The following is a 223,495-nucleotide window of genomic DNA, read 5'->3' as shown; positions in this document are numbered from 1 at the left end:
ATATATTCTTTGAGTGAGGAACTGGGACAGTGGCTGATGGTAGTTGGACGTGACCAAGTTTCTGGGTGCAGATAGGATTGCCCAACCTCCAGGATTGACCTGGAGCCTCCAGGAATTGATCAGTCTTTGGGTCACAGCTCCATGCAACCTTAGAGAAAAATCTTAGGAATATTAAACGGGATAGCGAGTTGAGGAACAGGGAGAGAGTGCAGTTAAACACATGGATGCAGGGATGGTGTAGGAGGGAGGGTTTCAGCTATGTGGATAATTGGAACACTTTCTGGGGAAGGTGGGACCTGTACCAACAGGACAGGGTGCACCTGAACCAGAAGGGCACCAATATCCTGGGAGGGAAATTTGCTACGGCTCTTCGGGGGGATTTAAACTAATTTGTCAGGGGGATGGGAAAAGGAGTTGTAGTCCGGAGGTCAGTGAGTGTAGTGAGGTACTGGGAAGGGTATCCTGGTCAAAGGTGGGTACCAGCAGACAAGAAGGTGGGTTGAAGTGTGTCTACTTCAATGCAAGGAGCATCCGAAATAAGGTAGGTGAACTTGGGGCGTGGATTGGCACTTGGGGCTATGATGTTGTGGCCATTACGGAGACATGGGTAGAACAGGGACAGGAATGGTTGTTGGAAGTTCCGGGGTATAGATGTTTCAGTAAGTGTAGGGTAGCTGGTAAAAGAGGTGGATGAGTGGGCACTGTTAATCAAGGAGGGTGTAACGGCTGCAGAAAGGCATTTCGAAGGGGATCTGCCTACAGAGGTAATATGGGCTGAGGTTAGGAATGGGAAAGGAGCGGTCACGTTGTTAGGAGTTTACTACAGGCCCCCAAATAGTAATAGAGACGTGGAGCAAGAAATTGCTAAGCAGATTATGGATAGGTGTGGAGGTCACAGGGTAGTTGTCATGGGGGACTTTAACCTTCCAAATATTGATTGGAACCTTTATAGGTCGAATAGTTTGGATGGGGCAGTTTTTGTGTAGGAGGGGTTCCTGACACAATATGTGGATAAGCCGACAAGAGGTGGGGCCACATTGGATTTGGTAATGGGAAATGAGCCGGGCCAAGTGTTGGATTTGGTTGTGGGAGAGCACTTTGGAGATAGTGACCACAATTCGGTGTCTTTTGTTATTGCAATGGAGAGGGCCATACGGCAGGGCATAGTTTACAATTGGGGGAGAGGTAATTATGATGCAATCAGGCGGGAATTAGGAAGCATAGGATGGGAACAAAAATTGTCAGGCAAAGGCACTAATGATAAGTGGAACTTTTTCAAGGAACAAATACTGCGTGTCCTTGATAGGTATGTCCCTGCCAGGCAGAGAGGAAATGGTCGAGTGAGGGAACCATGGTTCCCAAAAGAAGTGGAATGTCTTGTCAAGAGGAAGAAGGAAGCGTATGTTAGGTTGAGAAAACAAGGTGCAGTTGGCTCGATGGAGGGCTACAAGTTAGCAAGAAATGAGCTGAAAAAGGGGCTTAGGAGAGCTAGGAGGGGACATGAGAAGTCCTTGGCGGGTCGGATCAAGGAAAACCCCAAGGTTTTTTACTCTTATGTGAGGAATAAAAGAATGACCAGGGTGAGGCTGGGGCCGGTCAAGGACGGCAGTGAGAATTTGTGCATGGAGTCAGAAGAGATAGGAGAGGTGATGAATGAATACTTTTCTTCAGTGTTCACCAAGGAGAGGGGCCATGTTTTTGAGGAAGAGATGGTGTCACAGGCTGATAGGCTGGAGGAAGTAGATGTTCAGAGGGAAGATGTACTAGCAATTTTGAATAAACTGAAAGTTGATAAGTCCCCTGGGCCTGATGAAATATATCCTAGGATTCTTTGGGAGGCAAGGGTTGAGATAGCAGAGCCTTTGGTATTGATCTTTGCGTCCTCACTGTCCACGGGGGTGGTGCCAGAGGACTGGAGAGTGGTTCCTCTGTTTAAGAAAGGGAATAGAAATGACCCTGGTAATTATAGGCCGGTTAGTCTTTCTTCGGTGGTCGGTAAGTTGATGGAAAAGGTCCTTAGGGATAGGATTTACGACCATTTAGAAAGATGCAGCTTAATCCGGGATAGTCAACACGGATTTGTGAAGGGCAAGTCTTGCCTCACAAATTTGATAGAATTTTTTGAGGAGGTAACTAAGTGTGTAGATGAAGGTAGTGCAGTTGATGTCATATACATGGGTTTTAGTAAGGCGTTTGATAAAGTCCCCCACGGTCGGCTTATGAAGAAAGTAAGGATGAGTGGGATAGAGGGAAGTTTGGCCGATTGGATAGGTAACTGGCTATCTAACAGAAGACAGAGGGTGGTGGTGGATGGAAAATTTTCGGACTGGAAACCGGTTACCAGCAGAGTGCCACAGGGATCAGTGCTTGGTCCTCTGCTATTTGTAATTTTTATAAATGACTTGGAGGAGGGGGCTGAAGGGTGGATCAGTAAATTTGCTGATGACACCAAGATTGGTGGAGTCATGGAAGAGGTGGAGGGCTGTTGTAGGCTGCAAAAAGATATAGATAGGATGCAGAGCTGGGCTGAAAAATGGCAAATGGAGTTTAACCCTGACAAATGCGAGGTGACAAATTTAAATGTGGATTACAGGGTCGAAGGTAGGGTTCTGAAGAATGTGGAGGAACAGAGAGATCTTGGGGTTCATATCCATAGATCTCTGAAGGTTGCCACTCAAGTGGATAGAGCCGTGAAGAAGGCCTATAGTGTGTTGGCGTTTATTAACAGGGGGTTTGAGTTTAAGAGCCGTGGGGTTATGCTGCAACTGTACAGGACCTTGGTGAGACCACATTTGGAATATTGTGTGCAGTTCTGGTCACCTCACTACAAGAAGGATGTGGAGACACTGGAAAGAGTGCAAAGGAGATTTACCAGGATGCTGCCTGGTTTGGAGGGTAGGTCTTATGAGGAAAGGTTGAGGGAACTTGGGTTTTTCTCTTTGGAGCGGAGGAGGTTGAGAGGAGACTTGATAGAGGTTTATAAGATGATGAGGGGGATAGATAGAGTGAACGTTCAAAGTCTATTTCCTCGGGTGAATGGAGCGGTAACTAGGGGGCATAACTATAGGGTTCATGGTGGGAGATATAGGAAGGATGTCCGAGGTAGGTTTTTTACTCAGAGAGTGGTTGGGGTGTGGAATGGACTGCCTGCAGGGATAGTGGAGTCAGAAACTTTAGGAACATTTAAGAAGCTATTGGATAGGCACATGGAGTACTTCGGGATGATAGGGAGGAAATAGCTTGATCTGGGTTTCAGACAAAGCTCGGCACAACATCGTGGGCCGAAGGGCCTGTTCTGTGCTGTACTGTTCTATGTTCTAAACAAGATTTTTTTTGTCATTTTCTTTCCCCCTGGATTTAAAGCCATTGAACAAGGGCTGGGCTTTTGGGGGGGGGGGGGGGGGCAGTTGTTTAGCTGACAGTCAAGCATCATCCAATTGGCTAATGGATCTTGAGAATCCTGACTTGCCTTGTTGTCAGGCTGAGGTTGGGAACTTCACCTTGCAACCCGGGAGTTTCCTTGTGAGGATTGGGAGTGGGTGGTGCATGTGCGATCTGTTGGTTTGAGTTTTTCATGCCAAGGAAAATAGTGCAAAAACCTGGATTGCAGGGTGCCATAATGGAATCCCAGACAGGACAGGATTGGGAGAGGTTCCAAAACATGAGAAGAAGGGGACTAGCTTGAATATATAGAGCACCTTTAATGTAGAATGTTCCAAAATGCATTATCAAACAAAATTTGCCAGAGCAGCTTAAGGAGATATTAAGGCAAGTGTCCAAAATCTTAAAGAGAGAGGTTTTAAGGAACAGCCTGAGAAGTGGAAAGATTTGGGAAGGAAATTCCAAAACTTGAGGCTTTGGCAACTAAAGGCATAGCTGCTAATTGTGGAGTAATTAAATTGGGAATGCACAACAGGCCAGTATTGGATGAGCACAGATGTAAGAGTGGTGGGGCTAGAGAATATTAGAGGTCGAGAAGGGCGAGGCCATGGAATGATTTGAAATTAAGGATGAGAATTTGAAATTTGAGGTGTTGGGCCATGAGCCAATTTCAGACAGCAAGTATTGGAGTGATAGGTAAACTGTACTTGGCATGAGTAAAGCTTTGGGGAACAGAATTTTGGATGAGCTCAAGTTTTAAGTAGTGTGGAATATATAAGGCTGGTCAGGAAAGTCCAACATTAGTCAAGTTTACAAATAGCTAGGGCATGGATGAGGACTAAAGCAGGAGTGAAGTCCGGTGTTGTTTGGAGGTTAATTGATGGATAAGTGTTGGTCAGAAATGCTTCTCTCTTTCAAGTCGTGTTATGTTCACTTAAGAGGCAGATGGAACCATGACTCAAGATTTCATTTGAAAGATGGCACTCCTACAGTGCCCTTAGCTGGTGGGCCAACCTATTATGTACTCGGGTCACTAGAGTGAGCATAATCCTAAGACCATATGATTTGTGCTCGGTGCTACCACAGAAACAAGGCTGACATCATTCTAGGTTGCAAGAAGAGTACAATGGTTAAGTTGCTAATGGCTCTTTAAAAAAAATCGATTAGGGGTGAGGGAAAAGAAATAAAGGCTCATTGGGACATTCAAAGCAATGGATGATTTCCAGGGGAACACTCAGTCACCGATTTTATTAAATTTAATTTAACTTGTGAATTTTATAACTTTCATATTTCATAAATCTGGCTGTTGGCTAAAACAAATTTTGGGTTCTACAGTGACACTCAGCCAGAGCATGAAACTGCATACAGATATTTTTTATATTAATTCTATCTCATTGTTGCTGTTGTTTAGCAGACAATGTTTCGTAATATTGAATGATGAAAAATGATGCGACCACAGCACTGGTTACAGCAATAGGATAGTCTGTAACAAATATTTCAGTGCGGTTTTAAATGCAACATTGAGACACACTAATTGATTTTAGAGTCTTCAAATTTCTCCCTCTGCATCACCCGCCCAACCCCGGTGCTCAAAACGAAGAGGATAGCGGGAGAACCTAATTTCAGTTACTTTAAATGCTGCAAAAGTGTACTTGATGTTGTTCCACATATTTTCCTTTCCGTCCTGTATGAAAACCCTGGCATGTACTTTGACTGAGATTAAGAAGGTGGCAGAGGAGAGGCTTCAATCCACCAGTTTATGGTCCCCTGTATGTTTAACCTTTTGGAATTTTCCTCCACCAAGAATCATTCTTCTTGAGTGAATTTCATCAGCTGAGGGAGGCAGTCGGTTGTAACCAGGAAATTTTCTTGGCATGTTTGACCTGCTGACATGAGACTTCATGGGATCCAGAGTCAAATATCAAGGACTCCCAATGTCACTCCCCTGTCCTGCAACCAACTGTTTCCCATCTGCTGATCCTGCTGGTGGGACAGGATTTGTGTGGGGATGGTGATGGAGGAGTCTGGGACATTAGCTGTAAAGTATAATTCTGCAGATATGACTTTGCCTGGCTATTACTTGACTATGACACAGTTCCCCCAATTTTGGCACAAATCACTCGAAGTTAGTGAGGATGACTTTGTAGGGATTGATTGAGTTAGGTGTTTGTCCTGTTTGAAGTTGGCATCAAAATTAATGCCAAATGGGCCATCCAATCTTTAGTCTCATAAATAAGAATATACAATGTTGGAAATACTCAGCAGGTCTGGCAGCATCTGTGGAGAGAGAAGCAGTTAACATTTCAGATCTGTAAGCTTTCATTAGAACTTGTTAGAAATGTAATGGCATCACCATTCCCTTTGGCCTTGCACCAGGAAACCTTCTGACATTTAATCTCTCCTCCCCTTCAGTTTATCATGACATTCACTTTTTTTCTTGCCCCCGCCACTTGCTCAAACCATATTACATTTTAAATTTTTGGTTCTGATGAAAGGTTACAAGCCTGAAACTCTTTCTCTGTTGTTGCTGCCTGACTGAGTGCTTTCAGTATTTTCTGTTTTTAATTCCGATTACCACCATCTGCTGTTTGTTCTTTAATATTACTGTTAGATTGGTGATGGGTAGGAGTGTGGCGAGGCCATTGCCACTATTCTAACTCCTTGAATGTCCTGTATTTACTGGTAATGATGTAATTATAATCCCTTTCGTTTGGAGAGATTTGGCAACTCCAGTATAAGCTATCCAATGTGTTCCAATGATGTAATGAGAGACATTTAAGTTCGAGATATAGAGGAGACCATAATCAAAGCCCACAGTCACAAAAATCTTAATATCATTTTAAAATGTTTTTGATGTGATGTGACACATCGAGGGAAAATCTTTCAATGATCATTTATCTGCCCTAATATATTTTGGATCATTATTGTATAATTTTCCAGTGCCTTTCTACCAGGTATTTTGAAGGGGTTGCTTTGCCTTTTTTGAACAGTTCTCAATCATCTGGCTTGCCTATTGCCCTGACCTTTTTTAGCACAAAAGTCCTATTCTTTATTTGGTTTTCCACAGCAGGTAACAACTAGTCTAACATGACAACCTTGGTTTATCCTCAGTGATTTCCTTTCTAAAAAGGACCATATCTTGGGACCACTGTTTAGTCTGGGCTGGGGCCTTGTGTTTTCGAGTTGGATTCTTGCCCATTGTGTTTCTTGTTTACTTTGTTCAAGGTTGAAAAGAGCCAGGTCTTTGTAAGATGCTGCTGCCCAATGTATTTGAAATTAAGTTGCTAACTTGTACTGGTGGTTTTGATGGGAACCTGGCAAAAACTATACTAATCAATTGTCGTGTCACTCTTCTGTCATTCCTCTTTCACAGCTGACTTTTTAAATTTAGATTCCACTGCCCTCAGATTGCACTCGTTGCAAATTCCACTGCTTTTCGTTGAGTTGCTCAATCCAAGTAATTTATGTAAATTAGAAACAATCGTTTTGAGTATACAAATTAGGAGCAGGAGTAGGCCACTTGGCCCTTCGAGTCTGCTTCACCATTCAGTAAGATCATGGCTGATCTGATTGTAACATCCCACCCGCTTCCTTTCACCTCCATATTTATCAAGAATCTCTCTAGCTCTGCCTTGAAAACATTCAAATATTCTGCTTCCTTTTTAAGGAAGGGAGTTCCAAAGACACACTAGACTCTGTTAGAAAACAATTCTTCTCATCTGTGTTAAATGGGGCGACCCCTTATTTTTAAACAGTGAGCCCTCATTCTAGTTTCTCTCGAGGAAACATCGTCCTCATATCCACCCTGTCAAGATCGTTCTACAGCTTGTATCTCAGCATTGCCTCTTTCTTTTCTAAACTCCAGCAGTTACAAGATTAGACTGTCCAATATTTCTTCATAAGACAGCTCATTCATTCCAGGTATTAATCTAGTAAACATCTCTGAACTGCTTATAATACATTTACATCCCCCTTTAAATAAGGGGACCAATATTGTACACAGTACTCCAGATGTGGTCTCACTAATGTCCTGTACAACTGAAGCATAACCTCACTACTTTAATCAATTCTCTTCACAATAAATGATATTCTATTAACTTTCCTAATGACTTTCTGGAGCTCCATGCTGGCCTTTTGTGACTCGTACATTAGGACACCCAGATCTCTTTAAATCTCCTCATCCGAACTCTGATGTAACTTTACTATTGTTCCCTACTTTTAGCCAGCCTCATATTCATTCCCAGGATTGACCTGAATCTGTGCAATAACAAAAGCCTTTTGAAGTTAATATACATCATGTCAAAGAGCTTATTATGCAACAATGTCCCTTACTCAATGGAGTTGGTTTTCTGTTACTGTTTGAACGTGGGTATCAATGTTTTCTATTTACTGGCACCTCCCAGTGTGCAGGAAGTGTCTCGATGCTTGACAGCAACTCGCCTTCTATCCCTTGACTCTTTAAGAACTCTGGAATAAAACACATCTATCCCAATTGACCTGTTTAGGATTTCTACCTCATAAAGTAATTGATTTTATTTGGTAAATCATTTTGTGGGGAGGACATATAGCTCATGTGTTGTGAATAGTTGGAGGGAGTTGCCATTAAGAATATTTACTAGTTTGGGCTCGACTTCAGTTCAAGCCACTTGGGGCCTTTTGTATGTTTACAGCATCTCTGATTTTGCCTTCCCGTTAGCAAGTGTCATCTTTGGCTCATCTGATAGTACTCTTATCTGAGTCAGAAAATTGCGGTTCCCACCCCAGGACTTAACACTCCAGTGCGGTACTGAGGGAGTGCTGTGCTGTCTGTTATGTGAGATGTTGAATTGAGGTGCAGTGTGCCCTCACAGGTGGAAATAAAAGGAAGAAGAGGGCAGTTATCCTCCATGTCCTGGTTAATATTTATCCTTCCATCAAAATTTAAAAAAAAAATTCTGTTCAGTATCCTGTTACAATTTGTGGGAGCTTGCTGTGCACAAATTGGCTACTTTGTTTCCCCACTTTGCAACAGTAATAATTCATTGGCTGTAAAGTGCTTTGGGGTGTCAGGTGGCCATGCGGTATAAGTCGCTATATAAATTAAAATCTATCTTCCTGCTATTGCAGAATGGAACAGTTTTTCATTGTTATGCAGAGCCTTGTTGCCTTGTCTTTTGCCAGATCACCCTTTTAATGTATTTCTGCATTTTCCTTTATTCACCAAAATAAGGCCTTTATTTCTCCTCATGTGCACGCTTTATAGAGACTATTCTTTATCTCACTTATGGTTGTGTTTATTGCTTTGAGAATATCTTCATTCTGCATATTCATCATTATAACTTCAAATGTGTTCCATTTATCTCCTACTGAAATGTTGAATAATTTCCCTGGTTTACTTAGTTTCTTGCCTATTTCATCCGATTTATACCCATCTGTGGGTCTTGGGTACTTTCAAATATCAGATTATTTTAAGGTTTATTGTTTTGTGCTCGCCTTTCCCCAGCAGTGATACAGTTTGCATTTGTAGTACGTTTTCTAGCTCACTAATGAATGATATTTGAAGATGAGCATTACCTGAGTGAAGAAATGGTTATACATTGAATCCACCAATTCTGATCCTGAACCACTTGTGTATTCCCAGTTCATATGAACTTGAAGTCTCCTGTGAAAATAACTTGCTTGTTCTCACATATATGTAACATTTGTGCCACACAAGTGCCAGGTAATGACCATCTCCAAGAAAAGAAAACCTAACCATGACATTCAATGACATTGCTATCATTGAATTCCTGTCTATCAACATCCTCAGGATTACCTTTGACCAGAAACTTAACTAGCCAGCCATATAAATACTTGTGGCTACAAGAGCAGGTCAGAGACTGGGAATGCTGTGACAAGTAACTCAAATCCCGACTCCCCAAAGTCTGTCTGCCATTTACAATAAGAAGCCTCACAACACCAGGTTAAAATCCATCAGGTTTATATGGTAGCAAAAGCCGTAGTGGTTTTTGCTACCAAATAAACCTGTTGGACTTTAACCTGGTGTTGTGAGACTTACTGTGTTTACCACAGTCCAACACCGGCATCTCCACATCATGCCATTTACAAGGCAGAAGTCAGGATTGTGATGGAATATTTTCCACTTGCCTGGATGAGTGCAGATCCAGCAATACTCAAGAAGCTCAATACCATCCAGAACAAAGCATCCCACTTGATTGGGACCCCCATCAACCACCTTTTAATATTCACTCTTTCCACCACCCACACCTAGTAGCAATAATGTATACCATCTACTTGAAACACTGCAGAAACTCCTTGAACCTCCTTTGAGAGCATCTTCCAAACCCACTACTTCAACCATCTAGAGGGACAAGGGCACAGATGTGTGGGAGCATCACTTGCAATTTCCCCTCGAAGACGCACAGCATCCTGACTTGGAAAAATATTGCTGTTCCTTCACTTGTTGTTTGGTCAATATCTTGGAAATTCCTCCTTAACTGTGGTGTAGCTACACAACATGACTGCATTCAGGGACAATTAGGGATGGGCAACAAATGCTGGCCTAGCCAGTAACATGCACACACTGTGGAAGAATAAATTAAATAACAAATACTTCCCATTTTTCATAGGGTATGTTGAGTTGAAGCCAGAAGGAATTACATAGATGAGCAGGTAATGGTTGAGTTTTAAGTTTTTTTTTCCTGAAATAGGGCAGTAGTTTAAGCTGGTACTGGTCGACATGGATGTAGCATAAAATGTATTGTCAATTAGTTTAACAACTTGATATAAATACAGATAATTGAGTGAAATGTTAAAACATGATTAGTTGAATAAAACACAAAGATGACAGGGCAGGTCATGTACCATGTGGATCCACAGCAAACACATCTGCAGTTAAGTGTTTGCAACTGGAGGAACTTCAGATCACAGTTGTTGAGTTGGAATCCAAGCTTCAGCCAGTACAATGCATCAGGGATGGAGCCATTACTTGGATGCTTGACTCCAGGAGGCATCGCACCCTTTAGGCTAGGTTCTTCTGATTTGGTCTGTGGCCTGGGACAGGAAAGTGTGATTCCAAGTGAGGCAGGGTATGGTGACACAAGGTTTGGTTTATGTGAGAACAAGGACTGCAGGGAGGTAGATCAAACTGACCATGGCACTGTGCTACAAGGAGCCATTGACATGGGGTGAAACTGGAGAGTAAAAAGGAATGTAATTGGAATAAAAAACACTATAGTTAGGAGAAATATATTATGCAGTCAAGAGCATGAATCTCAAAGATTGTATTGCTTGCCTGGCGCCAAGATTAAAGTTATTTCTTTGGCTGGAGAGAAGTGGGAGAGGAAGGATCCAGTTGCCATTGTCCACATGGATAGCAACGCCATAGCTAGGACTAAGCATGAGGTGCTGCTGAGGGACTTTGAACAGCTAGGGGCTAAATTTTTTTTTAAACTCTGGATTAAAATCTGAGCCACAAACAAATTGGCTGAGGATAAATAGGATCAGAGTTGAATGTGTGGCAGAAATAGATTTAGATTTATGGGGCACTGCTATAAGTAATGGGAAAAGAGGGAGCTGTATCATCGGTTTAATCTTCATATGATCCCTGCTGTGATGCTGCCCTAGCAAATCTTATGACTAGGGCTTTAGAGAGGGCTTTAAATACGGGGTGGGGGGGAGAATAGTTCATATGAGGGGAGATGTGGAAATTTTAAAGAGAAAGGACAAGGCAATAGTGCAGAAAGGGACTGGTGTGTAAATATAACCCCAATCACTGGTCCCCACGAACATGTCTGGGCCAGCCTCGACCCCCGATGCATCTCGATCTCTGCCCAGCCCCGATCGCTGGCATCCCTCTGCTCGAGATCCCTATGCAGAGTGCCACCTCCTTGGTACTGCCTGATGCCTGGTGGGCAGTGCCAAGGTGCCCCCAGGCAGTGCTGGGGGGCCAGGCTGGCACTGCCAAGGAGGCAAAGCCCATGGGGCACCCCCTGACCCTCTGGGTGGGCCTTCTCTCTCTCCCCCTTCACTCCTGCAGAGTTGGGCCAGCCTCAGTGTGGAGCTACTGTAAACCCCACTGGAGCGAACCACTCCTGAGGGGGAGGGGGTGCGAAAGACGCCAGCGGTCCCAGAGAATTTGGTCCCGGGCCTGCTAATATTTAAAATAGATTGAAATGTGCATTTCCATAAATTATATGCAGCTCTGTGCCGATTTCTGGCATGAGGCTGACGCCATCGAAAATCCAGCTGCAGGAGACTTGCAGAGGCCGTGGCGCCCAGTGGGAAGCCCGTGAAACAGCCTCCACTCGAGTCTCCTCACCCACTGCACTACAAAAGCAGCACAATGGCTTGGGAGAATCACCCGCTTTGTGTCCTGAACTTCGGGTGATGTTAGACTCACTAGGCTGTAGGTTTGTTGGCCACAGACTGAGAGTAGTATCACCTTTTGTTTTTCTTCGGTAGTGATTTCATTAGCCATGAAGAAATAGTGCAATCTTTTGACATATTCTCCCCGCTCTCAACTCCTGGGCCAATCGGCTCTATCTTCCTGACTAAAGGCATCTTAAGCGCATCTGTATCTTTCTCTTCTTGGCTTCAATGATCACTTTCCTCCCCCTCTAACTGTGCACTGCGATCTCCCGATGACTGACGTAGTTTTTCTTCGTCGCCAGTGTAACAGATTGGAGGTCACTCTGTGGCTCTAACAACGAGAAAGGGTTATTAAACTATAATTATTTATAAACTAAGGGTCTGATAGAACATGTGCACAGGTCTATTGTCTTCAAATGGCTCCAAATGAAGTCCTCCCAGTCACCAAGATGGGTGCCCTCGCTTCCAATTGTCCCGGCTTCTTGTGCCTCCGCTCCAAAGGGTTCAGCCCGATCACATGGCCCGCATAAAATCACCCCTTCGAGACCACGTTACCTCGTTTTCCTTTCCTGCTCCCATTATTTTCCTTCACTGCTGAAACTTTGTGCTGCTTGGGAGGTTTTGGAGAATCAAGCTTTCCTAGTGGCAGAGTAATGCCTCATTACAATCTTCCTTTGTTACTTATGCAAAGGGGTTGTTATTTACGATGCCTTTTTATTGTGCAAGTGTTCAGCTTCTATCTGCTTTGATGTCAATGGATTCTGTTATATCCAAGAATTTACAGGAGCCTCCTGCAAGACAACCAGCTGATATATTATTCTATATTTAATTGGTCTTTTGGCTCAGACCAGCCTTTCGTCATATTGTTTATTTTTAACTTTATGTCCAATGGCCAAAGCTAAAGTGCAAATAAACACGATTAAAATGCTAGTGCTGTTATTCAAGGGCAATATAATATTCACAATTATATTTACCATATGCTCAACATTGCCATCTGGTGACCAGAGCATGCATTATCCATGAGCATTAACAGCAAAATTGAATGATAAATGTTGATTTAGCAATTTACAATAGTGAGTATTATAGAAAAATGCAACCAAAACTCATTATGATTGAAAACAATTTTTCCATTCAAGGAATATGGAAATTGCTGGCGAGGCTTACATTTATTGCCCTTGAGAAGGTGGTGGTGAACTTAGGTCATGTCAAAGGGTAAGTCAGAGTCAATCACATTGTTGTGTGTCCAGAGTCTCAAGTAGCCAGACCAGGAAAGGACAACAGATTTTCTTCCTTAAAGGACATTAGCGAGCAGATTTTTGTACAGCAATCCAATCATTTCAAGTCACCATTTATTGATACTAGCTTTTTATTTCAGATTTTTAAAATTTAATTGATATTAAATTCCCCAACTGCTATAGTAGGATTTGAATCATATCTCTACCTCTATACTATTAGTCCAGTTCTCTGGATTACTAGTCAAGTAGCATAGCCACGATGCATTAATAGCTGTTCATTTCACAGACACTAATTACTCTCAATTAAAGTTCATATCCAGAAAAATCACCTTTCTGGACCATTAGTTGAAATGTTTGCATTCGTTAAAGATCTCTGACTCAGGTCAGTGATCACGGGACTTATCTCCAGAGAAAATACTGTTGTTTTTCCTTCACAGACATTGATTCTCTTTGTGTCTTGGAAAGATGGGCTATTTGTTTAACTGGAATATGCATGAAATAAAATTGCATTCCTGTAATTCAAATGTTCTGTTTCAATAGTAATCAAGTTTAAATCATAAGGTTTCAGTGACAGAGGTAACTATCCACAACTACTTGGAAAACGGATGCTAATCAAAACAAAATGCTGAAATTGAATATGAACTTCATCAGAAGATATAAATACTAGACAGTTTCACATGGAATTGCACATGGGCAGTTAAGGCTATTTAAAGTTGAAGTTTATTTATTTGTCACCAGTAGGCTTACATTCATGCAATTAAGTTACTGTGAAGATCCCCTAGTCGCTACACTCCGCCTGTTCGGGTACACTGAGGAAGAATTTAGCATTGCCAATACACCTAACCAGCACATCTTTCAGACTGTGCCATTTGCACAGGGTGAAGTGTGATTGAGGGCAGGGGGATATAATTTAAAATCATATATTCTGTCCTGTTTATATAATACATAGATTTAGAGTTAGAATTAAATAGCAAAGCTTATGTTAATTCACGAAACATAGTTGGCTACATCAAAAAGATGCCTGTGCAGTTCAAGCTGAAGAGTTGGAAGATGCAAGACTAAAGCACTGGAACATCATGTGTAGGTTAAAGGAATATCAGGAAGGGATGTCAGCTGCACTTAGATTACAGTGAACAATGGAGGAGTCCGCCCACATTCAATTCAAGGTGATAATGCTGGTATGCCATCACACCAGGGTCGCCTTGGGAATCAACCAGGTGCTCTCGGGCACCCAAATGGAGGAGGATCAGCTGGTGCACACCCCAGGTCCACCTACCCATGTAACTCAAACAGTGTCAATCTGATCCCAATCCCCTCTGTCTGTGACCCCCATCAGCTCCAGCTCCATAGGCCAATGAAGGTGCATCAGCCCCACAGCAGGAGAGAGACCCAAAGCAGACCAGGGGTCATCAGCAATCAGCCCTCCAGAGGATGCCTGCCAAAGCCATCACAGACAACAGGGTGTATCAGTCAGCAGGCTGCCTCTGCCTCCACCTCCACTGTGGACAATGGGGAAGCACCAAGATGTAGCGGTAGGGCAGGGAAAACTAAGTAGTATTAAGAACATTACAGTGGCATAGGCATTAACACAGTAAGAGTTTTAACAACACCAGGTTAAAGTCCAACAGGTTTATTTGGTAGCAAATGCCATTAGCTTTCGGAGCGCTGCTCCTTCGTCAGATGGAGTGGATATCTGCTCGCAAACAGGGCACAGAGACACAAAATCAAGTTACAGAATACGGATTAGAATGCGAATCCTTACAACCAACCAAGTCTCAAAGATACAGACAATGTGAGTGGAGGGAGCATTAGGCACAGGTTAAAGAAATGTGTATTGTCTCCAGACAGGACAGCCAGTGAGATTCTGCAAGTCCAGGACGCAAGCTGTGGGGGTTTCTGATTAGTGTGACATAAACCCAAGATCCTGGTTGAGGTCATCCTCATGTGTGTGGAACTTGGCTATCAGTTTCTGCTCAGTGACTCTGCGCTGTCGTGTGTTGTGAAGGCCGCCTTGGAGAACGCTTACCCGAAGATCAGAGGCTGAATGCCCGTGACCGCTGAAGTGCTCCCCCACAGGAAGAGAACAGTCTTGCCTGGCGATTGTCGAGCGGTGTTCATTCATCCATTGTCGTAGCGTCTGAATGGTTTCCCCAATGTACCATGCCTTGGGACATCCTTTCCTGCAGCGTATCAGGTAGACAACGTTGGCCAAGTTGCAAGAGTAGGTACCGTGTACCTGGTAGATCCTGATTCTGTACCTGGTACAGAAACTCAACACACATGGAGCAGTTGAACCAGGAGCACTCCTCGTCACAATGGATGTCTCGGCACTCCCCCACAATGATGGCATTGCTGCAACGGCCTCAGTACTCAACGCCGACAACTGCCAGTTTCCAGATGCAATTTTACAACTCATCCGCTTCATCCTGGACCACAATGTCTTCACCTTCAACAACCAGTTCTTCATCCAGACACGGAACAGCCATGGGGACCAAATTCGCACCTCAATATGCCAACATCTTCATGCACAGGTTCGAACAAGACTTCTTCACACAGGACTTTCAACCGATGCTGTACACTAGATACATCGATGACATTTTCTTCCTTTGGACTCGTGGTGAACAATCACTGAAACAACTATATGATGACATCAAGTTCCATCCCACCATCAGACTCACCATGGACTACTCTCCAGAATCGGTTGCATTCTTGGACACACGCATCTCCATTAAGGGCGGTCACCTCAGCACCTCACTGTACCGCAAGCCCACGGATAACCTCACGATGCTCCACTTCTCCAGCTTCCACCCTAAGCACGTTAAAGAAGCCATCCCCTACAGACTAGCCCTCCGTACACACAGGATCTGCTTGGATGAGGAGGATCGCAACAGACACCAGACGCTGAAAGATGCCCTCATAAGAACAGGATATGGCGCTCAGCTCATCGATCGACAGTTCCGACTCGCCACAGCGAAAAACCGCACCGACCTCCTCAGAAGACAAACACGGGACATGGTGGACAGAGTACCTTCGTCGTCCAGAACTTCCCTGGAGTGGAGAAGCTATGGCATCTCCTCCGGAGCCTTCAACATGTCATTGATGAAGACGAACATCTCGCCAAGGCCATCCCCACACCCCCACTTCTTGCCTTCAAACAACCGCACAACCTCAAACAGACCATTGTCTGCAGCAAACTACCCAGCCTTCAGGAGAACAGCGACCACAACACCACACAACCCTGCCACAGCAACCTCTGCAAGACGTGCCGGATCATCGACACGGATGCCATCATCTCACGTGAGAACACCATCCACCAGGTACACGGTACATACTCTTGCAACTCGGCCAATGTCGTCTACCTGATGCGCTGCAGGAAAGGATGTCCCGAGGCATGGTACATTGGGGAAACCATGCAGACGCTACGACAATGGATGAATGAACACTGCTCAATAATCACCAGGCAAGACTGTTCTCTTCCTGTGGGGGAGCACTTCAGCGGTCATGGGCATTCAGCCTCTGATCTTCGGGTAAGCGTTCTCCAAGGCGGCCTTCACAACACACAGCGCAGAGTCGCTGAGCAGAAACTGATAGCCAAGTTCCGCACACATGAGGACGGCCTCAACCGGGATCTTAGGTTTATGTCACAGTTTCGGTAACCCCCACAACTTGCGTCCTGGACTTGCAGAATCTCACTGGCTGTCCTGTCTGGAGACAATACACATTTTTTTAACCTGTGCCTAATGCTCCCTCCACTCACATTGTCTGTATCTTTGAGACTTGGTTGGTTGTAAGGATTCGCATTCTAATCAGTATTCTGTAACTTGATTTTGTGTCTGTGTGTGCTTTGTTTGCGAACAGATATCCACTCCATCTGACGAAGGAGCAGTGCTCCGAAAGCTAATGGCATTTGCTACCAAATAAATCTGATGGACTTTAACCTGGTGTTGTTAAAACTCTTACTGTGTTTATCCCAGTCCAACGCTGGCATCTCCACATCATAGGCATTAACCACATGCTTACTATGTTCAGTGGAAATGCAATGGAACACATTTTACATCTATTTTTTGTCTGCCTCCTTTTATGATGATCTGTGCCACTGTCAAACAGGTATGTCATCATGGTCCTCTTTCCCCCCCCCCCCCCCACTTCTTGCAGATGTTGCTATCTGGCACCTCTCACCAAGGCACTCTGCTTCCATTACACAAAACTGTGTACCCATTCACGTATCACTCCTGACATTTGTGATACATGATCCTTCCTGTAAGGTTTCTCTGTGGGAGAAGCTGATTCACATGCATTGCAGGGTCATGAATTGCTCATTCTTGTCTGTTAAGATTGAGGTGTATTCCCAGCTTGTCTGCTTTCAGGGAAGCTCAAGATCTAGTGTAGCAGGTGAGATGTTGAAAAAGATTCAGAAGGGTCATATATAGTGGAAGTCCATGCACACTCTGCACTGCAGCAGGGGTTCTAAGTTATAAATCCCTCCTCAGAGCTCGTGTGCGCGCTTCCAAGTTTCCAAATGAACATGTAGCAGGCCTATCAATAATTGGGATGACCTTGTCACCTCAACATATCTAGGCTATGTCCTTCTCAGTCATCTTATGGTCATGCTGCTAATGTCTACATCTTTAAGAATTTATTACCTTTCAGTTGTCTGTCTGCGTATGCCCTTTATTATCAATTGAAGTAACCTTGAGGGCTTCATGATGTCTGAGCCTTCTGCATATCCTCGGACAGTCAAGATGGCAGACTGTGTTTGTTCAAGAGAAGGTATTGTAATATGCGGCAACAACATTTACAAACTCCTCAGGTGGTTCACACCCATCGGAAGGTGAGGATAAATGCAGGCCAGTATCCCTAACTGAGTGTCAGATGTCAATGTAACAAGGAGACATGGAGAACTCAAACATGTCTAAATGGTTCTCTGGAAAAGTGCATTCCATCTTTGGCACCATTGCCCCAAGTGGTGCCTCTCAGCAGAGTCCTCGATGTGACACCGGGTGCTGCACAGTTGTTGCTGTTGCATCTCGTGGAGGAGCTTGGTGACACTGGAGGCATGAAGTGGTGAGTCCAGAGAGGATGGTAGACCAGCTGTTGCCTCCTGTAGGCTGCCATAATGACTGAGATGCATGAGAGATGCAGGAAAAGGCAACACCTTTGGATGCCTGACTCCAGGACAACCTACTCCAGTTGGCATCCCATTTCAAGAAGGACATCTTCCGAGGTCTCACCATTCTTCACAGGATCTGGATAATGTGAACTTCAGGTGTAAGTGTACACAGTGAGATGAATAGTTGAAACATGAGGACAGCCATGCTGGTGTTCATGTGGACCCATGATGAAGGAAACTCGTCCAAAAGGATCATAGAATCCCGACAGTGCAGAAGGAGACCATTTGGCCCATCAAGTCTGCACCAACAACTACCCCACTAATCCTCCTAACCTACACATCTTGGGACACTGAGGGAGAATTTAGCATAGCCAACCCATCTAATCTGCACATCTTTGGACTGTGGGAGGAAACCGGAGTACCCAGAGGAAACACAGTCATGAGGGGAATGTACAAATTCCGAGGCTGGAATTGAACCTGGGTCCCTGGCGCTGTGAGGCAGCAATGCTAACCACTGTGCCATCGTGCCGCCCCTAATCAGTAATCGGTTCACCATCTTGTTACTGGAATCTGGTGGCTATGAGAACCTCACATGCACACCTGCCTCATCTAGCCCAGGTTATGGTCTATTCACTTGCAGTCTTGGCTTCCTTAGCCTCACCGCCCTCATCCCCTTCAATGTCCTCTTCATTAGGGGAGACTTGCAACCCTTTCATCTCGGCATCTGGCAGTACCTCTAGCCAACCCCGTCCTTTGCATCACCAAGTTGTGAATTGGGGACTGTACTGCAGAGGCATCAGAAATTCGTTTTTAACAAGCCTGTGGTTTATTTCACCAATATTCGGGTAGCAGCATGAACATCATTGTACCTTCTCTCCAATCCAGTTTGTGGCCACTGGATGAGTGTCATCAGCCACACCCTTTGCAAGTAACCCTTGTCCCTGAGGAGCCAACCCTGGATGTTGTATTATCTTTCAAAGATGTCTGGGATATGAGATCTGCTTAATATATAATAATAGAATAGAACATAGAAAAACTACAGCACAAAACAGGTCCTTCGGCCCCACAAGTTGTGCCGAACATATCCCTACCTTTTAGGCCTACCTATAACCCTCCATCCTATTAAGTCCCATGTACTCATCCAGAAGTCTCTTAAAAGTCCCTATTGAATTTGCTTCCACCACCACGGACGGCAGCCGATTCCACTCGCCCACCACCCTCTGTGTGAAAAACTTCCCCCTAACATTTCCCCTGTGCCTACCCCCCAGCACCTTAAATCTGTGTCCTCTCGTAGCAGCCATTTCCACCCTGGGAAAAAGCCTCAGAGTACACCCGATCTATGCCTCTCAACATCTTGTATACCTCTATTAGGTCTCCTCTCATCCTACGTCTCTCCAAGGAGAAAAGACCGAGCTCCCTCAGCCTATCCTCATAAGGCATGCCACTCAATCCAGGCAACATCCTTGTAAATCTCCTCTGCACCCTTTCAATCTTTTCCACATCCTTCCTGTAATGAGGCGACCAGAACTGAGCACAGTACTCCAAGTGGGGTCTGACGAGGGTCTTATATAGCTGCATCATTTTCCCCGGACTCCTAAACTCAATCCCTTTTTTGATAAAGGCCAGCACACCATACGCCGCTTTAACCACCTCCTCCACCTGCAGGGCCGATTTCAGAGTCCTATGGACCTGGACCCCAAGGTCCTTCTGATCCTCTACAGTACTAAGAGTCTTTCCCTTTATATTGTACTCCTTCATCCCATTTGACCTGCCAAAATGGACCAGTACGCATTTATCTAGGTTGATCTGCCATCTGCCACTTCTCTGCCCAGTCTTGCATCCTATCTATGTCCCTCTGTAACTTCTGACATCCCTCCAGACTATCCACAACCCCACCAACCTTTGTGTCGTCGGCAAACTTACCAACCCATCCCTCCACTTCCTCATCCAGGTCATTTATGAAAATGACAAACAGCAAGGGTCCCAGAACAGATCCCTGGGGCACATCACTGGTGACCGACCTCCATTTAGAAAAAGACCATCTATACACACTCTCTGCCTCCTTTGGGCAAGCCAGTTCTGGATCCACAGGGCAGCAGCAGCACCTTGGATCCCATGCCCCCTCACTTTTTCTAGAAGCCTTGCATGAGGGATCTTATTGAACGCCTTGCTAAAATCCATATAAACCACATCTACCGCTTTCCCTTCGTCAATGTGTTTAGTCACATTTTCGAAGAACTCCACCAGGCTCGTAAGGCACGATCTGCCTTTGACAAAGCCATGCTGAGTATTCTTGTGCTTACTAAACCTCTCTCAATGCTCATAAATCTTATCCCTCAGGATCTTCTCCATCAGCTTACCAACCACTGAGGTTAGACTCACCGGTCGGTAATTTCCTGGGCTATCCCTATTCCCCTTCTTGAAAATAGGAACCACATCCGCAATCCTCCGGCACCTCCCCCGTCTCCATCGACGACGCAAAGTTCATCGCCAGAGACTCTGCAATCTCTTCCCTCGCCTCCCACAGTAACCTGGGGTACATCCCATCTGGATCCGGCGACTTATCTATCTTGATGCCATTCAAAGATTCCAGTACAACCTCTTTGTTAAATTCCACATACTCAATCTTTTCAGTCCACCGCAAGCCCGCAGTACATCCACCCAGGTCCTTCTCTGTGAAAACCGAGGCAAAATACTCATTAAGCCACTCCACCCCCTCTCTTGCCTCCCTCCCTGTCCTTCTTGAAACATCTGAATCCCGGCACCTGGAGTATCCAGTCCTGTCCCTGAGACATCCACGTCTCCGTAATGGCCACCACATCACACTTCCAGGCATCGATCCACACTCTGAGCTCATGGACACTTTAGGAGAATCTCTCAGAAACCTGCAGGATTTGCTTGTTGTGGTTGCACATCAGCATATATATACCGCGTGGAAGCCCTTCCTATTGATATACTGGAGCACTCGTTGCCAGGGAGATCATAGAGCCACATGAATGCAGTCAATGGCATGCTGCACCTTTAGGAAGCCAGGAATAGCTGCAAAGCCGAGTGTCCCGGCGTGCTGACTTGCTTGATCTCTTGTGAGGTGCATTGTAATTGTGAGCTTTAGCAAAGAGAGTGTCTGTTACTTCCTGGATGCACTTATCAATGGCGGTCTGAGAGATTGTGTGTCAGGGAGGGAGCAGAGAGTGTGTGTGTCCCAGTTGAGGCATGGAAAGAGCCACTTATGTAGGAGTTTAGGACATGTGGCGGCATCAGCAACATTGTCTTTTGCCAATCTGCAGAAAGACAGGCATGTCCTGTAGATGCTATTCACAACATATATTAATGATTTGGATGAGGGAACAAAATGTAACATCTCAAAATTTGCAGATGATAGAGTTGGGTGGGAGGGTGAACTGTGACGAGGATGCAGAGATCCTTCAGAATGGTCTGGATAGGTTGGGTGAGTGGGCTAATCAATGGCAGATGCAGTATAATATGGATAAGTGTGAGGTTATTCACTTTGGAAGCAAAAACAAGAAGGTAGATTACCTCCTGAATGGTTGTAAGTTGGGAGAGTGAAGTGTGCAGCGGGACCTAGCTGTCCTTGTGCACCAGTCATTGATGGTAAGCATGCAGGTGCAGCAGGCGATAAAGAAGGCAAATAGCATGTTGGCCTTCATTGCGAGAGGTTTTGAGTACAGGAGCAGGGATGTGTTGTTGCAACTATACAAAGCTTTGGTGAGGCCACACCTGGAGAATTGTGTGCAGTTTTGGTCTCCTTTTCTGAGGAAGGATGTTCTTGCTCTCGGGAGTGCAGCGAAGGTTTACCAGGCTGATTCGGGGGATTGTGGGACTGATGCACGAGGAGAGATTGACTAGGTTCGGATTGTTTTTGCTGGAGTTCAGACAAATGAGGGGGGGGATCTCACGGAGACTTATAAAATTCTAACAGGTCTAGACAGGATAGATGCAGGGAGGATGTTCCCGATGGTGGGGGAGTCCAGAACCAGGGTAGACCATTTAAGACAGAGGTGAGGAGACATTTCACCCAAAGAGTGGTGAGCCTGTGGAATTCATTACCACAGGAAGTAGTTGATGCCAAAACATTGAATGCATTCAAGAGGCAGTTGGATATAGCACTTGGGGCAAATGGGATCAAAGGTTATTGGGGAAAAAGCAAGATAAGGCTATTGAGTTGGATGATCAGCCATGATCTTAATGAATGGCAGAGCATGCTCAAAGGGCCAAATGGCCTCTCCCTGCTCCTATCTTCTATGTTTCTATGCTGTACCTTGCAAGACACCTATGAACCACCTTTTGGGGAACCTCAACCTCAGCATATGGATCGGACCCTGCTGCCCCTTGCTCCTGAGGGTAAATATCCTGACTTTTGCACAGCTAGTACTGCTGTTGTCATCTTCTTCTCCTTGTCTTCTGACTGCATGCAATAACGGCAGTTACAATCAATGCAGCATCCATCTTCCTGATCTCTCTGCATCATATTCGAGATTACATAGTAAAGGCAGTGTCAGCAATCCTAGTACTAGACAGATTAGGAAAAAGCAGGGCAGAGAGCAAGGGAAGTCCAGATTAAACTGCATTTATTTCAATGCAAGAGCCCTGACGGGCAAGGCAGATGAACCTAGGGCATGGATGAGTACATGGGACTGGGATATTATAGCCATTACTGAAACATGGCTAAGGGAGGGACAGGACTGGCAGCTCAATGTTCCAAAGTACAGATGCTATAGGAAAGATAGAACAGGAGGTAAGAGAGGAGGGGAAGTTGCGTTTTTGATTCGGGAAAACATCACGGCAGTACTGAGAGGGGATATATCTGAGGCTTTCCCACTGAGTCTATATGGGTAGAACTGAGAAATAAGAAGGGGGAAATCACTTGCATGGGATTGTACTATAGGCCCCCAAATAGTGGGAAATTGAGGAGCAAATATGTAAGGAGATTTCAGATATCTCCAAGAAAAATAGGGTGGTAATAGTAGGGGATTTTAACTTTCCCAACATTGACTGGTATTAGCCATAGTATTAGAGGGTTGGATGGAGAGAAATTTGTTGAGTGTATTCAGGAGGAATTTCTCATTCAGTATGTGGATGGCCTGATGAGAGAGGGGGCAAAACTTGATCTCCTCTTGGGAAATAAGGAAGGGCAGGTGACAGAGGTGTTAGTGAGGGATCACTTTGGGACCAGTGATCATAATTCTATTAGTTTTAAGATAGCTATGGAAAACGACAGGTCTGGCCCAAAAGTTAAAATTCTAAATTGGGGCAAGGCCAATTTTGATGGTATTACAGTAACTTTCAAAAGTTGATAAGGTAGATGGTTGGCAGGCAAAAGGATGGCTGGTAATTGGGAGGCTTTGAAAACTGTGTTAACCAGTGTTCAGGGTAAGCATATTCCTTTTAGAGTGAAGGGCAAGGCTAGTAGAAGTAGAGAATCCTGGATGATTCAGGATATTGAGGCCCTGGTCAAGAAGGAGGTGGCACATGACATGCATAGGCAGCTGGGATCAAGTGGACCCCTTAAGAGTATCGGGGGTGTAAGAGTAGAGTTAAGATAAAAATCAGGAGGGCAAAAGAGATTGTTTTGGCAGATAAGGCAAATGGCAGCTTCTACAAATACATAAAAGGCAAAAGTAACTAGGGAGAGAGTAGGGCCTCTTAAGGATCAACAAGGTCATCTATGTATGGATCCACAAGAGATGGGTGAGATCCTAAATGAATATTTCTCATCCGTCTTTACTGTTGAGAAAGGCATGGATGTTAGGGAACTTGGGGAAATAAATAATGGTGATGTCTTGAGGAGTGTACATATTAGAGAAGGTGCTGCTGAAAGTCTTAAAGCGCATCAAGATAGATAAATCCCCGGGACCTGATGAAGTGTATCCCAGGACATTGTGGGAGGCTAGGGAGGAAATTGCAAAGATATTTGAATCATCGATAGCCACAGGTGAGGTTCCTGAAGATTGGAGGGTGACAAATGTTGTGCCTTTGTTTAAGAAGGGCTGCAGAGAAAAACCTGGGAACTACAGGCTGATGAGCCTAACATCTGTAGTGGGTAAGTTGTTCAAAGGTATTCTGAGAGACAGGATCTACAGGCATTTAGAGAGTCAAGGACTGATTAGGGACAGTCAGCATGGCTTTGTGAGTGGAAAATCATGTCTCTCAAATTTGAGTTTTTTTGAAGAGGTAACCAAGAAGGTAGATGAGGGCAGTGCGGTTGATGTTGTCTACATGGACTTTAGCAAGGCCTTTGACATGGTACTGCATGATAGGCTGTTGCATAAGGTTAATTCTCACAGGATCCAGGCTAAGGTAGCCAAATGGATACAAAATTGGCTTGATGACAGAAGCCAGAGGGTGGTTGTAGAGGGTTATTTTTCAAATTGGAGGCCTGTGACCAGCGTGTGCCTCAGGGATCAGTGCTGGTTCCACTGTTCTTTGTCATTTATATTAATGATTTGGATGAGAATTTAGGAGGCATGGTGAGTAAGTTTGCAGGTGACACCAAGATTGGTGGCATTGTGGACAGTGAAGAGTATTATCTCTGATTGCAACAGGATCTTGATCAATTGGGCCAGTGGGCTGATGAATGGCAGATGGAGTTTAATTTAGATAAATGCGAGGTGAAGCATTTTGGTAGATTGAGCCATGGCAGGACTTACTCGGGTAGGGTGTTGGGGAGAGCTATAGAACAAAGAGATCTTGGGGTACAGGTTCATGGCTCCTTGAAAGTGGAGTCAGACAGAGTGGTGAAGAAGGCATTTGGTATGCTTGGTTTTAATGGTCAGAGTGTTGAATACAGGAGTTGGGACGTCTTGAAGGCATTGGTAAGGCCACGCTTGGAAAACTGTGTACACTTCTGGTCACCCTATTATAGAAATGATATTATTAAATTAGAAAGAGTGCAGGAAAGATTTACTAGGATGCTACTGGGACTTGATGGTTTGAGTTATAAGGAGAGGCTGGATAGACTGGGACTTTTTTCTTTGGAGCGTAAAAGGCTGAAGGGTGATCTTAGAGGTCTATAAAATAATGAGGGGCATAGATCAGCTAGATAGTAAATATCTTTTCCCAAAGGTAGGGGAGTCTAAAACTAGAGGGCCTAGGTTTAAGGTAAGAGGGGAGAGATACAAAAGGGTCCAGATGGGCAATCTTTTTCTCACACAGGGTGGTAAGTGTCTGGAACAAGCTGCCAGAGATAGTAGTAGAGGTGGGTATAATTTGTCTTTTAAAAAGCATTTTAGACAGTTACTTTTAAATTGGTATAGAGGGATATAGGTCAAATGCGGGTAATTGGGACCAGCTTAGTGGCTTTAAAAAAAGGGGTGGCATGGACAAGCCTGTTTCTATGCTGAAAAAAAAAGTAATGAGTCAGCGTAAAGCCTCAAGTCTTTCTTCCCATGATGACAAACAAGTCACTGGTGGATAAAGGGTTTCGTAATAGTGTAGGCAAATAATCACCCCTGAAATCAGATCATGTGCAGGTTGCATTTCATCATTACCCTTCCTCAACCCTTTCGATGAGGACATTAGACTCTTTGACATTAGATGTTTTGTCAAGAAATGGGATTATTTGTGTGTGGGGGTGATGGGTGGGTTGTTTGGGAGTTTGTTGGAGGCAATGGCGGGCAGGATACTTCTCATAGGTGTACCTGCGAACAGAATGATTGCAATCAGCATGAGGCAGGTCAAATTGCCCAGTAGCTCCTGACTCCCTTCTTGGTGTGGGGAATTTTGAGGATGTGACCAAGGTGATCAATTAATGTCATTTATCGATATTAATCCCACAGGGGTGTCCATCATTGGTAACTTTTCTGCACTGTGAATAATGGGCTGATAACCCTGGATAACTGAGAACACTCAGTCTCCCAGTGCGATGCACCAATGATCCCAGAGGCCCTCCAAACTCACCACCTTAGTGCATCCTCATTTAACCTGTTTGCTGCCCAATCGATTCATATTGAAGATGGTGCTGAGACTTGCCTGGCCCCTCCCTGTGCGAGTGTGCAAATCCCTCCCAAAGTCCTGGTGGAGCAGGATGTTGAGTTTCCCTCAATCCATGACACCACAATCCTTACACTCAAAGTGCAACCCCATTGTCAGCACAAATGTGCCTGATATCCAGGTGGATCTTACCCCTCCCCTCTGTGAGGCCTCTGGCACTGTGTGATGTTGAAACCCTCCTCGTGTGCGAGGCCTCCTCATGTGTGAGGTTCCCCCTGCCCTTATCCTCCCCAGCCCAAGTCAGGACCTCACCCTGAGTCAAAGCCACCCCTGCCTTACTGCTGCTTCATTCCCATCCATCTAGGGAGCAAAGTGCTGTTAGCAGCTGAGCCTGAAGAAGAATTCTCGATCTCTTCCAACCCTTAAACAACAAAGACATTTTGTTAACTGGCTGGTCAGAGCACTGAAGCTTTGCAGATGTCGGATATGAATTGATCCGAGAGCTGGGCCAGCAGCGAGAGCCGAGGGAGAGAGTGTGTGTGTGACCTAGGGAGGGACTGACTGCTCAGCTCTGGCGCCTCCCATTTCTCTGTGAAAGAAATTTTAGTGAATGAACCTGCTGCCGCGGCACCGTGACGTGCAGGATATTGCGTGTTTTCTGGGGAAGAGAATGAAGTGTAAAGAGTGTGAAAATGAGAGCTTTGTGCCCAATCTCTGAGTGAGAGAGAGACGTGCAGCGGCGGGGAGGCTCCAGCCGCTCTGGAAGTGACTGGGATCTACAGGATACACCTTCTCTTCCGGATTTCCAGCAGTCGGGAAGGGGGGAGTTGGGTTGGATCGGGAAGGGGGGTGGGGGGGGGGAATCGAAGACGAGTGAGCAGGAGAGCTCTGCACAGGATTTGGGAAGCGGAAAGACAGGCTGCGAGTGGGCTTGGTGAAGGGGGCGAAGTCATTACCGAGGAGGGAGCGGGAGCAGCCCCGGCCCCAGTGAGGGTCCCCGGCCCCAGTGAGGGTCCCCGGCCCGGGAGCGGCTCTCCCGCTCCGAGTGTCAGGCAGACTGACAGCCGCTCCCGCTCCTCTCACATCTACACGTCAGGGTTAGAGAGAGAGAGAGAGGGAGGGAGGGAGTGAGGACAATTCCTCTTCCCTTCAGCGGAGGGAGCTGAAAATCTCCTCACAAAACTGCCTCTGCCGGGCTCGCACATCTCACCCAACCTGAGAAATATGTGTATTTAAAATCAGAAGAGCTGGGCGGAATTTACTGTGAGGTGGAATTAAAACTGAAAGAAAATTAATAAATCAGCAGCAGGACAAATTTTATGAGGAAAAAAAGAGTAAAAAAGGGGGAGAGGAATTGAAATCAGATTGCAGAGGATTCTGAGGGGGGGGAGTTTGAGGGAGGGGAGGTTTCTGAGGGGGGAGTTTGAGGGGGGGAAGTTTGAGGGGGGAGTTTGAGAGAGGTTTCTGAGGGAGGGAGGTTTCTGAGGGGGGGGAGTTTGAGAGAAGTTTCTGAGGGAGGGAGGTTTCTGAGGGAGGGGAGTTTGAGAGAGGTTTCTGAGGGGGGGTTTGAGGGGAGCAGGGGCTGTTCTCTCAGGATGCTGTGTTGCTGTGGGTTGTGAATACAGACTGTGGGACATTAGCTCTGGGCTGACACTTGCCTCTCCCGGGCAGCACCGAGATGTCCTACAGCAGCCGGGAGCTGGTTTGCCATTACCTGTACTACCGCCTCTCCCGCCACGGCTTCGTGTGGGAGGAGCCCCTGGAGCCGGCTGCCGGCTCCCCGACCCCCGACTCCGGCCGGCCCCGGGCTGCCCCCGCCTCCAGCGCCGCCGCCGAGAAGGCTCACCGCGTCCTGCGGGAGGTGGGCGACAGCTTCGAGCGCCAGTACCAGCAGGAGTTCGCCGACATCGCGCTGCAGATGCGCTTCGAGCCCGAGAGCGCCCGCGGCCGCTTCCAGGCGGTGGCCGAGGAGCTGTTCCGCGACGGAGTCAACTGGGGCCGGGTGGTGGCTTTCTTCGTGTTCGGGGGCACCCTGTGTGTGGAGAGCGCCAAGAGGAGGGACATGGCATCGCTGGTGGATCACATCGCCGCCTGGATGACCGCTTACCTGGACAGCAGCTTGACTGACTGGATCCGCGCCAATGGAGACTGGGTATGTCCGAGTGAGCAGGACCCCCTCACCCCGTTTCCTTGCCCCCTCACTCACCCCCGTACCCACTCTACCCCCGTACCCACTCTACCCCCCTTTACCCACTCTACCCCCCTTTACCCACTCTGCCCCCCTTTACCCACCCCCTTGCCCACTCTGCCCCCCTTTACTCGCTCAATCACCCCTCTCCCTCGCTCTTACCCCATCCCCCTTATGTTTGGGAGGATGTCAGTCTTGACTCTTGTCTGTCTGCCCACCTGTTACTACCCGTCTGCCAGCATTACCTGCACCACTCCCCCGCCCCCAATCTGTAAATCTGTAAATAAATGTATGTGGTGCTCAGTTTCCAGCCCACCTGCATCACCTACGTACCTACCTACACACTAAAATATTTGCCTCTCCATCACCTTTCCTGCCCACCTATCACCTATCCTGCCCACCTATCACCTACATATCTACCCACTGCATATGTGCGCAGCCTTTACTTTCACCTACGTATCATTTGTCTGGCCACTTTCTTGTCTTTGCTTTCACCTCACCACCCACTATAGTACTTGTGTGGGGGTTTGTAAATGTTTCACAAGCCATGTGTTTCTATTTATGTTTGTATGTCAGCGTAAATACCATTTCTTCTTCATGATATTGTTGTTTAGTCGTACTTGTTCTGAAACTAAATGTTTTCATCGAATCTTTAATCAATATTGTTTCTTCAGTTTGTATTGTAATCACATCCTTTCCCCAATTTTCTTTCATTCTTGTAAAAACATTGAAAAGTTCTCAAATCTATTCCTATTTGCCTAAACAAAACGATCCTCTACTATTTATGCTGATAGTTTTTTTAGGTTATACATTTATTTCTCAAAGTATAAATCATACTGTGTCACTCCAAACCAAGGTCATCAGATATTTCACGTGCAAAATATATTCTCACCCATGTGCTATGCAAAGCTTGTTAGTTGGAATGATGACCTCATTCATTATATGTACAAGTTTGGTCTGCTTGTTTGCATGTAGGCAGCATGATGTGATGTAACAAATACTGACCGAACAGTTTACATTCCAAGAATCTTTTTTGGGATTTTGGTTAGTGTCTGTGGGGTGGTTTGGATGAAAAGTTTTAAGTGATTACAGTAAGTCAGCAGTTTTATGTAATATAATTATCAACAATGGATTTTTTGTTCTCTCATATACATTCATAATTGAGTGTACTTCTGACAAAATATTGCTGGAAGAGCTGCCTAATGAGATAGGCTATCTTAATATTTTAGTCCTTCTCTATTGGAAATGCACTTTATAAAGTTTGCTTTTCAATTAAACATGATTAAGACTGTGAACAAAGCACCAGTGTTTAATATTGCTGTTGACTTCAATTTAATCACATGTACTTATTGTTAAGCCAGCATAATGTCTGGTTCTAGGTATTATTTTGCTCATCAGCATATGTTCTTTGGGGGATTATGAGTTTGTTCTCCATCACCCTCTGTTGTATAAAGCTTTGTGCTCTCTCCATCCTACATCTAGACATCTGTTCACAAAATATCTTATTATCAGAGCTAATGTATTGCCAAGGATGGATTCAAGTTAAAATCCTGATAAGTCATTTTTGTTGTTGTACTTGTGACACATTGGGTTACTGGACTTTTAGCATTTATGATGTCAATAATTAATCTTTCAAGTTAAATCTTCAAAACTAATTAGAGATTATATGTTTTAAAGTTATATTGTTAACAGGTGCAAATGAGATCGTTGTTAAATTTCACATTAATTTACACAGCGATGCTGCTATGAAATATCAAGTGTAAATATTTATGTAATAAGCACCTTATAATTTAAATACAATTAACCTCCAGATTGAGTGATTGGTAAAGGTACTCAACTGGTATGTTAGAAAAACAAGCATTTGTGTAGCATTATTTTTGTCTTCCGGATGTCCCAAAACACTTTACGTTCAATTACAACAATGACTGTTCAAAAGTGGTTAATGTAGGAAACATGTCTTTAACGTTTTCAGACCACAAGCTCCTAGTCCAGGCTATGGATTACACTGATGCTCCCTTGTTATGTTTTGCAAGGGAAAAGAATTGCCAGCCATTGTTTTGCCTTGCAGTTTCTCTTTATTCCTGACTTGAATGGTTTGTCTCCAGAAAGAACTACTATATAAGCATTCAAGGTAATGGTGCACAGATCCCATGTGAACAAAACAGCTTTTTGATCTTTTTCTCAGTCAGTCAGTGTTCTTACTTTCAGTGGTTTTACGTGGTTTGTGAAGTGACTTTTATTTGAAAGAGAAGTAAAACGATATTATTAAACAAGATCTATGAAGTAATGTGTGAGTGTGTATGCATTTGTTTATTTATTTTAATTAATGCTTTACAACAGAAGCCCAAACAATATGCACTGATTCCATAGTTTCCAGAGTGGAATGGTATGGAAACAGAATGGGATTGAGGCTTTGCGACTTCTTGAACCTATGGTTTTGTGCACTGCATGGGATAGAGTGTCTTCTATTGACATCCTGCACCACTCAACACCAGTCAACATATTATCGGTTCACAATTCCCATGGCAGGCAGGTGACTTTTACCCATTTGCACTTAAGCTAGTTGCTAATTGTGTGGCAGTTGTCTGCAGCATTCATCTGTTTTTCTCTATAAACATCCATCTGCTTTCTAGTCTCTGCTGTCTGCATCTCCTTTGATGGTGCTAAATGTTGGGACTGTTCTCTTTGGAACAGAAAATATTCACAGTTTTAACAGAAGCGATAGAGAAAAACTAGTCCTAGTGAGTGGCCCAATAATCACAGTTCATAGGTGGTCAAAGGTGGCAGAAGTTGATTTCATTAGTAATTTTCAAAGAGTCTTGGATAGGGAGTTGAGGGTGAGGAACTTAGAGGGTTACAGACAATAAGTGGGGAGTGTGCCATTAAGCATGACAGCTTTTTTAAAGATCCAGCATAGACTTGACAGGCCAAATGGCCTCCTCCTGTGCTTTAAGTTGCTGTAAGTTTCTATGATTCTAACAATGACAGTGGATTCATGATCCATGCAATTATGCAATTCCAGGATGCAACGTTAATCTACCAACTTTCTGTACCACACAGTGATGATGATACTTCAAAGTTTAGAAAGCAATTATGTTGCTCCAGGTGAAGTTTTTTAAGCAATTAAATGTTTTACTCAGATCTTATTATAAAATGACTGAACATACGAATTAAAGCAGAGAAGGTCACTGACCCTTTGAGTCTCCTTCACCATTCAATAAGATGATGGCTGACCTGATTGTAACCTCAGCTCCACATTCTTGCCTACCCCTGAAAGCCTTTCACCCATTTGCTTCTCAAGAATCTATCCACCTCTGCCTTAAAAATGTGAAAAGTCTGCTTCCACGGCCTTTTCAGGAAGAGAGTTCCAAAGACACTCACCCCTTGGAGAGAAAACATTTCTCCTCAACTTTGTCCTAAATGGATGACCGCTTATTTTTAAACAGTGGCTTCGAGCTCTAGGTTCTCCCACAAGAGAAAATGTCCTCTTCACATTGGCCCTGTCAAAACCCGTCAGGTTTTTCTATGTTTCAATCAAGAAGTTGCCTCTTACTCTTCCAGTCTAGCCTGTCTAACTTTTCCTCATTAAGATAATCCTCCCTTTCCAGATTTTGGTTTAATAAACCTTCACTGAACTGCTTCCAATGCACTTGCATCTTTCCTTAAATAAGGTGACAAACACTGTGCACAGTACTCCAGATCTCACTAGTGCTTTGTACAACTGAAGCATAACCTCCCTACTTTTATATTCAATTCCCCTCACAAATGATAACATTCTATGAGCTTTCCTAATTTACATACTGTACCTGCACACTAGCCTTTTGTGATTCATGCATTAAGACCCCTAGATCCCTCTGCATCTCAGAGCTCTGCAACCTCTCACCATTTAGATCATCTTTTTTTATTTTTCTTGCTAAAATGGACAATTTCCCATTTTTCCCACATTATCTTCAATTTGCCAGGTCTTTGCCCACTCACTTAAGGGGGTTACATAGGGCTATAGATAGATTGTGTCCTTTTCACATCTTACTATCCTACCTATCTTTGTGTCATCAGCAAATTTAGTAACCATATCTTTGGTCCCTTCATCCATTTCATTTCTATAAATTGTAAAAGGTTAAGGCCCCAGCACTGATCCCTGTGGCACACCATTGGTTGCTTCTTTCCAACCAGAAAAAGATCCATTTATGCTTATCCTCTATTTTCTGTTTGCTATCCAATCTTCTATTCATACCAGTATGTTACCTCTTACACCATGAGTGTTTATTTTTCACAATGATCTTTGATGTGACACCTTATTAAATGCATTCTGGAAATCTAAGTACAGTACATTCACCAGTTCCACTTTCTCTACATGCTATGTTACTACTTTAAAGAACTCCAATAAATTGGTCAAACATGATTTTCCTTTTAAAAAACCATGCTGACTTTGGCTAATTACCCTGAATTTTTCCAAGTGCCCTGCTCTAACATCTTCAATAATAGCTTATAAGCTTCTAACATTTTTCCTATGACAAATGTTAGCAAACTGACAAGTAGTTTCCTGCTTTCTGTCTCCCTGCTTTTTTGAATAAAGGAGTTTTTATTTTTCAATCTGTTAAGACCTTCCCTAAATTTTGAAAAATTAAAACTAACCATCTCTCTAGCCACTTCTTTTAGGACCATAGGATGAAGTCTCATCAGGACCCAGGATTTTGCCAGCCTGCAGCTCCTGCAACATTTTTTTCAGTGAAATTTCTTTGGTGATTGTAATTTGCCAGAGTTCCTCCCTTTCGTTTCCTGATTTATAGCTGCTTTTGGGCTATTACTTGTATCCTCTATAGTGAAAAATACCAATTCAATTCACCTCATTTTTCGTTATTAATTCTTCAGATTCACTTTCTATAGGATCAACGCTCACTTTGTTAGCTCTTTTTTAAATGTATGTCGAAAGTCTTACTATCTGTCCTTAATTTCTGGCTAGCTTTTTTTTGTACTCAAATTTTTCGCTCCTTATTCATCTTTCAGTCATTCTTTGCTGTTTTTATATTCTGTCCAATCATCTGACCTGAGACACACATTTGCACAATTATATGCTTTATCTTTAAGTCTGATATTTGCTTCTTGTATTCTAAAATATGCCCTTAAATGTCTGCCACTATATCTCTATTGATTTATCCCTTAACCTAATTTGCAAGTTCACTTTAACCAGTTGTACTTTCATGCCCCCATAATCCCCCTTATCTAAGTTTAAAATACTAGTCTTGGACCCACTCTTCTCTCCCTCAAACTGAATGTAAAATTCAATCATATTATGGCTGCTGCTATGAATTAATTAATTGTAATTAATTAATCCTATCTCATTACACAATACCAGGTCTGGTATAGCCAGTTTTCCTCATTGGTTCCAGAACATGCTGTTCAAAGAAACTAGCCTGAAACCATTCTATAAATTCCTCACCTAGGCTACCTTTTCACTTTTGATTTTCCTAGTATACATAATGGATTAACATCCCCCATCTGCTGTAACTTTCAGACAAGCTCCTATTATTTCTTCCTGTATACCCTGTCCTACCTATGGTTCGTTACTCTTATGAAGCCTGTCCACCACCCCACAATGACTTTTTCCCTAAAGTGACAGCCTCTTTTTGCACTGTAGGGATTCTATGATTATTATTTGGGAACAAGTAAGATGATCCACAAGATCAAAATAATGTTTTTTATTATTTGTATATCTCTTATGTTAGCCCTTTTCTGCGTTTTTAGTTGAAATATTGAAAATGTCTTAACTATGTGAACATTCAATTAGTGGACCCAACTAAAGTGATTTAACAGCTTTTGCAGCAAGATCTTGGTGTGTTTGACAATTTAACAGTTGCAGCACAGTGATTTAAACTTGTACTGTATTTTTATTGCAAACTGTCACCAATCCAAAATTGCATTTGAACTCCCAATTATTTTGGCTTGGGTTATGCTATTTATTTCATAAAGAACATCTAATAACCCATAAATGGCACAGTTACAGATAAACAACTATATGTTCTACACTCTGCATTCTGTTTTATCTTCTGCAAATATGTAGATTACCAAATTCAAACTGTTGTGAAAAGAAAAATATATTATAAAGAACCTTTATGCCCTAATGTAGTGCTAGTTTTTGCATGTGATCATGTGAAGAGGCAGTTTTATACAGCTGGAATGTTGCTGCTTAAGCAGTCTGCTATATTATAATTGGAACATGTCGGATTTCTTTTCCCCTTAAATCCCTCCATTCAAAATGTCCTAAATCGTTAAAAAAGAAAAAAGGACAGTTTTCTACAACATAGTTAACTGTCTACTGATTGTAAAGTAAAAAGTTAAAGTAAAGTTTATTTATTAGTCACAAGTAAGGCTTCCATTTACACTGCAATGAAGTTACTGTGAAATTCTGTGAAATATTGTATCCTGCTGTTTTGATTTAATTAGTGGACACTTGAGTATATTGCAGAAACTCCCTATCTTCTGCTGTATTTAATTATTTGGAATTATAGAATAATACAACACAGAAGAAGGCTATTCTGCCCATTGTCTTAGCTGGTTGTCTTGAGAAAACTACCAATTTGTTGCTATCCCTTGCTTTTTTTTCCTGCAGCTTTTGCCTTTTCAAGTATGTAAGTACAAGTTGCCCACTGTTCTCAGAGGGAGAAGACCAAAACAAATCCAATTTTATCCATGTTTTTTAAACTGAATTTGGGTTTGAAAAACCTTGGAAGCTTAAGTAAAAGCAAACCACTGAGTGGTTCTCTGGCATTCTTTGCTATTGGAAAGAAAAACTAAAAGCAGTAATATAGATTTAATAAAATGTTTCGGGGACATTTTTATTCCAAATATAATATTGCAAATTGTTGTGCTTTCTTAGCTTTCTGTTTTGAATATAATAGATTTTAATGTAATACGTTCCATAGAATTGTGGTGTAGACAAACACAGGATTGCCTGGGTAGCATATACCTCTGTAAAATTTGCATTGGTGTGGAGCAGGATGTTTTAACCTGGGGATTTACAATTGAATAATTTGCATTTTATGTTTTGACTTTTTGTTCTCTGTTGCAAAATCAATCAGAGGAGGCAATTAAGGGAAACTTGCCAATGCAGTGCAGAAAGGACAGTGCTTTTAATCCTCTTTTATCTGTAAGGAAGCTCTGACTAAGTGACTCTCCAGTTGTAAAGCTGCCTTCTGAGTGAAGAAATTTTCCTAGCAACTGGCTGTAATGCACTTTGTTGATGCTTCTAGTGTTTAAAACCTACAAAATAGTTGTACATTGTTGAATTAGTGGTGGCTTGTGTTTTTAATGGAGAGGTGCACATTAAGTGTGAAGAAGTATAGATGTTCTTAATTTGGCAATAAATATTGAAGATGATTCTTGAGGAAAATCTCCAGGCTGAAGAGGGCATTGAATCGATTGAAAATCTGAGTGAATCATTCCTATCTCTTTATGTTCTTAGAGTTTGTCTTTCTACTCATGGTGTGTAGCCTGCAGGATTTGTACTCCTCCACTAAAACAGCAGCTGCAGAGTTGGCCATGCAATAGCTTTTTCCTTGGTGCTACTGAGATTAGAATTGTGGACAGAACTTAGTGTCCAACTTCAATGTTGGAATAAAGTAAGGTTTGCTGTAGTTGTTTACATTTTAGAGCAGTCAGCTGAGTGTGCATGAGTGAGAATGTGTGACTAAGACAGCATGCTAATTAGATCATAGAATCCCTACAGTACAGAAGGAGGCCATTTGGCCCTTCGAGCCTACACTGACAACAATCCAACCCTATCCCCGTAACCCCATATTTACCCTGCCAATCCCCCCAAAGCTGGGGCTAATTTTAGCATGGCCAATCAACCTAACCCAGACATCTTTGGACTGTGGGAGGAAACCGGAGCACCCGGAGGAAACCCAAGCAGACACAGGGAGAATGTGCAAACTCCACACAGACAGTGACCCAAGCTGGGAATCGAACCCGGGTCCCTGGTGCTGTGAGGCAGCAGCGCTAACCACTGTGCCACCGTGTATAGTTAGTTGGATGACCATTTAAAAAGTGAACAAACACAATTAAATTGATGTTTGTACAATCAGGACATTCAATAACATTTAGGTGCCTCTTCTTGTTACTGTGATCTTCGGAAACCACTTGAAGGATTTTTGTTGTATAAGGGAGTAATTTTTGTTCATTGAAGTATTTAGTAGATGAAGACCTGTTGGGAGTTTCAGTAAAATTGCAGAAGGAAAATGGAGTCTGTAAAGTAATTTATCTTTATTTTCTTGGGGTGTTACTTTATATTTATCAATTCCTTGTAGGAAAGTTTAAAAAAATGGACAGAGCACATGATCATTTGTAATGTGTGGAAGGCAAACTTCTATGATACAGATACAACTTGAGCTGTCTTTATTTGTGTGCATAGCAAGAGACAGACCTTTGTCTTGCAAATCTGAAGCATTTGGGTGCCTTCAATGGGAGTGGTGTGCCACAGGAGTAACAACACCTTTTTTACTGAAGTGTTGCATGGGTTCATCACCATGCTCCTACCTTTACTGTTCGGGCCAACACCAATGGTCACATTTACACCACTCCAAAGCAAAGGGAAGATAAGTTAAAATACAAGATTTGAGTTGAATGGAACTTGAAATGGTTAAAACAACAGCATTCAAGATCTTTTTATGTCCTTTTATGAATCTTTTGAATGAAAGTTTGAAGAATGTGATATACCTCTGACTTGTGCAGTTCCAATCCAACATGCAGTGTAGCACCTAAAGGTTGAAACAAGGAAGTTGGGGATTAGGGGAAGCTAAATTCTTTACACATACCTTTGCCACCTGGATTAAAGCAGTACTTTCCCCAGGCAGGAAATTTATTATTGATTTCCTCCTTTTTTTGTGTTGTAAAGTATGAATTGTAATTAATCTCAACGGGTTTTACATTTACTTTTAACGCTTAACTCAGATAGCTGGTTCTGGAGGACAACTAAACAAACTTTCTGCATTTGTAGGATTTGCATGATTTCAACATTTCAAAGCCTGGAGTGAAATCCTGATGCATTTAATGTACATTTTTTTTGAAATTATTTACAGTGACACCAAAGAAATATACATATTTCTAGACTATATTTGTTTATTACTTCAATTTGCTCCCAACACATGAATTATTTTCAAACAGAAAGTGAGGTTTAATTTTTAGTTCACTTCCTATTTAGATTGATAATATTTTGGCTCATCTAAGAATATATTCAACAGAAAAGATTTGTATAGTCAGTTGGGATGGTGTGTTTCCAGACTCCTGCCTCATTTTGATGTCAACCCACCAATTAAAATCTAGCAATATAGTCAGCTCTGCTGACCAGGGGTAGGTCAATAACAAAAAAGGCACAAGTCAAAAAATATTACTTTAGGAAATCCCCAGGTTTTTTGATGCAACTTGTGTCTTATAGCTTCTAATCTCTATTTGCAGCCAGGAGGCTTGAAATAGAGTTACAGATGTGAAAGACTTGCAGCTGTGTTTATAGATGCTTCAATTTCTTTTAGATGTAGACTTGAGATGCCTGGGGTTCCCTAGACATAGGAACAGCGCATATGAATTGCAACTGATTCGACATTCAGGGAAGAAAATGTAACCTGTAGTGATTTTTATGGTTCGAACAATCTGTAGAAGCTCGACCGAGCTCTGTTTCCAATACACCCATTCAATTTGATAGCTGGTGTTCTGTATCGAGTGTGGACCATCACACAATATCCACTGAATTGATCTCTGCGTTGGAAAAGTTTTGATGATTATCTTTGGGAAATGCTTAAGTAAATGCTCGCATTTCATCACGTTGTTCGCAATCAAAGAAACTCAAAATGCAATACCTACTAGTAGCTGGCATTGTTAGTATGGAATATTTTGTACTGAGACTTATGAATGTTCATTTTATGTTTGAAAATAAACTTCCTAGAGTGCACTTGTAATGTAATGCTGAGCATGAGCTTCAATGCGATGAGACAATTTCATCGTCTTTCCCACAAGTATCAAATTTTCTGTCCCAGTCTAGTCACACTGACTGACAAGTACCATAAACAGTCTTGCATTTACTCGAACAAATAACTTCTTTATTAGGTGAAAACAAGTTGTGTTAAAGATTTTCTTTAGAAAAATCAGCAGTGGTTTTGTGGAAAGGGGGAGTGGGTGTGGAGGTTGACACACACTGAGCTGGTTGGAGGATGCACACAAGTGTGTGTGTGTGTGTGTGAGATAGGGGGCGGGGGTTGGAGGTGGTGCATGTGCGCATGAAGGAGAAGCAAGAAAAAATGTGCAGGTGTTAAGAAATGCAATTATTGGGACTTGTAAAAAAACCACTGATAAAATAACTGGAAAAGAAAGTGTGGGTTGTTGCTGCAGACCTCCTACTCAACAACCCACAAACACCTACATCTGATATTTGATTTTTGTTTTCTTACTCTGAGATCATGCTTTTGGATGTGGTGCAGGGCACAGTGCCACGTGAAAAAATGACTAAACTGTTTTTGTTTACTTTCTATTACTGAATGCCACTTTGTCTAAGGTATTCAATCAAAATTATTTGTATACGAATAATTTAATTGAGGAAATGCCACCATCTTCATGTATGTTTGACCTGGAAAAGCAAAATAAAAACATTTGTTTAAAGGAAGCACTCAGAAAAATTCTGGAAGAAATCTAGAAAAGTTCAGAACTACAGAATTAGCATTAAATGTTTTGAATGTGGTTTTTTGGATGGAAATTTCCTAGATAATTTTTCACCATTGTTACAGAGCTCTGACACCTTTTGGTTTGACTTGACCTACCAGATATGCAGAGAAAAAAGTATTTTTCCCCTTTTGGACTATTCTGGAGTGTCTTTCGGTAACCTCAATTACAGGCCAGAGTGAAGAGTCACACGCTTCACAGTCTCACGTAGTCCAGTCCCTAGAGAATCATTCTGTGTCTCATGCTAAAGTTATCTGTATTTAATGCCGTCTATTTTCAATCCCCACCCATGTTGAGTTGTGTTTGTAGGTCTCATTTACAAATATTTTGGAAGATTTGGTTATCTGTAACAATTCTTTTCTGATGATCAGATAAGCTCTCCGAATAGAAAAAATGTAAACAAGACATAGTTATTGCTTTCATATGCTGTAATGACCTGCACCACATCCAGAAACAAAATAGCCCTGACGAATAACAAAACATATTTATTAAGTTTAATTATAAAATGTATCAACTGACCTCCTGTGCTATTGCTGACTGCTTTGGTGTGGACCAATTGCAAGCTGGAAGTTAGAGGACAATGCCTGGTGGGCTGTGGGTGAAGTGGGACATAGTAACGGGTGGATGGGGTAGCCAGTGTAGCAAAAGTGCAGGTTGAAGCAGCGTACAGAATTGTAAAATTGATGACCATTGGAGCTCGAGGAAAGCAGCTGATGTGGTGAACTTTGGTGGCAATACTTGGAAAACTCTTTCCTCCCCCTCTGCATTTCCAATCCGAAGACTATATTTAAAGAAAAAGCAAAACTTTTCTCCTTATCAAAAGATTGAGATGGATATTTATGCGGCAAACACTTTTTGACAGTAAGGCTGTCACTTTTTTACAGATTCCAGCATTTGCAGTGTTTTGTCACACTTTCCTTTGTCCTTTGTCACGCTTTCCTTTTCTGATCAGTAGTTTATTAACATGGATATGGCTGCCTCAGAATTGTCAAATCTATGAGCATCCCAGAGGTTTTGAGTTCAGGTTGTAATAGCTTGTGAAATTTAATTTAATACCATGATTTGTGTCCCAGAAAAATAACCGTGCTAGCTGCCAGATTGCCAGAATACAAATAGTTCACAAATGTCCTTCAGAGAAGGATGCTTGCCAGCCTTATTGGTTCAAAATAAAGTGTAACTCAAATATGTGGTTGACTCTTAATGCTTTCTCAAGTGGCCTAAGTGTTCTAAATAAGCAGATTGCTATAAAGTGCAATAACTAGAGATTGGCATCTTATCAGTCTTATGATTGGGAAGGTGGTGGCAATTAGGGTTGGGCATTAAATGTTGGCCTAGCCAGTGATGCCCACACCATGAAAGAACTAAAGAAAGAGAATCTTCACAGTGAAAGACAGGCATGAGAGGAAGATGTTTATATTTTCAGGCAATTATTGTTTCATAGCTAGATCAGGATGCATCTGTCATATGGGAAATTTGGATATCTGTTTCCTCCTGTGTGTATTTACACTATAACCGTAGTACTAGCTTGGTCTGCATCAACTACAGTTATAGTTGAAATGTAAACCTGATTGGAATTGGAGCTGTGCAGTGCGAAGAGGTTCTTAATGCCTAATTTGCATTACACAAGTTGGTTCAAAGCCAAAATCACTTGAGACCTCAAATCCGCCTCTGCACAACTTCATACTTGTAGAAGTAATCTCCACAGTTAACTTCTTGCAGTGCTTTCCTCTGTCTTTGGATGCTTCTGGTTCCAAAGAAGAAATCAATCAGCTACTCTATTTGTTAGGAACTTAATTCATTGTTAGGCTTCTGACATAACCAGCACAAGTTTGTAGATTTGGGACAAAAAAAATCTAATCAAGCATTGCAGAATTTTCCAGTAGATTTTGTCATTTTTTAATCTGGATTTTCCCCATGTGATGCTCCATAATAATAGCAATTGAGTTGGGAAATAATGTAATGAGTTGGTGTTAATGTAAGTTAATTAGTAAGACTAATCACAGAGCAGGTCTAGAGTTTATAAATTAAAATTAAAAGGGTAATAAGTAAATTGTTAAATAAGGAATACATCCTAAATGGACACTTGAGACCTGCTGATTGCAATTCCTGTGCCACGTGGGAACTTCAGGACACTGTGACTCTTGAGGACCATGTGTTGAGGAAGTAAACCCAGTTGCTTCAGTTCAAGCTCGGGATTTCCAAGCTTGAGGGGCAGTGGAGTCACTGGAGTATCAGGGAGGATGAGATTGTCCTGGATGGTATGTTCTGGGAGGTGGTCACTCCACAGCAACCTGTATCCCTCTGCCCAGCACGTGGCCCCTCATATCCTCCATCCTAACCTATGCCCCTTCACCCACCCCTGTAGTCCTTTATAGCTCCTATGCTAACTGAGTGCCAGCATATGTTCTTACACCCTCTATGCCAACTCACCCAGTATCCATTATGGATAGTCCTCAAGATCCAAACTGATAGGAAATCAAATAAAGTTTTTAGTGTCTATTGATGGATTCACTATTTAAAAAGGCCTCATTGGTCAGACCCTATTCACTACAATTAAATTCCTTTAATTACTTAATTCCCTCTAGCAACAAACATTTATATTCATAGTCTCACTTCACAAACTTTAAGCACTCAAAGCTGTCAATCAAACTGTGAACTGACAGGCACCCCACTATGATAATTAGAGGTTGTGAAATCAGTCATTCAGCACTAATCCTACAATGATAAACCTCAGGCTTACATCAATAGACAGTGAAATTACAAACACTGATTTTTAAAAATGCTGCAGACAGTTTTTTTCAAATATTTAAAGGGAAGGAAATTTAAATGATTTGGCAGTTTCAATGAGTTTATCCATATTAAAAATATGAGATATGCTTGGAGGCACAGGGCAAGGCTACAATACTTAGTACTTTGTATCTGCATTGACTAAAGTGGAAGAATCTGACAAAATATCGGTAGAATTAGAGTAGAATTGGAAGCAATGGATAGGGTGAAAAGAGTGGATTAGTCTCCTGGTTTGAATGGCTTTCATCCCAGGTTTCTCAAGGAAGTGGCGTTGAAGATTGAGGAAGAGCTTGCCATAATCTTCCATCTCCCCTGGATACAGGAGAGGTGACAGAGGATTAGAGAGTGGCAATTTTGACATGTTTATCCAAGAAAAGGTGGCATAGTGGCATAATGGTTAGCACCGCTGCCTCACAGCACCAAGGACCCGGGTTCTATTCCGGCTTTGGGTGACTGTGTGAAGTTTGTACGAAGTTTGAACGTTCTCCTCGTGTTTGCATGGGTTTCCTCCCACAGTCCAAAGATGTGCAGGTTAGGTGGATTGGCCATGCTAACTTGCCCATTAGTATCCATAAGACATAGGAGCAGAATTAGGCCACTTGGCCCATCGAGTCTGCTCCGCCATTCAATCATGGCTGATTTTTTTTCTCATCCCCATTCTCCTGTCTTTTCCTCATAACCCCTGATCCCCTTATTAATCAAGAACCTATCTATCTCTGTCTTAAAGACACTCAATGACCTGGCCTCCACAGCCTTCTGCGGCAGAGTTCCACAGATTCACCACTCTCTGGCTGAAGAAATTCCTCCGCAGCTCTGTTTTAAAGGATTATCCCTTTAGCCTGAGGTTGTGCCCTCTGCTTCTAGTTTTTCCTACTAGTGGAAACATCCTCTCCACGTCCACTCTATCTAGGCTTCGCAGTATCCTGTAAGTTTCAATAAGATCCCCCCTCATCCTTCTGAACTCTAATGAGAACAGACCCAGAGTCCTCAACCATATCTTATATGACAAGCTCTTCATTCCAGAGATCATTCTTGTGAACCTCCTGGACCCTTTCCAAGGCCAGCACACCCTTCCTTAGATATGGGGCCCGAAACAGCTCACAGCACTCCAAATGGGGTCTGACCAGAGCCTTATACAGCCTCAGAAGTACATGCCTGCTCTTGTATTCTAGCCCTCTCAACATGAATGCTAACATTGCATTTGCCTGCCTAACTGCTGACTGAACCTGCACGTTAACCTTAAGAGAATCTTGAACAATGACTCCCAAGTCCCTTTGTGTTTCTGATTTCCTAAGCATTTTCCCATTTAGAAAGTAGTCTATGCCTCCATTCCGCCTTCCAAAGTGCATAACCTCACACTTTTCCACATTGTATTCCATCTGCCACTACTTTGCCCACTCTCCTAACCTGTCCAAGTCCTTCTGCAGCCCCCTGCTTCCTCAATACTACCTGTCCCTCTACATATCTTTGTATCATCTGCAAACTTAGCAATAGTGCCTTCAGTTCCTTCCTCCAAATCGTTAATATATATTATGAAAAGTTGTGATCCTAGCACTGACCCCTGAGGCACACCACTAGTCACCGGCTGCCATCCTAAGAAAGACCCCTTTATTCCCACTCTCTGCCCTCCGCCAGTCAACCAATCCTCTATCCATGCCAGGATCTTACCCTTAACACCATGGGCACTTAACTTATTTAACAGTCTCCTATGCGGCACCTTGTCAAAGGCCTTCTGGAAATCTAAATAAATCACGTCCACTTGCTCTCCTTTATCTAACTTCCTTGTTACTTCCTCAAAGAACTCGAATAGGTTTGTCACACATGACCTCCCCTTGGCAAAGCCGTGCTGACTCAGTCCTACTTTATCATACACTTCCAAGTACTCCACGATCTCATCTTTAATAATGGATTCTAAAATCTTGCCAATGACCGAAGTCAGGCTAACCGGCCTATAATTTCCCGTCTGCTGCCTCCCTCCCTTCTTAAACAGCAATGTTACATTCGCTACTTTTCAGTCCTCTGGTACCCTCCCTGCCTCCAGTGATTCCTGAAAGATCACCACCAATGCTTCCACATTTTCCTCAGCTATCTCTTTTAGAACCCTGGGGTGTAGTCCATCCGGTCCAGGTGATTTATCTATCTTCAGACCTTTCAGTTTCCCCAGAACCATCTGCTTAGTGGTGGCCACTACACTCAACTGTGCCCCCTGACTCTCCTGGAACTCTGGCATCCCACTGGTGTCTTCCACTGTGAAGACTGATGCAAAGTAACTATTCAGTTCCTCTGCCATTGCTTTGTTTCCTATTATTACTTCTCCAGCCTCATTTTCCGGTGGTCCAATGGCGATTTTTGCCTCTCTTACCTTTTTATATATTGAAAAAAATTCTTCCTATCTTCTTTTATATTACTAGATAGCTTACACTCGTATTTCATCTTCTCCCCCATTATTGCTTTTTTAGTTGTCTTCTGTTCGCTTTTAAAGGTTTCCCAATCCTCTGGCTTCCCATTTATCCTTGCCACTTTGTATGCTTTTTCTTTTGCTTTTATGCTGTCCTTGACTTCCCTTGTCAGCCATGGATGCCTCGTCCTCCCCTTAGCATGTTTCCTGCTCCTTGGGATGAATTTCTGTTGTGCCTCCCGAATAACTCTCAAAAACTCCTGCCATTGCTGTTCCACTGTCTTCCCTGCTAGGCTCCCTTTCCAATCAACTCTGGCCAGATCATAGAAACCCTACAGTACAGAAAGAGGCTATTCGGCCCATCGAGTCTGCACCGACCACAATCCCACCCAGGCCCTACTCTCATAATCCCTACGTATTTTACCCACTAATCCCTCTAACCTACGCATCTCAGGACACTAAGGGCAATTTTTAGCATGGCCAATCAACCTAACCCACACATCTTTGGACTGTGGGAGAAAACCAGAGCACCCGGAGGAAACCCATGCAGACACGAGGAGAATGTGCAAACTCCACACAGACAAGCCGGGAATCGAACCCAGGTCCCTGGAGCTGTGAAGCAGCAGTGCTAACCACTGTGCTACCGTGCCGCCCCATGAGCTCCTCCCTCATGTCTTTGTAGTTACCTTTATTTAATTGCAATGCCATCTGACTCCAGCTTCTCCCTCTCAAACGGCAGGGTATATTCTATCATATTGTGGTCACTGCTCCCTAAGAGTTCCTTCACCTTAAGTTCCCTAATCAAGTCTGCCTCATTATACATCACCAAATCCAGAATTGCCTGTTCCCTAGTAGACTCTGTCACAAGCTGTTCCAAAAAACTCCATCTCTTAGACATTCCACAAATTCCTTTTCTTGGGATCCACTACCTACCTGATTTTCCGAGTCCATATTCCGAGCACATTGAAGTCCCCCATGATTATTGTAATATTGCCTTTTTTTATATCCTTTTCTTTCTCCTGATTTATTTTCTGCCCCACATCCTGACTACTGCTAGGGGGCCTGTACATAATTCCTATCAGGGTCTTTTTACCTTTGCGATTCCTCAACTCTACCCACAGAGATTCTGTGCCTTCTGATCCTATATCACTTGCTATCAATTTAACTTAATTCCTTACTAACAATGCAACCCACCCCCTTTGCCCATCTGCCTGTCCTTCTGATAGGACACATATCCTTGGATATTTAGATCCCAGCCATGATCCCCTTGCAGCCACGTCTCTGTGATGCCCACAACATCATACCAGCCAATTTCAATGTGCGCAACAAGCTCATTTACTTTGTTCCGTATACTGCACGCATTTAGGTACAACACACTCAGTCCTGCATTGACCTCCTCCCTTATCAGACTTGTCACCTTTTTTGCTCTGCCTGAGGTTAGATTCCTGCCATCTTCTATACTCTCTGTTCTATTACATGGTCTGGAAACTTTACTAACCTCTCCTGAGCCCTCAGCTCCATTAAACTGCACTTCTACCCTGTCCTTTAACTTTGATTTTCTAATTCTCCATACAATTGAACACTCGCCCCACACACACACACTATTTAGTTTAAAGCCCTATCTACAGCCCTAGTTATACGATTCGCTAGGACTCTGGTCCCAGCACGATTTAGATGAAGACTGTCCCATCGGAACAGGTCCCCTCTTCCCCAATACTGGTGCCAATGTCCCATGAATTCAAACCCATTCCTCCCACACCAATCTTTGAGCCACGCATTTACCTCCTTAATCTTATTGACCCTGTGCCAATTAGCTCGTGGATCAGGTAATAATCCAGAGATTATTACCTTTTTGGTTCTGCTTTTTAGTTTAGCTCCTGGCTGTCCATACTCCATTAGCAGAACCTTTGTTCCTTTCTACCTATGTCAAGCATGGGTAAATTAGGTGGATTAGCCATGGTAAATGCATGTGGTTACGGGGATAGGGCAGAGGGGAGGGCCTGGGTGGGATGTTCTTTTGGAGAGTCAGCGCAGACTTGATGGGCTAAATGACCTTTTTCTGAACTGTAGGGATTCTGTGACTCTAAAGACATTAGAGTTCCAACTATAGGCTAGCTAGTTTAACATCACTAGTGAGTAAGGTGTGAGCAGCAATAGTTGGTGATAAAATCAACAGGTTCATTGAGAGGTTTGAGTTCATTAAGGAAGGCCAGGCAATTTTGTTAGAAAAAGTATGGATTTTAAGGAAGTATTTGACAAGGTTCCACATCAATAGCTGGTTAACAGAATTGAGGCACATGGACTAGGAGAGTTGGTGTCCAATTGGATAAGAAATTGGCTCAATGACAGAAAACAGCAAGTCGTGGTAAATGGCTATTTTTCAGACTGGAGGATGGTAGACAGTGGTATTCCCTGAAGTTCAGAGCTTGGAGCACTACTTTTTTGTAATATATAAATGACTTGGATCTTAGAATATGGAGTAAAATTTCAAAATTTGCAGATGTTACCAAATGTAAGAGTGGTAAACAGTGGGGATGATACAAATGACCTGCAACATGACATAGGTTAGCTGAATGGGCAGGCAAGTGGGAGGTGGAATTTACTAGAGAGGAGTGTGAGATGATGCATTTTATCAGAAGGGATAAGGAGAGGCAACATAACGGCATAGTTGTAAAGAGTGTGCAGGAACAAAAGAACCTGGAGTTTAATGTGCAACTTTGAAGGTGGTAGAACATGTTGAGAGAGTTGTTAGCTAAGCATATGGAATCTTGGGCTTCATAAATAGAGGCAACGAGTACAAAAGTAGGGAAGTCATGCTGAACTGGTTAAAGCACTGATGAGGCTTCAGCTGGAATATTGCCTCCCATTCTGATCATAATGCTTTAGGAAGAATATTCCATGAGAGGGTGCAGAAGAGATTTACCAGAATAGTTCCAGGGATGAAGGATTTTATTTACAAGATTAGATTGGAAAAGCTGGGCTGTTCTCCTTGGAGCAAGGTGATGGGAGATTTGTTAGAAGAATATAAGATTATGACAGGTTTTGAGAAGGTAGACAAGGAAAAGCTGATAGTACAATGACAAAGTGACATAGATTTAAGGTTTTGGGCAAGCTATGCAAGGGCAAAGTGAGGAAGAACTTTCTTACATAGCAAGTGATAATGACCTGGAAGTATGAGGGTGGTGGAAGTGGAAACAATGACTTTCAAAGGAAGTTGAATAGGCACTTGGAAGGTAATCAACCTAGGGGGATATGGGATTGAGCACAGAAGTGGGGCTGCCTAGTTTGCTCAGAGAGCATGGGCTAAATGTCCTTCTTCTCTGCTATACATCTTCTGTGTATCAGAGTACATCTTCTGACTCTATGACTCTGTATTAAAACCTAGTGTATTCCTGTAAGTCTATATAAATGAAGAACTTGCATTGATAGCAGACTTGAAAAATTGCAGGTGATTGCTTGTCTTCACAATTATTAAACATGTTATGTCCAGTGTGTTAGGAAGTTTTTGATTGGTCGCTGAAGTTAAAGCAGCTGAAAGGCTGCTACATTTGCAACAGCCCCTGCATTTGCCCCCTTAAGCTTTTGGCAAAAAATCTTCCTACCGATCTTGAATTGTAAATAGTAAGCTTATGGTACTTTTGTTAAAATGAAGCTTTAGAGTATATGCAAGATTCCATGACTCCTCAACACCACTCGCAGGATTCCTTATTTTTGGCCAGTGCTGTTGAATCTCTTGATAGATCAGGTCTCTTGAGTTAATACCAATATTAAGTTGCCTTCAATAGATGCTTTGCACCACTAAATATAAACTACTGAGCTGAGTTGAATCTGGATCTTTTGACTTGTGTTGGTCATTACCATTCCTTATGTAAGAAGGTTCTTCCTCACATTGTCCCTGCATCTGTTTCCAAAAGCCTAAATCTTTGTTCCCTAGTTATTGTATTATTAGCTAATGGAAAGTTTTTCCTTGTCTCCCTTACCCAAACCTGTTACAAACTTGCTTGCTGAAGCGGATTGTTGCAATTAGCTCGGTAGAATGACCAAATCTTGCCAGTATTCTGAGGCATCGTTCTCAATATCCAAACCCGATATAAATGCAAGCTGTACATTTTGCTCTTGCATGTTCTCAATGAAAGCCTACTTGGATTCAGGCCTAGTTGTTTTCTGATGTAAGCAAATAGTGTTTTGTTGACTTCATTTGGGTGACTGGGGAACATAATGTAAGATCTAAGTAATCACTTCAAATCAGCTGGATGAGGCCATTCCACTGTTGAAGTAGACCATAGTGCAGACATGTTGATATAAAACTTGCAGAGTCTATTGATCAGGACAACAACTGTATATAGTCATTAATCAGAGCAATAGCTTGCTTGCCTGGTAATAAGTATCAGATATTTGTTGTTATGCCTATAATGTTCTGTTTGTTAGTCATTGCCAGAAAATCACATTGTTTATGAACCTTGAGACAGTTTTAATTGAAAGAGAAATATGAATAAAATTGTTGCTCATTAGTGGGCCCATTTTCTTTTATATGCACAAATGATCCAGTCATAACCTTTCACATCACATTTCTGAATGTAATTCACTGTGTTCCTTTACCTGGACATTATTAAACAAGATTCATGTTGGCATTTTAAAAGAAAATATTTGTTCTTTAAAGTATTTTCTTCATTTATGTGGTTCAGGAGGTAGACAGGGAATTAATTCCCTGGCCTTTGCCATTGCCTCTGTCATATCAACCACTAGGCGGTGTGTGCTTTTGACTATAGTGTCTGTTAGTTCAACTCCTTGAGATATATGGAAGCTGCATAATGATCATGCTGATGGGTGTCCAGTGTGATGCTGAAGTTCAAAGTGTTGACAGCATTTATCATGCAGTTTTATTATCAGTGTGCGAGAGCTTTCCTTTTTTTTTATAAACCAATTCAGTGCGAGGTGCAGCAACACTGATTCTTTGTTTTGGTTTGGTTCAGTTTAAAAAAATCTTCAGGCTGTCTTACTTTAATAGATGGTCATTTATTTTGGCAGTACCAATGAGAAGAATTCCTTTTTGTTAGCAGTATTAGATATTTTTTAGGCTGCTGTTTATCTCTTTCTCACAGCTTCACTTAAAATGTTGCACTGGAAAATAAATTGTTTAGTCGAATAGATTAACTGCTGAAATTTTCAGGATGGGTAGTAGGCAAACCTAAGTGTATGTAAAATGCCTCTAAAAATAATCTTCTCTTCAAAGCCTCCTCTGGCTGTACTCCTACATATTATCATCATGAGCCAGCTGCAGTCCACTTTACTGTTTGTTTTTAGCCTTGGGGGTGCTCCCAGATCATGAACATTTCTAGGAAAAGGAGTTGGAAGCAAATCGGTTACTTGGAGTAGAAAGCTATGGCTGAAGTTAAATTGACTTTTTTTTTTGTCAGGTTAGATGCCAAATAGTATTTCAGAGTAGAAAGTGCTAATGTGAATTTGTGAAAGTGGTCACATATATTTACTGGCACAATAGTTTAAGGCACAGCTGTTATGGATCATTTTATTAAACATTCTAACAGGTTTAGGAGATATTCCAGTAATTCCAGAAATTCCTTTATTGGTCAAGTAAACCTGTTGAAGGAATAAGTATCAGTAACTGAAAACTTCTATTTTAGTTTTTAAAACATAATTTAATAGCATTTTTCTGATGCAAGAATTGAATTTTGAAAACCTTGGATGGGTGAATAAAGGATCTTTTGGAGATCTTCATCAATTCATAACACATTAAGTTGAGAATTGACCTTTGGCGGGATTTTCCGTGCCCACATGGCAAGTTTCGTGGTGGCAAAGGTGACCCACCATTGGCTGGTGACAGGATCTTCTGGTCCCACCATTGTCAACTGGATTTCCCATTTATTTGGATCCCCTGCTGCTGGGAAACCCGCAATGGGTGTTCACTGTTGGCAGGACTGGAAGATCACATCAGCAGGAGCGGCTGGGAAATTCCAGCCCTGGTTTATACCACAGCAGTGCTTCGGACTGTTATCCTAATTAGTACATGGAGTTCTTTAGCCTTCTGCTGGGATGCTAATTGGCTACTATCTGAATATTTCTATTTTTAAATGAAAACTTGGCAAGTTTGAATGACAATCCCTGTAATGGCAAATAAAAAGCTATCTTTATAAAAAACCTTGAACTATTGTTTAAGGCAACCTTCTAACACCTTATCAAACTCATGAGGGCCATGAAACTGCACAATGGTATATTTTTAGAAGTGAAGTTCTTTTTATATTAATGATGTGTGAATCTTTTATAGTTTTGAAGTTTGGCAGAGCTGAATAAGAACTTATTTGGTGAAATATTTCAAACATTTATAATTCTTGATTCAAAATGTTCATTTTAAAATAAACAATGTAAGATTCAGTTATAATATTTGGCTTTGTTGCATCGAAGTATCTTTTTAAAAGTTTACCAAAATAAAAGTTACGCTTTTCTCTTTGCACTTAATACTTTATTGCAATTTGCTAATTACCCCAAACAACACAGGTGAAACTCCACTGTGACATTTCATAATATGTGAAGAAAAACATGCAAAGATATAAACTATTTTTCAAGTCAATAACTTGATTAACAAAATATTTGTACGTTAGTAAATTCGAGTCATAATATTATGATATAAAGCACCTCTGAAAAACATAGAAGCTTAAAAAGAGGGTAAGTGATCTGTATTGGATATTTACTCAAATAGATCAAATCCAACTGTTTACCAGCTCCTTTGTCTTTTATTTTCCCTCATTTTAACTATTTATTTAATTGTAGCTCCTGTGACCTTTGACCTGGAAGCAGTGCAGTAAGGAAATTTTGTAATTTTAAAATGTCTGTGAAATTTATAATTGGTTTTAAATGTTTAAAAATGACTTTTAAGAGTTTGTACCAATTATAAATGGATCAATTCATAATTTTCTTGAATAAAAAGAAACGCTGATCCATGTGACAAAGCAACCCTTGAACTCGAAGCAGCATTAACAGGAAGGAGATTAAGACATAGATGTCATGTGGCCAGAGACAATGAAGCTGCAGCAAGGAAGATCCGAGAAAGCACATCTACAAGTATCTATGTGTGTAATACAGTTAAAGGGGATAGAGATCTGAAGACAGGGTTAGGATATGGACTGTGAATTGGACAATTCCACAGCTATGCTTCAATTCTGCCAGAGCCAACCAGACTGTTTAATGAGGTTTATTAAAGAAGTCAACTAGAGGAGTTTCTGGGGAATCTTTGTCATAAAGATAGCCACCATCCTAGCTAAGAAAGTTCTCCAGGCATGTGCCATTTGATGACAATTCTCTCTGGAAAACTTGGGAAGGACTGGAACTACTGTTGCAGGTGACTCAAGAACTAAATTCATTGAATGAGAGAAGTGAAAGATTTAATGTACTGAATCAGAAAGACTGATTACATATGGTGTCGTGTTTGTGCAGGGAGTGGTGTAAATGCATGTAACCTCATATAGTCTTTGCTGTATATGTAATTCCATGTGTAATTTATAGATTGCATTGACTATCAGTTAATACATGTTTAATTTACATTGATTCCTCTTATTTTTATTGTAAAAGTTATAACAATTGACATCATGCTAGAAATTCATTTGGGGATCATAATGCTCTGAAAATGCAGACAGAATAGATTTTTCATGCAGTATTCGTTGACTCACAACATCTGGGTCCCCTCTGCATATCCTTGCCTCTCCAACAATCCATTAAAACCCAAACATAAACTGCAACAGCAAGAGTCTCAGGAACAAGATTGGCTTTGGTCCTCTTGAGCCAGTGTCATTATTTGTGACATCATTACAGCACCCAGAGAGATCATTCGGCCCATTAAGTCCATACTGGCTCTTTGTTGAGCAATCCAATCAGTCTCATTCTCCCATTCTAATCTCCGTGGTCCTGTAAGTTTATTTCTGTAAGTGCCTATTTGTTTTCTTTTGGAAATCATTCACTGCTTTCCTCATTGGCAGTGAGTTTCTGATCAATACTACTCACTGCGTAAAAGGTTTTTCCTCAAGTCCCCTGCATCTCTTGCCGTACCATCGGCTAATGGAAATGGTTTCTCTTTCTCTACCTTTTTTATACCTGTCAGAATCTTGTCCACCTTTCTCCAATATTCCCGCAATCTCCTTTGCTCCAAGAAGAACAAACCCAGTTCTCCAACCTAACCTTGTGAATAAAATCCCTCACTCTGATAAATCTCCTCTACACCCGCTCAACAACCCTCATGTTCTTACTCAAATATGATGACCAGAACTGGATGCACTGTTCTAAATGTTATCTAACTTGAGCTCCCTCCAAGTTCAGCATAATTTCCCTACTTCTGTACCTCTCTGTGAAGCTCAAGGTCCCATCTGCTTTGCTAGCTCTCAATATGTTTTGCCATTTTCAAAAGTTTATGCACATGAATTCTCAGGTCTGTCCCTGTCCACTTTTTAGAACTGTGTCATTAAGTGTATACTGCCTCTGACCACCTCATAATTCTAAATAGTTGACCAGTTTGACTTCTCCTTCAAACAGTATATTAAGTGATAGAATGTACTGTTCCCACAGTTTTATGGAGTTTATTTTTCCCCTGGTAATTCCCCAGGAACTCCATACTTGCATGGGGACCCAGGTGGAAATCCGATATTTGATAGAAACCCGTACAGTAATTCAGCCCCGAGCAATGTTACCTTCTCAAACATTCCATGCTTTCACCAGTCACTGCAAAATGTTTCTTAACCTCTCTCCTCTGTCTCTCATTGCAATGTCATGGAAACTTACAGCACCCACAGGAGAGGATTTGACCTATTGCACTTTGACTAGTTTTTTGAAAAAACTGTCCAATTTAGTCTCTCACTCCAGCATTTTCCAATTGCCCTGCACATTAGTCTCCTTTAAATACATGTCTAATTGCCTTTTCATAATTCCTATAGCATCTGATTCCGCTGTCCTTTAAGTGATGTACTCTGGGTCATCAAGATTCTGTTGGATGTAAATAGCCTGCAGTGTATTTAGCAGTTGACCTCATGTTGTCCCGTTTAAAAAAAACTGTTAGCCAAATAGTCCAGTAAAATCTGGAAGCACTGGTTGAAGAATTGATGGTGAAGCTGTGATTCAGAATCAGTCAAAGACAATGAGGCACTCCTCCCTAAGTTTGTAGCTTTTTGCCAAAACTTTACCACAAGACAACCATCAAACTTTGATTACCTTCATCTGTCCTTTCAGTTGAAAGCGCACTCATTTTGAAAAATCTTGTGGTTTCTGTTTGAGGGCAGGATGTTTGGTCTCCAAATGGCATTTTAGTTTGTTTGGTTTCATGTTATCCTGAGCAAGAGATTCAGCGCAAACCACGCATTGTTGTTCGTAACCAGTAACCATCCCAAGTCCAAGTAGGAAGGAATGTGCTTCCTATTTTTCTTTTGCTCAATTCTTTTCCTTCCATGTGTTCCATCTTGGCTTCTCAAATATTGACTCCCTTATGCTTCCATTTTAATAGACTGGTGACAGTGGTGTGGGGGATAGTGGGTGGTAAGGCACAGGGTTAGGCTGTGTAGTGCACAATTTATTATTCTACTAAGGTAGAAGTATGCCCCTTTGAAGACTGTAATATTGCACCTAATTATTAGGTGATTTGTGCCTTAATAATGGTTTTCAATTTTCAATGATTTTTATTTTCCTTTTTATTTTTTATAAAAAAGATGGTTTCTGTAGCTGTGATGTCTGGATGCAATACTTTGCTTAATAGGTAGGTATATGGATTATAGATGTAAAAATAATTTAGCATGAATTTCTATCAAACTAGATTTTTAAAAAAGCAGACATTTACTTTGGCAGTGTATATATTTTGAAATTACAAAAGACAGACTTGATTTTGGAATTCATTCATAAGCTTATCAAAAGCTGTAAAGTTACACAGATTTCTCTCTTTAAGTAATGAAACAATATTATGATCAGTGTGCCGTATTATACATTTTAGAGAAATAGCAAAGTTAATAAAAGATGTAAGTCAACCATCTTGGTTATGAATGAAGTGCGAATTTGTGGCTTGGATTAGGGGTGAAGACTAAATAGAGTCAAATCGTACAATAGTACAGTACAGAAAGAGACCATTCCCCCCATTGCATCTATGTTGGCTCTTTCCAAGAACAATCCAGTTATTCCCACTACCCAGCCTCTTTCCCTCTATCTCTTCAGTAGTTTATTTTTCAAGTATTTATACAATTTCCTGATTGACTCATCTGACCACCTGTCCATCAAAGCCTTTGGCTGCATTTCAGACTGTAGAATTAATTAAATGTGAATGTTGCATTGCAGTTCCACACGATGGGCTTCATCTCATGATGTATTAGCTGTCTATCATGTGGCTAACTTCTGTTTTCATATTTTCCAATTTCTTCTTCTTTATTCTCACGTATGAGTAACAAAAATCTGTTGATGTATCATGTATCACATTGCTTCTATTTACCTGAACTTTTAAATTCACATGACAATTAAAATATCTATTTTCAAAAAAACACTCAAATTAGACATTTAATCATGTGTTTGGGTTAGGCGTGCTCATGTCCCAGTGTAAATATGAGCAAAGCTTATCGTTTAAATGGTGGATCCTCTAATTGACAAGTATCTTGAGAATTTGAGAACTCCTTGTATATCGAGTATAAACTAAATGCTGCTTTCTTGTACCACACCTTTTTCATTTGAGTGGGCTGATAGGCAAATTGTTCTCATGTTTTTTCCAATAACTGCTCTAGATTTGGCTGCTAGTAATTGTGTAAGATCATTGCTATTTTCCATGTATTTTTAAACTACAGATGTATTCCACTTGTTTTGCAGAATTGCTTTCCATGTAAAATGTGTCTTTATGTGGATAAACTATATGGGCAATGAGAGTACTTTCTTTTCGCCTTGAATGGAGAAAATCCTGGCTGTTTCTGAGCTAACCACCTTGATGGCCTCAGCAGCAAACAGATTTGTTGGTAGGATTGTCAGCAGAGAAACATATCTGTCATTTCATTGGATAGCATGGTCAGGACAATTGTGCTACTTAACATTTCCTAATATGATTTACCAGGAGGTTTACCGTTGACTAAACATTGTCATGTCATAGAATGTAAGTTTAACTGCCGTTACAGAGAAGAAGAAGAAGACTTGAACAGCATCAAATAATGCCAATGCTGACCTTGGATCATCATGGCAACAGGTCAGACAGTGTCACTATGGTGTTGCTGTATCTTATTGATGACATTTGGGAGTGATTTTGTGTGTGCATTGCAAACTAATGCATGTGGATATGCACTTTGCCTGAGTTAGCGGAAAGCTGCTTCTAAGGCAGTAAGTGGGTGTAATTGAAACCAGGGAATTTTTAACTCGTTGGTTCTTGCAAACTAGATCAAGAATGGGAAAGCACACGAAAGGCATCCGAGCTACAAATCACCAGAGTAGGCACTTTCAGAGCTGACCTTTGTTATGAACATCCACACCCTGCGGAGTAATTATTGGTATATCTTACATTTTAATTCTTTGATAACACACAAAGATGTGTAATCCTCCCACTATGGTGAAAACCAGATCGATTTTGAAAAGGTCACGGGTGTAACTCTGAACACCAGCCTCTAGTAGGGACTATTTCTTTTGGGTGGCCTTATTGCTAACTTTATTTGCAAGATAGCAAATTTTAGTTGCTTGTTTAAGTATCATTTTATATCATTACAGGATTATTGTGAACACAATAGGTGTTACACTTAAAATGTAAAAAATTGAACTAAATGTTTTAGCATGAACAGGGTTTTATATTTTTGTAACCTAGAGTATAATGTAGAAAGCAGAATGGTATTGTAGAAGGTCACTGTGAGAAATCTTATTCCAATTGCTGTCACTTCCATGTATTTATTTTTCATTCATTCTTGGGATATGGGTGCCATTGTTCGGCCATTTGAGTTGATAGTTAAGAAACAACTATATTGCTGTTGAATCCAAGTCACATAGGCCAGACTGAGTAAGGACATCAGATTTCCTTCCCTAAAGAGCATTCATGAACCAATAGGATTGTTACAACATTCCTGTAGCTTCATGGTCACATTAGCTGATACCATATTTTGAAAATTGAATTCAAAGTTTCAGCTGCTTTTCATAGAATCATAGAAACCCTACAGTGCAGAAGGAGGCCATTCAGCCCATCGAGTCTGCACCGACCACAATCCCACCCAGGCCCTACCCCCACATATTTACCCGCTAATCCCTCTAACCTACGCATCTCAGGGGCAATTTTAATCTGGCCAATCAACCTAACCCGCACATCTTTGGACTGGGATTTGAACTCATGTTCTCTGGATTATTAGTTCAGTTGTCTTCAAATTTTAGTTTTTCTTCTTTCGACCAAGAGAGTCTTCCTTTCTGGTGAACCTTCCCTAGCTAAGGAAATGTAATTGGAATAATAGCACAAAAACTTTGAAACGCATGAACTTCTGGTTGGAAGCTGCAATACTCTTGAGGATAAATGCAGCTTAAAAAGCGGGAATATGTGATTTGTAAGGTGTGCATTGTATTTAACAGTATATATGTGATAGGTCATTAAAAATGATATCTCTTGAAGATATAAACAATTCAAATCCACCATGCCAGAGCCTATAGAGTGCACTAGCAGTATTAGCAAATTATTTTAAAACGTGCACAGAATTTCTGAAAAGCTTTGTTGACCTAGCATAATATTAATTGGCTGCATGTAGCATATCAAAATGGATAGATATGCAAAGTACAATTTTACTCTATTATTTTTTATGTTTGATTTCAGTTTCTCATTACTGGATAAGCATTGGAGTGAACATGTAATCATTGGCGTTTAAGGAGATATCTATGCATGTCCTTTTGATGTCTTCTCAGATTTTAATTATTATCCGTTGAAGATATTTTCTTATCCAGCAATTCCAAAAACTTCTGTTCTAGGGGCGGCACGGTAGCACAGTGGTTAGCACTGCTGCTTCACAGCTCCAGGGACCTTGGTTCGATTCCCGGCTTGGGTCACTGTCTGTGTGGAGTTTGCACATTCTCCTCGTGTCTGCGTGGGTTTCCTCCGGGTGCTCCGGTTTCCTCCCACAGTCCAAAGATGTGTGGGTTAGGTTGATTGGCCATGCTAAAAAAAAAATTGCCCTTAGTGTCCTGAGATGTGTAGGTTTGAGAGATTAGTGGATAAATATGTAGGGATATGGGGGTAGGGTCTGGGTGGGATTGTGGTCGGTGCAGACTCGATGGGCTGAATGGCCTCTTTCTGTACTGTAGGGTTTCTATGATTTCTATGATTTCTAGTGCTGTATGCATTAACAAGTCTACATGTAGGGAGATTTGTTCACATCAGGTGGGTGGGCTAATTTCATAAATTGTAAGTATTGTTTTGGTAGGCACGTAATAGTGGTAAAACCAAGCGTTTTCCTCTAAACTACGCAGTTATCAGCCCATTCACAAGCTGCCCCCTTTTTGACACCATGCATGCACAGCAGTTCAAAAAATTTTAAAGATAAAATCAATTAAATGAATTGGTTTGCACTACAAAGAAATAGGAACTTTGGTAAAGGTAGCTTTTTGTTCATATCAGAAACGAGATAGGAAGTTTGCATAGAATCAAGGAAGCTTACACATAACAGGGGGAGGCCATTCAGCCCATTGTCCTGTGCTGATTCTTTGAAAGAGCAGCCTTGCTGAATTCTTTATCCTTGCTTTTTGTCTGTAACCCTATTAAGTTCCTCATGTAACTTTCCAACTTGCTTCCAAAGTTATTTATGGAATTGGCTTCTGCCGCCTTTTCAGGTAAAACATTTCAGATCTCCTCATCTCTCCTCCAGCATATTTATGGTTCATGTGTCTGCTGTAATTGATCAGGATCTGTTCATTCAGTGAACACAAAGTCAGAAAGTAGGTTCCCTAGATTGGGAATTGAACTAGATGGTTCAGAAGATCAGGCCACAACGTATCCAGGGTTATCGTATAAAATTCTGAGAATGTGATAGGAATGTGCTTTGAAATATAGTTTTATCTTTTTTTACAGCTGTGTTTAAAGGCCAACAAATATTGTCTTGGACAAATTTGGCAAATTCTTTCCAAATGCTTAGTTGGCCTGTTAACACCCATGGAACTGGGTGTGTGATTTATGTGAAAATTGTTCTATCAGACAATGAATTTGGAGTGGAACAATGACCCATAAAAATACTGTTTAAAATTGCTAGGGGCCAAATATTAAACTTTGAACTAAATTGTAACACATAGCCAAGAATTCAAGGACATTCTTAACTGATTAATGTCAAGTAACCTGTTTTTAAAAATCTCAATTTTTTTTGTTACAGATGGGATGGGGCTAATTGCAACTGAACCAATTCCCACCCCCCTTCGCCAGCTGTTCATAACAGAAAGGCGTTTCCATTTGTTTCCCTCTTTATAAGCAGTGGCGTTTTAACAACCACTTGTTTTTGGTACAGTCTGATTTTCTATTAATAACCCCACAGCAAATTTGCGATTGGGTGAAGTTAGAGGTAGTTTATTTGCATACACTCAACGCGAAAGAGGGTTTGTAATGTTCCCTGCCCCTTTGTATCAAGATTGTAAAGAGAGGGATGGAGATTTACTGGAGAGACCATAGAGAAAAGAAATATCGTTTCACCTGTGTTACAGAATCAAAGTCCAATGGGGTATTCCTTCATGGCCGATGGGTTGAAAGCAAATGCTGGATAATTCACTTTACTCCTGACGATGACTTCACATGATGAAATGGTTATGCAGAGATGAAAATCCTGTAGGTGAAAGTACAGACTTCCAGTAGAAGCAGAGTAGATGGGACATGTCTATAAAAACAAATTACTTTTTTCAAAAGAGAGTGGTGAGGGAGAAAATGGCTGAATGAATTTGACATTTAATTCAATTAGATTATAATGTATACATATGTACAATTTTAAATTTAATGATGTTTCTTCCAACTTGAACACAGGTACCTAAATTATGTTGTAGCAGAAGTGAATGTGAAAGGGACAATGTTCACCATGGGCTGAACCATTCCATTCATGTCAATTGTTACATTTCAAGGATGCTCCGAAATCTATCCATCTGCTTGTCAGAAGAGCAAGTCAGAGGCTAGGAATTCTGAAGCGAGTAACTTACCTCCTGACTTCCCAAAGCCTGTTCACCATCTACAAGGTATAGATCAGAAATGTGATGGAATACACTTCACTTGCCTGATTCAGTGCAGTCATTCAAGAAGCTCAGCAACATTCAGGATAAAGCAACCCGCTTGCTTAGCACCCCGTACACCAGCTTGAATGTTCACCCCCTCCACCACTGGTACAAAGTGACAACAGTGTGTACCATGTAGAAGATGCACTGCATCAGCTTGCTAACCTTGCTATGCTTGCTATGGTGGCACAGTGGTTAGCGCTGCTGCTTCACAGTGCCAGGGACCTGGGTTAGATTCCCAGCTTGGGTCACTGTCCGTGCGGAGTCAGCACGTTCTCCCCGTGTCTGCGTGGTTTCCTCCAGGTGCTCCGGTTTCTTCCCACAGTCCGATTACTGGTTAGGTGCATTGGCCATGCTAAATTCTCCCTCAATGTACCCGAAGAGGTGCCGGAGTGTGGCGACTAAAGAATTTTCACAGTAACTTCATTGCAGTAAGCTTACTTGTGACTAATGAATAAACTTTAAAACTTTAATTCTCCCTTGGCGGCATCTTTCAAACCAGTGACCTCTGTTAGCTAGAAGGGCAAAATCAATGGGCACGTGGAAACATCATCCCTTGCAAGTTCCATTCCTAGTCAGATACTATCCAGGTTTGGAAATAAATCACTGTTCCTTTACTGTCGCTGGGTCAAAAATATGTAGCTCTCTCTCTAACAGCACTGTGGGTGTACCTACACTAGGTGGACTGCAGTGGTTCAAGAAAGCAGCTCCCCAGCACCTTCTGAAGGGATTTGGGGATGGGCACCAAATGCTGATCATTGCCCCAACACTTAGAGCCCATGAAAACAAAATGTAAAACTTTCTTCGTTAAGGACAGTGTCTGATAATTTAGCATTCATGATTTCGCAATAAACTGTGTTGAGATGTCTTGTACTCATTAGGTCTCTCCACCAGAAGATTACTGTTGGGGAATACTTTTCTTTTGTGGATTTATTGTCTCTATTTTCAGTTGCACTGAGAAGGGAGGGGTGAGGGGACAATCTTCTTGACTGCTGCAGCCCTGATCATAATGGTGCTTGATTTCCTGCAGCAATTAAAAAAACAAATGTATTCAAACATTAATAATTCTCTCAACTTGGAACACACATCAAAACAATGTTTCCACTTGACCCAGCTTATTGTGTTGCCTGGTGAAGTGGAGTTCAGTAAAGAACCTAGGCACAGTGCAACAATTGAATATGCCTTCATTGCTTTTTTTAAAGTCCAAAGTAGAACAAAGAGTTCCAAATGGAATCTTTCACAATAGACGTAGGCTTGGCTGCTAAGCTATCAGTTGAAGTTGGGTTCAAAGATACAAACACTGTTATGATCGTGTTGTTGATACCAATAGAACTGCATACGGTAGGTGCCCTCCCCCAGCTCCAATCTTTCACCTCCAACCTGCCATTATATCATCTTCTCTCATGGGTTGGGCAGCAGCATCCGAGTTGCCAGTGATCTGTGATGTATTTTTAATCGCATCTCACCAGGGCATCATATTGGTACATTTGACAAGATGTATTGGGCAGTTTTCCTAATACTTAGCAGCAGACAACTGAGCAAAACTCTCCCAGCATCCACTGTTAAAGTCGTTATGATCCAGCAATCAATGACAAGAACTCAAAGATTGACAAAAACGTAGGCCTCTTGTATGATGTATGATAAACAAATCTGTCGCACAGGTCTCAAGAGACTTTGCAGAGATTGATTTTTTAAAAAACTATTTGCAGTAACTTTAAAACTGTTTAAAAGCTGAAAGTCCTTTGTAGATATCTGCCCAGTTTTTCTAGTCAGGATGCGGCACCGTTGTGAGTATGCCTAACTTGATTGTAAGGTTTGCTGCTTCAAAATTTTCCATTGTAGTTACATGTTTTGTAAAAATATTTATTCTTCTTCATTCCTATTATTTAGCTCTCTGATCGATTGACTTAGAAAATGTGAATCACAAGATGAGTTCAGATAAAAAAGCTAATTCCGATATTAAGCCTGTTTCCAAATATCAACTCCATCATCTTAAGGAAAACCTATCTGACTTTACACTCACTCAGTGCAGTTTGTGTATTTTGGTTTGTCTCTCTCTCTTCATTTCAGGCAAGGATAGATACATTTTTGAACAGTAAAGGAATTGAGGGTTATGGTGAGCGGACGGGTAAGTGAAGCTGAATCCACAAAAAGATCAGCCATGATCTTATTGAATGGCGGAGCAGGCTCAAGGGGCCAGATGGCCTACTCCTGCTCCTAGTTCTTATGTTCATATTTGGGTTTCCTTTGGTTGACCATTTAGTAATGAGTTAAATAGCTGAAGTGAGTGAACCTGTTCTTCTTTAAGCTGTTCCATATTGGTTAATTTTTGGGTGGCTTCTATTCAACACCTCAATCATCTGGATGATTTCTGGCAGGAACCCACATTATCTAGTCCAAATTATGGAAGTGATAACATTACAGCACTACTTCCAATGGAAGTGACACCTTGTTCCCAGTGAAAGTGCATTGTTAACTTAAGTAACCTGAATGCTCAGCTGCCTGCTAGTGAGGCCCACATTAGTAGATATAATCAATGTGCTATTGATGGCCACTGTTTACAATTTTTGGAGGCAGTAATTCACTGACACCTTTGTTTGCTTTGTAGCATTATCTCCAACAGTGTTGTTGATTCAAAGATAACTATAAAGTAAATGGCGTATTGAGGGTGTTTTCTCGTGTGTGACCAATTTAATGACTGATATCTCCTGGTGCACCACCTTAAACATTCACTTTCTCTGCCACCAATGCACAGTGGCAGCAATGTGTACCAGATGCACTGCAGCACCTCATCAAGCCTCCTTCAACAGTGCATTTCAAACCCGTGACCTCTACCGCCTAGAAGAACAAGGGCAGCAGATGCATGGGAACACCACAATCTGCAAATTTCCCTCCAAGCCACTCACTATTCTGACTTGGAAATATATTATTGTTCTTTTACTGTAAATGGGGTAAAATCATGGAACTCCCTTCCTAACAGCACTTTGGGTGTACTTAAGCCATATGGACTGCAGCAGTCCAAGACGTTGGCAAACTACCACCTTTTGAAGGGCAATTAGGGATTGACAAATGTTGGCCGAGCCAGCGATGCCACATCCATGTAAGAATTAAGAAAGTAATAAACATTACCTACAATCCTTGTGTAAGAAGGCTGAGAAATTAAAATCAGCCAAGGTTCCTGCTTCAGATCATTTACCTTGGTAGAAGATGTGCATGTGCAGACATATTCAGTGAGATCAATTTTGAGTTTTCGAGAAAACCTTAATGCGTAGCACTTTTACATCAGGTATGTAAAAAATAATGTACTTTTGAAGTATGGTTACTGTTGCAATGCAGGCAACATGTTGGCCAGTTTTATACACAGCAAGATTCCACAAACAGCAATGAAATAAATAATTAGAAAATCTGATGTTAGACAACAGATAGATATTGGCCTGTAAACTAAGAAAAACACCCCTGCTATGATCTTTGGATCTGAGATTAACAATGAAAGCTGGCCTGGTCTGCCCCTCATTCCTTACTTTTCCCAGTTCAGCTTGTCCAATTTGGTGGAGAAATTAGTCCCCCCCCCCTCCAAAAATCCAGAATTATGAGTTTTCTGTATACAGGATCCAGTAGCTCTACTGGGTAAAGGGGCATGGAAGTGCTATGAGTTGGCAAGGAAGATATGAGGGGCCATTGGGTGTGGAGGTAACATTAATTGGCATGGGGTGCGTGGGTTAGACTTTTTTAAGTCATCTCTCAAAAGGCTATTTTGTTCACTTCTCAGGGGTCATGAACCAGAATTCCTTTAAAAGCTGGCCTGATTGCGCAAAACTTGAGGGGCTAGGAAATGTCTATCCACGCAATAGAGCTAGCTGAGTCAAAAGTGCAGGGTGAGGGCTCACTGCCTGTACCCTTATCCCACACCAGCAAAAGCTGGGGAGTGAGAATTCTGGAATGGGGCCCTGTCTGGCATTTTCAAAGGTCTGTAGAGTCTTCCCAACGGCACAAAAACCAGCCTGACATGCCTCTTGTTGAGCTAAATTTCACAATAATGCCAGCATAGGCCAAGAAGGAAGGTACAGCAAGACACAGGAAAAGTGGAAAAGAATTATGAAGGGAAGAGGGAACTCCCATCTCAAGTGCATGAAAGTATAATGCTCAGATTCACAGATCTAGTGACATCTGCTAGCATTTTTCCACTATTCATCACAGTTATGTTGTTCAGTAACGTGCAGAGAATTTTCAGGTTTGATGGTAAGCAGACATAACCAGAGCAAGATCATTTCTTTGTTTCTCTAAGGTTTTAGCAGACTCTGAATCGCAAAGGGTAGTAATAGCATCATAAGCCTAAATATAGTTGAAAAGCAATTCAATGCAATGAATTTTGTCATAAGGGAATCAAAAGGAGGCATTATAATAAGAGAACATTGTATAAATATAAACTGGTTAAAGAATTACAGGACACAAGCCCACATCCTACCATTCCATTGTAGATGTTATTCAGCGTCTAGTAAGTTCTGTCACCTTGCCATGAACACTATTTTTAATGGTACACTCCATACATTGCTCCTAACAGCAGCAACTTTCAACGTGATTAGTTCTTTGGACATGGAGATCTCCAATTCTTCCAGTAATTGTTTTGTATTTTTACATATGGGTATTATGTGCAAATGTTGGAAGAGTACATTCTGTGCTCTTGTCAGCCTCTGTGCTTCCTCCATCTGTGTTCAGGAGGAGTACTGATTCATCAGATGAAAGGGGACAGTAGGGGATAACCAGCAGGAAGTTTCTTTGCTGGTATTTCATCTAAAGCCATGAGATTTCAAGGAGCCCAGAGTCGATGGCGAACACTCCTAGCACAACTAGGGTAGATGGTGGCGTAGTTGTATTGACAATGGACTAGTAATCCAGAGCCCCAGGATAGCACTTTGGGGACCCAGGTTCAAATCTCACCATAGCAGATGGTGAGATTTGAATTGAATAAAACAAATCTGGGCTTAAAAGTCTATTGATGACCATGAAACCATTGTCGATTTTGTAATGCCCTTTAGGCAAGGAAATCTGCTGACCTTACCTGGTCTGGCCTATATAAACTCCAGATCCACAGCAATGTGGTTGATTCTTAAATATCCCCTCAAGGGGAATTAGGGATGGGCAATAAATGCTGGCTCAGCCAGCGATGCCCACATCCCATGCAAGAATAAACAAAAACTCCCTCCTGGCCATATACCATTGTACTGCCACCTCTGATGGATGTGACCTTTCAGTAAAACAGGACATGCCCAGGAATGTGGTTGGTGGTGACTTGGACATTGACTGCAAGGTATGATTCTGTGAATATGACTATGTCAGGCTGTAGTTAACTAGTGGGACAACTCTTCCAATTTTGGCACAAAATTATATCATGATTGGAAGTTTGTTTGGTTGAAAGAACTTCACTGCAATACAGTAAAATATCAAAAAGACACCATGTTTTTTAAAATAATGCATAATACAATAACGTGTGTGCAAAATTGCCTTGATTTTTTAATTAATTGACTTCATTTATTTCTGTCCTTTTTAAATGCTTATTTTGTGCTCGTACTTCACCAATCTCACTGGAATTATACTTATGACATCTACCTCTGTTTTTCTGCGAGTGCATGAAACTGAAAATGCCACCAGTTTCTGTTTGATGAAACATTTTCCAAGGTTGTGATATTTTGCTACAAGTGAGTAATTAAAAGGAAAAGTCCCCTTTTCTGTGCCTTAATCTATAGTACAACGGTTTTACTCATCATCACCAGATACTCAATTCAGAGCTTATTTTAAAAGGGGACCAACATCAAGATGGGAATTACCAGAACAACAGCACCAAGGTCAGGGAGCAAATAGCATCTGTGTAGAAATTTTTATAACATAATTTTTAAGTCAGTTGCTTGCTTAAGGAGCCCAAAATATGCATAGTTACTGTAGTTTTGAGGGTTCACCATTTCACCACATCACTAAACTGATATTTGTTGAGGAAGGGAAGGGGAAGAAAACTATTTCTATATTTATTTTCTCATCACTGCATTGGCGAATTGCTTAGATAAACACAAAATACTGCGGATGCTGGAATCTGATGTCGGATCATCCAGACTCAAAATGTTAGTTATAGAGTCACAGAGGTTTACAGCATGGAAACAGGCCCTTTGGCCCAACTTGTCCATGCCGTCCTTTTTTTTTAAAACCCCTAAGCTAATCCCAGTTGCCTGCATTTGGCCCATATCCCTCTATACCCATCGTACCCATGTAACTATCTAAATGCTTTTTAAAAGACAAAATTGTACCCGCCTCTACTACTACCTCTGGCAGCTTTTTCCAGACACTCACCACCCTCTGTGTGAAAAAATTGCCCCTCTGGACACTTTTGTATCTCTCACCTTAAACCTATGCCCTCTAGTTTTAGACTCCCCTACCTTTGGGAAAAGATATTGACTATCTAGCTGATCTATGCCCCTCATTATTTTATAGACCTCTATAAGATCACCCCTCAGCCTCCTACACTGCAGAGAAAAAAGACCCAGTCTATCCAGCCTCTCCTTATAACTCAATCCATCAAGTCCCGGTAGAATCCTAGTAAATCTTTTCTACACACTTTCTCGTTTAATAATATCCTTTCTATAATAGGGTGACCAGAATTGCACACAGTATTCCAAGTGTGGCCTTACCAATGTCCTGTGCAACTTCAACAAGACATTCCAACTCCTGTATTTAATGTTCTGACCGATGAAACCAAGCATGCCGTTCTACTCTCTCTCTCCACAGATCCTATCAAACCTGCTGAGATTTTCCAGCATTTTTCTGTTTTTGTTGGCGAATTGCTTCTCAGTTTAAAGATGCTGTTTGTCTATCAATTGACCATCCAGACTTCTATTCTACACATAAAGTAATCAGAAGTAAGCAAGACCACAAAGAGGTGCAACGGACTACAACATGGGAATGGAAACAGCTTGGTATTGGGGAGGCAGCTTAAGGAACAGGGATATGAGCTGAGCCAGGGAGCGATGCAAAGAGCAGTAATTGGACAGAATCGGTATATAGAGCGGGGCAACACAAGCTTCCTAACTTATTGAAATGTGGGGCTAAGAGGAGAACAGCAAGACCAGTTTCAATGTTCTTTGTAAGTTTGTCTTCTGTTATGTTTGAAGATATAGGATCCAATTTGTTAGTTAACTGTACTGGAACAGCTAGAGGCACAGTTACTTTATGAGCACAAGTCTTTAGTTGCTCCAGCTGGCATGACATTGTGACACACAGTCTTCGCTGTATTCAATGCACTCAGCTACTTGGTATCATGTGGAACAAATCAAATTGGCTGAAGGCTAACTTGTGGAGACCACAGGAGGAGGCTGACTTGGATTATCCACTCAGGACTTCATGCTGAGGAGGAATGCAAATGCTTTCAGCATTGACATACTAAACTGTACTATCACTGAGGGAGGATATATTCGGAAGGCCCCCTCATCTGGTTAATTGTACCATTGGCACCATTCATTTTGATATGATCCCTTGTTGTAGGATTGCTTAGCTCTGCCTAGAACGTACTGTATCTGTTGTTTCAGATGCCATGTAGTCCTGTGTTGTAGCTTCACTAGGTTGGAACCTGATTTTTTTATTTATGCCTGGTGTTACTCCCCACATGCACTCCTCATTGAATCAGAATTGGTCTCTCAGCAACAGACGAGCAAGGGATATGCCAGACCACAAGGTTACCGATTATGATGAAATACAATTTTATTTCTGCTGATGGCCCACAGTGCCTCATAAATGCCTAGTTTTAAGCTGCTGGATCTGTTTGAATGTATCCCATTTAGCATGGTGGGTAATTCAACTGAACATGATGGCACGTGTCTGCAGAATGAAGGCAGGACTTTGTCTCCACGAAGACTGTTCACTAACTGTACCGGTGACCGGTAGATTGGTGAGGATGAATGAGGTCAAACAAGTTTTTCCTTCATGTTGGTTATCTGGTACCTGCAGCAGGGCTAATATGGCAGCTAGGTTCCTCAGAACTGTTGCCAGCTCTGTCAGTAGTGGTGCTACCAAGCCATCCTCGTTGATTGAAATCCCCCACCCAGAGTGCATTCTGTGCTCTTGTCATCCTCAGTGCCTCTTCCAAGTAGTGTTCAATGTGGTGGAGTACTGATTCATTAGCTGTCTGAGGGTGGTAGAATGTTTCCTTGCCATACTTGCATTGATGTGATGAGATTTCATGAAATCTTGATTCAATGTTGAGAACTCTCCGACCGCTTCCTCCTAACTGGATCTCTCAGTCCCTCTAGGTCTGCTTTGCCAGTGGGACAGGACATAAACAAGGATGATGAGAGAGGAGCTTGGGATGTTGGCTGAAAAATTAGAAAATTATTCTGTGACTGACTATTCCAGGCTTAACTAGTCTGAGACAGCTCTCCCAATTTTGACACAAGTGCTGAAATGTTAGTAGGGGGACTTCGCAGTGCTGATTGTTTGAGTGTGCCGTTGTCCTGTCTGATGCCTATGTCACTATGGGTGGTCTGATCAGTTCTGTTATTCTTGTTTCCTGATAGATATAGGTGTTCAACTGAGCTATTTCTGAGTTAACAGTCAACCACATTGCTGTAGGTCTAGAGTCAATTACAGACCAGACTGGGCATGAATGGCAGATTTCTATTCTTATAGAAGCGTAGAAGATTGTAACAGATACATTAGGCCCTCATATCTGTCGATCCGCAAGAGAAACTCAGCTAGCCCCACTCATCACATATATAAAAAGGATTAAGTACATAAGATACAGGGCACAGCAATGGGTGATTTGGTGAAAACATTCTGTAATATATTCATGCTTCACTTGAGCTGCCTCCCATCTTTCCTCATCTCAATCTGCCACTGCAGCTCTCTTTTTCCTTCTCCCTCCTATGCTTGTCCAGCTTCCCCCGAAGTGTATTTGTTGTTTGGTTCAACATGTAGTGAGTTGCACATGCTAATTTTTGGATAAAGAAATTCTGAATTTCCTATTGGATTTCATGGTGACTGTCTTATCTTGATGGCCTCTAGTTATGCTCTTCCCTACAAGAGGAAACATTCTCTCTATCCACTCTATTAAAACCTTTCACAGTTTTAAAGACCTCCATTAGCTTACTCCTCAACTCTTTTTTAAGAGAAGAGAGAGCCAGCCTTCTCACTCTTTATATATCCACACATTTCTGCCATCATCCAGAAGTCAATTCCCTGTCCTGAAAATATTTTCTCTTCAGATAATCAATTCCCTGTTGAAAGCTGTGATTGATTCACCTCTACCACATTCTCAAACAATGCTTTCCTGGTCCGAACACACAGTGTGAAACCACCACCTCTTTCATTATGGCTTTGACAGCATCTTCCTTAGTCAAAAGAGATGCAAAATACTAAATTTCTGAAAGAACCGATGAACCAGATTTCTTTTGCAACAGTGCAGTTTTTTCAAAGTCACATTTACTGATACCAATTTTTATTCCAGATATTATTTAATTAACTGAATTTAAATTCCCTAGCCCTTATGATGGGATTTGACCTCGTGTTTCGGGAACTACTCCAGTACATAACCACTGGTTTGCATTAAGAATAATGGATAGGCTATTACCACTTTTGATGTCCATACCTACAGTGGGAACCAGAAAGTTTCACTACACTGGTATCTTGTGTGGATGCCTGGCATTAAAAACATGAAGGGCATAAAGGTGCATTGCTTGCCCACGAAATGTGCACGAAAAAGATAGGTATTTTCCATTCAAGTGTAATTAAAAATTTTAATGGTGTGATAAATCTTGATTACTGCCAAACAACTTCTCTGGCACTGAAACAACTCGAATAAACGTGAAGCCTCATTCCTTCAGATTTTATTGTTGCTGGGAAGTTTTGCATAAATAATTAAAATCTACTTTTGCTTTTTTCTGTTTCTCCTATTTCGCTCTCCTCATCCCATCTTAAACTTTTTTTTCTTTCTGCACATGAATTTACAATGAATTGGGTCTTGCAACTTGGACTTCCTGGATTAGACTGTGTGCCTCAGTAAGGATTCTTAAATATGATTGGTTGAAGAGACATATCGTTGCATGCGCTGTTCACACAGGTTCCAGCTTCCCTGCAGAGGGTGCTGCACTGTTTTGGACATCTGGTAATAATAAGTTGCCACAAGTCTTCAGGCAATTGCACGTCTTGCGGACACAAGTATCATTAATTGGTGCTAATCACAATAATCCAGGACTGTATGCCGCTTTGTGCATATGACACTATTGGGTGTAAATTTTGTGATGTGCTTGTGTGGTGATCCAACAGTGCAAAGTTGTGTTTTTTAAACTTCACCTTTGCTGCAGAGGATACCTGTGCTTCATTGTTATATTATAATGTGTTCAAACCACCCCCATCCCCCACAGTTTGAAATATTACAAATTTATTCTGTACATTCTACCCATATCAACTTAATCTGACAATAAGGTTGTGGGAGGTACATATCGAGAAACTTAATTTGTTCTACAATCTAAAAAGGAAGTTCTGTGATGCTAGGATAAGGACAAACTGCGACAGGAGTACAGGTTGTTTTTCATCCTTCTATTTGTGAAACGTGTAGCATCCTTTCTAAGATGTTGACTAATTGCTGTGCTGAATTATTTAACAGATGATGATATGATGTTCGCTTAGCTTTCCAGGATAAATTTAAATTCCAGTGTTTGGCTTTGGTGATTGATTATTTTGCTTTGAACTGTAGCATTGACTGACTGAGATGCAAACTCATTTAGCATGTGTCTGTGGAAGTTGTAATTTGTCAGCACACCTTATGATATGGTGATAAGTGTTTGGATGAGAAAACCCAAGAATCTTTTTAGATGTCTGCTGCCTTGACCCAAACTTGCATGATGCTATTACTGGAGATTTCAGTCTTTTTAAGTCTTGTGTGTGTTTTTATTTGGAACAATGCTTGTGTAGGTGTAACAGAGGTGTGTCCACCTTGCTTTGAGACTGAAAACTGAGTGGCACCTTGCTGCTCTGCAGAGGAAAGACAAAGGCATTCAGTCTACAAAGTATTTTATTTTGCCTGCGGAAAATATTTGGCCAGCAATACAAAGGTAAATGATCCCTCTCAGATTAACTGCCATTGTTTCTTGTCATTTTGGGGGTTTCGGTATGGCCCTCAGCAAGTGTGGAAACCATAGGGTCTACCTAGTAAACTGAGTGGAATTCCAGAGGAGTCAGTGAACATCCTAAAACATCATCTGAACTACTGTCAAGATGTAGGTAGAGTGGGCAGTCCTGCTCACAGGGGTGACATTTTCATGTTGATGTAATTGGGTAGAAACCCAATATAGCTGCATTCATCCAAATTGTATCACTTTCCTGTTACAATTATCCATGGAATGTCGTTGTGCATCACAGAGTGCCCTAGCATGATTCCCTAGATCACTGGCCAGCCCCCCAACCCCACATCTCTGGCCTTCTGATCCCCCGCCACCACTGATCGCTGACCTCCCAGACCTCCCCTGACCAGCCCCTATATCCCCCCAACCTCCCCACCCCATCACCTGGATGGCCAACCCCAAATGCCCACACTCCCTCCCTCCTCCTTTTGCAGAGTGGCAGTGGGTTCCCCCTCCCCATCGATTGCACCAACCCCTTGGCAGTGCCTATTCCCCCCCACTGGGGCAGTGCCAGTGCCAGAGTGCCAACTTGGCACTGCCAGGCTGTCATTGCCCAAGGGGCACCTCCCCTTCACCCCAACTTCCCGGGGGCCTCAATGGCCTCTGTTCCCTCCAGCGGGGTCGGATGCTGTTTGCTGTTAGTGGGGAGCAGTCAGAAACGCCGCTAGAGGGAACCACCCCTGGTGGGGGAAACACTAGTGGGCCCGCTAATCATATGGAAATGTCAATTTGAACAACATTTCCATAGATAATCAGCAGCGCGCTGATTTCCGGTGTGGAGCTGATGATACTAAAATGCCTACCTTTGGAGATGTGCGGAGGATGTGAAGCCCAACGGGAACCCCACGAAAGGGCCGCTGTTAATGTCTGCCGACCCGCTACGCGAGCAGTGCAGTGAGCTCGGAGAATCGTCCCTATGATCTGCTTTGGAGTGGAGACTTGCAGTCATGAGGCATCCGCTCTTTTGTGGTGCCCTCAACAAAATATCTGGTGTCGGTGTACAGGGCAAGAAACAGAGAATCTCTTCAGCCACTCACATTGGTGAATCCTCACTGAATATGCAAAATTCAAACTTGGAAATATGAAGCCAATGTGGCCTGAATGTGAGTCCAGACCTGAATCAATGTGGTTGTTTTTAACTACCATCTGAAATGTTGAATGAGCTATGTGTAGAGCATCTGTTATGTTGCAAACAGAACAACAGATTTGTTCTCGAGGTCCCAAAGCAAAAATGAGATTGAATGACACGTTAGTTTAAGTTTTGTGGGAAAAATAGAGCGAAAACACTGGAAATGCTCAGTAGGCCAAACAGAAGCTATGAAGAGAACAGGTAAGTTCATGTGTGGAGTTTGATCTCGGTCAAACTTGGAGTTGGTTGAGGGCGTAATGTATGTCGCAATACTAAAACTCTCCATTCTTTGAACAGTGCTATCGAATCTTTTATGGTGGCCTAAACATGCCAATGGTTGAACATGTTTTATGAATGACAGTATAGCCTAGACTACAAGAATGAGTTGTAACTTTTTGAGTTGGATGAGCATGCTACCACGTGAGCCAAATACAGTAAGTCCTCACTTAAAGTTGTGGTTACATTCCTGAAAATCATGACTTTAAGCGAAACAATGGAAGCAACGTTAAAACTGCAGTTAGGTTCTATAGGAGCTTATCAGAAAAAAAAACAAATATTAAAACATTTTAACCTCTTGAGTTGCAATATCTTGCATTGCTTATACACCTACATTAGTAAATAAAGTAACTTTTATTTTTAAAAAGAAATGTCAAAGCCAGTGCTCCCATGTTGGGACGTGCGAATCTCGGTGGTGCAGAAGTGCGGAGCTGGGCTGCTGCAATCATTACTTTTTTTTTTAAGTGCTCCCGCTTGCTGCTTCCTTCTCCTGAACCCTTGTTGAGAGTGAGAGTTTGTGTGAGGAGCAGTTTAGACAGCCAAACATGGATATAGCAACCCCAGCTTGGTACTTCCACAAAATCGTGCCTCTGGTTTCGGATTGGATCTCGATCTTAAATGGGTGCACAAGTCCAAGAGAGGGAGGCAGCGAGTGTGTAGGTCAGGGAGGCCACAATGCAGAGGTCAGGGAGCAGGTAAATGCCACAATTCAGTGTTCGGGCAGTGCTCATTCCAAAATGGCACCATTCAGGTCACGCGGGGGGAAACAATGTTAAAATAAATCTCGTCATGCTCAAAGTGATTATAGGCCCCATTAATTTACCAATGTTAAAACAAAACAACATTAATAAGGGCCTACTGTAACTGCTGCATGTTTAGGATTTTTGCCTGATGCATCTTGTCAAATATGACAGTGGATTATATTTAACTCTAGCAAGCAATCTGAACATCTTGCATTCAGGGTGAGCTTGTACTGCCCAAGTCTAACTGTGCGATTAACCAGGGTATAATATAAGTATCCCTTTATGCTCTGAACTGTATCCTTGTGCCTTTTATCCATTTGCTGCATAATTTTTTAAAAACGGACATAGAAGCAACCTGGCAAGGCAAAGCCAGGTACAAACTGTTGGTTGTTTTACTTGAGTTGGATGTTCAATGTCATGTGTTTATTAAAATAAAATAATTCCTGATTCATTTCTGTTGTATGAAATTGTTCCTTAACTTGTCTCAGCAATTGATAATCATTTAGTCTTCTCCAAACCAGGATTAAAGCTTATCTGCTGAGCATTTTAATTGCCTTCCACTCCAGTGCCTTAACTTTCAAAATTAAAGTTAGTTCTGCATCATGGCAATGTTGGGGTAGACTTTCACCGTTGCTAGCTGGGTAGAGTTGATTAAAATCAGTGGAATGAAATTAAGTAAAGGGTAATTAGGTGATTGTCACCCAGGGCAGTAAAGACCCATGTTCTGATTTTAAAGTTCTGTGTTGTACACAAAGTATATTTTGGAAAATTTCAGAAAAGAGCAAATATTGTGTATTTGGGCCCATAGGTTTGTTTTCATTTTATTTCTCCACTTTTTAACTGAACCTCTTAACAATGCTCTGGCTTGAACGACAAACATCTTACACACTTCACTGAATTCCTGGAATGTTTCACAAGCTTCAGCAGCTCTGTGGGAATAACTATTGTGGTGAGAATGATTGATTGTCACAGTAACTCCATTGCAGTGTTAATGTAAACCTACTTTGACTAAGAAATTAACTTAAAAACTCTTTCTAAGCTGTTTAGCAGAAGGGATATTAATTTAAAATTTCAATTTCAAGAAAGCCACAGGTATGACTTTTGCTACTTGAAGCAAAATCTTTTTGTCTATTTTCACATTGTGTTGGTAATGTTATTATAAGAATGATGCTACTTTCTTTGTACTCCACAGAATTTTAAGCTTATTTGGTTAAAAATGATTGTAGTTCAAATCCATTGATTTCAGTATTTCAAGCTGCTTTGATAATTCAGTTTTTCTGATTTATAATTTCTGCATAATCATGGAATATTTCCAAACAAACAGGCTCTTTGGCCCAGCAATCTGCACTGGTGTTTGTCTCGATCAGCTGCTGAGTTTCTCTGCTGCTCCTTGCATATCCTTCAACATTACTCTTCCCATGAAATTGTAATTACCTTTTAAAATAATTTAAAGATTTTATTCAACAATAGTTTGTAAAATAAAATTCCACATTCCAACCAGTTTTTAAGTCTACCCTTCATTTTGTGATTATCATAACCTGACTTCATTATGCCATTCAGCTGACCAATAGAAACCACTTGTCTCTATCTAATCCTAACTTCTTAATCTTATTAGCTCACCTCTTAAACTTTAGCGATAAAAGTCCTAGCTTCTCAGGTCTTTCTTGAAAACTCATTGCAAGGAACATTCTACCATATCTATGCTATTCACTAATTGCTTTTGTATCCTTTGTATAACTGTGTGTCCAAAGCTGCACAAAGTAATCCAACTGCAGCTGTGAACCAAATGACATGTCTCTAAATATAATTTGGCCTGTTAAATATAATCAAGCTTGTTTAATCTGACTACAGGTAATATTTGCATTTAAAAATCAATTTAATATTTGTAACAGACTTCAAAACTACCAGAGAAAAGCAACAAGACTACACAATAAGAGGACACCAGACTGCATTCTTGTTATGGGACAGTTTACTAACAGCAAAGATACAATGATTATCAGTACCCTGGGATCTATGAAGGAATCATTGTAACTCCCTATCTTGTTGAAGATCCTCTCCGTTTATACCTTTTCTTGTCATTGATATGTGATATCTTTGTTGTGACTCTCCCTTAAATTTCACATGAATTTTATTACACTTGCCTGAGCAGTTGACACCCCTACTGCTGACCTTGTGCTCTTGTGTATTTGCAGTCAGTACTGCTAAACAATAATTACCTTTACCCAACATTTTCTCTCCTTTTCTGATTGCCATTCAATTTTGGGAGTTGTGAACTTACAGACTCTTTTCATACATCCAGCAGGCAATTTTTCAGGAGACAATTTGCTCAAGGGATCCTGACATTGATTAGTTATTTCAAAATATTATAGTTTTAAAATAACACAAACTGCATTATATTTCTTAAAATGAAAGTTTTAACAGTTATACAGTTACAATTTTAATATGTATATAAATAAATAAAACAGGGGTGGTATGGTGGCACGCCTTGCTGCCTCAGAGTACCAGTTCGATTCCAGCCTTGGGTCACTGCCGGTGCGGAATCTGCACGTTCTCCTGTTTCTGCGTGGGTTTCCTCCAGGTGCTCCGGTTTCCTCCCACAGTCCAAAGATGCACAGGTTTTGGTGGATTAACAGGGTAAATATGTGGGGTTACGGAGATAGGACCTGGATAATATGCTCTTTTGGAAAGTCAGTGGGCTGAATGGCCTCCTTCTGCACTGTGGAGATTCTATGGAAACATATCATTGGCAGTATTATATTAGTAAATTTCATCATTCAGCTGTCACCTGATTGTAAAAAGCCAGAATAGATTGGGTTGATGATTCAAAGTTATCCTTAGGGCTCGATTTCACCATCAAGTTGCGCAGAGGCGCGGAAACATGGTAAAGTCAGGTGTGAGGTGAGTAGCGCGATCCACGCCTGCCTCGGTGCCGGTTCCCCCTTTATCAAGGCCCGAAAATGGCCACGATCGGAAGCGCGCCCAAAACGGGAGCGACGGCCATTTAAATGCATTTAAATTGACTTAACGGGCTGCACGTCCAACCTTATCAACCCTTCCCCCTTTACCACCATGTTCGCCCTCCAGAATTGGCACGAAACAGACATGCTCCACAGAAGTCCAATTCGAGCGTTCCAGTTAGTGAGGGGGTAAGTGCCGAGCGCCCGACGGCTCTCTGTTTGAGATCGGTGGGGGTGGGGGTCTGTGCTACTCTGCCTGAGATCAGTGAGGGGGAAGGGGGGGGTCCACTGCCACTCTGCCTGAGATCGGTGGGGGGGAGAATGGGGGAGGGATCCACGATCGGTCTGGGTGGCGGACGTTGTGGAGGGATAAGGGGGTCAGTAGTGTAGTGGGGGTGGGGCAATGTCTGTGGGGGCCAGGGGGAGGCATTATCCGGCCTGGGAGGAATGTGGGAGGGGAGCTGCATTCTATCATTTTTTTTTCTGCGTATGCGCAGTTGGAGGCGCCGATCGGAGCTGCAGGATTTTGAGTGCATTAAGCCCCATCCACAGGCTTCTGCAGCGCGATTCAGAACTGCTGACATTTTTTTCAGGCAGTTTGTGTCCGGGGGCGCCTGAGAACGGGTCTAAAAGTCGGACCTGAAACGCTCCCAATTTTAAGTCCACCCAGCACTTAGAATCAAAATGGTAAAATAGGGCCCATGGAGTCCAGTTAAGGTTTTGTACAAATGTAATTGTTCCTTTTTGCTTTTGTATCCTGTGCTTCACAACCCAAAACTAAAGATTCAATTTGCCCTTTTCGTAGCCTCATCTACTTGTTGTGCGCCACCTTTCAATTAACTTTGTATCCTCACATCAAATCTTTCTGCTGTTTTGCCCATTTGAAGTCTCATCTGTCAGAGGATAAAATCATGTGATTTTCCTGCCCTGGTTTTGGGAATGTCAAGGGACAGTGCACTAGGGTGCCTGATATAAATGGTCTCTATCCCTTTTCCATATAGAATTTGGTGGGATGGATTGATAGTCAGTGATTTATACTATAAATCTCTATCTGATTACTCGAAGGAAATACAACCATAACAATATGAAATGTATGATATAGGTTTCAGTTGGGGTTTCCTAGACCATAGGTTTCATGAAGGGATCCCCAAAGTTGTCAGATCTGTGCAATGTTAATTAAATTTCTTTATAGTTGAATATTGATTATTTCATTCTCTAATAAATAAACATATTCTGCTATTCTGGATGTTATCATTTGGAAATGAGAACAGGGACCCAGTATTAGCAGGGAGTCCTGCACATAGATATGTTTGAAAATCAGTTAGGTATCGTTAGGGACAAGAAAAGAGTCAGATCATTTGAGACTGAAAGACCCCCAGTGAAATTGGCCCAAAAAAACTTTTTGTGTAATTGAGTGCTGTTATTTTGAAATACAGAAAATCACAAGTTGTAACAGAAATATATATTTTAAGCAGTAAAGTCGCATGACCTTGCAATTTTTAAAAAACTAAAAAAAAATTAAGAATGTTCCAAAATAACCATCTGTCACCCGTTTTATTTTGCATTATTGTGCTATAATAATGTAATTTTTTGTTTGTTTACTTTTAAAAATTGTGAAGCATACTAGCGACAACATCCTGTAATCATCTTAGTCAGGCCCATGTGGCCTTTAAAAGGTTACTTTGGGGAAGTAGTAGTAATACACTTCCCCCACAGTTTTCTTTATCTTGTAGCTTCTATTTATATTCTCAAATATCTTGTTTTGATCTGTAGCTTGGTATGCGCACAACTTAAGAGTTAATTATAAATAAAATAAGTTATGAGTTAATTGCAATACTTGTGCTAAAAACCAACCTTTAAATTATTCGACTCTTGATAGTAAAACACTTTTTCAAATAAATATCTACAATTTCCCAGACATGACAGGATCTTTCAGTGGTTAAATTTAATGAAAATTTTGGAATTCAAACTAAGCTGATGTTTTCTAAATTATAAATGTTTTGGGTTAATTTTAATGTTTGTCCATGGTGTAACACTGGCAATATCGGTTCATAGAAGGTTCATAGAAACCCTGCAGTGCAGAAAGAGGCCATTTGGCCCATCGAGTCTGCATCGACCACAATCCCACCCAAGCCCTATCCCCACATATTTACCCGCTAATCCCTCTAACCTACGCATCCCGGGACACTAAGGGGCAATTTAGCATGGCCAATTAACCTAACCCGCACATCTTTGGACTGTGGGAGGAAACCGGAACACCCGGAGGAAACCCACGCAGACACAGGAAGAATGTGCAAACTCCACACAGACAGTGACCCAAGCTGGGAATCGAACCCAGGTCCCTGGAGCTGTGAAGCAGCAGTGCTAACCACTGTGCCGTCCCAGTTTCAGTTACCTTTTATACACTCTCCCAACTTCCTTTTCCACTGGCTTCATTTGAAACATAACTTGCATAGGCAGTGCTTGTTTTACACCACTGCCAAGAGTTGAAATGACCCGTGTTATCAGTATTCATGATTTGACGATATTGATCTTGCTGGTTCTGAAGCATGCTCCGCTGCATATTCATGTTCCTGGGAATGTGAAAATGGGATATTGTGGAGGGGCCATGATGGTTTCATGCATTGGATGATGGTTCCTTGCAGATTCAGTGACTAAGAAGCAGCGTTGTATATCTTTGGCCCAGACAGAAACGAGGAATATTCTTGCAGTGAAGATCAAATCAGAGGGCTGTATGGCCCTCCTACAAGTTTGATTCTGCAACTTGGGCACTTCCTCTTGTGGAGGTAAATTGTCATTCCCCAGCTCATACGCAGCTAGCAACTGGTATCAGGTTGGAATTGAAGGAGGCATGCAAGGATGGCATCTAACATTTGCATGTTCTTACATGATGGTGCATGATGTCGTAAAAAGGGGGGGAAGAAGTGGAACCAAAATGTCTTCAATAGAAGTCTTCTACTTTCCCTCCCTTCCCTTGCTAAAATAATAAATTAGTTTTTTACCAGTTTAGTCTTGTGATGGTTCCTCGTGTTTGCTGATGCATAAGACATGTGAACAATAACTTAGTTGCTGCCAACAGTCATTCTTAGTGGTGGGTCTAATATTCGTAGATGCAATCATTTCACTTCAAAACAGAGCATTCAGATTGCATGTGATAACAGAAGTGAAAGCCATAATATTAATGGTTATGCTGCCTAAACAACTGGTTCATGTTGCTGAAATCATGATCACGCGCAGTCATAATGATTTTCAGTACTGCACTTACAATAGTAATAATGTACACATTGAAGCAAGTTGTCACTGCCTACCAAAGGCTTTGGAAAGATTTCAACTTGGTGTTAACTATTGAGCTGCTATCATGTTTTACTGTAATTGAGGTGAGATAGTCATATGCAAAATTTAGAAAAAAAAAGTGGTTTTTAATTTTTAAAAGATGTAGGCCAAGTTATGTGGTATGTTATGTCTCTTTAAATATGTGTATGTATGTTGGGTGCACTGGTGGCTTGTGGTTTTTATATGTCATTGGCTTTATCAGGAATTTGCTGAGAAGCGTGCGTTTTTTTTCTAAGAATACACATTTCCTAGTATTTAAAGCTTAGTGGCTATGTCGCTATCGGTTCATCAAGTTGCTAATTCAATCTGTCGGGTTTAACCAAATTGTTTCTTCGCAAAGTTTTAGCCCAGTTCAGCAGTTGAGAAATAACCCATGAGAAAGTGATTCACATTAAGGTATAACTGTCAAACACAGACCAATGAAGATAAGGCAGTGTAAGATAATAAAATTTATGCCTCATTGGCATTTTACAAAGAAACCATGAGAGGTGAGGCATAATTCCTATTCTAACTGACTATTAGTAACTGAAAAATTGCTGTTATCATCTACATAAAACAATGTAATTCTTCCTTATTGGTTCAGCTTCCAATTGGAAATGAATTAGCCTGCACAAAGGGAAAATCTCATCAGTTACCTGGAGACTTGACATCCTTGCAGTACAGTAAGTAGTCTCACAACACCAGGTTAAAGTCCAACAGGTTTATTTGGTAGCATGAGCTTTTGGAGCGCTGCCCCTTCATCACTCACCTGATGAAGGGGCAGCGCTCTGAAAGCTCGTGCTACCAAGTAAACCTGTTGGACTTTAACCTGGTGTTGTGAGACTACTTACTGTGCCTACCCTAGTCCAATGCCGGCAACTCCACATCATCCTTGCAGTAGTCATGCCAAGTCCTGGGATTGGTGTTTACCTCAATGGATTGGACCTTGTGCCAATTGAATTTGTACTTTTCTTATTTGTGCTTAGGATGGGAGTGGCATTGGCAAGGCCAGCATTTGTTGCCAATCCTTACTTGCCCGTGAGAAGGTGGTGATGAGCTGCCTTCTTGGATGGCTGCAGCACATGTGATGTAGATATACTCAAAGTGCTCTTAGGGGAGGATGTTTTCCTGTCCCTCGGTCAATGCCAGGTGGTCCATCCGGTTTTATTCTTATTCAACTTTGCTGTAATGGTTTGATACAACTGAGTGGCTTGTTAAACCATTTCAGAGGGCAGTTGACAGTCAACCACAATGATGCGAGTCCAGAGTTAAACAGGCCAACCTGGGTAAGGATTGCAGATTTTTTTTCTGCTGAAGGGAGTGAACTAGATGTGTTTTTAATGATGATCTGGTAATTTCATGACCATTATTAATGAGACTAGCATTTTATCACTTCCCGAACAAATCAAATTCCACCCCCTGCCTCCCAGCTGCAATGGTGGGACTTGGGCAATGGTTCAGATTACTAGCCCAGTAACATTACCACTATATTACTATCGCCATTAATTGTAATTAGTTGAACTGTTGTGCCACACCAATTAATTTCCTCATGATTCAAGCTTTGCAGGAGTTGTTTTCTTTGCTTTGACAATGAAGCTGTAACCCTGCAATTTATGCTGTTTGGGCACAAATTGGTATTCGAACTGAATTCTTTTGAAGATTTGTGTAAGTTTTTAACTGTTAAATTTTCCTATGATGCTTAGTTATGAAAAATAATAAAGCTACAACTTGCTAACTTTGTAAATCATAGGGCTTATGCCTCTAACTATGCCTTTCAAAGTTATATAGGCTGAGAATTTATTTTTTATTGCTGCAGTTATGAACAACTTGCTCCATACATCCTGAGAGTATGAAAACCTGCTCCATTTGAATATAGACAATTAATCCCTGAGAATAGTTACCTCTGTAGTGTATGAAGATAAAGGGATTTTTTCTTATTCATGACCTTATCGATAGTGATCATTCCGGCTAACTGATTTCCTGTTTCAAAACTACAGTAATTTGAATAACTAGCTCTGCTATTACTGACATGTAAATGATAGGATGCACAATTCTCTCTGTCACTCCAAACCACCTTGTAAAGAAACCTTCAATCTCGAATTAATTCCTTGCACATTGATCTGAGTAGCAAAGAGATATTTGTTTAAAACAATGTATGGCACCACTAGTTCTGGCCATAATAGAGATGATTGGCCCTCAATCATGCAAGGACATCTCGCATAGTGCTGTGTTATATTTTGACGCTGGGCTTCCTGCACCCCAGTGTAAGTGTCCGGGTCCGTCACTGAATGCCACCTCCTTGGCCTACCTGTAACATGAGCAGTGTCCACTACCTCTGCTGGCACCGCCAGTGTGTAAGGCCTCCAATTAGCCAGCCTTCTGGAGAGGGCTGGAGGCTCTGTTTCATACTACTTAAAGGTCTGGCATCCAAAAAAAGTAGGGTGAGCCTGCTTTGGGCGGCACAGTGGTTCGCACTGCTGTCTCTCAGCGCCAGGGACCCGGGTTCAATTACCAGCTTGGGTCGCTGTCTGTGTGTAGTTTGCACATTCTCTCCGTGTCTGCGTGGGTTTCCACCGGGAGCTCCGGTTTCCTCCCACAGTCCAAAGATGTGCAGGTTAGATGCATTGGCCATGCTAAATTCTCTCTGTGTACCTGAACAAGTGCCGGAGTGTGGCGTCTCGGGCATTTTCACAGTTACTTCATTGCAATGTGAATGTAAGCCTACTTGTGACCAATAAATAGCTTTAAACTTTTTAAACTTTAAACTAAGTGTAGGTGCCTCCCCCCAACCCCACTGATATTTAAACTGGAGGGGCAGGGAGCGAATATAATCAAGCCTCATGTAATTCTGTGAATGCTGATTGTTTATTTGGTTTGAGTCGATATAGGTTTGAAAAATGTTGGTTCAAATTTGACTTGTAACTATCCTGAAAGGAAACCTTAAGCCACAAGGTCTTATTTATCTAAAACCGTGTTCAATTGAGCAGAAATTAATTGCTAAATTGAGAGTTTAGGGCAAGATCCGACCTGGCTTTCTCTTTAATTTGCACGTCTGAACTTGGGAACAGTGTCAAACTATCCTTTTATTGTGAGTTAATGCTGAAGTATTTTTATAAATCATTAGCAACAGACTCTTTGAATCCTGCACTGGGAGGAGCGTACAGCAGATCGGAAATACTGAAGTGAGGATAGTTAATTGGCTGGTGAGTATTGTAGCTTTGTTTCCCTTTCTTCAAAGTTGGGAGTCAGTCGAAGGAGCTGAGAAATTAAAAAGTTTCAAAAATATTTTGATAGTAAGGGTTAAGTAAAGCATTTCAATTAACCTCCCTATATTTAAGTGACAGTAGAAGAAGGGAAGTGCATGGCTGGTGAGTCTTTTTATTAAGTAGCAAGTTTTATTATCTAATAGAGGAATGGCAGGGCAGCTCTGACCCCTCAAACACACATTCAGTTCCAACCCCTCAAACGCACATTCAGTTCCATGTGGGAACACCAGGAAGTCTCCTGTATCCTATATAACCATATGTGCACTTGGGTGGCATGGTGGCACAGTGGTCAACACTGCTGTCTCACAGAGCTAGGGACGCGGGTTCAATTCCGGCCTCAGGTGACTGTGTGGAGTTTGCACATTCTCCCTGTGTCTGCCTGGGTTTCCTCCTGGTGCTCCGGTTTCCTCCCACACTCCAAAGCTGTGCAGGTAAGGTTGATTGGCCATGCTAAATTGCCCCTTAGTGTCAGGGGGATTTGTAGAGTAGATAAGTAGGGTAACGGGGATAGGGCCTGGGTGGGATTGTGGTCGGTGCAGACTCAATGGACCGAATGACTTCCTTCTACACTGTAGGATTCTATGTGTGCCGTAAGTATCTTGATTTGGAACTTGAACAGCAGCTGTCATTACTGTGGCACATCCACAAGGTTTGTGGATAGCATGTTTATTGATATGGTTATCTCTGCAGCTTATGTGTATTGCAGGTAGAAGGGTATTGGATGACCACCAGGCAGTCAAGATGAAATAATCCAGGAGTCCCCTGAGTGAACCTCACTCTCCAATTAGTGTTCAGTTCTGAATACTGATGAAAGTGATACTTCATCTGAGGAGTGCAGCCCCAGCCAAGTCCATGTCACCACAGATGGCTCAGTTGAACAGAGGGGCACAAAAAAGACTAGACGAGTGATAATGATTGGAGATTCAATATTTGGGGAACAGATGGGTATTTCTGCAGCTATAGATGTCCATCACCTTTTAGGGTATGTCACCCTGAGGGCCATTTGCTAGCCCTTATCAGACTTGTATAGATAAAAGAGTACAAAAGGCACCATCCTATCGACTTAGGAATGTCAACACGGAAACCTAAATCAGGAGGCCTTGCTATTTCTAGGGATTGTTTGTGTTTTTCCACAGTGCAAAAGAACACAGTTTCTCTGCCAAGGTGACTTTAAACTATGCCTAACAATTCCATAAAAATTCTATACTGACCCTGAAAAGTTGGATTTTTATTTTACAGACCTGTACAGGCCGGATAGATTGCACCTAAACAGAACCGGTACTAATTTTCATAGTAGTGCCATTGAGGAGGGTTTAAACTAACTTGGTAAGGGCGTGGGAACCAGGAAGTCATGCTAGAGAGGTCAGCCAAGGTGAAAAGAATACTGGGAGAGACAGATAGTACTAGAGTAGGAAATAAGATATTCGGTGGATTCAATCAGAAGGATAGCAATAAAGTCTAAATTTGGGTTGCAGAGCATGTATGTGGATGTATGGTATGCAGTAAAAAGGAGTGGTGAGCTGCAGACACAGATAGCCATGTAGAAATATGATATGCCGATATCAGAGACTTGGCTAAAGAAGGGCAGGACAGGACTTGGCTGGAGGAGGGCAGGACAGTGTGTCAAATGTTTCATGGTGCAAGGTGCAAGAAAGGTAGGAGGAGTTGCAGTATTTATTGAGGTGAAAATACGATATAGAGGAATAAATTTGCAAGGAAATTACAGAGAAGTTGCAGGAATTTTAAGGCAGAATTGTGCAATACCCCACTGCAGGCATGGGGACACCCAATCTCTCTTCCAATCCATATACTCCTCACCTCATCTCTCCTCCCCAAAATGGGGACCCTCACACTTAACTGGTCCAGGAATTGAAAATGGAAAGAGAGTATGAGAAGAGACTGGCAGCTAACATCAAAAGGAATACAAAAGTCATCTTTAGGCATCAAAATAATGAGGAATGGGACTGATCAGAATGAAAAAGGAGATTTACACCTTGTGGAAAAGGGCATGGTTGAGCTATTAAATGAATAGTTTGCATCTGTCCAGGCCATGGAGAAAGAGGAGGCAGTACAGACACGTGAAAGTTTAAATTTGATGAGGAGGATGTATTGGATAGGTTGTCTGTACTTAAGAGTTGACAAGGCACCAGAGCCAGATGATATGCATCCAAGAATATTGAAAGAAGTGAGAGTGGAAGTTAAAGAGCTTGGCTATAATTTTAAAATTTTCCTTAGACTCTAGGGTGGCGCTAGAGGACTAAGGCATTGCAGCTGTTACATCCTAGCTCAAAAAAAGGTGTAAAGATAAGCCCAGAAACTTTGGTGGTGGAAAACTTTTAGAAATTATAATTTGAGAGAAAAGTATTAGCCATTGGGGCAAATGTAGGTTAATTAAGGAAAGCCAGCATGGATTTGTTCAGGGAAAATTATTTTTAACGAACTTGCTTGAGTTTTTTTTTAAATAACAGAGAAGGTGATGAGGGTAAAGCACTTGATATGGTGTACATGGGCTTCCAAAAGGCATTTGGTAAAGTTCCACACAGCAGATCTGTGGACAAAGTTCATGGAATCAAAGGTTTGTAGCAACAGCGATTTAAAATTGTCTCAGTGACAGGAAACTAATAGTGGGGAATGGTTGTTTTCTAGACTGGCAGCACAAGGTTTACAGTGGTGTTCCCCAGGGGTTGGTGTTCAGATCGTCACTGTTCCAGTTCTGTAATAATGACTTGGGGCACAGGACACAATTTAAAGATTTGCTGATAAATTTGGGAGTATTTTGAACTTTGAGAAGGGTAGTGTGAAACTTCAAAAGGCATAGTCAGGTTTGTGGAATGGGCAGAGAAGTGGCAGATAAAATTTAATGTAGAGCAGTGTGTAGTGATTCATATTGGCAGAAAGAATGCAGACAGCATAAAATAAAGGGTACAATTCTACAACAGGTGCAGGATTAGATAGCCTGGATGTAAGTGTGCATGAATCATTAATGGTGGCAGGACAGCTTGAGGGAACTTAATAAAGCATATGACATCTAGTGCTTTATCAATAGAGTATGAAAGCAAGGAGGTTATGATAATCCTGTAAGAAAAAGCACTGGTTTGGCCTCATTTGGAGTATTGTGTCCTGTTCTGAGCACCACTCTTTGGGAAGGATGTGAAGGCATGAGAGAGGGTGCAGAAAAGCTTCACAAGAATGATTCCAGGAATGAGGAACTCCAATTATTTAAACAAAATTGAAAACTTTAGGACTTTTCCTTATGGGGAATTTTGAGAGGAGATTTGATGGAGGTATTAAAAATCATGAAAGGGTCTAGATGGGGAGAAACTGTTCCCATTGGTGAAAAGATTGAGAGTGGAGGGCATAGATTTAAGGTAATGTGCAAAAGAAGCAGTGGTGACCAGAGGAAAAACATTTTCGCTCAGCGAGTGGTTAGAATCTGGAATGCATTGTCCGAGAGTGTGGTGGAGGCAGGGTCAACTGAGGCTTTCAAAAGGGAATTGGATCATTTTTATCTAAAAAAGAAAAATTTGCAGGGGGAAAGGAACAGATGGGTTGTGGACTAAATGTCATCCTCCTGTGCTGTTAGAGTTCTTTGAATTCATGGGGATGCTCCCTGAGGTAATTGCTGGATAGGTTCCACGTGCATTCCAAATGACTACTTTTTTATTTCTTAAAAAATATCGTTGGATCATACAGCGTTTCCCCCAGTTTGCTACAAGAAATTTGCCTGTAATTTAAATGTGACACAGGAAGTGTTACATGAGAGGAAATACATGCAAATTTATTGTTTTTATTATGAGTAGCTGACCTACAATTGGTGTTGCTTACGGTAAGTCAAATGATGAGCTGTTTTATATGTGTAGGCGTTTTATATCGTGTAATTCACTGAAAAGTTTCCTGATCACACAACAGTTACATTATGAGTGGCCTGAACTTGGCTTTACTTAACCATTAGCCTTCACCTTAAAATCATCACTTGGGCAGAATAATTATACAAGCTGTAAGCTTATCAGAAGAGTTTACCCCCTGCTAAACAGCTACATTAAAAAAAAATCTTTTGTTTTGCACTTGTAACAACGTATGCCTTCTGTTCATGCTGGACATCCAGTATTCATTTGGATTAATGAAGTATAGGGAGGGCATTGCTCGTGTTAAGATACAGAAGTCAATGTGTATCCAAATGCAAGCTCTTCCTCTCTTAACACTTCAGATGTTACATACTGTCTAAAAGCAAGTTTCTAGATCAATCTTGGAGCAAAGGAATGCTGTAAAGAAACAAAAATAACTAATTTGCAAACTTGCAAGCAGAAGAACATACTGTAAGTAAATGCCAGTGAATTGAACCATAGGTGGTTACGGCACAGGAGGCAGTTCATCCTAAACTGTACCAGTTTTTTGATGAAGAGAGTCAAAACTTCTCCCATTATACTACTTTCTCACTAAAGGCTTGTTTCAAATATTTATTCATTTGCAGTTGTCCCACTTACAGTTAACCACCCATCTGAGGCCTCCACTGACCCAGAATCTTTATCCTGCCTGGATTGGTTTAATTATCATCCTTGTTGTGTCTATCACAGCTCTCAGTCTTTCCAATTCTTTCAGAGTCCCTGAAACTGCTTCCTTATTCTCTTTCCTTTCCAACTATCCCTTTTCCATTACCCTCGCAGTCATTCTACTCCTGTTTCCCTGCCTCTGGCTGTCACTAAATATCAGTTCTGTGAATCTCACTACCTGCTTAGTTAACTTGCCCAGCTCCTAGCCTCCCCTCCTCACACTATTTTATCACATGTACCACCAACCCATCCCTGTCGCTCAAACTCAGACCCTACCTTGTTCAGAAAACCTACTCTGAACTCTCCATCTTCCTCATCTATCACACCACTTCCAAACTTCCTTTTCTTTCTAACGTTTTGGAATAAATCATTGCTTCCATTTCATACCACCCTCTCATTATCCACCAGTCAAATCTTTGCCCTGAACACAGAAATGAACTAATCTGCTTAAGGTCACCAGTGACATCTTGTGGAGTGTGATTATTGCTCAATTTTCCACTTTATCCTCCTTGACCTTTTGTAGACCTCAAATACTTAAACAATGTTTATTCTAATGTATTTGCACAATTTCCCATATCCCTTTGTCTTCTGTTGCTGGCCTACTTTTCATTCTCCTTCAGACACCTTACTCCCACCTACTGAAACTCTCTCTTTCCACATAAACAATCTATATTTATGTAACTCGTTTAATGCTTTAATACTTTTGAGTGCCAAGACACTTAAGAGACACAAGCAAACAGACTGACTTGTCACTTACCCCACTGCCAAGAAATGCCTTCCTTAGATCATCATTTTTGTCGAGTCCTTCTGATCAGTATGAGCTCGCTACCCATCTTCCTGTAAAGCCTTTTAAAGATTTGTTTCTGTACAATGAGTATGGATGTAAATGCCAACCATTGCTGATCAAGTTGTCTGCGTACAATAATTATTCAACGATGCCATAACAATTACACCCCCCTCCCATCCTTCATAGCTATTATGTCAGCTGAAGGAAATGTATAGCTACAGAATTTGCAGTATATGGTTTCCCAGTATTTCCCAGTGAGTGCAAGGGGAGACTTATTCATGCAGTTAAGACACTTGAGTTTTAATTTTGCCAGCTGATTTGAAAATGATCTGTTGAGTCATCAGGGTTTTTTGGGAGCTTTTTTATTCATTTATGGGATGCAGACGCCATTGATTTGGCCAGTATTTATTGTCCATCCCTAATTGCCCTTGAGAATGTTATGGTGAGCTGCCTTCTTGAACCCCTGCAGTCCATTTTGTTAGAGGTTTATCACCCCTATTGTCACTTAATCTCCTTCCACCCCATGACAGACTTTGCCTTTTTTCTACCCTCCCTTCTCTCTTCCCTTTACCTCTGTGCTCCCACTGTGCTGCTAGAAAGGGAGTTCCAGTCCTTGACCTAACAACAGTGAAGGAGCAGCAATATAGTTCTAAGTCAGGATAATGTGTGACTAGGAGGGTAACTTTCAGGTGGGGGAATTCCCATGGGTCTCTTGCCTTTGTCCTCCCAGGAGGTAAAGATCATGGGTTTGGAAGGTGCTGTTCAAAGAACTTTGGCAAGTTGCTGCAGTGTGTTTTGTAGATGGCACACACTGGTGGCAGGATTGTATGTTCAAGCGGGTGGATGGGATGCCAGTCAAGCTGCTTTGTCTTTGATGGTATCGAGCTTCTTGAGTGTTGTTGGAGCTGTAATCATCCAGGCAAATGGAGAGCATTTTATCACACTCCTGACTTGTGCCTTGTCAGTGGTGGGCAGGTCTCGGGGAGTCAGGAGATGAGTTACTTATCCCAGAATTCTCAGCCTCTGATCTGCTCATGAAGTCACAGCATTTATTTGGCTGGTTCAGTTCATTTTCTGGTCTGTGGTAACTTCCAGGTTATTGCTCGTGGGGTATTCAGCCATGGTAATGCTGTTGAATGAGGGGAGGGTGGGAAGATTCTTTCTTTTCAGGGATGGTTATTGCCTGATATCAATGTGGCTGAATGTTACTTGTCACTTATCAACCTAAGCCTGCATGTGGTCTAGGTTTTGCTGCATTTGGACACAGGCTGTTTCAGTATCTGAGGAGTCATGACCATTGTGAAATTATCAGCGAACTTCCCCACTTCTGATCTAATGATGGAGGGAAAGTCATTGATGAAGATGGTTGGGCCAAGATCCTGCCCTGTAGATCTCCTCGGACTGAGACGATTGACCTTCAACAATTACCATCATCCTCCTTTGTGCTTGGTATGACCCCAACCAATGGAGAGTTTTTTTTCCCCCTGAATCCCATTGACTTCAATTTTGCTAGGGTTTCTCGATAGCACACTCCAGTCAAATCTGTTGTGTTACCAAGTGCTATTCCTCTCCCCTCACCTGTGAAATTCTGTTTCTTTGTCCATGTTTAGACCAAGGTTATAATGAAGTTTACAGCTGATTGGTCCTGAGTGGAACAAGTCAAAATGAGCATCCATTGCTCAATAAGTGTCCTTTGAAAGCACCTTCCATCACTTTGCTGATGATGAGAATAGACTGATAATTGCCAGATTCACATACTTGGGCAATTTTCCTCTTGTTTGGGTACATGCCCGTGTTATAACTGTACTGGAGTAGCTTGGCTAATGGCTCAGCTAGTTCTGGAACACAAATTTTCAGTACAAGAAATCATAGAAAGAAACCCTACAGTGCAGAAGGAGGCCATTCGGCCCATCGAGTCTGCACCGACCACAATCCCACCCAGGCCCTACCCCCACATATTTTACCCACTAATCCCTCTAACCTACGCATCCCAGGACTCTAAGGGGCAATTTTTTTAACCTGGCCAATCAACCTAACCCGCACATCTTTGGACTGTGGGAGGAAACCGGAGTACAACAGCCAGCATGTTGTCAGGGTCCATAGCCTTTGCAGTGTCCAGTGTCTTCTGCCATTTTTTGTATCACATGGACGGAACTTAATTGTCTGAAGACTAGCATCTGCAATAATGGAGGAGGCCAACTGAGGTGATCACCCACTAGGCACTTCTCGATGAAGTGTCTGTGGTCCTATGTTGTAGCTTCACCAGATTGGTACCTTGCTTCTAGGTATGCTGGTGCTCCTCCAGGTGAGCTCTCCTAAACTCCTCATTGAACCAGGGTTAGTCCCCTGGCCTGATAGTAATGGTAGACTGAGGGATGTATCAGGCTATGAGGTTACAGATTGTGGTTGCAACAGTTCTGTTGCTGATGGCTCATAGCACTTGTTGCATGCTCAGTTTTGAGCAGTTGGCTCTGTTCTGAATCTAACCCATTGAGCACAGTGGTGGTGCCACGACGTGAGGGAGGATATCCTGAGTGTCAAGATGGACTTAATCTTCACAAGAATTTGTATACCGTGATGGATTGTATACCTTCTGTGACAGGTAAATTGATAAATTTGTGTCCTCTGATTCTTGTCTGTTTTGCCAGTTTCTTTCTGTCTATTTTGTCTGTACTCCTCATGATTTTGAACACCGTTTCAAATCTCTTCGTAACCTCGCTGCTCTAAGGAGGATAGCCCCACCTTCCCCAGTCTGTTCCTCTAACTGAAATCCCTCATTCCCGGAACCATTCTTGTCAACCTTTTTTGCATCTTCTTTAAAGCCTTCATATCCTTCTTAAAGTCAGGTGCTCAGAACTGAATGGTTGTGGCTAAACCAGTGCTTTATAAAAGTTCAACATAACTTCCTCGGTTTTGTACTCAGTGCCTCTGTTTATAATACCTATAATCCCGTTTATCTTTGAACTACTTTCTGAATCTGCCCTGCTAGCTTCAGCAATTTGTGCACATATGTCCTCTGGTCTCTCTGTTGTTGTACCCCTTTAGGTTGTATTGCCTTGTCTCAAGTTTCCGACTAAAATGTAACACATCCTCCAACCATCCGGAGTGAATTCTTTGCATGAATTACACATGCTAGGGTAGTTGTTAATTTTAATCCAGTTGATTAGCTGAAATATAATTCAGCATTACATCAATCACAGCATGATTTCTTTCACTTGAGTGCATTGCTGAAAGGACTTTCAACTGTGATACTCATGACCATGAAGTTCATGTTTTTATCTGTCTTTGAATTCGTCAAATCTGTCAAAATTGACAAATTCTCATCCATCTTTGCTGGTGCCCCAGTCCTGTCCCTATCCATTCCTCTATGATTTTACCAACTATAACACTTTGTCCTTGCTATGTATTATTGTGGAAAGACAAATTCTGAATGTAAAATGTAGGATAAGAAATATTTCTCTCTGTCTCATACTTTTAGATCCGTGGAAACTATTTCATAGAAACCTAGAAAAACTACAGCACAAACAGGCCCTTTGGCCCACAAGTTGTGCCGAACACATCCCTACCTTCTAGACCTACCTATAACCCTCCATCCTATTAAGCTCCATGTACTCATCCAGGAGTCTCTTAAAAGACCCTATTGAGTTTGCCTCCACCACCACTGACGGCAGCCGATTCCACTCGCCCACCACCCTCTGTGTGAAAAACTTACCCCTAACATCTCCCCTGTACCTACCCCCCAGCACCTTAAACCTGTGTCCTCTCGTAGCAGACATTTCCACCCTGGGAAAAAGCCTCTGAGAGTCCACCCGATCTATGCCTCTCAACATCTTATACACCTCTATTAGGTTTCCTCTCATCCTTCATCAATTTCATCAAAGTCATGAATATTTCCAATAGGATGTGTCCTTCAATACTTTTTTACGGATTTCACACTTTCATACTTAGGATATATATCACCAACATGGGCTACTTAGCCCGATCAGTCCATTCCATGTTTGTGCTCCACTCAAACCTATTCCCATTTTTTTATCCTCTAAATCTACTATCGCAACCATCTATTTCCTTCTCCAAAATCTTTTCTTGTTAGCTTTGTGTACTTTTTATTGACTATATCTACATTTTTTAGTTGGATTTTTAATCTTTGACATGTAGGGTGAGCAAATTTTTAATGTAACTTTAAAGATCTTTTTTTTCCTTCTGACTCTTATCACCAGATACCATTAATACTTTGTCCAACACTCTGATTTTGAAGTAGTCCAGATACTGGATATAGACATCAATACAACAGAAGGATTGAGGACAGGCAGAAAGAAATGAAAGCACCTTTGGCACATCTGGCTATTGCTCCTAAAGCCAAATTTGGAACAACGGTAACAGGCGAATGACTCTGAGAATTGCAATTGAAGAGTTAATAATTGCTTTGGGTATGGCTTAAAGTAGCATTCTGGTGGTGAATTTCCCAAAGCAAAGAGGCAGTGTCCTTGAAATGACACAATACTGTATTGACGCCTGCATTTAGTATCTGGATTACTTCAAAATCTGTCAGTCATTGAATCTTCTATTCATTGTGTCATGGTGAAATGTCTCATTTTTTTCTATGAAGAAAGTGACCGTTTCCCCAGAAATTATTTTAAGGCTGCCCACATCTGATCCAATAGATTCTCCTCAAATTTTGTTATGTTGCAAACTTTATTTTGAATGCTCTAGCCAGCAACGTGAGGGAATTAAATATGTTGGAAAAAATCATTTTCAATGCCTTGCCTTTCCGAGAAACAAATAGCAGTTGAATTCGGTTGCCTGTTCATTTATGACGCTTTAGTAGAATCCAGTCATTTAAATACCAGTACCGACCCAGGGATCCCCAGTTTGAATTTAATCCATCTTTCACACAATTTGTTCAAGTCTATGATCTTAAATGTTCATTCCATAGAATATCAAATCCTGACCACTCCCCACAGGCATTTTTCTTGTACAGATCATCTTTCTTGTAGATTTGATTGAAGAACTCTAATTGAAGCTTCAAACATTCATTACTGTCCTACTGATGAGCACTCAACTCAGATCCTGGAGAGCATCAGAGCATTGTTGTCACCAACAATTTGCACTTACTTTCTGCAACTTTTCACAATGGCCACTAGAATTTTAATTTTTCTGTCTGAAAATTGTTTTTCTCAGTTTCCAACCTACATCTTTAGTTCACCATTATCTACTACCATGTTACGCTTCAGAAAGTATGGTGGCAAAGGATAAAACTGGGGCCTATCCTTACATATCTTACGGCATTTATTCACATTGATATACGTTAACAAACGTGCACCTTGTAAACTCAAATCCCAACTCGAGTCTATTCCTATTTAAAGGAACCCAAGTTAATTCCTAGTTAATGCCTACTGCCTGTATTAAATTAAACACCATTAATGTACATCTAATACCAGTTTGAGACCTATTCCTTGCTGCGTTGCTTTATTAAAGGTAAGATATAAAATCAAGTAGCTATGTGAACAGATATATGATCATGTTTATTGATACATGTTATGGAAAAATGTGTTGCAAAATCTGATCTTGAAAACAGAGGTAGAAGTCGCAGCATACTATGTAATAATGCAGTTTCACTTATTTAGTCATTATACGGCCAACTCACTATGAACAAAGCCATGAATAATCCATCAGTAATGTATTAAAAGTGCTGCATCTAGTCCATCAAACACATGTGACAAGATCTAGCATATTGTATTCTGCTGTTGTCGCTTATCTCCATTAGGCATAATTTTGAGTTGTAGCAAATTGACTCTTTTCTACTACTTTAATTCAGATTTCTTCCCCGTACTTAGCCACATGCAAATTCATTAAAATGGTTTTTTTCCAACATATTTAATTCCTGAGCTTGCTGACCAGAGAGTTCAATATAAGGTTGGTGCATGATTGCATTACATATTACCCAATAATGTGACTGATCTTACCTAAAAACCTGCCCAGGATTTTCTGCTGATAAAGATTCAATAGCCCAGCAAATAGTCCATTGATATTCAGCGGCACCGGATAATCCTGGCAGGGTTCAGGGCTGAAAAACCCACCCCTTGGGTGGAGTTTTCCCAGTCTCACCTTTGAGACCAAGTGCCATGGCGAGGGCAGGAATGTGGAGAATTTTCCACTTTGGAGGCTAACGAGAAAACATGTCAAATCCTAAGCACCCGGGTGTTTTACGCCATACTCAGCGGCAGGCAGGCTTGAATGGCATGTGGTCCGCCGTGGTGTCTGGGTGTCATATTGAAAAGGTGACCAACATCACTAACCCACAAATGAAGAAAGAAGGTGGATTTCTAAAAATGAAAATACATCTCCGGAACCACTCTTGACACCAGAAGATAGACCTCCCTAGAACATCCTGAGGTCGGAAGATACTCCAGGACACCGAAAGTCCACCTACAGATGCAACCCTAACCTCCAGGGTTGAAGGACTGCCTCCATCCTGAACTCTGGAGACAGCCCAAGGCATTGTTCGGCTGAGTCCCGATACCTGCACATCACTCTGTTACAATCGTGTTTCATGCCAGTGCAATTTCCTGCTGGCATCCTGGAGTATCTGCCGTGGGGTGGTTGGACCTTCATCTGCATCTCATTAACGGGATGCAAATGTGTTTCATGCTAGGCTCTGGCGGGGTTTTCCAGCCTGCCATGATGGGCACTAGTGGAAGATCCCATTGCAAGTTCTCACTGGTGCTAAACCAATTTCTAGGCCAGCCACCCTATTCTTCCCCCTCACCTGCCATCAAACCTGTCAGTGGGTACTTGGGAGAATTCCACCTCCTGTCTCTTATATCAGAGTTCACTGATGCCCTATTCAGGCAAGTACAAAAATTTGTACTTGAGAGTATGATTCTCTGACAGCAAAAGGCAGGATGTGTGTCCTTGCTACGTTTCTGAATGCCATTGTTTTTCCAAATAGGTTTACAGTATGATGTGGAGTTAGTTATAGTTTTTGAAGTAAAGTTTCACTTTTAAACTACCATAATTATTTAGCATTCTCAATGAAGGGAAGTTGGATGACCACTTCTTAGTCAAGGAAGCAGGAGGTGGTTTCACAGACAAGAAAAACTCAGAGAGCATGCGGGAAGGTAAAAGAGAAATTAGAGAAAGATGTTAATTCAGGGCTAGGGCAGTGGGGAGTTGTAGAGAAAGTTTGGCCAATGGGGAGGGAGGCGAGTGGTAGAAGCATGTAATCAGAGAGCCTAGATCTTCATGGTTATCTTTCTTAGGAGGCCAGCAGCTGTTGCTGTGACTTTCAGAGAAACATGGAAAGTAGGAGCAGGAGGAGGCCATTTGGCTCTTCAAGCCTGCTCCACCATTCATTATGATCATGGCTGATCATCCAACTCAGTAATCTGTTCCCGCTTTCCCCATATCCTTTGATCTCTTTATCCGCAAGAGCTATATTCAACACCTTCGTGAAAACATACAATGTTTTGGCCTCAACTGGTCTCTGTGGCAGAGAACAGCTCACCACTTACTGGGTGAAGAAATTTCTCTTCATCTCAGTCCGAAGTGGTTTACCTTGTATCCTTAGACTGTGACCAGATCCCTGGTTCTGGACTCCCCTGCCATCGGGAATACCCTTCCTGCATCTCTCATGTCCAGCCCTGTTAGAAATTTATAAGTTTCTATGAGAACACCCCCCCCCCCCCCTCATTCTTCTAAATTCCAGTGAATATAATCCCTCCTCATACGTTAGTCGTGCCATCCCAGGAATCAGTCTGTAAACCTTCGCTGCACTCCCTCCATAGCAAGAACATCCTTCGTCAGGAAAGGAGCTCAAAACTGCACACAATATTCCAGGTATGGTTTCACCAAGGCCTATATAAACGCAGTGAAACATCCCTGTTCCTTTATTTGAATCCTCTTGCTATAGAGGACAACAAATTTGCCTTCCTCACCACCTGCTACATCTGCATGCTTACTTTCAGTGACTGGTGTGCAAGGACACGCAGGTTTCGTTGCACTTTCTCCTCTTCTATCTATATCCATTCAGATAATAATCTGCCTTCCTGTTTTGGCTCCCAAGGTGGATAACTTCACATTTATCCACATTATACTGAATCTGCCATGCATTTGTCCACTTACTCAACTTGTCCAAATTGCTCTGAAGCATGTCTGCATTCTGCATTCTCCTCATAGCTCATTTCCTCCCCCCCCCCCCCCTGTAATCCTGCAAATATGGCGATATTACATTTAGTTCTCTCATCTAAATCGTTACTATACATCGTGAATAGCTGTGGTCCTAGCGTTGAACCTTATAGTACCCCACTAGTCACTGCCTGCCACTTGGAAAAAGACCCATTTTTCCCTACTCTTTGTTTCCTGTCTGTCAACTAGTTTTCTATCCATCTAAATATACCACCCCAATCTCATGGATTTTTATTTTGCACGCTAATCTCTTGTGTGAAACCTTCTTGAAAGCCTCCTGAGTGTCCAAATAAACCACATCCACTGGGTCCCCTTCATCAATTGAACTAGTTACATAGTAACTAAGAATTCCAGTAGATTTGTCGAGCATGATTTCCCTTTCGTAAATCCATGCTATATCTCTGTCCGATCCTGCCACTGTTGTCAAAGTGCTCTGCTATTAAAATCTTTTATAATGAATTCTAGCATTTTCCCCACTACTGACATCAGGCTGACTGGTCTATAATTCCCTGTTTTCTCGCTACCTCTTTTTAAATAGTGGAGTTACATTAGCTACCCTCCAAACCGTAGGAACAGTTTCAGAGTCTATAGAATCTTGGAAGATGACCACTGATGCATCCACTATTTCCAGGGCCACTTCCTTAAATACTCTGTGATGTAGATTATCAGGCCCTGGGGGTTTTAACACCGGTCCCAGAGATGAAAAGCCTTTGTGTTATCCAGTTTGCAACTTAGTTCAGTCATGGCCAACAAATCATAGGTAAGGCCATAGACTGGTTCCTATGATGAGTTGTCGGAAGAAGTGAGATTGAGTAACCTAGGCCTGTATACCTTGGAGTTTAGAAGAATGAGAGGTGACCTAATTGAAACAGATAAAATTCTTAAAAGGCTTGAGAGGACAGATGCTGAGATCATGAGGTTTGGAATCTAGAACACTTGGTCACAGTCTCAGAATGAAGAATCAACCATTTAGGATGGAGATAAGAGGAAATGTCTTCACTCGAGCGGATTATGAATCTTGTGAGTCCTCTACCCCAGAGAGCTGAGGATGCTCAGCAATGGAGTATATTCAAGACCGAGGTCAATAGATTTTTGGATACTGAGGAGCATGAGTAGACGATGCAGTCACTTACAATTGTGGCACCATTCATTGCACCTCCATTCAATGTGACCATGGCTGTTCTTCTGCCTGAACGCCATTTTCCTACCCATTCCTCATATCCCTAGATACCCTGAGAGACATCCATCTCAACCCTTATATATACTCAATGATGAAGCATCCACTTCCCCCTTGGATTAATTGATGAACTTGAGGGCAGTGGCTCAGAAATATTGGCTGGAGTGAAAGAGGACGACATTAGTTTTCCCAACATTGAACTGGAGGAAATTCAGCTTCTTACAAATCACAACTTGCGTCTGACAATTTGAGAGTATGGTAGCAATATAGCCTTTGGTCATTGGAGGAGGCTTTGAGGACACATTTGAGTGTGGACGCAATATGTGAATGCTGACTATGTAATGTTGCTAAGGAGTAGCGTAAACATAATGAAGAGGAGGGGAAAGAAGCTGCATTCCAAGAGTCACTATATGAGTCGAGATGGAGAAGCCATCAGCAGAAACACAACATTTCATTAAATCAGATAAAAGCCACGGAGGTTGACTGTAGACCCAAGAGAATAAAGTGGTTGACTTTACCAAAGGTGAAAGCGAGGTTGAGAAGAGATGGCACTCACAGCCCCACTAGCCCCACTGGTGAACAGAATGTTGTTGCTGACCCAACCAATGTGGTCATTTGGGAAGGATAAAAGTTGATTTGAATATGCGGGTGTCTGTTTCAAGACAATAAGTTGGTCTTCGACTTTGGAGATGAAGGCAAGGATCAAGGTAGGGTGCTAATTGACAAGAATTGAGCGAGTGTATTGAGAAAAGAAGTGGTTGTGTTGGTGTTTAAAGAGGTTGGCAGATGAGACAGGTATTCAAGATAGAATGAAATCAAGGGAGCAGGTAGTTAGTTTCATGGATGATTTAGGTGAGCTGGAAGAGAAACTGCAAAGATTCTGGGTGAAGACATTGCTGGAAGGAAAACAGATGGAAGACGTGATATGGAGTTTAGCTCAGTCAAAATTGTCAGTGACATAATGCAGAGGACCACTGAGGCTTATGGTGTCCTCCTTGGTTGCTCCATATATCTGCATGGAAATAAGCTGACCATGCATGAGAATACAAGGTCGATACTCTTAAATAATATATTGGCATTCCTTTGTGACATACTGAGAATGCCTTGAAATGAGATGTGGATATTGGGATCTAGCAACTGTAAAGGGCTACTGGCTGGCTGGCAGATGAGACGATTTATTTTTCTCTTGCAGGCATTGACCTAGCTTGTGCCATTGAAAGCCAATTGAAAACAAGTGATTTAATAATTGATAGTGCCGCTTTTTTATGGAAAGCGTCATTTAGCCAGCAATACATCAGTCATCCCTAACCTCCCTGAAATGTATGTTCTGAATCTGGACTAAATGTGAAGTGTCGGTCACGTGCTGCAGTCTCATTAAGGGGGAATCCTAATCTGACAATTTTGCGGAGTCCCACAGAGGCAGACATGCCAACCTTGGCAATTTTATAAAATCAATCTTTGGGCCTCCTGAGGGAGCTTTTGTGGAGGTTGACTTGACAGATTATAAAGTAGTAATATTGGTGCCTTTATTACATATACTGATTGGGACAATGTTAGAAAAGGAAGGGGAGGAATTTTTGAAATATGTTCAAGTGACTTTCCTTGACCAGCATCTTATCAGTCCAATTAGGAATGTGGCATTTCTGAATCTGGGGTACTGGGGAATGGGATAGGCCAATTGGACCAACTGTCTGTAGGAGACCAATTGGATAACAGTGATCATCGTGTTATAAAGTTTAGATTAGAAATGGGGAAGAGCAAGGAGCAATCTAAAGTAGAACTCCTAAATTGGAAGAGGCCTAACTTCAATGGGATATGATTTAGCCAGGGTAAAACGGAACCAAAAACTGACAGGAAAATCTGTAATCTATTTAAGGAGAAGATGTCTCAGGTACTGGGTAGACATATTTCAACCAGTGTGAAAGGTACGGAAACAAACACCCAGCGCTCCTTAAATGATGAGGGCGATGGAAAATACAAAAAAAGAGAGTATATGATGCATATTAAATGAGTTCTTTAAGCGAGAATCAGTCCAAATGCAAAGGTTGAGAAGGGAAGCGAAGAGGAAAATAAGACTGCCAAAAAGAGAATATGAAAACAGGATAGCAGTTAACACAAAAGGGAACCCCAAAATCATCATCTGGCATGTAACTGAGAAAACAGTGACTTCAAGTAATGTTTAAACCCTCAATGATCCATTCATTTCTACTTTGTTGCTGGTTTGTCCATAGGGTACAAATCGTGTTAGTCTATTCCTGCTTTTACAACCTTTAATCTTTAGAAATACACAGATGCTTGCTTCTGCACTTGTGAAAGCGAAAAGATTAATATTTTGAAGCTGAAGATGTCACAACACTATTGAAAAGGAATTGAAAATGCTGATGGTGATATTCCTCAAAGGAACTAAATAAGTAGTTTTTTGTTTTTGTTCTGCTGCCTTCGTGTCCCTGTTCAGGATCTCTACTGCAGCATGAAGAATTTTTAGTAATTGTCAATCATGGGGGTTTTCAACGCATTGACCACAGTAGAAGCTAAAGTCTTTCAATAGGTACAATAGAAACACAACTGATGGCAATATGTTTATGAGGTTGTATATTGAGATATCATTGTACAAAAAAATCACCCAAATTAGCAGTGGATTGTGCAGCAAATCTAAAGACACTTTCATGGACATATTTGCTTCCTGTTAGTATCTCAGAGAGAATTAAATCCATTTAACTTCAGCTCCAAGGGAGCATGGGTCAAAAGGGTAAGGGACTGTTTTGCCACTGCAGCAGTGCTCTTATTTGTCTAGAACATGAAGAGTGGCCTGAGAATGATCCTTAAGATTAAGAAAGGGTTTTATAAGATCAGTACAGGGAAAATAATTTCCACTTGTTGGGTTGCCCAAAACTAGGGACCATAATAAAAAGACGATCACCAATAAATCTAACAAGAAATCAGGAGAAACATTTTTACCCTGAGAGTGATAGAAAAGTAGAACACGGTGCCACCAAGCATAGTTGAAATGAATGGCAAAGATATATGTAAGGGGAAGGTAGGTAAACATGAGAAAGAAATAGAAGGATTTGTTGGTGGTGTTAGCTGAACTAGTGTCGAAGGAGATTGTGTGGAGCATAAAAGCCAGCGTAGACTTGTGTTGATTGGCCAGTTTATGTATTGTAAATTTTATATAACTCCTATTTGCAAAGATTTCTCATCCTTTACAGTTGTCTACACTTGTGCTGGTACATTGCACACATGCAGGAGCAGCAAGTAACAATCTTACAAGTCTTGGCTTCTTTTTGGACACACGCACTTGGGATTAAGTGCCTTAAATAACCCTAAAGCATGTTGCGTGATTGTGACATTAGTGAGTAATATTTTAAGTATAAAGTTGAGGCTGAGTGTTTATTTTGTAGGCTAGTTATACTGGGCTGTTTGTATTGAAGTAATTTAGGAATACATTGCAAGTTAGTTACTGAGTAGTTGCCCCATTGCTTTGTATTTGTAGTGGCTGTACTATCAAGTTTTAGAAAATTCATTGGTATCCCACCAAAGGACCATTCATAAACTTTAGTTTTGAATCTTTTTTATTGTTTCCTGAGTCAGTAGAAAAATCTTCTTTCCATTACCTCAAAAATTAACTTGCATTCAGATGCTGGTAACTATTGCATTCCTTGGCAGGGAGGTGAGATGCTGCTGGCAGTGTAACTGATCTGCTGGGCCCCAGACTTGCATGAACAGGTAGGCTTTTCATCTGTTATTAATCCTGAGTTGGCTGTTGTCCTGCCTTCGAACAGGTAGTTACAAAGTGGTATTATTTGAGATAGCCTTGTTAAACAGTTCCTGGAGAATACAATTTAAAGGTGTATTCGCGAAAAGGAAATTGTGGCCAAACCCGGCTGTGAACAAAAATTGCATTTGTATAGCATCTTTAGCATAGTGAACTCTTCAAAGATGTGCCACAGGAACATCGTACAATGAAAGTTTGACACCGAGCCATATAAGGAGGTATTAGGTTAGATGATCAAAAGCCTAGTCAAAGATCAAGGTTTTAAGGAGTGTTTAAAGGAGGAAGATGAGGTAAAGAGGTCGTGAGACATAGGGAGGGTTTTCCAGAAATTGAGGCATAGGCATCTGATGGCACAGAAACCAATGGTGAAGCAATTAAAATTGGGAACACAAAAGAGCCCTGATTGAGACCAAAACAGATATCTCAGTGAGCTGTGGAGCTAGAGCAAATTATAAAGATAGGTGGGTGAGTAGGATGAGAAAGTGTATGTCCGTAAGTACAGGGTCGATAAAGGAACAGAACTTGCTACCAGTTAAGACATGGGCAGCAGAGTTTTGGATGACCAAAAGCTTACAGAGGATAGAATGTGGAAGGCCAGCCAGGAATGCATTGGAATGTCCCAGTCTATAGGTAATGGAGGCAGGAATGAGGGTTCAGCAGCTGATGAGCTGAGCTAGGTGTAAAGTTGGGCGATGTTACAGAGCTAGGCAATCTTAATGATGGCATGGATATGAGGTTAAAAGCTGAACAAGATTGTGAACAGACCTGCTTAATCTCAGACTGCTGCCAAGGAGAGGGATGGAGTTGGTAGCTAGGAAATGGAGTTTGGAGCAGGGACTGAAAATAGTGGTTTCAATCTTCCCAATATTTAATTGGATGTTAGATAGGTGGTCTGATACTATAGCAATGGTGATGGAGTTGAGAGAGGTAGAGATGGGTTTTGTCAGTGTACAGTGTCAGTGTACATGTGAAACCTAATGTTGTGCCTTCAGATGATATTGTCGAGGGGCAGCATAAAGATGAGAAATAGGAGAGAGACACCAGAAGTAATGTTTTGGGAGCAGGAAAAGAAGCCATTGCAAATAATTCTCTGGCTACAATTAGATGGATAGGAATGGAACTGGATAACAGTAGAAAGGGGTTGGAGGAGGGTAGTGTGGGCAATCATGTCAAAGGCTGCAGACAGGATGAGGATGAAGAATCACATAAGATGTCATTTGTGACTTTGATAAGAATTGTTTCAGTTCCGTGCCGGGGGAATTCAAATATGGAGTTCGGGAAAGATGGGATTGGATTTTGGAGGCGACAACATGTTCAAAGGCTTTGGAGATGGAATGGTAGTTTGGAAAGATGGTGAGGTCAAGGGTTGTTTTCTATTGAGGGGTGTTGATGATGGGTTTAAAAGAGAGGGACATATCGACTAACGTTGGGACCAAGTTGGGAGTAAGCAGGTTAGTGGGAATAGGGTTGAAGGAGCAGGAGGTGGACCTTGTGGACAAGACAAGCTCAGAGAGGGCATGAGGGGAAATAGGAGAGAAACTATAGAAAGATGCAAACTCAGGGTTATAGCAGGTGGGAGCATTAAAAGAAGCGTGGTGATGTTAGTTAATGGAAGGGCATGGTGTGGCAGAGCCAGCTGATTGGAAGTCTTGCTCTTAGTGATAAAAACTCCATGAACTCATTGCACTTGCTGGAGGTGAGCATGGAGAGGCCAGGGGAGAGGGTTTAAGAAAATGGTTTGCAGTAGAGAAAAGTAGCCATGGGTTATTTTTGCATTCAGTTGATCCTGAATTAATGAGTATAATAAATAGATGAGAGCATAGTGATTTATGTGGTCTAGCCAGATGCGATGATGGATGGTAAAAGGAGTTGCCCACCATATCCGTGCAAACTTGTGTTCCTTGGATTAAAGGAGTGTTGATGAGAGCCAAACTGGGGGAAATGAGAAAGAGAGTCATTGTTATTGGGGACTGGGTCATCAACACTGGAGGCGAGCGTGTGGTTGAATCCAATGGTAGCTGCAGAAGTTTTGTGGGAAACTGAAGGTCAAAGTTGGGATTTTGAAAGTACAAATTAAGGAAAAATATGTAATTCAAGCAAGTTTGAAAATATTTGTATGTAGAATTTGCATTTTTAAAATTTGCATTTTTAAATTTGCTGTGATACATTGTTTATACATCTGTGTTTTAAACTTTTACACAGCCCTAGAGATTTTTTTAAATTGTGATCCTAATTATAGATTACTTTGCTACAAATATATTTGTTTTTGACAGCCTATCTTTTGAGTAAGCTTGGCCAAAAGTCAAACTGAAACAGTAGCTAGGTTAGGAAGAATTATTTTTAGAGGACAGGGACTTTTTACTCATGCTGATTTTAAAACTCTTCTGATTGGCTACCTTGTACTATTGCAGTCTTAGTTTGGGGGAGTGGGGAGAACCCTTTTTTGTTATGACTGAGATTTTGTTTCATGTTGCAAAACCCTGCACTCTACCAGGTCCATTATTGCGCCATTGGTCCAGAATATGCAAATAATTAAGGACCAGGTGAGCATGAACCATGAGCTTTCATTGATTATAATTAGTTGAAGTGTTAGGTTGCATTACTTGAACTCTAAGAACACCGGTAGTGGTAACTATCTTCGTTCTAAGAAATTGAGTGGTTTTGATGCAATACAATCATTTGTCATTTCTTGGAGCTTCCTGTAGAGCTCATATAAAACTGTTGCACAGAAAAATAGTGACTGCACCCAGTTTGAACACAACACTGTTTTGGAGATGCTTGTAAGCAAGTATAACTGCTGAGTGAATAAATTGTGATAGAAGTCTAGTTTCCTGTTTAACAAGCTCCTGTAGACTTTAACTACTCGTTGACTAAAACCCATAAATATTTAAAATAATGCAGGGATGAGTGACTAATAATGAGATGTGGTTGTTGATGCCTACGATTGTATTGACCGAATAGAAGTTGCAATGGAAAATCAGCACTCCAAGTAAGGATCACACTCCTTCTGCTACATCTACTTGGAAGGTTACTTTTTTTATATAAGTGCTTCATTTTTTGGCCAAGTCTTCACTTGCTCATTAGTTTGAAGTAATTTCTAAATAATATTTTGCTCGAGAGTGCATGATCTTTCTAATTTTTGTCTGTATTTGGTAAACTGCAGCTTGCTTGTACAGCAATAGGTTACCATTTATCACCTGAACTCGTGCAATCATCACATTGCATGGTTTGAATTTCAACGCAGACTCGTGTTCATTAATAAGAGCTGCAGTAATCAACAGAAATGATTTAAACTACATTCTAATGTGTGAGGGTCGGGAAAATGGAACAAAACTCATGCGTGAGTTTTTTTATTCTGATGGGATAACATGGGACTGAAATGGATCCTCGAAAGCTTAGGTGAGCCTATAGGCAGTGTGATTGCTGTGTTTCCTCATGGACCTTCTTGTTGATAGCCCAGTGAATCCATTCTTCACCAGAATTCAGACTCTGAAACATCAGTAAGGAGAGAAAAGAGCTGAAGTTTCGAATCCAGATGACCCTTTGTCAATGCAGTTTTGACAAAGGGCCATCTGGACTCGAAACGTCAGCTCTTTTCTCTCCTTACAGATGCTGCCAGACCTGCTGAGATTTTCCAGCATTTTCTCTTTTGGTTTCAGATTCCAGCATCCGCAGTAATTTGCTTTTATCGGAAACATCAGTGTTCCTCCTGAAACTAAAGGGAAATCGTGCTTGACAAATCGTCTGAACTTTTTTGAGGATGTGACCAGTAGCGTGGACGAGGGTGAACCAGTGGATGTTGTGTATCTGGACTTCCAAAGGGCTTAAGACAAGGTCTCACACGAGATTAGTGAGCAAAATTAGAGCTCACAGTATTGGGGGTAATGTATTGATGTGGATAGCGAACTCGTTGGCAGACAGGAAGCACAGTGTGGGAATAAATAGGTCTTTTTCAGACTGGCAGGCAGTGACTAGTAGAGTACCAAAGCAATCAGTGCTGTGACCCCAGCTGTTCACAATATACATTAATGATTTGCAATATCTCCAAATTTGCAGACGACACTAAGCTGGGTGGCAGTGTGTGCTGTGAGGAGAATGCTAAGAGGCTGCAGGGGACTGCAGGCTGACTAAGTAGGCAAATACTTGGCAAATGCAACATAATGTGGATAAATATGAGGTTATCCACTTTGGTGGCAAAAACAAAAGAAGATTATTATCTGAATGGTGGCAGTTTAGGAAAAGGGGAAGTGCAACGAGACCTGGGTGTCATGGTGGAACAGTCGCTGAAGGTTGGCATGCAGGTGCAGCAGATAATGAGGAAAGCTAATGGCACGCTGGCCTTCATAGCAAGGGTTTTTGAGTACAGGAGTAAAGATGTCTTGCTGCAGTTATACAGGGCCTTGGTGAGGCCACACCTTGAATATTGTGTGCAGTTTTGGTCTCCTATTCTGAGGAAATTCTTACTATTGAGGGAGTCCAGCGAAGGTTCACCAGACTGATTCCTGGAATGGCAGGACTGACATATGAAGAAAGACTGGATCAACTGGACTTGTACTCACTGGAATTTAGAAGAGTGAGAGGGGATCTCACAGAAACCTATCAAATCCTGATGGGACTGGACAGGCTAGATGTGGGAAGAATGTTCCCGATGTTGGAGAAGTCCAGAACTAGGAGTCACAGTCTAAGAATAAGGGGTAAGCCATTCAGGACTGAGATGAGGAGGAACTTCTTCGCTTAGACTTGTGAACCTGTGAAATTCTCTACCACAGAAAACTGGTGGGGCCAGTTCATTAGCTAAGATCAAGAGGGAGCTGGATGTGGCCCTTGTGACTAAAGGGATCAAGGGGTATGGAGAGAAAGCAGCAGTGGAAAACTTAAAGTGCATGATCAGCCATGATCATATTAAATGGCGGTGCAGGTTTGAATGGCCTACTCCTGTATCTATTTTCTATGTTTCTGTTAAATGATCTTTTTAGGCACTGGAAGGCTCACTGTTGAAAACTCCCAGCTTTGAATGTCAGGCCTTTTGCTATATTTTCAATGTATTTTGTTCTTGTAGTAAAATGTAGTGGAATGAAAAGTTTTGAACATTAACTGGTCTATGAGGAACATATTGCATTAATATAGTGAGCACATGTTTTAACTTTTCCAGTGTCCAAGCTACCTTTGTCTATCCAGTTTAGGAATAAGAGGGCGGTACAGTGGTTAGCACTGATACTTCACAGCGCCAGGGATATGGGAGCAGTTCTGGCCTTGAGTGTCTACGTGGAGTTTACATGTTCTCCCTGTGTGGGTTTCCTCTGGGTACTCCGGTTTCCTCCCATAGCCCAAAAACGTGCAGGTTAGGTGGATTGGCCATGCTAAATTGCCCCTCCGTGTCAGGGGGATTAGCAGAGTAAATACATGGGGTTATGGAGAGAGGGCCTGGGTGGGATTGTTGTCTGTGCAATGGGCTGAATGGCCTCCTCCTGCTTTGCAGGGATTCTATGATTCTGAGATGAATATTATGGGGTTGAGGGAAGAAGAGAATAATAACTCCTCCCCACTGAAGATAAATATGAATCAATGTGTTCAAGTATGCCATCTGCCACAGAGTATTTTAAGATGGGGCCACACCCTGATATTTTTCAGTTACGCAAGTTGAATAGTCTTTGGCTAATTACTCGGTGAGGTGGAAATTGGCAGCATTCGGAGATCACAATGGTTGGCTGTGTTTGTTTATTTTGTTTGCCCATCTTGTGCAGTGGTTGATTTGCCTTACCACACTGCGTTTCTTCTGATGTAGTGTAGGTTGTGGAAATGACTAAAGCTATTTATACAAGGTTCAGTATGCTACAGGGACTTCAAAGTAACCTGTGGGCGATCTGAAATAATGCTATTATTACATACCAAAGAGTAGAGAAAGATTGGGCAAGCTGGCTGTGGAGGAATGCCAGACTCGGGCAGCTCACCCCTATTATTTTGCAAAATAGAAAATGGTGGAAATGCTCAGCAGGTCAGATAGCATCTGTGGAGAATGAAACAATTATATTCTGTTTCTCTTTCACATTTTCAACATATACTGTATTTTGCTTTTATTTTCCATGAAACTGGACCCCTTGCCAATTATCTGCACCAAGTGTCAATATTGCACTAGACATAACCCAGCTGTGTTCAAATGTAAAATAGAACTTGGTGTTAAACCCCAGCATTAATTCTAATCTTGGAGAGCATCATCTACTGCAGTGATATTTTCATTGAGGCTGGGTAGGAAATGGCCCTTGCTTAGCCATTAATTGGCCACTTAAGGGCCTCAACTAGGACAAGGGCAGGCTTCCATCTGAGTTCTTGTCACCCCAGTGTAAAATTGCTGTGTGGCTGGAATGGGTGGGTGAGTACACCGGGAATCCCGTCCCTTCAATTCCACCCTCCTCCTGCCACCACCTAAAAAACCCACTGTAAAATTCTGCTCATGGGTTCATGGTTTCTCAGATGAGTCATAAACCATGAAGGAACCCAAACCTGGAGTCAGGAACACAAAAAAACAATCTAGCATTTAACATTCTCAATCAAACGCTACACATGAAAGTCTGTTGGAGAAACTTTTAATCTGCACCAAATAAACATATATGCATTGAAAAATTACTTCAAAGAAAGATCGAATTAGAAGATCATGAAACTGTTGATCAGACAAGGCTAGCGGTCCCCTTTTGCATCTATCAACAGCTGCCCCCTTAGACCACCCTGTCCTGCTGCAACAGTGTTGAATTCATTACTTTTACTTGAGAGCTTATTAAGAGACTATCTGACAAAACAGATGTCTGGCCATCTGTTCATCCTACTTACATAATGATGGCCTCATAATTCAATGGGACTTTCGCTGATTGTGCTTGTTAGAGTTTTTAAAAGAAGGCACGAGGAGGAACATTTTCCAAAGGGAATATTGAACGTCTGATTGAACTGTCCATGAAATTAAATGGAAGACTTGGCAATGACTCATGAGATCTATAACCAGTGAATGCTTGGTGAATGGAGATGGAGGGGGCATATGAGATGTGAAGGGCATGGAGGGGGCAAGGGGTTGGGTGAGGGCTAGTGGACCTAACAATCATGAATGAGTACAACTTGACCGATACCCCAGTAAATGGAGGTGGACCTTGTAGTCTGCTGGCTTCACCATGCCTCGGACCTGTCTCTTGCCCACACCTGCCTTTCTCATGACACAAAAAAAGGGGTGGGTGAGCTCCGCCATGTTGGAGGGGGATCACAGATTCAGAAAACTTCCCGGTATCCACTTCTCATCTTCTTGATTAAAATCCAGCCCAATGTCACCTGCTTTCGCTCCTCCAAAGTTGAAAATTTCTGTCTTTATTTCTTCAAGATAAGCACATTGATTCCAGAACTGAAGGATCACAGCTATCAGGAAAGACTGAATTGGCTGAAGCTCTTTGAGAAAGGGAAAGTTGAAGAGTGACCTGATGGCACTCCTTCAGATTTTGAAAGGGTTTGATAGGGTAGGAGTGGAAATAATATTTCCACTTGTGTGGCAGTCAAACCAGAACCAGAAATATTAGATGTTCACAAACAAATCCCATAGGAAATCCAGAGGGAACATCTTTACCCAGAGGGAATTTGGAGCACAGGGTGATGTATGAATGGAAATTAAAATATGGGGAACAATTTTGGATGAACTCAACTTTATGGAAGGTGGAGGCTATTCAGAAGTGCTTTGGAACAGTCAACTCTAGAGAGAACAAAGGCTGGGATGAGGGTTTCAGGAACAAATGAGCTGAGGCAGGATCACATAGCTGATGTAATAAAGATGGAAGTAGGCAGTCTTGTTGATGGAGCAGGTATATATGTTCAGAACTCATCTCTGGGTAAAAATAGGATATTAATGTTATGAACAATCTGATAGAGCCTTGGATAGTTGGTGGGGGCGGGAGGGGGGGGGAACACGGGGGCGATGGCTTCAATGGCTTTACAGCTAGTGGGAACTCTCTTAATCAAACTCTCTGTGGCCCATGGAATGCCCTGCCATTCCCTGGCAGCAGTGGCTGCCCCCATGGAGGTGGGTGCCTGCCCATTAAAGGGATGTGAGCCCTGACAACTAATTAGTTGCTGGATGGCCATAAAATAGTCAGGGTTCACAGAAAAGTCTGAGGGGAGGTTTCCCCAAGCTTAAGGGGCCTGTCGTCACAGCCACCACCACCACAACACAACTCTGACCAATGTATAAGTGATAACTTTCTTTTGATCAAAAATGTTAGAACAGTTAGAGGAGGTTTACCAGAATGTTGCCAAGGATGAGGGACTGCAGTGTGTGGAGAGGTTGGAAAAGTTAGAACTGTTTTCCTCGGACAGCTAGAGAAGGTTAAAAGGTGAACTTTTGGAGGTTTTCAAGATGATGAAAGATTTGATAGAATAAATAGAGAAAAAGTACTCCCTCTGTGTGGGTCTATAACTAGAAATCATGGATCTAAAATCATTGGGAAAAATCTAGTGGGGATGTGAGGAGAACATTTGTCAGAGTTGTCAGGAACTGGGATACTTCACCTCATGTTAGGCTATAAGTTTTTATGATTCTATATTTTGTTCTTTCAAGTCACTGCTGTTAAAGTCAATGTGTAGTCACTCAATACTTTTGAAGATAAGAGTCTTAGTGAATTGTTGACCATTTGAGTTCTTTATATCTTCTCCCCCTCCCCCAGTACTTATGTTGTCCCTCCCCAATGTATTTTCCTCCATGAGCAGGGTCAACAGCTGTCAATGTTACTCGATGATCGGTTTGATTTCTGTCAGCTGTGACTGATTCTCTAAATCTTTCCAGCTTATTTCTTCCCTCCTCCCCTCACCCACCTGTTTGAGAAGGAATACTGTGTTTTTGTACTGCTGCATGTAGAGATTGGGTGATGATCCAGCAATCTGATCATTCAAAAGAAATTTAAAGTTGGTTTATGTGAGAGACCGATGGCATTTTATGACTATATATTTCTCTCTTCCTCCTTTATTATTAATAATATATAGTAATTTAACCTGTTCATATTATACCGTTACTATGACTGTAGCAATTCTTTAAGGGATAAGATTTTGACTTGCCAATGAGTATTGATTTCTTTTTGATTTTAAGTGAAGGCGAGAGGGGCCTAGAGCTTAGCAAGAGTGAGAAAGTGTATTTCACAAAAAACACCATATTTGTGGGAAAATTGTCTCTTAAGAAACCAATATGATATCACTCAATGATAGAATTCCTCCACATGTTGTCCACATGCAGTGTAATTGAATACTTGCAGCTGGCTGCCCAGAAACTACTGAATGCCTGTATTATGGGTTGTGCATTCTATGGCTCAAGAACTGTAGAAGTTTCCTGTTGTGCCTAAAACTGGAGAATTTTCTAGAGTGTGGTTTGCAGTGTGGTTATCTCACAAGCTAGTGGCTAAATACGATTATTGCTCAGTATGGGTTAAAAGGCATTATGTCATTTTAATAAGACCTCCCTTTGAGAGACTATTCCCTCATGTTTTTTGGCTATGTTCAGCATTCCATAAATTTTGCTCAGATGCCTGTGAACCCACTACACAATTTACATAAAATATGCGCTGCCTTTCTATGGCACTTGTTAAAGTATAGCTAGACACTATTTATAAATACAAAGAGCAAAAATGTTTCCGAGCTGGAAATAATGGATTATGAATGTTATGGTACTTATTTTTAATAACTAATGCGATAAACCAAAATTATAGCAGATTTATGAATCCTAAACACAGGTACCACAGGCCGACTGAAATGTTACATTTGGACTGCAGCTCCCCACTCACTGCGGTGCCAGCACACAACACTTGTCTGGAGGGAGCCTCACAATGGTAGACCTAAGGGCCAGCACTGCAGGATGACTCTGACACTTCATGATGCCATAATACAAAGCTTCACACACCCATAGGACAAAGATGAGTGTCTCAAATAAGCATTCACCTGCTTTGTTAATCAGATATTTGATAACTTAATATCCCAATTGACTGCACATAAATGAATTGAATTCCATTTGGTGCAGTTGGCAAGTAAGCAGTAGAAAACTGATCAGTTAAAATAATTAATGTCAATTGGTCCTCCTACAAAGCCCAAAATGATAAATCAAATTGTTTAAGTGAATTGAGCCACCTTCTTGAGCCACTTTGACTCTACCTGATCACATTATGATTTTGTAATCATCCTGCTATAGCCTCTTCAATAATTTTTTCTAGCAATCTCCCTATGACAGATGCTATAGGCTAACTGGCCTATAGTTTCTTGCTTTCTGTCTCCCTTTTTTTGAATAAAAGTGTTTCATTTGCTATGTTCCAATACGCTAAGATGCTTCCAGGATGGAAAGAATTTTAGAAAATTGTAACCAGTGCCTCTTAACATTGCAGCCATTTAAGCCCTGAAAATACAGTCCATCTAGCCTAGGGGGGTTGTCACCCTTTAGTCTAATAGTTTTCCCAGCACCTTTCCCTGGTAATGATGATTGTTTTAAGTTCCTCACCCACTTTCATCCTTGATTTTCAACTACCTTTGAGAGGTTTTCAAAGTCTTCTTCACTGAAGGCAGAAATCAAATACATATTCAGTGATTCTGTCATTTCCTTGTTTTCCATTACTAATTCCCCAGGCTCACTTTTGTTACTCTTTTTCATTATTAGTGACCAAAATTCAGTTTTGTTACTTCTTTCCTATTTAAATATGTGTAGGAACTCTTACTTTCGGTTTTTATATCTCGAGCTAGCTTTCTCTCGTACTCTAATTTCTCCATTTTTATTATCTTTTAGTTATTCTTTGTACAGATTTTTAAGAATCAGCAATCTCTGACGTACCAGTAAATCTTTGTAGATTTGGACATTTTCTTTCAATTTGTTACTATCCTTAACTTCATTATCTAGCCACGGATGTTGCATCCTTTTCCAAGAATCTTTCCTTTTCACTGGGATAAATCTTTGCTGAAAGTTATTAAATATTTCCTTAAAAGTCTTCAGCTGGATCTCTACTGTCTTATCTTTCCTAGTTTCCTAGTTCATTTCAGCCAGCTTTGCCTTTATACACTTATAACTTTATTTAGGTTTAAAACACTCACCTTAGACCCACACCTTCACCTTTAAGCTGAATGAGAAGTTCTACTATGCTATGATTGCCATTGCATAGCAGCTTATTGATTCACCTTGTTTCATTGCACAGTACCAGGTCTAGAGTATCTTGCTCCCTTGTTAGCACTAGAGGGTACTGCTCTCAGGTTGTGCTATGAACATGTTCTAAAATTATTTTCTAGACTATCTTTGCCAATCTGATTTGCTCAATCTGCACGTAAATTGAAGCCACCCATGATTATTGCGGTACCCTGCTTACAAGCCATATTTATTTCTTCGTGTATGCTCTGCCCTTCTATGATATGCAAATGACAAAATTATGCATGATTTAAAAAAAAAGAAAATCCCAATGTTTGTATAAGAGCAAAAGCGCAGTTTTGCTTTTAGAAACCTAACAGATGATGTGTGATCTGAGTTAGTCTATTCTTGATCATCAGTAAAGTAATGGAAGGTGTCATTAACAGTGCGATCAAGTGGCACTTGCATAGGAATAACCTGATCACTGTCGCTCATTCTGGGTTCTTTCTGCCTGGGCCACTCAACTCCTGACCTCATTACAGCCTTGGTCTACATATGGACAAAAGAGCTGAACTCGAGGTGAGGGGAGAAATACTGCCCTTGGACATCAAGGTAGCATTTGACCAAGTGCGGCATCTCGGAGTCCCAGCAAAATTCAAGTCAGTGGGAATTAAAGGAAAACTCACTACTAGTTTGAGTCATACTCAGCACACAGGAAAACAGTGGTTCTTGTTGTTGGAGGCCAATCATCTTCATCCCAGGATGTCTGCAGGGGTTCCTCTGCGTAGTGACCTACCCAACTATCTTCAGCTGTTCACCAATGGCAGATATTTGTTGATGACTGCACAATGTTCAGTATCATTCACATCTCCCCAGATACTGAAGCAATCCATGTGCACATGTAGCAAGATCTGGACAACATTCAGGTTTGGACTGATGTGTGGTGTGAATGTAACTTGCCACTTAAGCCAGGCAATAGCCATCTTCAACCCAAGAGAATCTAACCAATTCCCACGGCATTACAATTGCTGAATCTCTCTATCAACATCCAGGAGGTTACCATTGACTGGAAACTGAAGTGAAATAGTCATATGAATGTAGTGGCTACAGGGACAGGTCAGAGGATTGGAAGTTTGCAGCAAGTACTTCACCTCCTGACTCCCCAAAGCCTGTCCAGCGTAAGCTTGGACAACTATTTGCTCAGCAGACTCCAATTAGTTCCCCACTGTTGTTGATTTCTGGAGCTGTATTTTGTTTGTAGGTTCCCAATCTGCCACTAGGAGAAAATGCAGGTGGGAAACCCACACATGTCAGTGCTGGCACCCAGAGGACAATTTTCGAGGAGGAGGCCAATTAAATTGCTGCTTTTGGGTGCCCCATCAAATTAAAAGGGCCAATAGGAGGCCCTCCAGCCCTGACATGGTGTCAATCTCAGCTGCAAATGGAAGTAGGTGAGAGGGTGCTCCAAACTGGAGATGCCCCTTAAAGACGTTTTCTTAGATTTTAAAATCAAAGAAGTCAGTGCTGCCAGTCCATCATCAAAGTGGGGCAACCCTTCATTGGATGAGCAGTGGCTGCAATTGTGGCCCTCTGACTATGGCAGATAAAAAAGGCTGAGTAGAAGATGCCAATCGGCAGGAGCATCTCCCCACCGCCACACACCAAGGTGCTGCTTCCAGGATATTTGCTTGCATATGCGACCATGGTGGGAGACCATTAACTGCAAATTATGGGCCCGATCTCCCTTCCTGCCTCTGGAATCAAATGAAAACCCAGAAATGTTAGTAGGGAATAAGAATCATGGACTTCTTTGTGTTATTTATTAGAGTTCAGAAAGTTGGAACTGCCATGATGTGGTCTGGAAGTTGAAAGAGATGTTTTTCAAAGTATAATACTTTACTAATGTCCTTTCAAGACTTTGCGATGATGATGATTTCAATAAATACAACCTGCATTTATGTAGTAACTTTAACGTAGTAAAAAATCTCAAGGTTCTTCACGAGAACTTTATCAGGTATAATTTGGCAGCAAGCCGAAGAAAGAAACATTAAGGCAGGTGGTCACGGGATTGGTTTTATAGAGCAACCTAAAGGTGATGGAGTAAGCAAGTTTTAAGATCTTAAGCCAGAGCAATTTGTTTATTGCTTCAAAGTTTGTATTATCTCTTCCCTATAAAATAAGGATGCTGTGTTTGGGTATCTTAAGGCCAATGGGAATTAGCTTGTTCATCCCCAGTTGGAGAAATTGATTTCAAATCTAAATCTTTGAGCTTGACCTGCGGGCCTTATCGGTTAGAAAGGATTTTAGCAAAAGACAAAATTACATTTGGATTCTAGGGCTTTTGAAAGGGGTCCCAAATTTTTAGAACATGAGCTAGTCCAGAATTATTTTTAAAAACTGTCCATGTAATTAATTTTCCAGATTGCTGAATTTGATGGAATAAACTTGCTGAACTCAACTTGTGTAAAAGTGCCCCAAAATGTGAGAGATTTTAACTCGTGTGGCTTGGGGGGTGGGGGGTAGGGGGGAGTCAGGAACGGAGATGGGAAAGCAGTGTTTCTCTGGGACTTTGACCCTGTTATTTTAGTTAGACTCTCTTGCCCTCACCCATCACCCTCCCTCACCACCCACTCTTCCTTCCAGCTCCTCAAATGCTCCTTGCCATCCCCAGAGCCAATCAATTAATATCCTCTATGGGTAGACTGCAGGAACAATGTGGAGATGAAAATAATCTTCAACAATCTAGTACAGCTCTAACTCCTGCACATTCAGTAGTGAAAAATAATCCTATTCACAAAATCCATTTAAAGCTTTTAAATCTCTTGTATAAAAAAGAAGTTTCTATTCAGACCCCACATCAAAGACAATTAATAATTTAATAGCATATTTAAGCTGTTGATCAAGTTGAACTCAGAACCCCGCTGAGATAATTGTAGTATTTGAAACTCAGCCAAGCATTCATAATGGCATAACAATAGCCCTTGGGGAAATGTAAACAAAGAGCTCTATTGAAACTAGATACTATTATTTCTAACCTATACTTGTCAGTGAAAACAGTAAGACAGAGTTTTTTTTAACTCACTCTGACAACTGCTGCCTTTTTCTATATAGTCTAAAGAGCGGGATATTTTTTTTAAAGATCCCAGTTCATGACAGTGTAAATAGACCTCATCCACCCTCCAAGAATGTTTACATTTATTCCATTAATTAGTGACCCCCCCACACAATGGGTTAAGGCCATTGGATCAGCCAAAATGTGGTCTGTTTGAGTTCAGTGCTGAGTTCAAATGGCTCTGCAGGGTTCAGTTTTCCCTCCCATGTGTACTTTGCCATCTTTTCCCTCCTGACAAATGTTGTATCTGCCTACATCTGGATCCCGCCTTCCCGGCGACCAGTTTTAAAGCTCTGTGGAGTTTTACAGACTCCATGAAAATTGCAGCAAGAAATTAATTTTACAGCTTTGAAGTAAAGCACTGCTGCACATAGTTAAGGTCAACTGAAATTCTGCTACTTTTGCCATAACTTACACCAATTCCTGTTACTTATCCTGAACTCACTGACCTATATTGGCTCCCAGTTAAACAACACTGTGATTTTAAGATTTTCATGCGAGTTTTCAAATCTCTCCATGGCCCTGGCCCTTCTTATCTTTAAACTCCTCCAGCCCTCCAACTCTCGAAGATACCTGTGTTCTTCCAGTTCTGGCCTTTTCAGTATCCTCACACTTAATCACTCCTCCATTGGTGGCTATGCTTTCAGAGGACAAGGTTGTAAGCTCTGGAATTCCCTCCCTAAACCTTACTGCCTCTATTTCCAGTCTATGGTATGGAAAAGCTCAAAGGTTGAAAGGGAAAAGAATGAATTGAAGACCACATCTCGTGTGTGAGAAAAGGAAAGGCTATTGCTAGTTACACGTCCTTTCCTTGCTGTTTATCTCAGAGAAAACTGGCTGATCTGGTCAAATATTCAAATTTTAAATAACTGGTAAGACTACTGATTGGAGAAATGTATTCTAAGTTTATTATGAACTCATAAATGTATCAACTTTGTTACGAATAGCTAACAAACAAAATCATCTCCCTCACCCAAAGAGTTTGTGCGCATCTATTTTATTTACGATTTCTGTGCATATTTTTTGCTTTCATTGGTTATTTTGAATTAGAAATTTAAAAAGGGATTTTCCTTCTTTTCCACATAGGCAGGGTAAATCACAGTATTTACACAAAAAAGTAACAAGTCAAATTGTTAAAATTTGGTAACCCAAGCTGGCTCCATTTGTGCTATCCAGTCCCGAAATAAAATACCACTTGTATCCTGCCACCTAGTACTTGAACAACACTCTGTTGACTCAGTGGTGACTCTATTTGTTTCATCCACACTGATTCAAAGCTGTATTGTCCATTGAACCACCGAAAGCCGCAGCTGAATAATGTTTTGTTCTTATACAGCTCAATTGGGCTGGAATGGTGCATCCTAATTTTGCTTATTTCCATATTCTTAATATTATTTTGGTAGTACTCAAACTGTTAACAAATTGGCTCTGCCACTACCAGGAAGGAGGAAATGGGGAGAGATGGGGTTGGTTTGGTCTTGCTGTTTACTCTGTAAAGGTGTGCTCTGACATTCCTCTTTTCCTACGCTCCCTATCTTCCCTACCTCTATCATTATTCTTGGTTTCATCTTTGTCTGTTACCCCTCATCAATGGACTGAGGGTCCCCCAATTTCTTTTTACCATGGCTTTGTTAATTCTGTTCATAAACCATGGTTATAAGTAGCAGAAGAGAAGGCTAATTTTCCTTCTTTGTCCCATTCAGCCCTCCACGTCAGATTATACAACAGAGAATTGGAAGTCTTGAGTCATTAGGCCAGCGGAAGAAATGGGGACTCATTAGCCTTGAAAGAAGGCTAACTGGGAAGATGTTCTAGAAATAAGAAGTAAACTGGAGTGAGAGTGCATGGTATGCTCTGACAGGAAGACAAGAGGATGTTATTTAAATTTGCTGAAGCGCAACTTTATTATTGATGCCAGAAAGAATTTCTTCAGGAAAATAATCAACAAAAGGAAAATAGAGGTACTACAATCCAGCCACTTGATGGCTGGATTGGGCACTGCAAGTTAATTGTGCATTTGTCAGTGTTCCAAACCACCAAGGGTAGTACCTGGGTCTGTGTGCAGTCAATTAGAGAGCATGGTGACTGAGGTGTCCATTCTCATTTGACTTTAAAATTAAAGTTGCATATGAAGATTTAAAAGTTTCCAGGAGCTCCAATAGACTACTATCCAATTTTTAAAAATGGCTTTTCCTGCACTGGAGTTGCACGTGAGATGTTTTACTGTTTGGTTTTAGTTTGGTTGCAAATCAGATCAACATCTCATTAATTCTGAAATGATTTTGTGTTGGTGTATAACTGTGACCTTAAAAACTATTCTGCTTTGCATGTGAAGTAGAATTAAGCACTGCCAAAATATCATATCTTCCCCACGTTATTTAGCTGTTGTCCTGTTTTGTTTTATATAGAGAATCAAATCAGTACGAAGCATCTCATGCCATGGAATTCCCTTCATTTGCACAATGAGTTGAATTCCATTGAACCTCTTTCATTTCTGGCTGCTTGATTATTTCCAGTGGTTGGGTAACATCTTTAAATCCTGGTGATGGGAGTTCAGATCATTAGCCTTTGCAGAGTAAGTGCAAGTAAGTGCTTGAGCAATCTGACCTGAGAATAAAATGGTGACACCAGCACTGTTGGAGACAAATGTTTATCTTGTCAATGATTTCACTGCCTCCAGAGGTGTTGGACGGAACAACCTGCACACGGCACATCTTTATGCCAAGGAGTGGAGTAATGTCATTAAAAAAGGAAGTAGACAAAAGGTGGGTAACTATAGGCCGGTTAGCTTAACGTCTGTAGTTGGGAAAATGCTGGAATCCATCATTAAAGAAGAAATAGCAGGCCATCTGGATAAGAATGGTTCGATCAAGCAGACACAGCATGTATTCATGAGAGGAAAGTCGTGTTTGACAAACTTACTGGATTTTTATGAAGATGTGACTAGTGCGGTTGACGGAGGGGAACCGGTGGATGCGGTGTTTTTGGATTTCCAAAAGGCTTTCGATAAGGTGCCTCACAAAAGGTTGCTGCAGAAGATTGGGGCACACAGAGTTGGGGGTAGGGTGTTAGCGTGGATTGGGGATTGGCTATCCAACAGGAAGCAGAGAGTTGGAATAAATGGGTGCTTTTCTGGTTGGCAGATGGTGACTAGTGGCGTGCCGCAGGGATTGGTGCTGGGGCCTCAACTGTTTACTATTTACATAGTTGATCTGGAGGATGGGACTGAGTGTAGGGTAACAAAGTTTGCTGACGACACGAAGATAAGTGGGAAAGTGAATTGTGTGGAGGAAGCGGAAGGTCTGCAGAGAGATTTGAATAGGCTGAGTGAGTGGGCGAGGATCTGGCAGATGGAGTATAACATTGGCAAATGCGAAGTTATTCACTTTGGAAGAAATAATAGCAAGTTGGATTATTATTTAAATGGAAAAAAATTACAACATGCTACTGTGCAAAGAGACCTGGGGGTCCTTGTGCATGAGTCGCAAAAACTCAGTCTGCAAGTACAACAGGTGATCAAGAAGGCAAATGGGATGTTGGCATTTATCGCGAAGGGGATAGAATATAAAAGCAGAGAAGTCTTGCTGCATCTGTACAAGGCATTGGTGAAGCCGCAGCTGGAATACTGTGTGCAGTTTTGGTCCCCTTACTTGCAAAAGGATATATTGGCCTTGGAGGGAGTGCAGAGAAGGTTCACCAGGTTGATACTGGAGATGAGGGGTGTAGTTTATGAGGAGAGATTGAGCAGATTAGGTTTGTACCCGTTGGAGTTTAGAAGGCTGAGGGGTGATCTTATAGAGGCATATAAGATAATGAAGGGGCTGGATAGGGTAGAAGTGGAGAGATTCTTTCCACTTAAAAAGGAAACCAGAACTAGAGGGCACAGCCTCAAACTAAAGGACAGAGTTGAGGAGGAACAACTTCTCTCAGAGGGTGGTGAATGTCTGGAATTCTCTGCCCACTGAAGTGGAGGAGGCTACCTCGTTGAATATGTTTAAGTCACGGATAGATGGATTTCTGATCGGTAGGGGAATTAAGGGTTATGGGGAGCAGGTGGGTAAGTGGAACTGATTCACTTCAGATCAGCCATGATCTTATTGAATGGCGGGGCAGGCTCAAGGGGCTAGATGGCCTACTCCTGCTCCTATTTCTTATGTTCTTATGTCATTGATTTTGGGGCATCCATTGTTGCTACTATTCTGAGGAATGTCAGTGTATCGATACAAAATAGTTGGAAACTATTCTGGAGGAGAGTTGCTGATGAAGCATGCTAATTTTCTTTCAATCAAGCTTTTCTTAGAATTTAACATAAGTATTAAATTTTCAACTCGGCTGATCTGCTTAGTTGCATATTTTATAACATCAGAGGCTAAAAAGCAGAATAGTCCGGTTAAGTAACTAGTCAGCGTGCCAATGAAGGCTGAAACCAAATCCCAATTTGGAAGGGAAAATGGTTGTTTGTTTTTAAAGGACACAAGATTGTATTCAACAGATCGAACCCTAGAAATAACAAAGCTAGTTTCCGGCATTTCTAAATATAATACTAAATACCAATTTCTTTTTTTAAGTGAAATGAATTAGTCCACCAGTAATTTAGTAATACAGGAACAGATACAATCTTCACCCATAATTCTCACGCTTGAATTTATTTAAGAAAATCACAAAAGCGTCTAAATTTAGACCAGCATTGTCGCCATGGGAGCCCAAGGTGGTGCACTCGTTGCTAATTCTAGCTCAGTGCAGGGATTTCACCGAATGCAAATGCAAGTGAATAATGTATGACTCATAGTATCCACCGTGTGCTTTCAATTTGAGTCTGCTTGTTGACCTTCACAAATCGCCGAAATATTTTTACTGCATTGTGGGTTTTTTTTAAAAACAAAGTTGCTCTTTCGGAAAATGACGCTTTTAATCTGTTTTTAAAAAGAATATAACCAATTTGAAGTATAATGGAGCAGTGCTATGATATAACCCTCAGAAATCAGATCCTGACAGACACACAGATCACAGAAGAAAGGTTTTGACATACTAAAACTCTTTACAATTTGTTTTTACTAAATTGCTATTGAAGTGAAATTTGTGGCAATTGTATTTATTTATATGGGCACAGTGAGAGGAATAGATTTATTTATTTGAATAAAGTTAACGAGTCCCATGGATACAGGATTTTTTCAAATCATCAGTGTGCTGGGATCAACAGATAGTGAATCAAATTCACAGTAAGAGCTGATTTTTTCCAAAGAAATTCATCAGTGGAATGGCCCTCGATTGATTGAATGAGTTGGTAGGAAAGTCAAAGAGTCATAAATTCTGAAAAGATCTGTAAGTCTACATTTTGAGAATGGATTTGTTTCCTTGCAAGTAAAAGTAAGGATATTTAAAATAAGCATAATTAGAGGTGTTATATAGCTTTAATTTAAACATCTTCCAAGCATTCCAGTTTAATGAGACAAACAAGGACAGTAATTCAATTATTTGTTTATTTAACACTTCTAGTACCAACTCAAACATAAACAGTTGCAAGGCACTAACTCTTTACTGAACTTTAACTGAACATCAACTTCCAACTGAACTTTAACTCTTAAAGTGCACATCAACTTTAACTAAACATCAGCTTTAACTATTTAATTGAAAATAGATACTACCAAGTTTAGGAAAATCTTGGCCAAGAAATATCCTCGATGTAGAATCTATCTTATCCTTCACTGAAGCATCCTTCAGGGCACAAGTCTTGTAATGGTTGGTCTCTTCGAGTTATCGCTGCCAAACAAAGGCTCACATGTCTTTTTATCCACAATTCTCCACTCGCTTACGGAAAATTCTCTGTCATCCAGCCAATGAATTGATCAGAACCCCAGTAGCATCGTTAGATTAGGCCAATCAAATGCAGCCAGAATACTGTCATTGGTCACTCCAGAACTCGGCTCTAGGCCATTTATTTGATTTGATTTATTATTGTCACATGTATTAACATACAGTGAAAAGGACACCTATATCAGACTCCTATTTATTGACTACAGTTCAGCCTTCAACATCATTATTCCCACGAAACTCATCTCCAAACTCCATGGCCTGGGCCTTGGCACCTCCCTCTGCGACTGGATCCTGAACTTCCTAACTCACAGACCACAATCAGTAAGGATAGACAGCAACATCTCCTCCACGATCATCCTCAACACCAGTGCCCCACAAGGCTGTGTTCTCAGCCCCCTACTATTCTCCTTATACAACTATGACTGTGTAGCCAAATTCCCCTCCAATTCGATTTTCAAGTTTGCTGACAACACCACCGTAGTGGGTTGGATCTCAAACAGTGACGAGACAGAGTACAGGAATGAGATAGAGAATCTGGTGAACTGGTGCAGCAACAATAATCTCTCCCTCAATGTCAACAAAACGAAGGAGATTGTCGTCGACTTCAGGAAGCGTAAAGGAGAACATACCCCTGTCTACATAGAAATCATAGAAACCCTACAGTGCAGAAGGAGGCCATTCAGCCCATCGAGTCCGCACCAACCACAATCCCACCCAGGACCCACCCCCACACATTTACCTGCTAATCCCTCTAACCCATGCATTTTAGGATTCTAAGGGGCAATTTTTTACCTGGCCAATCAACCTAACCCACACATCTTTGGACTGTGGGAGGAAACCGGAGCACCCGGAGGAAACCCACGCAGACACGAGGAGAATGTGCAAACTCCACACAGACAGTGACCCGAGCCGGGAATCGAACCCGGGACCCTGGAGCTGTGAAGCAGCAGTGCTAACCACTGTGCTACCGTGCCGCCCCGTGCCACATCAATGAGGACGAAGTAGAAAGGATCGAGAGCTTCAAGTTTTTAGGTGTCCAGATCACCAACAACCTGTCTTGGTCCCCCCATGCCGACACTATAGTTAAGAAAGCCCAACAATGCCTCTACTTTCTCAGAAGACTAAGGAAATTCGGCATGTCAGCTACGACTCTCACCAACTTTTACAGATGCACCATAGAAAGCACTCTTTCTGGTTGTATCACAGCGTGGTATGGCTCCTGCTCTGCCCACAACCGCAAGGAACTGCAAAAGGTCATGAATGTAGCCCAATCCATCACGCAAACCAGCGTCCCATCCATTGAATCTGTCTACACTTCCCGCTGCCTCGGCAAAGCAGCCAGCATAATTAAGAACCCTGCGCACCCCGGGCATTCCCTCTTCCACCTTCTTCCTTCAGGAAAAAGATACAAAAGTCTATACCAACTGACTCAAGAACAGTTTCTTCTTTGCTGCTGTCAGACTTTTGAATGGACTTACATTGCATTAAGTTGATCTTTCTCTACGCCCTAGCTATGACTGAAACACTACATTCTGCACTCTCTCGTTTCTTTCTCTATGAGTGGTATGCTTTGTCTGTATAGCACATTGTTAATACATGTGACAAATCAAATCAAAGTATTGTTTCTTGCGTGCTATGCAGACAAAACAGACTGTTCATAGAGAAGGAAACGAGAGAGTGCAGAATGTAGTGTTACAGTCATAGCTAGGGTGTAGAGAAAAATTTACGTGCATATTGTTTACATTCCAATGCCCAGATAAGGAACACTGACTCCAAGAGTCTTTATATATCTCTTCCCTGCCAAGGACAAGCTGTTGCATCTGACACCTTCTGCCCTTTGACAAATTACAGGCCACTGGTCACAAGAAATCACAGCACAGTGAAAAAGCAACTTTAACCAAAAAAAATCAGGTTTGCTTGACTGAAGACCTTTCAGTATATTAAAAATTAAAACTCTATTCAGCTACAGAAGGGTACTTTAAATTGAATGGAATTTACATAACATACCAAATATTTGAGACGACGTTTTGTTTTAATGCATTCCTCTGTTCCGTCTCTTTAGTCTGTGTACTGAGTTGGACCACTAGATGGCATTTCCTGAGATTGTTTGCTTACTGTCATTTAAGGGTAGTTACTACTTGATAATTGTGCATTGGCATTGATACTAAATATCAAGAAAGCTGCAGGACTGGTGTTTGCTTCCTATTCTCCTGGAAACTATGGGCTAGGAGTTGACTGTGTTCCCAATTATGAATAAAGTAGTTGCATTAATCATAGAAATCATAGAAACCCTACAGTGCAGAAAGAGGCCATTTGGCCCATCGAGTCTGCACCGACCACAATCCCACCCAGGCCCTACCCCCATATCCCTACATATTTTACCTGCTGATCCCTCTAATCTATGCATCCCAGGACACTAAGGGACAATTTTAGCATGGCCAATCAACCTAACCCGCACATCTTTGGACTGTGGGAGGAAACCGGAGCACCCGGAGGAAACCCACGCAGACACGAGGAGAATGTGCAAACTCCACACAGACAGTGACCCAAGCCGGGAATCGAACCCAGGTCCCTGGAGCTGTGAAGCAGCAGTGCTAACCACTGTGCTACCGTAATCTTGTATCAGTGTTGAGTGCAGCCTGGTTTATGTTATATAACGGAAAATCCTCTGCGGTGTAATAAATTTCCAACTTGATATTACAAACACGTTGTTTATACGATTATTTCTACTCCAATTCTATGCTGTCAGATGGTTTGTCAACATCCAGTCTGGAACGAGCAGTAATTTCCTTCCACCATACATTTTGATGATTCCACTACAATGGAATCCTTCCAATGATTACAATGATTCCTTGCAATGACTCGTTCCATCCCAATCTATTGTTGTTGGCTGAACTGCAACTTTGCAAGTTTGCAACATTTTTATGTTCCTTCATGGGACATGGATGCCTCTGTTAATGTCCATCCCATGATTGTCCTTAAAAGGATAATGGCCGGGTCCTTTCTAGAACGGCTGCAGTCTGTGTAATGAAGGGATCCCCCACAGTGCTCTTGGTGGGTTCCAAGATTTTGACCCAATGATAGTGAAGTAATGATAACATGTCTCCAAGTCAGGATGGTCCATGCCTTGGAAGGGAAATTGGAAGTGATGGTGTTCCCATGTGATTGCTACCTCTGTCCTTCTGAGCGACAGAGATAGTGGTTTTTGGTGCTGCTGTTGTAAAGAGTTGGAGAGTTAGTGTGGTGCATCATGTGGTTGGTACACACTGCAGGCACAGTACAATGATGCTAGACCGAGTGAGTGTTTTAAGGTGGTGGATGGGTGCCAGTCAACAGGCTGCTTCTTCTTGAATGTTATGAAGTATTTCAAGTGCTGTGGAGCTGCACTCTTCCTGGCAAGTGGAGTGTATTCCATCACACTTTTGGCTTGTACTCAGTAGGCTATTTGCCACAGAATATACAGCTTCGAACCTACTCTTATAGCCACGTATTTATGTAGCTAGACCAGCAGCGTTATCTCCCAGAAAGTTGTTTGTGGGGGAATCTCATGATGGTAATGCCATTGAATGTTGGGAGATGTCTTAGACTCTCTCTTGTTGGAGAGGGTTATTGCTTAGTGCTGTGTGGAATGAATGTTTCTTCTCACTTACAAGCCCAAGTATGAATGTTGTCCAGGTCTTTCTGTATGTGGGCACAGGCTGTTTCAGTATCTGAGGGATTGCATATGGAACTGAACACTGTGCATCTTTACTTCTGATCTTATGATGAGGAAAGGTCATGGATAACGCAGCTGAAGATGGTTAGGTCTAGGACACTGCCCTGAGGAACTCCTGAAGTAATGTCCTTGGGCTGAAATGATTGACCTCTAACAACTGCATGTATCTTCCATTGTACTTGGTATAATTCCAATAAGTGGATAATTTTCCTTTTGATTCCCATTGACTTCAATTTTGTGATGCCAAGGTTGGTGAAAGGCTGCTTTCATGTCAATGCCAGTCGCAGTTACTTCACCACTTGAATTAAGCTCTTTCTTTTGTTCATGGTTAGGACCAACAATATAATGAGGTCTGGAGCTGAATGCTCCTGACCGAACATGAACTGAGCAACGGTGATCCAGGTGTTAGTGAGTAAGTGGCGCTTGATAGCAGCATCACCGACAACCTCCATTACTTTACTGATGAGAGTAGATGAAGGGGGTTGTAACTTACTGGATTGGATTTGTCCTATATTTGATTTGGACAGGAGATACTTGGACAACTTTCCATTTTGTCAGGTATTTGGCAGTTTTGTAACTGTTGTTATGACCAGGTCAGCAGGGGTAAACTGACTCATTTCTTTGTCCTGTTCCTGAGTTGTTGCAACAGTTTGAATTTAAAAGTGAGGTGATATTGCCAATTCAATATGAATATTTAAATGCATACACCTCAGTACAATAAATAAGCCAGCCATATTCACTAAATTAACATGTAAAGAGTTTAGTTTTACTTCTAAAATTCACTCGGGTTTAACTAATTATTGTAAAAGAAAGTTTAGAATGTACAAATATGTCCAAGTATCCACGAATGCAACCCCCCCAACCCCCGCGGAGTATCAGATGTTAAAGAAGTTTCTCAACCATGTGTGGCAAAACTTTGTAGAGCTCTGAAGAAGCCATACAGACATTAAACATTACCTCTGTTTCTCTTTGGACAGATGCTGCCAGATCTGCTGAATTTTTCCAGCATTTTCTTTCTTCATTTGTAGAGCTTTGATTTGATCCATTGGTTGTGAAATTGGTGAGCTCTGTGACATGCTCTTTCCACCATTTAGTATGAACATGGTTCCATGCTGTAACTTCACCACGTTGATGCCTCATTTTTAGGTTAGCCTGGTGCAGCACCTAAGAGGCTCCTCTTCACTCCTTATTGAACCAGGGTTGGACCCCTGGCTTGAAGATAAGGCTGACTTCATTGAAACTTGCTGAATTCTTACAGGGCGTGACACGGTGGATGTAGATAAGATATTTCCCTTGGCTGGTGAGTCTAAAGCCAGGGGCCATAATCTCAGGATAAGGGATAGACCATTTAAGACTGAGATGAGGAGCAATTTCTTCGCCCAAAGGGTGGTGAATCTTTGGAATTCTCTACCCCAGAGGATTATGGAAGTTCAATCATTGAGCATGTTCAAGACAGAAATTGATCGATTTCTGCAAACTAGTGACATCAAGATATATAGCACAGGAAAGTGACATTGAGGTAGATGATCAGCCATGATCTATTGAATGGCAGAACAGGCTTGATGGGCTGAATGGCCTGCTCCTGTATAAAGTGAGAACTATGCCAAATCATGAAGTTAAAGATTGTGCTGTGGTCCACAGGGCCTCACGGATGTCCAGTTTTGACCTGCTGGATTTGTTATGAATGTATTCCAGTTAGCTCAGTGGTATGTCATATAACATGGTACAGGTTGTCCTTGGTGTGAAGATTGGAGTGTCCAGTGCTACTGCTATCAATTCTGTCCAGGGCACATGCATCTGTGGCCAGAAGATCGGTGGGGATGAGATCAAACACATTTCTTCCTTATGTTGGCTCTGCCTCCTTGTGCCACAAACTCAGTCTTGTGCCTTCAGGGTTTGGTCAGTAGTAGTGCAATCAAACCACTCTTGATGAAGAGCATTCAAATCTTGTACCCAGTTTACAGTCTGTGCCCTTTCTATCCTTAGTGCTTGTTCCAAGTGGTGTTCAGCATGGAGGGGTACATATTCATTTGCTTAAAGAGGACTGTACATGGCAATAGGCAAGAGGTTTCCTTATCAGATGCCATGATACTTCATAGTGTTTCCAGTCAATACTAAGGGCTTACAAGGCCACACCATCTCGATCGTAAACCACCAATGCTGTAACCGCTGGTAGGTTTGTTCTGCTGGGACAGGACATGATGTGGAGATGCGGACTGGGGTAAACACAGTAAGAAGTTTAACAATACCAGGTTAAAGTCCAACAGGTTTATTTGGTAGCAAAAGCCACACTTGCTACCAAATAAACCTGTTGGACTTTAACCTGGTGTTGTTAAACTTCTTACTGGGACAGGACATACCAGAGATGGAGAAGGCTGAGCCATTGGATGAAAAGTATAACTCTGTGAACATGAGAGCTTTGCTCTCCCAATTTTGGCGTAAGTACCCAAATTTCAGTGAAGAGAACACTACAGAATTGACTGGGCTGGGTTTTCAATACCTAATCAGTGTTGGGAGATCCATCCAGTGTTATTCTTACTATAATTTGTTGTAGTGCTTTTGATCCAGTTAAGTATCTTGTTGGACTATTTCACTGGCTCTGGATATCGGCCAGAACCGTATAGATGTCTGAACCAGGCTTCCAACTCCAGATCCTCTTCTCCACGAAGATTGCTTACATTTATCTCTGTAATATTGCCTACGTTCATTCCTATCTCAGCTTGCATTACCATAAGACTGATCTGTACCTTTTGAGACTCAACTATTCTGTTGCTCATCTGTCAGTCCCACATCCTTTGTGAACTTGAGCTCATCCAGAACACTGCTGCCAATATTCCACTTTATGGCAAGTTCTTCTCCCCCATCATGTCCTCACTAGCCTTCATTTGCCAAATATTCATGTGCTTAAATCCCTTCAGGACCTTCCTACCTCCTTCATTTTACAGCTTGCTACAAACTCCATTCACCTTGTGCATCAAAGACAGAAAATGCTGGGGAAACTCAGCAGGTCACCTTGCACGTCCTCTCTTTGCCATAGCATGGTTTGCTGTATCTTTCGAATTCCTTCCAGAATTCCTTTCTTTCAGAATTCCTTCCCCGAATCATTCCCAACTCATCTTAAGATCTCCCTTAAAACACATCTCTAAAACAAAGAGATTTTTGAACATCCCTCCTAATATCTCCTCCTTTTCTGACTGTTCCTCTGTGAAGCACCTTGGCATATTTTTTGAAATTAGAACCATTTTGTAAATGAGTTATTGATGGGGTAAATTTTGACTGTAAATTGATTAGTGGCAGAACATACTAGTATATGGTATGTGTAGTGTCCAGGACTGGCACTTCCCATTCTGAACTTCAAACTAATTTTTAGATATTTAACAGAAATAGAATAAAAGCAAAATACTGCGGATACTAGAAATCAGAACAGAAAATTCTGAAGTAGAAAGAAAAGGAATTAATGTTTTGAGTCCAGACTCCTCTTCCGAGCAATACCTTGTAGGCAGGCGATCCTAACAAAGAGAAGGACTCCACCGACTTGTTCTAACTTCAAGTTCACCTGCGAACCAACCTCCTGAAAATTTGCCAACAGGAAATCTGCTGAGAATTTGTTGTTTTACAAGACCCCTTGCTTCAACTTTAAAGCATTGAAACAATCCAAGAAACTACAAGCCAGTCAGGTGGGAGACAGAGATTGTAAACCAGAGACCGATAATTGCAAACATTGTTTTCACTTGCATCTAATCTTTGTGTGTCTGCAAGTGTGTCAAACATCTCGGCGTTTAATTTGGGTCAAGTGTGTGAGAATAAAAAGCCGCCTTTATTTTAAAATTCAAAAGTTGCTGGAATTATTTAACTGGGATACATGTTCTCAGGGTAAGAAATCATACACCTCTTCCGTTGCAAGAAAATTACTGATTACAGGCAGTAAAGGGACAAACAACATTCTGACTGTGATGTATATTTTTTATTCTTTGCTTGATTGTTCCATTAATGGGACACTTTCAAGAATGTGGATATGACATTTTGTAAGCCTAATGTCATGGATGTACCCTCCTCATGCATACACCGTAAGTACATACAAGTCCAGACTAGCTTCTTGAACTAATGAAAAAAAACTTTACTGGAAATTCCCTACATCGAGTGTACATTTTTAGTTGTTGACTGTGCCGCATCATTTCAAAGTGTTGTGTTTCACTTTTCGTTGTCACCACAGTGTCTGTCATTTTGTACTTTGAAGGGACTGTTTTCTTTTACCAGTTTTTATAAAATTGATTCAGAAAATTTCCCTAGTCTGATTTAGTTATGATGGGGTATGTGGTTTAACATGGCAGTCATAACTGTACATGTGGGCGGCTGGTATTCAGATTAAAGCTTTTCGTTGCTGTTAAATTGTAGCCCTCACTTTCATGCTTTGTCTTCCATGTCCTCCCTCTTCTTTCTCTTTCCTGAAAGCTGCAAAAAAAGTTGAATATTAAAAGTAATTGTACACTTTTTATTATTTTTGCCCCTTTTCCCTTTCCTGGTGTTGTATGTTGTCCTCACGGCCAGGCGAGCAGGCATCCAAGCAAGTGTTACAAACCACTACAAATGTTGCTGTTCAATTTGTCATTGTGAAGCAGACAGGTCTGTGACTTAAACACCTTTAAATTTATTTCCCTTGTTTCCAACTGGGAAGCATCTGGCTTTGGTCCAAATTCTGACAGCACAACTGAGATTGGGAAATCTTGGATGCAAGGACTTTGGTCAACTGTATCACAATGCTACAGTTCTGGGATAATTTCAGTGAGCTATATATAACATTGTAATGTGTGTGGGACTCTTGTTTGTTATTGTTGAATTTAAATAGCACAATTTACTATTTCTCTTAAAAATGGACCAAATACCCTTTGGGGTCAAATTGGCTCAGGCTTTATGGTATTTTGCTTGCTGTTTGCAAAGTCCACATTCAGTTTCAACTCCTGATTAAGAATGTGGCAAAGTTATTTGCTACCAATCTGGGACTGGCAGCAGACAAGAATGGCCAACTAAAGCAACAAGGTCTCATTAATGTTCTGCTCGCTGGTTATACCGACCAAAATAATTGGGATGTCAAAAGAAATGGTCGTCCACTTGACTGTTAGAAGTGTGCAGTGGGAAGCGCCTGCCAGGAATCCAGTCTCCAGCAAAGGTATGTGACCTGGGAGGGAACTGTGGACTTGGGCGGGGGGGAGGAAATATGGGACTGAGGAGTACTCTTGACCCATAAGGCAACTAAAAATAAAATGGGAAAAAATACTTTCCTGGGCTTCTGGCCCTGGCTGCTGTTTGCAGCAGGTTTAACCTGATGGAGAAGCCACCACTTTTCCCCTGATTAATAACCTCTTTGAACGATCCCTTAGCAGCACAGTAATGTATATATTCAAAAATCCAATGGCAGGAAAAAGAGAAATATTTTGTGATAATTATGTCTCTTTAAACTCCTGAGCACTTGTTTTAATTCCTAGTTTGAAAGGCCTGGATTTTCGCAATGATGAGGAGCCTCTCTGTCATTGCAAAAGTTGCCAATAGCAGCGTAGCTGAAGGGGACCATCACCAAGTGGGTCCTTTGCAAAATCAGTTCACATAAGATCCTCTGATCTCACGCTTGCCCTAGTGAGTCCCTAGTGAACAGCTTCCAAGTAAAGAATCTTTTACATGAATGTCACAATTACTCGGGAGTGCTCTTCCCCCCCACAGGGGAGTGAATCAATAATAATGGAGTCAAACTCCATTACATTAAAATGGTTGCAACACTCACCATCAAAATCATGGATCTCAACATACTACAAGAGGTCCCTCACAACCCAGACCTCTAACATGAAATGCCAGTGGCCATAATTGAGGCGCCAAAGATGCTGTCCATAATCAAACCATGCCTGCAATGCTGAGTGTGACATTATGACTTGAGACTTGATATCCTCTGCATGCTAAGTGGTTGCATGTGCCAATAAACATGTAGATATGGCATATTGTGCAGCATGAGTCCACAACTGTGCAACAACACTTTAAAAGAGCTTGCATTCCATCCATTCCAAATGGTTGCCATATGCAATATTCCAGACCTCGATTTTGCTTCCTTCCCAAAGTACATCTGTCATGTGGAATGCAAATACTGCTGAGTAGTGGGGAACAGATGAGCAAAATTCCTTGTACTGGCGTGTTGGAACTGCAGTGCTTATCCCTATGTCCATTGTGTGACATTGCCATGCAGATGAGTGCCTTGCATGCTTGAGATGCACCTGGTACTCAGCATCTGTTAGTGGAGTCTGCTCTTTGAATCTCCCTTAAAGTCAAACTTGGATAGACAATGAAAGATGCAATGAGCATCTCAGTACTTGAGCCTTTGAGCTCTAGAATCTGATGGGATACTGCAGAGAAGGCAGAAGCCCTTCTAACCCTCAAATATCAGGCAACAACTTTGCACCTGATGACTTCACCTTGAGATAAGCTTTGGCATGTCACTTTGTATATAATGTTACCATGAGTCCATTATAAAGGATGTAATGGTAGAGCATTTAGAAATACACTATATAATCAAGCAGAGTCAGAAAGGCTTCATGAAGGGGAAATCATGCCTGACAAATTTATTAGAGTTCTTTAAAGTGGTAATGAGCAGGATAGATAAAGTGGAACCAGTAAATGTGATATACTTGGATTTCTAAAAAGCATTTGATAAGGTCTACACAAAAGGCTACTTAATAAGATGATGTTGGGATAGCATATTAAAATGGATAAAGGAACGGCTAACTGATAGAAGACAAAATTTGGGATAAGAGGGGTGTTTTCAGGATGTCAACCTGTAACTAATGGAGTGTCACGGATCAATGCTGGGGCCACAATTATTTACGTTATATATAAATGACTTGGACGAGGGAAGTGAATGTATTATTGCCAAGTTTGCAGATGACACAAAAATAGGTGGAAAGGCAAATGGTGCGGATGACACAGTGTCCACAGAGGGATATGGACAGGTTAAGTGAGTAGGCAAAAACTTGGAAGATGGAATATAATATAGGAAAATGTGAAGTTATGCACTTGGGTAGGAAGAATAAAGGAGCTGAATGTTATTTAAATGGAGAAAGACTGAAGAAATCTGCAGCTCAGAAGGATTTGGGGGTCCTTGTGCATAAATCACAAAAAGGTAGCATACAAGTTCAGCAGGTAATAAGGAAAGCAAATGGAATGTTGGCCTTTATTTCAAAGGGAATGGAGTATTAAATTAGGGAAGTCTTGCTAAGATTATACAAGGCACTAGTTAGACCATACCCAGAATACTGTGAACAGTTTGGTTCCCTTATCCAAGAAAAGATATACTGGCATTGGAGGTTGTTCAGAGAAGGTTCATTAGATTGATCCCAGTTTTGGTGGGAATTTCTTATGTGGAGAGGTCAAGTAGACTCAGCCTGTGCTCACTGGAGTTTAGACGAATGAGAGGTGATCTTATTGAGACATATAGGATTCTCAGGGGGCTTGATAGGGTAGACGGTGAAAGGCTGTTTCCCCTTGTGAGAGAGACCAAAGGGCATAGACTCAGAGTAAGGGGTCGCCCATTTAAGACAGAGATGAGGAAAAAATTTCTTCTCTGAGGATAGTGAATCTGTGGAAGTCTTTACCACAGAGGGATATAGAGGCTGGGTTGTTAACGATGTTCAAGGCAGAAATAGACATTTTTAATCAATAAGGGATTCAAGGGTTATGGTGGTAAGATGGGAAAGTGGAGTTGAGAATCATCATATCAGGTCAGTCATGATCTCATTGAATGGCAGAGCAGACTTGATGGGCTGGATGGCTTACTTCTAGCTCCTACGTCTTATGATCTTAATCTTTTGGAGTTCTGTACTGTATTAACACACACCGAGTCATCTATGAGTATATGTAAACATATTCAAAAAGTGCTCAAATGTGATATAAAGCAATGTGAAATGTGTAACCGTGATGAACCCATTAGTGCTGTACATGAGACAATATCCTCTGCTTGCACACACTCCTCTGAAGTGCCCTCCGTGTTGCCTTGGAAGAGGTGGAGGCAGGCTGCTCATTTTTCAGTCTATTATGACAATGAGGAACATGATGACCAGCCTTATTGCACAGGTATTCATTAGAGATTTGCTTCAGACTGCAGCCGCTGCATTTCTACATGGGCAGTGGTGATCACTGGCACCTGTGGAGTGAACGAGGGCTCAGGCACCAGGTGCTAGGGATATGGAAGAAGATGAGGGTCTTGAGAAGCTCTCAGTACCTTCACCCTCCCCAATGATGTGCATTGTCATGGGTTGGCCTTCAGGTGGGGTTGATAAAGTCAGCTGCTAGTGTGCATCAGTCATCCATTTCAGCAACTATTCTGCCAATAGTGTGATTGTCCTGTTAAGGGTGTGCAGCTCCTCATGTATTTCATAGATTTCAGCGCTTATACTCTGAGTGAACTGGCACAGGCATAGTTCCACAAGGGCGCACTGCAGACTGATTCATGATACTGAGGGAGGCTTGCACCCTTTCCTGGCTGAAACGTTGCTCTTGCATCCACTCAGAGTGCTGCTGTAAGTGTCTCTCTGTCAGATTGGCCAATATCTCATGGTCAGAGCTCATGCAGTTGAGCCCCTGGGACAATGTGGAACTCATAATGATGATGGACTCCTCCGTTCACAGTCCTAGAGCTCTCTCTGCCTCTGGGAACTCTCTGTCCACACATCTAAATACTGTGCCCCAAAAATGATTCCTGAGGCTTCATATTCCTGCCTACTGGAGCATCATTGTGACTATCCTCCCTCCTCCAAGGGGGACTGTGCACAGATGTCTCTGATTCTGTCACCACCTCCTGCACTCTGGTACAGCCACCTACATCCCTCCAATGTGCAGGTATTGAAGTTGGTGGAATGTTGTCAAGTCAGGTGTGACACTTCCTCCTCGGACATCTCTTTCTCCTCTTGATGCCCGAGGATGATCTGGCCTGGGGGGAGAGCGGGGTTGGGGTGAGTGGGCAGAGCTGGGACCTGTGTGAAACAGTAAAGGAGTTATTGTGATCACTTGTTCTGATGCACGCCATTGTCTTAACCATGCTGGTGCTCGCTGTATGACACAACTTCTTCCTTGCACTCCTTCTCATGCTAAAGTTCCAATGTGGTCAGCAAAGTGACAGCATCACCTCCAGCACCACCATCATCGTGACCTCAATGGTCATTGCTGCCTCACAGTGCCAAGGACCCTGGTTTGATTCTGGTCTTGGGTGACCGTGTGGAATTTGCACTCTGTCCCGTCTTTTTGTAGGTTTCCTCCAGGTGATCTGGTTTCCTCCCACAGTCCAAAGATGTGTAAGTTAGGTGGTTTAGCCATGCCAAATGTGCAAGGTTATGGGGCTACGGCAGGGGGATCGCCATCTGGGCTATCGCCATGGCGTTCTTCACCCTTTTTGACTGTAGCAATAACATGAGTTTACATCAGCCTGATATATAATGCACGGAGGGATATTGCTCTTCACTGTGTCTCTGTGTATTACAGTGCTCATTCACATGTGCTCTGTGCTCACCTACATGATGTGGAGATGCCGGCATTGGACTGGGGTAAACACAGTAAGAAGTCTCACAACACCAGGTTAAAGTCCAACAGGTTTATTTGTAGCAAAGTTAGAACTAGTTCCGAAAGCTAGTGGCGCTTGCTACAAATAAACCTGTTGGACTTTAATCTGGTGTTGTGAGACTTCTTACTGTGCTCACCTACATGAGCAGCTTACACATACAAACCTCACTGTTGAAGCAGAGCTGTGTTCCAGGCTGGATACCTTTGCAGCATGCAGAGCTCTGTGTGGCTGAGCCAAGCTACTCACCTTGCTAGAACGCAACAGGTCATTGAACCATTTTTGGCACTGAATTCATAAGTGCTGATTATCCCTCGCTTCACTCATCGCAGCTGATACCTGAGTCCAGACCTTCTTGGTTGCTGCAAGGGCATCACGGCGGCCAGCAGGCTATAGGATTAGAGAACCATTCTCCTCTTCTGGACATTTTCCATCAAAACCTGTAGGTCCTGATAAGAGAAGCTTGGGACAGCTGGACCCAACCCTTCTTCCACATCTCCTCTGTATGAATTCTATCAATAAAAATGTAGGGTCATGAGCTATTCAGATTACAGTGCTCTCATTCACATTTGGGTGCTTACATACACTGACCATTTTCACTGTATCATCAATGATTATTGGTATGGTGTGGTGAAGAAAATGGCTTGGTGCAAATACTTATTATAATTTAAAATTAAAGTTCATTTTTGCTTCTCAACATTTCTGATGGCTTGATTGGCACTTTGAACTGATCTGCTTCTCCCAGGAGTGTTCCACATTGGTTCCTGCTCCTGGTTTCACTGAGTCATCTGATTTTAATCAAGGTGGGAATGCTAAAAGACCTCGATGCCTTTGTTTTCGGGAGGTGAAAAGTAAGTCGTCTGTTGTCCAGTGACCTGCGCTACAAAGTGATTTTATTTGAATTTGGGTGAAGACATGATGTGCCTAATGGGGTTTGAGGAAATTATTCACACTGGAAGAACAAACAAGCATTGGATCAAACACAAGATCGGGTGCAATGCCTTACCTTGTCAGCTTGGATCCTGTTTGTCTCTCTTGTGGGGACCATGAATTGGGTTCAGTTTGAATTTGGTTTTTGGAGTAAGCAAGGGGATGGATTCAGGTCTGCCCAGTCCACTCTGAGCACTGGCATTGTAACTTGAAGAATGGAGTAAATAAATTAAAAAAACAGATACTTGGGTGAGGTACCAGAATGTAATCAGTGTCTGTGGGATGTAGGCCACTTTACTTTTAATATTAACTCCTTTAATCCAACTTGACATTCGCTTAGACTTTGTGCTTTGGGTTAAAATTTTGCATTTTAAACTCTTTCACAGAACATATCTAACTAAGGTTAGATTCTCTAGAATGTAGCCAGGCACAAGCCCCATTTGTGAACGGTGCCGGCAAGCTCCCGCCACCCTCTTACATATGTTCTGAGCTTGCCCATCACTGTATAACTATTGGACATCGATATTTGAGGCGATTGTGGCAACGCTAGATCAGGACATGAGTGCATCCCCCCCAGGCTGCCCTGTTTTGGGGCCGTGCCTTTAAATCCGCCTCTGCCGAAATTCCAAGCGGATTTTGTGGCTTTCACTACACTCCTGGCAAGACGACTAATCCTGTTTAGGTGGAAATCAGGTGCACCCCCTGACACACACACATAGTGGGTGAAGGAGGTGGTAGATACCATTAAACTGGAGAAGATGAAGTGCACACTACATGGGTCCACTGCTAGGTTCTATAAGACCTGGCAACCATTTATAGCGCATGTTGGGACGCTGCAGTTGGAGCCGGGTGAGTAGATACCCGATGGCCCCAGGACCCCGGGTGCTCCCACAGAAACCACCCCCTCCCCCGATTGGTGGACACGCCCTGGCCCTTTATCCGAGTACCTCCGCCCACTCTGCCGAGGTATGGGGATCAACACGTGAACTTTTCTCTTTTCTCTCTCACTCTCTTTCTTCTCTCTCCTTCGCTGTCTCTCTTTTCTCTGCTTCCTAGTTTATAGCCTGGGCTGTATGGGCGCTCAGTTGGTTCTCCAGCGGCGTTCCTCTGCCTTTTTGTTATTTTATTACCGTCATTACTGGTGCAATTAGACAGGACTTGGGCAGGGTGGGTGCTGGGGGTACCAGGGGCTTGTCCCCTGGCCACAGGGAGCCCTGAGCCCAGTCGCATTGGAATGTACACGCGAGCACTGTGTGGATCTGTATCTGTGTTTGTTTGCTATGTAAAATATAAGAAAATTTTCAATAAACATATCAAAAAAAATTATGCATTTTGTGAAATTTTGCAGTTCAAAATGGATGCTGCAGCTTCACCAGTATAAAGCACAAATATTTTATATTTTCCAAGTGAATCTTTAGCACCCCTTTTAAATTTGCAGTGAAAACCGCTTTGATTTTCTGCTGACAGTGCTTTTTCTACTGAACTGCTTGTATAATTTTTGTACTGATCAAATGGGAAAGGTGGCATTATTCCATTCGGCTCATGCAATGATAATCTACTAGTTTTTGCTAATTCCTCCGCTTTTATTCTCTCATCACATTAAAGTGGCTTATAGCAAAATAAGGATTGTAAACATCAGTCTAAGTAGATGAATTGGTGCAGTGTACAAACTTGAGCTCACTGCATCATCCTTGTCAAAGAACGACATTCATTATCCTTCACCCCCCTCCAGTTCTATAACCTTTTTAAAAAACCTTTCTCCTGGCTACATTGCATGGCTGTTTACAGATTTCTACGGCTGTTTGTTTATATAACAAACTGTCGGTCTGCTTATTTATTGGTAATCCAAATTTAAACCTGTGAGCCTTTCAAAGTGAATTTGATGAGTATCAGTTTGTTATGTAATTATACCATGAATGTACAGTGCATTTCCTTGTTTGGACATCTTGCTTTGGAATGCTACTTTGTCATTTTGCCATATTCTCTTTGATAACTCTCCCGTTGTTGGTTACAACATTCCTTTCTGCCCTTGCAATGTTGATAGTTCCTCAAAATTATGGATACTATGTGGATGACAGGGCATTCATTATTAAAGGGAAACAATCAAGATATTGGTGAAGGAAAGTATAGAAGTGCCTTGTAATATTTTTTCAGTTTAAGTTTTTCAATAGATAAATGTTATATTGGAATATATTTCGATATGTTCATGTCAAAAACACTTTTTCCATATTTCTTTTCAAGGGTAGCAGTTTTCACGAGTGGGAACAGGTTTTCCTTAGCTACTCTTTCTAGACCCTTCACAATTTTAAATACATCTACCAAATCTCCTCTTGGTCTCCTTTCCTCCAAGGAAAACATTCACAATGTCTCCAGTCTATCTTTGTAACTAAAGTTCCTCATCCTTGTAACCATTTTCGTAAACCTTTTCTGCACTTTCCAATGCCTTCACATCTTTTGTTAGGGTATGGTACCCAGACAGTGCACAATACACCAGTTGAGCTCAAGCCAGTATCTTCCCAAGTTCAACATGACCTCCTTGTTTTTGTACACTATGCCCCTATTAACAAAGACTAGGATATTATGTGCTTTATTAACTGCTCTCTCAACATGTCCTGCCACCTTGTAGATTTGTGCATATATGCACCAAGGTCCCTTTGTACCCTTTGTTTTATACTGTCTCTGTGTCCTTACTAAAATGAATCACTTCACATTTCTCGATAATGAACCTCATCTGCTACTTATCCGCTCATTTCACCAACCAGTCTGTGTCCTTTTGAATTTCGGCACTACCATCCTCAAAGTTCACAATGCTCCCAAGTTTTGTATCATCCGCCAGTTTTGAAATTGTGCACTGTACATCAAAGTCTAGGTCATTAATATAGATCCAGAAGAGGAAGAACTCTAACACTGACCCCTGGGGACTTCCATTACAAACCTTCCTCCAGCCTGAGAAGCATCACTAACCACTGATCTCTGTTTCCTATCACTCAGCCCATTTCGTATCCATGTTGCTACCAGCCCATGTAGTGGCTCAGCTAACATTGATAGTTCTGTGGTCTCAGGAATTATAACCTGGGGGATTGTGACTCAATTATGCCTTTTTTGGAAATGAAAAATCACCAAGGAATTATGTTACTTTTTTCTGTTATTTCCAAGCAACGACTTTTTAATACATCAACATAAATAAACATTCTGGAAGAGTGCAATTCCAGAAGTCTGTGCCACTACTATTGAACTTCAGCAAAACCTTGCATTGAATTATGAAAATATGTCCTAAAGAACTCCAGGGGGTTGCCCAGGCATTGCAATAATTAAACGGTGCAAGCAAGAGTGTGTGTGGTCAAAGAGGTGGACTTTGAGGAGAGTATTTAAGTTAGATAGGCAGAGGGGATTAGATGGGATTCCAAAACTTGGACCCTGGGCAACTAAAGGCACAGCTATCAATGGTGACTTCAACTAGTGAGTTTTTGACCTCCTTACCCATGGAAGGTTATGCTTGCTTTAGAGGAAGTGCAGAAAAGGTTTGTTCGACTGGATTTTGGGCTGAGGGGCCTGTCCTGAGAGAGATTGAGTAGAATGTGCCTATATTCTTTGGAGTTTAGAAGAATGAGAAATGATCTCATTGAGACATATCACTTGGAGACCTTGACGGGTTCGATGCTGAGGGGCTGTTTCCCTGGCTGGAGAAAGTGGAACTAGAAGCCACAGCTTTAGGGTATGTGGTTGACCATTTGGGACTGAGATAAGGAGAAATATTTTCACTCAGTATCTGAATCTTTGGAATTCTTGAAATATATAGGTTTTTGGACACTAATGGAATCAAATGATATTGGAACAGGACAAAAAAGTGAAGTTAACTTGATGCAGAAGTTTGGCTGTGGTGGCAGAGCAGGCTCATGAAGCCGTTTGGTCTCGTCTTGTTTCTATTCCTCACACTCTGTTCTTCTAAAGGAAGGCGTGGATACACAGAAGGGCAGTATTGGATGAGTAGATAGTATATGCTAGTAGGGCTGGAGAAGGCTTGGGAAATAGATAGGGACATTACTATGAAGGGATTTAAGGAGGGTGTAAGATTTTTGAATTGGGGGACCAGGAACCAAATTAGTAGGTTAGCAACGATAATGTGGGAGGCAAGTGGATTGGAATACAGAAATAGAGTTTTGGTGAGCTGAATTGTTTAGAGGTTGAAGGAATTATTGGAGCAGTTGAGTCTGCAAAAGACAAAGGCATGAATGAGAGTTCAGCAGAAGGTGAGGCAGGAATGTAGATGTGCAATTTTATGGAGGTGGAAAGAGATGTTCTTTGCAGTGGAGAGGACAATATGGTTGGAAATTTGGCTTGGGATAGAATAGGATGTTGAGGTTACAAACAGGCTGTGGCTTGGCAGGGAAACTGAATCAGTGGCAAGAGTGTGAAATTTTTGGCCGCAGCCAAAGACAATGACTTTGGTCTTGGGTTTATCTGGAGGAAATTGCAATTTATCCAAGACTGGATGTTATGGATTTAGGAGGAAACAGCAATTTCAGTTACTTCCCAAAGGAAAGAGAGGTTAGTGACGAATTAATAGATTGCAAGGAGAAAGGGGTTTGAGGAAGATTTAATGAGGAAGAGTTGATATCGGTAACTTTGGAACGAAGAGGATCACTTAGCATGGGGACCAGGGGGGGAATTTAGGTAGTCAGCAGTTTGGGATCCTGGGAATAGGAATTAGCTCGTACTTCATCTCAGGGTTTGAGACTCTAGGTTGGCACTCCACTAGCTTGTGAGGTGTTTTTGTGATGTGAGAAAGTGGGCTTGAATTCCTAAACACTCTAACTTGACATGTTTTTCCAAAAATATTTACTCTTTAAATGTGCACGTTGTTGGCAGGGCCCAGATATCCTGAATAGGTAGTGATGAACTATCATCTTGAATAGTTACAGCCTCTGGGTGAAAATGCTCCACAATGCCATTGGATAAGCAGCTCCAGGGTTCTGACCTGCGACAATGAAGGAATGGTGGTGTGTGGAGTTGATGCTGTTCCCAAGTACCTAATATCTTTGTTTTTCCAAGTGGTAGTGGTTATATGTTTTTGACGGGTACTTAGTATTATCCCTCTTATCTATGTGAGCTGCATCGGTGTATTTTTGGGATGAGATAGATGTCAAAGTGACTCAATATAATAACTTGTTTTCTCCCTTCCTTCACCTCTCAGTTGTTTAATTGTCCGCCACCTTTCATAACTGAATGTAGCAGGATTGCAGAGTTTAGATTTGATCTATTGGTTGTGGAATTGCTTGGCTTGCATGCTGCTTTCTCTGTTTGGAAGGCAAGTAGTCCTGTGTTGTAGCTTCACCAGGTTGACACTTACTTACTTTTGGGATGCTTGGTGCTGCTTCTGGCATACTGACCTGCAGTCATCATTGAATCAGGGTTGATATCTAGCTTGATTGCCATGGTAGAGTGAGGGATATGGAGTCACAGATTGTGGTCGAGTACAATTCTGCTGCTGCTGATGGCCCCTGGTGCCTCGTGGATTTCCAGTTTTAAGTCACTAGATCTATTTGAAATCTATCCCATTTAGTACAGTGGTAGTGCCACTCAATGGACTGGGGGGCTATCCTCAATGTGAAGATGGGACTTCACCTCCATAAGATCTCTATAGTGGTCACTCCTAACGGAACTATCACGGGCAGATGTGCCCATGATAGATTCGCATGGACATTGTCAAGTAGTTTTTCGCCCTTGTTGGTTCCCTCACCACCTGCTGCAGGTCCAGTCCAGTAATAAGATCCTACAAGACTCAGTCTGCTCAAGTCATTGGTGGTACTACTCCCCCTCACTGCCTCTTTCAGTGATGTTCACCATGGAGGAGTACTGATTCATTAGCGGAGGGGAGAGGAGAGGAAGGTAGGTGGTAATCAGCAGGCAGTCCATGTTTGACCTGATAGTGAGATAGGACATACTCAGGGATGGTGGCAATGGAATCTCAGACAATGTCTGTAAAGTATGCTTAAGTGAGTATGTCAATGTAAGGCTATTGCTTGAATAGTCTGCAGGACAGCTCTTCCAGTTTTGGCATAAACCTGCATATGTTTGTAAGGAGGACATTATGGGGTTGACAGGACTGGATGTGTCTTTTCCAGTGCCTATGTTGATGTTTGTCCAGTTTCATTCATTTTTGACTTTTCTGTGGCAGTTTGGTACAACCAAGTGGCTTGCTAGATCATTCAGAGGCATTTAAGAGTCAATCACATTGCTGCGGATTAGCAGTCACATCTGGGCCAGGCCAGGTAAGGACAGCAGCCTTCCTTCCTTAAAGGACTTTTGTGAGTTTTTAACAAGAATTGACGATAGTTACAGGGTCACCACGACTGGGACCAGCTTTTCAATTCCAGATTTGTTCATTGAATTTAGATTCTACCAGCTGCTGTCAGGTGTTGCTGGGATATAGACTCCATGTCCCCAGAACATCAGCCTGGGCCGCTGGATTCCTAGTCCAGAGACGACATCACAATGCCACCACCTCCTCTTAAATTTCCTATAATCACCTTGAGATTACAAACTTCTGTTAGAATTTCTTTGTAAAACTTGTGTCTCAGGACTTCACTGCTAAAGTTTGCCATTAAATAAATGACTGTTGCCTTGTTAGGAAAATCCTTGGCAAAATTGCATGTGATCTGCTTCGTTTCAAACTCAAATTCGGCCATTAATTGTTACAAGGTTACCTTTCATCTTGGAAGTAAACTGCACCTGAATATTTGCTTTGTTTTGTTTGCATAATTGAAACTGTTTGTTCTTAAACAATAGTATAACAGTAACAATGATGGCTCCATTGTAGTGGTATTTATGATTTCTTTGTACAAATCAGAGACCCCGGTATAAAGGGCATGTGGGAAGAAATATGTTCCTATTCGTTTTTTAGTTAAATGTGCTATTAACACACAAAGTACAAAATAATTGTATGCAAGCCATTAGTACCTGTTAAAGCACTGCATGGACTTATCCCTCTCTATTCCAGTAACCTGCTCCAAGCCTCAAATATAGCTGTGTTCCTCCAAGTCTATCCCCTTGAATGTGTCTGATTTGCGTCACCCTGCCTTTAGCTGCCAAGACTTCACGCTGTAGTTGCAATGTAAGTAAAATTAGTTGTGTTATTCTGAAGTCTGATTTCTTGAGATCTGTTTTATCTTTATCAGAACAAAATTCAACTACATGACCCCAGTACCATGCCTACCCTTGAATGGTTCTCATTTTTGAGAACATGTTTGTCTCAAGTTACAAAATACAATAAAAGTTACAGTGCGATGAATGCATGTTGGGAGAGCCGACAAGAACATTTTTCAAACTGTAAAGGAACATGAGAACACAAGTTCAGAAGAGGAAGGAACAATATTATAAAATAGGAAGAGTAAAAATTATGACCAGGTTGAGCATGGAGGGGCTGGAAACAAGGGAGAAATTTCCTATAAAATGACAAGCTCACCATGTATCCTGTACTCTGCCCAGGATCGCAAGCGAACTATTAGAACATCCACCCACCCTGCAATACCACTGCTACCCCCCGCCACTACCACCACCAGCCATCAGCCTCCCAACCACATGGTAACCAATTGTTCACTTACTAAATGATGCCTGTAATTCAAAAATAATTTAACATGAAACTACAAATACATCTGTTTGTTTCCACTCACCCAAAGACAATATTATTGTAGTAATAATACACATTGGCCCTGAAATTTCATGGGGGTCATCTCTGTATCCTGTATCTGTGAAAGACACGTGAAGAAATCTCTGTGTAAGCTCCAGGACCTTGTTTTGTGGCTTTGTAAGTTCAATTTCCATAGCCTTTCTTTGCACTCTTCTGGATCACTCATAGTAGCCTGCTTTGATCGTGCCTCTGTAACTAAGACATTGAGGCTGCTTTATCTGCACTTTGGAAGATTTCCCTGAGCAAGCTTTCTTATGGTTTCTAAGGATTGTATATAGTACGAGTTACACAGCACACTACGTGAAAAGTAAGGGCAACTTTAATACTTTTAGGTGGACTTCCTTGTATTTACCTAAACAAAAGAAGTTTGTGGATACATTTTGTGCTGATTAGAAAGGTCACTCCATGAATCAGCTGAGGATGCATGACTTGAAATGCATGGCTCTCAACTGATACAATGTAAGCCTGAACTAGTTGCATTGTATTTATCTCAAGGATTTCACTCATTTTAGTTTTGCATTCAACTTTAACCATTCGTTTCAATAGGATGGGGCAGAGTATTACTTCTGAAGTTGCATTAAAAATCTTTCCTGATTTTTGATCCCTGAAGGACAAACATGTGAACTAAGTTAACAATTAGCTTTTATTTGTATCATGAACTACTTTGTTTGATTGAGAACTTTGAGTGTTAGCCAGATGGTGGTCTGAATTACTCCCCATTTTCTGGAAAGGAGACATATATGTAATTGCATGATGGTTTTAGCAGTTTTGACTGTCGCCTCTTTTTCTTTCCCCACCCTCCTCCTCAAGTTCCTTATACTTGAAAATGTGTTATCTCCGATGTCCTGGCCAATATTCATCCCTCAAACAATGTCATGAAAGCAGTAGATATTTGGTAATTTTCACATTGCTGTTTGTGGAAGCTTGCTGTGCACAAATTTAGCTGTCCGGTTTCCTCCATTACAACAGCGGTCACATGTTTTAAAGCAAAGTACTTCATTGAGTACTTTTGAGACATCTGTATTTGTGAAAAGCACCAGTTAGATCCAAGTCTATGTTTCTTCCATAATCCAGAGGCCTACATTGATGGTCTGGAGATTACTAATTGAATCTCACATGGCAGTTTGAGAATTTGAATATACCTTAAAAATTCTAGAAATAAAAGAAACACTGACACAAATTTGTCTGATTACAGTTCGTAACCCAGTTGGGCCTTGGGAGGGGGAAAAACCTGCTTCCCATTCTGACATATATGTGGCCCCAGTTCACCCCCAACCCATACCCCCCACACTGTTATTGACTCAGAGCTCACCCAGTAAGTCATACAATTGTGTCATTCTGTTTGTTACAATTCAGGAATATGGTCAACCTGAGCAATTAATGATGGGCAATAAATGTTGTCCTTTCTCACAGCCAAAGAATGAATTTAAAAAGAAATAAATAGTCACTTTGGTACTGCACATAACATCATCTGCTCCACCTTCTTCTCACTCCAGAACAATCCCTTAACAGTTAATCTATTTCCCCCTTAGAACTCCTTTTACTTTTAAGTTCCCAACAGTTTAAGATCATGTAGCAGCCTGCCGTGCATACATTTGTTAAGATTGTCTGGATATCTAGTTACACATTATTTATTTATAAAGTTTTTTTCTACAAATAAGAGGTTAAATTGGCTGACAAGTTTAGTTAGACAATTAATTCATATTTTCAAACAGCCACTGGGTGATCATTCATCTCAAGGTGATTTGCACATTTTGCAAAGAAGAAAGAAGATTTGTTTCAGTCTTGGTGGTTTATTTGAAACAGAACTTTTGAAACATATTGAGCCAGGAACTAAATAGAGTAAAAAACATCTTGAAATGACAAGACATACTGTTAAGTTAAGCTGGGACCCTGACCACCCCCTTGGTTCAGTATAAAAGATCCTGTGGCATTATTTGAAAGAGGAGGGAAGTTCTCCACAGTGCTCCAACATCGGTAAAATAGGTTATCCAATTGTTATCTCCAATTGTTGTGTGTGCACAAATTTGCTGCTGTATCTACAATGACTACACTTCCTCAGAATTATTCGATTGGCTGTAAAAACTTTGGGGTGTTCTAAGGTTGGAAAACGTTCAGTATACATCCAATTTCTCAATCTTTGTTTTGTGTTTTCTTTCTTGTTCTCTCTCCTGCATTTATCTTCTTTGTCACACTCACACACGCATATACATGGACACACACACTCGCATATGCACACACACACATTATTGAACAGTATTCTGCACTGGTCGGCACGGTAGCACAGTGGTTAGCACTGCTGCTTCACAGCTCCAGGGTCCCGGGTTCGATTCCCGGCTCGGGTCACTGTCTGTGTGGAGTTTGCACATTCTCCTCGTGTCTGCGTGGGTTTCCTCCGGGTGCTCCGGTTTCCTCCCACAGTCCAAAGATGTGCGGGTTAGGTTGATTGGCCAGGTTACAAAAATTGCCCCTTAGAGTCCTGGGATGTGTAGGTTAGAGGGATTAGCAGGTAAAATATGTGGGGGTAGGGCCTGGGTGGGATTGTGGTCGGTGCAGACTCGATGGGCCGAATGGCCTCCTTCTGCACTGTAGGGTTTCTATGATTCTATGATGGTCAACTAGGATCACCTTGCTCATTGGTTTTAAGAGTTATCAGGTTATATGAGTTGAGGATAAAATCCCAATCCCAATAACAGGATTTGCAACTCTACGTTCTATTAAATGTGGTATGGTAAACAGTGCAGTTAATAATAAAATGGGAGCACGTTGTTTCTGCCTCCTAGCTATAACAGACATGAACTATGGTTTATTGGAACATGCAAAGATCAGCATTAAAAATAAATAAATTACCTTCTGCTGACATTTACCTTCAAGGCAGGAACTTATGCATCTTGTAAACTCTAGATGTAAGGACACTTTCTTGTTGCTTTTGTTGTTGAGTCAATGATGGCTTCATTTTACTCCAGCCTAATAACATGAACCAGTTACAATTCCCAGATTTATTTGCCCTCCACACTTTATGACATTTACATATGTCTTGAGACAAAATCTAAAACCTTATTTCCTTTCCTCTTTGCTTTTCATGTTTGTTCAAGTTTTAACAAATTTAGTTTCTCCAAAGTTCTGGAGTCAGTGTTTGGTATCAGAAGCATGTGGTACACGTCTAACAGATGCAGGTTGTATATATATTTTTAACAAGCAAACAATAGGGCATTCCCTTTCATTAAATGGAAACCTCGCTCTGCTTCATTCAGCACAATACAGCAAGGATATCCTGTTGAACCAATAGAGATAACCATGGAAATAAAGTCACTTCCTGCCCAGCTGTTCAACGCTTAATTCATCAGGAAGTTCTCACTTCCTTTTTGCTTCATTTTACCCGCCTACCTTGCTAATGGTGAGCTAATAATACAACAGGATATTCTGTTACTGAATGAAATCTCCTGAAACATGTAAATCATTAACGAGTTACACTGTTTACTTTGATTGCAACCATTATAGCGAGGCCGGTTCTCATATCTTCCCATGCCTGCCTTCCACTCTCTGTAAATCTGAGCTCATCCAGAACTTTGCTGCTGCTATACGAGCTCACAACAAGGCCTGTCCACCCATCACTCTTGTGCTTGCCAACCTACACTGGTCCCACATCCAACAAATTTAAAATTGGGATCCTTGTTTTCAAATTTTTTCATGGCCTCTCCCCTGCCTGTTTCTGTATTGTCCTCTAATCATAAAAACTCTGGGTTCCACCAATTCAGGCCTCTTGTACATCACTGTTGCTTCATCCAAACATTGGTGACCATTCCTTTTACCTTCTAAAGCTTAAGCGTTGAAATGACCTAATAGGACCCCTCCACTTCACTTAACCTCCTCCTATTAGACACTCCTTAAACCTACCTGTTTGACCAAGCTTTTGGTCACTGCGTGCTAATACCCCCTTATGTGGCTCAATGTTAAATTTTGCCTGATATTGCCCTTGCCAAGTCTCTTGGAATACTGAATATGGGCCTGGGTAAGATGCTCTGTTGGAGAGTCAGTGCAGACTTGATAGGCTGAATGGCCTCCTTCTGCACTAGGGATTCTTTGGTTCTATGGAATAAAACATGGGCTATTTCAATTTATACACAGAAACAACACAACTTATTGCATTATTTACTGAGAGAAAATCAAGTCAATATGAAATAGCTGTTGGTCACAGTATGTCAGCACTGTGATAAATGTTTCCAGACTACTTATTGATTGAAATGGTCAGGGCAGCATATCTGTCTTTATTGGACTTTTAGAAATGAAAAGTGAATCAAAGAAGTTTTCTTCAGTGTGGAAATCCATGATTTCACAGTAGGCTGACCTCAAATTGAGGTTTGATAATCTAAAAAGATCTAAATTTCTTCAGTCACGTTGGACTTGGCTATAAAGGGCAAATCAAAGTTTGGTGGTGATACAAAACACACAAAAATAAAATGAGGGGGTGGTAAGAGTCTTCAGGAGGAAATGGACTGGTAAAATGGAGAGAAACATGCGAGATACAATTTAACTGAGAAGTGTGAGGTATATTTCTGTAAGATGAATGAGGAAAGACATAGAAACTAGAATCAAGATAGGCAATTCAACCCTTCGAGCCTGCTCCACCATTCAATTTGATCTTGGCTGATCCACAAATTCAATATCCTGATTCCTCTCCCCACCCATGTCCCTAGATCCCTTTAGCCCCAAGAACTATATCTAATTTCTTCTTGAAATTAGACAACATTTTGGCTTCAACTACTTTCTATGGTAGTGAATTTCACACATTCGCTATCCTCTGGGTGAAGAAATTTCTCCTCACCTCAGTTCTGAAAGGTTTACCCCTTATTCTCAAACTATGACCTCTAGTTCTGGACTCGCCCATCATCGGGAACATTCTTTCTAAATCTACCCTGTCTAAAGAATTTTATAAGTTTCTATGAGATCCCCTCTCATTTTTCTAAACTCCAGTGAATATAATTCTAACCGACTTGATCTCTCCTCGTATGACAGACCTGCGATCCCAGGAATCAGTCTGGTAAATCTTTGCTGTATTCCCTCTATAGCAAGGACATCCTTCCTCAGAAAAGGATACCAAAACTGCACACAATACTCCAGGTGTGGCCTTGCCAACACCCTATACAATTGCAGCAAAGCATCCCTATCCCTATACTCAAATCTTCTCACTATGAAGGCCAACTTGCCATTTGCCTTCTTTAATGCCTGTTGTACCTATGCACTTACTTTCAACGACTGATGCAAGAGGACACCAAGGTCTCGCTGAGTATCCACCTCTCTCAATTTACACCCATTCAAGTTCTGTCTTCCTATTATTGCTACCAAAGTGGATAGCCTCACATTCATTCACATTATACTGCATCTGCCATGCAGGTGCCCACACATTCAGCCTGTCCAAATCACACTGAAGCATCTCCACATCCTCCTCACAGCTCACCCTCCTACCCAACTTTGTATCATCTGCAAATTTGGAGATAACACATTTACTTCCCTCATCCAAATCATTAATATATAATGTGAACAGTTGGGGTCCTAGCACAGATCCATGCAGAACCCCACTAGTCACTGACTTCCAATCAGAAAAAGACCCATTTATGCCAACTCTTTGCTTCCTATCTGCTAACCAGCTTTCTATCCATCCCAAGACATTACCTGCAATCCTATGTGCTTTAACTTCACGCAGTAGTCTGTTATGTGAGACCTTGTCGAAAGCCTTATGAAAGTCTAAATAAACCACATACACTTTATTAATTAAAGACTATATTAAAGTGTACAATGTTAAAGAAGTGAAGGAACAGAAGGATCTGTGGGTGTAACTACAAAAAATCTTTGAAAATGCCAGGACAAGTTGAAAAGATTGTTCAAAAAAGCATATTGGATGTTTGGCTTTATCAATAAAGGAATAGAGTACTAAAGCAAGGTTGTTATGCTAAACCTTCTATAAAACACCAGTTAGGCCTCAGTCCCCCCACCCCATGAACCATTGAAATTCGATCCGGCTGGCATGAAGTCTGGAAAATTTTGGCCGTGTTGTTCAATTCTGGGCACTTGAGATTCTTAAGAACGGCGTTAAAACCTTGGAGTGTTCAGACAAAAATTGCCAGAATGGTACCAGAATTACAGTTTTGTAGAAAGACTAGAGGTGATGAGATTGTTCTCCCTAGAGCAGCAAAGCTTAAGAGGATATTTGATTGAGATCAAAAATCATGAATGGTTTTGATAGAGTAAATAAAGAGAAACAGTTTCTAGCAGCAGTAAGGCCAATAACCAGATCTTCAGGTGAGTTAAGGTGGCTGGCAAAACAACCAGAGGTGACATGAGGAAACATTTTTGTGATCTGAAATGCATTGCCTGAAAGAGTGCTGGTAGCAGCTTCAAAGGTAACATTCAAAAGAGAATTGGAGAAATACTGAGGGATGAAGACTGATCAGTGAGGACAGAACATGGGAGGGTGGGGGGGGGGGGGGGGGGGGGGCAATTGGATAGCTCTACCAAAGAGCTGGCCTAGCCAATCCATTCTATAATTGTAAATCAGAGACTAGGTGTGTGAGGGAAGGATTGATGGGATGGGAGATGGAAGCGTGTTTTCGCAAAGAATTTGGAAAGAAAACTTTGAGAAAAGCTGGTGGGAGAATTACTCTGACAGGCAAGTTTCTTGGAAACAAGGTTGGGACATGTTTCAAAACTACCTTCACCTCTGCTGGCATTAAAAAAAGAAAAAGAAGATTTATATTTACAATGCCTTTCTTGAACTCAGGATGTTTCAAAGCGCGATAAAACCAACAAAGTGCTTTTGAATTGTAGTTGCTGTAAGGTAAGAAATAGTTACCATGATGGAAGTAGGGCAGAAACTCCATGTACATTCACCTTTGACAGGTTAAAGCTAACATAGCAGGAGCAGCTCCAAGGAATTTGCTGGTCCAAGTGTTTTCCTACACATTGCAGGTAGAGAGGGAACTGAAATTTTCTATCACAGTACATAAATCAGTGCATATGCTTCTATAAAATATAGGCCATAGCATGGTTCAAGACTTTGCAGCTACAGAATTATTTTGCCAAGTCATGCAGGCAATGGAAAAGGAGTGAATATGTTCAGACTGTCTGTGCCCCATCCCTGTTTCTTGTGTTAATCTTGCAAAAATATAGGAGTTACATCTGAAGTATTTGAATTCATTGGACAGAATTCTTCCAAGCTCCTGCCAGCGGGTTAGATGGTGGGCATGAACCGAGAGTCTGGCAGGAGACCCAGAAATCTGTTTCACACTGGTGTGAATTTACAGTGGTGCCCACCATGGCAGGTCAGAAACCCCGCCATTAATTTGCACCCATTTGGAACAGTGGAGTGGGCAGACGTCAGGAGTCATCTGATCAATGTCTGGGGCATCCGGAGTTTGGGATGGAGGCAGTCTTCAACTCTGGATCACCAGAGCAATGCGTTGGGGGAGCATCTGCAGGTGGACCTTTCAGATTTGGTGCCCTGGAGGGGGTCCATCTCCCAGTCTTATAATGCTGCTGGAGATCCATCCTCGTTTTCAGGAGATCCATCTTAATTTTCAGGCAGTCCTATTCTTCAGTAGTGGGCCAGTAATGCTGGGCGCCTTTTCAGTATGACACCTGGACATAACAGCAGACTAGGTTCCATCCAGGCCTGCACTGCCACTGAATATGGCATAAATGGTCACGGGTAGAAGAATTGGTGTATTTTCCTGCCTCCACAATGGAAACTCTCCATGTTCCCACCATCACCGTGGGATATTCGCCAGAATTTTACCATCATCCCACCCGGAAATCCGAACAGGCGAGGGCGGACCATGGAAAGGTCTGTTAACCTCGGGTGGGATTTTACGGTTTCGGGGTAAGCAAGGCTGTAAAATCCTGTCCACTGTCTCAAAAGGGGGGAAATTCACTCATTGTTTTAGGCAGTTACTGGCGCTCTGCTGCTTTTCTTATTACAAATTCTTAAAATTAGTCAAATGTTGGTTGGAATTTCACAATTTGTTAATTTCCTTTCAGAATGCATGATGCATTAAGGCTATTTTTGTAGGCAATTTGCATGCTCAGGATTGCATTAAATGCATTTTGAGCTGGGGTCAGATGTTCTGTTCAAATAGGCTTGAGGCATTAGATAGTCAAGAGCTGCTAAGAGGATATTGGCTCTAATTTTGCAGTTCTATTAATTAACTAAACTGTCAACGATTGCCATCAATATAACTGGGAAATTGAGGGCAGCTTCTGGCACCCGAACATGTGCAGTTAAACCCAGAAATCTAGAAGTAGCTGTCATTGATTCCCTGCTCTTTCACAGGGCGCTCTGTTGAAGTCCCCACAGATGGCAATCTTTAGAAATCACTGAACTGGCAAGAACTTCCCTTTTTACGTTGTCATATTGCTATTAAAAACATCTGAAAAAGTTATGCCTTTGTGAATGAACTGTAACTGGATTTTTAATGGTTTACTAAGTCATAACTACTGCTGAAACACCTCTTGGGTCCTGGAAAATTAATTTTATATTTGTATAATATCAACTTTTTCCATTTCATTCCATCATTTTGAAATGTTTAAGTTAATGATATTTCAGCTTCTGAAGTGTAAGTTCCCATCTTCATTTCATTCTTTGTAAAATCTATGAAAATCAGAGCTTTTTACTTCCTGTTTTGTTCTCTGTGAGAATACTTCAACATGATTGGCTTACCCCACTTGATGACATCACTGTTGCGAGACACCAGGAAATCCCTTGACTTGGTGCCAGTTTCAAATTAATGTTGGGAAACATGAAATCCATGCCACAGAGATTTTTGATCTTGGTGACAAGCTTCCTCTGAAGTCAACAGCAAGTGCCTTTGCTTCACCAACAACTACATATACCAGACCAAATGTAAGAATAGATAGGGCTGGGCTGGATTCTTGGGGATGAGGCAAAAGTTGTTGGGAGTGTGTAGCAGACAAGCTATTGGACTTTAAAATAAAGAGAAGTGTGGGCAGCAGGTTACACACAAGCTATGTAGTAGATTAGAGCAATGGGAGGCAGTGAGCTGGAGAGAGCATAGTGGCTACAGTTGATATAAGAGGGTGGGAAGAATGGCATTATCAGCATATGCATAATTTTAGAATATTTTGTAGGGAGAGGTGGGCTATGTCCAGCAGGTAATAATGTGTGCAGCATGCTTCTATCTGTTAGGGGAATACCTGCTGGCAGGAAAGATGTCAATGTCAAAATGACTGCACAGTTGGAAGGAAACGTGAGAGTTTATGCTTTCCTTTTTTTTCAATTATTGAATTGATTATGTGCTATGTTAAGGCTATACAATGGGTAGTTGAGGAGCTGTAATAATGTATGTGCAACAAAATTATTTTGTAGAATGTAGTGATCAATCAGAAATGAGATTCTGAATTCTAATTGATTCAAATTCAGAGATTTAATTGGTTGAAAGAACAAACTTGGATTTGTATAGTCCCTTCACTTTTTCAGAACATCCAAATAACATTTAATCAGTTCACCCTTATTGTTAAACAGGCAAACGTGACCAATTTCTGTAGAGCATGGTTGATGAAATATTTCACCACTTGGTTGGTTGGGAAATAAATGTTGACCAGGAGAACCAAAGAGCAATTCTCCCGCTCTTCAAAGACTCTCAGTTATGTTTGCTTAATCGAGTGAATATACCATTGAGTGAATGCACCACTCCCTCTGTACTGCACTGAAATATCAGCCTAGATTTTCTGTGGAATTTTCTGTTTTTTCAACTAAGTGTCATTTTGGGCAGAAAAGGCGGTGACTAGCCTGCTGGCTCCACTGACGGCTTTTCCCACCATATTTCTTGAAACTTATTGAAAAATAATGCAGGAGGCAGGGCCCACACCGTCACGCTGGCGGGGCAGGCTCTTTCAGCGCAACCTTGACCTTCAAAATCGGGATAGGACGCCTTGATCTAACAGATTGAAATAAAAACAAGGATTCCCCACAGGCACTGGGAACACCAGTTCCCCTCCCCCACACATACATGGTGAACATTTCTCTCCCCCTCCCTGCTCCCGAATGCACATGGAACATTTCCCCCCTCCCACAAACATGGGAAACACCCTCCAGCAGACATGGGGAAGCTCCCCAGCACTGCCCTCCTAGTGCCAGGGGACAGTGGCCTGGGCATGACCCCCTCTTCCTCCAGGGGGCTGCACTTACCTGTGCACCTCCAGCCAAATTCCCATTTTACAAAAGCTGTTGTAAACAATTGGTGGGGTTGGGGGGAGGGGGGGGGTGTTGTTGAGGGGATAATAAAATGGGGAAGTCCACAATTGATATTAAAATGTATTTAAATTGGGTTCCAATCATTAGTTGGCAGGAACCCTGTTACGGCATTGGCAGGGAGCAGGGACAATCCAGCAAGGAAATGCTGCCGGCGTAAAAGCTGTTTTGAGACTCCCGCTGGATTTTCTGCCCCCGCCCACCGAATATGGGGGTGGAAAATTACAGCCTGTGTTCAAAGCTTTGGAATGGATCTTAAACCTGAACCTTCAGACAGTTGTTAAAAAATCCTACCATTAAGTTCAGGCCGAAAGGTTGCTCTCTCTGACTGGGTGATCGCATTGGTTGAAAGGATACTGATGTACATCGTGACATTACAACTGACAGTTATTTTTAAGCATAGTACAGAGATATAAATTATGGAAAGCAGCTCTTTTCTAAATTACTATTATTAGCCTGTTCAAAATTCAGGCACCATTGCACAGCCAATTATTGTCTGAAATCTGGGGAATATTTTTTATATTGGGGAATGATCAGCTTTTAAGAAAAAGGCTTCAAAATTGCTCTGAGGAATATCTTTTTTTTTCTACTTGTGTCTATAAATTTTTCTTCCCTTTTTCTGTCAATCTATCTCTCTATCTCTCATCTTCCATATTTTATCATTGCGGTTATAAGTCATCTTTTGAACTCAACTTTCCCTTTTCCTTTTAAGATGCAATACATGAAAGATGAAAATGCATGAAGGGGAAAATCCAGTCCCCAGTGTCTACATGCGGTACTCCCAAGTCAAGTGCAACCGGTTACATGTAAAGTTTATTTTATGCTGCTTCAACAATGTGCCTCTGTTCCAACTTCGGAAGAGGCAACTCTCTACTGCAACAAGTGGCATTTACCCATTTCTTTGTACCAATCAAATTGGGCTTGGCATGGTCAATTAGTTCTAAATGGGGACGCAGTGGTATTTTCACTGGATTAGTAATCCAGAGTCTTGGGTTAATGGCCTGGAAATCCCCGTTCGAATCCCACCATACCAGATGGGGAAATTTGAATTCAATGAAAATCTGGAATTGAAAGTCTAATGCTGACCATTAAATATTGTTGTTTGTCATAAAAACTGATCTGGTTCATTCATTTCCTTCAGCGAGGGTAATCTGCCACTCTTACCTGTCTGGCCTACATGTGACTCCAGAAATGCTCTGTGAAATGGCCTAGCAAGCCACTCAATTCAAGGGCAATCAGGGTTGAGCAATAAATGCCTGTAAATGCTAAGAACTGATTGAGAATCAGTGAATTAATTTCAGGCACGGTTCTTACAGCCAACAAACAGGTGACATATTTATTGGGATTATCTGATTATGTTTAATTATTGTTAGGACCTTTAGCTTTTCAACTGAATAAGTCAAAAATATTTTAACCACGTGGGATTAATGGATCTGCTAAGATTTTCACTGATGATCTGTGGATGGTATGCTGTGAATCTACCCATTTTATCTGGTAAATTGCAAGTCAGTGACCTTTCTCATGACATATTCTCCTCCATTAATGATTTTTTCCAAAGGCCTTGGAACTGTGGTGCTCCCTACCTGCCTTAATCTTTTCATCCTCTTCAAACAATGAGTAGCATCACCGACTTGGTGCTCCCTGCTTTACCTCTTTATTCTTTTCATGTTTGGTGTCATCCTCCACTGTCGTGGCCTTTCACCTTTCCACTATATTGCTATCTGTCTGCTTTTCTGTATACATGAATGAAGCTGCTTATTTTAAAGATTTTACTGGTTTCTGTTCTAGGTTCATGCACCTCAAATATTGAGAACTGGAGAAACAAAAACTTGTTGCAAGTCTTTGGCTATAAATCATAGAATACACGTAATAGAATTAGTCAAAAGTTGAAAGTTAACCTGAGCAACACATATTATCATGAATCCCCTATGCCCTCTACTGGCTGAAAGATTTTCTTCACGTGATTTCTCTCAAAATATATTCATGGTCTTCATAGTTTTTTTATTTTTATTAGTGGCACAAGTAAGCTTACATTAACACTGCAATGAAGTTACTGTGAAAATCCTCTAGTTGCCACACTCGGGTGCTGTTTGTGTACACTGAGGGAGAATTTAGCCTGGCCAATGCACATCTTTCGAACGATGGGAGGAAACCCATTCAGACACGGAGAGAATGTGCAGATTCTGCACAGACAGTGACTCAAGCCGGGAATTGAACCCAGGTCTCTGGCGGTCTGAGGCAGTAGTGCCACCCACTGTGCCACCGTGCAGTTTAATTCATTTGCAAAGATTGATTTGTCAAACTTGTGTGGACACATTAATGCAAGGCCCCATGTCTTGTTCCTTTTTACTGGAATAGATGGATACAATCGAGCTTCTGTGTGCATGAAATATGTTAAGAGTATTCATCCATTTAAAAACTGTCTCCATGGGTGGAATTCTACACCCCTTCCCACTGGCATGATCTTGCAATCCCACCAAAGTCGGAGGACTTTTGAATGGCTCACTGCAGTTTGTGACACTGCCCCTGCTGCCACAATGGGGCTGAGTGTTAAATATGAAGTTGCTGTAATGTACTGTTTCAAAAAGATTCTGCAGATATCTGTGACACTGGTGATACTGCATTTACTGCTTATTCCGAGTTGGTCTGAGATATTGGTTGCTTTGTGAAATTTGTAACTAGGCCACTTCAAAGAACATGAAGGATTAGGTGTTTTGTCAGCTCAGGTAGGACAACTTTCATCATCAACAAGTTATCACGTTTATTGAATTTGGTTTCATAATTTACTGAAGTGAGATTTGAACTCTCAGCTTGTGGGTTGATAGTCTGCTCCAAATTCTTTGTTCTGTCTGACTTGATCACGGAGGTATTTATTGAATATGTCACTGAGCAGCAAGCAGGCATTGCAGAACTCCTTGTTATATAGAGTAGAAATCTAATATTCAGCTTATATTTGGAGCTGCTTGTAACTAGAAGAGTGTTGAACAATTTAGGAAGATAATTAAAACTGGAAGAAGACTGCAACAAAAATAGCTTTTATCAGTTTTGAAAATACACACCAGCACTAAAGAGAGTAAAAAAGCACAAAAATGATGCTTGGATAACTTGCTAATGATGTCAAAGGTTGCTACGGTAAAATTTTGTTTTTGAAAATAAGCTTAGAATTGTTCTCCTGTATCTGGTTTAATGTGGAGCTTATATTTAATAAGCTTCCAGCTTTCAGCACAAACTTCTTTATTCTGCTACTTTAACCAGTTGGTACTGTACCCTATATCATTTTGCCTCTATTCTATCAGGCGAGGTTCTGTATCCAAAGTCATGTAATGAGTTCATTTAGAGTGACCTCTAGTTGTTTAAATTCTACCTATTGTGCAAGAAGCTGTATTGACATTCTATGGGACACACTAATTTCTTCACACTAATTTAGAAAGGAATAAACTCATTAACGATAGTCAGCACGGTTTTGTGAGAGGGAGGTCATGCCTCACTAACCTGGTGGAGTTTTTTGAAGAAGTGACTAGAATGGTTGACGAGGGAAGGGCCGTGGATGTCGTCTATATGGACTTTAGTAAAGCGTTTGATAAAGTCCCTCATGGTAGGTTGGTGCAAAAGGTTGGATCTCATGGGATAAAGGGGGAGGTGGCTAGATGGGTGGAGAACTGGCTTGGTCACAGAAGACAGAGGGTAGTAGTGGAAGGGTCTTTTTCCGGCTGGATGCCTGTGACTCGTGGTGTTCAGCAGGGCTCTGTATTGGGACCTCTGCTGTTTGTGATTTATATAAACGATCTGGAAGAAGGTGCAACTGGGGTGATCAGTAAGTTTGCGGACGACACGAAAATGGCTGACTTGCAGATAGTGAGGAACATTGTCAGAGGCTACAGAAGGATATAGATAGGCTGCAAATTTGGGCAAAGCAATGGCAGATGGAGTTCAATCCAGATAAATGCGAAGTGATGCGTTTTGGTAGAACTAACGTAGGGGGGAGCTATACGATAAATGGCAGAACCATAAAGGGTGTAGATACGCAGAGGGAACTGGGTGTGCAAGTCCACAGATCCTTGAAGGTGACGTCACAGGTGGAGAAGGTAGTGAATAAGGCATATGGCATGCTTGCCTTTATAGGACGGGACATAGAGTATAAAAGTTGGGGTCTGATGTTGCAGTTGTATAGAACGTTGGTTCGGCCACATTTGGAATACTGCGTCCAGTTCTGGTCGCCACACTACCAGAAGGACATGGAGGCTTTAGAGAGAGTGCAGAGGAGGTTTACCAGGATGTTGCCTGGTATGGAGGGGCTTAGTTATGAGGAGAGATTGGGTAAACTGGGGTTGTTCTCACTGGAAAGACGGAGGATGAGGGGTGACCTAATAGAGGTGTATAAAATTATGAAAGGCATAGATAAGGTGAACGGTGGGAAGCTTTTTCCCAGGTCGGTGGTTACGTTCACGAGGGGTCATAGGTTCAAGGTGAGGGGGGGAGGTTTAACACGGATATCAGAAGGATGTATTTTACACGGAGGATGGTGGGGGCCTGGAATGCGCTGCCGCGCAAGGTGATGGAGGCGGACACACTGGGAACGTTTAAGACTTATCCAGATAGCCACATGAACGGAGTGGGAATGGAGGGATACAAAAGAATGGTCTAGTTTGGACCAGGGAGCGGCACGGGCTTGGAGGGCCGAAGGGCCTGTTCTTGTGCTGTATTGTTCTTTGTTCTTATTGAGTCTGGAAAGATTTCATCACTAATTTTCCTTTATTTCCTTTCTTTATAGGATGCCTTTGTGGACCTATACGGGAACAATGTGGAACCTCTTTTCGATATCCCATGGCCTTCTCTTCGGACTGTCTTGGGTTTTGCTGCTGTGGGGGCTTGTATAACTTTTGCTTATCTAGCCCACCAGTATTAGCCATGATTATACAAGAGTTTTCTTTTAACCAGAACTGCTTGCAAAAATTTCTTAGGCTGCTTTCAGGTTACTGACGAGTTGTTTTATCTAATGGGATCAGATTATCGGCCTTCTTGACACCTTAGAAATATTCTTATATTTATAATCATTGAAACTTTTCAGGTATGTTTATATTTCTTTAGCGTCTGCGATGAGTTTATTCATATAAATGTGAAGCAAACTCAAAGTACATTTCACTGTGGGTTGGACTTCTTAAGCTGACTGGATTCTACATTTCATAATATATTGGAAGGATTGTGTTACAAGATGGTGATGTGAGTGGGTAGAATTTTACCTGCATCAATGTATGAGGCAGGAGCCCTGAATTTGGTCTTGCTTAGTAATGCACTGGTGATAACATAGTGCTTGACAATTGAGCACAATGTGAATCAAGGTGAGTGCATTATTGGCTTTTTAACAAAAAAATCCACTTTGAAATTAATCATGACCTCAAGACTTAACATTGTACAGAACTTCATGGAACGGCTGAAGAGGAATTTTTTGTGCTGATTTGAACATGTGGAAACTTATTGATCATGTTGTTGGACAGCAAGCGGGTATTACATGATTTCTTGTTGTATAGAGTATAAACCAGACACTTAGCTTATATTTAGTTCTGCTTGCCACTGGAATGGCATCTGATATCTATACTGAAGAATTCAGGAAGAAAATTAAAACCGGAGGGGGACTGAAAAATAGCTACTATCAGTTTTGCAAATATACACCAGCACTTAATGGGAAAAAACACAAAAATGATGCTTGAGTAACTTGCTGAAGGTTGTCACGGTAAAATTTAGTTTTTGAAAGTAAACAGTAAAGCTTGTAATTGTTCTCCAGTGTCTGAATGAAATATGCAATTTTTGCAGAGTATTTTCTGGTTTAATGTGAAGAATATGTTTAATAAGCATCTAGATTTCAGCACAATGATTTTTTTAAATGTTTAACAATGGTTCCTGTCGTAGGTGTGAACTTTTTTAAAAAAAGAAATGTACTCTCTAAGTTCATTCCATTTCCTTTCAAAATTTAGCTTAAACTTTTTCTTTTAATTTAAAGTTTACAATTCTTACTAATCAGAAAGGCTGCTATTAGGTAAGTGCTGTAGAATAACCAAGCGGCTCTAAATAGAGTAAATACCAAAGGGCGATTCCTAAATCATTGTGCTGTGTGAAATTTAGAAGATACTGCTTGCTTTGTATAATGCATCTAGCTTTGAACTTTCTGACTGTGCTGATGAAATGCATGCGTTTCCCCCAAACTGAAGTTACTTCCAACCAGTGTATCCGGCTGTATGACATGATTTTACAAAACTCTGCTCACCAACGAAGTCCAGAATATTCGCATTCTTCAAAGACATGAGAATGGAATGCTGTGCCTTTGTCCTGTAGAAGATACCACACCGGCAAACTACAAAAGACAGTACTTGCTTTTGTCAAACCTTGATGGAGACTGACTTCAGCGACCTTGGGGAAGTTCACCATTCTGCCAGTGTGATTAAACTTCTTTGAGTGACTTCTGTTTCTAAAATGTCAAGACTTACCTTATGCTTTCCAACTCAAGTACTTTCTCCTAATGCATCCACCAAAAATTCTGAAGTACAAACAAATTGTAGTTATAATGATCACCAGATGCTAAAGAAAAAGCAAATTGTATTTGCAGTAGTGCTCCATCTACTGATGACAACCAACTTCAACCTACTAACACCGCATAAGACAAAGTGAATGTACCATGAAGGAATGCGTATAACTGAAATCATCAGTAAGTTAACAGTATTGTAATTTCATACGGAGTGATATAAGGCTATCAAGAAAATTAAGCACATTTTAGTAAAAAAAAATATTTTTTTAAGCATTTTATGAGGTTGTAAAAAAAGTCATTTCTATTTGAAGAAATAACTTGTGTGTTTGTACATCTTCAGTGCACTCTAGTATGTTATTTCTATTGCAGGAAGGAAGCTGTCTTGTCATTTTAGAAGCTGTGCTTTTGTGTCTTGGGTGTAATATTTTCTAAATGTTGACTTGATGTATTTTTTTAATATATTGTGTTAGTTATTGTACTCATTGCTATGTGATGTTTGTCACTATGATGATCTCTAATTATTTGATAAAATGACAAATCTGCACAATAGCTTGTGGGAAATGATCAGAAGAAAGCTCAGTTGAGAAACTAGGTATATAAGATGTTGGTTTGCTTTTTTAAAAATTTAAATCCAGCCCAGCCCAAAGTATGCAAATGCTTTTATTTGGGCAATGAAGGTTACATTTATTAAAATGTTCCTAATCTTCACAGTCCAAACTAGATGCCCAGCAGCAACAATGGCAAATTAGCTCCTTAACCTTAATATAAAATGGTCAGGCTGCTCAGGTATGAACTTTTCATTGCCATATTGAGTCTTTGTTACAAAATATACAGCACCAATTAAGCAGCCTACCCTATACCATTTGTACTGCTCAAATTCCAGTCAATTACATGGGTACAATTATCCCATAAAATGCGCCACAAAGCAACATCATGAAACAACTGAGGAACATGAAAATAAATTGTACTATTTGATTTTGAAAGAAGTGTCTCCCAGCATCTTTTCTGGAAGATTTAGTGCTTTTTTGCCAATGGCTAGCCTGTATGCAGTAATTCTAAACACAGAGTTCATAATGACTAACTTATACAATATCATTTTTTAGAAAGTATTTTTTATTTAACTGGAAATAAATTATCTTCATTTGACACCAATATTTTTTATTGAACAGAACTCAACAGTGACCGCATTCAACTGACATTTTTGCTGGTTCACCATTTTGGATAGAACAGAGAAATCCTTTGCAATTAGTCAATTTGTTGCTTACTTGGAAGTATTTTTTTCTCCCTCCTGAGATTCCTCTGATCTAGTCCACTCCATCCAATACATTTTTTGTTAGGTGTGTGAATAGCATCTGGAAAATTATTGATGGATTTTTTAAAGCCAAGGATTCTCAATCAAATGTACTTCCAACAGTTATTATACGGGGACTTTTACCTCATTAAATGTACCCTTAATTTTTTTTAAATTCCCCATATTAGTCCATCAACACTGATTATTGTGACACAGTGTTACTGATGGTAATTGGATCAAATATTTTAAAATGTTATTTTTCTTAGAGAATCCATTGATGTGCACATTTTATATAATGAATAGTTTTTTTCTGGGGAAGTTTTGTGGTGCAGTGGTAGCGTCCCTACCTCTGGGCCAGAGGCTCCAGGTTCAGGTTCCACTTCAGGATTTGATGGCCAACCATATTCCAGTTGGCAACAGCAACTGCAGTACTTTGCCACACATAATCATGGACCAATCTAATGCACATCCATGTCACCAATGCCCTCCTGAGGCATGGTATCCAGAGGCGAAGGAATCTTTTTCTGATAGAATGAGCTTTGATAGGTTAAGGTTCAAAAAGTGTCCGCGCCTGGCTTGTTCAAAAAAAAATCAAGGGTTATATGTTTTTGTTTTAAATCTCTCATTAGGTATGTGCCTGTTTTCTTGGAGAATTTGGAATTAGACACCCAAACAAAACTCAAGTTAGATGGGTTACCTTGAGATGGCTACTTTTTTTTTGCTAATCCTGCTTTAGTAAGCTGATTCAAGCATTGTTATGCTTGTTTGTCTCCAGGTAGTATTGTGTTGGAAGTGGATACAAGGTGAAGAATGTTTATTTTTTTAAACGTGTAAGTTTTTCTAACTGAATCCATCCTTTAATGTACTAGATTGAACATTAAGGATGCTACATGTGAGTTGCGATTGGGTGTGTTGCCCATGAGGTCATTGAAGGAGTGTGATTATACAATATGCAACTTCAATTACAAAGCTTCTGAAATATGTCTATATGCACACTGGTAATTGGAATGTAGCCACGTTGATAGCCGATAGGTGTAATGGTGAATGGGAGAATCTATTGTTTGTACATGGAATATAGGTAGCTATAGAATTGATCTTTCATGATTCCAGGTACGAAGAACCAAAATCTGATCGATGCCGAGTTTTATTGTACTTTTAAATATTTTATGTAGTTGATTGTATCTTCTTTTCACTCACAACTATTGTTTGTAATGAAGACACATCACCCATGTAAGGTGGGAGTTGCGGAGGATTTAAATGTTTTTGTATAGCTAACTAGGAATCCTTGAGTGCTCGTTAAGGATTTCCCTTGGTGGCTATTGATATATTGAAAATGTTGTTCATTTATCCATGCTCCTGATAGACAAGAATGACCTTTTTGGTACTTTACAAGTCACTTTGGATGTAAATGGTTTGTATATAAATTGTATGTTAATTCAACTAATGGTTTTTTAAATTTGTTTTAGCCACAGATAATTCATGTCAGTAGTCATTAGACTTTTCAGCGGGTGGAGTATTTAACAGGTAGTGTAGAAAGGTTACTTTTATGTTAGATGGACCTTTAATTTTTGTGAAGTTACTCAAAGGTTGAGTGAGCCATTGCTTTGTGCCGGGTGTAGTCTTTTCTTGAATTATTGGCCTGAATTTTCCTGGAGGTTGTGGCTCTGCCCCTTGGCTCAAATGTCAGGAGCGAGCTCACTTTTACAGGGCAAGGAAGCTATGATTTGATTTTACAGCCACCAGGTCATTAAGTAGCTCAGGTGACAGCTTCGGTGCCCACCTTGGAGGACGTCATAGAATCCCTGTAGTACAGAAGGAGGTCATTCAGCCCATCAAGTCTGTACCGACCACAATCCCACCCAGGGCCTATTCCTGTAACCCCAGACATTTACCCTGCTAATCCCCCTGACACTACGGTCAATTTAGCATGGCCAATCCACCTAACCCGCACATCTTTGGATGGCATTTAGGAGGCACATCCTGCCTCTTAGAGATGCCAACCAGTCAGATGGCCGGGAACATTTTGAATAACAGACTGGAAAATGGACTGCAGGGTAAATGGGCAAGTTTCAGGCAGGCCCCAGGAAAGGGGATGGTGGACCATGATTGGCAGACCAATGAGGAAATGGCAGGGTCAGGAGGTACCTACAGGCATGTGGTAATTACCACTTGGTGAGTCTCTGGTGGGCAATGACTGCCAGAACGAAAGTTGCTCCCCCGAACCATGTACACCACATGGCATTGGCAGCCCACTGGCATTGGTAAAATACCGCAGTAGCGGCAGGCGGCCCTTTGGAGGCCATTAATTGGCCATTCATGAGCCTCAGTTGCCCAAGGACAGGCTGGTTGCTGGATACCTACCCTGCCTGTTCATAGAATTGCAATGGAGATGGATAGGTGACGGGCATGCACCCCTGCCCACATCTGATTTTATGCCCCGCCTGCTCCTGGAGGTGGCATAAAATTCAGCCTTTGTTTGCAACGTATTTAAGAATCATTGCCACTTCCAAAGAAGCTTGAACACGGCAGAAAACTAAAAGTGGAGTGACCTCAGCCCCCAGATTAGATTAGCATTTCCAACTAAATTATTGAAAAGCGAGCTATTCAAAATATTGACGTGATTTGTTGAAGTTCACAATCATGTGTGTCTGCTTTATACTTGCAAAACTGATTATAGCACATTGATGTGACATTGCCAGAGTTGCAGCCTGACCTTTCCTGTGGCAAACTGTATTCTCTCCTGCATTTAAAAAAACAAACTACCCTTCCTATATAAACCCCTGTTCACGTGATTGAAAATGTACCAAAACATTTACAATCAGAATTAAAATTGTATTCATGATACAAAGTATGAAATATTAAGATAAAATGTTTTATGTATATAAAAAAAAGGTTCTCTCTGGCACTCGTCGTGGCTACAGTTCAGGATGCCGAGGAAGGATAATCCTAACATAGATATTCTCATCGTTTTAGTGCCCATTTTCAAACAGCTATGTAAAATCCTATATTATATTAGATAGATATGCTACTTCCTTTCTACTATCCAATTAACTTTGAAAATCTTCATAGATTTTGGAATGCTAAATTCCAGGACAAAGTTTGGGATAAAGTAAATGGCTGCTCATTGTAAATGGCCTTCATTTTATGTTAACTTACAGAAAAGAAGAACTATAAGGACACCTGGCTGTCTATAGTCTAGACTTCCTATATAAGCTACATATGACTTATATAAGTTTCTTTAAAATGTAGTATGAAAAGTGTCAACGATCCTATATAAGCTACATATGACCTATATAAGTTTCTTTAAAATGTAGTATGAAAAGTGTCAACGATCCCATAATTCTGTTGAACCATTTGAAATGTGTGATTTTGTTGTAGTAAATGCATATAAAGACTGTTTGTAAACAAAAATACTTATAAAGTTTTTTTAATATACTCTTGTGATTATTTTATAATAGCCATCACAAATATGCTACTGCAGACTCCATTCACTTTGTTAGTGTAGCAATGTTGCACAGAATAAAATCAAACTTTTTATGTTGCTTTTTAACTTTATAATGAAGCAAATCTTCATTCTGTTGCATTCTTAGAGCACATATAGTCATCCACTCGGGTGGTGGGAGTGGGTGCAAGGCTTCAAGCCCTGATGGAGATTAAAATAAATGTGAAGTTTAGCGGGAGGGCGGAAGGGAAGATAGCAATACCTGTTTGCTATCTCTCTAAGCCAGGTGGTGAGGAATGATTACTCTGATATTTGTTGCGCTGGGTATTTCTGGGCACTGATTTTAAAAAGAAAATGTAAGTTTGAGAATGGAAAGCTGATCCTTCCCAAAGTTTTTGTCGTGCATCATTCATTGTTTCATGTATTACAGTAGATGCAGATGAGAATGCTATTTGGCCATTCTTGGGAGAAAGAAATGCAGGGCTATAAGGAAAGAACAAGAAAATGGTCTGTTGCAGGCTGAATGGCCTCCTTCTGTGCTGTATCATTCTATGATGATTATTCCAAAAACCAGAAAGGTTTTCTAATTCCCTGCTCCCACCATCGCACATTCAACTATTAAATTATTCCAAGACCCCACCTAAAATCTCTCAACATTGGGTTTAAATTTGTTGTTTAGTAATGTGAATCTGACCACATCGTATTTTCATGATTTACTTTGAATTCTCTAGATTAATATTTGCTGCATTATTTGCTATCTAAAACATCTCTGCAAGGTCACTTCCTTTCACGATGTAAAGCCCATGTTTCTCCCATCTTTTATAAACATAGAAGAAACATAGAAAAACTACAGCACAAAACAGGCCCTTCAGCCCCACAAGTTGTGCCTAACATATCCCTACCTTTTAGGCCTACCTATAATCCTCCATACTATTAAGTCCCATGTACTCATCCAGGAGTCTCTTAAAAGACCCTATTGAGTTTGCCTCCACCACCACTGACGGCAGCCGATTCCACTCGCCCACCACCCTCTGTGTGAAAAACTTCCCCCTAACATTTCCCCTGTACCTACCTAGTTTACTCATAACTAAGTCCTTAGTACTATTTCTGAGCATAAATAGTAGCTCAGAATTGGAAGCTGAGACAGAGCATGATGCAAAGCTTTCCACAATTTACTTAGAATATCTCACCCTGGGATAAAAAAGAATGAATTGGGATTTCTGAAGTCTGCTTCATATTTGCTGCTGTTTACAGGGTAGGCAATGTTGAAGTTTGCTCCTGATCCAAAGATATGTGGGTTATGTGGATTTGCCATGCTAAATTGCCCTGTAGTGTCAGTGGGATTGGTAGGGTAAATGCATGGGGGTTACAGGAATAGGACTTGGGTGGGATTGTTGTTGGTGCAGGCTCAATAGGTCAAATGGCCTCCTTCTGCACTGTAGGGATTCTATGATCAACTCCATTAACTTTAATGGGAAAATAATTTGTCTGTACTTTAGTCACCCTTTTAGAAACTGACCTGATTTCCAGATTCTAGTACATCTTTTATTTCAATTCACTTGAAATCATTTTTATAATTTAAGTGCCTTAAAAGCGTAGGTGAGTGGCCTGTAGCTATATAAAATGAAAGGCTGACATCAAATAAAATGTACCTGAAGCCAAAGTTGCAAAGTGGATAATACCACTCGGCCTTCCCCCAAGTTATACCTTATCATAGACGCCAGTATCCAGCAAATTGAAATTAAAATTTCTAATAAACTCTCAGAATATCAATTTCCACAATGCATTTATTGAATGTGCAGCTAGGTTTGTTGCAAGTTTTAGCTTGAATGATCCGTATGAATTTAAATTGGTTTCAATGCATAATTTTTGAAACAAGCCAGTTGATAGCAATCATCTGCAATCAAATGATAATATGCAGCAAAGAAAAACAATAGTTAATAATGTGAAGCAAAAACAGAAAATGCTGGAAAATGTCAGCAGTTCTGACAGCGTCTGTGGAGAGAGAATAAAGCCAACATTTTGAGTCTGGATGACCCTTTTCAGAATGTGAATCTGTGTAGTTAATGTCAGGCTGCCCCACTGACAGCTCAAATCTGATTTTATAAAGCAAGCTTATTTATTAGTTACGAGTAGGCTTACATTAACACTGCAATGAAGTTACTGTGGAAATCCCCTAGTTGCCACACTCCGGCACCTGTTCGGGTACACTGAGGGAGAATTTAGCATGGCCAATGCATCTTCCAGCATATCTTTCAGACTGTGGGAGGAAGCTGGCGCACTTGGATGAAATGCACGCAGACACGGGGAGAACGTGCAGACTCCACACAGTTGACCCAAGCCAGGAATCAAACCCAGGTCCCTGGCGCTGTGAGGCAGCAGTGCTAACCACTGTGCCACCATGCTGCCCATATGTTGGTCTTGCATGGAAGGTTGCACAAATATGTTTTCCTAATTCCACCGTATGTTCAGGTCAAGAAAGTCTCTAATTTAATGGTGTTTTCTAGAAAAACTCGACTATATTCCTAAAGGAAAATATGGTAGCCTGTTGCAGCAGAGGTGAGTATGGTGGAGAAGGTGCTAGGGAAGCTGAAAAAATTGCCTAGACCGGATGGACTACACCCCAGGAGATAGCTGAACAGATAGTGGAGGCATTAGTGGTGATCTCCAGAATCACTGGAATCAGGGAGGGTCCCAGAGGACTGGAAAATCGCTAATGTAACATCCCTTTTTAAGAAGAGAGAGAGGCAAAAAACAAGAAATTAGAGGCTGGCTAGCCTGACCTCGGTCATTGGTGAGATTTTAGAGTCCATTATTAAGGATGAGATTTCGGAATACTTGGATTTAGCATGGCCAATGCACCTAACCAGCATGTCTTTCAGACTATGGGAGGAAACCGGTGCACTGGATGAAATGCTCACCGACAGGCAGCAGGAAAACTGGACGTCGGGAAGTCCCATATCCTGCTCCGTGTCAAATATTTTAAAGATTAAACAGCTATAAAACATGCATCGTTAAAATAGGGTGAAGTCAGCATGGTTCATCAAGGGGAGGTCATGCCTGACAAATCTGTCAGAATTCTTTTAGGAGGTAATGAGCAGGTTAGACAAAGGAGAGACAGTGGATGTTATCTACTTGGATTTCCAGAAGGCTTTTGGCAAGATGCCACAAGGAGGCTGTTGAGTAAGATAAGAGCCCATGGTGTTAGAGGCAAGGTATTAGCATGGATAGAAGATTGGCTGAGAGTGGAGTTAAAGGGGTCCTTTTCAGGATGGCAGCCGGTAATTAGTGGAATTCCGCAGGGGTCCATATTAGGACCACAACTTTTCACTCTACACATAAATGATCTAGATGAAGGAACTGCGGGCATTGTGGCTAATTTTGCAGATGGTACAAAGATAGGTGGAGTGATGGGTAGTATTGAAGAAGCAGGGAGGCTGCAGAAGGACTTGGACAGGTTAGGAGAGTGGGGAAAGAAATGGCAAATCGAATACAACGTGGGAAAGTGTGAGGTTATGCACTTTGGTAGGAAGAATAAAGATGTAGACTTTTCTAAATGGGGAGACAATTCAGAAATCAGAAGCACAAAGGGACTTGGGAGTCCTGGTTCAGGATTCTCTTAAGGTTATCTTGTTGGTTGACTTGGTAGTTAGGAAAGCAAATGTAATGTTATCATTCATTTCGAGATGACTGGAATACAAAGGCGGAGATGTACTGCTGAGGCTTTATAAGGCTCTGGTGAGACCACATTTAGAATGTGAGCAATTTTGGCCCCTTTTTCTAAGGAAGGATCTGCTGGCCCTGGAGTGGGTCCAGAGGAGGTTCACGAGAATTATCCTGGGAATGAAAAGCTTAATGTATGGGGAGCATCTGAAGACTCTGGATCTGTACTCGAGGGAGTATAGAAGGATGAGGGGGGGAATCTCATTGACACTTACAGAATAATGAAAGGCCTGAATGGAGTGGACGTGGGGAAGATGTTTCCATTAGTAGGAGAGACAAGGATCCAAGGGCACGGGCTCAGGGTAAATGGATGACCCTTTAGAACTGAGATCAGGAGGAATTTCTTCAGCCAGAGGGTGGTGAATCTATGGAATTAATTGCCACAGAAGGCTGTGGAGGCCAGGTCATTGAGTGCATTTAAGACAGAGATAGGTCCTTAATTGGTAAAGGGAGCAAGGGTCACAGGGAAAAAGCAGGAGAATGGGATTGAGAAACTTAGTTTGGTTGAATGGCAGAGCAGACTCAAAGGGCTGAATGGCCTAATTCTGCTCCAATATCTAATGGCCTTATAGGAAATACAGCAATCCTTTTCCTGCTGACTACGCCACCCACACTCCAAAGATGTGTAGGTTAAGCGGATTGGCCATGATAAATTCTTCCTCAGTGTACCCTTCCACAGTAACTTCATTACATTGTTAATGTAAGCCTGTTTGGGACACTAATTACTAAATAAATAAAGAAATAATCAAAGAAATCATTCCAAACCCATAAACCATCCGGATAAACGATACACCCCTTCACTCTGCCAACTAGTGCCCCTTCACCAATCTAATCCATACTACCCGAATCTACACCACACCATCCTGACCACCACAACATAAAATACCCAAGTAATAAATCACCCCATCCCACCAGCTCCAGGAGCCCTATCCTAACAGAGACACACGGGCAGCAAAAGTGCCTAGAGATGGGAAGACAACAAACTACCCTTCGAAACACAACCAACCCACCAACATCCCTGTCAGGACGCGCCCAGGACCCCCCCCCCCCTCCCCCTCCCACCTGACCTCCCCCCAGTAAACCCCCCCGCCCCGCAAGAAAACCGGAGTCTGACTCGGCAACAGAACAAACCTCCCCAGCCAGGAAACCCCCCAAAAACTCTTCGACACACACTATCTTGACATCCACCATTACCCCCAGAAACACACAAACCCCAACCTAACAGTCCCCTCCTCATAACACATACCACGTAAACAACCACTCTCCACCCCCCCCCCCCGTCAAACCACCTAGAATATGGCAGAACCAGACCATCATCCTGTTTTTCTCTCCCCGCCAGCCCCCCACAACCCCATCTCCTATCTCCCCCCCAAAACCACCTAGAATATGGCAGAACCAGACCATCATCTTGTTTCTTTCCCCCCCCCCCCCCCCCCCCCCTCCCCCACACAAGAAAAAACTAACAGGAGTAATGATATATTAAAATGGGGAAAAGGCACAGGAGACAAGAAGACGACAAGCCAAAATAAAAGGGCAAGGCGTCACAGGGGCCAACAAAGGTTGGACACAGGCCAATAGAAAAGTGGCAGAGCGTGAAGAAAAAGGGAATGTCCTCTCTCTCTCTGACCCCAAAAACCTAACTATATATGTGACATGCCCAATCCACCCCCAATGATGCAAAGTCAACAAAAAGAATGGAAAAAGGCCTAGAAACCAAGAACATGGAAGAAGGATTGCAATGAAAGACTAATGCACGCGTCGCACTCCCTGATCAAACTTGCCCGACTCAATATCCCGGTGTGCCCCCTGCGCACAAGACCGCCCCCTAATTTAGCGACTGCCAGACCACAACCCCTGTCCTTCCTCCACCGCCTCCCCCACCACCCCCCCCCCCCCCCAGCTGCTCACACATAACCTGACACTGAACACAAAGATAATATTCACCACTCATCCCCAGCAAGAACCCACAAAAAGGAAACAAATGGAAAGAAATGAGGCCAAGAAGGGAATACGACAGTCACTACACTGAAGGCAAGGCACCATAATGGAGAAAGCGGAATTGGCGAAGAACCAAAAGGAAAACGGGGGGCAAGGAGAATATGAGATGCACATTCCCCCCCACCCCCATTTAACCCCAGCTCGGGGACACATCCAATCCACTCTCGGTGACCCAAAAGCAAATAAAAAGACAAGAATGCCGACCTTTTTGAAAAAGGGAAAGGAAAGAACCCAAAATAAAATAAAGAAAATATTCCACCACTTAAGAAGCAAACAGTCTCGTAGACCGAGGCGAACCTCTCCCCAACCCCTACAAACAAAAAGACTCATTACATCCCCCAGAACCTACCATAACCAACCCAGATGGTACAGGCACCCTGCCGTCCTCTTGACGGGCCTCCCATAACACTACACATACCCAAACCTACCAAAAAGACCCCCTGCCCCAGAAATAAAACCCTCTCCCCTAGCTAGACCAACATCATTACCAAAGGTCCCTCCACCAGCCCCCTGCCCGACCCAACCTCGACCCTCCCACTGGCCCGATAATCAATAAGAAAAACCAGGATGCCGCTTCTCTACCTTACCCTCCATGCCCCTCTCCAAAACATACACAAGAGCATAAGGCACCCAGACCTGGAGACTTATCTACCATCAACACCCCTCGAAAGAGACCAAGAGCCCACCACTGGCACAAAATGTCACAAGGGTAAAAAGAAGTATCTCCCCCCACCCCCCCCAAAAAAAACCAAGATGCAACGCGAGGAACTGACCTAGGGATTAGAGGACTAAACGGTATTCCCACACAGGGAATAAAGGGATGCAACAGGGATTCAAAAGCAAAACCAAAAACCCCCACCCAAGCTGAAGAAACCCCCACTCTGCCCACCAACCCCCAGAACCATAGATGGAGGGAACACAAAGCTGAGAACACACTGTCTCCCTGTTTCTCAGGGATGGGAAGTGGGCGAATCCCAAACCCACAGAGAGCTAATGAGCTGCAACAGCTTTCTGTCACTTGAGGACAGGAAGGGATGGAATTTAAGCCCACATACAGGACAGGTACAGAGAGGAAACTTCCTTGACCCACAGAGGTAGCAAGGAGCAGGAGTCGAACACAGAACACTCACTCACCCCAAAACTGCTGGAGAAAACAGGATTCGAAAAGGGACATAAAGAGGACACAAAGCACAGGACAGTGAGATCAACTCTCCCTTCCCTTGATAAAGCGCGAGGAAGCAGCAAAACCAGTCAGGATGCAAGCTAAATAAGCAATATTAAACCCCAGGTGGGAATCTACTGGAGAGGAATGGCAAGAACAGTTAGACACCATTCACAGCCAGCCCCGAACGTGGGATGAATGGGAGCTAAATGAACCTGAGCCGGACCTGGTCCCGACCTTCAGCAACCCTGCAGTGAGTGAATGTCCTACATGCACACAAAAATAAAGACTCTCGGATGGTGTCCTAGACACGGTCCACGGATCGATATAGGTTCACCGTAATCAGTGGGGGTAATCCGAAACAGACGGGGACCTAATAGAACGGTTGAAATAATCCATCCGGAGAAGAGTAAACCCCTAAAACAAAAATATAAATCTGTAACTTTTCAAGCAAGATATAAAATGGTGAGCACACTGGCCACATGGCGACTCTGTACAATCCACAGGCAGCTCCAGGGAAAATACAAATCTTTTAAGTTTTTGATCACCAGAAACAATAGGAGAAACCTGGACACAGGACAGGTCGCCACAACTAACAAAAGGACTCGCTCTTAAAAATGCAAATCTTGATACTCCCTGAATCACCTTGAGCAATGGAAAGAACCCTGGACACAGGGTAACTTATCATCACTGACAAAAGAAACCCTCCTAAGAAGGGCAATAACTAACCCCCTGGATCACTTTAAAATAGTATAATATATGTGAAATCATTAATTAATGGGCCGGCATGGTGGCACAGTGGTTAGCACTGCTGCTTCACAGTGCCAGGGACCCGGGCTGGATTCCCAACTTGGACCACTAACTGTGCGGAGTCTGCATGTTCTCCCTGTGTCTGCGTGATAAAGCTCCAGGTGCTCCGGTTTCCTCCCACACTCCAAAGATGTGTAGGTTAGGTGGATTGGCCATGATAAATTCTTCCTCAGTCTACCCTTTCACAGTAACTTCATTACATTGTTAATGTAAGAATACTTGGGACACTAATTAATAAATAAAGAAATAAATAAATGGTTAAAGAAGTCATCTTTGTACTGCCAACAAAATTTCTTGCCTCATAACCAAACCATAAACCATCTGGATAAACACCCGCTCGCTCCACACCAATTCGATAATACTACCCAAATCCACACCACACCACCCTGCCCACCACAACATAAAACACCCACAAATAAAAAGTCACCCCATCCCACCAGCTGCAGGAGCCCCCATCCCGCCCACCCTAACAGACACACACAGGGGGCAAAAGTGCCGACATATGGGAAGAGAACAAAGCACCCTTCGACCCACAACCTATCTGATGCGCGACAATAAGCACATGGAACCAAGGCTTCGGTATTGAAGGCTTTAATAGAGTAACAATGGAACTACTAACACGAATACACCAGTTCAGACTGAAGGGGTCCTGCCGGAGCAGGGGGTCTTATACCTCGCCACCGGAGGCGGGACCCCACTGGAATGTGCCATGATAACTCTTATAACAGGTAAACACCCTAACCCAACAACATTGTACAACCCCCACAGTAACAACACCCTAGCCCAACAGTAACATAGTAACAACCCCCAGTGGTGAACCAACGATGGTTCACCACATTCACCCCTCCTTTAAGAACAAAAGGTGGCGGGGTGCACGAAAAACAGGTCATGTAAACAGACAAATCACAGGATTCACAAGTCCAGACGGTCTGGAGGACCGCACCGACGCTGCGATCTCCTCAACACCGGTTGCGAAACCGGAGCAGGTGCTTGTGGTGGCGCTCTTTCCAAAGCAATGTCTGGCTGTCCCCTCAAGGACTCCCGGGCCGGCCGGCCCTGGTGAGGCGATGGTGCAGGGGATCCTGGAACGTTTGGTGGTAGTGGTGGTGGTGATGATGGTGGCGCCGATCTCCGAGTCTCAGGCAAGCTGTACATGGGAGTAAAAGTGTTATGCACTGGTCCCGGTGCTGACCGCGCCACGTCTGGGGAAGTAATGAGGAGTAGTGGATTCGTGACTGGGGGAATAGGAGCGACAGGAGTTGCTACGTCCCCTGCGGGCGCCAGGTCTCTAATGGAGACAGTGTCCTCTCGCCCGTCAGGATATGCCACATAGGCATACTGAGGGTTGGCGTGGAGGAGTTGGACCGGTTCGACCAAGGGGTCGGACTTGCGAGCCCTCACATGTCGCCGCAGAAGGACGGGTCCTGGGTACGTCAACCAGGCTGGCAATGAGGTTCCCGAGGACGACTTCCGAGGGAATGAGAACATCCTCTCGTGGGGAGTAGCATTGGTTGCCGTACACAGGAGGGAGCGGATAGAATGGAGCGCATTTGGAAGGACCTCCTGCCAACGGGAGACTGGAAGGCCCCTGGATTTCAGTGCCAGTAGGACAGCCTTCCAGACTGTAGCATTCTCCCTTTCCACCTGTCCGTTACCCCTAGGGTTGTAGCTCGTGGTTCTACTAGAGGCAATCCCGAATGAGAGCAGGAATTGCCTCAAGTCGTTGCTCATGAACGACGAGCCCCTGTCGCTATGAATGTAGCAGGGGTACCCGAACAGGGTAAAAAGTTCACTGAAAACCTTGATGACGGTGGCAGTCGACGTGTCCGCACAGGGGACAACAAACGGAAACCGGGAATACTCGTCTATTATGTTGAGGAAATAGACATTCCGGTCCGTTGAGGGAAGGGGGCCCTTAAAATCCACACTCAGCCTCTCAAAAGGGCGAGTGGCCTTGACCAATTGTGCCCGGTCTGGTCGATAAAAGTGTGGTTTGCATTCTGCGCAAATCCGACAGCTTCTAGTCACTGACCTGACATCCTCCACCGAGTAAGGCAGGTTGCGGGCTTTGACGAAGTGGTAGAGTCTGGTGACTCCAGGATGACACAGATCATTGTGGAGAGCCTTCAAGCGGTCCTCCTGCATGATGGCGCATGTTCCGCGCGAGAGGGCATCCGAGGGCTCATTGAGCTTCCCTGGACGATACATAATATCGTAATTATAGGTGGAGAGCTCAATTCTCCACCGCAAGATCTTATCGTTCTTGATCTTGCCCCTCTGCGTGTTACTGAACATAAACGCCACGGATCGTTGATCCGTGATCAGGGTGAACCGCTTCCCTGCCAGGTAATGGCGCCAGTGTCTGACTGCCTCCACAATGGCCTGAGCCTCCTTCTCCACTGCTGAGTGCCGAATTTCTGGGCCTTGAAGGGTGCGGGAAAAGAATGCGACGGGCCTGCCTGCCTGGTTTAGTGTGGCGGCTAGGGCGAAGTCAGATGCATCACTCTCCACCTGGAAAGGAATGGATTCATCCACCGCGTGCATCGTGGCTTTCGAGATGTCGCTCTTCAAAACCTTGAAGGCCAATTGGGCCTCCGGCGTAAGTGGGAAGGTCGTGGACTTAATGAGCGGACGAGCTTTGTCCGCGTAGTTGGGGACCCACTGTGCATAATACGAAAAGAACCCGAGGCATCTCCTCAGTGCTTTCGTGCTAGCGGGCAAGGGAAGTTCAGTGAGTGGGCGCATACGGTCTGGATCAGGGCCAATGACCCCGTTTTCCACCACGTATCCGAGGATGGCTAACCTACGCGTACGGAATACGCACTTCTCCCTGTTATAGGTCAGATTCAGGCGAGATGCAGTGCGCAGAAAGTGTTGGAGATTCGTGTCATGGTCCTGCTGGTCATGGCCGCAGATGGTGACGTTATCCAGGTACGGGAAGGTAGCCCGCAACCCGTTCTGGTCCACCATTCGGTCCATAGCACGCTGGAAGACCGAGACCCCATTGGTGACACCAAATGGAACCCTGAGGAATTGGTATAGACGACCATCCGCCTCAAAAGCCGTATATTGTCGGTCCTCTGGGCGGATGGGGAGTTGATGGTAGGCGGACTTAAGGTCTATGGTAGAAAACACTCGGTACTGCGCAATCTGATTGACCATATCAGAAATGCGCGGGAGAGGATACGCATCCAGCTGCGTATAACGATTAATGGTCTGACTATAGTCGATGACCATCCGAGGTTTGTTCCCGCTTTTGACTACCATGACCTGCGCTCTCCACGGACTAGCACTGGCCTGTATGATCCCTTCCTTGAGGAGCCGCTGAACCTCAGATCTAATAAAGATCCGGTCCTCAGCGCTGTAACGCCTACTTTTAGTAGCGATGGGCTTGCAGCCAGGTACCAGATTTTTAAAAAGGGATGGTGTAGTGATTTTCAGGGTGGATAGATTGCATGCGGGGCGCTTTGGGCAATTTGGAGGCTGCGGCTGATTCCCTACTGCCAGTGAAGGGAGTGGCCCACCGTACTGTAGGATCACACTCTTCATGTGGACCATAAAGTTTAGTCCGAGGAGAATTGGCGCGCAAAGGTGAGGTAACACAAGGAGCCTGTATTGCTCGTAAATTGTGCCCTGTACCTCAAGAGTTACCATACATCGTCCTTGGATCGGTACAGACCGGGACCGTGATGCCATGGAAATTGTCTGTTTGGCAGGGAGAACCCGGAGTCCACACCTTTTAGCAGTTTCAGGGTGTATGAAACTTTCGGTGCTTCCACTGTCAAACAGACAATTCACAGTTCTACCACTAACCTTTATATCCATCATAGAATGTTCCAGTCTGTAGTGCCTGGTCTGATCCAGGGAGATCGACGCCACCGTTGGCCCCTGGGCGTCACTGCATGCTGCCGATGTGGATGCTGAGGACCCCTGCTGGTCGCTCCTAGTCGTCGTGGACCATGATGGCCGCCCCCATAAATCGCACGTGGGCGAGGGCGCCAAGCGCAGCGACTCCTGGTGGTCTTCCTCCTCCTCTGTCAGCCACGATGGCGCCGTCCTGGGATCGCACGTGGTTGGACCTCGTGGGTACTGCGACGCCGAAGGAGATTGTCTCCGTTCTGGAGGGTTACAAGCTGCACTGCCGTTTTTAGGTTTGGACCTGCAGACTTTGCCGTAGTGGCCTTTTTTACCGCACTGGCTGCAGATTGCCGTTCTTGCCGGACACTGTTGCCGTGGATGCTTGGCCCCACCACAAAAATAGCATCGCTGGCCACCTGGAGCTGCCGTCGTCGTCGAATCGATCAGGGAGCGCGGGTTAGCGGGGCGAGGAGGGAGCAGAGCTTGCTCCAACCACGTTGACTGCACGTGGTCCTCGGGGTACAGCGCCAAGCTCTTCGACGCCGCCTCCAACCTCACGGCCATCTCCATTGCTTGGGTCAAGTTGAGTTTCCCCTTTTCCAGCAATTTAAGCCTGATGTACGAGGACCCTACCCCTGCTACGAACGCGTCTCGGGCGAGGTCGTACATATACTGTTCGGCTGATACGTCCTTACAATCGCAACCCCTGGCAAGCTGCAGGAGCTCATTGGCATAGTCCTCCATGGTTTCGCCCGACTGCCGACGTCGTGTAGCGAGGAGGTAACGAGCATGTATCTCGTTGGGTGGCATAGTGTATCTTTTTTTTAGGAGCTCGACGGCACCCAGGTAAGTGGGAGCTGCACGAATGGCGAGATAAATCGTGTCGCTTACCCTTGCGTGGAGGACCTGGAGTTTATCACTGTCTGTAGTGATAGCTACCGAGGCTGCCAGGTAGTCCTCAAAGCACTTCCACCAATGGTCGAATGTGTTAGCTGCACCGACCGCACGTGGGTCCAGTGTCAGACGATCCGGTTTTAGAATCTGTTCCATACTCTCTGTTTTTTTTTCTCCTTGTTGTACAGCTGTGAGTTTTCTGTTTACTCTATTAAATTGATGCGCGACAATAAGCACATGGAACCAAGGCTTCGGTATTGAAGGCTTTAATAGAGTAACAATGGAACTACTAACACGAATACACCAGTTCAGACTGAAGGGGTCCTGCCGGAGCAGGGGGTCTTATACCTCGCCACCGGAGGCGGGACCCCACTGGAATGTGCCATGATAACTCTTATAACCGGTAAACACCCTAACCCAACAACATTGTACAACCCCCACAGTAACAACACCCTAGCCCAACAGTAACATAGTAACAACCCCCAGTGGTGAACCAACGATGGTTCACCACACTATCCACCAACAGGAAACCCCCAGGGCGTTTCCCCCCACCGCCTGATCTCCCCCCAGTAGCCCACCTGCTACGCCAGCCCCCCCCCCCCACCCCAGAAAAACAGGAGTCTGACTCAGCAACAGACACAAAATCTCCCCAGCCAGGAAACCCCAAAAAAACTCTCCAACACACTACCTTGACATCCACCCCAACCCCCAGAAACACATAAAATACCAACCTAACAGCCCCTCCCTGTAACACACACCACCTAAAATACGGCAGAACCAGACCATCACCCTGTTTTCCTCTTCCCCCCCCCCCGCCCCCACAACCCCCCTTTTTCTCCACACGAGAGTGACCCCCATTCACCACCCCACATGAAAAAAAACTAACAGGATTAATAATATATAAGAAAAGGGAAATGCCCAGGAGACAAGAAAACAACAAGCCAAAATATAAGGGCAAAGCATCAGAGGGGGCAACAAGGATTGGACGTAGGCCAAAAGAAACGTGGCAGAGCATGAAGAAAAGGGGACATGTCCTCTCTCTGTCCGACCCCAAAAAACAAACAGATGGGAGAGAGTTGGCATTAAATATCCAGATCAAGGAACTGGATCCCATTCCCAGCACTGTAAATAAAGAAAAATACACATCGGGCTATCAATGTGGTTCCTGTAATAGCAGGTGGGGCCTGAATGAATGTTCATAAGTCACACTGCAATGGCAGAATCGACGTTACAAGTGAAGCTGAACTGCACACAGGGAAGCTCATGTCTGACAGCAGATCTGAATCAAGAAGTGTCTGTCTGCACAAGGTCTACTCCTGTGGCAGTCCCTTGTGGGTCAGGAGAAGAAAGATATCTTCAATCTCCCACATTGCAGTTCAGAATGTAAATCAGTCAGCTTCCTCCTGTCTGTCCTCTTGGAGACTGCCTTGATCATGGCCCCGAGCTTCTTCCTCACGACTGACTGCCTGGAACCACCCCCAGCCTCTACAGTCTGCTGCAGCTTATTGCTCCCACCCACATACTTGGCAGTCAGTCTGACCTGCTGCATATGCGAGTCAGGCCAAAATTATTCTGATGAGGCCCTTCCATTAAGATTGGCAGCCCTTCTACATTCCCAGCTCTAATGAGTTCTTTGCTAGCTTTTCTCCCTGCACCAATATCAGAGCCATGGTGTCTGACAAAGTGAGTGCTCAATTACTCAGTATTCTTTCCCTCACCTCCATGAACAAAAAGCACACTATCAAAATCCAACCAGGCAGATATATAGCACTGTACTTAGACCCACTTTATGCTCACAGGCCAAACTAGAATCTTTAGCTGTTTCCAATAATCCTGCCCCCACTGACACAGAATCCTCATTAGCACAGAATAAGCAGTCATGCATCTAAAAACTGAATTAAGCCGAGAGTACCATTGCATAAGTTTTAATAGGTGACTCCTTAAGTTTTGATGTACCAAATGTTCCTGGTTATCTTTCTCCAAGAAACAGATCACTTAACCTGGAAAACTCCTTATCAAAGGCGAGATATGAGAGTGCCAGGTACCCAGGTTCGGTTCTGGCCTTGGATGACTGTGTAGATTGCACGTTCTCCTTGTGACTGCGTGGGTTTCCTCCGAATGCTCTGGTTTCCTCCCACAGTCCAAAGCAGTGTAAGTTAGGTGGATTGGCCATGCTAAATTGCCCCTTAGTGTCCAAAGATTTGCAGGTTGGGTGGATTGGCCATGGTGAATGCATGGAGTTGCAGGGATGGGGTACAGTAGTGGGATTGGGTGGGCTGCTTTTTCAGAGAGTTGGTGCAGACTTGATGTGCTGAATGGTGTCCTTTTGCATTGTAGGGACTCTGTGATTCTATGAAACATTTGTTATGGAGGGAACTGAATTGCATTCACACAACCATCGGGAAACTGGAGAAGAAGTATTCATGGTCACGGAGGAAAATAACATGTTGTCCATTGATCTCTTGCCACATTATCCATAGACAAGCCTAAATGAACCAAGATGATGACTGCTGTGCAAATTGGCTTGTTTATTCTGGCTGTGGGCACAAAGGAAAGAGAAGATGGCGGCACGGTAGCACAGTGGTTAGCACTGCTGCTTCACAGCTCCAGGGTCCCGGGTTCGATTCCCGGCTCGGGTCACTGTCTGTGTGGAGTTTGCACATTCTCCTCGTGTCTGCGTGGGTTTCCTCCGGGTGCTCCGGTTTCCTCCCACAGTCCAAAGATGTGCAGGTTAGGTTGATTGGCCATGCTAAAATTGCCCCTTAGTGTCCTGGAATTAGTGGGTAAATATGTGGGGGTAGGGCCTGGGTGGGATTGTGGTCGGTGCAGACTCGATGGGCCGAATGGCCTCCTTCTGCACTGTAGGGTTTCTATGTTTCTATGTTTCTTAAGATCAGAGAAACAACATGCCCAGAAATTCTTGAATAGTTTGTTGGAGACTCATTTCAGTAAGGTTGAGGGTTAGTGGTCCCACTGCAGCCTAATGGTGCATGCACCCTGTACATTGGTTTAGTGAATGTGAAAATGTAGCCCAAATCAGTTTCGTTGAGACTGCAGCTGAATCGCTATGTGGCATGTGTTTGGTTCAAGTAAATGAAATCATCAATTCCCCAGTTGCCATGGCAAGAATGGAATGCATGATCGAGATCTGGAAATTAATGTCCAGCCATTGTGGGTCGTCGTGATCTTTTGGCTGAAGTAAAATAAATGAAAACACACAAGAGAATAGTTTTGCTGTAGAACACAATGTTCTAGCTGGGAATGTGTTGTGCACATGGTTCACCTGTGTAAAATGAGTGATCAAGGTGAGAGATTTTTTGAAATGAAGTAAAGTTGAGGTTTAAAAGGGTTCCCCGCTTTAATTCAATTTGAAGTATATTTGAAATTGGACTTTTAACTCTGGGCCCGTAATAATTTTTGTTTTGGCTATTTAAGTTTCGAGATTCTTATCCCAGTTTGTTGGCAACAAGACTTTTCATTAAAAAGCAAATTTGGATCTTCCTCTCACTTTTGTTATAGGGCAGAGAGGACTGAAAATAGGTTGCTTTCACCAGACCAGACTGCACATGTTTACCCTAGTTCGGGCAGTTCTGTCTTCCAATGAGAATTTAACAACACTCAATCTGTAGTGCATACAATACACACGCTCCCAAATCCACTGTTTTTCACCTTGGAAATCCAGCAGCAGAGTAAGGCCATTGAATTTATACATGCATGGTTTTTGAAAATCCACAAATTTATGGCCAGCCGCATGCAAACAATCTTCTAGAAATTGTGAACTGTAAGTTGTTGTACGCCATACATTTTTAGATGATGAATCCTACCATCTATCACCTAATCTAGTAATAGCAGAAAAAGTGCTGGAAAAGCTCAAGATGTTTAGCAGCATCTGTGGAGAGAGAAACAGAGTTAACATTTCAAGTCCAAAATGACTCCTCTTTGGAACCTAATCTGTGTTCCAATTTGGTTGCTAATACATGCCAAGGTTTTCTTCCTTCACAGAATTGTTCCATGTTTGTGCACTCATTCATTATGTCTTCTCTAACTATTAATATGCTCTCCACCTCTTGAAGGAGATGCAGTCCATATTCACCAGAATTAAAGCATTATAAATGAATGGGATAGTGTAGACTCAGAGAAGCTATGTCCACCAGTCTAGAAATTGAATTTTTAAAAAAGTTAATGCTAGGTCCTTTAGGAATAAAATCAGGAGAACAAACTTCCAGAAAGGATAGTCAGAAGATTGTTGATGTTGGATTATGTATAGATTATGGCATCAAGGACTGTGGGGGGAAAGAAACATTTAGTGGAGTTGAGGTACAGATCAGCCATGACTACATCCAGTGAAACAACAGACTTCAGGGTGTGAATGGTTGACTGTTGTGCTTTTCTGCAGCTACTTTGCCATTCTATTTCATTTTGTTACTTTACATGCCAGAGTACCCAGAAATCACTTGTAGCAAGGCAGACTCACATCTTTAACAAGTTCATATTATACAATCCAACAGGGGTACTCCGTTAATTAATTTCTACACAATTCCAATGTGAATATATAATTCATTATTCAACTCACAGCTTACTGTAAGAACTTGGATACATCACACTCCACAATGCAATGTAACTACAACATGCAGTGGTTAACTCAAAACTTGTACCAATTCTACTTTTGATCTCCCTGTCTCAGCAAAGTACTACTGGATCACAATACAGAAAAGGCACCCAATATCATGCTGAAATAGCAATACGGAACCAAGAACATGCACCTAGCCCAACTGAATATTTCCTAGTCATATAGTTACCATGGTAACATGGTCCACATAAGCTCTTCGTATCACTTTGCTTATATAAACAACATGACCAGACCAATCATTCTTGGACCATGAATTAATGATCTTTGGACATTCCAACAATTTCCATATTCTTGCCTTCGGCTTGATTCACAAAGCATTCTTGTTCAACTAAAATGTGTACTGATGCCAGAAACAATCCAAGACATAGAATGGAATTTTCCGCTTTTGCGGTGGCAGATGGAAAAGTCTGCGTGGCTCTCACTGGCCGGCAGGGTGTGTTACTGTGCCAGATCATCAGATTATCAGCTCATTATAGAACAGCATCATAGAATTCCTACAGTCCTGACATATGCATAAATAAGCAGCTCATAACTCATGGTGGAGTGGGTTGCAATTCGTCTGCCTTGATGTTACCTCATTGGGTCGAAGTTCCCGGCACCATACTTAAACAGCAGCTGCACACACACACTCACTCTTTGCAGCCCAGGACCTGTTGTGGCAAGTGAAAGCCCCGAAAAGAAACAAGCGTTGTGCTACAAAGTTCAGTGGCAAGTTCCTAGAGAGACTCCTTCAGGCAGTCATGGACTGGTGGGAGTTTCTCTACCCCCTGTGATGGGAGCTGGAGGTCCACCAACCTCTGATGCAGAAAGAGACTGAATGGTCTCATCCACTTTGCCATGGTAAATCGGCCTTCTCTCACTTTCATCTCACAGTCACATAGGGCCACCAGATATTTGCAGCATTACTCCGGGATCTCTCATCATCATTAAATCTCTCACACACACTTTAACATCGTCATCTCTTGTCACATCCTCCCTGTGGGTGCCTGAGGGCTCCTTGCTGAGGAAAGGGCGCTCAACTTTGGCAGATAGACGAAGACTACTGAATGGAGCTTGTAGCGGGATCTTTCTTTTTACTCCACTTACAGGCCGGTATTTGGGGGTCTGCCGATAGCTGTGAGTGTCTCTCTCTTATAGGCTTTGAAATTTCAAAGGCCGGGGAATGCTGCACTGGGGCAACTCCGCAGGAGAGAGCGCTGAACCAGGCTCACCGTTTATACCTGACCGGTAACCTGATACTTATATCACACAGCCACCAAGGCCTGAGTGGTTCTCTCCCTTGTCGGTGGGACAACGGCCACCCTGCACCCACTCCACTCGAGTAGGTCTCCAAGAGAGAGAACAGAGAGACTCTGTCCTTTTTATCTCCTGACCAGCAGTCTCCCTTGAGTGAGCGGGTTCGAATCGCTCAGATCACCCTCGGTTCTAGACTCCGGATTTATGGGAAGAGATATTGAAACTGTGACCTCGCCAGAGGGCGCTGATGAGAGAACAAGAGGCAAGACGAACTCCAAACGAGTTTCAAACTTACAGTGATTTATTTAACAATAAAATCAACCTCTCCAATAGCCCACCACACATGAATAAAACTTATATTTTATACTATCACTATGGGAGAAATGCTAACGGTTACAACGTATTACTGAACTTTAAAATTACAATACACCACCCCTCCCCTTGCCTCAACCTCTATCCTATCCTCGGGAGCTTCGCAAGGTTGGCTGGGATACTCACAATTCTAAAAGGGGTTCCTTTGTGGTCGGCTCGAATGTCTTAGTGCAGGATCGAAACTGGAGAGAGCTCGGTCCTGCTTGTCTGCTTCTCAGCTTGCGATTCTGGAAGAGAGCTTGGACCTGCTTGTTTGCTTCTCTCAGCTCAATTTAACAAAACCTTCCCTGCCCCCGTAGGTGATTTTCAAGGACAAAGGGGCTTTCGATCACCGGCAGTTTCAGTTTAATTTAGTCAAATCCACACACAAAAGGCTGGAACTGCCTTGACCCCCCCGTGGGTCGTTATTTCAATGTCTTCTGTGGATGGGCCGATTTCTGTGGCCATTGACTCCCTGCTGGTCTGTTTACTGTCCTTTGTCCTTCTGATGATTAGATCACTGGTGTGTCTGCCTTTTTGGCCACTTGCATATTCAGTGGACTCACACCTTTTTCTTAGCACAGTCCACAGACAGGTTATGTTTGCCCTGCCGAGCCTTCTGGGAGGTTTTTATCAGCCAGCAGCCAGAGTTGGCCACTTTTAAACTGTCTATGGTAGTCATGATGTGGAGATGCCGGCGTTGGACTGGGGTAAACACAGTAAGAAGTTTAACAACACCAGGTTAAAGTCCATATAAAGTCCATATAAAGTCCAGGACTTTAACCTGGTGTTGTTAAACTTCTTACCCCACTTTTAAACTGTCAGGTTTCTCCTGAGTCCTTTTAAAATATGGAGGATTGCCCTGAAACCTACAGATGTCCCGACGATACATCCGGACTCGCTCGGACTGTATCGATTTAAAACAGTTGATGGGCAACTCCTCCAGCCTCCAGGACTGTGAGCACCCCTTTGCCAACCTGCGAAGTTATGGACCCCGAAGTCCCCTTAATCACTAAACTAAACCCTCAAAGCACATCGATTACAGACAAAAACAGTATACAGACAAGAACAAAAAAATCACGCATTGATACATCACAACAGTTCCTTAAAACGTAGGGAACATAACTTGTAGACAAAAGATCATGGGATACGGCTGTGTCACAATAACGGGACTTCGTTCTGGCTGCGTCTGGCCGCTCGATTCATCAGTTGTTGCAGCTTGGCCGTCCTTCTCCGTCTTCTAAATTTACAATTTGTGAACAACAGGTACACGACAATTATCATCTGGCAGACAATGAGTAAAAGGGAAATGATGCGGACCCAGGCTGGAACTATAATCCAGGATTCCAGGTCCCACCAATTTGGAGATTTAATGTTCTCAATTTCCCTGGCGATATCCAGCGTCTTTTGCTCCAGGGAGAAGAAGTGTTTCTGTGACAGCTCCCCTGCTGCCAGCAACTTCTTTCATTTCTCTTTGACTGGGGGAATATCAGACCCAAAATGGGCCACATATTGATGTAAATTTGTTACGTTTTCACGTACCGAGAGGCGAACCGAGGAAGGTTCCGGGATGGGCAATATTCGCTGTTGTGCCACATGGACTACTGCAGAAGCTGCTGTGCAGTACCGGGCACCACTGCCGTGGTCCGTGCTGATACCGCTGGGCACTGGTGGTGACACAGTACGTCCCACTTCCTGTATATGCCACCTGTGGAGGGACGTGGCCTGCGGCCATCGCCTCCATGGTGCAATTTATAGGCTCTGCCCCAACAGTCCTGAACCCACACTGAGGCCTAGCCTCGGCGTCCATGTGCTGGGGACACCGGATTACTTGTGTTCCCTGGCTCCGGCAACCCAAAAGATCAATGCCTGTCACAGTCTGATCCCGCACTATGCCATAGGGTGGGACCTTCCCATAGCGAACATGTACCCTCCCACCACGAATGACTCCCACATTCTCCACTCGGGACAGTGGGGCTGGTCGTGCCGAGGTTCCCATGACTGGGATTCTCACGACCACCCCCATAATCGTATGGTTCGAATTCCCACAATTCACCGGAACTGGGTAGGCTTCTTTACCTGAACCAGCAGTTCGGTAGCTTTCACTGTCATCCCCATCCTGGGAGTCACACACGCTTGCCCCCCGTGGTCCCAATTCATCCCGCTTCCGGAGTCCTGCCACCACCTCACGAAGGTGGTCGATGCCCCTACTGGACATACCTTGGCAGACCCCCATAGGCACAAATACAGTCTCTGGTCGTAAGCCCACCACTTCTCCCAACATACAGTGATCCCTCCTGGTGACCCCGTGACGGTCCGGTAGGTGTCATTGTCCAGTCTTTCCCAGTCCGAGGATCGATTCCTCATGTTCGGACTCAGTTTCCTGAGCCACCACCATCTCCCCAAAGGAACATTCCCCTCACAGGCCAAGCCCACCCGCCTGCCCTCAGTCACCCTAACCCGGTCGGTTGCCACCTGTATCTCTGCACAGGGTACGGATGCTTCCCCGTAATTGAAGCTCCTGTGGCTGGAGAACCTGATCGAGTTTGACCCCAGCCATCCAGGCCATCTCCCCTTATGGGAGTATCCGGCCTGGCTATCCGCTACTGGGTTCCCTTGCCCGGTCGTTACGAGGGGTGCCCTGCCCCCAGAGCACCCGTACACCATGGATTCCTTCGTGTCCCCACGACGCGCCATGCACATCCTGAGGCCCATCATCGCCATCACCCGTACAGCCTGGGCGACCCATCTGCAAGACAAAACAGAAACACCTCCTCGCCTTCACCTCGCTATCCACCCTTCCTGCAATCCATCAAAAAAATGGAAAGGAGCCATTCGGCCGATGGTAGCGGCGACCGCTTTGAAATTGCCGGCTGTGATCCTGTTTTTCGCAGCCCGACTCCTCAGGGTCCTAGTGCCCGGTGTCCATTTGAGACTGCCGAGGCTACCGTATTATACACTCCTGTGATCCCATACACTTAAAGAATCTACACACTACCAAACACTAATTAAACTCAAACAGAACACAATGCTATATACAACTCCACCCGTCTCCGGGTGGCCAATTCAAAACTGGTCCCCGCTATGCTGGGGCCGTTCATCTGTTTGGCCCAACGGCCCGGGCCAGACTTCCTCCTGTCGACGGGCCTGACTGCCCCTTGTCTCCCCTTCTGCTAAGGGGTTCTGGGATCCTTCTACTCTCCCTGCGGGGACTGGGTTCCCTCCAGCAGTACTCTGCAGTGCCCTGTTCCCACCACTCTCTTCCCTGGCCCTTCTACTTCGGGCCCGGGTCCTGGTTGTTAGGTACGACAGGGACCACCTTACCAGGGCTTGGAGACCCTACCGCTCCTATGTCTCCCCGGCGGTTCCCATGCTAATGGTGATACCTCGGTTTCTATGACCTCTGCCTCTCTGAGACAGTTCGCCCGACCTGTGAGCGGGTGCTCGGAATTTCCCTTACTGCACAGGCTGGGTGCCTGTATCACCGTTGGCCTCATGGTGGACACTACCTCTTGTACTGTTGGGCAGGGACAGCATGTTACAACAGGCTGACTAATGTGGGGGTCGGGCATCTCCCCTACCGTCTCTACATCCACTGGGGCCTGTTCACCCGTCAACTCCCTAGCTCTCGGCCCCCTCTTGCTCTTGCCTGCCCTAGTGGGGTCGAACAGTTTGCACTGGTTCATATGGAACCACTTGACTCTGCGGGGGAGCTGGACAGCGTATACCATGGGGCTGGCTTTATCTATAATACTATATGGGCCAGCGTACAAGGGTTCAAATGTCCCTACCCTTGCAAAATTGCAGACCATCACCTGGTCCCCTATGGCCCACTCGTGATTCGTGCAGGGCTCCAGCAGCAGTCTGTTCCTGCGGTGCTGGGCCCCCATGTTACTGGCTGCCTGCCAGTGCACCTGCTTAAGCTGCTCGAACAGCTTTTTGGCAAACTTGTCCCTATTTACCTCCCTGAGCTGTCCCTCTGTCAGGGCAGGCACCATGACATGTATCGGCGTCCTCATGACCCGACCGGTCATGAGTTCATGTGGAGAGTACCCCGTGCTCCTAGACTGGCTAGCTCAGATCCCCATGAGTACCAAGGGCAGAACTTCCACCCACCGGTTGGGAGGGTCGCCGATCTCTTTCCGTAACCTCTCCTTGATGGTCCAGTTTAGTCTTTCTACGGGGCCCGAGGATTGGGGGTTATAGACCACATGCCACTTGGCCTTGATGCCCAGGACCTTAAGGGTCGCCTGCATCACTTGCCCCGTGAAGTGACTCCCTTGGTCGGACTCCACGAACTGTGGGAGTCCCCATCTAGAAAATACCTCCCGAACTAGGATTTTGGCCGTGCCTACAGCGGTGGCTGTCCGACACGGGAAAGCTTCCACCCACTTGGAGAACACGTCTCCCAGTACCAGACAGTACTTGTATCCCCCTGAGGCGGAGGGAAGGGGTCCGATGTAGTCGATTTGTACCGACTGCCATGGCCCTTCCACCCTTCGGGTGTGTTTCAGTGAAACCTTCCTCTTCTGGGGATTGGGGCTGTTGGTTGCACAAACCAAACAGTTCGCGCAGAAGTCGCGAACGTCCTCCCGGAGACCAGGCCACCATCCTACTCTCTCTACTTGCTGCCAGGTGGTCTCTGGTCCGGGGTGTCCCGCTCCGGGACTCTCATGGGCTACTTCCATAAATTCCCTCCTGTGCTGGGAAGGCACTACCCATCGGTCTCCCTTAAAGAGCATGCCTTCTTTTACTGACATGTCTTTATCCCCATATGGTCCCTCTACTCTCTCCTGTCTGCAAATGGCTGCTGAGGCAGCCTTGAGAATGAAGAACAAAGAACAAAGAACAGTACAGCACAGGAAACAGGCCCTTCGGCCCTCCAAGCCTGTGCCGCTCATTGGTCCAACTAGACCAATGGGGTCCTGTACCTGGACCGTGGCCAGGTCTGGGGCCAAAGCCACCCCTGTACTCCCTCTTTGAGGCTGCCCTCTGGCTCCTGCAACCTGTCCTTCCCCATAGGGGTCCCACGTTACCCCATTCCTGGCTCCCTCTTTCGCCAGGAGATCTGCCTTTCAGTTCCCCTCACACCGTGGCTCCATTTTGGAGTGGGCTTTTACCTTGTGGATATACCTATCCCCGCACTTCCCTACGGCAGCCACAATCCTCTCGAGCAGAGGTCTTGTGGTAAGGGGCTTCCCGTCTGAAGACGTGTACCCTCGGCGTGACCAGATGGCCAGATATTCTGTACACGAGTTGCAGGTAAACATGCTGTCCGAACATATGGTGTATGGAGTGGGGAAACGTTCGGGGTGGGTGACCACATACATCACTGCGGCCAGCTCTGCTTGCTGAGCACTTAGAGTATGTGGGAGTTTAAGGGCTATCTCTGCCTCCGGGTCCCAGATCCCACAACCCGTGAGCCTGGTGCCCTCAGATATGGTACTGGATCCGTCCACATATATCTCCCTACCCGTGGGGTGCAGCCCTGCCTGAAAGCCAAACTCTACCTCCCATACCCCCTCTACTGAACAATGGTGCGGTTCCCCGGGGTACACCAAGTTGGCTGCGAGCTGCGGCTCGCTTAGCCCCTTCACCCGTAAAGCCATTTGGGAAAGGAGAAGGGTCCATCGGGTGATCCTAGCGCTGCTCACCGTGCCGTCCTTAATCCGGCCGTCCAACAGCATTTGGGTCGGGGTATGGTGGGTCAGGAGAGTGATGGGGGACATCCTAATAAAAACTTGCACCTTCTTCACTGCCCAGTATGTGGCTAGCAGGTGCCACTCACAGTTAGAGTTCGACCTTTCTACTTCCGTGAGGACCCGGGAGGAATAAACTACCGCCCTCAGCTTGCCGTGCCGTTCCTGGAGGAGCACCACGCTCAGGCCATCACTGCCTGCGGCCACCTCCAGGAAAAACTCCCCGCTGGGGTCAATGGCTCCCACAGCTGGGGCCTTCTGCAAGTCCTGTTTAAGTCGGACGAATGCAGACTCTCATTTCTCATCCCATTCCCACTCTACCCCCTTCTGTAGCAGCCTGAGCAAAGGTGCTGCGGTTGTGGCATAGTCCTCAATGAAATCACGGCAGCAGCCTGTGATTCCCAAAAAGGACCTAACCCCTTTGACGTCCACTGGGACTGGGAGTTCCTGTACTGTTTGCCTTCTGGCCACATCTACCCCCCTTTCCCCGGCCCTAAGGGTCAATCCCAGGAACTTGACCTCCGGCAACCCGATCTGTGCTTTCTTTGGGTTGACTTTCAACCCGCTCCGACAGAGCAACTCCAACAGCTCGTCGACCAGGGGGCCATGTTCCTCACGACTGTCCGTAAACAGAAAAATGTCATCCACATACTGGATGAGTCTGTGGGGCTCACTAAATCCTTTCAGACATTCCGCCATGCATTGGTGGAAAATGCTGGGGCTGTTGTGGAACCCTTGTGGGAGGCAGCTCCACGTATACTGCTGCCCCTTAAATGTAAACGCAAACTTATATTGGTCCTCCTGCCTGACTGGGATGGATCGGAAGCCGTTAGAAATGTCCAGCACTGTAAATGCAGATGCTGACGCTGGGATCTCTCCTAACAGGTCTGCTACGGCTGCCACCGTTGGGGCACAAGCCGGAATGTTTGTATTGAGGACCCTATAATCCACAGTCGCACTCCATGAATTATCCCGCTTCCTTACTGGTCAGAGTGGCGAGTTCACGTGGATGGCGATTGGCCTCAAAATGTCTTGCCTGGCCAGCGAACTTAGGGCAATTTCTAAATCAGCCTCCACTTCCCGGGGGAAGTTTTTGGGGTCGGGACATGGGATCCCTGTCTGTCCTTACCTCTGTCCCGGTGACCCTCCCACAATCATGCTTATGGGTCGCGAAGGCGGCTGGATTTCCCTTTACATACCCTTGATATTCCTCCAGGGTATTTCTTACTCGGGCCTCTAAATCATACCCCTCCTTGGGCTTTACCACACACAGGGCCCCCTTCTTGTGTGCTTCCTCTACCACCATGACCTCCTTCCCAGCCCCCTCCCCTGTTATGCCCACAGACAGTGGTTTCTCAGATCCACCAGGACCTCGTGTGCCACTATAAAATCGGCGCCTAAAATCCCTTTACCCTCTTGTTCCCAGCTCATCAGGACGCATTTCCACCACGCCTGGAGTGTCCCTAACCTGATGGACAAAGGAATCGAGAAAAAACCAGCCTTCTCGTTCCCCGTAAAGCCGACAAGACTGTAGGGATAGGGGGGATGTTCGGGGGTTGTCCGTGTGGACAATAGTACTGGAAGCACCTGTGTCCAGCTGGAACTCCCTACTACATCCTGGACCCTCATCCTGACCCAGGGTCTCCCGCATGGGCCATACTCTAGTGGGCATAAAAAGGTGGGCTGCTTCGTTGGTAGTCATAGGGGTGCTTGGGGTACGGACACGGGTGCTCTCTGGCCGGTTGCCATGGCCACCTGTCCGGGTTCTGCTGCTTTGGATTTTAAATATGCCAGCAGACCTTTAATATCTATAGTCCCCTGCCCAGGTACACCTACCACCGGGGCTGGGTTGGCTGCGACCGGGGCCCTTTCCTCCACTGACCTATTCGGGTTTCTACACTCCCTCCTGTAGTGCCCGGGCTTCCCACACCCGTAGCTCACCGGTCTCTTGTCTGAAATCCGACTGCCTTCCTGCTTCCACTCCCTCCTCTGGAGGGGTGCCGGTGCAATTTCGTGCACCTTGCCCTGAGAGGGCTTCTCCTCACCCTTCTCCCCGTTGCGGGTATGCAAGGGTGAGTTTTCTAATTACCTCCGCCTCGTTAAGGTTCGGGTCCATTGGGTCGAACCAATGCTCGGCCTTTGCCCTAACTCGCGGGAGATAGTTTGCTCCCAGTGTTTTCAGCCAGTGGGCCGTTCTCTCATCCAAATTCTGCCTGTCTAAAGGAGTTCCACACGCTCCCTCATACACCGTCCACAGCCTGTCTGCGAACATGTCTGGGGACTCTGCGACTTGCTGCTTTGTCTCCCACACCCTCGTGAAGGGACTACCCTGGTTTAACCCCATGGCCTCCAGAACCGCTGTCTGTGCCGCTACCCATGTTGTAGGTCTTCCCCCTTCCCTGGAGGTCACTGCCTTACATAGATATGAGTCTAGGGTCAATAGTAATAGTTTTACCCTTTCCAACTCATCACAGTCGTTTATGTCGGCTGCCTGCTGCACCTCCATAAAATGTAATGACGGGTCTCCCGCCCTGGTCAACCTTGGAATGTGGGTCACCATCCCCCTGAGCGTGTGTGCCCCATGGGGAATTATTATATCGCTCTCTATCGGTCCCCTATCTGCCTGTCCCACTGGTGTCCCACTGGTGAGACTGCCTGTCTCACAAGTGAAAGCCCCGAAAAGAGACAAGCATTGTGCTACAAAGTTCAGTGGCAAGGTCCTAGAGAGACTCCTTCAGGCAGTCATGGACTGGCGGGAGTTTCTCTACCCCCTGTGATGGGAGCCGGAGGTCCACCAACCTCTGATGCAGAAAGAGAATGAATGGTCTCATCCACTTTGCCATGGTAAATCGGCCTTCTCTCACTTTCATCTCACACTCTCATAGGGCCACCAGATATTCGCAGCATTACTGTCCTCCGGGATCTCTCATCATCATTAAATCTCTCACACACACTTTAACATCGTCAGCTCTTGTCACATCCTCCCTGTGGGTGCCTGAGGGCTCCTTGCTGAGGAAAGGGCGCTCAGTTTTGGCAGATAGATGAAGACTACTGAATGGAGCTTCACTGGATAGCTTTGCCATCTGCAAGGGTGGAGAGAGACCCGAGATCTGGGATCGAGTCCTGATGTTGTGGGTGATCTGATTCTGTGTAAATACAGATGGACAGACTGTGAGCAGGTTGGATGCAATGACAGAGGATAAGTATGCTGCTGTGTGCGCGTTGAGTGGACCAATGTAAGGGCTGACGACGCAACTTGTACATCCACGGTATTTACACAGAATCAGATCACCCATGTCTCTGTTTTAAATCTGCTACCCCTTATCCTAAAACTATGACCTCTTGTTCTAGATTGCCCCACAAGGGGAAACATCCTCTCTCTCCATGTCTACCCTGAGAATCCCATTTAGCATCTTATATACCTCAATTAGATCTCCCCTCATTCTTCTAAACTCTAGAAAGTATCGGCCTAAACTTAAACTATTTGTATCTTTTTAAGTCTCCTTATGTCCTTTTCACAACTTACTTTCCTATCTATCTTTGTGTCATCGGTAAATTTGGCAATCATTCCACCCATCCCTTCACCCAAGTCATTTATATAAATTGTAAAATAGTTGAGATCCTAGCACTGATCTCTGTGATGCACCATTCTCTACATCTTGCCAACTTGAAAAAGACTCATATGCCCTACTCTCTGCTTCATATTAGCCATTTTTCTATCCACACCAGTTTATTGCCGCCTATACCATGGATTTTATTTTCTACAATAACCTTTGATGTGGCACTTTGTCAAATGCCCTCTGGAAATCTAAGTACAATACATTCACTAGTTGTCTTTTATCCACAGCTCATCTAACTTCCTCAAAGAACTACAATAAGTTGGTTAAACATGATTTCCCTTTCAAAAAATCAGATTGACTTTGCCTGATTACCCTGAGATTATCCAAATGACCTGTTTCCCTATGAAAGATGTTTAGCGAACTGGCATGTAGTTTCCTGCTTTTTGTCTCCCTCCTTTTTGAATAATGGAGTTACATTTTCTAACTTCCGATCTAATGGCAACTTCCCCGAATCTAGGGAGTTTTAGAAAATTAAAACCAAAGCATCAACGATTTCACGAGCCACTGCTTTTAAGACCCTAGGATGAAGTCCATCAGAACCCAGGCAATTGTTAGCCTGCAGCCTCCAAAAGTTTATTCAGCAGTACTATCACTAGTGATTGCAATTTTCCAGAGTTCTCCTTCCCTTCCATTTCTTGGTTCCATTTCCTGGTATATACCTACTTCTGGAATGTACCCTCTATTGTGAAGATGATGCAAAGTATCTGTTCAATTCACCTGCCATTTCTTTGTTTTCCGTTATCAATTCTCCAGACTCACTCACTTTGTTAACTCACGTCATTTAAAAATATTTATAGAAATTCTTACTATCGGTTTTTATATTTTTGCCATCTTTCTCTCATACTCTAATTTTTCCTTCCTTATTAATATTTTATTCATCCTCTGCTGTTCCTTATATTCTGTCCAATCTTCTGACCTTCCGCCTATTGTTGCAGAATTAAATGCAGAAGAGGTTTACAAGAATGGTTCCAGGAATGAGAAACTTCAGTTATGAGGATAAATTGGAGAGTTTGGGGCTATTCTCCTTGGAGAGAAGAAGGCTAAAAGGGAATTTGATAGAGGCATTCAAGGCCATGAGGGACCTGGACGAGTCAATAGGGAGAATTTTTTACCTGCAAGAACAAGAGGGCACAGATTTAAAGTGATTTGCAAAAAGAAGCAAATGTGATGTGAGAAAAAACTTTTCCACACATCAAGTAGTTCGGGTCTGGAATACACTACCTGTAAGTGTGGTGGAGGCAATTTCAGTCAAGGCTTTCAAGAAGGCATTAGATGATTATTTGAATAGAAACAATGTGAAATGTCCTTCAAATGAGCTTTCCTATGGCTCCCCAACTTAGTGCTAACTTGTACCACTATCCTGTTCTTTTTTAACTTTTAAAGAAAAGGCTGGCCATTCAAATAGCTTAACAGCTTGACACTTCTACACAACTTATCCGCCCTTCAAGATATTAAGAATATAGAGCAAAAGCACGAGGTTAGGTGACCAATCAGGCATGATCACATTGAATGTTGGAACAGGCTCAAGCGACTAAATAGCCTCCTCATGTTCCTATTGCACACAGTTTGCTTATTCCTGTACTTCTCCCTCATGCTTCTCCTCCTACTCGCAAGGATGCTCTTGATTGTAGTGTGGCTCTCATTACAGACAAGCTGACCTCAGGTATTCAAATGGTGGAGGGGGATCATGAGCCAGGAGTACAGTGGGTATCCCTTGTCACTCAGCAGCCAGCATCTGATTCTTCATGGTGGCATCCAGATAACAGGTACAGCTGACTGCCATAGAATATAGGCATGCTGACTGCTGGGAGGATTATGAGTACTCACTGAGAGGATACTTTGGATGTACGTAGAGTGGTTGTGGAACATCTCCCTGTTAAAAAGAGAAGATTGTCAAGCCACGTGCACGCACTCAGTTGCACTCTGAAAATCCACTTAGTCTCTCCTCCAACTTATCTCTGGTTAGCAGATGACAGAGTCTGCTCTGCTTGTGTACATGGACTCTGTGATCACCCTGATGCAGCAATCTGAAGTGAACCGTGCTGATGTCGCCTACTTCCACCTGACTGCTGTTGACATTTAGGGTGACAGAGAATTCGAGGGCCTCTGGCTATGTTGTCCTCACCCAGCCATGAGGCTGCAGGTCAGATTGTAAGAGATGGTACAATTCAGTGACCCTTGCCTAGCTGAATGTGAAGGTAGAAAAAGTATTCCCTAAAGATTCTCACTGTCTCCTGCATATAACTATTTAGTCTGCTGTTTGTGCTCTTTCCAGAACATGTTGAAGTTTAAGGGGAAGTGCAGTGAGGGCTCCCATTATTGAATCAGATCTTTGAGCAACTCCTCTGTCCTCCTTGTCAGGATCCAATACCGCTCCCTTGAAAATCCAGAAGGTCAGCAGAATCTCTCTAATAACACTGCAGTTTACTTCCAATAGATTTGCAGCTACCAGAGTAAGTTAAAATCACCTCAGCTGGAAGATGGATGGTTAGGCCTTTAGAAAATCTGGTGAGGGCAGAACATGCAGCTGGACACATGTCTATCCGGGGGTGATTATGAGGGGGCAATAATTGGGCCTGCATGGTCCAAAAAGGCAACTTCTGCGCTAAATCAGCATTAGAGGGTGGTTGACATCACAATTTGCTCATTTTGCATTCTTCTGGCACACTTATGCACTGGCACCATGGCAGCTAGGAGACACTGTATGGGCTACACCAGAAGTGGCCAGGTGTCCCAGCTCAGCCTTTCCTATTTGAGGCCTCTGCAGACCTGGGACCAGTGACTCTATGGAGCCCAATTCCTGGGTTTGAGATTTGTTTTGTGGGGATTAAATTTCAGAGCTCTTCTGTTTTTTGAACTATGGAGTGGTTGGCTTTTGTGGCACAGTGGTTAACACTGCTGCCTCACAGAGCCAGGGACCCAAGTTTGAATCCCGGCTTGTATCACTGTCTGTGCAGAGTCTGCACGTTCTCCCCGTGTCTGCGTGGGTGCCGTAGTGTGGCGACTAGGGGATTTTCATAGTAACATCATTACAGTGTTAATGTAAGCCTTCTTGTGACACTAATGTATAAACTTAAACTTTTGATTTGGCTTTGAGGAAAACGATGATACAAACACTGGTTGTAAAGACATGGCATCTAAGTCATGTGTGATCTTTATTTTCTCCCTCTCCTCTCTGGATTGATTCTGTAAAGTAGCAGGCTGTTGGAGCTCCTGAAACTGTTACTTTGTAGTCCTAAATAAAACACTGACGCTCTTTGTAACAAATCAAGACCATAAGGGTATGGGTTAGGGTCTGGGGAGATTGGACACCTGACCTTCTGGAACTCCGCCACTAAGAGGTGAATCCTAGCCTGCGTCTCTCCCTCTATTATTTTCTGATGTGGGTAAGTCCTGGAACTGCCCTGATGTTCACCTTAACTCTTCACTGTAACCTGTTTAATTTCCCTGTTTTCGTCATGGTTCTCCTTTTTGCGTTCTTATTTCCATTTGCATGTTGGTTCCTGTTTTAAAATTTGAATATTAAAAGACATGTTTGAACCCACTCATTGGGAGGGGTTTTCTGGTCCTACCCAAGGGGAACGGACATTTTCCTTATCCATTAAACCCGTGGATCCCTGTGGTGAGTGGGACTGGAAGATTTTGGCCGGCATTTTCAGGTATTTATTTTTATGAATGTGAAATACATTACGACTGAGTGAGTGCTGGCGTGAGGACTTGGCTGTTCTTTCCCACTTCTCGATTGCTCGTAACAGGTTTGTTTGTAATTTAGAAGGATAGAGGTGGTAATTCAGTGTCTGTACTTAACCATTTATGTACCGATTGCAAATAATTCAGTCTGACCGGCTTTCTTCAGTTTAAACACAAAAGGGGTTCATTTTTATTGTCCTGAAAAAAACAGGTGTAAAAATGCTTAAAAGGGCAAAGGCATTTTCATACCTTCACAATACATACAAACTCTCACAGGCATGCAAAATTGCAAATTATAGCACAGGAGGTTAACTTTGATCAAATTAAGATTCAATGGTAAAAGATAAAAAAAAATAGAGAGTTCACTGTTGATGAGTCCTTTGCTGTTGTTTGTGATTAAGGCAGAATTCGTTTCATGGTGGTCTTGAAATTCCAGTGAGGTGGAGGCTGATTGTCTTCACCTCAGGACCTATAGTAACAGTCCATGTAGAGCAATAGGTTTAAGAATCCCCGCTGACCACTTCCCATTGGGGGAGGCTCTGCTTGCTTAATAAGACAACCTGTACTCCACAAAGTCTCCAGAAAGAATTCTTGACGATCCTTCGTGGCCGTCATAACATCCCTTCCCCCTAAGTGCCGCGTCTCTTCCAGCATCCCCCGTGCGAGGAAGTCCTTTCCTTCGCTTGGCGTTTGGTCGGAAATCCCCCAAAGGCAGGGCTGGGTCAGATGGCATAAACCATTCTAGGGACCTTTTTTTCCAAAGGGGACATTGCAGGTTTGTGGTAAACCACTGTTATCTGTTATCTGTTGTGGTTAACCACTGTTAGTTAGCATTTATTATTACCTGTATATGTGGCACATCCCTGTCGGTTCCGCCCAAGACTCCTCCCCCGGTCCGGGTATAAAGGCGGTGGCTCCTCTCCCTAGCCTTCAGTACAGACCAGATCTCCGACAGGGATGGCTCCAAGTTCTTGCTAATAAAAGCCTATTTGTCTTGCTCACAACTAGTCTTGACTTGATTGATGGTGCATCAATTTTATTAGCAAGATTTTTAAAAAATGGAGCAGTTGCTAAAACCCGACAGACTGAATCTGGATCCTCAAACTGCTGGAGCGTCAAACACGTTTGATCACTGGCTGAAATGCTTCAAAGACTACATCGACGCCTCCACTGCTGTCCGTATGGATGCCGACAAACTATGGGTGCTCCCCAGCGGGTAAGCGACGTAGTATATTCTACGATTCTGGACGTGGAAAGTTACACGGCTGCTATCGAACTTTTAAAGGGCCAGTATAACAAACCACCTAATGAAATCTACACGAGACATCTCCTAGCTATGCGCAGACGGCAGTCGGGAGAATCAGTCGACCAGTTCCTGCGCGTGTTGCGACTGCTTGGCCAGAACTGCAACTGCAAGACTGTGACTGCCATCCAATACACAGAGGACTTAATCAGGGATGCCTTTGCCATGGGCTTCGGAACGACCTATATCCGACAACGGCTACTACAGGGTGTGCTGGACTTAAAGAAAATGGTGCAACTGGCCAAATCCTTAGAGGTGACCTCCCAATACCTCGAAGCCTACTCACCTGACCACGTGGGCGCATCATGGACACCGCAGCCGTCGCTACCGGGAGGACCACAGACCTACCCTGCACCACGCCTCACCGGTGACCTGACCACTGCAGCAGCCTCTGGAGGCCCAAAATGCTACTTCTGCGGCCTGGGTAAGCACCCCCGACAATGCTGCCCAGCGAGGGAGTCGTTCTGCTCCGCGTGTGGGAAGAAGGGGCACTATGCTAAAGTCTGCCGTAAGTCTACCTCCAAATCCACGAGCGCCGCGTGTGACCCGCGGGGGCCGTCATCTTGGACGACCCTGGCCGCGTGCGACCCACGGGGGCCGCCATCTTGGATGACTCCGGCTGCGTGCGACCCGCGGGGGCCACCATTTTGGACGACTCCGGCCGCGTGCGACTCGCGGGGGCCGCCATCTTGGATGACGTCATCGGCCTCCGCTGACCCATGGGGGCCGCCATCTTGGACGACTTCAGCCGCGAGTGACCAGCAAGGGCCGCCATCTCCTACCTCATCAGCCCCCTATGGCTATCTGCAGGATTCAACGGTGGCATCGGTTACCCTGGACCAGTCCAAGCCTTATCGACTCGCCAAGTCCATGATGGACATCGAGGTAAATGGGCACAAGGAGCATTGTTTATTTGACAGCGGGAGTACGGAGAGCTTCATTCACCCTGATACGGTGCGCCGATACGCCTTTTCCGTGCGGCCCGTCAAGCAAACGATCTCCATGGCATCGCAGTCCCGCTCTGTAAATGTCCTCGGCTGCTGCGTGGTGACCCTGAAGGTGCGGGGCACAGTATACGATAACTTCAGGCTCCTCGTGCTGCCACATCTCTGCGCTTCTGTACTCCTGGGGCTAGATTTCCTGACCCATCTGAAGAATGTCACTATACAGTATAATGGGCCTTTACCCCGCTCTCCGTCTGCAATCAGCGGCGTCTGAATTGCCCACCGCGCACCACCTGCAGTCTCTCGAACCCTAAAATCGCCCCTCCCTCCTTGTTTGCGAATCTCATTCCTGCAAGCCCATCGCCACCAAGAGCAGGCGGTATAGTACTGGAGACAGGGCCTTTATCAGGTCCGAAGTCCAGCGGCTCCTCAGGGAAGGGATCATCGAAGCCAGTACCAGCCCCTGGCGAGCACAAGTGGTAGTCGTTAAGACTGGGGAGAAACACAGGATGGTCATTGACTACAGTCAGACCATTAATCGATACACGCAGCTGGACGCGTACCACCCTTCCCCACATATCTGATATGGTCAATCAGATTGCACAATATCGGGTGTTCTCCACCATTGACTTGAGGTCAGCATACCACCAGCTCCCTATCCGCCCGGAGGACCGCCAATATACGGCGTTCGAGGCGGATGGTCGCCTTTACCACTTCCTTAGGGTCCCTTTTGGCGCCACCGACGGGGTCTCGGTCTTCCAGCGTGAAATGGACCGAATGGTAGACCAGAACGGGCTGCGGGCCACCTTCCCATACCTGGATAACGTCACCATCTGCGGCCATGACCAGCAGGACCACGATTCCAACCTCCACAGATTCCTGCACACGGCTAGTCTCCTTAACCTGACCTACAATAAGGAGAAGTGCGTATTCCGTACACACCGCCTCGCCATCCTTGGGTACGTAGTGGAGAATGGGGTCATCGGCCCCAATCCCGACTGTATGCGTCCCCTCCTGGAACTCCCCCTCCCCACCAGCCTCAAAGCACTGAGAAGATGCCTGGGCTTATTCTCGTACTATGCACAGTGGGTCCCCAACTATGCGGATAAAACCCGTCCGCTTATAAAATCCACCCTTTTTCCCCTCACGGCAGAGGCCCGTCTGGCCTTCGACCGCATCAAAGCTGACATCGTGAAGGCCACGATGCACGCTATAGACAAATCCATCCCATTCCAGGTGGAGAGCGATGCGTCTGACTTTGCCCTAGCCGCCACCCTTAACCAGGCGGGCAGACCCGTGGCCTTCTTTTCACGAATCCTCCAAGGCCCCGAAACTCGACACTCCTCTGTCGAAAAGGAGGCCCAAGCCATTGTGGAAGCTGTACGGCACTGGCGCCACTATTTGGCTGGTAAACGGTTCACCCTACTCACGGACCAACGATCCGTTGCCTTCATGTTCAGCAATACGCAGCGGGGCAAGATCAAGAATGACAAGATATTACGGTGGAGGATCGAACTCTCCACCTACAATTACGATATCTTGTATCGGCCCAGGAAGCTCAATGAGCCACCTGACGCCCTGTCCCGTGGAACATGTGCCAGTGCGCAGGTGGACCGGTTACAGGCTCTCCACAACGACCTCTGCCACCTGGGCGTCACCAGGTTTTTTCACTTCATTGGAGCCCGTAACCTGCCCTACTCCATTGAGGATGTCAGGTCTATAACTCAGAATTGCCGGGTCTGCGCGGAATGCAAGCTGCACTACTACCGACCAGAGAGGGCACACCTCATAAAAGCCACCCGCCCCTTTGAACGCCTAAGCATCGACTTCAAAGCCCCCCTCCCCTCATCTGATCGCAACATATATTTCCTCAATGTCATTGAAGAGTGCTCCTGTTTCCCCTTTGCGATTCCCTGCCCAGATATGTCCTCAGCCACAGTCATCAGGGCCCTGCGCAGCCTCTTCACTCTGTTTGGTTTCCCCAGCTATATCCATAGTGACCGGGGATCCTCCTTCATGGGTGATGAACTGCGACGGTACCTGCTCTCCAAAGGCATAGCCTCGAGTAGGACTACTAGCTACAACCCCCGGGGTAACGGACAGGTGGAGAGAGAGAACGCCACAGCCTGGAAGACCGTTTTACTAGCACTACCGTCTAAAGGCCTTCCAGTCACCCGCTGGCAAGAGGTCCTACCAGACGCACTACACTCCATTAGGTCCCTCCTGTGCACGGCAACCAATGTCACCCCCCACGAACGGATGTTTGTGTTCCCCATGAAGTCTTCCTCAGGGACTTCACTACCGTCGTGGCTGGCATACCCGGGCCCTGTCCTGCTTCGGAAGCATGCCAGGACCCGTAAATCTGACCCCCTGGTCGAAAGGGTTCAACTCCCCCACGCCAACCCCCAGTACGCCTATGTGCTGTACTCCGATGGGTGGGAGGACACGGTATCTATCCGTGACCCAGCGCCCGCAGGTGACTCAGGGACCACTATGGCCCCCAACCCCTCACCCCCAATCCCCAACTTTGTCCCTACCACATCAGAACCACTATTCACTTCTCTCACCCCCGTATACAGCTCGCCTGACCCCCAGGAGTCGTCACCACGCACTCGACGAGCGGACGAGACTACGGATGACAACAACGTCCTGGCGCTTGAAACGACACCGCGACCTGAAACCACACCGGAACCGGCACTACAGCGATCGCAGCGGCAGAGCAAGCCTCCGGATAGACTGAACCTGTAAATATTGTAAATATTGTTCACTCTGCCTCACCCCCGATGGACTCTTTTTTTAAACAGGGGGTGAATGTGGTAAACCACTGTTATCTGTTGTGGTTAACCACTGTTAGTTAGTATTTATTATTACCTGTATATGTGGCACATCCCTGTCGGTTCCGCCCAAGACTCCTCCCCCGGTCCGGGTATAAAGGCGGTGGCTCCTCCCCTTAGCCTTTAGTACAGACCAGATCTCCGACAGGGATGGCTCCAAGTTCTTGCTAACCTGTCTCCAAGTTCTTGCTAATAAAAGCCTATTTGTCTTGCTCACAACTAGTCTTGACTTGATTGATAGTGCATCAAGGTTACCAATGGTTCTCCTCCTCAGGTTCCAGTTCATCCCAGAGGCCGACATCTTCAGCATCCATCTCTGAGTCCGTACCCTCACTATCCAGAGGGGCTAATACAGAGTCAGCTTTGAGCTGAGGTCTGCCATTGGCAGTGACTATCTCTATGGCTGGTGGTGGGGCCTGCTCAGACAGGGACTCCCTGGTTCTGAGATGGTTTCTTTAGGGTTTTACTCTAAACTTTGACCTTGTAAGATACTGGTCCCATTTTCTCCATAATGATCCCAGAGACCCAACTGGGACCATCCCTGAAATTCCTCACACGAACCTGATTACCTGCTGTGAAGTGGGGAATTCTGTACTCAGTGGCCGGAATTTTTTTTTAGAAAATATTTAAAAGTATTCTGTTTAACATCTTTTTATAAAGGTAAATGAAACTCAGATTTAAAGCGTAATAAATTAATTTTCCAAAACTAGTTTTGTTAAAAAACATATGAACAGTACAAAGAACAAAGACATACATTAGACAGATACAATACTTCAGCTGAAGGGGGATCTGGCGATGCAATAGCACCTTGAGGTTCTTCCACAGATCTCCAACTTTCATGCCAAAATCTTAAATAATTATACAATATGGTTATCTTAGTGACAGCCCAACAATTAACTTAACATGATTTCATTTAATAGTTAACTTGTCAATCTATTCATGATGTATTCTCAGATCGAATTATAATCTGACACTTTAAATAACGGTTTGTTATTGTCTGTTTTACTATTGGAAGTATACCCTAGATCAATATGGCTCTCTTGTTGCTTGGCAATACATAATCATTCATTTGACTTATTCAGCATTTTGTAAAGAGGTTAGAACCAGTTCTATTGGACGCAAGCCCATACATTTGGCAGAAGTCTCAGACTAAACTCCGTGTTTTGTATAAAAATGTATATAATTTGCCTTTTCGAACAAAGGATAATTTCATAATGTACCATGTCTGAGTTACATTGTAATTAAGTTTTTCATGCATTTCAGTCCATTCTCTGATACAGGAAAACCTTGGGCTAACAATCAGTTACTGGCAGGTTTAACAAATAACTTCAAATGATTTTTAATGCCCTCATTAGTTTTATTTTAAAGTTCATTTAAAATTAAAATGTTAGCTGTTAATTCCCGATGTTGTGATCAGGATGATTAAATTCCCTTCATCAAATCCCTCCTTTTGGCAAGTTGATTGATGACAATTCTAGGCCACACACTAATATATCTAACTATTGTTCCCAACTATTGCTCCTTTCTACTTCAAAGTTCTCTATCCTATTATTATGATGTTACTGTTTCTATATTGGTTTAGTGTTGTTTGCATCTCTTTTAATCAGTCCACAAGTTTTTCATTCTTAATCGGTTTTTTTAAAAGGTAGCTTTCGTGTATTCATTTTCATAAGTTGGAGCACTTGGAGAGATGGTTGTCATAGCCATTCCATTTTTCTCTTCTTCAATTGCTGATTTATTTGCCATCTCTTTTGTAATCTTTGAACAACAACATTTGAATAGCATTATAGTCCCAACAATATCCCGAGAACATAAACAAGAAAATACGTGACTCCTTGTAGTATGTTTATTCCCATCGATCCAATCCAACCACTTGTCCATCTTCTCAGGGAAAATGGCTCTGGTTGTTCTAATTTCTTCACTTCCTTTCGAATGTGTACAACCAAATTTTGGCAAGGTGTAAAAGTAACAGGGTTGTTGTGGTGGGAGATTTTAATTTCCCCTATATTGACTGGGACTCACTTAGTGCTAGGGGCGTGGATGGGGCAGAGTTTGTAAGGAGCATCCAGGAGGGCTTCCTGAAACAGTATGCAGATAGTCCAACTAGGGAAGGGGCCATACTGGACCTGGTACTGGGGAATGAGCCCGGCCAGGTGGTCGATGTTTCAGTAAGGGAGCAGTTCGGGAACAGTGATCACAGTTCAGTAAGCTTTAAGGTACTGATGGATAAAGATAAGTGTAGTCCTCAAGTTAAGGTGCTAAACTGGGGGAAGGCTAATTACAACAATATTAGGCAGGAACTGAAGAATGTAGATTGGGGGCAGATGTTTGAGGGCAAATCAACATCTGGCATGTGGGAGGCTTTCAAGTGTAAGTTGGTAGGGATTCAGGACCGGCACATTCCTGTAAGGATGAAGGATAAGTATGGCAAGTTTTGGGAACCTTGGATAACGAAAGATATTGTGAGCCTAGTCAAAGAAAAAAGGAAGCATTTGTCAAAGCTTGGAGGCTGGGAACACACGAAGCAAGTGTGGAATACAAGGAAAGGAGAAAGAAACTTAAGCAACGAGTAAGAAGAGCTAAAAGGGATCATGAAAAAGCATTGGCCAGTAGGATTAAGAAAAATCCCAAGGCTTTTTATACATATATAAAGAGCAAGAGGGTAGCCAGGGAGAGGGTTGACCCACTCAAGGACAAGGGAGGGAATCTATGTGTGGAGCCAGAGGAAATGGGCGAGGTATTAAATGACAGTATTCACCAAAGAGAAGGACTTGGTGGATGGTGGACTTGGGAAAGGATGTGTAGATAGTTTGAGTCATGTTGAGATCAAAAAGGAGGAGGTATTGGGGTTCTTGAGAAACATTAAGGCAGACAAGTCCCCAGGGCCTGATGGGATATACCCCAGAATACTGAGAGAGGCAAGGGAGGAAATTGCTGGGGCCTTGAGAGAAATCTTTGTATCCTCACTGGCTACAGGGGAGGTCATGATGTGGAGATGCTGGCGTTGGACTGGGGTAAACACAGTAAGAAGTCTCACAACACCAGGTTAAAGTCCAACAGGTTTATTTGGTAGCAAAAGCCACTATCCTTTGAAGCGCTGCTTCTTCATCAGGTGAGTAGGATTTCAGTTCACAAACAGGGCATATAAAGACACAAACTCAATTTACAAAATAATGGTTGGAATGCGAGTCTTTACAGGTAATCAAGTCTTAAAGGTACAGACAATGTGAGTGGAGAGAGGGTTAAGAGAAGGTTGTAACCCTCTCTCCACTCACAGTCTCCGCCTTGATCTGGGGCCTCCGCACAAGCGTCATCAGCCATGACCTTAGAGGGTAACCCTGGTCACCCAGTAGCCATCCTGGGAGCCTGGGCTGCTCTTCAAAGAGCCCAGGGATGTCCAACTGCTGGAGCACAAAGCTGTCATAGACAATCCCTGGGAGGTGTGCATCGACCTGCACGATCTTCAGCTGATGGTTGCAGACAATTTGAACGTTTAGGGAATGGAACACCTTCCGGTTCACAAATCACTGCGGCCCAGCATGGGGGGCCCACAAGGCGATGTGTGTCCCATCCACTGCACCCTGCACATTCGGAATCCCAGTAATGGATGCAAAGCCGAGAGCCCGGCCTCCTGCTGTGCACGGCCCACATCGAAATTAATGAACTGCCCTGCCCGGGCATACAGGGCAACAGTGACCTGCTGCACACATCTGTGCACGGAGGCCTGGGAGATCCCAACTAGGTCACCACTGGGAGCCTGGAATGATCCGGAGGGGCATAGAAATTGAGGGCAGCCGTCACATTCACGTCCACAGGGAGCGGGTGGCCGCCCCTCCCCTGAGGTGCCAAGTGTGAGAGCACTTCACAAATGTGTCACACCGTGGTCTTGGACAGGCGCAGCCGGCGACGGCACATCTCCTCCTCGAATGAATTGTGGGCCCTGTATCTCCTTGGCCTTGACACCCTTAGCCTTCTTGGGACCCTCTTGGGGGCCTGCTCACCCACCTCCTGGCCCTCAGTGGCAGCCCCCTGCCCTCCTTCCTGAGGGTCTGGTAGTGGCTGCTCCTGCGGTGGTCTCTCCATGCCCTCCACCTCCTGAGCCGCCGCCTCCTCCTCCTCCACCCCTGCTGCCACCAACACGGCCAGTTCCAGATCGAGCAAACCGAGATCCATCTGCACAATGGGGTTTGGAAAGAGCATAGAATGGTGGATTATTCTCATTGGCTGCATAAACCCAGCACCACTCCAATCCCTCACTTGGGCCAGCATCCCCACTTGTGGGAGCTGGCAACCCCACACAATCCAAGGTGCCATGGACCATGATCCGATTAGGGTTGTGTGAGATTCCCATCATGACAAATGCTGGCACGGATTATGCAGGTCGGTGTGCAGCCATGGGCAATGCGCACCCTTGAGCCATTGCTGTGTGTGTGACTGCAGCATCTGTTACAGGCATGTGTTGCTGGTCCGTGTCACATGGCCAGGGACAGATTGCAAATCAGCACCAGATGTGTGCCCAGTGACAGCAGATTCCATGCAGTCCATGTCTGAACCTCTGCACCCCGGGGCCTGGAGCAGCAGCTGCTTCATCTGATTAGGCCTCAGTCAGCACATGGTACACTCCTCCCCCACCCCGGAACACCAGCACTTAGTAAAGCCCCTGACAACACCCCACGGCAAGACAATGCCACTGCAAAGTGCTGTGGAGGGGGAGGGTGAGCGGGAACCCTCGAGGCTGCTTCCCCCAGTGCGCTACAGCGCTGCCTGGGCGGGAGAGGAGGAGGGAGCGTGAGTACTCGACGCTGCCTCTCACAGTGCGCTTCAGCACTGCTTGGAGAGGGTGTGGGGGGGAATGGGAGCACTCGACGCTGCCTCTCACAGTACACTTCAGCGCTGCTTGGAGGTGGGGGGTGGGTTTGCGGGACTCCCTGATGGAACGTCACCCAGAGGAAATAGAAGACCCCCTGACCCCCCCCCTCCCCCACCCCGCCACCCCCCTATCCCAGATATCACTGGTCCATGGGCCAACACCTGAAGGCAGCGAGAGGAAAGCCACCAGGCATCTCCAGGACCTGCCTGCAACGTCCCCCGCACTCTGCGAGCAGCACTTACCTCCTCACGCCTGTTCAAGGCTGCCACGCCAGGTTGCAACTTTTAATTACCTATTCTGATTCGTGCCAAAATTACATCATGCCAAAGATGTGGGAGACTCCGACATCGGCGGAAGTTGCTGTGTGGATTTGGATAATGGCATGTAAAGGTATGTAAACTCATTCTAAACAGCGGCCCGCTGATTTTCAGCAGGTTCCCGGCGGCATCATTTTTCTCCAGCTGGGAGCTGCACGCTGTCGGGGAACCTGCGAAATGGCCGACACGCGCATCTCTCCGCCCAACCCGCCAGAAAAGTTGCAGGGCGCAATGGGAGAATCGTGGCCAATATTCCAGGTGTGGCCTCACCTCTATACCTCTATACAATTGCAGCAAAACATCCCTATCCCTATACTCAAACCTTCTCACTATGAAGGCCAACATACAATTTGCTTTCTTTACTCCCTGCTGTACCTACACGCTTACTTTCAGTGACTGATACCAAGGTCTCGCTGAGTATCCACCTCTTTCAATTTGCACCCATTCAAGTAATAATCTGTCTTCATATTATTGCTACCAAAGTGGATAACCTCACATTTATCCACATTATGCCCACACACTCAGTCTGTCCAAATCATGCTGAAGCATCTCAGCATCCTCCTCACAGCTCACCCTCACACTGAACTGGGAAGGCCTTTGCTAGCATTATTCTTTAAAAATTCCATCTATTTTACAGACCAAGTATATCCAGAAACACAGTGTGGTTTCTGTACTGGCAGATCTACAGCGGATGCGATCTTTTCCAAATGCCAGCTACAAGAGAAGTATAGGGAACAGGATATATCTCTTTACTTTACTTTCAGAGATCTCGCTGAAGCATTGGATATCATCAGCAGGATAGGACTGTACAAAACCTTGGGGGAAAATTGGTGTCCATGAAAGCTCCTCAGCCTCATCACTCTTTTGACAACATTGACTGTACCATGCAATTTGACCACGTCTGACAGTTTCTGATAGACTGAAAAAAAAGTCTGGATCCTTGCCTTCACTTCATGGATCTCCTTCACAATGCTATTCATTGCTTTCACACCTGGAGACATTAGCTGACAATAAAGGGAAACGGCATCATCATGAGCAGGATGATGATTGGTGGCTAAAGCAGCTTAGTAACATTGAAATTAACAACCCACAGCAACACCTAATAACCACATTATATGTGGCACTTGTGGCAGAAGCTGCCACTCAGCAATTGGCATCTTGAATCTTTGGCAAAAGTACGCCATATGAAAGCTACCCCATCCCCAATGGATTTGATCTGCTGCATATCTATCATCTACTTATATAGATGAATAGATGCCGCATCCAATGATTATAACAGTAACTTCAGAAATAATCCATGTGACATGCTTTAGGATAACTTGAGGGCAAGAAAGGTGATATGTAAATACAAGTTTGTTCTTTCTTTCTATCTAGAATGGTTTTACGCATTGCTGCAGATGATTCTATGTCTCTTTGGCCACTGAGCGAAAAGTTTGGAGCTCCTGTACATGAATGCAAAAGCTTGATGGAAAATGCAAAGGCTTTGACTGTGGACATTATTGGAGTCAGGTAGGAAACTAATTGCTGAACACTTGACCTGCCAGATTGTCTATACCTATATGCCATTCTGTTCTAATTGACAAAGATTAAATTTCAAGCTTATGGAATCAAAGGCAAATTATTCACTTAGTCACGGGATTGGTTAGGTGGTAGAAGACAGAGAATTGTTGTTTTAGAATGGAATTGAAAAGTAGCCTGCAATAATTTTTTCTGCTGTAATGGAAGTCTAGGACAAGGGGACATTGTCACAGCCGGATGACTCATGAGAGAATGTGGGACACTCTCCATTCAAAACTGGAGAAGCTAATTGAGAACAGATAATGCTGGGACTATTCGGCTGCTCTGGCCAGAACAGATTTGATTGAGAATGATCAGCTCATCAAATACCCCTTCTGCCTTGTTCAACAATTTCAGTACCCTTAAAGTGTCTATGTTGCTAAAACAACCAAACTGGGGAGACGTCCAAAGAGGACTCACAACTCAGGTGAGTCACCTGATGAAGGAGCAGCGTTCCGAAAGCTCGTGATACCAGATAAACCTGTTGGACTTTAACCTGGTGTTGTGAGACTTCTTAAAATAAACAGGTACAAGGCTAAAGTGAGTGATTATCCTGCTCTCCCAAAATTTGAGCTGTATACCCACCAGACTTACTGATTCCCTGTAGAATAAAGCTGAATTTTTAAACATTCCCCTTAAACATAAAAAAATCCATATCAAATGCACTACTATTATCGCAGATTCTACAGAAGATGGGCAATCCACTCTGCTACATTATCAATCTGGCAGTGATAGTGAAGATTTACCTCTTAATGTCTTCAGGATAAGTGAGACAGGGAGAAAGGGATGAGAGATAAATGAATTGATGCTGTGAACCTTATCACTTAAAGCCAATATTGACGTAAATCTGGTAAACTTCTTCACATAGAAAAGAGCTAAATGATGTGTTTAAGTATACATGGGCCCAGTGTAACCTCTGTTTATTTCACAGTTTTCATGTGGGAAGTGGCTGTACTAATCTAAATGCTTATGCTCAAGCTATAGCAGATGAACATCTTGTCATTGACATGGGAGTAAGTAGCATGTTTTCCTATTTTAATTTGTTGCTTATATTCTCCTATTCCGTATTGAAGATTAGCCTTGTATACATTCTGCAGTGAATTCCTTCAGTTGCTTCCAATACCACTGTTGTTCCAAAGGGTGCTAAGTAGGAAGCATTCACAGATAACATTCATGAGGGATTTGGTTTCACCTCTTCCATACTGTTCCCATTATTTGTCCCACAAAGTGAAGTGGAAGATTGGTCCCGGGTGACCATAGGTACCCTATACAGCTCTGCTCCATAACACTTCTACAGCTGCCATATATACTTGTTAAGCACAGGCCTAGTGTCGGGTGGGAATTTACCAAGAGAACACAAATGCCTCATCAGATTGAAGTGTCCTGCAATAAAATCCAGTGCTATGGAAATCTGCTGCATGTTATGTAGTTGCAATGTAATAATGCATTGTGGTGAATGGAACAGCTAGAGAAATAACAAACATGAGCAAAAGGACAATGCAGAGGAGGCTGAAGCTGATTTCAAACTACTTTTCATAGATACCATTCAATAGGTTTTCATTGATGACACCTTTGAATTAGCTTTTCCATAAAAAGTTCTTCCCACACCTCCACATAACAAAACAAATATGTCATCACCTACATTGTTTTCAGCCTCTATAGAATGGCTAAAGATAAATGTTTTACCACCTGCTGATACAATATCCAATATCATAAGAAGGATATTTTTATGTGAGTAAAGAGTGGATTACGAAAGTTTGTATTTTGGCGCTTTCCTGAGGTGAATTGTGTTCTAGAAAGAAATCCAATGTCAAACAAGTTCAATGTCCAACATTCCACCAGCCTGCCAATGGGAGGAGGAAGGGCGGGAAAGGCGGTTTGTACTTAATGCTGATAAGTCACCAGGATCAGATGAGATGCATCCGAGGACACAGAGGAAAATAAGGCTGGAAATTGTCCAGGCACTGACCATAATTGTACATTCTTCCTTAGATACAGGCAACAGTGAAGGATTGGAGAGTTATAAAGGTGTGATACCCATTCAAAGAGAGTGTAAGAATAAACCCAGTAACTATAGGCTAATCAATTTGACCTCGGTAGTGGAGAGCTTTTAAAATGATAATCTGGAACAAAATTAACAGTTGCTTGGAAAAGGGGACATTAGTTAAAGAAAGCCAGCATGGTTTCTTTAAGGGAAAATTTTGTTTAACTCATTTGATTGAACTTTTCAATGAATTACTGGGGAGGCGATGGCCTAGTGGTATAATCGCTAGACTATTAATCCAGAAACTCAGCTAATGTTTTGAGGACATGGGTTTGAATCCTGCCATGGTAGATGGTGGAATTTGAATTCAATAAAAATAATCTGGAATTAAGAATCTACTGATGACCATGAAACTCATTGTTGATTGTCGGAAAAACCCATCTGGTTCACTAATGTCCTTTAGGGAAGGAAATCTGTCGTCTTTACCCAGTCTGGTCTGTGACTTTCGACCCAGAGCAATGTGGTTGACTCTCAAATGGCCTACCAATTCACTCAGTTTCAAGGGCAACTAGGGAAGGGCAATAAATGTTGGCCAGCCAGCAATGCCCATGTCCCACAAATGAATTTTTAAAAAAAATAATGTGGTGTACACAGACTTCCAAAAGACATTTGATAAATTGTCACATAAGCCCAGGGAATTGAAGGATACTGCCGCATGGGTATGAGGACAGAAACCAGACTTGAGGTGAAATATTGTTTATTGGATTGGAGGAAAGTATACAGTGGGATTCTCCATGGTCAGTATTAGAATCACTGTTTTTCTTGATCTTTTAAATGGCCTAGAATTGGGTGTATAGTGTGCAATTTCAAACATTGCAGGTGATATAAATCTTGGAAGAATCATGAATTGTGAGGAGAATAGAGATAGACCTCAAGCAGACGTGACAGATGAAATTTAATGCGGAGAAGTGTGAAATGGAACACAATGGTAGGAAGAATGAGGAAAAGCCATATGAAAGAAAGGATACAGTTACAAAAGAGGTGCAGGACCAAAGGGCACATATGCAAAAATTACTGAAGGTGGCAGGAAAGGCTGAGAAAACAGTGATTAAGGCACATGGGATGCTGGGATTCAAAAACAGAGCAAGGAAGTTACGGTGAAGATTTGTCAACACTGCTTTAGTCTCAATGGGAGTATTTGTGCCTAATTGTGGGCATCACAATTTAGGAAGAGTGTGAAGGTATTAAGAGGATACTAAAGATCAGAAAGGATTCCTGAGAATGTTTCCAGGCATGGGAGAATTACAAGGAAATATTGGTGAAGCTGCGGCTGTTCTTTTTCAAGAAGAAAAGATTGAAGAAGATTCAATATAGGTGTTCAATATCATGAGGGGTCTGGACAAAGTGAGAAATTGTTCACAAAGGAAACCATGGTGGTATGAGGAGAAACATTTTAGGCAGCAAGTGGTTAGGATCTAGAATGCTTCCCTTGATAGTGTGGCCGAGGCATATTCGACAGAAGCCTTCAACACAGAATTGAATAATTATCTGAGGAGAAGTTTGCATGGTAAAGGCAGGGGAGTGGGGCTAGCTGAGTAGCTCTTAGAGAGAGCTGGTCATTCTGTCTTTCTATTTTACTTCTTGATAATAAAATAGTCACTATAAACATCATTGACGCAAGTCTCAAACCGTTCAACCTTTCTCCTGCAAATTAAGAATCAGTGGACCATCTGCCAAAAATAGTCACTCCAGGAGCAGTTTCATTTCAGGGTGAAATATTGTGATGTATGTTTTTTCATTACAAAGACAGTGATTAAACATTCTACAGGTATATTTCTTCATTCATTTTACTACATGTTTGGGGTTCAATGCGAGCCTATAGGAATGCAAGGGAGTCCCAAATTCTCCTAATATTGATTGTCCCAAGGGTTCTTGATCCAGCTGTGCTGAATGTTCACTGTCTGGATGTTATCATTCAGAGATCCAGCAAACAGTTAAAGGTGGATTATGAAGCGGGCTTCACAATATTCAAAAACTGTAAGAAATCCTCAATAAATGCTGACATGGCAGAATCTAATTCTGTACTGTGCATTGTGAGGGTTTTTTTCTCAGACAGATTATTTATCTATTTATTTTAAAATAATTTTGCAGATTGATCTTGGATTTAACATGAATTTGCTTGACATTGGAGGTGGCTTTCCGGGTTCTGATCAAGCTATGTTTGAGGAGGTACAGTGAAGTGGGTTAAAATTCACATCATTTCAGTAATGACTTCTCTTTGAAGCTTTGAAAATACTCAATGAACTGATGCCTTATACCTTTCTTTCAGAGTCTCTTAGACTCCATTCACATCTCGTTCCCTTTGAAACTTTCCTCATGCCCATCCTAAGAAGTATGATTTGCACATTCTTTTTTAAAATTCATTAATGCTGAGCTGTGGGTGTCACTATCTAGATTAGCATTTATTGCCCACCCCTAATTGCCCTTGAGAGGGTGGTGGTGCGCTGCCTTCTTGAACCACTGCAATCCATGTGGTGTAGCCAAAGCTATTTTAGATGAAGGAGACCATTGCCTGCAATATTGTTAAGATAGAGAGCCACCCCATCACGGAGAACAGGTTTAACTCCATTTGAATTAATGACAGGCAGAGAAATGCATCTTCCAGAGGATGTCATATTAGGAAGGGGAGAATTAAATATTGGAAAAGAAACAGTATTTCAGTGTTTGAGAGATTTGATCACTCGATTACATTCTTTGAAGAAACAGATAATCACACAACAACACAGAGATTGGATGAAATTGGCAGAAAGAGAGAATCCAAAACTACCAGCAGAAGGAGATAAGGTCATGGTTCAATTAATGACAGAATTGGAGACACTGGACTCAATGAAAAGCTTATCCTAACAATTAAAATAATATTGAAGGATAAAAATATAATTCACAGTGAAATTTTGCTGAGAGACAAACAAATTGAAAATTATTAACAGGATAATTAGAATTAATTATACTAATATTATATGTGATTAATAAATAACAGAAATTGATTAAATTTCTAATATTAAGGCTTTAGGGCCATATGGTAATTGTTTACAAGAATTGTATATGTACGAAGACAGAAGATACCAACATCAAAAAAAAATCATTGAACAACAAGTTGTTATCTTCTATACAAGAGCAGGAATAAAGCACGGTTGAAACAGAGTACTACACTGACTAACATTCAACATTCTCGAAAATATTTGGATTTACAAGATGACTGTATTTTACTTTGTTGTAATAACATTCTTGTCACGCAGAGTTCAATCAGCCCATCAAGATTTTCATAAAAATACGTATTTGTATTTAGCATACACTTATGCTAAAACAGCTGATGTATCCAAATGTTGGGTATGTACTCATATACCAATTCATGTGGGAGAAGGAATTCCCCTATGCCCCATCACATTAAAATGGGGGGAATTGATTACGTGGATCAATTGACCCAATTATTTAGACCTAAAGGAAGGACAGTGGGATTCATTTAAAAATGTATAAGAGTAGATTATTTTAATAATATGGCATGCACAGGAGGGTGAGGTTATAAGAATAGATATTCTCCAGTATTTAATACAGCAAAACAAGCTCCAAGTTTGACTCTGGTGGAAACAATATTCGAGGAACAAGAACAAGGGATATTATGTATTATGAAAAAGGTAGTTTAGAGGTAGGAATTAGCTACTGTAGTACTACCATAAATGTAAGAAGTAGAATATACCTAAAACCACCAGAAGATGACCATAAGTGTGATATTCCATTTTGTTTTAGAGGGGAGCACAGACGCCCAACATTTAATGGAACATATTGGATTTGTGGAAACAAAGCCTTTCCATGGTTACCTACAGGATGGAAAGGGGTATGTTACTTGGGATACGTAGTCCCATATATTTACCACACTAAGTAACTACCAAGGAAGACAACGAGAGAGAACGACGAGCTTTAGAGGGAATGGATCACTTCTTCAGAATAATTATACCACCATATTCTCATGCAAGACTGTCAATGGAAATAGAGAAAATAGCCTACATTTTAGAAAAAGTTGCTAATGATACTGCTACGGCTTTGGCACAAATTAATGGTGAAATGGTGGTAATGCAGACTGTTGTGTTACAAAATCGAATGGCTTTGGACTTCATTATAGCAGTAAGAGGAGGAACATGTGCTTTAATCAGACCAAAATGCTGTACTTACACATCAGACACTTGAGAATATAACCAGAGAGAACAGAGAAAATTAAAGCACAGGAACAGGCCCTTCGGCCCTCCAAGCCTGCACCGACCATGCTGCCCGACTTAACTAAAAACCCCTACCCTTCCGGGGACCATATCCCTCTATTCCCACCCTATTCATGTACTTGTCAAGACGCCCCTTAAAAGTCACTACCATATTCGCTTCCACTACCTCCCCTGGCAACGAGTTCCAGGCACCCACTACTCTCTGTGTAAAAAATCTGCCTCGTACATCTCTTTTGAACCTTGTCCCTCGTACCTTAAACCGATGCCCCCTAGTAATTGATTCTTCCACCCTGGGAAAAAGCTTCTGACTATTCACTCTGACCATGCCTCTCATAATCTTGTAGACTTCTATCAGGTCTCCCCTCAACCTCTGTCGCTCCAGTGAGAATAAACCAAGTTTCTCCAACCTCTCCTCATAGCTAATGCCCTCCATACCAGGCAACATCCTGGTAAATCTTTTCTGTACCCTCTCCAAAGCCTCCACATCCTTCTGGTCGTGTGGCGACCAGAATTGAATACTATATTCTAAGTGCGGCCTAACTAATGTTCTATAAAGCTGCAACATGACTTGCCAATTTTTAAACTCAATACCCCGGCCGATGAAGGCAAGCATGCCGTATGCCTTCTTGACTACCTTCTCCACCTGCATTGCCACTTTCAGTGACCTGTGTACCTGTACACCCAGATCCCTTTGCCTATCAATACTCTAAAGGGTTCTGCCACTTATTGTATATTTCCTATCTGCATTAGACCTTCCAAAATGCATTACCTCACATTTGTCCGGATTAAACTCCATCTGCCATCTCTCCACCCAAGTCTCCAACTGATCTATATCCTGCTGTATCCTCTGATGGTCCTCATTGCTATCCGCAAATCCACCAACCTTTGTGTCGTCTGCAAACTTACTAATCAATCCAGTTACATTTTCCTCCAAATCATTTATATATATTACAAACAGCAAAGGTCCCAGCACTGATCCCTGAGGAACACCACTTGTAAGAGTTTTAACAACACCAGGTTAAAGTCCAACAGGTTTATTTGGTAGCAAACACCATTAGCTTTCGGAGTGCTGCTCCTTCGTCAGATGGAGTGGAAATGGGCTCTCAAACAGGGCACAGAGACACAAAAATCAAGTTACAGAATACCGATTAGAATGTGAATCCCTACAGCCAGCCAGATCTTAAAGATACAGACAATGTGGGTGGAGGGAGCATTAAGCACGGGTTAAAGAGATGTGTATTGTCTCCAGACAGGACAGCCTGCAAGTCCAGGAGGCAAGCTGTGGGGGTTACTGATAATGTGACATACCACTTGTCACAGCCCTCCATTCAGAAACACACCCTTCCACTGCTACCCTCTGTCTTCTTTGACCACGCCATCTGACGAAGGAGCAGGGCTCCAAAAACTAATGGCATTTGCTACCAAATAAACCTGTTGGACTTTAACCTGGTGTTGTTAAAACTCTTTCTTCTTTGACCGAGCCAGTTTTGTATCCACCTAACTAGCTGACCTCTGATCCCATGCGACTTCACCATCTGCACCAGTCTGCCATGAGGGACCTTGTCAAAAGCCTTACTGAAGTCCATGTAGACAACATCTACTGCCCTACCCTCATCAATCATTTTCGTCACTTCCTCAAAAAACTCGATCAAGTTTGTGAGACACGACCTCCCCTTCACAAAACCATATTGCCTCTCACTAATACGTTCACTTATTTCCAAGTGGGAATAAATCCTGTCTCGAAGATTCCTCTCCAATAATTTCCCTGTACCTGTACACCCAGATCCCTTTGCCTATCAATACTCTAAAGGGTTCTGCCACTTATTGTATATTTCCTATCTGCATTAGACCTTCCAAAATGCATTACCTCACATTTGTCCGGATTAAACTCCATCTGCCATCTCTCCACCCAACACCAGGTTAAAGTCCAACAGGTTTATTTGGTAACTCTCAGCAAGGATTTATCCCAGTAATAAAGAAAAATTCTTTGAAAAGGATGCATCATCCACGGCTGAATAAAGTTAAAGAACAAAGAACAAAGAACAATACAGCACAGGAACAGGCCCTTCGGCCCCCCAAGCCCGCGCCGCTCCCCGGTCCAGGATTGAATCCTGAATCCAGGATCCCCGCCCAATTTTCCAGCCTATCTACATACCAATATCCTATCCACCGAGCTGTCCCTCACAGCTACGATGCTTTGTTCATTACAACCTATTAACTTACCCCCACCCCCCCATTCCAGACCATGTGATCTCCAGGGAGAGGCGAAAACCCAGAGTGAAAAACCCCAGGGCCAATATGGGGAAAAAAAATCTGGGAAATTCCTCTCCGACCCCCTGAGGCGATCGAAACGAGTCCAGGAGATCACAATGGCCCCGATCGGAAAATGCTTCCCAACCCTAGTCATTTCCACTTCCACGAACACCATATGAATTCCCTGCCCCCGAGACAGGTTCCCAACTATCCGCAGTCTCACTCTGTACTGGCACCAGCAAGATGATCATAGAATGAAGCCTTGAAACGAGAAACCAGGAACAATTAGCCCGCGCCGCTCCCTGGTCCAAACTAGACCACTCTTTTGTATCCCTCCATTCCCACTCCGTTCATATAGCTGTCTAGATAAGTCTTAAAGATTGTATCAAATTGAAAGAAACATTGTACAAATCTTCAAAGATTAGTGGAAGGTCAGAAAATTGATCAGATTATAAGAGCCAGCAAAGAATTTTGAAAAAGAAATAGAGTGACAGGAGACTAACTAGCAATATAAGAGCAGTTGGTAAAAGTTTCTACAAATATTTAAATCAGAAAAGAGTAACTAAAGCTAGTGTTGGTCCTCCAGTGACCTTGGGGAATTATAATGGAAAACAAGGAAATGGCGGAGGCATTAAACAGATAATTTGAGTTGGTTTTCACTGTAGATGTCTTAGAAAATGATCCAAAGATTATTGAAACTCAAACATGAACAGACAGAAGGAACTTAGAACAATCATGATCACTGGGGAAAAGGTGATGGAAAATCTATTAGACCTAAAGGCTGACAAGTGCCCAGAATCAGGTGGCCTGCATCCCAGGGTCTTGAAAGAAGTGGCTGCACAGGAAAGTGCCTAGAATCCATTATTAATGAAGTTATAGCGGGTAATTTAGACAATCATAATATGATCAGGCAGAGTCAACATGGCTCTGTGAAAGGGAAATTGTGTTTAATTAGTTTAGTAGAGTTTTTGAGTAAGTAAGTCCAGGTGAGGGCAGCAGAGCGGAGATGATGATTGGCTGTTGCAGGTAAGATTTGCATAGGCGCAGTCACTGCTACCAAGAGGTGGTTTGTGGAGGAGCTGTTGTAAAGGGACAGTTAAACCCCAAACACTACTTCAGTGTTTCCCTCCCTACCTTCTCCTCTAACCAAAAAAAAAGTCATTGGGACGACCACAAGCAAGTTAAAGGTGAGTTGAGATTCTTTTATCCTTTTACCTGTATAAGGGCAGAATGGCAGTGGTATGCTCCTCCTGCCAAATGTAGGAAATTAGGGAGCAATTGAGTCTCCCTGACAACTTTGTCTGCAGGAAGTGTGTCCAGTTGCAGTTCCTCACAGACTGCATTGTTTGGTTGGAGCGGCAGGTGGATGCACTGCGGAGCGTACAGGAGGCAGAGAGTGTGATAGATACTAGTTACAGGGAGGTAGATTCAGTCAGGTAGATGTGTGACTGCCAGGAGGGGCAGGCAGGTAGTACATGACTCTCTTGTGGCTATTTCCCTTTCAAACAGGTATATGTTTTGGATACTGTTGAGGGGGATAGCCTGTCAGGGGGAGACACCAGCAGCAGCCAAGTGGCACCACAGCTGGTTCTGCTGTAGAGCAGGGTCAGGCAAAAAGCAAGCAAGTAGTAGTAATAGGGATTCGTAGTTAGAGACACAGACAGGCATTTCTGTGGCCGTGATCGAGACTCCAGGATGATGTGTTGCCACCCTGGTGCCAGGGTCAAGGATGTCTCAGCGGTTACAGGACATTCTTAAGGGGGAGGGTGAGCAGCCAGAGGTCATTGTACATATTGGTACCAATGACATAGGTAGGGAAAGGGATGAGGTCCTGAAGTGTGAATATAGAGAGTTAAGCAGAAGGCTAAAGTGCAGGATCTCGAAGGTAGTAATTTCTGGACTACTACCGGTCCCACATGCTAGTGAGAGTAGGAATAGGAAGATTAGGCAGATGAATGCGTGACTTGAGAGCTGGTGCAGGGGTAGGGGTTTAGATTTTTGGATCATTGGGAATTTCTTCTGGGGAAGAGGTGACCTGTTCAAGAGGGATGGGTTACACCTGAACTGGAGGGCGACTAACATCCTGACGGGGAGATTTGCTAGAGCCACTCTAGAGGGAGTAAACTAGTTTGGGAGCATGGTGGGACCCAAAGCAGTAGGGAGACAGAAGAGAAGGTTGAGGACAGCACAGAAGTTAAAGAAAGCACATTAAGTAGTAAGTGTCAGTAATCCTAGTACCAGACAGATCAGGCAAAAGCAGGGCAGAGAGCAAGGGAAGTCCAGATTAAACTGCATTTATTTCAATGCAAGAGGCCTGATGGGCAAGGCAGATGAACTCAGGGCATGGATGGGTAAGTGGGACTGGGATATTATAGCAATTACTGAAACATGGCTAAGGGAGGGACAGGACCCTCAGCTCAATGTTCTAGGGTACAGATGCTATTGGAAAGATAGAACAGGAGCTAAGAGAGGAGAGGGAGTTGCGTTTTTGATTAGGGAAATCATCACGGCTGTACTGAGAGGGGATATATCCGAGGGTTCAGCCACTGAGTCTATATGGGTAGAACTGAGAAATAAGAAGGGGGAAATCACTTTGATAGGGTTGTACTATAGGCCCCCAAATAGTCAGCAGGAAATTGAGGAGCAAATATGTAAGGAGATTACAGATAGCTCCAAGAAAAATAGGGTGGTAATAGTCGGAGATTTTAACTTTCTCAACATTGACTGGGACAGCCATAGTATTAGAGGGTTGGATGGAGAGAAATTTGTTGAGTGTATTCAGGAGGAATTTCTCATTCAGTATGTGGATGGCCTGACTAGAGGGGCGGCAAAACTTGACCTCCTCTTGGGAAATAAGGAAGGGCAGGTGACAGAAGTGTTAGTGAGGGATCACTTTGGGACCAGTGACCATAATTCTATTAGTTTTAAGATAGCTATGGAGAATGATAGGTCTGGCCCAAAAGTTAAAATTTTAAATTGGGGCAAGGCCAATTTTGATGGCATCAGGCAGGAACTTTCAAAAGTGTCAAGTGAAAGGGACATCTGGTAAGTGGGAGGCTTTCAAAAGTGTGTTAACCTGGATTCAGGATAAGTGCATTCCTCTTAGAGTGAAGGACAAGGCGGGTAGATGTAGGGAACCCTGGATGACTCGGGATATTGAGGCCCTGGTCAAGAAGAAGGAGGCACATGACATGCATAGGCAGCTGGGATCAAGTGAATCCCTTGAAGAGTATAAGGGTGTAGGATTAGAGTTAAGAGAGAAATCAGGGGGGCAGAAAGGGGACACGAGATTGTTTTGGCAGATAAGGCAAAGGAGAATCCAAAGAGCTCATACAAAGACATAAAGGCCAAAAGAGTAACTAGGGAGAGAGTAGGGCCTCTTATGGATCAAGGTCATCTATATGCGGATCCACAAGAGATGGATGAGATCCTAAAATGAATATTTCTCATCAATATGTACTATTGAGAAAAGTATGGATGTTAGGGAATTTGGGGAAATAATTAGTGATGTCTTGAGGAGTATACATATTACAGAGAAGGAGGTGGTGGAAGTCTTAAAGCGCATCAAGGTAGACAAATCCCAGGGACCTGATGAAGTGCATCCCAGGACGTTGTGGCAGGCTAGGGAGGAAATTGCAGGTCCCCTAGCAGAAATATTTGAATCATCGATAGTCACAGGTGAGGTGCCTGAAGATTGAGGGTGGCAAATGTTGTGCCTTTGTTTAAAAACGGCTGCAGGGAAAAGCCTAGAAACTATAGGCCAATGAGTCTCACATCTGTGGTGGGTAAGTTGTTGGAAGGTATTTTGAGAGACAGGATCTACAGGCATTTAGAGACGCAAGGACTGATTAGGGACAGTCAGCATGGCTTTGTGAGTGGAAAATCATGTCTTACAAATTTGATTGAGTTTTTTGAAGGGGTAACCAAGAAGGTAGATGAAGGCAGTGCAGTTGATGTTATCTACATGGACTTTAGCAAGGCCTTGACAAGGTACTGCATGGTAGGTTGTTGCAGAAGGTTAAATCTCAGGGGATCCAGGGTGAGGTAGCTAAATGGATACAAAATTGGCTTGATGACAGAAGCCAGAGTGTGGTTGTAGGGGGTTGTTTATCAAATTGGAGGCCTGTGGCCAGCGGTGTGCCTCAGGGATCAGTGCTGGGTCCACTATTATTTGTCATTTATATTAATGATTTGGATGAGAATATAGGAGGCATGGTTTGTAAGTTTTCAAATGACACCAAGATTGGTGGCATAGTGGACAGTGAAGAAGGTTATCTTGGATTGCAACGGGATCGTGATCAATTGGGCCAGTGGGCTGACGAGTGGCAGATGGAGTTTAATTTAGATAAATGCGAAGGGATGCATTTTGGTAGATTGAACCAGGGCAGGACTTATTCAGTTAATGGTAGGGTGTTGGGGAGAGTTATAGAACAAAGAGATCTAGGGGTACTGGTTCATAGCTCCTTGAAAGTGGACTAGGATGCTACTGGGACTCGATGGTTTGAGTTATAAGGAGACGGCACGGTAGCACAGTGGTTAGCTCTGCTGCTTCACAGCTCCAGGGACCTGGGTTTGATTCCCGGCTTGGGTCACTGTCTGTGTGGAGTTTGCACATTCTCCTCGTGTCTGCGTGGGTTTCCTCCGGGTGCTCCGGTTTCCTCCCACAGTCCAAAGATGTGCAGGTCAGGTTGATTGGCCATGCTAAAATTGCCCTTAGATGTGTAGGTTGGAGGAATTAGTGGGTAAATATGTAGGGATATGGGGGTAGGGCCTGGGTGGGATTGTGGTCGGTGCAGACTCGATGGGCCGAAGGGCCTCTTTCTGTACTGTAGGGTTTCTATGATTTCTATGAGAGGTTGGATAGGCTGGGACTCTTGTCTCTGGAGTGTAGAAGGCTGAGGGGTGACTTTAAAGAGGTCTATAAAATAATGAGGGGCATAGATCAGCTAGATAGTCAACGCCTTTTCCCAAAGGTAGGAGAGTCTAAATTTAAAGGGCATAGGTTTAAGGTGAGAGGGGAGAGATACAAAAGGGTCCAGAGGGGCAATTGTTTCATACAGAGGGTGGTGAGTGTCTGGAACAAGCTGCCAGAGGTAATAGTAGAGGCAGGTACAATTTTGTCTTTTAAAAAGCATTTAGACAGTTGCATAGGTAAGATGGGTATAGAGGGATATGGGCCAAATGCGGGCAATTGGGATTATGTTAGGGATTTTTAAAAAAGGGCAGCATGAACAAGTTAGGTTGAAGGGCCTGTTTCCATGCTGTAAACCTCTATGACTCTGATTCTAAGTAACAAATAAGGTGGATAAATGGGAACCTGTAGATATGGTATACTTGGATTTTCAAAAGGCATTTGATTTGGTGCCACATCAAAGGTTACTGCACATGATAAGAACACATATCAACACAGATACAGGATTTGTTAACTAACACGAAGCAGACAGTCAGAATAAGTTGGTTTTTTTGGATTTACACACTGCAACTAATGGACTGCTGTAGGGATCGGTGCTGAGCCACAAGTATTTACAATCTACATCAATGATTTGGATGAAGGCACCAAATATATGGTAGCTAAATTTGCCATTGACACCAAGATATGCAGGGAAGCATATTGCCAAGAGGAGGTAGAGAATCTGCAAAGGGATATAGACAGGTGGGCCGGAGTTTTACCACCCCGTCCACCATGGAAATCAGAGCATGGAAAGATCCATTGACCTTGGGCAGGATTTTACGCTTTCAGGATGAGCGAGGTCGTAAAATCCCACTCGTGAATTGAATGAGCAAAAATTTGGAAGGTGGAGTACAATCTGGTCAAATGTGAACTTGTCCACTCTGGCAGGAAGAAGAAGTATATTATTTAAATAGAGATAGATTCAAGATCTAGGACATCTGGGTGCCCTGGTACATGAATCACAAAAAGCTAATATGCAGGTAGAGCAATTGAATCGGAAGGCAAATGGAATGTTGGTGTTTATTGCCAGGAGGATGAAATATAAAAATAGGAAAGTTTTACTGCAACTGTACTTGGCATTGGTGAGACCCCGTCTGGAATACTGTGTACAGTTTTGATATCCTTACTTGAAAAAATATATAATTGCATTCGAAGCAGTAGAGAGAATGTTCATTGAACTGTTCCTGAGATGAACGGTTTAGATTATGAAGAAAAATTGAACAGGTTGGGCCTATACTCTCTGGAATTTAGAAGAATGAAAGGTGATTTTACTGAAACATATAAGATCTTGACAGGGTAAATACCCAGGGAGGATGTTTCCACTCTTGGGGGTGATTAGAGCCAGGAGACACAGTTTAAGGATAAGTGGTCTCTCTTTTAAGATTGAGATGAGGGATAATTTGTTTCTCCGAGTGTCATTAGTATGTGGAACGCTCTACGCCAGAGGACCTGGGTTCGATTCCCGGCTTGGGTCACTGTCTGTGTGGAATTTGCACATTCTCCTCGTGTCTGCGTGGGTTTCCTCCGGGTGCTCCGGTTTCCTCCCACAGTCCAAAGATGTGCGAGTTAGGTTGATTGGCTATGCTAAAAATTGCCCTTAGTGTCCTGAGATGCGTAGGTTAGAGGGATTAGTGGGTAAAATATGTAGGGATATGGGGGTAGGGCCTGGGTGGGATTGTGGTCGGTGCAGACTCGATGGGCCGAATGGCCTCTTTCTGCACTGTAGGGTTTCTATGATTCTATGAACAGTGGAGGTGTGAATAGTCAAGCCAGAATTAGATACATTTTTGTTTGACAATAAAGTCAAGGATAATGGGAGGCAAATAGGAAAGTGGAGTTGAAACCATAACTGGATCAGCCATGATCTTTATGGCTTTAAATTGAGGGGTGAGAGATATAGGACAGATGTTAGAGGTAGGTTCTTTACTCAGAGAGTAGTAAGGGCGTGGAATGCCCTGCCTGCAGCAGTAGTGGACTCGTCAACATTAAGAGCATTCAAATGGTTATTGGATAAACATATGGATGATATTGGAATAGTGTAGATTAGAGGGGCTTTAGATTGGTTCCACTGGTCGGCGCAACATCGAGGGCCGAAGGGCCTGTACTGCGCTGTAGTGTTCTATGTTCTATGATCTTCTTGACTTTCAGAGCAGGCTTAAGATACAGAATGGACTACCTGTGCTTCTAAATCATATATTCCTATGCTAAAGCTGGGAGGTTTCAGTTCGGACAAAGCCAGGGAGAGTTGCAGCATATTGAAGCTAGCAGTCTCCAAAAGAGCTAGAATTGTGCTGGTAGTTAGAGGTGGGAGCGCAACTTTATGAAGCCCATGGAATGTAGTCTCAGGAGGAAAGGTTCAAATGTCATTGAATGAGCAGCTGTTCAGGCAGTCCAAGTTGGTGCAGCTTTTGAAGGAATTCTGAG

The 223,495-nt window shown here is 42.9% G+C and overlaps 1 protein-coding gene across 1 annotated transcript; it reads left to right on the top strand.

The window, feature by feature from the left end:
- The first annotated feature begins 27,627 nt into the window (after positions 1–27,627).
- Positions 27,628–164,121, top strand: LOC144510641 (apoptosis regulator Bcl-2-like). Its single transcript, XM_078240290.1, has 2 exons — positions 27,628–28,177; positions 157,635–164,121. Exons 1-2 carry the CDS (start codon positions 27,704–27,706, stop codon positions 157,767–157,769), a joined length of 609 nt encoding a protein of 202 aa, XP_078096416.1. The 5' UTR covers positions 27,628–27,703; the 3' UTR covers positions 157,770–164,121.
- The last annotated feature ends 59,374 nt before the right edge of the window (positions 164,122–223,495 follow it).

The sequence above is a fragment of the Mustelus asterias genome, chromosome 2, assembly GCF_964213995.1.
Source record: "Mustelus asterias chromosome 2, sMusAst1.hap1.1, whole genome shotgun sequence".
NCBI classification, from domain to species: domain Eukaryota; kingdom Metazoa; phylum Chordata; class Chondrichthyes; order Carcharhiniformes; family Triakidae; genus Mustelus; species Mustelus asterias.
Note: the sequence above shows the minus strand (reverse complement) of the source record. Positions and strands in the feature narration are given on the sequence as shown.

Bases quoted from the DNA above. Each gene is read 5' to 3' on its own strand.
- LOC144510641 (XM_078240290.1), top strand. From the start codon at position 27,704: ATGTCCTACAGCAGCCGGGAGCTGGTTTGCCATTACCTGTACTACCGC. The intron at 28,178-157,634 runs GTATGTCCGAGT...CTTTCTTTATAG, and splicing joins TCCGCGCCAATGGAGACTGG to GATGCCTTTGTGGACCTATA.